Consider the following 282199-nt stretch of genomic DNA (forward strand, 5'->3'; position numbering starts at 1 on the left):
CCCTACCTTGTGACTCACTCCAGGCTGTGTGGGTTATTACATTATGTTTGAAATTGCCATGGCAACCAGCTGGCAATCAAGGGTAATTGTGCTTGTCGCCAGGGCAACAGGGCAAAACCCACAGCAGCCACTCTCTTTGGTTGCCCTTTGGGTGCAATAAAGGTCAGTCCAGACCAGACCCCATGCCAGCCAAGGGGTCCTGGGACTTTCTGGAAAGGGCACAATCACCAGGGCCCATGGAATTCTAGTGTGCAAAGACAGGGCGTGCCTTGGGAATGGCAAGGCCTGCAGCCCCAACCCCGTACCTGGACTCCTGCCCTTCCCTGCACTAACCTGTGCCCAAAACATGCTGCAGCACTCAAAGCAAGCAGAACCAGAACTTTTATGTGCTCATAGCTGGTACTTGTAGATGGCCCATGGACCCTCCTCCTCGTACTCGCGGCGGCTGAGCCACAGGCTCTGGAAGGAGTCCCGGCATGCCATGATGGAGCCCCCAAGCCAGGCTGCCACAGCCCGGTGAGGTGAGCCCAGAACGGTGGCCCCCGGGCCCAGCTCCTGTCTCAGGCGCTCGGGGAAGCCACTCACCAGGGTGGTGCCACCATCCAGCACCACGTTGGCCAGCAGCTGCTCTTGCTGTTTGGCCTCCAACCGGCTGATGCTTAGGAGGGCCAGCTGGGGGAGCCCCGGCTGGTTGAGGCCAAGCAGGCTGGGCTGGAAGAGGGCCTCGGGACAGGAGAAGCGTTCAGAGCCCAAGGTGATGACCTGTTTGTCTGGGAGCACAAAGTCCACCCGGGACTGGCCCTGGGTGCGGGCCATCTCGGCTGCCATATCCATGGCAACATAGCAGGTGGCCTCCTTAATCTGGTTGACCAGCCCTGCCTTGGGCGGTGAGCGGCCACTGGCCAGCAGCAACTGAGCCAGGTAGTCAGTGAGGTCAGCACCAGCCACGTCCAGCCGGTAGGTGTCAAGTGGAGCCAGATCCCCAGTCAGGATGGGTGCCACATAGGAGGTGCCATGACCACTGCCTAGCACCAGGCCAGTGGTGCGACCATAAGCATAGAGTGCCAGCAGGGCCTGATGCACCGTCTGCATGGCTGGCACATGGAAACGCTCAAAGAGTATCTCAGCTACCTTTTCTCGGTTGGTGCGTGGCGAGATGGGCGAGTCGGCCACGAGCACCGCCAGCTCCTCAGGCTGCACACCCAGGCTGCAGTAGAACAGGTGCTGCCACAGCACTTCCAGTGCATCCCAGTCAGAGACCACACCTCGGTTCAGCACCGGGCAGGAGCCCTCTCGGTTCTCAGACACTGCATAGCGGGGCTGGCCCTGGGCTGAGTGCTGCAGCAGCTGGACACGTGAGGGCACCACGCTGAGGACATGGTCCTCTCCGGCCAGCCCGCATTTCGTGAAGCCTGTTCCAGTGTCAATCACCACAGCTGCCATGTCCTGGTAGGGGCCCAGCGAGTGGCGGCAGAGAACTGGGGACTGGACTGGCAGAGGATCCAAGGTGGACACCAGTTCGTAGCAGGTCCCGCGGAGCAGACCAAGGTGTGTGACCACTGACGAGTGTGTGATATCCTCAGTGGTTAGCTTGAGCCGCCAACCCTGGGACTCAGGGCTCACCAAGGCCATGGGAAAGACTTGACAGCCAGTTCCAGGTGTGGTGAACGTGAGCAGGGAAAGCTGCTCCTCCTGGGCTGTGGGGCAGCTGCCAGGTTGCCAGGATGGGAGCTGATGCATGCTGGAGCTTTGGCCCACACTGATGCCGATCTTGTCTCTGCTCTTACAGATACAGGTCTCCTCGGGAGCCAGTGGCATCCGAAGTACCCCCACATGGGTAGGCAGGCCCACAGGCTCACCTTCCTGGCAAAGTGTGGAGGCCTGGGTAGGCTCCCCAGAGACGGGAGTCCCTCTTGAGAGAGGGGGCTCTTTGGTGATGGGGGTGTCTTTGGAAAAGGGTTGCCCAGGGAGAGGTGCTTGCCTGGTGAGAGGAAACTGCCTGGCAAGGGTTGTCTGCCTGACAAGGGGGTGCCAGCCAGTAAGGGGAGGCTGCTTGGTAGAGGAGGGCATACTAGTTAAGGGGGGCTTCTCAGCAGAGGGGGGTTGACCAGCCAGGGGAGTCTGCCTGGCAGAGGGGTGCTGCTCGGCTACTGGGAACTGACCAGCGAGGAGGGCCTGCCCAGCACATTCGGCCTGAGGGTTGTTGGGGTGTACAGTAATGACCTCTTCCTGTTTGCGGCTGCTCATGTCCTCCTGGGGTTTGGCTGGTGGAGCTGGCTCTGGGGTCTGCTCTGCGTTCACCCACTGCAGTTTCTTGATCTGGACCACAGAGGCATCCGGCATCCTAGGGGCATCCAGCATCCAGATGGTGCGACTAGCTTCATTTTTTTCAACATTGGGTTTGGACCAACTGAGATCAGGAAGCTGGGCCACTATCCTCTCGCCAAATTGGTGAGGCACCCCCAGTGGGATGGGCCCCGTGAGCATCCCGACCCTGATGGGTGTGTTGGCACCAGGGGAGTCCCGGGACTCCAGGTTGAGCCTGGCCTCCTTGGGAACCAGGGCCACCTCTCGGTAGCTCCCAGATGACAGGCTAGAGGGCACGGGGCTGGACAACATGGGTGTGGTGGACCAGAAGCTGGCGTGATTGCTGTCAGGGGTGAGGATGGGCATGGCCAGTGGCCGGGCGGACAATATAGTTTCAGGGATGTAGATGGATGGGTGGCTAGGCATGAAGCCCACAAGCACTGCCCGGGAGCCCAGGGGATCGTGGCACAGCAGCCCCATCCTGGTGCTGCCCGTGGCCATATCAAATACCAGCACATGGTCTTCCACAGCTTCCCGCAGCTGGCAGGTGGGGGCGCTAGAGAGGGGGATCTGAATGGCTTCCCTGGGAGCCTGGACTGGTGCCTGTTTACAGTCTTGGAAGGCAGGCAGCACAGGGGAGCAGGTGTTGCAGACGTTGAGGGACTGCTGGTCCGTCTGAGAGCTGCACACCTCCTGGTTTATCCTCTGGGATTTGGGGGTACCTTGGGGCTCTGGGCCTGCTTCTGGGCTGCCTGACCTGGAGGCAGAGACCAGGGGCTTCTCCACAGGTTTCTCAGGCTGCTCAGGTGGCACCTGCCTTCTGGAAACCTCATGCTCCTGGGCATGGTCTGGGATCGCTACTGGAGCGGGCAGTGGGATGGAAGGCTCTTCCTGACCCTGGAAACTCACTTTGTCCTGGGAGGATATGCCTACTTTGGAAGACTCCAAGAGAACTGACCTTTGATTGCCATACTTCCTCAGCAGAAGGTCTTGGGACAGGTTCTTGGTGATGGCGATGGGGTCAATTGGGTGGTCTTGGATGTGGGCGTAAGGTTCAACTTTGGTGAGTGTTGGTGTTGCATCCAGAGCTGGAGTAGTAACATGAGCCGGAGCTGAAGATCCTGGTGACTGAGATGAAGCTGTAGCCTGGGTGGGAGTCTGAGCTGGACATGGAGAATTACCCTGGCCCTGACCTTGGGCTGGAGCGTGGGCAGGAGCCTGTGCTGGAGCCGGGAGAGAACTCTGGACTACAGCTGCTGCATCTTCCCCAGAGAGGATGTAGGGTAGCCACCGGCTCTTCCTGGTGCCCAAGGGGGCCATCTGGTCGGGGTTGCTGGGGCCTTTGCCCCAGCCCACCAGGACTTTGGCAGGAGCCTTGCCCTCCCCCGCTACCTGCACCTGAAGCTGAGGACAGCAGGGTCCGTGCTGGGCCGTGTCACAGGTGGTGTTGTTGCTGTGCCTGCACACAGGTAGGGTGAGGGTCCCATCCTCCATGATGAGATGTGGCTGGACTCCCACGATGGGGTTCTGCAGTGGGCCAGTGGGAGTTCTCAGGGCCTGCTCATAGCTGCACTGGGAGCTCGCCTGGGCAGAGTCCTGAAGCATCTGGTAGATGGGCTCTGCAGCATGGGCCTGTGAGCCTGCGCCACAGACCCCTTCAATAACAGCCTTGCTGGACACTGACAACCCCTGCCTGATGTAGAGGGATCCTGAGTTTATACATTGCCCCTGGGATCCTCTGAGGTCACCCCCCAACAGCTGGATGTTGACCGAGGGGTGGCCCTGGGGGCCCGATGGATCAGGGCCCCCCACTTTCTTGGTGACTTCCATAGCCCTGTTCCATGCCCTAGCTGCCCTGCCCCCACTTCGCTGCCATGACAACACCACACATCACAGCCCCCAGTGACCTGGGGGGTGATAGAGGGTGGGAAACCAGGGGCCCCAACCCCTGAGGAATGGGGGCCTACCCAGGGGGCCTTGGCAGGCAGAGAGGCCTAGGGACCTGGTGAGGTCTGCCAGCCCCAGGCGAGCCTCCTTTCCCCTTACCTGCCAGATGATCACTCTGTCTAGGTGAGCGCCAGAGTGAAGGCAGTACCCGGGAAGGGGAGGGTGTTCAGTGTAAGGCCAGGGCAGGCCCTTTCTCCTCATTTCCCGCATGGCATCCTGAGACCCGAGCCTTGACCAAGCGTGTGGGCAAAGGGCCCTCTGGGGGGCTAAAGTCTCTTTATCACGCCGTCCTGGGAGGCAGAAGGCAGTGAGGGGCCCAGGCTCGGGCCCAAGCTCCTCTCCCCCGCGTTTCCCAGCTTCCGCTCCAGGGACAGCAGCTCCTTGGCAGACTCTGCTGCTCCAGATGGTTCTGCTCTGCCTAAACGCCTCATAGGGCCCCCTCCCCAGAGCCACATATCCCTGAAGCCTAGGACCAGTATCCCACAGGGGTGGGGATGGGGAGGGATGGGCTCTGCTCAGAATCCTCAAGTCTGAGTGTTCTAGCTCTTGTCGCATTGTGTTGGCTTCCGCTTGGCAGATGGCGGGAAGAGCACTGGGCACGGGGCTAGGCCACAGGATGGGGCGCACAGTAGGGACACAGTAGCACAGGGCTGGCCTCACAGTGGGGACACGGCAGGCACAAGATTGGGCACTCAATCTGTGCTGTGTATACAGGGCGGGAAAATTGGACGTGGAGCTGGTCTCAGGGTGGGCCCATAGGAAATGTAAACTACAGACCAGGTGGCCAGAGCTTCCCTTCATTTATTAAATGGGGAAACAGGCAGAATGACCTCAGGCCCAGAGGTGGCCTGCAGCCACAGAGGACTGGCCTAGGCCATGGTTTGGGAACCCACCCTCTATTGCCACAGGTCCTCCCCCGCCCCTAGCTCTGCTCCGGACCTCCTCCCCATGTCCTCTGGAGCCATATTCTTTTGGACCTCAATCTTTCTACCCAGGAAATGGGTTCATGAGAGCGTGCCTGCAGCCCTGTCCTCCAAAGCAGTGGGTTTTCATGGGGGCTAAAAATAGTTCTTCCAGTTGGCCATGGGGTACCCGGTGCTGTGACCGGGCACAAGGCTGGCCCCGTACTACAGCTGCACCTTCCCGACTCGGCGCTGGGCAAAGCCTGACTCAGCCACGTCTCAGGCCCCCTGCTCCTCTGCCCCCTCCCTGGATGCTGGCTGGGGTTAAAATGGGGACAGAAGGCTCTGGACACCCAGGAGGAGCGGCTCATCCTCGTGCCGTGGACTAAGAAGGTGGCAGGGCCCGTGGGGCCGTGGCCTGTACACACACACTCACACACACATACACATTCAGGCCCACAGCCCCACTGAACGCTCTTACCTTAGTCTCTGGTGTCTGTGCCGCCCTTGAGCTGGGTGGCTGCACTGGGGAGGCAAGGAGGAAGAGGCCGTCCAACCACTGAGCCACTGCTCACCTCCTGCAGAAGTGAGGCCTATCTTCCTTGCCAGCGCAGGGGGCCCTTTGTGAATAATGGGCCTGAGTTCTCCCAGGGGAAGATAGCAGGACAGAGAGGCTAAAGAATCTGAGCCTAGGAAGGGAGGCCCAAAGGAGGCAGCCAGGAGGGAGAAGGCCTTCCCCACCAGGGAGGCAGGTGCCCCTGGCAGTAATAATAACAATGGCATTGACTGGGTCCTCGCTCTGGGCCAGCCCTGTGTCCATAAGCAGGACACTAACATACCTTATCTTACAGGTGAGGACATCAAGGCACAGCCATCCTGCAGAGGTCTCAGCTAGCGAGTAGCAGAGCCAGAATCCGAGGCCAGGCTGCCAGGTTCTGGACACACAGTTCAGGCACCTGTGGTGCCGCCCCTGCCAGCAGGGAGCCAGTGCGCCCCCCCTCCCAGCGCTGCTTTCCCAAGCCCTCCTCCAAGCTCGTGTCCCACGCAGACCTGCTCCTCCTCTTGACAGCTTAGCAGGCGGCTCAGGCCCAGGGGGGAGCGGTTCTCTTCCTGGCACCACGAAGCCAGTGCTCTCCCTGGAACCTGGTGGTACTGAGCCCAGGCCAGCTGCACATCCTGTGGGCCCCGGGCTGAGCCCCCTAGCAGAATTCTCTGCTGGCCAGGGACCCACTTCCACCCCACCCAGCTGGCGGCAGGGTGGGAGGCAGCAGGCAGCAGGGCCGGCGGAGGGGTTCTGGGGCTTGGCCCCTTCTTGCCCAGCCCCCAGGAACGAGGCAGGGACAGCACCCCTGTGCCCCCTCCCCCACGTGTTTTTAAATAGTCTCTCACCAGGAAGAAGGGCGTCCAATTCTATTTCCGATTCTGGGAAGTGAGGAAGGCCAACATGTTGCTATGGCAACCTAAGAGCCCCCTCTGCCAGGCTGAGCCCATTCCCCAGTCTGAGGGCTGGCAGTGGAGAGGGAGGGGCTGGAAGGAGCTGCCCGAGGGAGAGGACAGGCAGACCCAAGGAGGGCCTGGCATTGTCCTTGTACTTCACCTCGCCCCTCCGGGTGGGCTTGGGGGCAAAGCTAGGAATCCCCCCAGCTATGGAAAGGGTCAGCCGCCAGGAGGTGGGGAGAGCCAGGGAGCCACGAGGAACCTTTTCCCTTCTGCCCTGGGCTGGAACCCTCCCATCTAGGGGCCCTTGAGGACGGCGGGAGGTGGCCGGAAGGACATAAGGGGTGAGGCACAGAAGCGCCACTCCAGGAAGAGCGCCACGGCGGGCCGAGGCCCCCAGACCTGCTTCTCCAACCCAGACCTATTTTTCGGCTCTTTTGTGTTCCTAGGAGGCAGCTTTGTCTGGTCCCTCCCTTGCACCCCTCCAGCCTACCTGCTCTCTCTTCCCCGTGCCCTGGGAAGGCTCTGGACATCTCCAAAACCCTAGGATCAGAAGGGCCTTGAAGGGCTCCCAGCACAGCCACCCGCCTGATGCTGGAGTGAAGAGCCTCTTTCTGGGCCCTGCCACTGGCCAGGGGCTCCTACTCCAGCCCTTCTGCCCCAGGGGCCACAGATAGGTAGCATTTAGGTCAGAAGGCAGGGCCCATGGCCCAGGCAAAGGCAGGCATCTGCAAAGACCCAAAAGTATCTTGTGATCCAGCCCTCTCTCAGGGCTCATGGGATTATCGAGGCCCCAAGGAGGAAGCGGTGCATTCTGGGTCTGCCAGCTCCATGCCCAGCACTTTTCTCGAGGCTTCCTCTTCCTCCCCAGAACTTTCCAAGGGCTCTGTGGGCCCTAGCCCTCCTGCTCTCCTGCGGTCTCCCTGGCCAGGGCACACCTGTTCCACAGAGGCTTTGCAGGAGTTGGCACCTCCTGCTCCCTGGCTTCCCTGCCTGCCCCCAGAGGAAGACAGCCAGGGTGCCGGGAACCCCAGTGCTTGGGAAACCGAGATGGGGGTGGTGTTGGGGAGAGAATCCATTCCTAGCCTAGGAGGTGGAAGGCAGAACCTAATAGTGCCGGGAGAATGTCACTTCCGAGCTCTAAGGCACAGGGAAATTTAAATAACAGATGTTTAAACAACCTTCCCGGCAAGTCGGCAGTACAGTGACCCCTCTGCCGTGATGTGTTACAGCTTAAAAATAGCCCACAATGAACGGCTCTGAGCCCCAGTTGACTCAAGCTTACGTAACCCTGCGTGAAAGATGGCTAGCCGCATCAGCCTGGAGGGAGAGCAGCAGCACAGCTGCCCGGGCTGCAGCCCATAGCTGGGCAAGGGGCTGAGGTGAGCTGCCCACCTGCCCTGGGATCAGGGCCCCCAGCCAGGAGCCAACAGAGGTGGGGGGAGAAAGTGCTGCCTGAAATACCTATGCCCTGGTGACTGCCAAGAAGAGACCACCAACTACACTTGTGTGCAAGGATGTAAGGAAACAAAAGGGGTGCAAGCAAAGCTGCCCTCCCTCAGGGTCCCTGTGGCACCCAGACCCAGGGGAGGGGAGGGCTGAGTCAGAGAGACCAGGGGACAAAGCCCTGGGGGCAGGATGGCTGGAGCTGCCCAGAGGACTCCTTCCCCCATTGCAGAGAGGGTTCGGGGTTTGGAGGGACCGGTCAGCGAGATTGAATGCCCATCTGAAATTGTCCCTGCCGTGGAGCTCAGGGGTAGAACGGGCTTCTTTGGAGCCTCCAAGTCCCCACCATCCAGGCTATAACACCCCAGCACGGACTTGTGGCACGAGGGAGGGAGCACTGGCTTCGAAACTGCTGGAATCCTGTGATCTTGGCCACCAGCTGCTCCCAGCTCCCTGCCTTCCCTGATGCAGCCCCAGATCCCACGTGCCCAGTCCAAGATTGGCCACAACTGTGCAGGGGGCTGAGCCAACCGGAAAGGGAGTGTAGAGGAGAGGCGTCGAGGCTGCCTCTGCCCACACCGAGGCCACCGGGATTCAGCATTGGCTCCCTCCCGAGCTCACAATGGGAACTCCCATAGGCCTGGCCCTGGCAGCACCACAGGGCCAAATAGAAGGGCTCTTCTGCCACCTGCCCAGTCAAGGACAGGCCGGCAGGGCTGGCAGTGCCTCTGTTTCCCTTCCTGGGCCAGGAAAGGGGAGAGCAAGGTGGGGGGCAGCTGCCACCCTGGCTGACCCACCCTCCTCTCCCTCTGTCTGAGCGTCTCTAAATGCTCTTGCTGCTGCTATTCCCAGGGCAGCTGGCCAGTACCTGCTAGGCCCAGCAGGAACATCCTAGGAGCGGGGAGAGAGGGTGCTCAGGGCCTGGAAGGAACAAAGACCAAGATGCAGAGGCCTTGGGGATGCGCAGGAGCAGAGTCACCCCTTCCCAGCAAGAGGCTGGGCTGTGGGCTCCTATCTGGGGTGGACTGATGGGAACAGCTGTTTCCCCTGGGGATGACCTAATGGTGTCCAAGAGGGCAGCGCCAGGTGGCTGGGATTCTGGGGCCACACCTATGGAGTGAGCTGGTTTCGGAAGGCTCTGCCCAGCCTGGGATCTGCGTCTCCCACCAGGGGAAGACCAAGTGGGAGTGCCAGGCTCCAGGGTTCCCTAGACAGGAACTCAGCCCACCCAGGGGGCCCGGAGCCAGAGGTGAATGTGGCAGCCATCCAGCCTCTCCTGGCCTCTCCTCGCTGGTTGGGTCCCCACAAGGGCAGAGCAGAGACTCTGGGTAGCGATCCTGGGCTCCTGGGAGCTCTACAGAAGGGAGTTCTGCAGGTGTTGGGCTGGGTGGCTGAGGCTCAGCGCTCTCCAGCTGACTCTAGGGACTATTTGTCCCCAGCAGGGTGAGAAGTGGCATCTCGGGCCTCCCTGAGCCTCCGCCACTCCCAGCAGTGCCCCATCCTGCCTTCCCCAGCAGGCCCAGGGCCCTCTCCATCTCCCGTGAAGGGAGTTAGGGCATGAGCAACAGTGGAGGAGGACCCAGGGCCTCATGGGCTGTGAGGCCACTGTCCCAGCAGCACCCAGGATTTGAATGAGGCTACACCTGGAGCCCTCAGGTGGGACCTCTAGAATCCTGGAAAAGTTGCCCAAAAGGCTGGAGCTGAGGTGTAAGGGGAATCTCGGGCCAGACTCAAGGTTCCCCATCAAAGCAGGTCAGTCTGCCTCAAGCATGCCCTCCAGGTGCCAGACGACAGCGACAGTGACACCAGTGGGCAGTCAGGAGGCTATGAGTCATTTGCTGCTTCCCCGGGCCCAGCTTCTTCCCTGGCCTCCCACTGGCCTACGCTCCAGCCTTTTTTGGCACCCGCTTGCCTCCAGCCCCACTGGGCTCTGGTGGAGGGGGTCGAGGAAGTGCAGCGGGATCTGCTTTCCAGAGCTCGAGGTGGGAAGGCCAGACTCCCAAAGGCCTGGGGAAAACCTTGCTCAGCTCCTCTCGCCCTGCCAGCAGAGCCGGCCCACCACCCAGGCCTCCCGCAGGGATGGGGCAGCGTGGCCTTCAGCAGCCCTGGGAGCCGCCCCGGGCCTCCTGGTTCCCTCAGCCCGCGGGGCCTAGAACTAAACCTCCTGTCCTGTGCGCGCTGGCTGCCCAGTCAGGACCTTGAAACGACTGTTTGGAACTCAAACAGTTCCAGCTCTCAGCACTCCGGATGGGCTTGGGACCATCAGGTGGCTCTGAGAATGGAGCTCAGAGCTTGAGGGCTCCAGCCGTCGGGGGCAGCTGTGTCACCATGCAGGAGCCCAGGCGCCTGCTCATCCGGGGCCCTTCCCTGGAGAGTCCTGGGCCTGGAGCAACAGGCCTGAAGCCCCACATCTGGCTGCACAGGACACCTGACTCCCCTCTGAGCTCTCGCTCTCTGAGCCCCTCTCCCCTCTTTGGGGTACCCTGTTTCTTTAAGCTCCCCTCCTGTCCAGAGACTCCCTTCCTCAGATGAGCCAGGGAGGATCAGTGGAGGAGGAGCCTCAGTTCAGCTTCTCTCACCCCCCACCCAGGACTTGGAGCTCTGGGCGACCCTTAGACCCCCAGAATGGGGTTTGGGGGGCGAGGACTGCAAGTTGGGATGGAGGTAGTCCTTTTCAACTGGGACCATGGCTGTGGGTGGTACTTCAGGACAGCCCCCTCGCCTCTCTCCCAGCCTCAGGGGTGACACAGCTGTACTCCACCCACACAGAGCCAAGGGGCCAGCAGCCAAGCCTGCAGGGCTGCAACCTCTCTGTGCCTGCACTGAGTGCTCAGCAGGGGCGCCGTGCTGACCACCTTGGCCAGCTCCCTGTCCCTGATCTTCAGACTCCAGCCCTCGAGCAGAAGAGACCCCTTTTAAACCTCACCCACCTGTTCTTAGGATCCTTAGAGTAACCAGGTGACAAAGTAGGCAGCCAGGGCAGGTGGAGAACAGCTGGGCAGCTCTGGTGCAAGGGAGGCCCCCGTGAGCCAAGCAGGGGGTTCTTGCCCTAATCCTAGGGGTCCCCGTATGACAGAGCACAGAGCTGGCAGCCCAGAGGGGAGGGACCCTCTCCTCCTTAGGATAAGCTGGTATCTACCAGCTGGCAGGATGGGGGGCCACGGGGCCCCTGAGCAAGGGCGTGGAAACACCATGAGCCTTGCCCTGGAGCCAGTGCCACCCCTGGCAGAGAGGCGGGCAGTGGGAGGGAGAAGCTGCTCTCTTCCCCCGGTGGAGCCCGCGCCGCCTCCCCAGTGGCTATTGTGCAGTGGCCTTGGCGAGTATAAATAACCCGGGCACTTGGCACCTTGCAGTTGGCGCCTTGAAAGTGTGGAGCTGAAGCCTCACTTGCTGGCTTGTCTCTCTCAAGGCGGAACGCTGGCAGGGCCGGGGGGGAGCAAGTCTCCACCACCTGACGGCGTGTGTGTAGGTGGGAGATGGGGAGCGGCCCTTGCAGGTGGAGTGTGGAACCCTGTGAGGGCTGGGGAAAGCGGGCAGACGGGCCATGCAGAGGGAGAGGCTCTCCCAGCTGCCACATAGTAACCCCTCCCCTTGGTCTCATCCAACAGCCCCCGAGGCCCTGCAATCTGGATTCTGGGCCTTGCCTGACCTTCCTGTTCTCTGGAGCCTTCCTACTGACCCAACACCTTCCAGCCTCAGGGCCTTTGCATGTGCTGCTCACTTGGCCAAAAATTCTCTTCCCCCAACTCTGTACCTGGTAGTCTTTGTCCCACCTTTCAGATCTCAGCACAAACGTCACCACCTGGGGAGGTGCCCCTTACCTCTCTAGCTAAAGTAGTGCTCCAAATCCTCAAAGCAGCATTTTGGCCTTTTTTTTCATTACATTTACCACAATTTGCACTTAAAAATTAACTCGTTTGTTTACTGGTTTAAGGGCCAGTGTCAGTGTGGTCATCACTGAGTCCCCTGGCACAGAAAGCCGGGCACACAGCAGTTGCTCCATAAATAACCATGGCAAGAAGGAACCCCATGCAGAGTGGGGCACCCAGTATGCCCTGCTTGTCCCCCATCACTTCTGGAGGCTAAGGGGCAGGGACGGCAGAGAGTGGCCCTGGCCTCCTTCCATCTGGCATGGCCCAGGGGCAGGTTGGGGTTAGCGTGCAGCCATTAGGTGGGGAGGGGGCTGAGGTCACGTGGGCCGTGGCGGCTCTGAAAGGGGCCGGGGCCGCGCTGTGCTCCTGCACGCCTGTGGGGATGGGGGCTGGTCCAGGGCTGCAGTCGGCGCATCCACAGTGCTGGGGCCCAGGTTCACGTAGGCTGCGGGCAGCTGGACGTAGTGGTCCCCGCGCAGCGTGGCTGCCACGCGCTCCACTTCCCGGGCTAGCTCCCCAAAGGTGGGCCGTGCCCCTGGCTCCGCGGCCCAGCAGCGCTGCATCACAGCAAACCTGCAGAGGGAGGCGGGTGTCAGGGTTAAGTCACCCCCCACCCAGGGCTTCCCACCCCCTCCAAGTCACCCACTGACTGTTAAACCCCTGGCTGGCCTCATAATGGTGAGGTAACAGGGCCTGGTGGTGCCCAGCATCACCCAGCCAGTGGCAGCACTTCTCATTCCTGTAATTGCCATTCCAGTCTTGCCTTCCCGCCTTCCCACCCTGGTGGAGGGTGAATTGACAGGGGATTAAGAGCTTGGACTCCTGCGCCCTGTGGCCTGGGCTGTGTGTTCTTGGGCAAATTTCTTAACCTCTCTGTGCCTCCAGGTCCTTCTCTGATCCCAGAACTGTTGGGGCATAAGGTGAGAGCATGCCTGTGCAGTGCTTGGCGCGGGGCCCAGCTCACAAGCTATCATGGTTATCATCACACATCTTCTGGGAAGGAAGCTTGGGTCCAGTGAAATCGGGGGTTAAAGTCCTGAGACAGGGGCATGTGGGGCAGCAACAGTGTGCCATGGTTCCAAAACAGAGGTTCTCTGGATTTGCCCAGTGGGTCCTAATGCACGTCCTGTTATCTTGGGGATGCCATCCCTGCCTTAATGAAGTGCTGAGTGTCCTACAGGCAGTATCTCATGTAACTCTCAGACTCCCTGAGGGTGGCCATTGTTAGCCCCACTTTCCAGGGCCCAGAGAGGCCTTCATTCTCCCCTTCATTCTCCCGGGGGGCTCGGAGACTTGCCTGCTGAAAGCTCGTGGCTGCGGCTCTCTGGGAATTGCCCTAGGCAGAAAGGAACTGCTTTCCCCAAGCTCATAGCCCCTTTCTGTGGGCAGCCTGGGGCTAGTGACTGGTTGACAGCTGGTACAAAGGCATCATGACCCCTGGCTTCAGAAAAATCTGAAGGGTCATCCCAGCTCAAGAAATCCCGGTGGTGTGGGCCGTGGCCTCTGCTGCACCTGCACGGCAGCCCCACTTCTCCTCTGCCCCGCCTGCGCCCCTCCTCCTTAACCTACCCAGAAACTCCTGGCACGCACATTTCATCTCAGGGTCTGTTTTTAGGAGCCCAACCTGAGCACAAGCAGGCGGTGGAGTCAATCTCCCGGACTTCAGATCGGATGTATTGGTGAAATGAATAATCAAGATCAAACCCGAGCAGGCAGGGCCGTGAGGAAGGAGTCGCTGCCCACCTTCACCTGTGCTCTGGTTTGCCTTGCTCTAACCGCCGAGACCCGGGCACAGCTTAGGCACGCGTGATGCTCATCAGGCCAAACCTCGGCACCGAGCCCACCCACGAGCACCATGACAACACAGCTGCCGCCATCCCTACGTGAACGAGGAGTCTGAAGCTGTGTCCAGTGGGGGACAGAAACCTGGTCTGGAGCTCTGGAGGGGGCCGGTGTGGGAGCTGACGGGAGCTTGAGGTTCAATGAGTAGGAAAGATGGGAAACAGCCTCCCCCCCCTCCCCCCCCCCCGCAGCAGAAGTGGGGTGAGTAGAGTGCTGGGAAATAAAATCACTGGCCTCGACCCAGACTCTGAGTTGGGAATGTTGTTACCATGGTAACCACGATGTCCTCCCGGCACCCTTTCCGGGATGGGGGCTGGACCAGCCCAGAGATGAGGAAACTGAGGTTCAGAGAGGGTTCCTGGTGCAATCGACCAGAGGATTGGGCACAGAGTCAGGCCAGGAACCTGTCTCCTGCCTCCTCCACACCTCCGGGGCCCAGCTCCCCTTCCCACCTACGCCCTCCGCACACTCACAGGGAGTTAGGGCAATACTCAGGCTGGGGCAGGCGCCGACCCTGGTCCAGGAAGTGGATGAGGTCAAAGGGGTCAACGTGTGGGTATGGTGGGGCACCCCGTGTTAGCAGCTCCCATAGCAGCACGCCAAACGACCACTGGGGAGAAAGACGAGAAGACAGGGGACTCAACTCCCATCCCCAAATCTGGGGGCAGGCCCTCTGCCTCCCAAAGCCCTGCAGCTGGAAGTGCAGGACCCACACCCCCCACTCAGAGTCCATCCCTCCATGCCTCACAAGTATCTTCCCTCTGTCTCCCCCACCTTGGCCTCCTTTTCAGAGGAAAAAACCCCGAGAGCTGGGGCTGAGCAGGGGCTGGATTGTCCACGAGGAGGCAATGTGTTCAGAGGCTCCTCTTGCCCTGGCGGGTATCAGAGTCCCTCGTATGCTTGTCCACAAGGGGAGCAAATGGGATGGGGAGTCGCCTAGCCTGGGGATTTCCTGGGCTCTGATCATTCTCTGGAGCTGAACGGGCAAGGTCAAGCGTGCCCAGGGCCCTGAGGCCATGCAGGCCCCGGGACAGGTGGGGCCTCACCACATCGGACTTGGTAGTGAACCTGTAGGTCTGCAGGCTCTCCAGGGCCATCCACTTGACAGGCAGGCGAGCATGGCGGTGATGGCGGATGCTGTAGTACTCCTTGTCCAGGATGTCGCGGGCTAGTCCAAAGTCAGCCACCTTGACTGTGAATGACTCGTCTAGCCTGGGAGGGGGGAGCATAGTTAGGACTGGCCCCCGGCAGGCCCTGAACACCCCCCGTTCCAAGCTCTCACAGGATTTCAGAGCCAGACCCTCCAGTCCAAGCCTGTGCTGGGCAGATAGGAAAACTGAGGCCCAGAGGGTTGGGGGGGACTGCACAGAGAGGGCTGGAGGGTGGGCCCTTCCCTGAGGCACCCTTAGGCGACTGCCTACCCTGGTGCCCTGTTCCCTTCCTCACATGCAGTTCCGAGCAGCCAGGTCCCTGTGCACAAATTTCTGCTCCGCCAGGTACTCCATGCCGCGGGCCACCTGCAGGCCGAAGCTGATGAGGTCCTTCACCGTGGGGTTCTGGGGGCACAGGTGGGTGGGTGGGCAAGGGCAGAGCAGCTCCATCCCCAGCTGCTGCCCAAGCCCCCTCACCCAAGACCAGCCGAGCACCGACCCGCAGGGGTGAGCGGATGAACCGGAGCAGGTCTCCGTGGTGCATGTAGGGCAGGAGCACGCAGGGCAGCCCCTCGGGTGGCAGCACGATGCCAACGAGGGCCAGCACGTTCGGGTGGTGCAGGCCGCGCATCAGCAGCCCCTCGCGCAGGAAGGCCTCCACCTCCTGCACTTCCGTGATGCCTGCGGAGCCGTGGGGAAAGCCCGGGGCAGAGCGGCCCCTCGCCAAGGTCAGAGGGGGAAGGGAGAAGACAGCTCTCCTGCTCAGGGTCGCTCAGGGAGGTGGTGGCGTGGCGGGAACGAGGACCCCCCCCAGCTGGGGGCTCTGGCCCCTGCCCTACTTACGGCTCAGCGACTTGATGGCACAGTGGATTTGATTCTGCGCCGGGTCTGTGTAGTCCCCGTGATAGACGATTCCAAAGTGGCCTGGTGACAGGGAGGCGGTGGGAGGGACCCTGGCTCATAGGACTTGCACCACACCTGATCCCTGACAACCAGGCCTCAAGGCACAGCTGGCCAATCTGACATTGAAAACAGCAGCCGGGAAGTGGACTTGGCCCAGTGGTTAGGGCGTCCGTCTACCACATGGAGGTCCACGGTTCAAACCTCGGGCCTCCTTGACCCGTGTGGAGCTGGCCCATGCACAGTGCTGATGCGCACGAGTGCCCTGCCACGCAGGGGTGTCCCCTGCATAGGGGAGCCCCACACGCAAGAAGTGTGCCCCATAAGGAGAGCCGCCCAGCGCAAAAGAAAGTGCAGCCTGCCCAGGAATGGTGTCGCACACACGGAGAGCTAACACAGCGGGATGATGCAACAAAAAGAAACAGATTCCCATGCCGCTGACAACAACAGAAGCGGACAAATGGAAGAACACGTACGGAATGGACACAGAGAACAGACAGCTGGGACTGGGTGGAGAAAGGGGAGAGAAATTAAAAAATAAATAAAAATAAATAAATAAATAAATAAATAAATAAATAAAAACAGCAGCAGTGGGAAGCAGCTGTGGCTCAACCGATTGGGCTCCCGTCTACCACACGGGAAGCCCTGGGTTTGCGTCCCAGGGCCTCCTCGTGAAGGCAAGCTGGCCCGTGCCGGCGGAGAGCCGATGCAGCAAAATGATGCAACAAAAGGAGACAAGCAGACACAGAAGAACGTGCAGCTAATGGACACAGAGCAGACAGCAAGCAAGGGGCAAGGGGGGATAAATAAATAAAAACAAACAAAACCAAACAAAAAAAGCAGCAACAGCACAAAAGGACAAATATTGCATGATCTCACTTATGAAATAACTAGACTATGCAAATTCATAGAGACTGAAGGTTACACACAACGGGGTAGGGGGTGGGGAACGGGGAGTTAATGCTTAATGGAGAATTAAGTTTCTATCTGGGGTGACAGAAAAGTTTTGGTAATGGATGGTAGTGATGGTAGCAGCACATTGTGAAGGTAAGTCATACCAAAGAAGAGTATGCTTGAAAGTGGTCAAAATGGGAAATGTTATGCTGTATATATGTTCCACAATAAATTTTTTTTTTTTAATTTTTATTTAATCTCCCCCCCTCTCCCGGTTGTCTGTTCTCTGTGTCTATTTGCTGCCGTCTTGTTTCTTTGTCCACTTCTGTTGTCGTCAGCGGCACGGGAAGTGTGGGCGGTGCCATTCCTGGGCAGGCTGCACCTTCTCTCGCGCTGGGCGGCTCTCCTTACGGGGCACACTCCTTGCGTGTGGGGCTCCCCTATGTGGGGGACACCCCTGCGTGGCACAGCACTCCTTGCGCACATCAGCACTGCAAGTGGGCCAGCTCCACACGGGTCAAGGAGGCCTGGGGTTTGAACCACGGACCTCCCATGTGGTAGATGGATGCCCTAACCACTGGGCCAAGTCGGTTTCCCCTCACAATAAAATATTAAAAAAATATATGAGGGAAGTGGACTTGGCCCAGTGGATAGGGCATCCGTCTACCACATGGGAGGTCCGCGGTTCAAACCCCGGGCCTCCTTGAGCCATGTGGAGCTGGCCCACACACAGTGCTGATGAGCGCAAGGAGTGCTGTGCCACGCAGGGGTGTCCCTATGTAGGGGAGCCCCACGCGCAAGGAGAGCGCCCCGTAAGGAGAGCCGCCCAGCGTGAGAGAAGGTGCAGCCTGCCCAGGAATGGTGCCGCACACACGGAGAGCTGACACAACAAGATGACTCAACAAAAATAAACAGATTCCCGTGCCGCTGACAACAACAGAAGCAGACAAAGAAGACGCAGCAAATAGACACAGAGAACAGACAACTGGGTGGGAGGGGGAAGGGGAGAGAAATATATAAATCTTTAAAAAAATATATATATATATATGAAAAGTTAGATAATAAACGGTATTTTAAATAACTTAATGTAGCAAGAAAAAACAAGACCCAAGCAGCAGCTGCATGAAGGCAGGGCCTGCAGCCCTCCCACGCCCACTTAACCCTTAGCAGAATTCCCTGAAGATGGCACTTTGTTCATCTCTATTTCACAGATGAGCAAGTGGAGACTCAGGGAGGTTAAGCAGTGTCCAAGGTCACACAGTTCGGCGAGAAGGTCCGACAAGAATCTGTCCCTTGAGCCCATGTTGTCTTGGGAGCTCATCTCTGCCCCGCCTGGCCTGGCCTCCTCACCTTTGCCAATGACTTGGTCACTGTGAATGACCACCTGCTCATGGGGAATCAGCACATCCTTGACCTCGGCCAGGAGCTTAGAGTCCAGTTCCCTGAGCTGGATTGACTCTGTCCGGAGCAGTGGGACACGGGACCCATCCCCGTCGTCTGAGGCCACTCTGTGAGCCTGAGTGGCAGGGGGTCCTGTGTGGGAGGGGCAATGAGGGGCTTGGGAGACAGAGGGGGTGGCTCCAGCTCCCAGTGCCTCCACCACCTCACCAAGGCCATTTCTGTAGTCAGAGCCCGAGCGGAGCAGAGGCAGGGGGATGGTTCCAGAGGTCCGGTCCAGAGATGCCAGGTCATCCAGGTTGGGAGAAATGGCTGTGGAAGGGTGACCCTTGGTGGCCAGGCTCTAGAAGTTCCTTGGGGCTGACCCTCACCCAGGAGAGTGGGCAGACCCCCAAAGCCCGGGCAGAGTGGGGATGTAGGGAACGGGTGATGCCGCCATTTGGGGAACGGGTGATGCCGCCATTTGGGAGGAAGGCCGAGTAGTGGTAGGGGCGGGGGGCTCACCCAGCTGCTTCCGCCGCCACCAGTGGCTGAAGATCAGCACAGCGGCCAGTGCAGCCATAAGCAGGAGCAGGGCCAGCAAGACACCAAGAAGCATGCCCTGTGGGAGCCCCTCTGGGCCCAGCCGCACCACCGCACCCAGGATGTGACACTCATCGTCCACGCAGACCTGGGGGCAAGCGGCAGCTCAGTCCTGGCCTGCAGGTCCTTCACGCACGTCTCCTGCAGAGGGCCAGCTGGGTGGCCTACCTGCAGCGGGGCGCCGTCCGTGCCGAGTTGCAGGGAGCGGGGCAGGGGGCAGACGACCATATCCCCCCGGAACTCGTGCTGGCAGCTCTCACCACCCACGGTCACGTTCACAGTCACGCAGTCAGCCACAGCACTCAGCCCGATATACTGCGGAGATGGTCATGAGAAGCTGCCAGTGGCTCCAGCTTTCCTCGGGCAGGCTCCGGCCTTACCCCCGCACTGGCCCCGTCCACCCCACACCTACTTGGAACTTGACGGCGTACTCCTCGGGCTTCAGCGGGGCCAAGTTGGCACTGGGCACACTGGGCGGAGGCAGGAAGCGAAAGCCGGGCAGTGTGAAGGCAGCGGCGCCATCCCCCCAGGCACTCAGGTTCCCAGCTGTCCACCCCTGGGGTCCTCGGACCACGTATTCAGGCAAGCGGCACCGGTGCTCGTCCGGGAGCTGCCCCTCACACTGCTGGGGCCCACATGACCGTGTTAGCTGGGGGCCCCATCCGTGGCCCCCGCAGTCTCCTCAGCCCGGCACGGGGTGGGGCTGGAGCTCAGGAGACGGTCTCGCCTTCCTCCCACTCTGCGGCTGCCAGCGCCTGCTCACCCTGTTTTCCACTGCCCCGAGCCCGTCGTGGAACGATAGCGCTAGGCGCCACGCTGAGGTCAGGTGCTGGCCACGGATGGTGACGTGGGAGCCGCTGTGGGGGAGGGCAGGGTGGTGGGCTTGGGGTGCTCTCCGAGGCTGGCTCCCTCACCCCTTGGAGGCCGGAGCAGGCAGGGAGTGGCACTGACTTGTAGCCGCAGCTAGGGCTGATGCTCAGCACAAGGGGGTCTTCCCGGTAGTGGAAGGTCCAGGCGCCAGGCACCTGGGCACCCCCCACCTGCAGGCGAAGGGGAACCCTGGCCGTGGCAGCACCAGGGGGGGTGGCACACAGAAGCTGCTCCTCGCTGACCCTGCGGATCGGGCTTGGGCTCAGCAGCAGCCCCAGGTGGTGGCCGGGCCCACCTCCTCAAGGCGCCTGCCCGTCCCTCCCAGTTCTTCTGTTGGCCATTGCCCCCCAGACGCCAGTGGTCTGTGCGATGATTGGGTGGGTGGTCCCAGTAAGACCCCTAGGAAGGTGGGCCGAAGCAGATGGACTTTGGGATGGGCTCTCTTGTTCCCACATCAGCACGTGTGCTGAGGGCAAGCGGGCAGCACCCTCCTGGTCCTCCTCCCCTCACCGACACATGTCTGGGTCCTCCTCTCCCTGCCCTGGCAGGAGCCCGGGTCCCCCACTGGTGAGGGCTCCCCCCGGTGGGCCCCGTGGCCTCCCGTCCATCCCCTTGCCTGCTGGCACTTACCTTTCCAGCAGGCACTTGGTGCCATTGACCAGCACAGCCCGGCTGGTGCCCACGGACAGGGCTCGACCTTGCAGGGTGAGGAGGGTGCCCCCCGCCCGCGGGCCAAACAGGGGCTGCACGGAAGTCAGCGCTGGCTCCTAAGGGAGCATGGAGGTGGCTTAGCTACAACAGACCCCCACCCCAAGCCCTTCCCTGGCCATACCGCCTGGCCAGCCAAGGGAGCAGGAGGGGTGCGGTGGCCTCACCATGAAAGAGAAGCCTGGCAGCACGGAAGTACCATCTATCCGGAAATGCCTGCCCAGCGGCATGTTGGTCACAGTGAGGGTGATGTTGGCAGGCCCTGTGGTCTGTGTGCCCGAGGACTCCAGCTCACACTGAAGCTCCTCAACAAAGTCCTGCCGGGGCACTGGGCTGGGGCACAGAGATGACCCCTGAGGTCGGCAGGCCTGACTGCATGCCCCTCTGAGCCTGAAGGTGACATCTCCCCACTCAGGCCCTCCTCCAGGTATGCAGGATCTTGGTGGGCAGGGACCACCCTTGACCAGCTTGTGACACCACAGGCACATGCAGGCTCAGAAAGGAGCACAGATGTTTCCCCAGACACACACCAGCTAGCGCCTCTGCTGGTCACTAGCTTGTCCCTACCCTCTTAGTCTTGATAAGCAGAGGACAGGGTCTCAGAGGGAAGGGGTTTCCTGGGTGCCCCCGGCAGCAGACCAGGTTGTACCTGATGTTCGAGGTGTCCTTGGGCAGCAGCCGGCAGGGACTTTGGCCCACGGTGATCTGATGCGTGTTCTCAGGCACCACGCCAGCAGGGTGCGAGTAGAAGTTGGAGCCACACAAGGTCAGCCTTGTGCTGCCCCTTAAGGGCCCACTGTAGGGGTAGAACTGAGGCGGGGACAGACGGGCTCGTCAGCCTCCTCTGCTTTCCCACACCACTTGCCTGCCTCACATCCCAGACCCTCTACGTCACAGGCTAGTCTTCAGATACTCAGGCACTGCCCTGCCACCAAGTCTTTGTGTGGTCCTCTCTGCCAAAGATGTCCTCCTCGTGGATATGGAGGGCACGCCAGAACTAAGGAGGATTGTGGTCAAGACCTGTTGATCTCCACCTCAGGCCCAGCTTATCCCACCCTTACCTGTGCCTGGCTAGGGAAGCCATACCTCAGTGAGCTCAGGTGGGCAGTGGTCTTGTTGCCACACGCGGGGGCACTCCTTCTGCCGGCCGCACTTGTCCCCACACCAGCCACAGCCCATGAAACGCTGTGCACGTAGGCAACGCCCACAGGTGAGGAAATGGTGGCAGCCAGGGCCCTGGATGGGAACCTGAAAGACCTTGGGGTAGGAGACACTGGTTTAGGGGTGGCTGGGGAGGGGAATGGGCCCCATTGACTGCCTGGTCCCATTCCAGATCAGGAAGATGGAACCTGGGTGTGTCAATGCCTCGCTGGATTGGGTGGTAGCCCCAGCCCTGGCCCACATTACCTGGTCCCCAGAGGCAAAGAACAGGTGGTCCCCGAGGCGACTGACGTCCCGCTGCACGGGCTGCCCGCTGCTGCCCAGCGAGAAGTTGGACACATACAGCAAGTAGTTGAGAGACCTGGCCAACTCCACCTGGGACAGGTCAACTGTCAACGAAACAGGGATGGGGACAGGGACCCGGGGCCAGGGAGCTATGGGGATGACACTCACCTGCAGGATGCGCCCGTCAGCTGTGCCCATGTGGGCTACCGTGTCATTGTCAAGGCGCGTCACGTGCAGCGCAGTGATCTGCACCGGCCCCAGGAGCCCGTTGAATAGGTCCACACGTAAGAGGTTGCTACTGACCAGCAGAGGGAAGTGATGGCAGCTGGCGTTGGGGCCGGGGGCTACCGGGCCAGGCTGGGGAGGGCCGAGGAGTGGGTCAGGGCCCAGCTCCACCCACTGACCCCTCGGTGCCTCCATCAGTGATCACAGCAGCCCAGGACTCCCGGCCGTCATGGGGCCTGGCTGGAGAAGGCTCCAGTCCTGCCAGCCGCCCCTCCACAGGGCTCTCAGAGGTGGCAGGGGCAGGGAAGGAAGCCTGGGATGGAAGGCTGGTGCCCTCCCTCCTGCCCTACCCTGCCACACCCACTCTGATAATGAGTTACCAAGTCTAGCTCATTCTGTCCTCACAACCACCCTGTAGAGTGGGCGCTCCCACCACTACCTCCATATTTTACAGATAAAGGAGCAGGTTCAGAGAGGTGTGGACACCTGTTTAAGGCCTCACAGCCCCTTAGGAGAGGAGCCGGGTTTGAACTCTGAGTCTTACCAAGGCCTCTCCCACCCTCTGCTGCCTCTTCCCTGACTACTTGTGTATACTTTGGCAAACTGTCCCCTTGCCAGGCCTCAGTTTCCCCACCCGCCCAAGGGGCTGGCCTGTGGTTTAATTGGCCAGTACAAGCCTGGCAACATGGTCCTTCTTTTTGAGACTACAAAGACCGCCCTCCACTTCCAGCTGTTCCCTGGATAAATTCAGGGTACAGAAGGGTAAATTGAGGCTGAGGGCCTGGGTGTCAGGCTAGGCACCACTGGCCGAGAAACACTAACCCTTCTGCTCTCAGCAGGGGAGGGTTTAGGGGCTGCACCCAGTGCCCTAGGGCAGGACTGAGGAAGCTTCTGGGAAACCAGGAAGCCAGGATGTGAGTGGGAGGTAGCAGAGGTACATGTGAGGTGCAGGCACAGCCCAGCAGCCCCAGGTGCCCAGGATGGCCCTCACCATCATTCAAGGCCGGAGCCTCTGAGATGCCCCATCAGACCAAGCGGGCTTAACCCAGACCTGAGTCCTGGGGGCTGATCAGGAGCCCTGGCAGCGAGAACCGCAGAGCCACCGGGCCGAGAAACCCCACACCCTGGCCTGTCATCTAGGTGGGGAGAGACTGGGACTCTGGCCTCACCTGAGGGGGGTGAGGGGACTGGCCCCAGCAGGAAGCCTGCTTGGTGTTTTCAGCATGACTCAGGGACAGGTGAGGCTTTGAGGCGTAATATAGGGCCACACCCCTGCCTCTTGCCTGTAAGCCCTGGGGCCTTAGCTCTGGGGTTCCCAGCTTGTCCAGAGGCCCCCGGCTCCTGAAAATACTTGACTCAAGTGCCCAATGCCCCACGCACAAGGGTGACTCCCCCAGACCACTCACGGAGGGCAGGCACCAGCTCTAAGCCCCTTGGACTTGCGGAGGCCAGCCAGGAACGCTGGGTGGGTGCAGCCCCCGTGGCTGTGTGCCTAGAGGCAGTGGGCAAACACCGCACAGGGCTGACCCACACACCTCCCAGGGAGCAGGCCAGCTTGTGGGTAGCGCCCGAGATTCTGAGATTAGGCCTCCCCGAGCCTGGCACTGCCCGGTCCTGGTGGGTGTCTACTGACCCACTGACCACTAGCCAAGTTGGGGAGAAGTTCTTACTCCTTGGAGGGAAGGAAAAAAATTCAGGGGTGCCCAACCCCTGACAAGGAGTCCTCATCCTCAGGCCTCCTCAATTCTGAGGGACTCAGCAGATGGGGGGAGCCTGAAGATCTCCCACCTCAAGCTGGGTATAAATTCTTGGCCCAGATCTGGGCCATCACCAGGAACTGGGAAGGAGTTAGCCGAGAAGGTCCCAGCAGGGCCAGGGTCTCATAGTGACGAGAGGCCCTGAGAGCAGGAGCTCTGAGTCAGCCCACCGAAAAGCAAAGCCTCTTGTCCAACGCTCCCTTCACCCCATCTCCCTGGTTTAATCTCTTATAATCTTGGGTAGGATTGTTTCAATGGCTCCAAGGGATCAGTTTTCGTTTTGGCCTCAGGGTAGCATTTTAAGGAATGTCTTATTTGTCTCTGCTCCAGCTCCCTGACACCAGGGCTAGCCAGGGCCTGGGTAGGGTCTGATGGAAGAGGCCCTGATTTGGCCTGAGTTGTGAGGTCTTCTGCCCAGGAAGAGAACGGGGACTGAGGCAGGGCCCCAATCACAATGGAAATGTCTAGGGACTCCTGCCTGGTGGAACAATTCCAAACAGGCCCTCCCTGGCCTTCACTCGTCCCCAGCTGTTTACATTTGCCTGCACAAGACTCGCCGAACCTTCTAGAGCCAAGCTGCCTTCTCAGCATGTCCTCCCCCAATCATGTCAAGGAAAGCAATCTGGGAGGGAGGGCAGTCGGTGAAGCGCAGGCCACCCAGGCTCCCCGGCAAGGACCTAGCCTTGCTCAGCAGGCTCCCTGGGCCCTGGGTGGGGGGATATTCTCTGAGAACTCCTGCCCCACCCTCTTTGGAAAGTGGAGCATAACAAGTGCTCCCACAGGGAAAGTGAAACTGTTGGCAAGCAGCTGCCGGAGTCTGCGAGCATTGCCTGTGTACATATATGTACATGTGTAGGGGGCTGTTTGTGTGTGTGTGTGTCCCTGCAGGTGTGTGTGGCAGACAGGTGGCCAGGGGAATGGGGGTGATGACCAGAGTTTGAGGGCTGGGTCTGGCAGGGAGACACTTATGATGCAGGACAGTCCTCACTTAAGAAAGGAATCCATGTAAAAAGTCCACCAGAGGCCATGATGGCTGGGAGGGAGGAAGAACAAGATGAGGTAGCCATGGGGGCCAGCATGGCTGGGAGAGTCCCCCCTGCCCCTAAGTGGCCCCCTAAACCACTCCTAGCACTAAGGGATTGGGTGGAAGAGAAGACTTCTCCTGCCTGCCCTCCCTGTCCCAGGTCCTCCCGGAGGTGGAAGGGAAGCAGCCTGAGGTCAGCCACGTGCCGGCTGGTCATAGGTCAGGGGCCCTTCATTCTGCTTACCGGGTTGGGACATAAGCTGGGCGCCTGGAAGAAGTCGAGGCCTCGCCGTAGTCCCACCGGCACTGGGGGCTCACAGCAGCGCTCCACACCCTCCTCGATGAGGCGGTCCAGCAGGTGGATGGGGAAGGCGCAGACAACGGAGGTAGGGCCCGCGTCCGGGCTGCCCGCCCTGCTGGCCACGAAGACCCCAAACAGCACGTCCTGGCCCTCTGCGATGCTCAGCTCCGCAGCTAGCCGGGCGCCCACCGGGGCGGTGTGAGCCGCCTGCAGCAGCGGGTAGGGCTGGCCGCCGTCGGGGGACCCGCGGCGCCGGCGTTTGGGCGCGAACCGGCAGTCCAGGATCAGCTCGCGGTAGTCGCCCAGCTCGGCCTCGGTGGCGCTGAGCCGGGCCAGGCGCGTGTGCAGCGTCCCCGGGACAGCCGGCACGCTGGCCGGCTGCACCGCCAGGAAGTAGACGAAGGCGCCCGCCCGGAAGCTGTGCACGTACTCGATCCGGTAGGCGGCGAGGTGCGCGGGCAGCACCGACAGCGCCGCGAAGCCCGGCGCGAAGCCCGAGGCGTCGGCCTTGAGGCGCCGGATAGACACGGAACGCGGGCTGAAGCTGGCCGCCACGGCCGCGTCCAGGGAGGACGCCACGTAGAAGTAGGAAGCGTGGCCCTGCTCGACCACGGTCACGCGGGTGCCCAGCGGGCTGGCCACGCAGTCGGGGCAGTGCTCGGGCCGGTTGTCGCGGGCGGAGAAGAGGCAGGCGGGCGGCGCCAGGTGCACGGCCGCCCCGCGGGCCTCCAGCTCGTGGAGGAAGCAGCGGCCCTGCAGGCTCGAGCCGCAGCTGATCAGAGCAGGCAGCGCGGGCTCCAGCACCAGCACCTTCATGTCTGTGTCGCCCCGGGGGCCGCGGGGTCCTGGGCCACAGGACGCGCACGTCTGGCAGCCCGGGTCCCCAGTGGGGCCCGTGGTCAGGCTCTGGACGAGCTGCAGGCCCGGCCCCAGCACGTGCAAGCGGTTCCGTGTGGCCACGAACACGGCACTCCCGTCCACGCCGCCCTCGTGGGTGACTACCGCCTGTACCGTACCGTTGGCTGAGAAGGTGGGCACCGCGTACTCCACGTCAAAGTCTCGGGAGGCGGCGTATGGGATCCGCGGGCACTGCCAGTCTCGGTCCGCTGCCGGCACCGGCGGAGGTGGCAGCAGCAGCAGCAGCCACAGCAGGGAGGGCCGCGGTGGCGGCAGGAGAAGCGCCATCGAGGCCGGGCTGGGCGCCCGCTGGGATCCCTGCAGGCCCTCGTCCGGCCGGGTGCCGGCTCGAGCTCAGCATCCAGCGCCGGTCCTGCGAGCCCTCGGGCAGTCGCCCCCGGGCGGGGCTCCCGTGAAACCCGATCCTCGCCCTTGGTACCGGGTCTGAGCCGAAGGCGCGGACGGACAGACTGACCCGGCGTGTAGCGGCAGTTTCACCTGCGGCTCCCAGCCCGCCCGCAGAGCAAAGTAGGCGGGAGGGCAAGGGGCGCGCGGGCGGGCCCGAGCAGGCGGGCGGGGCCGGGGCGGGGTGCGCGGAAGGCCAGCCTCTCCGTCCCGCCGACTCACCCCGCCCTCGGGAGCGTGGGTCCTGCCGCCTTCTTGGGCGCCTTGTTCTCAGCTGCCTGTGGGCGGGTGGATGTGCGTAGGGTGGCCTTGAGATTGATGAGCAGGCTTGGGCGAGGTGGGGCCGGCCTGCGTAGGCGCTGGGACACCCTGCCTCATTTCCTCCTGTGGAGCCAGTTTGCAGCAACACCTTCAGTTCCATATAGACAGGGACAGGGCCCGGGTCCCACCCATATAAGGAACAGAGAAGAGGAATATGGGGCAGACAAGGGGAGGCCCCAGCAGGAGAGGGTGTGTGGAGCCATCCTCCTGTGGCCTGCCCCAGGCTGCCCTTGTCAGGGTGCGGTCAGAGGCAAGTGTGCTGCTCCCTGCCCCGCCTGGGTGGTAGATGGTTACAGGGGGGAGCTGGACCCTGCTGGCTGGACTTCTGAGTTGGGGGAGAGGCAGCCCCTGCAAGGGCCCAGCCCTGCTCCGGTCTTTCCACCGCAACCTCAGTGTATGGAAGCTGTAGGACTGGTGACAAAACCCAAAGTGCCAGCCTCTGGGAAGGTATGCCCGCCACCACACTTCCCAGCCGTGCTCCAGGGCTCTCCTGACGGTGGGGGAGCAGGGTGCCTGCAGCCTGCTCGGCTCTGTAAGCCCTGCTGGGCCTCGTTCTCTTGAAATGAGGCTGGAGTTCTGGCAAGGTGGCTGTCCAGAGGCCTCTCTCCAACCTGTGTGGGGCTGGGGCAGGCGTGGGGTGGAGATAGCCTCTTGGGCCAGGAGACGGGAAGCAGCTTTATAGGGTGGACCTGGCTGAGGTCCAAGGGACTAGTGGGCAGTGGGGTCCTAGAGCGGCGTGGAGTGGGGTAGGGTGGTGTGGGAGGAGTCTCCTCCCCTCTCCCACCCAGCCCCTACTCCAGGTGCCTGTGTCCTCCAGGGAATCTGACCTTTACTGGTGCTACCCCTCTTTCCAGGAGCACCCTTTCCCCTTCCTCCTCTTGCAACTTAGGTGGCTCTTTGGGGGGGTCTTCCTGACCCAGACCATGCCAGGCCCCTCTCCTGGGTCCCACAGCCCCAATGCTACACCTACCCCAGCACAGGTCACTCCAGATTCCTGACTCTGCTCCCCCGACCCCATCCGCAGTTCCCAGTGCAAGCCTGGACCCCAGGTTGGAGCTCAGTGAGCACCAGGTGGAGAGAAGTGGGCAGCCACACCCAGTGGAGGGAAGATACGCAGTGTAAAAGGCGCTGCCTTCCCGAACCAGAATTGGCCTGGAAATGAATGAATGCCCAGGGAAAGCAGGGCGCGGTTCCTGTGTTTCAGTGGCTACATGTTTCCTAAGATAGTCAGTTTCACGGGGTAAAATGGAAATGAAACATTCCCCAAACGGTGCTGGGATCTGGGTCTCCCTGTGACCCCCATCCTGCCTCAGGGCTTTCAGAGAGGATTTCTTCCTAGATGGCTCTGCCCACCCATTTATGGGGGCAGGGTGGGGTGGGGTGCAGTAGCCATCAGTTGGTCCTCTGCTGCCCTCATGTGGCCACACCGATGATCGCCCATGCCAGCGACCCCTGGGCCCACAGGAGCACCCACCCCTTTCCTCCTCGCCGCCTGCAGGAGAGGATCAGGCAGGTCATGAGGGCAGGGGGGAGTGGAGCTAATGGGGCCCTGCAGAGTGCAGGTATTCCCCGCAGCTTACCCGCAGCCTGCTTAGGATCTGCCCAACTTCCCGGGCATCTGCCACCTTGAAGGAGGACAACTCAAACCCAAAGATGTCACCTTAGCAGCAGCCAGGAGGGTCTACCTACAATAGGACTACATCACTCACTCCTAAGCTTGAAAGCCTTCAATGGCTCCCCACTGCCAGGCTTTTACCTGGAACCCGAGAACCCCAGGTCTGACGGACTTTCCCAGCTTCACTGTAGACTGGTCACTAACCAGGCACTTCCCTTTGCACATGCTGGTCCCTCCACCAGGAGCACCTTCTCTGTTTGCCTGTCATCCCTCCCCTGATGCCCAAACCCACATTCCTTAGTGCCCCACTGTCCTAGGTACACACACTCCCCTAACTGTGACGCCGTTCTCCTGCTTCTGCCCAGAATAGATGCCGAACGACAGAGAAGCTGAGGGCCCTCTGGCCAGTAGGGGACTCGGGACTAAACACCAGCCAGAACACCAGTAGCAGTCAAGGGCTGCCGGCTTGGCACCTCCCTGCCCCAGGGCAGTGGTTTGGTTCCCTGGTCGGGAGCAAGGGGAGGAACAGTAGTGCAAAATGGGCAGAAGAGGGTCTTGGCATGTGTGTGGCGTGAGCTGGACCCACCAAGACTGTGGCTGTTCCCCAGGGGCTTTGGAGCCTGGGCAGGTACTCATTTCTGGGCAGTTTAGGGCAGGCTGGGGGCAGGGGCTATGTTGCCATTTCCTGGGACAGTCAGTAGAACTATTCAAGTGCACCCTTGGCCCACAGACATATTCTCCCACATGGGTTGGTTTTAGTGGCTAAACACCTTGGCCCAACTCACAGCGACCACATGAGAGTGATTCCCTCTGATAGTCTGAAGACCACATTCTGTGGACTGTCTCCCCCACTTAACACTCCCAGGCCTTTCACTCCCCCTGGCCAATGAGATGGTTAAGTTGTGGCAGAGTTGGGAGAGGTCTCCAACAGCCAGGTGCAGGTTTTCTGCACTGTGCCCTGAGTTCTGTCCAAAGAGGGTCTCATGGTAGTGTGAGCGGAGCCAGGCCTTCACTGCTGAGACCCTGGGATGTCCACTGTGCCCCACACAGGGCTGGCTGTGCCAGGGGACGGGGTGACTGAGGAAGGCCCAGTGTGCCTAGCCACCTTAGCTCTTCTTAGGGCAGGGTTTGCTCCAGCCTCAGGTCAGCTAGACTTTCTCTCAGGCCCTCAGCTCACTCTGGCCATTCCAAAAATGCCGTGGCTGTGGCCTAAGTAGGGACAGTTTCCCCAGAATCCTGCAGGAAGCCTGGATTCTGAATTTGTCTATGGGAGCTCTAGGCCACCTCGCCAACGGCTCCCACCCATGCTGGGGCTCAGACTCCTCTGTTCTGCCCACCCGTCTTACTCAGCTCAGCCCCTATTGAGTACAACAGCCCGTTAAGCCTCTGTGTGGCCAGGACTCCCCAGGTGGTTGGGTGGTGCTTTGGGGCACATAACTCAGGAGTGCAAGAGGAGGCATCAGGGGCTCAGACTGAGCATGGGCATGGGCTGCAGGAGTGAGCAAGGCCAGCGAGATGCTCGAGAACCCTCTGCTGGGTTCTGGCAGTACCAGAACTGTGGTGACTGGCAGGACTTCAGCTGAACCGAAACAGTCCCAGCCCTGAGTGGGGTATGGCCTGACGCTGGTACAACGGAGGGAGGAATGGGGCCAAGTATGCACACACCCCTGTACACGGAGAAGCACACGTAGGGGCTGGGGAGGAGGTCCAGTGTCTGTGTGTGTGAGTGAGTGTGGCCGGGTGAAGCCAGCAACAGGGCCCGACAAGCGTCTTCCCCAAAGCACTTTAATGCACATACCCACACACAGTCCTGACTGCTAGCCAGGTAAGAGAGGCCAGCCCCACCTGGAGGCTCCCGTGGCTTCCCATGCCCCAGGGGGCTCAGGAGGGAATGTGAGTCCACGCATATTCCCATCAGTAGGTGAGAGGTGTGAGGATGAAGAGGCGGTCTTCTTCTTTGCGGATCCAGCGCATCAGCTTATGGATGGCACTGACAGCCGAGGCCTTGGTCCCCAGGGGGCTGTAGCACATGTAGAGCTCAAAGGCACCTGTCACCTAGGGGAAAGGGCACAGGATGGTCATCTGGGCTGGAGACCCTACATGGCCTCTGCCCAGGACATGGATGAAGCCCAAACCAGCCCAAGGCTGCCTTACCCAGGCCAGGAGGTTCTCATTGGGTCCTGTGTAGTAGATGGTCTTGAGTGGGCGCGAGGCATTGTGGGCACGGCTGTGCAGGTACTGGTAGAGGCCCAGCAGCCGCTCCTGCTCCTCTTCACTGGTGTATGGGGCCTCGATCTCAGGGCTGCAGATGGGGGATGGTTTGCAAAGGGATGACTTTCACTGCCTTCTCCAATGCAGAAAAACCTATTCCCAGCCAGGAAGACTGTTCCATGTGTCCTACCCCTGAGGTCCCTGAGGACAGAGTTCTGCCACCCTACCACAGAGGACTCCCCAGGACAGGACTAGACCTCCCCAGACTGGAGCCCTTCTGCCCCCCCCCCCCCCCCAGTTCATGATGTTTTTGATGACCCTGCCTTGGGGAGGCCAATCTGAGTTTAGGTGCCCACGATTGAAAGTGACAGGTCTGGAGGGGAGGAAAGGTGAGCTGGGAACCATGTGGGCCAAAAGACAGTAAAAGGAACAGAGAAGCTGCCCCACCTGGCCCTAGCCCTGCTCTTGGGGAGGGAGTGGGGGAGGGGCCCTGTATCCTGGGCAGAACCAAAATGAGGCCCAGTGCAGAGTTGCTCCAAGGCGTGGGACCCCAGAGGTTCCTGCCCCAGCTTCCATCCCTGAGTATACTGGGCATTTCCAGGCCTCTGAGTAATGAGGTAGAGAGGTATATGCCTGCGCAAAGGGGGATGATTGGGAGTCTGGGTTCCCGGGGCCAGAGCCGATCAGATCCAGAATGACATCCCATTCCTGGGGGGACCCTCGCCTTTCCCGGCCAGCCTTTTCCCCTCCACGCCCCTGCATCCTTTCAGCAGTGCCTCCATGGCCTTCCCTCACCTGGTGAAGAGTCCTGAGCTCTTGGACTTATAAAGGAAGTGGCGCAGGTCCGGGATGCCCACTTGGGCCACGCTGTAGTAGGGGGAGCGCAGGGCCTCGCGCAGCGCCAGGTGGGCTCCCCGCTTGCGGAGGCGCTCCTGGAAGCGGCGGCGGCAGTCGGAGACGGCGAAGAAGTCCTCCCGGTCCGTGGAGACGAGCAGCAAGCAGAGGTCGGTGTCAGGCTCCAGGTAGGAGATGTGCACGTGGAAGAAGCCGGCCGCGTTGAATTTGGGCAGGCACACGGGCGTCCAGGCCTCGCCCTCGCGGAAGGACGAGGAGGAACTGATGAGGTTGAAGAGCAGGTGCAGATCGATGGGGTGCAGGAACTGGTCCTTGCGGCGCACGAGCGCCACGAGCTGGTTGCGCGCCAGCAGGATGGAGAAGACGAGGCTGCGCGCGCGCGCCTGCTGCAGGCTGGCGCTCACCGAGTCGCGCACGGCCGCGGCCAGGGGCAGGCAGCGAGCGGCCCCCATCAGGAAGCTGGGGTCGCGCGCCATCAGTTGCAGCAGGTTGTCTGTGATGCGCTCCGAGCCCGAGAGCAGGCGCCGCAGGTCGTAGTTCTGCTTCTGTTGGAAGATGTGACTCAGCTGCGCGCCGGTCAGAAGGCTCAGGATCTGGTAGTAGATGTAGAGCAGCTCCTGCGCCAGCTCCTGCGCCGACTGCCGCGTGCGCGCCACCGCCACCAGCACGAGCGGGCTCCGCCGCACGAACACCACCTTGTAGCCATCTGAGGGAGGGGGCGAGGGGTGTCAGTCTCAGGCCCTCTAGGGACGCCTCACATCTCACCTGCCCACCTTCACCCAGAGCCCTGCATACAGCAGGGGCTTCGATCCCGCCGGTAGAGATGAAAGCAGCAGCCCACTGCCCCACTTCCCTGAGCGTCCCCCGGGGGGGGCTCCACTTCCGCTAGCCTTCCAGACTGGCAACTGCCGAGCCTGGAGAAAGCACTTAGGAAAAACCCACGTTCTTGATCCCCCTCCCTTCCAAAGGTGCTAAGTCAACTGGCAAGGGCTGGGGGACGCTCAGGACCCGGGATCTTTTTTTTTTTTCTGGTCACCTTCCCGAGCCATTCTCACCCTCTGTGAGGGCGAAGCCCAAAGCTGCCCTTGGTTCTCACAACAGCCCTGTGAGGCTGGCAGTGTTGTTCTGTCCTGTTCAGATGCGGACCTCGAGGCTCCGAGGCAGGGGAACTTGCCCGCAGTCACACAGCACATCCCAGCCCTGTAGTCTGCAGGGTATCAAAGCCTGCTAGGAGTGGGCCTTGTCCAGGTGACTCACCTGCGTGGATGGAGCGGATGGCGTTCTTGTCTGCCTCCAGGAAGGATACGAGGGCCACCATGACGCCCATGGTGCTGGAGAGCGCCTCCTCCGACCCATAGCGGGAGTACACGGGCTTCCCGGCCTCGCTCAGCACGAAGACGTGCTTCTGGTGCAGGCGCCAGGCCTCGGCAGCGTCCTCCTCGTCCCCCTCGGCTGCGCCCTCCCTGGGGGGCTCTGTGGCTGGTCGCCCAGCTGCCCCTGCGGGCTCCGGCCAGTCCTCAGAGCTTCCCGGTAGCATCTCCTCCTGCAGGTCACGGGCTACCCCGGTCAGCTGGGTGCTCAGCTCGCTGAAGTCCTGGCTGATTTGGCGCATGTCTGCAGGCAGCGGTGGAGGACCCCCAGCACCCTCCTTGGGGCTCTCCCCGGATGCTGTCCCATCCTCAGACTCAGTCAGGTCCTCATAGGAACGGGTATGGACAAACATGGCACCCTCCTGCCCGGCACCTGGAGGCCAAAAGCATCGGTGCTTAGAGGGGTAGCTGATGGCAGATTTCCTTGCCGGCAAGGTGCCTGACATGGCCATTCCAGCTTGACTGCCTCTCCCGCTGTGGCCAAGCCCTTATTCCCTCCTGCCACTGTCTGCCATGGGCCATGCCTCCCTGCAACTTACAGCCTGCTAGTCTCTTTCCCCTTGCACTGGAAACAAGACCCAAAGCCTGCACAGCTCTTGTGGTGGTGGATATCTGCCTGCCTCTCTCAGTTCCATCTCACAGCCCACCCCCTTACCCATCCCTGTCACACTGGCCTCATCCACTGCTCTTTGGCTTTCCTCAGCACACCCCACCTCAGGGCCTCCACACCTGCTTTCCCCTCTGCCTGGAAGGCACTCCCACCTTCTCGCACAGAGACTCCTTGTTGCACTTCAGCTTTCTGCTCGGATGTGACTTCCTCCTAGTGCCCTGTCTGCCCAACCCTGGGCACTCTGATATCTCACTCTTTGGTTTCCCTTGTGTCACTTGACAGTTATAGACCTTCTCCTCAATTGCATTGTCCTTCCTCCCTGTGGTAAATTGAATTATGTACCCCACATTAGAGAGGTTTTTAATCCTAATTGTAGTCCTGTGGGTGTGACCCATTGTAAATAGCACCTTTTGAAGATGTTATGTTTAGTTAAGGTGTGGTCCCATTGAATGAGAGTGAATTTCAGTAGGATTGCTGAAGGTAACCTTATAAAGAGAGAGCCACAGGAAGGAGCCAGGAGCTGGGAGAGAAAGGAGAAGACATTGCCATGTGATGGGAAAGCCAAAGAACCCCGAAGATTGCCGGCCTGCCAGAAGGCTATCAATCCCAGGAGAAAGCAAGTCTCTAGCCTCCAAAACTGAGAGACAAGAAATTCCCATGACTTAAACCAAGCCTTTGTGTGGTATCTGTCATAGCAGGCTGGCAAACCGAGACCTTCCGCAAGGGCAGGACTGGTTTTCATTGCTATATGTCCAGCACCTTGCCTTGTGCCGAGAGCACCTCCCATGCTCAATGTCTCTGTCTCCCTGGGATAAGCCCCCCACCCTTCAAGCCCACTCAGGCCACAGCTCCAAACAACTCCACTGTAATGGCCCCACTAAGCAGTGACTCCCCCACGGCAGGGAATTTGCCTTCCTTTACTAATTTTTTTTTGCCAAAATAGTTCAACAGGTATATCTTGAACCTCTCTTCTGAGCTCAGCACTGTGCCAGACATTTGGGGATATGACGGCTCTGTGCTCAAAGAGCTCACAATCTTGTGGAAGGGAGAGATGGGCAATACACACAAAATAACTAGAGTGTTCTGAACAGAGAGTAGTCAGAACCTAACTGATGACATTTAAATTGAGGTGACATTTAAGCTGAGGGTTGAGGAGGGAGAACCAGAGAGGTGTACTCTAGATACCGGGAACAGAACGAAGCCCACCCGGCAGCCAGAGCCCAGGGCGAGCATCACAGCGAGGGGTGGAGAGGAAAGCTGGAGGCACACTGAGACCTGATCCCTGCAGTATCCCCAGCCCCTGGCAAATATCCACTGACGACTGGACAAATGCACGAAGGAGTGGTTGGGAATGACAGGTGGGAATCCCGATTCCCCTGGAGGCTGTTCCAGTTGTCGACTGGCCGGGACCACACACCCTGCTCATACCTGGCTCCATTCCCTGGGCCAGTCCTGGTGTGGGGCTCTCAGCTCTCTCCACACTCTGCCCATTGGAAGGAGCCAGTGTGCCATCGGGGCATTCGCTGCTCCTCTTCCTCTGCATGTCGGCAGCCATTCCTCGGGCTCTCCTGTGAGGCAGACAAAGGCACCATGGAGGGCGAGTTGGCAGAGTCACTGGCATAATTAGCAGGGACAAATGCAGGAGGGTTACTCATCAGGACCCAGCTAACGCAACCCTCTGGAAATGGGTTCTGAGTATTTCCGCTAAAAAATTAAGTATGTTCTCTTTCTGATTATTAGAGGAAGACATATTAGTTGTAGAAAACTTGGAAACCCAGAAAAGTATTTTAAAAAACAAGAAATCACCATATTCCCACCACTTAGGATCATCTACTGTTTACCTATTAGCGTATTTCCTTCTAGTCTTTGTTTAAATGCATATAAATGTATATATAACATACATATATATAACAGCAGCTAACACCAGGGCAGCAAGCTAAGAGGTTGCTTTACATGGACTAAGTTATCTAACCCTGATCCCTCCTCACTGAGGCAGGTGCTCCTATCAGCCTAGCGTAGCAGATGAAGGAACTAAAGCTGAGAGAAGTTAAGTAACTTGCCTAGTGTCACTATAGAAAGGAGGCATTGGAGTTCAGAAAGAATTTTACATCCTGGTATATTTCACTCTGCATTCAAAATTGAGTTAACCAATGGTTCTTTCTGGATAGTTCGGTGCTTGCAGAGAAAGAAATGAGTCACAGCAAATAAGCTTGTCTTCAGACTAGAGCTTTGCTTTTCTCTGAATACCCTTTTGTAAATTTTGAACTTGGCATCAGGGCTTGCCTTACCAATGAAAGCCAATTACAAACACAAAGGGTTTCAGTGGCCATTCCATTGCCAGTACAGACTCAGCTTGATCGTGGTCCTTTACAGCCTCAGGGCTGGGTGGGGTGGCCACAAGTAGATGTCAGGGTAACAAAGCTGGATGGCTCACTTGGGATCAGCTTCTAGAGCTCCGAAATGGCAGGCTCAGGGTCTTCACTTGGCAGGTAACAAACAGAAAAATGGCAAAGGAGTTCCACCTGAAGCATTGACCCTTTAGGTTAAGAGAGAACTGGCTGGATGAGCTAGGACAACAAAGGCCACCAGAGACTCACGAGGAGGCTCAGCAGGCAGGCCAGGAGCCTGGGAGGCACCTCACTCCTGCCTTCCTGAAGCCCTGGGTCCAGGGGGAATAACCTAGAACTTGTCCCTTACTAGCTCTGTGACCTTGGGCAAATGACTCTACTCTGAGACTGGCACAAAGTAGGTGCTCAAAAAAACGTTCACGAAGAGGTGATCTCAAAGAGAGTCCTGTCCTGATTATAGCATGAAGCTGCCTGGCCCCTAGGGATCATCATTAGCATCTGTGTAGCCCCAGCTCCTCCATGACCAAGAACTCTTTGGCAGTTCCTGTGTGTGCGCCCAAAGGACTGATTTTCAAGTTCTTTTTCTGGTCATCTTTGTTTTAAACCATGGAATCCTTTCTTTACATGACTCTTATGCAGAAGCTCAATGTGAATCACGGATAGACAGGGAGGCAGGGCTGGAGGCTGGCCTAGTGGACGCTCTGACTCTGAACCCTGGAGCGCCATAGAGGAAGTGGAGGTGGGCACCCCTGGTCAACGGCATGACCTCACACAGAGTAGGACCAAAGGAAGATTATTTGGGAGAACATCTAACTTTTGGGATTTTCTAGCTGCCAATCCCATCCATCAGGACAATCAAGAGTGATGACAACAGGCCAGAGGAGCTAAGAGCTTACATGCCCTCAAAAGGCACCTGGGGAGGTGCCCAGAAGGGTCCCCTCTGAGACTGAGACCAAAAGGAGCAATCCAAAACAGGCCAGAGCAGTCGCCCAATGCCAGAGCCCAGGGCAGTGGGTGCCAAGGAAACTAGGGCACGTCTAGGTCTTGAGCAAGAAGACACAGGCCACACGAGAATTTCGTAGACCAGTATTCCACAAAGCTAACCTAGAAGCCGGCTGGGGTCTATGCTGCTTTGTAAAGACAGATGAGCCTGTCTGTGCTCAGACAGAGGGCAAGTTGCTGTTGACAGTCCCAGAACTTGGCTCCCTGGATGCAGACCTGGTTGGATTGGTTTGGGTGGGATTTCTTTGTTTTTTGTCCCCCTTGCTGTCCCCACTCTCCCCCTGCCCCTCCAGGGGAGATGGTCCAGAACCAATGCTTTAAGTGGGAATATCCTACTTTTCTATATCTACTCACTTTCCCATTCCTCCCCACCCCCGTCAACAACTTCACTCTTCTCTCGTCAAATTTCCCCCACATCCTTCCCCCATGCTCACTTTCATTCTGTTTTCACCAAGAAAACAGAAGCCATCAGAAGAGAACACCCATAGACTCCCACCACCATTCTGCCCCACCTGCCAGACTCTGCCTTTCCTCTTCTTCCTAAAGATGAGTTGTCTATACGCCCAAGGGCCAACTCCTCCACACGTACACTAGATCCCAGCCCTTCTTGCCTACTCAAGCACATGGCTTTAGCAGCTGGCCCTCCCTCTCTCAGATCATCAGTTTTCCCTTCTCTCCTACCCATCATCAATATGCTAACATTTCTTCCATCTTCAAAACACCCTCCCTTGTATGTGTTCACTTTGTGACAATTCACTGAGTTGTGCTTATGATTTGTGAACTCTTCTGTACGTGTTTTCCTTCACTTAAAAAGTTAAAACAAAACAAACCTCCCCTTAATTCTACATTCCCCTCCAGCTACCATCCATTTTTCTACTGTCCTTTATTTTTAAAAATCCTCAAGAGTAAATAATACTTGGACTTCATATTAATCAGTTAGGCTAGGCTATGCTGTGTAACAAATGAACGTCAGAATATCAGAGGCTTTATACATAAAGGCTTATGTTTTGCTCACACAAAGTCTGCTGTAGGTCTTGCAGCAATCACCAGTCTACAGCAGTGGATTTAGAAATCCAGGCTTCTAGCATCTTACAGCTCTGCCATTTGGAACCCATGCCTTCTGAGTCACCTGGCAGAGGAAGACAGAGCTGGAGGGTCATGTACCAGCTCTTAAATACTTCAGCCCAGATTGGCCAGAACGTCATGTAGCTCCACTTAATTACAGGAGGGCTGGGAAATGCGGGGAGCTTGTGTTATCTGGTAAGCCATAAGTGTCTCTGCCATAGCCTCTCCACTTTCTGCCATCACTCTTGAAGCCATTCCAACCAGACTTTCTCCTCTATCACTCTACCAACCCGCTCCCATCAAGGTTGCCAATGACCTTTAGGATCATCTCACATCACTCACCAGCAGGAATGGATACACTAGATTACTTAATATCTTGAAAAGTCTTGCTTTCTGGCATACCACTCTCCTTCCTTGGTTTTTCTCCTGCCATGTGGGCCACTTTATTCTGAGTCTGCTTTGCAGTTCCTCTTACAGTAGAGGGACCCAGAATTCAGTCCTTGAACCTTTTCTCTGTCTTCACACATCCCTTGTAATCCCAGTCTCATGGTTTTAAATTCTGTCTATACATTGGTGTTTCCAATTTTTATTTCCAGACCCCATCTCTCTTCTGATCTCCAGAGGCACTCACATCCAACTGTCTACTTGATGTTTGTATTGGGATGTCTTCCAGGCATCTCAAAGTTATGCATCTACAACTGAACTCCTGGCCATCCCCTTAAACAACTGCCTCATCCAGTTTTTACAATTTCGGTGAAAGACAATTTCATCCTTCCAGTTGTTCAGCCAAAACCTCGGCGTCACCTCTGATGCCTCTTTTTCTACATCTCAAACCAGCAGCAAATCCTGTCAGCTGTACTTCAGATAAAGGCACCCCCAGCAGGACATCTCTGTAGATAACATGCCTCTTGGTTTTTAATACACAACTGTGGTAGCCTGCCTTCAGGATGGCCCCCCGTGATCCCTGACTCTTGTCTTCATGCCTTCCCTCCCACACTGAGCACAGTTGATGTATATAACCAACAGGATACTGTGAAGATAACAGTGTGTGGCTTCTGAGGCTAGGTCATAAAAGAGATTGTGGCTTCCACCTTGCTCTCTTGGATCAATGTTTCTGAGGGAAGCCATCAACCATGTTGTGAGGACCCTCAAGCAGTCCTATGGAAAGAAGCACATGACAAGGAACTGAGGCCTCCTCCCAAAAGCTAGCACCAACTTGTCAGTCACATGAATGAGTTATCATGGACACAAACAGGTAAGTGCCAGTCAAGCCTTTGAATGACTGCAACCTCATGCGAAACCCTGAGCCTGAACTGTCCAGCTAAGCTGCTACCTCATTTCTGATACACAGGAACTGTATGTGATATCGTTTATTGTTGTTTTAAGCTGTTAAGTTTTGGAATAATTTGTTACACAGCAACAGATGACTATTACACCAAACTGGTATTTATTCAGCTTATGCTTATATGGAAAAAAAAGTTTATTTATAGCATCAAATTTGATCTACATTTTTAACAAAGTAATGTGCATTTCAAGCCTCAAATTACATTCTAAATACAATTGACAGAAGAGTTGAACATCTACAAAAGGAATTTGCTTGCATTATGGCTGTTGCAGACATGAAAAGAAGCCATGACGCTGCATCAAAGCAACATTGTTTGATGATCAAGAAGGAATATTTTAAACATTTTATGTCCTAACATATAATTTGTTAAGTATATATAGTCATTTTCCCTGTTTTAGTTTCCTTTTAGGAAATTTGCTGGAGATTTGAGGTTGATGTTTAAAGCACTCTAATTTTTCCACTTAAAATTAGGGGAAATAGATGCCCATTTAGTTGGCAGAATGTCCAATGTTCATGGAACAAATTACTGATGTTAGTGAGAAATACCTATATCCAGAATCTGACAACTTCTCATCACCTCCAACCACTACCACATTGGACCAAGCCACCTTTATCTTTCCTCAGATTGTTGCAACAGACTCCTAACCAGTCTGCCTTCTTCTGCCCTAACCTCTGCACAGCCTATCCTCCTCCTCACAGCACTCAAAGTGATCTTCATGAAACAGAAGTCAGATCATGCAAGTCATCTACTCACAACTCTGCAATGGGTCCCAGCTGAGAAAGCCAATTTCCTGACAGTGGAGCACAAGGCCCCATTCAATATGCCCCTACCCCCTGCCCCATTATTTCTGTGACCTCAGATCTTACCCTCTCCTCCCATTCAGCCTGCTTTAGCCCAGCCACCCTGGCCTCCTGGCTTTTCTTAAGCCCCCTGAATTCTCCTTTGCGTCAGACCTTTCCTCTTGCTGACCTTCCTGCCCGGGCCACATCTCCCTATCTTTCCCCTGCCCCCTTCCTCACCTACTCCACTGCCTGGGCTGGAGAGCTACATGACTCATTCCCTCACTTCCTTCAGGCTGCTGCCCAAGTGTCACCTTAGCAGAGAGACTTTCCTGCAATACCCCTACCCATTAGTCCCCTTGCCCTTCTTCATTACTCTCCACTGAAAGTCACCCTGTGACCTGCCACAAATTTCAGTGTCAACTCCATGTGCAGAAGGAGATTAATCAATGTTTGCTGGATATCTTTGGAAGGAAGAAGGAAAAGATCTGTGGAGAAAACCCAGCTCCTTCACCTATGCTGTGGCATTTGGAAATCCTTGCCTGTAGGGAAGCCTTGTCCTTGATAGCAGACAAATGTTCAGGAGCAATGGCTGTGGAGTTAGAGAGAACGGCGTTGACCTGGCCCAGTTTTATAGGTCTCCATTTTCTCATCTATAAAATGGGGGTAATAAAAGTACTGATTCATTGGGTTGTGTGAGGATTAAATGAGAGAATCCATGTAACTTGGTTACCCTGGCACAGAATAGGCACGTGTGACTGCACTCATACTCTGAACTAGTGGTCCCTGCTGTGTAAATCAGCCCTTTGAGAGCCTGAACCAGGAAGTGGCCTGGCAAACATGCTTCTGACTTCCTGAAGCCAGGTGGACTCTGGCCTGAAGTCACCCACCTGTGATGTTGGACAGAAGCACTGTCTATGGACCCAAGGCTGGAAGTTCCTTCAGGCTACCTGGCTGGAAGTGCAAGAACCGACCAGTGGCTATCTACTGCTCCTGGAATCTCTCCCAAGTTGACCTTCTTGGTCTGCCACAAGCCCCTGCCCTGTGGCCTTGCACTTCTGGATCAAAGACCCAAACAAAAGTCTACAGCAGCTCACACCTGACCTTAAGGCCCACTCTCCTTCGATTCCCTGCAAGTCTCAGTGTGGCTGGGCTACCCCAATCAGGGATGCAGGATCACTTGGCCAAGGGCCAGTGGCTGCCTCCTTCACTACAGTCCCCCTGCCACCCTGAAATTATGTGTCATTTCAGTTTCTAAAGCTAGTCTGGGGGTCCAGTCAGAACTCTGATGAAGCAAACAATTCTCTGAACACTTATCCTGGAAACTCAGGCAGGAAGGGTAAGTAACTCATGGCAAAATCCATCCCAGTGGTGCCATGATCTGTGTAGCTGTAGCTCCTGGGAGGCTGAGCCTGAAGCAATAAGGCAAGGGAGGTCTCTTGGAATTAGCCAAAGATGCCCCTATGGGGCCCCTTCTTAAGCAGCCTTTCCAGAAGCCTCCAGGCCTTGCTACTTTTTCTAAAAGTGCTGTGCCTTGAAGCAATATCACCAAACAGGTTGGCTCAATGGGCCCTCCTAGCAATGCCTCCACCCTCAGGCCCTGGAGGAGGAAGGACCTTGTATGAGCTCCTTCCTGCTGGCTCCCTACCATCCTTGCTCCCTTTGCCTGCTTGGATTGTGTTGCTTGGATTGTGCTCCTGCCTTGATCTTCTGGGAAGTGGTCTACCCAGGAGGTGGTGCCAGGAAGCATGGCGGGCATGATGGACAGGGCCCAGGTAGGGCCGTGTTGTGACTGCTTCTGCAGGATGATTACAAGGGCTGAGAGCATGGCCTGTTCCTTGGCACTGCTGGCAGCCACTCCCCTGCCTGACAAAGGCTGCTCACCCTCCCTCAGCAAACTCAAGTCCAGAGGAGTGGCCCACCGAGTCCAAGGGGCAGCTGGGTTATGTTCACCCTTGAGAACAAAGTCTCAAGCCCCAAGATCCTTCCAGGAGCTGCCCAGTTCATACCCCTGGCACCTCTGGTGCTCTTTGAGAGGACTCTGGGGCTGACTATGTGCTTTGGGAGGCTGGTCCTACCTAGCCACTGCCCCCAAGTGCACCTCTTTCTCCCGGCCAGAGGATGGATTCCTGGCCTCGCCTTTTGTATTCCGCAGCCCCGAGGTCAGCAGGCTGAGGAAACCCAGGGGCACCCGGTATTCCTACCGCATACAGCAGCCAGGACGACAGGGGCCCATCTTCAAGCCCCCTCTCTCCGAAGATGACAGCTCTCCAGTGTGTCGGCGCCTCCAGGCCATGTGGGCTGGCAGTCGGACTCACCTGTTTGTCTAGGAGGCCCAGGAAGCACAGAGGGTGCTGGTCACGGCTCTCTGCCGGACCCCCGGGGGGCCACGGGTGTCCGGCCGGGCCTAACCTGAGGACGCAGGGTCGCGGAGCCACGGCTCCCTGCAGACGCGGACATGGCCACAGCGGGGCACCGCGCCCTCCCGCCGCCCCTCGCCCGGCCGCGGGCCCTGGAAGACGGCCTTCACCGGCCTCTCGCGGCCGAGGCCCGCTCCAGCCGCTCTTCCCGGCCCGCCCTCAGGGTGCATTGTGGGATTTGTAGTTGGCCGCACACAGCCCCCGCGGCGCCGCTGGGGCAGGTAGGGCGCCGGGGCCCGCGGGGACGAGGGCGGGGGCTGCGGCACCTGGCGCCGCCTCGGCTCGGGTCCCACCCAGGTCCAGGCGCCTCCCCGGAAATCAGAGGTCCCCGCGGACCGCTGAGCCTTCCGCCCGAGCCAGCTCGAGGTTAATTTCAAGGGGGAGAAAGGCACGTTGGCTTTGTTTCCTCCACTGATTGGGGAAAGATAGTGCAAGTTTTGGGGACCTGATAAGTGTCATTAGAGAGCCAGTCCGTAACTAACTGTAAAGAATGTGGGCATGCGCAAAACCCCCGCTTACCGCTGCTAAAAACAATCCGTTTTGCCACGTTTTAATACATCAGTATGAGGCTCTAAGACAGTAGTGCCCACCTCTGGCTGTACATGGACTAACCTGGGGAGACTTAAATAGCACACTAGTGCCTGACCCCTCGAGATTTTGATTTAATTGAACCGGGGTGGGACCCGGGCATCAGAATGCAGGTCATTATCACCGGCAGCCAGTGCAGAGAAACACTGCTACGGACGTTTGTGATTTCCTGGACGCGAAGCAATAAACATAAAGCTTTTACAAACAGCCTTTATTTTTGGAGAACAGTTTAAAGAAGCAAAAATAGGGTTTGGCAAACAATACCGCATGTATTTTCTCTGAAGCAATTAAATCACTTTACAGTCCCGTGGTTAATTACCATAACAGTTCTGGATGAAGGAAAAAGTCTGAAATCACTCCTTTGGCAGTTCCTGCTGCTCCAACCAACATCCCAGTTCAGTGTCCTGTTCTCACCACCCCAACCCCAAGCCCTACAACTGGCGTTGCAGGCAAGCTCGGCACTGGGGCATTTCCATGTGGTGTTCAGATATCTGACACCTGGAGCTCACCTCCACAACACCGGCCTAAAACCAGTAATAATAAAGCTACCAACTTCTACTGGAGACGGCTTTGCACATTAGGTTCTTGCATATAGTTAAGAGAATCTTTCTTCCCCCATTTTGGTGAGAACTTGTAAGGAAATGTCCAATTCCTTTATTACCCATTCTTCTGGAATGAAGAAAGGAGGGAAGAGGCATCTCTCCAGGTACCCACAGGGCACTCAGTATTCCCTTTCCTCAAGAGCCCAGGTGTCCAGGCTCCCTCCCTTAGTGCAAATATTATATATACAGTTTTGTTTTGTCCTTAATCCTGCCTTGCTCCATTATACGAGTTTAAGCCAAGAAGATCTCATATTCTCTGGTTGGTACAGAAATCCAGCTATAGTTCATTAATCAGAAGTTGCACCGCATAGAAGTGATCCCTGTAGAAGACAGATACCTTCACGAGTCTCCTTGACAGTCTCCATGTTGACCTCAGGGTTTCTTCCAGAGTCTAACTCTTGCTTGTAAGTGCATCAGCTCCACCCAATAGCATCACTGTCGTTCAGAAGTATTGCATCTACTTAGCAAGTGAGTGACCAAGTACCCGGTGTGCTTCTGACTAAGACATGTGGCTGGAACACTCACTCACTGAACAAACCACTGCAGCTACTTGCTAAAACAGTTTAAGGCTGTTACTTTAAATGCTGTTTTGATGCACCTATTGACTTATGTTTGAATATTGGGACAACTCTTTCCTATAGACCACTTTTTGCTAATGAAATTATCAAGAAATTAATCTTGGTCTTTTGAAATAATAATAAAGAGAGCCACAGTACTTGCTGTCAAAAGCAGCAGTCACAGTCCCATGACGGCTCTGCTGCCTTGTATGATGCTGGTTAGAACCTGGGGCTTTGCATTAACAACATGCTGCCCTGCACCTCTTGCCACCCTCCAAGTCTGGAACTCCTCAAAGCCTCAGCTTTTTATTTTATTTTATTTTATTTTATTGAATAATATCATTCATATGTGAACATACATAAACAATAAGCATATAATAAAAATTGTGAACTTACAAAACAAATACGCATGTCTTCATACAGGGCTCCCATATACCACCCCACCAATACCTTGTGTAATTGTGAGAGTTCTTACAAACTATGAAAAAGCATTCTTAAAATATTACTATTGACAATAAGTATATGATAAAAATTGTGAACTTACAAAACAAATATGCATATCTTCATACAGGACTCCCATATACCACCCCACCAACACCTTGTGTTGCTGTGAAACAGTTCTTACAAACTATGAAAGAGCATTCTTAAAATATTACTAACTATAGCCCATATCTTATGTGTGGTATATTTTCCCCTAATCCATTCGATTATTAACACCCTGTATTAGTATTATGTATTTGTTATAGCTCATGAGAGAATGTTCTCATGTTTGTTCTGTTAACCACATTCCACCTTCCACCACAGGATTCACTGTGTTATACAGTCCCATGTCAGGGCCTCAGCTTTTTTGTTTTGTCTGGGTTCCTGATTTCCAGCAAGTTATCTCCACAGCAGCAATAGGTGGGATTGGCTGGACCTGGAGCAAATGTAAAAATAAGACCTGTTCTTCCCTATTTCCCCATATTTCTTTCTTTTTTTTTTTCTCCAAAGATTTTATTTTATTTATTTATCCCCTCCTTGCCGCTTGCTTGCTGTCTGCTCTCTGTGTCCATTCACTATGCGTTCTGTGTCTGCTTGTCACCCTTTGTTGGGTCCTCTTGCTGTACCAGTTCTCCACGGGAGCCGGCTGTCAGCTCTCTGCGGGCACGGGCCAGCTTGCCTTCACAAGGAGGCCCTGGGAAGTGAACCCAGGGACTCCTGTATGGTAGACAGGAGCCCAATCGGTTGAGTCACATCCGCTTCCCCCCACATTTTTTTCCTTTCACAGTTTAGAGATTTCAGAACCTGAGACACAAGAAGGTTGTAGCCTAAGTGAAAAAAACTCCAGATTGTACCTTGTGGCTGGGATCTGTTCCCAGTCCTGTTGCTATCTTGCTTATGTGACTCAGGGCAAATTCTTTAATGACTTGGGTTTCAGCATCTTCAACATTTCCCCCTCATACAAATAATGTTATAAAATTACATTATGGGGAAGCTGACTTGGCCCAATGGATAGGGTGTCCGCCTACCACATGGAAGGTCCGCGGTTCAAACCCCGGTTCTCCTTGACCCGTGTGGAGCTGGCCCATGTGCAGTGCTGATGCGCGCAAGGAGTGTTGTGCCACGCAGGGGTGTCCCTCGTGTAGGGGAGTCCCATGCTCAAGGAGTGTGCCCCGTAAAGAGAGCCGCCCGGTACAAAAGAAAGTGCAGCCTGCCCAGGAATGATGCCGCGCACACGGAGAGCTGACACAACAAGATGACACAACAAAAAGAAACACAGATTCCTGGTGCTGCTAATAAGGATAGAAGCGGTCACAGAAGAACATATAGCGAATGGGCACAGAGAGCAGACAACGGGGAGTTGGGGGGGAAGGGGAGAGAAATAAATTAAAAAATTACATTATGGTGATTGTTGCACAAATCTATAAATATACTAACATTGACCTGTATACTTTAAATTGGTAAACTTTATGATATATAAATTATATTTCGATAAAGCTACTGTGAAATATTCTGAGCTAATTAGAATAGCCAGTCCTTCCCTGGAAATTTCAAAGAAGTTTTCCTGGAAACCTCACTGGAAAATTTCACTTGTATTATCTGAATCTCTCCTGGTGCCTGCCTCTCAATTTTATATTTGATCAAGTCCTTACTTTGGATGCCAAAGACTCATGGCCCCAAATGAGACCAAGGTAACAGAGACCAACAGACAGGATAGTCTCTTCTTCTTTCTTAAAAAATTTTTTAACTTCCCACCCCCCCAGATGTCTCCCTCATCTGTTTCCTTGTTGTTTTGCACTTGCTGTCTGTTTTTCTTTAGGAGGCATGGGGAACATGAACCCAGGATCTCCCGTGTGGCAGGCGGGCTCTCAACTGCTTAACCCACATCTGCTCCCCAGTCTCTTTGTCTTTGCTGGGTACTCCTCTTTGAGGATTTAGTTGCTAATTGTGAGTCCACCTCTTTGACTGGACCCTGCACTTGCCATGCCAGGTGAGGGCCCAGGGTGGGCCCTCCTATATAACTCATACTTCCTGACCTTTGGCAGTAAAACAACTTTACAAGTACTATGAGTCTCCATGGAGGCAAAAAAGACATACCAGATGCTTCCTCTGAAAACCTTGAAATCACCTTAAGGAAAAGGGGACAGCAGTCAGACACATGGACCTTGGAGTATGACAGGCCCAGCTTGGAATTACCTCCTGCTCCATACACTTTCCAGTTGTGGCAAGTTACTTGGTTTTTTTAACTATTAAAGGGGGATAGCATATGGGCATTGTGGAGACTAAATGAGATCACAAATGAAGTACCAGTACAATGCCAGACTCATAGTATGATAAAGGTCAGCAATTATTATTACCCAAGAAGATTGGGCAAGGCAAGAATAATTAGTTCCTCAATATGGTTTACTTCTTTAGAAGATAAAATGCTATCTGATAAGGGGGAGACCCACCAATAGGGCAAAGTACTATTTGATAAGGGAGACACCCACCAATAGTGGCCTAGTTTGAGAAGAAAAGTCAAAGTACCCACAGTTCTGTGTAGCTGCTCCTTGGTCTCCCTCGCCAATTGCCTGGCTTTCCTAGGACCTCTCAGCAGTGGTGTATCCCAGGGCTGTCCTGCCTACACTCACTCCTGTGATCATCTCACCCAGGCCCATGGCTTTTGATCCCAGAGACATGCTGATGCCTTCCAGATTTGTATCTCTAGCTCTGACGTTTCCCCTGAATGCCAGACTGATGTGTTCAGTTGCCAACACTACATTTCACTTGTCTACTAGAAACTGAAAACTCAAACCTGCCCAAAATTAAGCTCCTACTTTCCCCACTTTGATTTCCTCCTTTGATTCAAAACAGATCAACAACCTAAGTATAAGAGCTAATACTGGGAAGCAGATGTGGCTCAAGAGCCTGGGCTCCCATCTACCATATGGGAGGTCCTGGGTTCGATTCCTGGGGCCTTCTGGTGAAGGCAAGCTGGCCTTCACTGCAGAGAGCTGACGGCCTAGAAAGCTGGCGGGGCAAGATGATAAAACAAAGGAGACAAACGGACACAGAAGAATGAGCAGCGAATGGGCACAGAGAGCAGTCAGCAAGTGCAAGCAGCAAGGGGGGGAATAAATAAAATAAATTAAAAAAAAAAAAGAGCTAATACATAACATTCTAAGAAAATACAGGGAAATTTCTTCCAAACCTAGTAGTGGGTAATGAATTTTTAGATTTTACACCAAAAGCACAAGCAACAAAAGAAAAAATTGATAAAATGAACTTGACCAAATTAAAAACTTTTGTGCATCAAAGGTCGTTATCAAGAAAGTGAAAAGACAACCTACAGAAGAGGAGAAAATATTTGGAAATCACATATCTGATAAGGGTTTGAAATCCAGAATATATACAGAAGTACTACAATGCAACAACAAAAAGATAAACAACCCAAGGATTTGAAAAGACATTTCTCCAAAGTAGATATTAAATGGCCAATAAGCACATGAAAAAATGCTCAACATCATTAGCCACTAGAGAAATCAAAATTATAATGAGCTATCACTTCACACCCACCTGGATGGTTATTATTAAAAAAAGAAGAGGTAAAAAAAGAAGAGGGAAGCAGATGTGGCTCAAGTGATAGGGCTTCCGCCTGCCATAGGAAAGGAGCCAGTGCCCACATGGTGAGCCAGGGCCTGTGCAAGTGAGTCATGCAGCAAGACTATACGCAACAAAAGAGAGATGAAGGGGAGAGTCAAGATGAAGCCAGCAGAAACCAGGAACTGAGGTGGCACGGCTGACAGGGAACCTCTCTCCACATCAGAGGTCCCCAGGATTGAATCCCGGTGAATCCTAGAGGAGAAAAAATGAGAAGAGAAGATACAAAAAAGAAATAGATACAGAAGATCACACAGCGAATGGACACAGCAAAAACAGCAGGGTGGGCGGAGGGGGGAAATAAATAAATCTTAAAAGAAAAAAACAATACATGTTAGGGAGGATAAAGAAACAAAGGAACCCTGGGTACATTGTTGGTGGAAATGTAAAATGTAAATGGTGCAGCTGCTGTGGAAAACAGTTTGGCAGCTCCCCAAAAAGTTAAACTACCTCCTCCCCCCAAATAAATATGACCCAGCATTTCAACTCCCCAGGTATATTTCTATAGAATTGAAAGCAGGTTCTTGGGACAGATATTTGCACTCCAATGTTCAAAGCATTATTCACAATAGTCAAAAGGCTGAAGCAACCCAAGTGTTCACCAACAGGAACAGATAAACAAAATGTGGTATAGCTATACAATGGAATATTATTCAGCTGTAAAAAGAAACGAATTGCTGGTGTATGCTACAACATGGATGAACCTTGAAGAACTTATACTGGGTGAAATAAACCAGACATAAATGGGTAAGTATGATATGATTTCTTTTATATGAAATACTTAGAATAAGCAAACTTGTAGAGATAGAAAGCAGAATAGTGGCTACTAGGGGTAGGGGGAGAGGGAAATGGGTATGAATTGTGAAAATAGTCTGGAAATAGTGATGAAAGTTACACAATGTACTGAATGTCACAGGATTGTCCATTGGAAATGGTTAAAATGATTTTTGTTATGTATATTTTACAACTAAACAAAAATTTAAAATAAACAACAACACACAACTGCTCTTTCTACATTCTTCCTCATCCCAATCCAACTTGACTCCTCTTTCCACTGGGGCCATGCTGGTCCAAGTACTAACTCTCTTTGGTTGGATTATTGCAAGAGCCTCCTAACTGGATGCCCTGCTCCTGTCCTTTCCCACCTTCTGTCTATTCTCCACACAGCAGCCAGAAGGATCCTGATAACACAGAAGTAAAGTCATGACATTCTTCTGCTCAGAACCCTCCAACAGCTTTCTATCTCCCCAATTTCATTTCAGTAGCCTATAAAACACTGCAAAAGCTGTCTCCCCTCTTTAACTGACCTCATCTCTTCCCACATCCCCCTGAAACAAGTCTTTTCCAGACTCCCAACTCTGTTCAACACTCCTCAGCATTCCTTGAAAATTCTACCTATATCCACACCTAAGGGCCTTTTCCCTTGCTGTTCTTTTTGCCCAGAACACTCTTTCCCCAGATATCCTAATAGCATGGTCCCTCATCTTCTTCAGGTCTCTACTCCAAGATCTTCTCAGTGAAGCCTTCCCTGACAGCTTTATTTAAAGTTACAACTTTTTCCCAGAACTCCCCAATCCCCTTGTCTTGTTTTTCTCCATGGCACTTACTACCATCAGAAAGACTGTATATCTTGTTTAGTTTATTCTGTCTCCAGTAAACCTCTCCCCTCCATCTCCACTAGGACAGCAGAATTGATCAGCTTTGTTCATTTGTGTATCTCCAGTACCTAGAAGAGTGCATGGCGCACAACAGATGCTTCATACAATTCTTGAATGAAGTAATGACTTCCCAACAAGATGCCTAGAAAGCTGCAAGGTAACTTTAAAGACTACTGAACCCAACAACTTCCTTTCTTTGCAGATAAAGCCTGATTTACTTTGTAATACAGTATTGGCTTTTCTTGCAGCAGACTTCTTTAATCCTATGATATTGGATTTAGGCTATAAAATCTGTTTACCTTTCCTGAGGGCTACTGACAGGGACACTAGATGATGGGACCATCAAGCCTTTCCACAAGGAAGAAAATCCACCTGGGAGCTTGGAGCTTGTCGTTTGGGAAATATTTGCTGCAAGCAGATGCTGGGAGTGAGCTGCAAACAGAAAGTTGTGGCTGCCTATTTTCCTCTAGATTGCCGATTTGCAGTTTCCTTTCTTCTCCTCTGTGACCTTGTACAAGTCGCTCTTGTCCAGATTTACTGCCCGAGAACGAGCGAGGCCCAGGGGAGGCTGGGTGAATTTCCCCTACTGGGCCCGGCTGCTGAACCTCTAACACACATAGTGTCTGCCAGGTACCGTCAGAAGGAAAAGGGGCGGGCCTCCCTGACGTACTCTTCTCTAATTCAATGCCCTGACACCTATCAACGGTATCAGGCCGGAGGGGTCCACTCACAGAGCTGGCAAGGCCGTGAGCCAGGCATTCTGTGGGTGCACGGCCGGCAGCCCCATCCCCCGATGGCTTAGGCCCGAGGAGTTTTCCCATTCCCCTCACACTAACGGACAAGGCGGGTTCAAGCAAGGCAGGCCAGAACCATACCCGCACTCCAGGCGGGGAGCGAACCTCGCGACAGCGACCAACACACCGCACGGCTTCCTCGACCCGGAGCTGAGCTCAGAAGGACAAGCAGACGGAGAGCAGCAGCCAAACCACAACCCCCAGCAGGCCCCACGGGCCGGGGCGGGAGCAGCACAGCGCGTCCTCCCATTGGACAGCGGCGAGCAGCGTGCCCTCACGCACTGCCCAGTAAGGTAAGACTCACCCCTCGGTCGCGCGGGGCACGGCGGGAGTGAAGGCGGCGGCCTAGGCGGCTGGACTCCATCTCCCGGCGGCCCGAGCGCTGAAGGCGGCGGCGCGGCGCCTTTGTGGAGGTAGCGGCCCCGCGCGGAGGAAGTTCCGGTCTCCGCGGCGGTGGGTCGGTGGCGGCGACTGAGGAAAAGGAGAGCGGACTGGGGGAGCTGCGCTACCTCGGTAAGGGCCCGGGGTAGGAGACAGGGCATGCCAGAGCCTCCCGGGACGAGCCAGTCGGCCGGGCCGCGCTGTACGTCGCGGGCCTGCGCGGCCTCGAAGCCGTGGCTTCGGCGTCGCGGGGTGGCCGCGGCCTCACCCGGGAAGAAGCGAGCCAAGCGGCCGTGTGATGAGGGAGGCGCTGCTCGCGGGAGGAACGCGTCGGAACGGTCACGGGCCCGGGGCGGGGCCTGGCCCGGCGGTACCCGTTGCGGCTTGGTGCTCCGGAGTCTGCAGAGTCGCCCTTGGGCCCCTTCTTCCTCCCTTTTTCTTTCTTTTTTTCCCCCCGGAGGCGCTGGAGAAACGGCAGGCGTTGTACAACTCTTGGTGCTTTTGCAGGAATCTGATCCCATTCTGATGGCATCGCACGTGAGGGAGCCCTTTTTTGTGCCTAGCACATTGCCTCGCCTTCAGCCCGGGACTGATAAGAATTGGCTTGCCGGGACCGGAGGGCGTGAGAGCTCTGAGCCTGGCCTGCGGGTCGGTAGAACCTGAAGACGGGGGAGTGGCCTGTTGGGTTCTGCGCCCGTTGGGCGAATGTGGGAGGAGAGGGGTGTTTCTTACTCGCGTTTTAGATTCCTTTAACGATGCAAATCTGATTCTTCTTTTAACTTTAGAATTGATGTTGTGTTCCTGGGTTCAACTCTGAAAGCGCATCTTTTAATGAGAAGAAAGGGCTCTGTTTTTAGAATACATTGTAAGGGTAATTGTCGTTTTTGTTTGTTTTTAACATAATCCAGGTTTGCTTGTGAAAGTCAGAGTTGCTGGATCTAAGTGAAGGAATTGAGTAAACTCCGAGACACTTTCTGAACTCTGGATTGTGCCCTAGGTTTGCTGGTTTCTAACTTCCGTTTGAGAAATGTTAACTGAAAGATTTAATTATGTCACTGTCAGCAAACTTGTGAGGAATATAGGGAGAGGTATCAAGAATTGATGAATGATGGTAGAAGTGACTTGAGCCTTGTTTATATAAGTAGCTCCTAACTAGATGTCTGACTCAAACGATAGGTACCAGGTCTCTCTGGACAGTTTGTTGCACTTTTCCTTATAGAATTATGGTACCAGCCTTGGGTTTATTTTTGTTCCCCTTAGGACCCTAGTTTTTAAAATCCTTTCAGAGAAAGACTTGACAAGGGGAGGCTATTAAATATATTCTCCTGTCTTGTTACAGAACCTTGAGCAAGTTATACTCTTCTACCACCATATATATATGTATAAACGGATGTTATTAAGCTGATTCAGTTATATTAAGATTAAAACTATTGGAAACATGTAAAATGTTAAAGGCAATAAATTATTCTTTGATGGAATCTTCCAGCTATCTACTGATAATTATTTTTTCTGTTGTGCTTCCACAACATATTGTTCATATTGTTCACTTAGTAAATGTCTATTGAGTACTTTTTGTAACCCTCTTATTACTCTGGGGATTCAGTATAACTGGTTAACTATGGGGGTCTGGAATTTGTTAGGGTTTGAACCTGTGCCGCCTCCACCAACTCAGTGACATTGAACTAGTTTGCTAATGTCTCTGAGCCTCAATTTCCTCATCTGTGAAATTCACTATATATTAACCATTGCTATTATTTATCTTCGCTTTTCCAGCAATAAGCTCTATACCTGGCATATATATAGGCACCGAATAAGTCTTTGAATTGGATTCAATGCAGAATATTTTAAAAAGTTTTCCTCCCTATCATAAATAGGTAAATTATAAGACAGTAAAGTTGGATTGTGGTTACTTTTTTTTTTTTTTTTGGAGGTACTGGGAATTGAACCGGGACCTTGTACATGAAAAGCAGGCATTCAGCCACTGAGCTCCACTCGCTCCACTGTTTTTCTGTTTTATCCTTCATTTACTCTCTGTTTTCTTTCCTTCCTATACCTCTTTTAGTGGGGCCAATTTCATTCCTTCTTATTCATTCAAGGTCTGTCTTACAAGCTCCAGACTCTTCAGTCCTTTCTGATTCCTTTCACTAGCACTCCAAACTGGATTTCACTACCTCCTCCCCAACTTCATTGTCTTTTTTTTTTTTTTTTCCTTTTGTGGGTACTTCTGTTCTACCTCTTATTGCTGTGAGTTGAATTCTTTTCCCCTGTTAGGTAATAAGCCCCTCAAGGGCAGGGTCTTAATTCTTTTGTTTTCTCTCTGTCTAGTGCTTTACATATGAGATCTTTCATGAGACTTAATTGCTTCACAATCCAGCGTTCTCTTTTGGCATGAACCAGTGCTGAAATCCTGGGTTCTTCAAGTAAGGTCAGTACTGCTGGGAGCGTTTTCAAAAGCGCTCTAACATGAACAAAAGATGATTCCTTTGCTGTTGTTTATTCGTTTTTGTAATTACTTCATGTGATAACTGTGCACAGTATTGGGCCTTTAAGGGATTGGTGCCAAGGTTAGAAATGTACCTTCTTAATATAAACATAAAAAGTTTCTTAAGTGTAGATTGCCCTTTCTTTTAAAATAATTTGAAACTTTTTTTTTTCAAGAATTTGAAGGTCAGTTAGGAGATTACTATTTTAAAAAGCTAGGGTGTTTGGCAGAGTAATTGAGGGCTCCTGCACTTTAATAGTGTTAAAATTGAAGAAAGATGTGTTAAGTGGCTTTCTTAAGTTGGGACCCAGTCACAGCTATTTAAGCAGGAAACTTCATCTACTTATTTAAGAATATTGGCTTTTGAATCAGATAGTCTTGAGTTTGCTCCTGGCTTTTCCAAATATTAGTTGTATGTCTTTGGGAGCATATCTCTCAACTTGTTTGAGTTTCATTTTCATAGAGCTTACCCATGGAGTGCTTGTGAGGGTTAAATAAAAGAACCCATGTAAAATGCTTAACTGTGGTACAGAGTAAGTGCTCAGCTATGCTTGCCTTTATTACTGTTGTTTCAGAGAGTAGAAATATGTATATTCAAGAAGGACCTTTCCAGCTTAATGCTATGATTTTAAGTACCTGGGCATTAGTAGTAGTAATAATAGTACTTAATATAACATCTTTGCTAAAATTTTTTTTTTTACTTTTTTTATGAAGCTTCATTTACCTACCACAAAGTTTACCCATTGTAAATGTACAGTTCCATGCAGTCATCACCACCATTCAGGTTTAGAATATTTATAACAGCTCAAAAAGTTTCCTGGTTGTAACTTGTTTGCAGTCAGTTCCTATTCTACCCGCAAGGCTTGGCAGCTACTAATCTGCTTTCTGTATTTCCTAGAAATTTTGTATAAATGAAATCATAAAATTTGTAGTTTTTTTGTATGAGTGTCTGGCTTCTGAGGTTCTTCCATATTGTTGGATTCCTTTTTGTTATGGCTTACCACATTTTGTTTATCCATTCACCTGTTGATGACTATTTGGATTATTTCCATTTTTGAGTGTTATGAATAATGCAGCTATGAATATATGTACTTCTTATACATGGTCTCATTTACTCCTTACCTATTTGATAGGTACCATTGTTAGTCCCATTGTATAAGGAGGAGAGCTTTGAGGCATGTAGAAGTTAAGTAACTTTCTCAGGGGTGCACATATAGAAAACAGGAGTTTCAGTTCAAACACAGCCAGAGAAAAACAAATGCACTAGGCCAGTGGTTTTGAAACCTTTTTACTCTTGGACTTCCTAAAATTATTAAAAAATGTTTTCCTTAAAATATATATATTTTTTAAAGATTATTTTTTATTTATTCCCCCCTCCCCCATTCCCCCGTTGTCTGCTCTCTCTTTCCATTGACTGTGTGTTTTTCTGTGTCTGAGTGTATTCTCATTAGGCGGCTCCAGGAACTGCTCCTGGGACCTTCTGGAGTGGGAGACAGGCGATTACTCTCTTGTGCCACCTCAGCTCCCTGTTCTGCTCTATCTTCTTATTTTCTCTCCTCTGTGTCTTTTGTTGCGTCATCTTGCTGCGCCAACTCTCAGCGTCAGCCAGCACTCCTCTGTGGGGCGGCGGTGCGCTGGGCACCATTCCCATGCAGGACAGCACTCCTGTGCGGGGGCCCATTCCCTCATGGGCTGGCACTCTTTGTGGGCCAGCTCGCTACATGGGCCAGCTTGGCTTCAACAGGAGGCCCTGGGCATTGAACCTTGGATCTCCTATGTGGTAGAGGAGAGCCTAATTGGTTGAGCCACATACATTTCTTCCTAAGATAATTTTGAAAAACTTATTTACTGCCGTGCACATGTTTACGTTTGACATCTTAACATTTCTATCATAAGTGGCCTCCAAGGATATATTTTCTGGCATATTACATATATGCCTTACATATATATATCTTTTTAAAGATTTATTTATTTATTTACTCCCCCCGTTGCGGCTTGTTTCTTTGCAGATTTAACTTGATGAATTTTTGGGAAAATTTCTTCCATATGATCTAATTGGCAAATCAAACTTTGTCAACTGCACTATAGTCCATATCTTACATTTGGTGTGTTTTTTCCCCAACCCTCATTTTTTGTTGTTGTTGTTTTGTTTATAAAACATTCAGTTTATCTAAAGTGTTCAATTAATTAATTTGGTATAATCAAAGTTGTGCATTCATCATTTCAATATTAGAGCATTTTCATTATTCAAAAATAGGGGGGAAAAACAGCAAAAAACAAACCACTATCATACCCATATGTTAGCAGTGCTAATTACAAAATTGCAAATCCTGTGATGTGCTTCACCATTTCCGTTCCTTTCTAAACAACTTTTTAACAGTTCTGCACAGATTAAACCTCAGCTTTCCATTCTCTAACCCGAATGATTTTTGAAATAAACACTTAACATTGTAATAGCTAACATTTATTGAGCGTTTTATGTATCACACACTGTTTCTAAACAATTTACATTGTCATTTTATCCTGAAAACTATGCAGAAGGCACACAAAAACTTCCCAGGGAGAATGTGATCTTGGATATTTTTTAAAAGAATCAATATGTAAATCTTTAACTTCCATAAATACTTTTATTTATTTATATCTCTCCCCTTACCCCCTGGCATTTGCTCTCTGTGTCCATTTACTGTGTGTTCTTCTGTGTTCATTGCATTCTTGTCATGTGCCACCAGGAAGCTGTGTTGCTTTTTTTGTTGCGTCATCTTGCTGTGTCAGCTCTCCGTGTATGTGGTGCCATTTCTGGGCGGGCTGGGCTTTTTTCGTGTGGAGTGGCTGTCCTTGTGGGGTGCACTCCTTGCACGTGGGGCACCACTTTGCGGAGAACACCCCTATGGGGCACAGCACTGCCTGTGTGTGGCAGCACTGAATGTGGGTCAGCTCACCAGACCCAAAGCCAGGAGGCCCTGGGTTTGAACCCTGGACCTCCCATATGGTAGGCAGACGCTCTGTCAGTTGAGCCACAACTGCTTCCCTAAATACTCTTCTTAAGACTGGATCTTGTTGATTCTCCTTTCCAGCTCCCCTTTCTTATTCATCCTTCTCCCATGTTACCAAAGAAAGGCCAACTCTCCATTCAGAATCTGAGATATACTGCCCAGGAAGGAAGACCCTTTAGGACATCAAACATGTCTCTGTTGAAGGAGATTGGGTCATGTCTGTGTTTCTTTTTTTTTTTTTTTAAAGATTTATTTATTTAATTCCCCCTCTTCCCCGGTTGTCTGTTCTCTGTGTCTATTTGCTGCGTCTTGTTTCTTTGTCCGCTTCTGTTGTCGTCAGTGGCATGGGAAGTGTGGGCGGCGCCATTCCTGGGCAGGCTGCACTTTCTTTCACGCTGGGCGGCTCTTGCGTGTGGGGCTCCCCTACGCGGGGGACACCCCTGCGTGGCAGGGCACTCCTTGCGCGCATCAGCACTGCGCATGGGCCAGCTGCACACAGGTCAAGTAGGCCCGGGGTTTGAACCGCAGACCTCCCATGTGGTAGACGGACGTCCTAACCACTGGGCCAAGTCCTTTTCCCAATGTCTTTGTTTCTTTTAGCTATTATGAATAAAGCTGTTGTGACCATTTTTGTACAAGCCTTTTCATTTTTCTTGGATAAATTCCTAGAAGTAGAATTGCTGGGTCAGAAGGTAGTGTTTGTCAGAACCAGCTTTCAAGGTGGTTGTACTATTTTTCATTCTTTCCAGCAATGTATGAGAGTTCTGATTGCTGGATATCCTCTTGCTTTTGGTTTGGTGAGTCTCTTTAATTTTAGCCATTCTAGTGAATGTGTACTGGTATCTCATTGTAGTTTTTACCTTTTATTTATTTATTTTCTTTTAGGAGGTACTGGGAATTGAACCTGGAACCATGTACCTTGTACATGGGAAGCAGGCACCCATACCTCGTCCCTTCATTGTGGTTTTGTGTTTCTCTTGTGACTAATCATATATGTGCTGCAGATATTTACTACCAGCCTGTAGTTTGCCTATTCATTTTTTTTTTTATTGTGGTAGAATATATATAACACAGAATTGACTTTTTTTTTAAAGATTTATTTTTATTTTTTTTCTCCCCTTCCACCTCCCCGTTGTCTGCTCTCTGTGTCCATTCACTGTGTGTTCTTCTGCATCCACTTGTATTATTAGGCAGCACTGGAAAACTGCATCTCTTTTTTGCTGCGTCAGCTCTCCGTGTGTGTGGTGCCACTCCTGGGCAGGTTCCACTTTTTTTCACGCGGGGCGGCTCTCCTTGCAGAGCACACTTCTTGCACGTGGGGCTCCCCTATGTGGGGCACACCCCTATGTGGCATGGCACTCCTTGTGCATGGCAGTGCTGCACGTGGGCCAGCTTACCACATGAAGGCCCTGGGGATAGAACCCTGGACCCTCCATGTGGTAAGTGGACGCTTTTATCAGTTGAGCCATGTCCGCTTCCCTTTTGTTTTGTTTTTTTTAAGGAGTCACTGGATTGAACTTGAGACCTTGTATGCAAGGGAAGCAGGTGTTCAACCACTGAGCTACAACTGCTCCCAAAATTGACATTTTAATTGTTTTTTTTTTAAAGATTGATTTTATTTATTTCTCTCCTACCTTGTTGTTTGTGCTTACTGTCTGCTCTCTGTGTCTGCTTGTCTTCTTTTTAGGAGGCACTGGGAACTGAACCCAGGACCTCCCATGTGGGAGGGAGGTACCCAATTGCTTGAGTCACCTCCACGCCCTGCTTGTTGTGTCTCTCATTGTGTTTCCTTGTTGTGTCTCCTCGTTGCATCATCTTGTTGCATCAGCTCACCGTACCAGCCTGTTGCGTCAGCTCGCTGTCTTGCTTGTCTTCCTTAGGAGGCACTAGGAACTGAACCTAGGACTTCTCATGTGGTAGGTGGGCACCCTGTTGCTTGAGCCATATCTGCTTCCCATTTTAATCATTTTTTAGTTGTACAATTCAGTGGCTTTAATTACATTTACAATGTTATGCAGTCATCAGCACTTTTTCCACAAATTTTCATCATCCCAAATGGAAACGTTATACCATTTAAACAAAAGCCATCACCCTTTCCCCCTGTTCCCAGCTCCTGGTAACCTGTAATCAGTTTTCTGTCTCTGAATATGCCTATTTTAGATACCTCCTAATTAGACTCATATTTGTTTTTAGTATCTGGTTTATTTCACTTAGCTTAATGTTTTCAAGGTTCATCTGTGTTGTAGCATGTATTGGAACCTCTTTCCTTTTTATAACTGAATAATGCTCATATATATATACCACATTTTGTTTATCTATTCATATTAATGGACACGTGGGTTGTTCTCATCTCTTGGCTATTGTGAATAATGCCACTATGAGCATTGGCTTAAAAGTGCTGGTTTGAGTCCCTGTTTTCAGTTCTTTTGGGTATATGTCTAGGAGTAGAATTGGTAGCTCATGTGGTAAGTCTGTTTAAATTTTTTTTGTGGAACTGCCGAACTGTTTTCTTTTTATTCATTTTTAACCATATCTTTTAAAGAGCAGAAGGTTTTACTTTGGATGATTTTTTTCTTGCATGACTAATCCTTTCTGGAGCCTGTCCAAGAAATCTTTGCTTACACCAAGTGCACAGACTCCCTCCTATGTTTTCCTTCAGAAGCTTTATAAATTTAGCTTTTATATTTATGTTTGTAATCTTTATTTATTGTTTTTTTAAAGGAGGTACCAGGGATTGAACCTGTTACCTTGTACATGGGAAGCTGCACCATTGTAGCAACCACTGAGTGAACTACACCTGCTCCCCTGTAATCCATTTTTAATTAATTTTTGAGTCTGGAATGATGGTAGGAGGGCAAGTACAATCAGAGGGGAATCAGGATTCAATTCTGGAGAGGGAGCCTGAGAAATCACTACCATATCCAAAGAAAGAAATAGACATGTGAATTACCCTCTCCAGACCAAGGAAGGACTCTTTCGAGGCCCTGTAATTGGCATAAATACACTTTACGTCCTTTAATGAGGGCGAGAGTGCTGCTGGCACCCACTTTTTCCAGTTCCAATTTTTAGCCATGTAGCAGTTTGATACTATTGATTAATTCCAAAAAGAAATATTGGCTTATGTTTGTAAACTGATCTTTTCCTCTGGGCATATTAGATTATATTGGATTCATAGGTTTACTTGATAAGTAATTACATAAACCTCTTGTGCCAGTATGGCATTGAGTGGGTGGGGACTCACAGATAAAAGACATGGCAAAGGACAGAGTTAAGGGTTCTTAATGTTGGAGTTTTGATGTTGAAATTTGATACTGAAGTATTAAGCTGGAACCCTGGGGAAAGAGACAGCCATTTGCCTGATAGTCTGTAGCTGACCTTGTGGAGAAAACAGGAGCTGAGCGCAGAGGAACCCAGGAAGCCTGAACCCTCACAGACGTCGGTGGCCATCTTGCTCCAACACGGGGAAATAGACTTTGATGAGGGAAGTAACTTATGCTTTATGGCCTGGTACCTGTAAGCTCCTACCCCAAATAAATACCCTTTATTAAAACCAACCAGTTTCTGGTATTTTGTATCAGCACCCCTTTGGCTGACTAATAATACAAGGCATATTAAAATCGCTACAGTTAAAAAGCTTATAATTGGATCTTGGGAGTGGGTAGGCAGGATAGTGGGAGCTGACTACTAGATAGTTTGAAAGGTCTTTTGCCAAAATACACAGGTTATATGATGACAGAATTTGCATATGCTACTGAACTCCAGCAGAGTTTCCTCTTGTTTTGTCCTGCTCATGCATAGTTCAGCATCTTTTGGGAGCCTGCACTGAGGTCTCTACCTCTCTGGCAGGGCAGGTGAGACGAGCAGGTGCCATGCCCTTGGAGGACTGGAGAAGTGGTCTTTGGAGCCATACACTGGCCTTTACATTCGTTGCACCATGGCCGTTTTTGTGTGAGTGCCAAATTGTTAGATTGCTCAGGTTCTTGTTTCAAGGTGGGTATGATGGTTAGCTGACAGCCCTCCTGAGTCTATGCATTTGCCTTGCTTATGGAAATGTGGTGGTGTGATACCACTTATTGATTCTTCTTTTCCATCTTCCCTTTCCTATTTACCTATCTCCCATATTACCCACCTTACTAAAGAAAGGCAACTCTGGATCTGGCTTTCTGCAACTTCTGAATCTGAGATAAACTGCCCAGGGAGGAAGACCCTTCAAACATGTTATTTATTAAAGGAGATTTGGGTCATTTCTGTCTTTCTTTTACCTATTATGAATAAAGCTGAAGGGAGTCTGGACCCACTTTGGCATTTGTGCAGTCAGGGAGTGACCTATTCTCCCCATATACCTGTAGACCCCTTAGGGAAGGAGAGACTACTGTGACTATTACCTTTAACCCCTGGATTCAGAGATTGATGCTGTGGGGTTGGAGGGACTAAAACATGTGCTTCACAACTGAGCTCTGGTAGGAATCTCAAAACCCAGGCCTCATTATACAGTGATGATGGTCAGTGCTCTCTTTTCCCCACAGTCCACCCTTGCCCTCCCTTTCTAGTACCATTTTTTGGGGATGGCAGGATTGTTGAAGATCACAGTCCAGGTGCCATGACGGCTCTGCCTATTTTCCCGAAACCTAATGACTCAACTCCAACTCTCCCATCCCAGCAGTGTTAAGGGTCCCCATGTGGTCAGAAGTTACCAAACATTTTGTCTGCATTTGCTCTCTCTTTTTCTTTACCTCCCACACTCAGCTCTAATCTGATTTCCTCTGTCACTTCACCGAAACACTTTTTGTTAAGATTACCAAGGCTACTGATGTTACCAAGTCTCTTGGTCATTTTTGTTCCTTATCTTACTTGACCTTGCTGCAGCATTAGAAAGCTTATATTTTAATCTTGAAACCCCCCTTGGTCCAGTATATAGTACTCTCCTGATTTTCCTGCTGTTTGAACTACTCCTTTGCAGGCTCCTTTTCTCAATGTCTAAGTAAGATTTCCTCAAATTTCAGTCCATGGCTCTCTCTTCTTCTTACTCTGTAATTTAAACCTTCACAATCTCAGCCATCACTAAGGCTTCAATTATACCTCTACAAAGACAGTTTCCAAGTTTGTATCTCCATGCAGTTGATTTTTGTATAGTCTTTGTATTCTGAGTTCTGCTCTGTTTTAGGAGTCGTTTTGTAGAATTTTATATAAATAATTTTGTCATCTGTGAATAAAGGCAGTTTTTCTTCTTTCCAATCTTTATGCCTTCTCCTTTTTCTTGCAGCTGGCTAGGGCCCCCAGTGAAAGTTAACTAGAAATGATAAAGATGAACATTTTTTAAAAAGATTTGAGATGTAATTCACATACCCTGCAATTTGTCCATTTAAAATATATGATTTAATGATTTTTAGTGTAGTCACAGAATTGTATAACCATCACCACAGTCAATTTTAGAATATTTTTATCACCCCAGAAAGAAACCCTGTACCTATTGGGCAGCCATTCTCCTTTTCCTGCAGTCTTTTCTTTCTGAATAGATTTGCCTTTTCTGGGCAGTTCATACAATTGGATCACATGTGGTATTTTGTAACTGCTTCTTTCACTTAGTATGATGTTTTTTTGTTTTTGTTTTTTTATTTCTCTCTGCTTCCCCTCCTCCCCCCCCAGTTGACTGCTCTCTGTGTCCATTCACTGTGTGTTCTTCTGTGTCCACTTGTATTCTTGTCAGCGGCACCGGGAATCTGTCTGTCTTTTTGTTGTGTCATCTTGCTGCGTCGGCTCTTTGTGTGGGTGACACCACTGCTGGGTGGTCTGCTCTCCTGCGCAGGGCTACACTCCTTGTGTGGGGGCCACTCCTTGCGCGGGGGGTCACCCCTGTGTGGGGTGACACTCCTTGCATGCGGTAGCACTCCACGTGGGCCAACTCGTCACATGGGCCAGGAGACCCTCGGTCTCGAACTGTGGACCTCCTATATGGTAGGCGGAAGCTCTATCCATTGAGCCATATCCACTTCCCTATTCTAGTTATTAACTCCATGAGTTTACATGGTATATTTAGGTCATAATAGCGCAGTCATACAGTATTTGTCCTTTTGTGTCTGTCTTACTTCACTCAACAGAATGTCTTCCAGGTTCATCCATGTTTGTTTGTTTGTGTTTTTTAGATTTATTTATTTCTACCCCCACCCCCACCCCCCTGTCGTTTGCACTTGTGTGCTCTCTGTGTCCATTTGCTGTGTGTTCTTCTGTGTCTGCTTTGCTTCTCTTTAGGCAGCACTGGGAACTGATCCTGGGACCTTCCAGAGTGGGAGAAAGGTGCTCAGTCTCTTGTGCCACCTCAGCTGCATGGTCTGCTGCTTTATTGTCTCTCCTCAGTGCCTCTTTTTGTTGCGTCATCTTGCTGTGCCAGTTCTCTTTGCGGGCCAGCACTCCTGCATGGGCCAGCTCTCTGCTCGGACCAGCTTGCCTTCACCAGGAGGCCACTGGAATCAAATCCTGTATCTCCTACTTGGTAGACGGGAGCTTTCTTGCTTGAGTCACATCCATGTGTGCTTTTTTTGGCATTTGCATTTCTATTTAGACAAATGTCTATTCAAGTCTTTTGCCCATTTTTTAATCAGGTCATCTCTCTTTTTGTTGTTGAGTTGTAGCATCTCTCTATTTATTATGGATATTAAATCTTTATCAGATATGGAAATCACATATATTTTTTCCTAGTGAGTAGGCTGCCTTTTCATCCTTTTTTTTTTTTTTTAAACGAATCAATTTGATACATGTTAATAAAGCACACAGTTTATCCAAAGTGTACAATCAGTGATATTTGGTATAATCACATAGATGTGCATTCATCACTTCAGTTAATTTTAGAGCATTTTCATTATTTCATTAATAGTAATAAAAAACAGACAAACAAGAAAATTCTTCACCTCTTAATCTCTCTGTTTCCCCTGCTGTACATAGCTGCTATTTCTGGCTATTCTTTTATATTTATTTATTAAGCAGTTTTGTTGAGATATAGTCACAGGGAAGCAGATTTGGCTCAATGGATAGAGCATCTGCCTACCAGATGGGAGGTCCAAGATTCAAACCCAGGGCCTCCTGACTCATGTGGTGAAGCTGGCCCATGCGCAGTGCTGATGCGCACAAGGAGTGTCGTGCCATACAGAGGTGTCCCCCGCATAGGGGAGCCCCACACACAAGGAGTGCGCCCTATAAGGAGAGCTGCCCCGTGCAAAAAAAGTGCAGCCTGCCCAGGAGTGGGGCCGCACACACCAAGAGCTGACACAGCAAGATGCCGCAACAAAAAGAGACACAGATTCCTGGTGCCACTCATAAGGATAGAAGCAGACACAGACCAACACACAGCTGATGGACACAGAGAGCAGAAACAGGGTGGGGGGGGAAGGGAGAGAAATAAATAAAAAATAAATCTTAAAAAAAAAAAGATATAGTTACATACCTGTTAGAGAAAAAGAAATGGCACTCACTGGGACATGGAGACTGACATGTTGTAAGCAGAAAGTTTACTGAGAAGCTCTTCCAACGGAGGAGGTCTGAAGATTAGACTTCAGCTCCCCCCCCTACCCCCAACATGGTAGGGGTCTGAAGAGAGACTTCAGCCACTTTTGGCAGAGGCAGTCATGAATTTATACAGCACATTTGTAGGCGGGAACATGCTTAGTGATTGGGAGTGGGCCGGGGCTTGGGTACGACCCGAGGGCCAGTAGGGATGGCTGGGGGTGGTAAATTCTAGAGATGAGGGAGGGGTTGGTGGTAATAAGTGTCTTCTTTGTCTATTCTTCTGAGGAAATGAGACTGACTGACTGGTGAGAAATCTCCCTCTTCTGCTGCTGAGAACCCATCAAACACTGGACGCTGAATCATATCTGAGTGAGTCAAGGATTTCTCCACTGGAGGATCCTGCTCTCTCTCTCCTTTTTCCGTTGTCCAGGACAACCCACCGAAAAAAACCCAGCGCTAGGTCAGTGATCCTCACTCTCTCCAAGGGCCACGACCTGTGCCTCATGGGAAGAAACCCCTTGGCTCCAGAGACTTCTTAACTCCAAGTGTAGTTTCCTGGAACTACACTTGGAAATTTCTCACTGATTTGGGAACACCTGTCTCACTTGGAATCTCCCCTGTTCTTTCCTTTATAGAATTCAGTTTCCCCCCCCCTCCCCGAAACTATGCCTCTAGACTGTCTTCCTTCGTAACCTTAAAACTCTGTATCCAGAAAGAGACATCAAACATAAAAAACTGATTTTCTATTCAACCTCTCTGTGGCTGAACAATGAAAGTCCATGGCCGGAACACGGCCCTTTGAATTTCCAAATTTTCCAAAACTTAAAAATCTACATCCAGTGCAGTAGCCGGTAATCTGAGATTCCTTACATTCAGCCTTCTTTTTCCTTTGTTTCTGCCTGCAATCCCAGTGAACAAACTGACAATCTTGTTCATCTCCCTCTCACCCCACTACCAGATCTCCTGAAAATCTCAACTTTGATCCAGTAAGCCAAGCTCCTCCAGCACCCCCTCCCTGTGTGCCTCCAACTTTGTCTAAAATGAGGAATTCAGTTTCGGACCCCCCAAATCCTCACCTCTAGGCTGTCTCCTTTATAACCTTAAAACTCTGTCCTGCCTATAGATGTACTGTGTAAATTCCTAAGTCTCTTTTCAGACCCTTGCCATGCTGGCAGAGGGGCTGAAGTCTATTCTTCAGACCCCCTCAATTGGGAGAGCTTCCCAATAAACTTCCTGCCTGCAATCATATCAGTCTCTGTGTCCCAGTGAGGGCCATTTTTTCTCTAACAATACCGTGCGCTCTATCTAAAGTATATAATCAGTGGCTTTTAGTATAATCACAATGTTGTGCCTTCTTTATCACAAAAAAATTTAGAATTATTTCATTACTCCAAAAAGAAAAACTCTACACCCCTAGCATGCCATCCTTAGCCCTACATAACAACTAATCAAATTTCATCTTTTTAAATAGATTTATATTTACGTTTTATATAAATGGAATCATACAATTTATTACACAATATATTCATAATAATACAGTCATACAATATTTGTCCCTTTGTGTCTGGCTTGCTTCACTCAACATAATGTCCTCCAGGTTCATCCTTTTGTCATATGCTTACAACTTCATTTCTTCTTAAAGCTGCGTAATAGTTCATCTTATGAATACACCACAGTTTATCATTCATTGGTTAATGGACACCTGGGTTGTTTTCAACTTTTGGCAATCATAAATAATGCCGCTGTTAACATAGGCATGCAGATGTCTATTTATATCACTGCTGTCAGTTCTTCTAGGTATATATCCAGTAGGGGTATTGCAGGGTCACATGACAAATCTATATTAAACTTCTTTAGGAACTGCCCAACAGTCCTACACAGTGGCTATATCATTTTGCCTTCCCACCAACAGTGAATAAGTGTTCTTATCTCTGCACATCCTCTCTAACACTTGTAGTTCTCTCATTCATTCATTCATTCATTCATTCATTCATTCATTCATTATAAGGCTTTTATTATAAAGAAGTTTCCAAAGAGTCCCAGCCATCCCCCCTCTGTCTTTTTAATAGTGGCCATTCTGATAGGTATGAAATGATATCTCATTGTAGTTTTGATTTGTATTTCCCTAATTATTAGCGATGTTGAATATTTTTTCATGTGATTTTTTGCCATTTGTATTTCTTTGGACAAATGCCTATTCAAGTCCTTTGCCCATTTTTAAATCAGGTTGTTTGTCTTTTTGTTGAGTTGTAACATCTCTTTTTATGTTATATCATGGATATTAAACCTTTATTGGGCATGTGATTTCCAATTATTTTCTCCCATTGAGTTGACTGCCTTTTCACCCTTTTGACAAGGTCCTGTGAGGTGCATAAGTGTTTAATTTTGAGGAGGTCCCATTTATCTATTTTTCCTTTTGTTGCACATGCTTTGAGTATAAGTTCTAAGAAACCACCACCTACCACAAGGTCTTGAAGATGTTTCCCTATATTTTCTTCTAGTAGTTTTTTATGGTCCTGGCTTTTATATTTAGGTCTTTGATCCATTTTGAGTTAATTCTTGTATAGGAGGTGAGATAGGGGTCCTTTTTCATTCTTTTGGTTGTGGATATCCAGTTCTCCCAGTAACATTTGTTTAAGAGACTGTTTTTGTCCCGGTAACATGAACTTGGTAGGTTTGTCAAAAAACATTTGGCCATAGAGGTGAGAGTCTGTATCTCGACTCTCATTTCAATTCTACTGATCAGTGTGTCTATCTTTGTGCTGGTACTGTGCTGTCCTTTTTTTTTTTTTTTAAAGATTTAATTATTTATCCCCCCCCATCGTTTTGTGCTTGCTGGCTGCTCTCCATGTCCATTCACTGTGCGCTCTTCTGTGTCTGCTCGTCTTCTCTTTAGGTGGCACTGGGAACTGATCCTGGGACATTCTGGAGTGGAGAGAGGCACTCAATCTCTTGTGACGCTTTAGCTCCCTGGTCTGCTGTGTCTCTTATTGTCTCTCCTCTGTGTTCTTTTTTTTTTTTTTTTTTTATAATTTAATTTTTAAAATTTTCTTTCCCCTTCCCACCCCCCCAGTTGTCTGTTCTCTGTATCCATTCTCTGTGTGTTCTTCTGTGTCCGCTTGTATTCTTGTCAGAGGCCTTGGGTCTCTTTTTGGTGTCTCTTTCTGTGTCTCTTTTTGTTGTGTCATCTTGCTGCATCTGCTCTCCGTGTGTGCGGCACCACTCCTGGGCAGGCCACACTTTTTTCTTGCTGGGTGGCTCTCCTTACAGGGTGCACTCCTTGCGCGTGGGACTCCCCTACATGGGGGGCACCTCTGCATGGCATTGCACTCCTTGTGCGCGTCAGCACTACACATGGGCCATCTCATCACATGGGTCAGGAGGCCCTGGGTTTGAACCCTGGACCTCCCATGTGGTAGGCGGATGCTCTATCCATTGAGCCAAATCCGCTTCCCCCTGTGTCTCTTTTTGATGCATCATCTTGCTGCTCTAGCTCTCCGCTCAGGCCAGCACTCCATGTGGGTCAGCTTTCCGCTCGGTCAATCTCTCCTTTCAGGCCAGCTCACTGCGTGGGCCAACTTGCCTTTACCAGGACATCCTGGGAATTGAACCCTGCGCCTCCTATTTGATGGGAACCCAATCACTTAAGCCACATTTGCTTTCCACCACTCTTTTGACCACTGTAGCTTTGCAGTATATTTCAAGGTTAGGCAGTGAGAGTCCTCCCACATCACTCTTCTTTATTATAATGCTTTTGTCTGTGTGCTCTTTCCCTTCCAAACAAATTTGGTAATTGCCTTTTCTATTTCTGTAAAGTAGAATGTTGGGATCTTTTTTTTTTGGAGGCTTGGGGACTGGGGATTGAACCCAGGACCTTGTATGTGGGAAGCCAGTCCTCAACCACTGAGGCACATCGGCTTCCCCTGAGTTGGTTTTCTCCTTTATTGGGCTTTTTTTTTTTTTTAGGGGCCACTGGGAAGGAGCCTGGAACCTCCCATTTGGGAATCAGGTGCTCAACCGCTTGAGCCACATCTGTTTCTCAGACTGTTGGAAATTTGATTGGTATCGTATTGACTCTATACATCAGTTTGGGTAGCGTTGAAAGTTTCATGATTTTTAATCTTCCAGTCCATGAACATGAAATGTCTTTCCATTTGTTTAGGTCTTCTTTTATTTCTTTTAGCAGTGTTTGTAGTTTTCTGAATATAGGTACTGTACTTCTTTGGTTAAATTGATTCCTAGGTATTTTTGTTGCTATTGTAAATGGAAAATTTTTTTCTTTTTTCCTCCTCAAATTGTTCAATACTAGGGTATGGAAACATTACTGATTCTTTTTTTTTTTTTTTTTTAAAGATTTATTTATTTCTCTCTCCTTCCCCCTGCCCACCCCCATTGTCTGTTTTCTCTGTGTCTATTTGCTGTATCTTCTTTGTCCACTTCTGTTGTTGTCAGCGGCAGGGGAATCTGTGTTTCTTTTTGTTGCGTCATCTTGTTGTGTCAGCTCTCCATGTGTGCGGCACCATTCCTGGGCAGGCTGCACTTTCTTTCGTGCTGGGCTGCTCTCCTTACGGGGCGCACTCCTCGCGCATGGGGCTCCCCTACGAGGGGGACACCCCTGTGTGGCACAGCACTCCTTGCGCACATTAGCACTGCGCATGGGCCAGCTGCACACGGGTCAAGGAGGCCCGGGGTTTGAACCGCGGACCTCCCATGTGGTAGGCGGATGCCCTAACCACTGGGCCAAGTCTGCTTCCCCATTACTGATTTTTGCATGTTGATCTTGTATCTGCCACTTTACTGAACTCATACTCATTTATTAGGTCAAATAGCTTTGTCATAGACATTATTTTGTAAGATAGCATCATGTCATCTGTGAATAGTGAGAGTTTTACTTCCTCTTTTCCTATTCAGGTGCATTTTAATTTATTTGTGTTCTATTTTATCTTTTATTTAACTCTTGTCTAATTGCTCTAGCTAGAACTCTAGTACAATGTTGAATAACAGGTGCTAGTGGGCATCCTTGTCTTGCTCCCGATCTTAGAGGGAAAGCTTTCAACCTTTGTCCATTGAGTATAATGCTGGCTGTGGGTTTTTCATATATGCCCTTTATCATATTGAGGAATTTTCCTTCTATTCCTATCTTTTGAAGTATTTTTATCAAGAAAGGATGCTGGATTTTGTCAAATGCCTTTTCTGCCTTGCTCAAGATGATCATGGTTTTTTTTTTTCCCTTCAATTTGTTGGTGTGGTATATTAATTTTAATTGATTTTCTTGTGTTGAACCACTCTTGTATGTCAGGAATAAATCCCACTTGGTTGGGGTGTGTAATTCTTTTAATATGCTGTTGGATTCTGTATTTGTTGATTCAAGTACTTGTTGAGAATTTTTGTGTCTATGTTCATTAGAGTTTGGTCTGTACTTACTTTTCTTATAGTGTCTTTTCTGGCTTTGGTATTAGGGTGATGTTGGCTTCATAAAATGTGTTGGATAATTTTCCCTACATCTCAATTTTTTCCAAGAGTTTAAACAGATTGATTTTATTTTTTTTTAATATTTTTTTTTTACGATTTTTTATTTATTTCTCTCCCCTTTCCCCACCTTCAACACCCGTCCCCCCCAGTTGTCTGCTCTCTGTGTCCATTCACTGTGTGTTCTTCTGTGTCCACTTATATTCCTGTCAGCAGCACCGGGAATCAGTTTTTGTTGTGTCATCTCGATGGGTCAGCTCTCCATGTGTGCGGCACCACTCCTGGCCAGGCTGCACTTTTTTCACGCTGGGCAGCTCTCCTTACTGGGCTCACTCCTTGTGCGTGGGGCTCCCCTATGCAGGGGACACCCCTGCATGGCAGGGCACTCCTTGCGCGCACCAGCTCTGTGCGTGGGCCAGCTTATCACACGGGTCAGGAGGCTGGACCTCCTATGCAGTAGGCAGATGCTCTATCCACTGAGCCAGATCCGCTTCCCGGATTGGTTTTAATTCTTCTCACAATGCTTGGTAGAATTCAGCTGTGAAACCATCCGGTCTACTCTTTATTAGGAAGTGTTTTTTTTTGTTTTTTGTGTTTTTTTTAAGATTTATTTTATTTATTTCTCTCCCCTCTCCCCCTCCCCATTTTCTGCTCTCTGTGTCTATTTGCTGCGAGTTCTTCTGTGTCTGCTTGCGTTCTTGTCAGGCAGCACCAGGAACCTGTGTCTCTTTTTGTTGCATCATCTTGCTGTGCCAGCTCTGTGTGTGCGGCGCCACTCCTGGACAGGCTGCGTTTTTTTTTGCGCAGGGTGGCTCTCCTTGCGAGGTGCATACCTTGCATGGGGGGCATCCTATGCAGGGGGAACCCCTGTGTGGCACGGAACTCCTTGCGCGCGTCAACACTGCATGTGGGCCATCTCACCACAGGGACCAGGAGGCCCTGGATATCCAACCCTGGACCTCCTATATGGTAGGCGGACACTCTATTAGTTGAGCCACATCTGCTTCCCCAATGGGAGATTTTTGGTGATTGATTCAGTCTCTTTAAATGTGATTGGTTTGTTGAGTTCTTGTATTTCTTGTAGCATCAGGTTGTTGGTGTTACTAGAAATTTTGTGCATTTCATGTAGGTTTTCTAGTGTGTTGGCATACTGTTTCTCATTATATTCTCTTAAGATCCTTTTTATTACTGTGGGGTGAGACGTAATATCCTCCTTTTCATTCTGCTTATACTTATTTGCACCTTCCTTCTCTTTTTCTTTGTTAGTCTAGCTAAGTGTTTGTCAATTTTACTGATTTTTGTCAAAGAACCAGCTTTTAATTTTGTTGGTTTCACTGACCTCGTATGTGGGAAGCTTGTGCTCAACCACTGAGCCACATCAGCTTCCCTGAGTTGTTTTTTTCCCGTTTGTTGGCTTGTTTGTGTTTTTGTTTTTAGGAGGCACCAGGGACCAAACCTGGGACCTCCCGTGTGGGAAGCAGGCACTCAACTGCTTGAGCCACAGTCCCTTCATTGTTTTTTATTCTTAATTTCATTTTTTTAATTTAATTTTTTATTGCCTTTTTTTAAAAAAGATATATCACACAAAACATTAAAAAACATAAGGGGAAGCAGATGTGGCTCAACTGATGGAGCGTCCACCTACCATATGGAAGGGTCCAGGGTTCGATACCCAGGGCTTCCTGACCTGTGTGGTGAGCTGGCCCATGTGCAGAGCTGCCACGTGCAAGGAGTGCCATGCCATGCAGGGGCGCCTCTGCATGGGGGTGCTCATGTTCAAGGAGTGTGCCCTGCAAGGAGAGCCGCCCCGCGTGAAAACGCAGCCTGCCCAGGAGTGATGCTGCGCACATGGAGAGCTGACGCAGCAAGATGACGCGACAAAAAAAAGATGCAGTTTCCCAGTGCCACAACAACAAAAAGACGCAGCTCACCTGACAAGAATGCAAGCAGACACAGAAGAACATGCAGTGAGTAGACACAGAAAGCAGACAACGGAGGAGGGGGGGGGGAATAAATCTTAAAAAAAACACAAATAACATCATTTATAAAAAACAAAAACGTAAGAGGTTCCCATATACCCCACCTTCGCCCCTGCTCCTCCCACATCAACATCCCCCTTTTATCTGTAAGGCACATTCATTGCATTTGGTGAATACACCCTGGAGCACTGCCACACCACATGGACCATAGTTTACATTATAGTTCACACTCTTACCCCAGACCATCCAGTGGGTTATGGCAGGATAAACAGCGTCCTGCATCCATCCCTGCATATCATTCAGGGCAACTCCAAGTCCTGAAAATGCCCCCTCTCACACCTCTTCCTCCCTCTCCCTGCCCTCAGCAACAACTGTGGCCACTGTCTCCACATCAGTGATACTATTTCTTCTATTGCTAGAGTCACAACAGTTCTATAGTAGATTACCAGCAAGTCCACTCCAATCTATTTTATATTCCTCCATCTTGTGGACCCTTGCATGGTGATGTCCACTCCAACTCTAAATTGAGAGGGGGCTTAGATCCCCATAACTGATGGATGCGATTCTCCTGCTTGCAGTTATAGACACTCAGTTCCCTGGTGTGGTGGTTGACCATTCTCACCTCACGGTCAGCTGACCTGGGTAAGTCCAACGAACCAGAGAGTAGGTGGTTGCAACTCTGCTGAGGCTCAGAGCCCAACTGGCACATGGACAGTCCAGAGATTCAAGTCTCCTGAGCATATACCAACCCCAGTGCCATTTCTTGATTCTTGGTTCAACATGTTCTAGTTCTTTAGGATTTTTTTTTTTGAGGTACCAGGGATTGAACTTTCGCTGAACCACTGAGCTATACCCGCTTCCCTGTTCTAGCTCTTTAAGATTATTCTTATTTAGTTGCTCAACTCTGGGCCATGGACCCAGTGATGGGTCGTAGACCCACTTCCAAGGACCTTGAGGAGGGAGGCTGTAAAGGCTGGAAAAAGCCTCTCATTTATTTACTTTTAATTTCCTTGCATGAACTTCCTTGGTCCACCAATAGATGGCACTCGTAGGCAGACCTCAGTTGGAACCCTGGTCAGAATGTGTTTGCTGCTACAATGTGACAGAGGATACTGCCTCAAGGCTATTCAGAGCTTCACAAATGAAACTTTTTCAGAGCCTGTTCTTCATCCTTTGCTAGCAGCCCCCTCCCTTTTCCCTGGTAGGAAATAATTTCACTCCCTTCTGTATCCTCAACAACCAGTTCCAGTCAGTAGGGAGGGTGTTTGTGAGAGTTGAATCTGTTTTGTCTCTTGTTGTCTTCCGGGGCAAGCAATTTCACTTCTCCAGCCTGCCTAGAAGGGCTTGTGAGACACAGCAGACCAAATTTTTTGGCCAAAAGCTGAATCAGCATTGGGCTGTGACCTTCTCTCTCCCTTTTCCTTGGAGGTGGACCGCTGCGTTCCCCTCTCTGTAGCTGCCATCCAGAGGCTGGAGAATTCAAAGCTGTCTGTCCTGAGGATGTGCCACAGCTGCAGCTTTTACTCAAAGAATTTTCCTGTTGAGAATCTTTTCCTTTGTCCCTCTCTTCTGGATGTTGTCCAGCCCTCCCTTGGTGCCTATGGCAGTTTGGCATTGTTTATGAATTTCAGAAATAGATATTAGATTGTGTGTGTAAATTGGTCCATTCCTCTGGGCATATTAGATTGTATTAAATTCAGAGGTTTCACTTTTACTTGCTTAACTTATGATTAAGGCTTTGATTCAGCCATGTCAGTAGGACATTGAAAACAACAGGGCTGAGGAGAGTTTGAGTTTTGATGCTGGAGCTCCAGGAAGTAAACACAGGAGAAGAACACAGAGGAATAGAGATGGCTCCATAGACACAGCAGAGGCCCCGGGAAGAGAGAGAGCCTGACAGTCTACAGCTGACCTTGTGGAGAGAACAGAGCAGCTGAGCCTAGAGAGAAAGGAGTGAAAGAGACAGACTTATCCCAACCTACTGTTGATGTGGAAGAAGCTGGGACCATGGAGCCTTAAGAGGAAGAGGAAGGCTGAATCCTGAACTGAAATTTAAAGGCATCGTCTGCCATCTTGCTCAACACGTGGCAAATGACTTTGGGTGAGAAAGTACCTCTTATGGTACCTTGGGTTGTAGTCTTTTGCAACTGGTAGCTATAAGCTTCTACCCCAAATAAATACCCTTTATAGAAACCGAACAGATTTCTGGTACTTTGCATCAGCACCCCTTTGGCTGACTAATACCTAACTCTGAAACATTTTTTTCAGCCTATTTGTGCCTATCTTCTAGCTATTTTTCTGGGAAACAAGTGAGTCCTGTGTCTTTCAAATCCTCCGTCTTCCCACATGTACAAGTTTTTGTGCAGATATACTTTTGTTTGTTTTTGTTTTCTCAAACAACAAACATTTATTTTCTCATGATTTGAAGGCTAGAAGTCCAAAATCAAGGCATCGGCAAGACCATCCTTTTAAAGTCTGTAATGTTCTTGTGCTGGCTTGCAGCAATCCTTGTGGTTTCTTTTTTTTAAGATTTATTTTTTATTTATTTCTCCCCTTTCCCTGCCCCACCCCCGCCACCCAGTTGTGTGCTCTCTGTGTCCATTTGCTGTGTGTTCTTCTGTGTCCGCTTGTATTCTTGTCAGCAGCACCCAGAATCTGTGTCTCTTTTTGTTGCATCATTTTGCTGTGTCGTCTCTCCGTGTATGTGGCACAATCCCTGGGCAGGCTGCACTTTTTTCACATGGGACAGCTCTCCTTACGGGGCGCACTTCTTGTGCATGGGGCTCCCCTCTGCGGGGGACACCCCTGCATGGCAGAGCTCTCCTTGCGCACATCAGCACTGCACATGGGCCAGCTCCACATGGGTCAGGAGGCCCTGGGTTTGAACCTTGGACCTCCCATGTGGTAGGCGGACGCCCTATCTGTTGGGCCAAATGCCACTTCCCCCTTGTGGTTTCTTGACTTTCATCTCTGCCACCCATCACATGGTGATATTCTCGATCTCCTGTGTTTTGCTTCTGGTTTCTGCTGACTTCTGACTCCTTTCTAGACTATATCCTGTGTCATATGGTATCTATGTTACCTTTTGAGGTCCTACTGGACTGTTTTCCTCAGCAGCTACAAACACTATTTTACATCCCCACGAGCAGTGCATGAGGGTTCCAGTTTTTCCACATCCTCACCAACATTTATCTGTCTTTTTGATTTATAGCTCTCATAGTAGATATGAAGTGCATACCTCTATGGTTGTTTTTTTTGTTTGTTTTAATTTTTAGTTTGGTAAGGTAAATACAACATTACCTGTTCCATTTTAACCTCTTTGAAATGTACGGTTCAATGTCATGGTTTTTTCTTTGCAGTTCCCTCATGGCTATGAGGTTAAATATTTTTTCAAATGTGTTATGACCATTTGTACATTTTCTTTGAACAAATGTGTATTCAGATCCTTTGCTCATTTTGTAGATTGATCTGTGTTTTTATTAATTAGTTGTAGCCCTTTATGTATTCATGATACAAGTCACATATCAGATATGTGATTTGTAACAGTTTTCTCTCATTCTGTGTTTTTTTTTTTCACTTTCTTGATGATGTTCCTTAAAGCGTGAAAGTTTTTAATTTTGATGAATATCAGTTTATCGTTTTTTTTGCTTCTATTCTTGGTGCCTTATTTAAGAAACCATTGTATCATCCTAGGTCATGAACATTTACCCCTTTTTTTGTTCTGAGAGTTTTGCAGTTTGAATACTTACCTTTTTGTAGATCTTTGGTCCATTTTGAGTTAATTTTTGTATATGGTGTAAGGTATGGGTTCAGCTTATTCTTCTACATGTGGATATCTGGTTGTTCCAATACCATCTGTTGAATATACTCTTTCTCCATTGAATAATCTTGACCCTAAATGTGATGGTTTATTTCTGAACTCTAAGTTGTTTTCTACTGTTCTATATGTCTGTCCTTATTCCAGGGAAATAGGTGTAATTCAGTGGTTGAACGCTTGCCTCAGTGTACGAGGTCCTAGGTTCAATCCTCGGGGCCTCCTAAAAAGAGAGAGAGAGAGAAAACTTATTCTAGTATCACAGTGTCTTTTTTTTTTTTTTTTTTTAAAGATTTATTTTTATTTGTTTAATTCCCTTCCCCTCCCCCAGTTGTCTGTTTTCTGTGTCTTTTTGCTGCGTCTTGTTTCTCTGTTGTCGTCAGCGGCATGGGAAGTGTGGGTGGCACCATTCTTGGGCAGGCTGCTCCCTCCTTCGCGCTGGGTGGCTCTCCTTGCGCGTAGGGCTCCCCTATGCCGGGGACAGTCCTGTGTGGCAGGGTACTCCTTGCGCACATCAGCACTGCGCATGGGCCAGCTCCACACGGGTCAAGGAGGCCCGGGGCTTGAACCGCGGACCTCCCATGTGGTAGACGGACGCCCTAACCACTGGGCCAAAGTCCATTTCCCCACAGTGTCTTGATTACCTTAGATATTGGCAAGTTTTGAAATTAGGATGTGTGATTCCTCTAACTTTGTTGTATATATTCTTTTCCGTTTTGCACAAACAGTACTATATTACAAATAATATTTTATACCTTTTTAAAACTTAATATATGTTAGCTTATTCTGTCAATTAATAGAGAACTACCACATTTTTTTTTGAGAGTCATACAGTATTCGAATAGTACAAATACACTCTCTTGATGTTCATTTAGATTTTTAATCTTTTGCTTTTACAAACAATTCTGGACTTAGACTTTTACAAATATGTGAGTTCATGCTGTAAGAATCTAGAGAATGAATTCCAAAAAGTGGAACCAAGAAATCAGAAGTTATATGTGCATTTCAACTTTTGATAGATTTTGCTCAATTGCTTCCCTTGAAGATTAGCTGCACTTATCAGTAATGTATGAAGGTACATGTTTCCTCTCATCTAACCAATATTGTTTTATCAAAATTTGGGCGCCTTTGTCAATCTTAGTAAGTTAACATGGGATCTTGTTGCACAGTTTAATTTTTGTTTTAATTTTGAATGAGGCAAGACATTTTTATTTTTTTAAGGCATTGTTTTATATGATTAGGATCCATCATTTGTATTCTCCTCCCCCTCTTTTTTTTTCTTGCTAATTGGCTGTCCATGTCTTAGGTATTTTTTTTTTTTGGATTGTGTTTTCATTATTGATGTGTAGGAGCCCTTTTATATATTGAAGAAATTGGTGTTTTATGAAATTCCTTGCAAATATTTTTTCCCAAATGGTTGTTTTTTGTGTTTATTGTGAGATGTTCTTCTAGAAAGAAATATTCTTTGTTTTCTGTTGGGAGATTTATGGTTCATTATCATTTAAATCTTTGAACCACCTGGAATTTAGTTTTCTAAGGTATGAGGTCAGCTTTTTTCTCTCTTTTTCCCTGGATAGAGAAAAGTATGACCTAAAACCATTTATTGAATAATTTATTTCCTCCACTAATTTGAAATGCAGCTTTTATTATATTATGCTAATGAACTCTCCCAGGGAGTTGACTATTTCTGGACTTTATATTTTATTCTATTAATCTGTGTCTTTTCATGTACCATATCCTATTGTTTTATTTAGGTAGAATTCATTCTTTAAAAATGTCTTCCTGTCTAAGAATATTATATAATTCTTCATCTGTGTTTGCCTTCTGTTTGTTTATGCCCTTGGGAGCTTTTAAAAGTTTATCTTTTCGTTGCTGCTGGAAATCAGATCTTTTTTTACTTGCTATTGTTTGCATATGTGAAAGCCATTAATAGCTGAATATTCCTACTGTTTATAGAAATTTTAAGTAATTATTATTTGCAATTATTGATCCTTTTTTTTTCTTTTAGTTTTTATACTTTCTTTTGTCTCTTTGGGTTGGCTGGCATTTTATGTATATGGCCCTTCCTTGTGCTTTATTGTTTGTCTGCCTTCTATTTATATATGCCCAAGTGGGGAATGGGTGCTTCTCCAGACCCTTATGGTTTCATAAGCAATAATGACTGCCCCTTCCTAATCGCAACCTTATATGTCTGTTTAAAGTCATTTGGTTGCAAATATCGTCATTTTAGAAGCCAAAAGAGTATTAAAAGAAGAAGTATTATAAATAAAGTTCCAGATGTTTCAGCAGATATGTTAATGGAAGAAATGAACTATTGGTTTATTCTACTGATTTTTCTTGGTTGGGCCTTGGGCTATTTGTAAAATAAGAAGATGTCTCTTTTGTTTTTGGGGACATTGTTCACAGAGTATTCAATAGTTAGGGAATGTTGGTATGTGTAACTGAAAGTTCAAGTGTAGTATTGGCTTCATGTGTGACTGAATTCAAGGACACAAACGATGTCATTAATTCCTTGGCTTCTTGTTTCTGCCTCTCAGTTTTTCTTGACTTTGTGCTGGCTTCTTAGGCAATGCCTTTTTGCCGGTGGTGATGCAGGTGGCATCCTGGACAGCTCCAAGTTTCTTGGGTCTCTAATGTCTGTGATCTCAAGGGGAGGTGGCCTCTTTTTCAGTGGCTGCAGCAAAGGTCCTGGGGATGACTGCTGGGCTTGGATTATATAAACATCTTCAGAGCAGTCACTGTGGTGAAGGTAATAGACAATTCTGATTTGCCAAGCTGGGTGGTGTAAGTTGAGCCACATGAAACTGAGAATTTGGGTTAAGATGCTGTTTCCGAAAAGGAATGGAGAATAGGTGCTGGAAAAATTAATGCTTATTTAGTAAAAGTAAAGGTTTCATAGTATATTTGGGAAGTTTATGGTGCCCCAGGGTATACATTTTTATTAAAAATTTATTTTTTGCTATAAATTAATATATATGTTTAAAAGTGACTCCCAGAATATTCTGATGTGGTCACAGATAAACCAAACAGGGGTAATTAGTTTAGTTGTTACTTCATGTTCTAATGTGCTTATTTTTGTGGGTTTTTTTTTTTTTTTTTGCAGATACTGCTATAACCAGAGTTCGGTAGAAAAAGGGCTTACTTATTGGGGTCCTATTGACATTGAAAGAGATGTGGGGGGATTCTCGATCTGCTAACAGAACAGGACCTTTTCGGTAAGTCCTAAAACTTAAGTGTTTTAATTCTCAATATTTTAATGACAAAGATATAGTAAAAAAAATTTTGGCCTACCATAATACATAAAATAATCATGTTTTAGAGAAGTACTTCTAATCTTTTTTTCATAGAAATGTAAGAAACTTAAGAAAAGTTTCTAGTCATTTCTAAAGTGATCATAAGACTGATGACCCAGTGTGCCAAGTGCTTTATGTTATAACATCTTTTTAAACATTATTAAAAATCCCTCAGATTTTATTGTTTTTTATCTTGTTAGCAAAGTAGTGAAGAAAATTAGCAAAATGTACATATACATTTATAAAAGTTTAATTAATTCACAAATTTCTATCTTGAAACCAGAGCCTTGCCTGTGGCAGGTTGTTGAATCATAGCTATACAAGTAGTTCTGAGAAGGAAAAATTACTTAATGCAATTTTCTAAGCTACATTTCAATTTTTGAGGTAACTGGGTACAAAGATGAGTGGAGAAGATGGGTGACATTCGATTATAAACTGATTGTTTTTTCTAGATTTGTAGGGAGTTCATTTTTTTAAGCCAATATAATGTATATTGGTTGTAATATTTTTAAAACTTTTGTGTTTATAATTGGTAAAATGCTGTAGGAATGTGATTTGTGTAGTTTTACTAGGTTTATAGCAAATAAATATGACCTTTATTTAAAGATATACATTCAAAAGTATTATGCTGCAATTGAAACTTATTATTACTAGTACTCTTTTATTTGGAATGGCAGTTTACAAGATTTTTTTGTGTAAATTCAAGATGTTCTCATTCACTCTTCTGAAGCTTGAGGTTCCAATGAGAAATTTAGGAAGAGAACTGAGTTTATGAAACCCGTGTAATGTTTAGTTAATATTTTATAAATGCTAAATGATAGAGATCTTTATACTCAACAGTCTTTAAATTACTAAAGCTTTGGTGGTGAGGCTGGATATGTTTTTCCTTTCTGGATCAGTAGTCAACAGAGTATGGCCTACAGCCTGTTTTTGTAAATAAAGTTTTATTGGAACACAGATATGCTCAATTGTTTATGAATTGTCTGTGGTTGCTTTCTTGCTGAAGTGGCAATGTTGAGTGGTCTAGACAGAGACAATATAACCTGCAAAGCTTAATGTTATTATCTGATTCTTTAAAGAAAAAGTTTGAGAACCCTAGTCTAGGTCAACGGGCTTGTAAATTGAAATTTAAAAATAGATTGCACTTTATCCTCTTTTTACTTATATTTATGGATAATTATTTTGTAAGTAAGGCTCTTATAAATTTAACTTAAGATGGTTTAGGTAAGCTTTCAGAAATGTTAGGTTAAATTTAGCTGCATTGTACAACTTTTCTACTTTCAGGGCATTTTTTCTTTGACTGATTTTAATTTATTATTTAGAATTGTTTTTCTCCACCTTAATTTTAACTTATATAAATATAAGTCATTACATACTATTTTTTAAAGATCTTTGACTGGAAGGAAGACATAGTTTATATTGTATTCTTTTTTTGGACTACGTAGGGCAAAAAAGCTGTCTTGTAGGAAAATGATATTATTTTTCATTTAAACATAGTTTTGAGAACTCAAGTATAATAGGTTAGTTACTCTAGACCTATTTGATCATCTCAATTTGAGAGGGTAAGATAATCCTTAGGTTAGCGATCAAAATCAGTGTTTGATGTGTTCTGGTCAGAAAGTGTATAGATTTAGATATCTCAGCACTCATCCTGCAAGTGTCTGCTGAGGTTTAAGTCTTCCTCTAAGCTAACTATTAGGACTTGAATGATATTAAATATGGGAGATGCTAGAGTCAGTGGTGGCTTCTTAATTTTAGTGTTAAATTGTATTACTTGTGAAGAACATTTAAACTGGCTCCTCTTCTGCTTGACCATGTAGACATAATTACTGTTCATGGGAGTCAACAGAAGTCATCATGTTCTGAAAATCCATTAAATGTGCTTCATTCTGTGTTAAGGTTAATGTTAAATTCCCATTATTTTAAGAAAGGGTTTGACATTGTAGCTTTCTTTTAAATGGAGTGACCCAGAATCCTTCATCCTTTGATTCTTTCAGTTGCTGTATATAGTCTGAGCTCAGAAGGGTAATGTAATAGAACGTCTATGTTGTGGAGAGATCTGATTTGGATGTGATATCTTAATGCTTTTGTTTTACTGATGAGTAACAGATAACCCTTCAGTTCCCTTCATTTTTTTTTTTCTTTTTCACATGTTTTTTTGGTCGGCCCCCTAATGCAGAATCTCAAGTACCTAAATGCCTGTTTAAATTCCCTAATCTCTTACCAAAGCCAAAATCTGTAAAATAGTACAGATGTTAGGCAAAGGAAAGGAGTAGGGTAGTATCAAAGATTGGGCCAGTTCTTATTTATCTTTTGATTTCTATAAACTGGGAATGTGAATTCAATACTATGCTTAGTTTTTTAAAAAATTTATTACCATAAAAAAATAGCGTTAGGCATTGGAAGGTGGATTATCAGCTGCTTCATTTGGGACATGGGACTTATGCTTGCAGGCCTACTGCTCTCTCTAGGTCCCTTTCAGCATTAAGCTCTGGGTGCTATTGCTTGGCTTAGATGATTTACGCATGCTTTGTGGCAAATTCATGCTGCCTTCTCTGACACTTTGGGTAATTATAATAATAGGCCCCAAAAGAGAGTGATTCTGGGTGGAGCCCCTGTAGAACTGGGATTTAGGTAAAGCCAGAGCTGATAGCTGGTGTATACTGGTGTGTGCCTACTGGTTATTTATAGCCAGTTTTTCCTCGTTTTGGGCCTGCATCCATTCTCATTGGGTGGTATCTGTGCTACAGCTATAATAAAATATATTTGAATGTCACCCCTGGATGCAGAAGTGAGAAAGATACCTCTTGAAACTAACCATAAGAAACTTTTACAGTGCGTTGATTTTTCCGAAGTATAGGAATCATCAAGTTGACCCTTGGAATTCTAAGAACTCTGGCTGTAGGAAATGAAAATTTTTGTAGCATGTCACCATTGCTAGCTTATCTGGTGTTGCGGATTTTCCCTGTTGCAGGACTGAGTGAAAGCTTTTTCTGCAGCAGTCATGTTGAAAACCTTGTGTTGACTTTCCTCGTGTTCTGAAATGGGAGCATAAAAGTTTACTCCGTCACTTCGTCTTAAAATAGCAAAACATTGCTGTTTTCTGCAGATCTAGGACCCTTTTACAGAACTCTGCCAAAAAAAATGTTTACAGAAGAATGTGCTGTGATTAGAGAAGAATATGCTGGTGTATAGATTTCAAACTCTCTGGACAATATGAATAACCCTGTCTTTGTTTCTACAGTGGGAGCCAAGAAGAAAGGTTTGCTCCCGGGTGGAACAGGGATTATCCTCCTCCTCCCCTTAAGAGTCATGCTCAAGAGAGACACTCTGGCAACTTTCCTGGCAGAGATTCACTTCCCTTTGATTTCCAGGGGCATTCGGGGCCTCCCTTTGCAAATGTGGAGGAGCATTCTTTCAACTATGGAGCTAGAGACAGACCTCATGGTGACTATCGAGGGGGGGAGGGACCCGGACATGATTTCAGGGGTGGGGATTTTTCATCTTCTGAATTCCAGAGCAGAGATTCATCACAGTTGGACTTCAGGGGTAGGGACATACATTCTGGGGATTTTCGGGATAGAGAGGGACCACCTATGGACTACAGGGATGGGGATGGTACCTCTATGGATTATAGAGGTAGGGAGACATCTCACATGAACTACAGAGAAAGGGATATTCACACTGTTGACTTCAGAGGTAGGGATGCTCCTCCTCCATCTGACTTCAGAGGCCGGGGCACTTATGATTTAGATTTTAGAGGCCGCGATGGGTCCCATGCAGATTTTAGGGGAAGGGATTTATCAGATTTGGATTTCAGGGCCAGAGATCAGCCCCGTTCGGATTTTAGGAATAGAGATGTATCTGACTTGGACTTCAGGGACAAAGACGGAACACAGGTGGACTTTAGAGGCCGAGGTTCAGGTACTGCTGATACAGATTTTAGGGACAGGGATACACCACATTCAGATTTCAGAGGTAGACACCGATCCAGGACTGATCAGGATTTTAGGGGCAGAGAAGTGGGACCTGGTATGGAATTTAAAGATAGGGAGATGCCCCCTACGGATCCAAATATCTTGGATTATATTCAGCCCTCTACACAAGATAGAGAACTTTCTGGTGTGAAAGTGAACAAGAGAGAAGAATCCACGCATGACCATACAACAGAAAGGCCTGCTTTTGGCATTCAGAAAGGAGAATTTGAGCATTCAGATACAAGAGAAGGAGAAACACAAGGTGTAGCCTTTGAACATGAGTCTCCATCAGACTTTCAGAACAGTCAAAGTCCACTTCAAGATCAAGATAAGCCACAGCTTTCTGAAAGTGAACAACAGAGTTCAGATGCTGGTCTCTTTAAAGAAGAAGGTGATCTGGACTTTCTTGGCCAGCAAGACACTGATTACAGAAGCATGGAATACTGTGATGTGGATCACAGGTTGCCAGGAAGCCAGATATTTGGCTATAGCCAGAGCAAGTCTTTTCCAGAAGGCAAAACTACCCGAGATGTCCAGCGGGACCTTCAGGTATGTTGATGGGATGGATTGCTTTTTCCTTTTCACAAACTTTTTTAAAGGGTAAAGGGTAGAGTCCAGTCCATTAGTCCTGGGCCACCCTTGCACAAACATTAAAAAGGAAAATTTGTATTCAAGAGTGGAATGTAAATCTCTAGAAAAAGAACCCTCAGCTCAGATCATATTTTTGTTTGTGTTCATTGTTTTGCTCTGTGGTGCTGATATAAATACCCTGGGATAATTTAATTTGAAGTATCTGTCTTTCGGAACTGTTTTTTTTTTGTTTTGTTTTGATTTTGAGGTACTGGGATCAGGGATTGAACCCCGGATCTCATATGTGGGAAGCTGGTGCTCAACCACTGAGCCACATAGGCTCCCCTGAGTTGATTTTTTCGTTTGTTTGCTTGTTTTTTTGTTTTTAAGAGGCACCGGGGACCAAACCCGGGATCTCCCATGTGGGAAGCGGGCGCTCAACTGCTTGAGCCGTATCTGCTCCCTGGGATTGGTTCTTGCAACTCTTGCAGAGTCAGGTCTTGTGGCTATATATAATTCATTTTCTTATTTAAACTCATTCAGAGAATACCTAAGAGTTTTTCCCCAGATATGAGGAGGTAATGTTAATGTTCCAAGTGTCGTCTTGCAGCAAATTTAATTGACTTAAATGCTAAATTTCTCATCTATATCATCTGAGCAAAGGGGGTTATGTTTGCAAATTGGACAGTGAAAATAGTATCTCCTAGTATTTGTTTTAAGGTAGATTTTACCTATCTCTGCTCAGGTTTCTGTTATTTTTAACAGTGCTCCTAAGACATCCTAACCAAATATAGGGTTTGGAGAGTGCTAAAAAGCTAGGTGATCGTATTATTCTATTATTCAAATCAGTACATTTTCAAGAGTAAAAGAGGAAATGATTGATAATTATGCCAGGACAGTAGGCAGAACTGGGAGGTATGGGCATTCTAATTATAGGGAATTTTTCTCAAAAGTTAAAGTCTTTTTTATAACTTTTTAAAAATTTTTTTTTAAAAGATTTATTTATTTATTTAATTCCACCCCCTCCCCCGGTTGTCTGTTCTTGGAGTCTATTTGGTGCGTCTTGTTTCTTTGTCCGCTTCTGTTGTCTTCAGCGGCATGGGAAGTGTGGGCGGCGCCATTCCTGGGCAGGCTGCACTCTCTTTCGCGCTGGGCGGCTCTCCTTACGGGCACACTCCTTGCGCGTGGGGCTCCCCTATGCGGGGGACACCCTTGTGCGGCAGGGCACTCCTTGCACGCATCAGCACTGCACATGGGCCAGCTGCACACGGGTCAAGGAGGCCCGGGGTTTGAACCGCGGACCTCCCGTGTGGTATACGGATGCCCTAACCACTGGGCCAAGTCCGTTTCCCCTTTTTTATAACTTTCGAAATGGAAGGAAATCAGTTGGAACTGACTTTTGTGAAAATGGAAAATGCCATTTCCTCTGAATTAATATTACTAAGTTTTGTATGGTTTAGATTCAGATGATACCTTTCGATTTTGTTCTGAAATTTGTTTATAGATGACATCTTTGATAGTATAATCTGTTTAAAAAGGTTTTTTCCTCCTTGCTCATTTGAAAAAGAAAATAATAGTTTAATATGAATGTTTTATATTTCTTTTTTTTTTTTAAGGAGGTACCGGGGATTGAACCCAGGACCTCATACATGGGAAGCAGGCATTCAACCACTGAGCTATATCTGTTCCCCTACATTTCAAGTATTACAATTATAATGAGGATAATTTAGTGTTTTGCTCTGATTATGAAAGTTCTAATTAATGCTTTTTCTCTTAATGTTCTGCTTTACTATTTCAAGACTTTCATTAAGCCTTGGTTTCTCATGAGCTTAGATCCCATGGGGTAGCTTACTTATATTCTAATGCCTTGGAATCAAATTTTGGGACTCAGAATAATAGGGAGGTTATAATCTTGCATATTTTCACAAGATGCAAGTTATCTTCATTTTTGATCCTTAAGTACCCATATTTCATGTTCAGTTTCATTTTGCACACTAACGTATATTTATTTGTGTAATAATTTTCATCCTGAATTCAAGGATCAAGATTACAGGACTGGCCCAAGTGAGGAGAAACCAAGCAGGCATATTCGATTAAGTGGGGTTCCTGAAAATGCCACAAAGGAGGAGGTGAGGCTTTTTTTCCCCCAGTTAAAAATTTTTTATTTTATTTTATTTTAAAAAATTACAGATTCACAGAAAGGTGTAAAGAAATGTACAGAATGATCTTGTGTATCTCTCACCCAACCTCCCCCAATATAAAATCTTTCCTAATTGCAATACAATATCTAAGCCAGGAAATTGATGTTGGTACAATTTATAGCACTTATTCAAATTCCACCAGTTATATAAGTGCTCCTTGAAGTAAAGTTTATAAAAAAACTCTGATGAATGATTCCTGTCCTTTGACCTGGTGATCGGCATCATTTAGGGCATAATCCAAGAAGGATGGTTGGAATGTATACATGAAGTTGCAGTTTATGTATAGTAGTCAAAATGGGGAGCTGGTAGCTGCTGAATGTTAAAGGAATAACTAACAAAATTATGGCTTACTTTACAGAATAATTGGTCAGAAAATTACAACAAGAGATCACAAGTACTAATGCCAGGTTTTGTGTGATGCTTATAAGCATTAGTTCATTTAATTACACAGTATCCTGTGAGTAGGTATTTTTCATTTATTCACTCAAAATATTAAGCAGTATTGTGTGCCAAGCACTGTTCTAGGCTCTTAATAATGCAGCAGTATACATGATAAAGTTGCTGCTTCCATGCATAATAAAAAAGCATATAAATGATAACAATTTCAGACCGTAATAAAAGCTCTGGGGAAAACTGAAGTAAAGATTTAAAGATCACTAAGGGACTGTTTTAAGTTGGATAATAAGGGAAGACATCATATAGAAAGTGCCATTTGAATCAAGGCCTGAATGCAGTAAAAGAATAGTCCATTTGAAGTTGGAAAGAAGAACTGACTAGGCTGAGGGAGTTAAAGTGCCCTAACCCAGGACTGGAATGAGCTCAGTGTATCATCTCATGTTTAACAGATGAGAAATAGGGCACTGAAAGGTTAAGTAACCTGCCTAAGGTTACACAGCAGGGAGCAGGAGAGCTTAGATTCAGGGTATAGACAGTCTGATTTCAGATCTAGAGCTCTTGAAGGTTATGCTGTTTTGCCTTTCTTCTATACTTGGGAATATTTGAGTAATAATGTTCCATTCATTCAACGTTTTTTGAATATCTGTAATGTAAGTGGCTTAATTTTGCCTTTATAAAGTAATCATAGTTTTAAACTATATAGAATAAAATCAAATAGATAATATATATTATATTCATTGTTTGACCTTCATTTATATCACTGTTATAAACACCATATCCTTGCAGATTCTTAATGCCTTTCGGACTCCTGACGGTCTGCCTATAAAGGACTTGCAGTTGAAGGAGTATAACACAGGTGAGTTTCTTAACATGCATGTGGCCTTGGGTTTAGGAAGGGTCTATGTCAAATCTCTACATAATGTGCTATTTGAAATTCTTAAGAATCCACAATTAAGATTTTTCAGAAGCCTCCTGTTGGTGCCTACAAATAACACCCAGCTTTAGTGTTAGCTGTGGTGCTTTGTGGGTGGTTGTCCACACATTGGCGATACATGTTCCAGTTCTCCTGAGTGCCTTTGAAATATAAAGTGAGTGTTGCAGCATTTGTCCTGAATATATTTTATATAATTAAATAATTATACTTGCTCTTTGTGTTCTTTATGGAGGTAGAATGTTTAAGTCTGAGCCCAGTAGGCTTTAAATCAACTTGCTGTATATGTTAAATTTTACATTTCATGGCTTTAGGGTGAAATTTACAGCTTTTCCAGAGAAAATGTGCGTATTAGTGGTTTCTTGAATTTTCATTCTTGCTCTGAGAACAGAGGCCTAACAATGATTATTTTGTTGAAACCCGTGAACAGATCTAGAAAAGCTTTCTCTGTAACCTCTGTTCTCTGGTCTGAACCATGGATGAAACTTTGTAGTGTGTCCTCGTAGTATTTCAGAGTACCAAGTGCTGTCAGCTCCTTCAGATCATATTGTGGAAAAGGTTATTAAAAGTGAAATAACAAATACTCTAGAAAGTTTTGACCAGTAATTTTAGGATTCTATAATATGAAATGGTTTAAAAATAAAGGTAATCTTTAGTGATCTATTTTAAAGAATTTTAAATTGAAGTAGATTTCATAGAACTTGGAGTTTCAGTAACTCAAAGAAATCTTCAGTTAACTGCACGTCTTATTTTGAGGATATAGTTTACTTTAAATTTTTTTTAATTTTTTATTTTTTTTCAGAGAAATTGTATGTTTACAGAAGACTCATGCATAAAATACTAAGTTCCCATATACCACCCTATCATTAACACCTAGTATTGGTGTGGTACATTTGTTACAATTGATGAAAGAACATTTTTGTAATTGTACTATTAACTATAGCCCATGGTTTACTTTAGGGTTCACTATGTTGTACAGTCTTAGGGATTTTATTTTTAAAAAATTTTATTCTAGTAACATATATACAACCTGTTTTCCCTTTTAATCACATTCAAAGGTTTCAGGGTATAGTTTACCTTTAACTGTTTAGCATGGAATAAAATTTTTGCTTTAACTAGATAGCTTCTCTTTGAAATTGATTCTTCAGAAGGAAATCAACCACAGAGATAAGATTTTGTGCTTGAAAGAATCTGGTATTGTGTTAAGTCTAGAAATATTTTCTTCTGCAATTTGAGTAAAAATTCAGAAGCATTATTTTTCAGAAAGTTAATCATTTCTTTGTTTTAAAAGCATCAAGTCTGAATTTGTGGAAACATGACCAAGAGTAGTTATGTTGTTCTTGCACACTCACTTCTGTTGTTACTTTCATGTTAGTAGTGCTTCCCCCACCCCACTCCTTTGGAGGCTTGAAGTACAGTAATGATCCTTGAAAGCCTTTTGAATGTGTCTCATATGTGCTTTCTTGATTTACTATTATCTTTGGGAACAAAAAGTAGAATTTACAGACTGGAGTTGCTTTTTAACTCATGGTAATTACCTCATCTTTGAACTTGTTTCATGAACTGTGCTTTCATTGAGTATTGGCATATTTAGGAATGAAGAGAGGTCTTGATGTTTAAGTAACAGCAATTTAAACCCTTCAATTTCTTTACTCATTGACTTTCAGTTTATATTGTCAGATTTGTCAGCATAGTAAAAATTATATTAATTTCTGGGTTCAAATAGGGAGTTCTTAAATTTTCTGGCTGTGCTAGCTAGTTGAATCATAATTGGCAGACCAAAGACATTGATACACATGTGAAATCACTGAGGACAGTGGTAAAAACAAATACACAACTTTCAGGAAATGCAGTCTTTTCTAGACATTTTATGAAGTGAATAGTATAAATATATGTGGTTTTGTTTTTTTTTCCTAAATGAAAGGATTAAATTACCAGTTCCATGTTATCCATATTACATTTCTATGTGGCAAACAGAATGAGCTTTTGAAAATAATAGTTAGATCATGGTAAAACATATGCCTAAAGCTCTAATGGCCTTCCATTTCACGTACAAGAAATTCCAAACTCCTTGTTCTAACTTAAAAAGCCTTCCATGAACTGGTGCTTGGCTGTCTGACTTTCTCTTGTATTCCTCTTCACCTTAACCTATTCCGCTCTAGCCACATTGAGCCTTTCTCTAGTCCTTGATCAAAACAAACTTCTTTGTGTGTTAGGACCTTTGCACTGGCCTTTTCTTTTGATCTCATCTTCTGACGATTAGTTCTTGACTTTGGTTTTACTTCCCTGAGGTCTTGCCTCATCATCCAGTCTAAAATCACCTCTCAATCACTTTCCATCATATCCTATTTTAATTATCATCATAGGATCTATCACTGATATTTTTCTGAGAGGTTTTGTGTCTTATTCCTCCCACTACAAAGTTAGTGCCATGATAGCAGGACCTTTGTCAACCCTGTTGCCTGCTGTTTCCCCACTGCTTGACGCTCAGCCCAGCACTTGGTAGGTTCCCAGTATGTGTGGAATTAATAAGTGAATATGTCTATGATGTATGTAGAGAACAACTGTAATCTCCTCTCAGGTAAGGAACATTAAAGAGTAGTTTAGATTTTACAGCAGCATAGTTTAAGTTTCACATATCTGCTGAAGAATATGCCTTGGAACAATCAGATGTTCTGAGAATTTATGCTTGTTAAAAGATTGTATGTTGTGCTTACAGAAGGAATTATAAAATGTACATTACTAATAGTACAAAAACGATAATATAAATATCAAATATTGCATTGTAGAGAGGAAAGAATAGGCTAAAGATTATATAAATAACCTGATTTCATAATCCTTAAAAAAAATGATCATGGGTGAATTACAGTGTAAAAAGTGAAACACTTGGAGATGAAAAGTAATTGTCAGTTTTTTAGGCTGAGTGATAACTGGCAAAGACCACTCATGGTGGACATTACACGTAAGACAAGAGATTGTGGCATACAGTTCATCCTTTTAGTTGATACAATGGGGCGCTGGTCTTTAACAGAGAGAAAACATTAATGCCTCTTCACTCACTCTAGTAATGTATTAATTTAATTTTTGTCCCATTTAGAGCTGTGTAAGTACAGGGTCACAACTTTTTTATCCAAAACCTGTAGTATCAAATGAGTTTACATATTTTTTGGATTTTGGAAAGGTAATATAGTACATACCTTTAATTCCCACAGGGGAAGTATATTCAGACATGATATTACTTCTGTAGCAAATGTATGCATATTCTCACTAATAAAGAGGTCTAATATGGACTATAAAAAGAGACTCTGTATAGTATAGGTTAGGCAATGCCTTCAGATGACTTGAGAATTTAAGGACGCTCTTGGATTTTTGAATTGCAGACAAGGGGATTGTGAACCTACGCATGAGCTGTATATTTGAGTTTTTAATTCACTATTTGCAAATATATCACAAGCCCATTAGTTAGAAATTACCTTGAATTATGTGATTATATTCCTGGAAAAAGTATCAAGTGGACAAAGTTTGGTATATCCTTATAATGAATACTATTCAGCAATAAAAATGAAGAAAACTACTCATGCATGTAACAATATGGATAAATATCAAAGGCATTATCTGAGTGAAGGAAAGCAGACTCCAAAGGTGACATACTGCCATAAAAAGGGATAGAGTACTGATACATGCTACAATGTAGATGAATCTTGAAAACATTATGCTGAGTGAAAGACACAAAAAGGCCACATATTGTATGATTCCATTTATATGTAATATCCAGAATAGGCTATCCATAGAGACTAGCAGATTAGTGGTTGCCAGGTATAGGGTAATGGGGTAGGGAGAGTGACTACTTAATGAATAAGGGTTTTCTTTTTGTATGATGAAAATGTTCTAGAACCAGCAGTGGTGATAGTTATACAACATTGTAAGTGTACTAGATGCCACTGAAATACACTTTAAAATGGTTAAAATGGTGAATTTTATGTGTATTTTTACAAAATTTTTTTAAAAGACTACATACTGTTTGATTCCATTTATATGACATTTTGGAAAAAGCAAAATTATAGGAATAGAAAACAGTGGTTGCCAGGGTATTGGGGGGAGAGGTTGACTATAAAGTGGCAGCATGAGGGAATTTGGAGGGTAATGAAACTGTTTTGTATCTTGATTTAGTGGTAAATCAGTGTTAAATTCAGTTAAGTTGATTACTACTGTGGTTATGTAAAAGTATATCCTTATTCTTAGGAAAGGCACACTGAAGTTTTTAGGAGTAAAGGACCAAGCTATACACAGATTTTGCTTATATGACAGAAAAAAATATTTGATGTATATAGAGAGGAAATAAGAGAGTAATGATAAAGCAGATGGGGCAAAATGTTATCAATAGGAAAATCTGGGTAACAGGTATATGAGTATATTCCTTGTATTGTTTCTGTAACTTTTTTGTAACTTTGAAATTTCCAATAAAAAGTTAAAAAACTGACATAAAGCTGATGTGTTTTATTTTTGAACAATCAGCAGAAATCAAGTTGAAGATTACAACGAACAGATTCTTTCAATAAGTACACTCTAGAGCAGTGGTTCTCAGAGTGGGTCCTGTACCAACAGCATCAGCACCACCTGGGAACTTCTTAGAAATACAAATTTTTGGGTGCTACCCTAGACCTACTGAATCATAAACTCTGGGAACATGGCCCAGCAATCTGTTTTAACAGGTCTTCCAGGTGATTCTGATGCACCCTGAAATGTGAGTAACATTTCATTAGGTTGACTCTTGGTTCCGATTCTTTTTTCTAGAATTTTGTGTGCATTTTGAAAGTGAATTAGTAAGCAAATAGACCTTCTGTAAGTAGAAAAAGCTAATAATGCTTATGTGCTTTGGAAGACCATGCCAAACATATGCCTTGCCTACTGATATCTCAGTACTGCTTTATAGAACATCACAGAGTGATGTTGACGTTACTTCCTGTCCTTAGTGTTGTTCTTTCTGCTTATGTAGCATACTTCTTCCAGGTATCTTGGAGTGGTTGTAGATCTACTCACTCTCACAGTGCTTCTGTGAGATATGAATGCAGACAGAATTGCTTGTGGTTTTTAGGTGGACTTGCATAAAATGTAAGAGAATGGGATTTTGTGCATATAAGCATGCTGTGATGTTTTTTCAAAAGGGATTTGTACCATTTAAGTGATTTATGTGAAAGTGATACTTATAGCTTCTGGATTATGTTTCCTAATAATGTGTTTCTGTGTTTCTCAAGCATGGAAAGTAACTCCTCATAGTAACTGAAGTACTACATAATTATTTCAGTACTGTTTCACTAACTAGCCTCACCAAGCTGGAGGATTACTAAGATGGTGTTAGTAGGGAGAAAGAAGCAATATCTTGGTTTAATTCTCTTTAAGTGTTCATGTGGTGAATGGAAACTGTAATTTCCGTGGCCCTGGGAAGGAAACTTCTCCTTTATAAGTGAGCATTTGCAGTGACCAGGTTCCTTGGTCTCTTCTCCTAGCTTTTTGCATATACTGAAAGTGACATTGTATCAGAGACCCTGACCCTTTGCATTTCTTAATGATAACAGGCTCATATTTTTTCGTTACTCATATTTGAAAAGGTTCGGATATTTATACACATGTTGATAAACAGAAGTGCCTTATTTAAAAAAGAAGAAAAACCCAGAGAGGACCTCTCAATTCAGGGGCAGAAGTATATTGTGAAACTGGAAAATTGATACTAGTGACACAAAATATGCATAGTTTATGGCATCCCAAATGGAATAGCTAAAGATATAATAGCTTAACACCATTTGGAAAAAAATAAATCATTTTTGGTGTGTTTTTGGCATTTATAGAACAGACAAGTGAAGTAAGCATTTTTAGTTTCTTAGGAAAAACTGGCTATAGGCTGATTAGAAAATATCCCATTTACTTGTCTCATCTCTAAAGCTGCAGAAGGTGCTATTTTCAACAGGAGTCTTACCAAGTTGGGTACCACATTTGGGGACAATGTTTAACAGATGAGTGTAAGGAAAGATGGCTGAGCTTAATGTTTGGGAAGCCAAGAGGCATTTTTTAGGGCTGGGCGATTCTCATGGAGGCAGTGAATGGACCCCGTGGCCGAGTGGAGAACAACACGCCTAGAGAAGAATCCCATGATGCGATGCTGGAGGGATCAGGTGAGCCTGGGGAGAGATACTGGACCTAGGGTTAATTTTGGTCATCTTTAGAATTACCTGTGACTTGGCTTATTTATTTCATTTTTGAAGTTTCCTGCCCCCAAAGACTTTGAGTAAGGGTTTTGTTAGAAAATATGGGTGTTTTGTGACCTCATTTTAAGGACTTACCCAGAAATTACTTAGGTATAAATCCTAGCATTGGAAGCTTGGCTAAGTAGCTTGAGCAGAGACATGAATAAATTTTCTCTGGTCATGGTATATTGTTTTAACTTTATTTTTTACATCAGTGTTATAAGTGACTCCATTAACACAAGATAACTATGATAACAATAAAACTGCTTTGGTCTGTGGTTATACTTCCCCCTTATTTTTCATTCCCCAGTCTTGAGGGATTTGGGATAATGTCTGCTCTGGCTATTTCAGGCTGAGAGGATACTTGGATATTATGGGACAGAGGAAAATAATTGTCTTGTTTGCAGTTGAAGATACTCCTTGTTTTGGGGATGGGACTTGTCCACCATCATTGTTTTGTTAGTTGTTCAGGGCATGATTGAAGAACTGGAGAGTGAGAGTTAGCTGTAACTTTGTTCAGTTTCAGGGTTTAACTGGCATATGAACAATCTAAAGATTTAAATCTCTGAGAAATATATTTAACAGGTACATTGAAGTTTATAGGTTCACATAAAAGGAGTAAAAGAATCATGATTAGGGAAATTATAAATGAATATTACTGTGTTATATTGGGGAAATAGAGTTTCATAAAATCCCCTGTAGGGCCTTCCAAGGGGGTACTGATTTCATGAGGCTTGCCTTGGGGTCCAGAAGTTCCTAGAGTTCTCAGGAGCTTTTTTGTTTGAGTCTTTGCTTACTATGGCTGTTTGTGAAATCTGCCTGAGACCTGCGTAAGCATAGCCTCTGGAATGACCTCCCAATCACTTTGATATCTCTTAGCTATAAAAACTCTTTTATTTAATATTTCCCCCTGTGGTTAAGATCTTATTCCAAATGCATTACTGATGAAGGCTAGGTGATAATCCTTAGGTGCCAGGAAGACTCATCCACAGGAGTCATGTTCCATGTCAGGGGGAAAGTAATGAGATTATTTGCACTTTGGCTTAGAGAGAGGCCACATTTGAGTAACAAGGAGGTTTTCAGGAGGTAACTCCCAGTCATTAATTATACTTAGGCTTAGTTTCATTATGATAGGAATAAGGTTCATTAAGTGTGAGCATTAATAAGGACTTAACATTTTCCTGTGGTGAGGTTTTTGTTTTTTTGTTTTGTTTTGTGACTTAAAACAACAAATTCTCTCACAGTTTTAGAGGCTGGAAGACCATAATCAAGGTCTTGACAGCAATGGTTCCTTCTGGAGACTCTGAGGGAGAATCCATTCTGTACTCCTCTACAAGCTTCTGGTGGTTACTGAAAATCCTTGGTGTTCCTTGACTTGTGGCTGCCCTCCAATCTCTGCCTACATCTTCATATGACCTTTCCCTTTATGTCTGTGTTTCAGATCTCTCCTTTCATTGGGTTTAGGATGCACCCTAAATATAGTATGATTTCATCTTTATATCCTTTATTACGTCAGCAAAGGCCCTATTTCCAGATAAGGTCACATTCAAAGGTCCAGTAGGCTAGAACTTGGATGGTTCTCTTTTGGGAAGGCCACTATTCAGTCCATGCCATATGACTATCAACTGTACTCCCTTTTTTTCTTTATTAGACAAGGCTTTTATATTGCAGAGATTTTTGCCATCTTATCTGAGAAAGTAGCAGAACTTCCCTGGGATGAAAGTTTAATATTTTGTGAGCTACTGTGCAGGCCTCTGTCTATCTAGAAAACATTCCTATGACAACAAGGTCGTTTATATCCCGTAGAAGTATGTGTTAGGTGCAGGTTTCCCCACTATCAACATCCTGTACTAATGACGTACCTTTATTACAACTCCTGAAAGAACTTTCTTCTCTTTCTATTATTAACCATAGTCCTCAGCCACTCTAGAGTTTACTGTTATACAGTCCCCCATTTTTTCTTCTAGCTTTTGTCCTAGCAATACGTATGACCCAAAAATTCCCCTTTCAGCCACGTTTATATACAGACTTCAGCACTGTTAATTGTGCTCACATCACTGCACTGTCTCTTCTGTTCATTTCCAAGCCATTACCTAATTATAAATTCTGCACAGATTAAGTATCAGCTCATTCTCTATTCCCATTGAATTTCCTGGTAACCTTTCTTCTAGCTCTACCTCCATGAATCTGCTCACTATACTTAGTTCATATAAGTGAGATCTGGTCGTGATATATTTTGAACCTTGTTAGGTTGTGTGGTGCTTGCACTAGAATAGGAGCTCACTGTACTCTTGAGGGAGTGACAGCTTGAGGCCCATTGACTCTGTGGGAGCAGTGAGGCACTAAGATTTAGTGTCTAAGGGGAGTTCATGGTTCAGTTTTGTCAGCTGTTGAGGGGAGTGGTGGCCTAAGAGAGTACAAATATATTTTTGAGCTCCTTTGTTGTTGTTTTGTTTTGTTTTTCAAGATTTATTTATGAGTTCCTTTGTTGAAACCCCTTAAGTTAGCAAAGAATGGTTAGTGGTAGTTTGCTACCCAGGTGGAGAACTTTTCATATTACTGATTTTTTTGGGGGGGTAAAGATTTATTTTTTATTTATTTCTCTCCCCTTCCCCCCCCAAACCCCCCCCCCCAGTTGTCTGCTCTCTGTGTCCATTTGCTGTGTGTTCTTCTGTGTCCGCTTGTATTCTTGTCAGCAGCACCCGGAATCTGTGTCTCATTTTGTTGCATCATCTTGCTATGTCAGCTCTCTGTGTGTGCGTTGTCATTCCCGAGCAGGCTGCACTTCTTTCGCGCTGGGCAGCTCTCCTTACGGGGTGTACTTCTTGCGCATGGGGCTCCCCTACGTGGGGGACACCCCTGCATGGCACCAGACTCCTTGCGTGCATAAGCACTGCGCGTGGGCCAGCTCACCACATGGGTCAGGAGGCCCTGGGTTTGAACCTTGGACCTCTCAGGTGATAGGCAGACGCCCTATCCGTTGGGCCAAATCCACTTCCCCATATTATTGATTTTTATTTAGCTTCCTGTATGCTGCCTTTCCATGGGGCTTTTGAATATAGAGTCCTATTCTGGGTCTGAGAAGAATAGGACGTCTTCACAAACCAGGGTTTCACTTTTTTCAGAAGCAAGGATTACCACCAACTTGCTGGGTATCAGTTGTTAAACTATGGGACCTTATACCTAAACTGCAGGAGGTAGGACAGATAGCTTTTTTGAAAATGTAGCATGACAATGTGATGAACAGATGCCTTAATCTGTTTTTCTACTGAGATTCTTAAATTATAATTTATTTTGGAGGGTGGGGTGTTTTTTTAGGTAGGAGTTGAGATGTATCATGCATTGATTTTAGTGTGATTGATAGATTTTAGAAAAGTGATATTTATACCTTGCTCCTCCCATTTTTTCTTTTCCTGTATCCACCAGAATATCCCAGAGTTGCAGGGCATAATTTTTGTAAAAGGAGCTTTACATAGAGTATTTTAATTAAGTATTGCCCTATTGCTAATTGTTTTGCTTGCCTTTTGAGGGAGCAGAGAGGAAATGTTTAACTTCATAGAGTCTTCTCACTTCCCAGTGGAGGACAACATATTTCCTCCTTGAGGGGATCTAACATTTTTTACTATATGAGAATAATCTGGGTTCTTAGAGTAGATGGTGGAGTAATGATGGGAAGCAGGAGCACATTAAAATTTGGTGGGGTGTTTTGTTTTGTTTTGTTTTGTTTTGTTTTGTTTTGTTTTAAACTCCCAGATGGAATTTGTACTCATGGGCTAATCTCCTTGAAGTCTGAATTTTGGGGTCACATCCCAGTCTTACCCGACCAGGGAATGTGTACTGGCCCTAAAGAACACAGCAGTCTCTAGCAGGGCTCAGGCTCTGGTTAGGCATGAGGAAGGTGTTTCAAGATGAATTGTTGCCCCTTAATCAGACAGTGGTGCAGCAGAGAATCTCATTAAATGTAATAGCGTTTCTTGGGAAAAAATAACCAACTTCAGCAGTCTGTCAAAGGGCACATTGTCACATATGAAAGATAATCTGACATTATTTAAAGTAATTTCTGAGGCAAAAATACGTGGTCCACTTTACAATCGAGGAGGAAGTAACGTGGGGCACAGAAATGTTGGCAGTTGGAAAAGCCAGGAAGGCACTCAGTTTCCTGATTTTCTGTGTCCCAAAATAACAATTTTGAGTCACAAGCAGGTTATAGCCTCTTCTCTACAACCATTTGTCTGAGATGGGGTTTTCCTTTCTGAGATTGGGGAAAGTGTTTGAATTTTGTTTACAGCACTATGTCAGTTCATTTGCCTTTCTGAGGTCGGTCCTAGCCCTTCCCTATGTAGAATGGCTCCTGCCTACTGTAGTCCTTACTTGTCTGATTTGCCAGGTCACTTAGGTGACTTTGGCTGAGTCATCTATGGGGCTTCCTTTGCATTTTGGTAGTTAAAAGAGTTCACTGAAGAGTTTCCTTTCTGAAGTAGCAGAAAAGGGTTATTAATCAGTTTATATAGTACAGGGATCCTGCTTGATTCTCAGCTTCATTTCAGGGGGAGAAATAGTTTACACAGTTACCTTAAGTGAGCGATACAGGACATCGAAAAAACTATTTTTAGTATTTAAAAAAAAAAAGTGGCTTTTTTTCTTTAACTTTACCTGCACCAGGATATCTGATCTGTGCTCACTTTTTCTAGCTTACATTCCCTACCCTCAGAATGTAAATTAAACCAGTTTTTACCTGCTTCCACGTTTCTTTGCGTAGGTTATTCTACCTTATCAAATATAAGCCTTCTTGAACATAGATCGTGGCAAATATTGTATTGTTTTGTGAATGTACTGAAAACCATTGATTTATACGTTTTAAAGGGATGAATTTCATAGTATGTGAATTATAGCTCAAAAAATATATAAACCTTCTTGAAAATTGGTTGACAAGTCATATAAAGATTGACTTATTTCTTAAAGGCCTTTCATGATCATAGAGAATATTCATAGAGTATCAGCACAGATGTTAATGACCTGTTAATCTGTACTTAAATCTTTCTGGTAGAATTCATAATTGATTGTTCCTAGTCTCCGTTGAGTATGCTATGCACAGAAAATGTTGTTATATTTTTATCTTTTTTTATTAAAACAACAATCTGTAACCTTGAAAAACTTGTGATTCATTCTTTGGTGTAATCTGCCAAATACATGCAATTATGATGGGCATATATGGCTTTACCATTGAAACTGCTGGCCAGTATTATTGTTTTTTTATTGGTTCGTTCATCCAGCCATTGTCTGTGGAGTGTGGAGGTGTTGCTGATGGACACATGTAATGTAATCTCTGACCTTAAGATGTTTCCGCTTTTGTGAAAAATTACTGTGTCTGGGATGAGTGTCCTGCATTCCTCTTCTGAATAGGCCATTTCATTTTTGTAAATGGATCTGGGAGTTCTCTTACATGATGGGTTCTTTTGGCTGAAAGTTTGAAGAATTTGGCTATACTGGATAACTGTTGAAAGTGTTCAGTTGAGTCTAACCCTAAATTTACTAGAAGGAACAAGAATAGAACTTTTAAAGGAAACAGGATTAAAAGAAATAACACGTAATAAATGCTTGGAGGTAAACATCGGTCAGAGAGATTAGCAAGTAATTTTGATTTTCCCTGAGTTTCATAGAGGTAAAATTAAAGAAAACCAGTGGTTTTTGAGGGACATTATTGTAATTGATCAGGAAAGAAATAAAGAACAACACACACAGATGCATCTAACTCCGAGAGAGAGTCTGTTTCATTTTTTCTTGTCAGAGTCCACAGCAGGCCTTGGAAGACCTTGAAAGGTCTTGACTGTTTCAGTCTTAGTTTTGGAGAAGTTTCCCTATCATTTTTTTTTTCTTTTTCAAAGAGGGCTACTTTGCCTTTAGAGGGATTTTTAAATGATTGATGGGGGAAGGTGACTGTATAATATCATTTTACAGAATGAACCAAGTGTCCCTGAATGTTGGTAGACAGGGGAAGAAAATCATTACCTAGCATAAGCATGGTTAGGCTTTTTCTAGTAGCCCATGAGCTAGATTTGCTAGATTTGTGCCACAAATTTTAAATGATTTCCTGCTTTTGTTTGTCTCTAAACCAAAGAAGAAAATTTTAGCCAAGTTGTCTTACCTCTCCCTCCAGGCTACAGCAGTTCCTGGCGGTGATATAGGTAATATGTGAATCTGGTTAAATAATATTTGTGTAAGTATACGGAATATGTTTCTTCAACCCCAAAGTATTAGGTAGCATGTATGTGCAAACTCTAGGGAAAAAAAGAAACAGTGGATGAGTAAGAACTCCAAGGAAGTTTCCCCAAAAAGGTAGTTGACAGACTTAATTTTAATTTCTAACCATGATGTTATATTGAGGGAATAGAGTTTTCTGTTAAGTAGTTTGTATCATTATAAGTAATTTTAAATTACATGCTTGTTAGAAAATTTAAAAATTTCTTATTAGCTTCTGGCCTAATATGGAACTCTAGAAAGTGCTCACCTTGTTTATCAAGACAGTGAATGTGTTTGACATGTACAAGTATACTTGATGAGATGGACCCTTTTGGAGAAACCTTAATTAAGAATAGGCCTGTATTTTCAAATGGCTGCCCTGTTATGTGTCAGGTATTATGCTAGGGGTGAGGATACAGAAATGAAAAGAAGCACCCCTTCATCTAATATGGGACTCTTGATTTTGTTTCATCTGTGCCTGGGCTTCTTCAGTGCTGGTTCTGTCCTGGGCAGTCCCTTTTGTTCACTCTTACACTTCCTTTCCCGCCAGACTAGAATGTTCTTATCAGGGGAAAGCACATCTGCAAAGACTCCTGTCTTATTCCTCATGGTTGCTCTGAGGGTTATGTTTTTTAAAATTTTAACCTAATCTCTTTGCAATATGTGAACAATAATTAAATTAGATCCACTAACTCTGGAAAGAGTAATTGCTCCCTTTTCCAACCTATGTAGCATCTTTTTAAAATTTATTTCTTAGACCCTGGGACCAAGGATTGAACCCGGGACCTTGTATGTGGGAGACTGGCACTCAACCACTGAGCCACATTGATTACCTTGTCTGTTTGCTTATTTTCTTTAGGATATGCCAGGAACCTAACCCAGGACCTCCCACGTGGGAGGTGGGCGCTCAACTGCTTGAGTCACTCCACTCCCATATGTAGTGTCTTGAGGTGGTCTGTGCCTGTCTGTACCTGTTATGACTCTTTCATTAGACTAATGCCCTCCTTCATTCTCTGTTAGCACCGTTAATAGTGGTGATATTGAAAGAATTGAATTAAGGTGAGAGTATCCTAACAAATGTTATCTGGGGTCCAGAGAAACATCATCAGGGATGAAGTGACCCTGAGATTGATTTTGGACTTTGAAAGCTACTTAAAAATACGACCCTCCATTTCCTCAACCCTCCCTCCCCCCAAAAACAAACAAACAAAACACACACAAAACCAAAAAACAGTTGGCACAGGTGGAGAATTAAGTAAAATAGAACCATATGCAATTTTCAGAAATTTAGCAAGTAACTGTCAGTGTGTATCTTCCTTGTGTCATCTGTTTTATGATAAACTAGCAACCCTTATTATGCATAGTTGACAGGGAGAGAATTGAAATGTCAAAGTGATGGATTTCATGTAAGCCGGTTTCATCCTTCCTCTATGGTAGGTTGATGTGTAAGTCAGATATGTTCCTAATTTTCATAATGAAAGCTGCAGATGTATATTCAGTTGAGATTTTAACAAACTGTTAGAAATCTTGCATACATACTTTCTTCTGTTGCTCCCATGAGTGCGACTTCTGATACCTAAGTTAGTTGTTTGGACTTTTGCTAAAATCTCTAACTTGATAAGAATATTACTATTCTTTTAAAAATCTGCATCCCCACTAAAATGGAATTAGGAAAATAACGTTCTCAAATCTTAAGATTTTTCATGGTGATGTTTTTGTTCCCATAGAAATAGTCCTGGTTTAGAGGAAAGCCTACCTTTCTTTTCCCTTAAAGATACTCAAGAAAATAAAGAAACTGCTTCTTACCCCTCTTCTTCCTATGTTCTTTGAAATTCTGATCCCCTTTTTTACATTTTATAGTTGGTGTGTATATTCTGGGCTCTTTTCAAAGTTACCTAATACTTAACTAATAGAAAATTCAACTAAACTTGCTTATGGTAGTTGGATTTTTCTATATCACTTTGAAGGTAAGAACTGCCCATTCGTTTGCCTAAATAAGTATTCCTATATAATTTTTATGAAAGCAGGCCTGGTGTGGACTAACAGTGAATGATCTGAAGCCATATTTGTCGTGGTCACTGAGTCAGCTTGTGTATGGGTAGAGGCTGAAGAGTTAGTCTAGGGTTGGATATGATTCATCAGAGCTTTGTTTTCTGTACCTTGTTCCTCTTTATGCTACCTGCTTAGCTTCCATCCAGGTTTTTTTTTCAGGGAAAAGGGCAACTACATGGTTAATGAAGATAGAGATCTGAAATTTTAATGTTACCTTGATATCTGCTTTGTTCTCATCCTTCTTGTTAGCCTGAAAAAATGTAAGGTGCATTCACATTTCTATGAGAGAACTATCTGTTCATTTCTTTTAGAAAGTGGAGTCAGATAACGTATTTTTTTTGGTTTTTTGTTTTTAGGAGCTGGGGATTGAACCCCAGACTGCATATGTGGGAGGCTGTTGGCTCTTGACTGCTGAGCCACATTGGCTCCCCTGAGTTGTTTTTTTCTCATTTGTTTGCTTGTTGTTTGCTTTTTGGAGGACCGGGACCAAACCCAGGACCTCCCATGTGGGAAGCAAGTGCTCAACCACTTGAACCACATCTGCTTCCCAGATATGTTTTTTAATAGTCACATAAATAAGTACAAAGATTCATCAGCCCACCAGACTTCTTCCCAGCAAATGTACAGTGAAAGAAAAAGGTATCTTTTTGTTATTCTCTTTAGGTGAGAATCTGTTTATGGGACTGTTAATACTAAATTTAACATCTCAGTGATTCCCATGGTTTCTAACAATTCTCAGTGCAAGGATGCAAGGTTGGTTGTTCGTTTTTACATTGTATATGTTTCTGGATGGAATATTTTCTGTGCTTTTAAAACTTGTCAAATATAGTATTGTTGGGTTAGTGTGTACAGAGATGTTAATTAGTTGCTCTTAAGGTTTCCTGCAGACTATATGCCTTTTCCTTCCCAGTGACATTAGTTTCAAAGTCTGTTTGTCTTTAGCAAAGTATGAACATTTTCATGAATCGTCCCTCCTGCTGTCCATAGATTCTTTAGGCGCCTCTGGGCCACAAAAGGTACTTGTGTAAGCACATAACCTGGGGCTTTGCCATCTTGGTGTTAGTTTCCCAAATTCTTCATTTGGGCAGCTGTGGAAAGGATTGCTTTTCATGCACCTGGACACTCCTTTAAGATGCTCTCTAGAGGCAGTCAATACAGTTATTGAGCTACTTGTTCTGTGGTTAACCCTTTCTGATTATGACACTCATTTGTGTGCAGTAGATATTTGGTGATGAAGGCATTCTTAGTTGCTTCTTCTATTCTACAGTGTTTCCCAAGAACATTTAAGAGTCCTTTACGAAATGTAGAATGTTTTATGTATCGGGTGTTCACTGAGTTTTATTGAGAAAATCCACTTGAAGGGAATTAACAAAACATTTTCCATTGTTAATAGAATATATACAAATATGTATAATGTATATTGTCTCCTTAAAGTAGTTTTAGTTCTCCAAAGTTACTCATCGGAAGAGACTGATTTTGTGGTAAGTTTAAAAGTAGTTGTTGGAGAGGTTAGATTTAATCCCTTTTGGTCAGAGCTCTGAAACTAGTATGGAAAATCTCTCTTCCAGCTGAAGATGGTGCTGAGATTTTAGTAGCTTTCATTTCTTCTTCCTGGTTATTTCCTAAAACGCAAAGCAAGGATGAACTCATACCATTGTAACATTTCACAATAAACCTATGTACAAATCAAAAATAGAGGCTTTATTACTACCATAATGCATTTCAAACCATTCATTCCCCGGGGCAGGGAATCCAACCCATTTCAACAAGTTTGGTTTGTTTTTTATGCTATACTTCTTTTTTTTGGAGGTAGCAGGGATTGAATCCAGGACTTTGTACATGAGAAGCAGGAGCTCAACCACTGAGCTACATCTGCTCCCCAATAAGAGTTTGTTTTTTTGTTTCTTAGTTAGTTTGTTTTTAGAAGGTTCCCCTAGGCTATACTTTCTATTGCTCTAGTTCTTTGCATTTTGTTGTTGTTTCTTTGGCCTTCGATATCTTGGTTCAAGAATTTCAGTTTTCTATTGTTTTATGTACTTTGTGCTCAGAATTGTCAAAGGTTTTGTGTTTTTTCCTCTTTCTCTGATTTTTATTTCTTATCTGAAAAATATTTTTTTTTTCTTCTTTCTGTTCTTATTGCACAGTGTTGCTCCTTGAGCTTCTTTATCCTGTGAGGCAGTGGAAGAAGCATGGAAGCCATCTGTACAGCATTGCATTGACCAGTGTTTCTTTGTAGTTGTACAGTGATAATATCTTAGAAAGTATAGGCTGGATTAGTATTAGATTTTAGCGTGGAAGTCATATGACTTCCTATTCTGTGCTGTAAACACTTGCTCAGGAGAAAGTTGAAAGGTATTTAAAACTCTAACGATACATACAATTCTTGAACATGGGTTGATTTGCTAACAACTACTCTCTCTCCCCCTGCTTACCTCACTACCAGTCTTTGTGCATAAGCACAATTGTGGACCCAGCTATTCATACTTAATCCATTTGCACCTTCTTCCTCTTACAAAGATTTTAGCTGGCTTTATTACTTGAGTTGAAATGAGGAGAAAAAGAGGAGACCTGAAATGGTCTGTTCCCTCCTACCAGAAGCCTCCTGTGGTATCCAAACAGAATAGTTGCCTCAGTCTGTCAGCACTTCTGTCTTTGAAGGTGGTTTTTGCTTGAAAAGTGGTGACTCTATTAGCATAGCATTGGGGTAACTGCCTTTCCCTCTTCTTTTGGGATCTTCCCCACCTCCCTCCCAAGGTATTTTCCTGCTTTTGTTGACTTTTTTCCAGAAAATATACCTTGTGGTTAAAATGTTTTGGGTCCCCAGTTGAACTTTCTGTAGGCTTACCCAATTCTGGGGCACCCTCACCAGATCATCAGTGCTAAAGAGAGGAAAGGATCTTCTTGGTAAATAGAAAAACCATTTTGGAATGAATCTCAAAGTACAGAAACATCCAGATTTTCTTTAGTGATTTTTTTTTCTGTTTGGGGTAGCAGCTTTGCCTAGTGTAGAGGAGGGAGGGTCTAGTTGGGAGGGCTTGTGTTTAAGGGGTTCAGAAAAGGGGGGTTTAAGTGTGTCTTTTGTGTTTGCAAGGCACTAACACCACTCCCGTCTGTATTTAAATGCTGTCCCCAGGTTACGACTATGGCTATGTCTGCGTGGAATTTTCACTCTTGGAAGATGCCATCGGATGCATGGAGGCCAACCAGGTTGCTTTATACTTCGGTCAAATGATGCTGAAAGGATATATTTTTTATGTATGGGGAGGGGGTATTTCAAATGATTTCACTTTGGAAAGGTACAAGAAATCTATCTTTGAAGGATACCGTATTCCATCCAAAAAGTGGTCGTGAGGAGAACCTTAAAGAGAAGCTGGAAAGGTTTCTTTAGAAAACCTAATGGGCACAGAGTCTAATTTAAAAACTAGAGCCCAGTTGCAGTTGGGCTAGATTCCAAAGACAGATGAAAAAAATGACATGTCTGGAGTGCTTACCTTTGGAGTGTGACTGAGATGGAGATCCCGATGAAAAGAATGATCCTTGACTGTCTGCAACCCCAAGAATCTGCCGGGTACAGGGATTCTAGGTCAATACTTAAACCCAGATCTGGGGTGAAGTCCGCTGATGGCAACTCCTGTTGCACTCAGGTTTTGCCTGCATGTGCCACTTTTGCAAGAGGGCCATTAGGGAGAGGAGAGGAGAGAATTGTTTGTGTCTCTTGCATTCATTATTGTTCTTTACCAGTTGGAATTGTGTACTCAAGTCCTTGGCTGCATATAGTCAGGACTGGTGGATCTCAGTGGTACTTAACCTATGTTTGAGCCATGTATTGGTATTCTGCTTGAATGTAGAACTGTCATCTGGGTCTTCAGTTGAACTTTTCCTGGAGGTTTTGTGAGAAATTACTAAATGGATGAACCTTTCTTGTCATGATTTGCACTCTTTGGAGAAATTAGTTTTTGTTTTGTTTTTTTTTTCCTGGTGCTTTAGTTGCTCCATCTTTAAAGAGGTGAAAAAGAAACTTAGTGATACAGTTTGATTTTTATATACCCACTGTCTATATTTAACATTGTGATTGCAGTGAGCCCAGAATCTTAAAAGAAAGTACTGCCAGGGAAGAGTAGTATTATATGAGAACTCTTCCTCTTCTGATTTAGCCTAATGCTCTTTCGTCGGCTTTGTTCAGCTCAGCATGGCTCGTTATACTTTACCCTTTTCCATTCTTTGGCCATGTTCTCCCCTTACTGGAATGGAGGCACCATGCTCTAAATGCTTTGAGAGCAGGTACTAATTAAAGGAAACTTTTGATGTAATATTATAAATGCTGCCAGTTCTTAGAGAATGACTGGATTAGGATCATATCCCCTTGTCTTTGCAGTTTTTCATTGACTAATTTGAGTCACTAATTAAGTGCCAGAAACTGTGCTACCAGCCAACTTTGGAGAGAAGGTTCCAGTCTGTATACCTATAATTGATTCCATTCTGACAACCTGTCCTAATTTAAGAATGCTCATTTAATTCATAAGCATCTTGCTCTTATCAGTGAATAGTCATGAAGTTCTGTGCTACTGTACTAAATACTGTGAGTGGTGGAAACATAAATGGAGACTCCATGCCAGATGCCATCTCATTCGTACCATTCTTTCAACTGTGTGTTTTTCCTAGAGGAAATTGCCTTTTATCAGTCATTTAATCTTTGATCTTAACTGCCCCTTTCCTCCATCCTAACAAAATATCTCTTTAAAGTATCCATCTCCCTGAAGAGTAATGTCAAACAGAACTAGGACAGCCTTTTTAAAAGCAAAGGTTATCCTTGGGCAAGACTTCTATTGGAGCCAAATCTGGAAAAATGCTCATTTATAGAAGCAGCGTGAGGTGTAACTTAACACCCACCTATTCTATCCTACCCGTGCCATTCTATGAACACTATTAGAGTTCCCAAATCCCTGATGAATGTCCCTTGCCCAGTGAATGGGCTACCACCAACAAAGCTGGAGCAGGGCCAGAATTCTTCCAGATGTGAAATAGTGTTTCAAGAGGTAGATCCTGTGGCACTCTGTGCAAGAGTACAAGTAAAAGGCAATCCATACTTTCTAGGACCTTATAATCTCAGACTAGGAAAGGTGACAGAAATTATAAGGTAGTCATGGATCCCTCAGGATGTCCTCTCAAACTTTAAATTTTTGTCTTATTTTATTTTCAATACCCATTGGAGTTATTCCTTAGTAAGACATCTTATGTATTGTTCTTATTGAGTCAGCCCCATTTCCTAGATTTTTATTCTCCTCCTAGCCATGGGTCAGAGAGCGTACTCTGGCACGCCATACAACAGAAACCTGTCTTGCCAACCTGCACAGACTTCCTGATCTTTTTTTTTTCTTTTTTTCTTTCTTTTTTATCTTTTCTTTTAATAACCTTTACCACCAGTCAGTATGTAGAAATCAAGTTGATGGAAAAAATTTTGAGGATGGGAAATTTTTGTACTTTGTTGTATAGTATAGAAAAGAAGAGTACAGGTTCTGGAGTCAGACGTTACTTCCTAGAAAGTTAGCTCCAGCAAGTTTCTTAACCTCCCTCAGGCTCAATTCCGTCTGTAAGAGGGATGATACCGGTACTTAGCTCAGGTGGTTCTGGTATAGATTAAGTGAGATCATTGCCAGGAACCTTTCTGGGTGCTGGGGCTATTAACAATTTAACTAAAACTATTTAACTTTTGTTTTAATGGGGGGAACAGATCACAAGCAAGGAGACAAATTTTTAAATGATACAATATCTGATAGTGCTAAATGCTGCAAAGAAAATAAGCAGGATATTGAGAGAATGCTTGATGGGGGCAGTTTTTGATGGGATGGTCCTGGAAGTTTCTTGAGGAGTAACCTTATATTCAAGCAGTAACTCTGGGTGAATGATGTATGCAGAACATTTAGCATAGTACCTAACACTTAATAAGCACTTAAAATTAGATGGTTATCCCCTCTTCCTTCTTACTTTCCCCTCCCCCTCCCTGTTTTGTCAGGTAATTTCCAATCATAAATCTTTTTTTGCTATAATCACCCACATAATTATTTCCATAGTTGGGAGTCACATCCAGCTGGGCAAAAGCCCAAATCCCAAGCTCTTAACCACTTTGTTCATCTCTTAAGAAGCCACTTTTTGTCATGAGGGCTCCCAGTGTAGCCTGGAAAGCAGTCTATTAGTCAGCCACATTCCTTTTTGTGACTACATGATTTTTATCCATGACTTGTTAAATATATATCATGTCTTTCTGTGCCAGAAATGGGAAAATGGGAATCCTCTTTTTTTTTCTAAAGATTTATTTTTCCCTCCCTTGTTTGCACTTGCTGTCTATTCCTCTCTGTGTCTGTTCATTGTGTGCTGTGTCTGCTTATCTTTTTTTTTTTTTTTTTTTTGAGGCACCAGGAACTGAACATGGGACCTCCTGCCTGGGAGGGAAGTGCCCAATTGCTCAAGCCACATCCACTCCTTGCTTGTTGTGTCTCTTCATTGCATGAGCTCGCCACACCAGCCCATTGCCACAGCTCGCTGTATTGCTCGTCTTCTTTAGGAGGCACCGGAAACCAAACCCAGGACCTCCCATATGGGAGGTGGGCACCCAACTGCTTGAGCCACATCTAGAAATCCTCTTAAACATGCAATTGAGCTTTCTTTTAATTTTATTTAATTTTTCTTTATGAGGTTCCTTCCAGCTCTCATTTTAAAGCAAAAAGGCAAAAATCATATTAGTAAGTTTCAGGGTACTTAAAAATGTCCATGCTGGTGGGAGAATTTAACCATTGTCAATAGGCATAAAAGCATTGCTTGTTATGATTTGGTTTCTCTTATTGGGCAGATCTCTTCCTGGGATGGGTGGGAACATCTTGTTTGCTTTGGCTTTTTGGAAATGTGTGAACAAGTGGAAGGAAGGACTATTAATTAAGTGTAGAGTGATCACAAAATTTTTTATCCAAATTGGGTTTCCTTTGTGAGAGAAAGGGGGCTGCTAATTATATGGGGATGCCAGAAAATGGTATGCTCTGGGTGAACTTGGACTTTTCCCAGTCACAATTTTGGGAAAATACATTTTATATATGGAGTTTATTAAAACTATTTCTTTAAGGAAATGAATGTAGCTCAATCTCCCTATGACACAGGAGTTCAGAATCTTAGGAGAGACATAAGAATGTAAGGGAAGAAATTCTGATACCTTATAATGAATAAAGCAAGAGTTTATAAAAGGTGAATGTCCTTGTCTATTCAGCCATTCTTCTTCCCCTCCAACTTTTACCTATAGACCAAATTGGTACAAATTGCGAATTACCAGGATCTGTTGAGCACTTCTGAGTCCGTGTGTTTAAATGCTTCTGAGGAGCTTTCTATGGAATGCTTTGGATTGTTTTTTTTTTTAACTCTTTGCTACCCTGACTTTGCATGTGAATATGTCCTTTATCATTGACTATAAATTGGTAGGTCCAGGGAAAGAAAAAGTTGCCTTCTATAGGGAGTGGATGTGGCTCAAGCTATGGAGTGCCTGCTTGCCACATGAGAGGTCCCTGGATTCGGTTCCTGGTGCAGCCTTAAAAAAAAACAGAACAACAAACAAATGGAAAAACCAACTTGAGGGAGCTGATGTGTCTCAGTGGTTGAGCACCAGCTTCCCACATATGATGTCCTGGGTTCAATCCCTGGCCTAGTATCTTAAAAAGAAAAGTTGCCTTCTGTTAGCTTGCTTTGTCAAGTATTATGGGTTGTATGTGCTTTAATGAGGTTGCTTGGGATGATAATCAAGGCCCCTCTAGCCCTTTCCCAGTGCCTGCATGGAGGTAGCAAACAGTAGGATGCTCTGCATCAGTACTGAGTATTGTGGAACCTGAGGAGGTTCCATCAGGGCTTTACTTAACCAGCAGCTGTCCATCTGTGAAAGGATTTCCAGCAGAGGTCTGTCAGATCATGTTTTCACCATCTCTATGAGGGAGGAGGAGATAGCTAGCAAACACAGTGAAGCAGAGCCTTTAATTCCATTCCTAAGAGGAAATGTAGCTCTATCAGTATCATGTAACTGTGACATTTTTCTTTGTCGTCCAAGTCCTTGGGAAGTGAGGGTAAATATCATCGCCTTGTCTTTATGTGTCCCATTGCACTGGGACTTGGGAATGGTGAGGGAAGTAAGAAGCATTGTTTTAGAGTATTGATCCCTTCCGGTGCCCATTTGTAAGTACTATCCTAGCTCTCTCAAACTATTGCCATTTGGTCTGTAATAATTAGATATGAGACATTTTATTTTCTCCTACTTCATTCTTAAATTTGCAAGTTTGTTGATTGCTCATAGTTGGCCAAGTGTTCACTAGAATTTCCTTCTGAAAGATAGCTCTGGGAGAACTCATTTCTCTGGAATTTTCTACTCTGCTTTCTTGGTATTATTGGTCTTCTTTAGCCAAGAATAACTTGATTGTGTGACAGAATCAGCCTGACTTTCTTAAGTCCAAGGAAAAGGATACTATTATCACCTAACGTGAAAACTTCTTTAGATACTGGGTTTTTCTGGTGTGAGGGCCGAGGGCTGTGGAATACATGAAGTTTTATAAATGGTGTTTTCCTTTTGTGACAAGAAGGTTAAGAGAGTTTGGGTTACTGAAGATACCAGAGTGGCCAGGTATTTCTGATGGTATGTGAAAGAAGCCAAATCCTGAACTAATCTGTCTGTCCTTGTCATTAAAATTAGATAATAGGGAAAACTTATGTTCTTAGGGATGGGAAGACTATTTATGAGGCCGTGATGGAAAAAGAGTGGGAAGACCCTTGCTTCTTGGAAGCTTAGGAAAGTTGATAACATTGACATAATACTGTATGAAACACTTCATTGCTTAAATTTCATGTTTTCCAAGTAACCAAAAGAATCTTTATAAATATCTGCAATGTTGACACATCAAATCTATTTCACTAAGAAATATGATGTCCTGACCAGAGCTTACCTGTGTAACTTGTGGCTTGAGTCATGCTATCCTTCCTTGAAACTTTCATTTCAGTATCTCCTTCTGATTACCCTCAGTAGAGTCATTTATGGGAAACATAAAAGAAAATGCATTCTAAAATGAGTTATTGGTTATTGAAGATTCTCACTCTCAGGAGAGTTGAAGTATCCAAGAGAATTAAAAATGATTTCAAGGATTGGTGATTTGATTATGTAATTTAGTCACCTTTCCAGTAGTTGTCTCTCGACTGGGCCCTAGGTGCAGTAAAACATAAGGTTAGGGCTCTAGAAGGAGATGGGAATTGGAATTGCATCCCAGCTCTGTCACCTTCTGTGTAATTTGGGTAAGTGGCTTAACCTTTCTTTCCTTACATATCTCTAGGGATTAAATGTGTTAATTCATGTAAAGTGATTAGAACCTGGCCTAGCCCACAATGAATGTTGAGTGTATATTTATTGTTATCACAACTTCTCATATGACTGGAACAAGAAAGAATTAAGTTATAGCAATTCCACACTTGGCTTTGTGAAGCATGTGGCTAAAAGAGGACTTTGTGGCATTGCCCAGGAAGATGGTTTTTTTGCATCAATAATACTTCTTATTTAGCCTATTGACTTCGACTGATTCTAGAACTCTCTAGGATTTTCTGTTGCCCTACCGTTCAAACCTTACATTCTTTCAAGAGAGAGAACCTCTCATGAGAAAGAACAGAAGACAGATAGGGCCACATTTGTGAGTTGGAGTATAATTAGACCACACTGGAAATCTACCTTGTGGCTTTAAAACCCTAAACTCTGGGAAATAGACGTCTACTGATAGAGCTTCCATCTACTATATGGAGGGTCCAGGGTTCGATCCCCAGGGCCTCCTGACCCATGTGGTGAGCTGGCCCACACCAGTGCTGCCACACGCAAGGAGTGCCGTGCCATGCAGGGGCACCCCCATGCGCAAGGTGTGTGCCCCTCAAGGAGAGCCGCCCTGCTTGAAAGCCCAGTCTGCCCAGGAGTGGCACTGCACACATGGAGAGCTGACACAGCAAGATAATGCAATAAAAGAGAGACACAGATTCCCAGTGCTGCCTGATAATGCAAGCGGACACAGAAGAACTCACAGTGAATGGACACAGAGAGCAGACAACAGGGGGGAAGGGGAGAGAAATAAATAAAAATAAAAAAACAAACCCTGAACTCTGGGAGCAGATGTGGCTCAAGCAGTTGAGTGCCTGCTTCCCACATTTGAGTCCCCAAGTTTGGTACTCAGTTCCTCCTAAAAACAAAACAACAAACAAACAAATGAAAAAATTAACTCAGGGGAGCCCATATGGCCCAGTGGTTGAACACCATCTTCCTACATACAAGGTCCCAGTTTCAATCTCTGACCCTGGTACCTCAAAAAACAAAAACAAATAAAACCTTAAACTCTGATAACCAGCTCCTGGCTTTGCCGTATCTCAGGCTCTGTCCAGTAAATTGTAAGAGGTGCTCTAAACTGGATTTAATTTAATTTTCTTGAATTTGAAAAGTAAACTTTTATCATTTGGTAATTATAAGAGGCATTTCCAATGTGTCTCCTATGTTAAGGTTTATAATTGTTTTTATTATGTGTAAACATGTATTGAAGTAATTTAGTTCTTAATTTGTGCTTAATTGGAAATATGCCTGTTTATTTTAACCTTGTACTTTGATGTTGTTACATTTCTCTTTCACTTTGTATTTTTAATGTTTGGCTTTTTATAAAAATAGGATTGGGCAAATGCTAATTTTCATATTCCTGTGACCTTTTAGAACTTAATTATAGATGGTTATTTAAAAGTGAGCAGACTATAATTATAATTAACTAGCTCGGTGGTTATGCAGAGGAATGGTTCAGTTTATGATCTTGACTACAACTTGGGTTATGACCTTGTATACCACCTTCATTATTTCCTAGCTTTTTTGTAACTTTGGAATCTCAGTTTCCTCATCTTTAAAATAGGGTAATTTAGTACTTACCTCAGCAGTTGTGAGGTTAAAGTATATAATGTTAAGTGCTTTGCACAGTGGGACAGTGGGTGGCACATAGTAAGTGCTGCATAGTAAAGATGATGCTATAATGCTGTACTCTGCTTGGTTGTTCCAGCTCCTTTTCCTTTGTTTATCTGCCTCTTGGGATTCTGAGATACCTGAAAAGGGACAGCACTGCTTGGGTCGCAGTTACTTCACATGGTACTGTTGCCCAGTGCTTATCACATGAGCTGGAATATCTATAATGAAAGTGAGATAGACTGGATAGCACCCATCCTGACAGCATCTGTGGATTGAGTGCACAGGCATCTGGGTATGTGAAGGCTGTGAACCATTGTCATCCTAGCACAGCTGTGATAGAAAGCCTTGTTCTTTCTGAAGCTAGTATTGCAGGTAGTTTTTTTGTCACAAAAATCTCTTTATGTTGCAGGTGACATTAAATGTTATTAGACACCTTCTTCCAAGTTGACTTGAAAGTTATAACTCATCTTTGTGTCCTATTCTCCACAGGGACAGATGTGGTCCATCTGCCCTCTGGCTCAGATTATATGTGCATATTTTTTGTTAAGGGTAATTGGTGACATGACTGATAATCTTGAATCAGTATGTAGGCTTATCTAAAATAATTATTTTTAATCTCACATAGTGAGTTTAGTAATGCTAATGATGTATGCTAATAATGTCTGTGTTCCCAAAATCTGTGGCCAAGTGACTTTATATTTAACCTGTATAAAATGTTTTTTCCAAAGGAAAATATATGGGAGGAAAAATGAACTGTTACAGAAAGTAAATTAGTGGTTACCAGGGACTGGGGGGCATGAGGAGTGACTATTCAATGGTTATGTTGCTGGATTTCTTCTAGGTTCTTGGCTATATTACATAAAAGTATTTAAGAACATGCCAGTTCAGTTAGGCCAGAAATTTATTAAAGAACTGAGAGAAGAGAATAGAAATGGGAGAAAATAACAGATTATGGATACTAGGTGTACTTGCGGGCCGTTCCAGGCAGAAAGAGAGAAAGTTTGTGTGGTTGCTTTTTAAGCCATTAATTAAGCCAGTTTTGATTGGTTACCCCACCTATCAGTTCTTGAGGGGGAGAGAGGCAGCTCAATGATAAGGCCCCTTGAGAATATCTAGGCTTTTCTTTGATCTCAATGAAATCCCATTTCAAATGGAGAATTTTGTGCGGTTCTTCCAGCCACCTTTTGGTGGGGGTCTTTCACTGGTGGGGGAGAGTGGGAGGGTTCCAGGCAGGTTCCATGGCCACATGTTTCCGGGCCGTGGTTTTCTGCCAGGTCCCAGATTCATCTTCTCATTCCCTAAACTTAACCTGCCTCAGTTCCCCCTCTCAGAGTGTTTACACCCTTATTCTTAAGGGGTGCTGAAGGATGATAGTCATTTCTTCTGTAATTACTTCCTGCTGGTTAGGGGCAGAGGACTCTACCTAACAAGGTGTAAAACCCTCTTGCTACTATCGCAGTTGGGGGAAGACGCGTCTAGCAACATGGATGGAGCTGGATGAAATCCCTGTATGGCTAACAAGGTGTTGATTCTGGAAGAAATAAACTTGATTAGAATTTTGAAGATACATGTCCCACTAAAAAGATACTGGACCACAAGAGTAGGAAAGGCCAGGTACCTGCAAAGGCTGCATCCTCCCAAGTTGGTGGGCTTTGTCTTGCAGGTTTTAAATGCTGTTGAGGACTACTTCAGAGTGGTTTACATAGAGACAGCATTCCTCCTTAAGGAACCAACATGGTCCTCCCTGTGCTGCTGTGAGCATGTCAAATGCCCTGTGATTTTGCAGCACCACAGCAGCAAGAAAGTCCATTTGCTGTCTTAGAGTTTCTAGGGCATGGTTAGTTTCTTCCATGCTGTTAGTTAACTCTAGGGAGAGATTGTAATAGACAGTAGAGTGGGGTTTGGTATAAATTGCCAATCCCAGTTTTCTGTGGTGCTGGTTATGCCTAAAACAGCTAAGAGGGGAGTGAGAAGAGGCATTGCCTTTTTAGTTACTGTATAGAGAGAAACTACAGGAAATGGAAGCAGACACAATTCTTAAGGGGTGTCTGGCTTGCCCTCACCCTAGCAATAGATGTTTGGGCTAGTTAGAGGGAACAGCTGGCTTTGTCACAGACACTTTCTAGTTTTGTCTCTTGAAGAGGTATTTCAGGCCATTCAATGACTGGTACTCGTACATCCCATCAGGTGCTTCTGGTGAGTTGTTACTTCCTTGGACAACTGGATAAGTGCACCCAACTAGCAATTCCTTTAACTTTAATAACTGTGGGAATGATTAGAACCACAGAGTGAGGTTCCTTTCATTTGGGCTCTAATTGAGAAGGAGGCTTGTTTTCTTGCCAGGTTTTGATCAGAACCTGGTTTCCAGGTCCTGGGTGAGGAGTGGTTGCCCATAGACCATCTTGAGAGGGCTAAGCTGAAGTGGGTCCTGGCCACCTCGTGTACTGTTTCCTTCCTGGTGGGAAACGCTTAGCCCTGGCAGGATGGCATGTGGGTCTGCCAGTCCTCCCCAGGGTATGAATGCGACAGGTTCTGGAACAAGAGCTAGGAGGGAGACCTGGGTTAAGCACGTCTTTCACCTGGTGTGGGGTGAAGACTGAGAGGTTGTCCCTAAGTTAATTTGGTGGCTTGGTCAATTAAAAAAAGCTGTTGCCCCCACTGCTCTCAGGTCAGGTGACCATTCCTCTGCTGCGTTATCCAGAGGTTGGGAGAAATAAGTTATCCAGAGGTTGGGAGAAATAAGCTACTGGTCAAGAAATCGCATCCAGTTTCTGGACTAACACTCCTAGATTGGCAGAGGATTCCTATGCCATTCTCCAAGAACTTTTTAACCATGGGCCAGAGGCCTTTTTATAGCTTCTTCCTTGAGGGGGTACTGCTTTCTATGAGGGTACGGCTGGTCGATATTATAAGCAATGGAAACTGGAAGAACCTGGAGGGCCATTCCAGGTATCCCAGTTTCCCAGACGATAGGATTTACTTTACTACCTGAGGAATGGCTGCTGACATCTAATTCCTTATCTAGAACCATGGTTAAACACAGAGTTGCACATTCTTCCCTTGAGCACTGGGCTACAGGCACCTTAGAAGTTTTATTTATCCTTACTAGTTGGATGCGTACCCCCAGAATAAGAAGTAAATCCTGTCCCAGTAAGGAGATGGAGCATTCAGGGATAATTAAAAACTAATGGCATATGATTAGGTCTCCTATTTGGCAAAGGAGAGGCTCAGTAAGGGATCTAATTTTAGATTTACCATCAATACTCACTACTGGACAGGTTCAGGGGGAGGGAGGTTTGGAGTGACAGGTCAGAACTGAATAGGTGGCTCCCATATCAATTAAAAAGTCAATCTCTTTACCTGCTACATTGAAGGTCACCCAGGCTCCTCTAGTTCGATGTTCCATGCAGTCATCCAAGGAGCCACATTTTGCCCCAGGCCCCCTCAATCTTCCCTAGCAGCTTGTGATTTGAGGAGCCTAGATTGGGCTTTGCTCCCCCACCCCCTTTGGAATTTGGTGCACTCTTAAGACCAATGGCCTGTTTTCCCACTTTGAGGGCAGGGACCAGGGGCCTCCTTATGGGATTGTGGTGGTCTAGGGCAGTTTTCCAGTGGCCAAACTCCTCACAGTTGAAGCAGGAATTTATGCTTTGGAACTCTAGCTGGGGTGACCCTGACGTGGCAGGCTGCCACCTATGGCATCTGCCACAAAGTGATCCTTTTCCTGTCTCTCCTTGATGGCCTTGTTTTGGTTGTTGAAGATGGAAAAAACTGCTTCTGTAGGAGAAAATTGCTGTTTTTTACATTGAGCTAAATATGACAGGGAGAAAGGAACATGGACTCTAATTGTTCCCACGTCTCCGTTCGCTGCTTCCCTTACTGGGTAGAGGCTGTTCTTGGGTCCCCTGGTAGGGTGGAAAGATGCCCCACTCCTGGTGACTCCTGCTGAACTAGCTATGAGAATATGAAGCAGGGGTGCGGCGGCTAGAGGGGGAGAACTGAGGAGGGGATCATCTAAGATATCACCCTTCTTCTCAGGTTTCCTCTTCTCTTGGAGTGGTTTCACTTTCTGAGCATAACACAACCTGCAAAGTCCATTCATTCATTTATTTATAAAGATTTATTTATTTCTCCCCACCCCCTTGTTGTTTTTCACTTACCGTGCCTGTTCTTCTTCTTTGTTTCTTTTGGAGGCACTGGGAGCCAAACCTATGACCTCCGATGTGGGAGGGGGGAGGTACCTGGTCGCCTGGCCCACCTCCGCTCCCTGCTTTGTTGTGTCTCTCATTATGTTTTTTCCTCCCTGCATCTCTTGTTGCATCATCTTGCTGTGTCAGGTCACCACATCTGCCGGTCACGTCAACTCACTGTCTTCTTTAGGAGGCACCAGGAACCTCTGTTCCCTGCTTTGTTGTGTCTCTCATTATAATGTTTTTTCTTTTTGTGTTTCTTATTGAGTCAGCTTGCCATGCCTGCCCATTGTACCAGTTCGCTGACTTCTTTAGGAGGCACCAGGATCCGAACTAGCGATCTCCCATGTGGTAGGCGGGAGTCCCATTGCCTGAGCTGTATCCACTTTCCTGCAAGATCCGTTTAAACTCATGTCCTGATATAGAACCATAAAGGGTTGGACATTTGGAATCTCTGACTGCTTCCCTTCCCTTTTATACAGGAGGTCTAACCGCAAAATAGGGTCATAAGTTAGAGTGCCGTGAACAGGCCATTTTTGACTGCTTTCATGGCTATACTGAGGCTATGCAGTGTTGCAAAAGATTAGTTTCTCCTCCTTCAACCCTTTGATGGGCAAAGTTGTCCAGTTCTTAGGAATATACCCCAGTGGGGAGTGTGCTGGTATGCTAGAGGTCGCATCCATTATTCTAAGAGAAAAGCGCCATTATTAACCAAGCAACTAAAACAATTTTATTAGTCAGCTTACCTGGCATCCCAGAGTCCAATTCTGACTAAAACTTTCATCCCTCCAAACTGAAGCCCCCAAAATAGGTGCCAACTGCTTGAAGGTTACGTAAGTTCTGGAAGATACTTGGAGCCACTGCTCTGGTATCAGTGTTCTGAGAATTCTGAGCCCTGCCCACAGGCATCCCTGTTGCTGAACTAGTTCTTGGGAGATGCCTGAACCTGGAATTCAGACCAAAGACCCCAAGCCAGATTTGTGGGAAACATTGGGAACAGTTGCCTGCCCCCAACCGAAGCCCCAAAATATGTGATTCTTCCTAGGGAAAGGGGCTTAAAACCCCCTTTCTCTCTTTTCCCTTTCAGTTATACCTGTTTTTACAGTTCTTAAGCAGTCTCTCATTTTATGGCTCTACCAGGAAGTTTCGCAGCTAAACCAGACATTAAGGGCCGGTAAGCATTAAGAGATCAGTTGTTCCAGCCAACAGCCTGAGGCCCTGAAGCAATAACTTCCTGCAGTGGGTGGGACCAAAACTTCACTAGCAAATGCATTTTCAGTTTCTAAAACATTCTAAAGCATTTTAATAGACTTGAAATGAGAAATTCAGAAGTAGGAAGTGGGAAGATTATATGTGGAGTTGAGGTAAATTATGAATGCAACCCCCTAGTCCATGCCCCCGTGGGAAAGGGAACACAGGGGTGCCCCGTGGCACCCACCTCGACCCTGCCCACCAGTTTTCCACCCCGTTCCAGACCAAGGAGACACATCTGGTTGGTAGGAAGGCAGGCCAGCAAGGCTTGGACGTGTGGGGAGATGCAAGCCCACAGCCTTCTGCCATTGCTGCTGCCGCCAAGGGGCAACGGCAGGAAAAGGTGGTGGCAGCCAGCACTGGGAGCAAGGCCAGCGGCTGCTAAAAAGGTTGGAGCTTTAGAGTGAAGCTGTGCCATCCAGACTGGAAAAAGCGGCTCTGTTGCACCTGGAGCTCAGCTCAGGTCTCCCTCAACAGGCACTATTTTGCCACCCCTCTCTGCACCCCTGCCCTCCCAGCCAGGGTCAGGTCCAGCAAGCCTGGGTGCACAACATGGAGGGGTCCCATGCCCTGGCCCCCACCCTTGACCGGGGATTATGTCCTGTGGGGCCTGTAGGGGAACCCATTTAAAATGGGTAACCAAAAGAAGGCATTAAACAGGCCATAGTTCATAGTTAGACTCACTCATCAGTCTTCACAGGGATGGAGGAAGATTACCTTCCCTTAGACCTCCTGGCTGGCACAACAAATATATGTAGCCCCATTTCCTCTGCATTCTTGGCTCTGTTACATAAAAGAATTTAAAAGAACATGCCAGTTCATTTAGGCCAGTAGTTTATTAAGGAACTGAGAGAAGAGAATAGAAATGGGAGAATATAATAGATTATGGGTCCCAGATGTACTTGAGGGCTGGTCCAGGCAGAAAGAGAGAGAAAGTTTGTGTGGTTGCTTTTTAAGCCATTAATTACTCCTCGCCTTGTTAATGTTCAGGGTAAGAGTCCCAGCTGTTTACAGTTTTGATTGGTTACCCTACCTGTCAGTTCCCTTGGGGGAGCCCAATGATAAGGCCTCTTGAGAATATCCAGGGCTTTTCCTTGATCCCAGATGAAATCCTGTTCCAAATGGGAAATTCTTAAGAGGTTCTTCTAGCCACCTTTTGGTGGGAGTCTTTCCCTGTGGGAGGAGGGGAGCAGGTTCCAGGCAGGTTCCATGGCCATGTGTTTCACGGCCATGGTTTTCTGCCAGGTCCCAGATTCGTCTTCTCTTTCCCTACACCAGCCTGCCTCAGTTATGGGGCCTCTTTTTTTGGGTGAGGAAAATATTCTGGGATTAAATAGTGATGATGGTTGACCTTATGAATATATTGAAAACCACTGAATTGTACACTTTAAAATGGTATATTTTATGGTATGTGAATTATATCTCAGGTTTTTTAAACAGTCTTTAGAGCTGACATGGAAATTAGTCCAGGGTCCCAACCCAATGGAAATGAGTCCAAATCTAAAATAAGACACAGATTCATTTAGGAGGGGGGTAAGTTTTTAAAAAATGGACCTGACAACTTTTAATATTCCAATAAAACCCTTAAGGATATCTTTAATTTCTGTTACAAAAGAATTTGCTCTTTCACCTTGTTAAAAGTTAGGTGCTAAAAATATATATATTTATGAAAATTAAAAAGTAGACTGTTCAGTTTGTCTGAGGGCTAGAGACTTTAAACTTTGATCTTAAAATGTATGAAGAGTTTCTTTGTAATGGTATCTACTTATCACAGACGAACATTTAAGCTAATTTTTTTTATTATTCCCCCCCTTGTGGCTTTTTTTTGTGTGCTGACTGCTCTGTTTGTCCATTCACTGTGCGTTCCCTTGTGTCTGTATTTATTTTATTTTATTTCCTCTCTCCCCCTTGCAGCTTACTTGCTGTCTGCTCTCTGTGTCCATTCACTGTGTGCTCTCTGCATTTTTGCTTGTCTCCCCTTTTTTTTGTTCTGTTGCATCACCTTGCTGAATATAGTGGACAGGAGCCCAACTGGTTGAGCCACAGCCGCTTCCCTAAGCTAAAATTTTGAGAGATTGTGGATGGAGTTGGTAACAAGCTTCATTAAACTGGCCATGTGGCTTGGGCACAGTAGTCACTCAAGGTTGAATGAGTTTTCTGCTTTAAGGTATCTATAGTTAGAAATAAAAAGCACTATTCTGAATTAGATTTAAAATGAAAATATCATTAAGAAATTCTTGGGCTGTTTTTTAGGGGAGACACTTCTGTAACCAGGTGGTTTCTGTCAGCCTGGATCTTTCCTTATTTCTTTGAATTGCTAATCGAAGCTCAAAGGCAGGTGTGGGGATGGGGGGAACCATAAAACTGCTGGATGGGTTCCCTTCCTGCATTTTAGAGACTTCTTTCCATCAGCCTTGACACTGTTCCTGTCATTTTTTTTCTCCTTCGTACTAGGGTAATGCAGGGATTTTTAAAAACAAAATAAAATAAAACAACTTCATTGAGATATAATTTACATACCTTAAAATTAGCCCATTTCAACTGTATAGTACAATTTTTAGTGAGTATGCCAAGTTGTGCAGCTATCACCATAATCTAGTTTTAAGACATTTTCATCACCCCAGTAAGATCCCTCATGCCTGTTCTAGGGTACATTTAAGTTTTTGTTTTTATATTGCAGTGATTTCAGGCTTAAAGAAAAACTGCAAAAACAGTACAGAGAATCCCTGTATACTTTCTCCAAGATTTGAATGCAGAGATTTTTAAAATTGCAATAATTCCTTCTCTTTGGAAAGGGGAACTCTGATGGATAAGTTCATGTGTTGACTTGGCCAGTTTATGGTGCCCAGTTGTTGTTGGTCAAGCAAACACTGACCTGATTGTTACTGTGAGGACATTTCCTGGACTTAAATCACCAGTAAGTTGATTGTATCTCTGACTGATTATGTCTACAATCAACTTAGGAGATTGCCTCCAGCAAAGAGAGACATCTCATTCAATCAGTTGGAGGCTTTAAAAGAAGAGTGATGATTTCAACTGTCAGAAGAGAGAATTTCCATGTCTCCTTCAGACAGCCAGCTTCTCCAGTGGAAAGTGATTGGGGCTTAAAATATCTTGTCAGTATGGGCAAGAGGTCCCATGCTAGCCACTCCTGCACGGGGCAGCACTCCTGTGCGGGCAGGACTCTGTGTGGGCCAGCTTACCAAATGGGCCAGCATGCCTTCGCCAGGAGGCCCTGAGCATCAAACTCTGGACCTCCTGCATGGTAGACTCCAGGAGCCCAGTTGCTTGAGCCACATCCACTTCCCTCTTTATAGTTTTGATTTGCATTTCTCTGATGGCTAATGACTTTGAACCACTTTCCATATGCTTATTGTACATTTGTGTATCTTCTTTGGAGAAATGGCTATTTTTCCCATTTTTTAATTGGGTCATATGTCTTTTTGTTATTGAGTTGTGGAAGTTCTTTATAAATTCCGGATATTAAACCTTTGTCAGATATATGGTTTCCAAATGTTTTCTCCCATTCTGTAGATTGTCTTTTTACTTTCAGGATAGTTATTGTACAAAAGTTTTAAATTTTGATGTAGTCCCATCTATCTGTTTGTATTTTTGTTACTTGTGGTTTGGGTATAAAGTCTAAGAAACCATTGCCAAACACAAGATCCTGAAGATGTTTCGCTATGTTTTTTCCTTTAGGAGTTTTATAGTTTTAATTCTTGTATTTAGGTCTGTGATCCATTTTGAGTTAGTTTTTTTTTTTTTTTCAAGATTTATTTTTTATTTATTTCTCTCCCCTTCCCCCCACCCCCAGTTGTCTGTTTTCTGTGTCCATTTGCCGTGTGTTCTTGTTTTTGTCCACTTCTGTTGTTGTCAGCGGCACGGGAATCTGTGTTTCTTTTTGTTGTGTCATCTTGTTGTGTCAGCTCTCCGTGTGTGCGGCACCATTCCTGGGCAGGCTGCACTTTCTTTCACACTGGGTGGCTCTCCTTAGGGGGTGCACTCCTTGCGCGTGGGGCTCCCCTATGTGGAGGATACCCCTGCATGGCACTCCTTGCACGCATCAGCACTGGGCATGGGCCAGCTCCACACGGGTCAAGGAGGCCCGGGGTTTGAACTGCGGACCTCCCATGTGGTAGACGGATGCCCTATCCACTGGGCCAAGTCCACTTCCCTTGAGTTAGTTTTTGTAGATGGTATGAGGTAGTGGTCTCCTTTAATCTTTTGCTTACAGGCTATCCAGTTCTCCCAGCACCGTTTGTTGAAAAGATTATTCTTTTCCCAGTGAGTGGACTTGGCACCTTTGTCAGACATCAGTTAGCCAAAGATGTGAGGCTTTATTCTGAACTCTCTGTATAATTCCTTTGGTCTGCATGTCGGTCATTCTGCTAGTACCATGTTCTTTTGGTTATTATAGCTTTGTAATAAGTTTCAAAAATCAGGACTTGTGAGTCCTACAACTTGGTTCTTCTTTTTCCAAGATGGTTTGGCAGTTTGAAGCCACTTACCTTTCCATATGAATTTGATGGTTTTTCTGTTTCTATAAAGAAGTTTCTTCGCATTTTGCTTGGAATTGCATTGAGTCTCTATATCCTTTTGGCTAGAATTGATGTCTTAAAGTTCAAACTTCCAATCCATAAACAACATGCAATGGCCTTCCATTTATTTAAATTCTTTCAGCCATGTTTTTAAATTTTCCATGTACAAGTCCTTTACATTGTTGGCTAAATTTATTCTTAGATATTTGATGTTTTAGTTGCTTTTATAAATGGATTTTTTTTTTTTATTTCCCTTCGGGTTATGGAGGGCAATTTTGATACCCTGTCCTCCCTTCTCCCACCATTGGCTATTTGGCAATGTCTAGAAACATATGTTTCGTTGTTAGACCTGGGAGGGGTGCTTCTGACATCTAGTATGTAAAGGCCAGGGGTGCTGCTAAACATCTGCAATGCCCAGCCCCCACAATAAAGACTATCTGGCCCAAAATGTTAATAGTGACAAGACTGAGAAACCCAGTTGTAAGGGACAAGAGTTGTAGTCAGAGAATGAGTAGTTTGCCATGAATTGTCTCATTTTGTTTTTTCAAAGATTTATTTTTTATTTATTTCTCTTCCCTTCCCAATCCTCCCCCCCCCCCCCCCGCAGTTGTTTGCTCTCTGTGTCCATTCGCTGTGTGTTCTTCTGTGTCCGCTTGTGTCAGCGGCACCTGGAATCTGTGTCTCTTTGTTATGTCAGCTCTCCGTGTGTGCGGCGCTACTCTTGGGTGGGCTACGCTTATTTCGCATGAGGCAGCTTTCCTTACAGGGCACTCTCCTTGCACGTGGGGCTTCCCTATGCGGGGGACACCCCTGTGTGTCACGGCACTCCTTGCACACATCAGCACTGGCTGTGGGCCAGCTCATCACATGGGTCAGGAGGCCCTGGGTTTGAACCTTGGACCTCCATGTAGTAGGCGGATGCCCTTTCCGTTGGGCCAAATCCGCTTCCCTGAATTGTCTCATAATCATCTTTCTACTCACTTTCCTCCTGGTCCCAATAGGGGGGAGTAGTGGGTAAGGTTGGGAGTGTAGCAAGAGTGCAGACAAGCTCCTGCCTACCCTCCAGTCTACCAGTCACAGCCTAGCCTGTTCCCTTGGGATAGGAGCTTTAGAATGAGATTGATTTGATGTATGAATCAGAATAAAATTTTTTCATAACCAAAGGTAACTGAAAGTTTTTAGAAGCAACCTGAAATATCACCAAGTTAGTCTTGCTAACCCACAGAAGGTATGGGGTATGATCAGATCATACAAATTTGGTAGCAGTTACAGTGAAAACCATTCAAGTTGAGATTTCTTAAAATTGATTATACTTCACAGGTCATATCATTTTTCCAGGAAACATTTTAAATGTGGATGCTAGTTTTCACAGACCCTGATTAGAGTATAATTTTTTTAAAAGATTTTATTTATTTCTCCCCACCCCCTCATTGTTTGCACTTACTGTGTGCTGTATCTTTAGGAGGCACCGGGAACTGAATCCGGAACCTCTGATGTGGGAGGGGCCACCTAATCACTTGAGCCACCTCTGTTCACTGCTTTGTTGTGTCTCTTGTTGTGTCACCTTGCTGTGCCTGCCTATCGTACCAGCTGGCTGTCTTCTTTAGGAAGCACCAGAAACTGAACCACAGACCCTCCCATGTTGTAGGCGGGAGCTCAGTCGCCTGAGCCACACCCACTTCCCAGTATAATTATTTAACATTTGAAGTGTCTATTGGATCTTTTTTTTTTTTTTAAGATTTATTTTTATTTATTTAATTCCCCTCCCCTCCCCCGGTTGTCTGTTTTCTGTGTCTTTTTGCTGCGTCTTGTTTCTTGTTTCTTTGTCCGCTTCTGTTGTCGTCAGCGGCACGGGAAGTGTGGGCGGCGCCATTCCTGGGCAGACTGCTCCCTCCTTCGCACTGGGCGGCTCTCCTTATGGGTGCACTCCTTGCGCGTGGGGCTCCCCTACGCGGGGGACACCCTGTGTGGCGCGGTACTCCTTGCGCGCATCAGCACTGCGCATGGCCAGCTCCACACAGGTCAAGGAGGCCCGGGGCTTGAACCGCAGGCCTCCCATGTGGTAGACGGACGCCCTAACCACTGGGCCAAAGTCCGTTTCCGGATCATATTTTATTTTATGTCAGCTCTCTGTGTGTGCAGGGTTTATTTTAGAGGAAGGTTTCACAGGGCCAATATGGTGACTAGTTACAAAGACTGAACTAAAGTTAAAAAAAAAAACAAAACCTTTTTTAAAGCATGTATTATATCTAAATGTAGTGACACTTGCCGAAATGGGACCCGCTCAGGACCTCCTTGACCCGTGTGGAGCTGGCCCACGTGCAGTGCTGATGTGTGCAGGGGGTGCCGTGCCACTCGGGTGTCCCCCGTGTAGGGGAGCCCCACGTGCAAGGAGTACGCCCCATCAGCGTGAAAGAAAGTCCAGCCTGCCCAGCAGTGGCGCCGCACACATGAAGAGCTGATGCAGCAAGATGATGCAACAAAAAGAGACACAGATTCCCAGGCCGCTGACAAGAATAGAAGTGGACACAGAAAACACAGCGAATGGACACAGAGAGCAGACAACCGGGGTGGGGGTGGGGGGGAATGGGAGAGAAATAAATTTAAAAAAAGAAAAAATCTGAAAAAAGAAATATCAGAAGTAACTCATTTGATCTTTTGTTAGCATAGTGATTGCTGATTCCCTCCTATGTGTAAGGCATTGGGCTGGAAGGCACACATTATTGTAGAATAAAATGGACCTGTCTCCTGACATGCCAATGGGATATGAGAGTTGAAAAATTTTTAACTTCTCATTTTGGAATAATTTCTGACTTTAAAAAAGGTACAAAAATAGTAGAAAGAATCCTGTATACCTCTATATACTTTACTCCTACCCTTCATAGTACAATTACCAAATCAGGAAATTAATATTATGTAATCCAGGGAACTTTTTCAAAATTTGCCAGTCACTTCACTGGTGTCCTTTTTCTAGTCTAGGATCTAACCCAGAATCACATGTTAAATTTAGTTATTATGTCTCCTTTGTCATTCTGTGATTGTTCTTCAGCCTTTCTTGGTCTTTCATGACCTTGACTTCTGAAGAGTATGGGCCACTGGTTTTGTAGGATGTCTCTGTTTAAGTTGTCTGATATTTCCTCATGATTAAATTCAAATAATTCATTTTTAGTAAGAATACCACAGAAATTATGTGTCTCTCCTGATGAATCATCAGATGGCACATGGTTTTGTCCCATTACTTTTTATTTTTTTTCAAAGACTTGTTTATATCCCTTCCCCATTTGTTTGCACTCGTTGTTTGCTCTCTGTATCCATTTGTTGTGTGCTCTCTGTGTCTGCTCATTTTCTCTTTAGGAGGCACCAGGAACCAAACCTGGCACTTCCCATGTGGGAGAGAGGCATTCAATGGCTTGAGCCACCTCAGCTCCCTGGGTTATTCTGCCTTTCATTGTCTTTCCTCTTTGTGTCTCTTTGTTGCGTCATCTTGTTGGGTCAGCTCGCTGCACCTGTCTGTCGCACCAGCTCACTGTCTTGTTCATCTTCTTCAGGATGCACTGAGAACTGAACCCAGGACCTCCCATGCGGTAGGCAGGAGCCCAATCACCTGAGCCACATCTGCTTCCCTGTCCCATTACTGTTGATGTTAACTTGATCACTTGGTTAAGGTGGTACTTGTCATATTTCTCCACTGTAAAGTTACTTTTTTTTTTTGGTAAGGCCCAAGACCTTGTACATGGAAAGCAGGCACTCAATACCGAGCTACATCCCCTTCCCCAAGTTACTAGCTTTGAGATTACGTAAATATCCTGTTTTTCAGTATATCTTTTTCACTTACTAATTTTAATCGCTTGTAACATTACTGGGGAGTTTGTCTAGTGTTTATTCCCTGCCCCCATCATTCTGTCTACACTTGTTGGAATTCTGCTGTAAAGAAGATCTCTCTTCTCTTTTACTTATTTATATAGTTGTTTATTTGTATCACTTGGATTTATTGAATTTTTATCCCGTGAGTTATAATCTATCATTATTTATTTTGTTGTCAAAATTGTCCTAGGTTTGGCCACTGAGAACCTTTGAATTACCTACTATGTCCTGTCACCTTTTTTTTTCAGAGCACTTCCTTACTTTCTGACACTACAAGATATTTCTGGCTTGTCTGTACTTTGCCTTCCCTACCCTAGAATCAGCCAAAGAGCCCAGGTTCATTTTGCTGGAGAAAGGCATTTAGAAGCTAAGATTTGGTGTACTCATTGCTACTGGGGTGTCATTGTTTCTAGGCCTTCTCAGTGGACAGAACTAAAAGTATTTTATATATATACACATGTACATGTCTATTTTTCTATATCTATCTACTTATGCGTTTTTTTGTTTATGTTTTTAAGGAGGCACCAGGAATTGAACCCCTTTGCACATTGGAAACAGGTGCTCAACCACTGAGCTACAGCCGCTCTCATATCTATATATTTAAAACCATTATTTGTTTTTGAAAACTCCAATTCCAGTCGAAGACCACAAGGTTCATTCTAGCTTTCCTGCTCTCCTTATTTGTAATTCCTTTCTCCAACAATGAGAAACCCAGCTGTCCTTATCCGCAAAATACTTACCTTTTTGCCTCATCCTAGAGCATAAAATAGTTTCAGAATTGTTAAGTCATACCCTGTGAAAAAGTAGAGTACCATACTTGGTTATAATTCTTTTTGTCTTTAACCTTGAGTATGTAGTCAAAATCCTCTATCAAAGTTGCTTAGGTTAGTTCACCATCACCCCTCTCAGTACGGTTACATTATTCATTCTACTGTAGAAAAAGTAGAAAATACATATTTTTTAAAACAAGAATTAAAATCTCCAGGAATCCCTGTACTGATGTTATTATTTTGATGTATATACTTCCAAATTTTTCTATGCATATATCATCTATAATCTATATATTTACAAAATAGGGTAATCTTATACAAATTGTTTTATAAAGCTTTTCACTTAGGTATTGTCGACTTCTTTCCTTGTCATTATATACATTTTAATGGCATCACTTTTAAGGTTCTGTAATGCTTTGTAGTATAGATTACCATGATTTATTTAACTAGCTCTTCATTTGACATTTTATTTCTTTACTGTTTTTAAACAATGTTGTGAATGAATGTCCTTGCAGTAAATATTCACACATCCTTAATTACTTCTTTAGGGTGGATTCCTAATTCAAACTTGCCAAGTTAAGTGGAAAGCATATTTTTATAACTTCATAAATATTGCCTTGCCACCTGGAAGTTTCCTGATTTACTCTTTCACCACTGGTGTTTGAGAGTACCTATCTTTTCTGCATCCCAGCCAAAGTGCTATGTAACAGAATACTTATACTGGATAACAATGCATGGATGTTTATCATATTCTTTACTTTTCTGTTCGTTGGAAATATTTCATAATATTTTTTAAAATGTTACCAGTCTGGTGAGAAAGGAATGTTTTGAAATGTTGAAAATAAATGTTACCTGAATATGAGATGGATTTACCAGAAATATATCCCTTAGAAAATAATCTTTTTTTCAAGTTCTTAAAAAAGTTTTTGCTATTCTGGGGCTGGTGGGGAGGGTGGTTTCTCAGTTATTTATTTTGAGCCACAAAACATATATGATGAAAATACATATAGTCAGTGAAATGACTTTAGTCCTTGGTGGTTTGGGATGCTTACAGAAATCAACTGATAGACTATACTTCTTTTAAAAGGAGGAAAAGAGTTAATACCATTTCAGCGATTGTTTTGGGGTTATAATCACTCAGATCCAGTGTTGGATAATATTTTTAATAAAGCAAATATTCACAATATTGAATAACAGTAATGACAGCAGGCATCCTTGTCTTGTTCCCTATCCCAGTGGGAAAGCTCTTAGTCTTTCACTGTTAACTACAGTGCTAGCTGTGGGTTTTCATATATGTACTTTACCATGTTGAGAAAACTTCCTTCTATTCCCATCTTTTGGAGTTTTTATCAAGAAAGCATGCTGTATTTTGTCAGATGCCTTTCTGCATCAATCAAGAGGATCATGTGATTTTTCTTCTTCAATTATTAATATGGTGTATTACAGTATTTGATTTTCTTGGGTTGAACCACCTTTGTATAACTGGGATAAAACACACTTGATCTTGGTGTATAATTATTTTATATGTGCTTTTGGATTTGATTTGCAGGTATTTTTTTGAGGATTTTTACATCTATATTCATTAGAAAAAATGATGTGTAATTTTCTTTTTTCATACTGTCTTTGTCTAGTTTTAGTATTAGGTTGATGTTGGTTGGCTTCCTAGAATGTGTTGGGTAATTTTCCCTCTTCAATTTTTTTTGAAAGCATTTAAACAGGATTGGTGTTAATTCTTCTCAAAATGCTTGGTAGAATTCACCTGTGAATCCATCTGGTCCTGGACTTTTATTTGTTGGGAGTTTTTGATGACTGATTCAGTCTCTTTACTTGTGATTGGTTTGTTGAGGTCTTCTGTTTCTTCTAGGGTCAATGTAGGTTGTTCATGTGTTTCTAGGAATTTGTCCATTTCGTCTGCATTGTCTAGTAGTTGTTCATAGTATCCTATTATGATCTCTCATTTCTTTTTTTTTTTTTTTTAAGATTTATTTATTTCTCTCCCCATCCCCCCTGTTGTCTGCTCTCTGTGCCCATTCGCTTTGTTCTTCTGAGTTTGCTTGTATTATCAGGTAGCACCGGGAAACTGCGACTCTTTTTTGTTGCATCATCTTGCTGCATCAGCTCTCCGTGTGTGCAGCGTCACTCCTGAGTGGGCTGCGCTTTTTTCACATGGGGCGGCTCTCCTTGTGGGGCACACTCCTTGCGCATGGGCACCCCTGTGCGGTAGTGCTGCTGCATGACATGTCACTTCTTGTGTGCGACAGCACGGTGCATGGGCCAGCTTACCACACAGGTCAGGAGGCCTTGGGTATAGAACCCTGGACCCTCCATATGGTAGGCATATGCTCTATCAGTTGAGCCACGTCTGCTTCCTGTTCTCTTATTTCTGAGGGGTTCATGGTAATGTTCCTCCTTTCATTTCTAATTTTATTTATTTATATCTTCTCTTTTTTTTTTTCTGTCACTCTAACTGAGGGTTTGAAATAACAAACTTTGTTGATTTTCTCTATTGTTTTTTTGTTCTCAATTTCATTTATTTCTGCTCTGATCTTTATTATTTCTTTCCTTCAGCTTGGTTTGGGCTTAGTTTGCTGTTTATTTTCTAGTTTCTCCATGTTTGCAATTAGGTCTTTGATTTTAGCTCTTTCTTCTTTTTTAATGTAAGCATTGAGGATTATAAATTTCCTCTCAGCAGTGCCTTCTCTGCACTCCATAGGTTTGATTTTTTTTTTTTAAAGGAGTATTAGGGATTGAACCCAAGACCTCGTACATGGGAAGCAGGTCCTCAACCACTGAGCTATATCTGCTCGCCAGTGAAAGTTGTTTTTTCCATTTCTTTGTTTTTGTTTTTAGGAGGTATCAGGGATTGAACCCAGTACCTCATACATGGGAAGCAGGTACTCAACTATTTGAGCTACATCCACTCCCCCTATAGGTTTTGATACATTATGTTTTCATTTTCATTCATCTTGAGATATTTACTGATTTCTCTTGCGGTTTCTTCTTTGATCCACTGATTATTTAAGTGTGTTGTTTAACCTCCTTATATTTTTCCTTTCTCTATCCGTTATTGATTTCCAACTTCATTCTATTGTGATGAGAGAAAATGCCTTGTGTAATTTCCGTCTTTTTAAATTTCTTAAGACCTGTATTGTAACCCAACATATCTTGGAGAAGGATCCATGAGCGCTCGAAAAAGATGTATATCCTGGAAAGTGGATGTGGCTTAAGTCATACAGCTTCCGCCTACCATATGGGAGGACCTGGGTTCGATCCCTGGGGCCTCCTGGTTAAAAAGAAGAAGAGAAAGCGTGCCTGCGTGGCAAGCCAGTGCCTACATGGTGAGCCAGTGTCCCGCACAAGTGAATCATGCAGTGAGATGATGACACATCAAAAGAGAGACAAGGGGAGAGTCAATGTGAAGCGCAGCAGAAACCAGGAACTGAGGTGGCACAATTGACAGAGAACCTCTCTCCCCATCAGAGGCCTCCAGGATCAAATCCCCGTGAATCCTAGAGGAAAGAAAATGAGAAGAGAAGACAACACAGACAGCAAAAGTAGCAAGGCAGCAGGAGGGGAAGGGGGAAAATAAATAAATAAATGTTTTTAAAAATGTGTAGCCTGCTGTTTGGCAGAGTAATGCTCTGTAAATATCTGTTAGGTCTAGTCATTCATCATATTATTCAAGATCTCTGTTTCCATATTTATCCTCCATCCCAGTGTTCTATCCAGTGCTAAGAGTAGTGTATTGAAGTCTCCAGCTATTATTGTAGAAACATCTATTTCTCCCTTAAGTTTTGCCAGTGTGTGCCTCATGTATTTTGGGGCACCCAGGTTAGGTGCATAAATATTTATTGTAATTACTTCTTCTTGGTGAGTTGCCCCCTTTATTGATATCTAATGACCTCCTTCATCTCTTTCGACAGTTTTGCATTTAAAATCTATTTTGTATGGTATTACTATTTTTTTTTCCTCTCCACTTCCCCTCCTCCCCCAATTGTCTGCTCTCTGTGTCCATTCACTGTGTGTTCTTCTGTGACCGCTTCTGTCCTTATCAGCGGCACTGGGAATCTTTGTTTCTTTTTGTTGCGTTGTCTTGTGGTGTCAGCTCTCCGTGTGTGTCGTGCTGTTCTTGGGCAGGCTGTACTTTCTCTCGCACTTGGCAGCTCTCCTTACAGGGCGCACTCCTTGCGCGTGGGGCTCCCCTACACAGGGGACACCCTGCGTGGCAGGGCACTCCTTCTGCGCATCAGCACTCCGCATGGGCTACACGGGTCAAGGAGGCCCGGGGCTTGAACCGCGAACCTCCCATGTAGTAGGCGGATGCCCTATCCATTGGGCCAAGTCAGCTTCCCCAAACTTTCACTTTCAACCTGACTGTGTCCTTACGTCTGAGTTGAGTCTCTTGTAGATAGCATATAGTCATATTTTTTAATCCACTCTGCCAGTCTGTATCTTTTGATTGGGGAATTCAATCCATTAATGTTCAGTGTTATTACTGTAAAGGTATTACTTACTTCATCCATTTTTTCCTTTGCCTTTCCGCTGTCCTGTCTTACTACTATCTGTCTTTTCACCCTTTAAGTTACCCTTACTAATAATCTTCATTTCTACACTCTTCTCCAAGTCTCTCACCCTTATTTTGTCCTTTCTGTCTGTAGCACTCCCTTTAGTATCTCTTATAAATCTGGTCTTTCAGTAACATACTCAGTGTTTTTGGTCTGTGAAGACTTTAGGCTCATCCTCGCTTTTGAAGGACAGTTTTGCCAGATAATGAATTGGTAGCTGGCAGTTTTTCTTCTTCAGTACCTTAAATTCATCATACCACGGCCTTATGTCTCCATGATTTCTGATGAGAGATAGGCACTTAGTCTTATTGAGTTTCCCTTGTATGTGATACATTGCTTTTCTCTTCCTGCTTTCAGAATCTTCTCTTTATCCCCCGGTATTTGTCATTCTGAATAGTAGGTGTCTGGGAGTAGGTCTGTTCAGATTTATTCTGTTCTTGGATATTGATATTTATGTCTTTCATGAGGGTTGGGAAGTTTTTGGTCACTATTTCTTCAAATATTCTTCCTTCCCCTTTTCCATTCTCTTCTGCTGGGATACCAGGAACCATTATGTTTGTGTTTTACATTGCCGTCAATTCCCTGAGAGCACTGTTCCATTTATCTCTCTAGTCATATTTCCCTGCAGTTCCTTGAATTGATTTAGATATGTGTGATTATCATTGATTAGTTGTCTTAAGTCCTGTGTCTTGTCAGGATTTTTGCTTTGTTCCTTTGGCTAGGCCATCTCTTCCTGTTTCTTAGTAAGGTCTGAGGTTTTTTTTGCTGATGACTAGGCATCTGATTATGTTGGTGAATTTACTCTGATGGTCACTTTTGCCTAGGGGTTTTGTTTCATGGCTCTTATTTGATGGTCACTTTTGCCTAGGGGTTTTGTTTCATGGCTCTTATTTGATTTTTGGTTTAACTTCTTCTAAGTCTTTAAATTGCCCACCTTAAGTGATCAAAATAGGACCAGGGACTCATTAATGGGGTGTAGATCTGATCCAAGGGATCTGGACCAAAAACTCCAAAAAATATTTTTTTCCTTGCAGTTTCCCAACTGGCCAGCAGATGGCGCTTGTCAGCAAATCTTTCCACAGAGGTCTCTTATTCTCCACTTGCCTGTGATTCTGGTCTGGTCAGAAATGAGATGCAAAGCAGGCTCTGCTGGGCAAACTCACCGAAGAGAAACCACTATCTGCCCTCTGCCGCACCTTCCCTCTTCCCAGGGAGGAATATGTCCATTCCCCTCTCAGTCGGCAACAGTGAACCATGGTTTTTATCCAGGCTGTTCGCCTTCAGGGTGGAGGATGGGTGTCATGCTTGGCAGTGGGGGTTAGTAACTCAGGGTTTTCATTTCAGCTTTTTCATTTCTCCCCAGAGCAGCTCCCTCAGACAGCCTCTTGCCGTTTCTCCATTGTTTTTATGAGAGAGTTGAGCTCAATCTGCCTACTCTGATCCCATCTTTGAAGTTTAGCTTCTAAAGCAAGTATTCAGATTCACGTAAAGGACTAGTAAAAGAGTTGACTGTCAGAAGTTTATTCCAAAAGAGAAAGGTACCTGTGGCTTGGGATAATCTTCCCCATAATGACATTATTTGCAGATTCAAAAGATGCTAGATCTTTTTTTTTTTTTTTTTTTTAAGGTTTATTTATTTTTCATTTCTCTCCCCTTCCCCCCGCCCCAGTTGTCTGCTCTCTGTGTCCATTCTCTGTGTGTTCCCCTGTGATGCTTCTATCCTTATCAGCGGTGCTGGGAATCTGTGTTTCTTTTTGTTGTGTCATCTCGTTGTGTCAGGTCTCCGTGTGTGTGACACCATTCTTGGGCAGGCTGCACTTTCATTCATGCTGGGCAGCTCTTCTTAGGGGGCACGCTCCTTGCACATGGAGCTCCCCTACGCGGGGGACACTCCTGCGTGGCAGGGCACTCCTGGGGCACATCAGCACTGCGCCTGGGCCAACTCCACATGGGTCAAGGAGGCCCAGGGTTTGAACTGCAGACCTCCCATGTGGTAGGCGGATGCCCTATCCATTGGGCCAAATCCACTGCCCAGGTGCTGGATCTTAAACAACTTAGATGCAGGTTAATGTACTCTGATGATGGTCCACATGGTAAAGAAGCATATGAAAAGCTTGAATAAAATATACTCATGAAGGGTATGAATGGAAAAGAACAATATTTGTAAATATCCCCCCTCCCCCTTTTGGAAATATTACATAATACGGAAAAGAGCACAAATCATAAGCACAGTGAATTATCACAAAGTGAACAAACCTGTGTAAATTACCAACTAGGTCAAGAAAGAGAACATTCTCAGTACTTGAGAAACCCCTTCTCCCTCCTGGTTATCTTTTTCACCCTTCCCAAAGATCACTGTCAAAAGTTCTAAAACCATAATCCTTTGACTTGTTTTGAGCCTTATATAAATGGAATCACACAGGATATATTATTTTATCTGTCTTATATACTTAGTATTGTTTTTGAGATTCATCTTGTATGTGACTGTAGCATGTTTGTTTTCACTGCTTTCTAGTTTCACAATGTAGAAATATACCACATTTTATCATTGATTCCACTGTTGATGAACATGTGGCTTGTTTTCTATTTGGAGCTATTTCAAAAGATGCTGTCAAAATTATTTCCCTTGGTGAATAGGTCTACGCATTTCTGTTACTATATACCAATGAGCCAACTTACTATATTTTGTTTGTATTTTCAGCCTGTCACTTAGTATAACCTTTCATTGAGTGCTGCCTAGATAAATAGTCATTTAGTAGCTCTTGATCCCCTACAATGTTTATATAAAAATAAGTAGATATTTGACAATTTCCTCCATATCCGTAAGAGTTCATTCATTCATAGTGGTCAGATTGCATTTTGGCCATCTTCTTGTTAGGAAAATGGGTGTTCCCCTCTAGTTGGAATCCTTTTCTTTTGGGATATAAATAGTAATTGGGAACTAGAACATTAGGGAAGAACTGAGGTATGATAAGGAAATTAGTATGGCAATGGTGTATATGGTTAGAGGAAAAGAGAATAGAGGCAGAGTACTTACTTAAGAGGCTTTGGAGGGAAACGAATGTGACTCAACCATTTGGGCTCCCATCTACCATATAGGAGGTCCAAGGTTCGATGCCTCCCACACAGTGAGCTTGCCCACACGGAATGCCGGCCCATGTGGGAATGGGGCCCCGTGCAGGAGTGCCGCCCTGCTTGGGAATGCCATCCAGCATGGGAAAGCCACCCCATGAGGAGTGCCGGCCAATGCTGAGAGCTGGCGAAGCAAGACGACGCAACAGGAGACACAGAGGAGAAAAAATAAGAAGATGTAGCAGAACAAGGAGTTGAGGTGACGCAAGAGAGTAATAGCCTCTTTCCCACTCCGGAAGGTCCCAGGATCGGTTCCCGGAGCCTCCTAACGAGAATACAAGCAGGCACAGAAGAATACATAGCAAATGAACACAGAGAACAGATAACCAGGGGAATGAGGGGTAGGGGGAGAAATAAAATAAATCTTAAAAAAAAAAAAGAAAAAGTCTTTGGAGGGGGAACAGGTAAAGTGGTGCCCATCTGGACCAGAGAGGGAAGAATAAAGTAATTGAATGTCTTTGCTTTGGCAGTGGTCTGTGGCCCTGAAAGCTTTTTCTGTTTTGTTTGTTTTAATTGAGAGATAATTCACCTACTATGAAATTGACCCTTTTGAAGTATAAAGCTCAAGGTTTTTATTATATTAACAAAGTTGTGCAATTACCACCACTATGTAATTCCAGAACATTTTATCACCCCAAAAAGAAACCTCATACCAATTAGCACTCACTTCTCTTTTCTGCCCAACTCTCCCTCCTCCCCCCTCCCCAGAGAACCACTAATCTACTTTCTGCCTCTGTAAATTTGCCTGGGCAATTCATGTTATGGTCTTTGTGACTGCTGTCTTTCACTTAGCATAATATGTTTTTTAAGATTGATTGATTGATTGATTGATTTATCCACACAGCCCTCCCCTCATTGTTTTGTGCTGTCTGTTTGCTCTCTGTGTCCATTCTCTGTGTGTGCTTCTGTGTCTGCTCAGGTGGCACCGGGAACCAATCCTGGGATCTTCCAGAGTGGGGAGCGAGGCACTCAATCTCTTCACCACCTCAGCTCCCTGGTCTGCTGTGTCTCTTACTGTCTCTCCTCTGTATCTTTTTGTTGCATCATCTTGCTATGCCTGCTCTCTGTGCGGGCCAGCACGCCTTCACCAGGAGGCTCTAAGAATTGAACCCTGAAACTACCATATGGTAGGCCAGAGCCCAGTTGCTTGAGCCACATCTGCTTCTGTAGCATAATATTTTAAAAGTTCATCCGTGTTGTAGTATGAATCAGGATTTTATTCCTTTTTATGGTTGGAGAATATTCCACTGTATGTTTAAACCACATTTTGTTCATTCGTTAGTTGATGGACTTTGGGTTGTTTCTGTCTTTTGGCTCTTATGAATAATACTGCTCTGAACATTTGTGTATAAGGTTTGTGTATCTGTGTGTATAAGTTTTTGTGTGGACATATGTATTCAGTTATCTTGAGTATATGCCTAGGATTGGAAATGCTGAAGCTTTTGGGTTTTGACCAAGAGCTTTCCCCAGATAAATAGCCTTTGAGGCCCCAACTTGTAGTCCTGTGGTATTGAAAACGTGGTATACTTCACAGTCAAGATCCCCGGATTTCAATTCTAGTTTGGAAGTCTTTGGGCAGTTCATTTGCCTCTTGGAAATCTCCCTTAGGCTCTGCTGTTTTTTCAAGTAGATGCCTGAGGGCACTGACTGCCCTGTATCTGGATGAGTATTTGTTTATTTGGATTTTGAGCATCTATCCAGGAGCTAGATTTGCAGTTTACAGTTGAACAACTATTAGTCTTTCTTCCGTTCTTACAGGTTTCCCCACTGGGAGTCAACCATTAACTGGCAAATTTAACAAGAAAGTTTCCACCTATGCATCTATTAATGCTCAGGTATCTAGTTCCTGAGGTATTTCTAGTTTAAAGCAATAGGGAAAAGGTGTGCTTTTTGTTTGATTGTTGTTTTGACTTGATTCCTGTGTGTTGTGAATCCAGAGCAATGCAGGATATTTTGGGTTCCCTAGAAACTGGAGGAGTGCCATTTCAGAGACAGGTTTGCATCTGTTATTGTCAGATTTCCAGGCTCATCTGAAACTCTTTAGGCCAGAGAATATTAGTTTGGGTGTCTTGCCTAAGAAAATGTTCTTGTAGCCCTCCCTGAGTACTTGGGATAAAGGAGCTCTCCTTTGTCAGTTATTTACTTAGGTAGTTTCAAGATGGTACTGAGCCCTGAGAAATCCGGCATAAAGGAATAAATAACTAAACCAGACAGGATGCCTGGGAATAACTAGTAAAGATGTCTAATAATCTGGACATCACCAGATTGGACATTCTGTGAGGGCAGAGACTGTTTGTTTTCTTCTTTCTTTCTTTGCTAATTTTTTATATCTATATTCACTTCCCGCACCTCATCAGTTCTCCACTGCTTACATGGTTTAAAATTGTACCCAGCAGCATACAATATGCTAAATAAATATTTGTTAGTTTGATTACTAAATATTGAATAAAGTAGTTTCTGACTATTTCTTCTTTTTTATTATTTTTTAAGATTTTGTTTTTATTTGTCTCCCCTTCCCCTCTGTTGTCTGCTCTCTATGTCCATTCACTGTGTGTTCTTCTGCGTCCACTTTGTATTATCAGGCAGCACTGGGAAACTGTGTCCTTTTTTGTTGCATCATCTTACTGGATCAGCTCTCCATGTGTGCGGCGCCACTCCTGGGTGGGCTGCAATTTTTTCACGCAGGGCAGCTCTCCTTGCAGGGCGCACTCCTTGCGCTTGGGCCACCCCTATGCAGGGGGAACCCCTGTGTGGCACAGCGCTTCTTGTGCATGGCAGCACTGCATGTGTACCAGTTCACCACATGGGTCAGGAGACCCTGGGTATAGAACCCTGGACCCTCCATATGATAGGCAGGCACTCTATCACTTGAGCCATGTCATTTCTTCTTCATAAACCCTTAGTGGCCTTATTAGCTTCTGCCAAATATAGAAGGTTCTTGTCCTCCCAACCCAACCTAAGAAACATCCTATAATCTTTTTTTTTTTTTTTTTAATTTTTTTAAGGAGGTATGGGGGATTGAACCTGGGGCCTCATACGTGCGAAGCAGGTGCTCACCCACTGGGCTCTACTTGCTCTGCCTATAATCTTTGATAGCAAATTGTAATATATTCTATTCTAACAGCTGGCTATATATTCTTGTTTGTTTATTTTAGCTTCCAACTTCCTGTCTGATTCTTACCTTCATACTCAGAAGTAGTAAATGGAATGATGTGAAAGTGCAAAATAGGTCGGGTAGGGTTATCAAGAGCCTTGAACTTTTAGTTTGGGGGGACGACAGTATAACAAAGTCAGAATATCACTGTAGGGAAACTTGTCTTATGATAATGTATACACTTGACTGGATGGGGGAAACTGAAGAGGAAAAGGTCCCTTAGGATTTAGCAGTTGAGATGTAAGGAGGTAGGAGTAGATGAGGAAGGGAAAGGTCAGGTTTGAAAGAGAATTTGAACGAAGAATCTTTAGGATTTGGTAACACTGAATATTGGAGGGAGGGAGGGCAGAATCAAAGGCCACCCAGAGTTCTTGAGTTAGAGGAATGGTAGGTAGTACCTTGAAAAGAAGTAAAGCATGTATAAAAGGATGCCAGTTGGGAGTGAGGACTGAAGATGATTGTTTTGGATATGTTGAATGTGAGATGACAGCAGGGCCCCAGGGTACCTGTGAAAGAGGCAGAACTGGGATTTGGCAGAAAGAACATGAGCTTTTTTTTTCCCCATTGTCATTTTGCTTTGTATCTTTTATTCCACTGTTTAACTTGTTCTACAGTTTTCTCTTTATTTCATAGTCTTTTTGTCTTTTTAACAAAATTATTTCTTGCCTCTTCCTATCACAGTAATTTCCAAGTGTCTGGATTTGCTGGGAGTGGCAGAAAACTAAATGTAACACTGGCTTGAATGAGTTTATTTTTATTTCTCTTTAATACAAATGAAGTCTGAACCATCAAGATTTCACATGGTGGTTCCTTGTTCATTAGGGACCCAAGCCCCTTCAGCCATGTAGCTCTAGCATCCTCAAACTGACTTCTGTCTTATGGTCCAGGATGACTACTTGAGTGTCAGTCATCTCTTTGACTTGTTGGAGAGTGGGAAGGAGAAGTGATAGAAGTGAGCATCGCCTTCCCGTTAAGGACATTTCCAGGACTTTCTAAGCACTGCTTTGACTGGTTGACCAGAATTTAGTCCTAGCCATTCCTTTTTTTTTTTTTTTAAATGCTGTGGTAGTGTAACTGAATATGAGCTGGTTGCCAGGAACAGTCTTTATTCTATGTAACCATGTGTTCAGGAAAAAATGAGGGACTTGTTTGCAAGGAAAAGGCAGTGAATATGTATTGGGCAGCTACTAGGTGTCTCTTAACTTTCAGGTTAAGAACAAGATTCCAGATTCTTTGAAGTTAGAGAACTTGTTTCTCCAAACTTTAGTTATCCATAAAATTTAAAAATATATACTGAATATGTAAGTAAAATATATAAATTTATATAAATAAAATACAATTGAAAATTTACACTTCTATTCTTGTATCCTTTAAAATGATCCATACAGAATAGGCCAATTAGTGACTAAAGCATATACTGTGTAACAGACTATCATTGGTGCCAGTGTCTAAAGATTTAATACAAGGTCACTAATAAAGTGAATGGTTCAGAAGGTACAGTGTAATAAAGACCTCATTTTTCCTGGGCAGCTTTAGATGTAGCAGTTTCTTCAAGTGTGGTTTATTGTTTTCTCTTCTCTGCATAACATCCAGTTATACTTTTGGTTAAACTGAAATTGTGGATAAATAATGCCTCCCCACCCTAAAAGACCTGTTCAAGTTCTAACCCCCAGTGCTGTGAATGTGAAATTATTTATAAATACAATCTTTGAAGATGTTATTAGTGAAGAGCAGACCAAACTAGGATCAGGGTAGACCCTAATATAATATGACTAAAGTTTTATAAACAGAATACCTGTAGTAGGGGACAGACCAGAAAAGAAGATGGCCACATAATGGAGGCAGAGATTGACTTACGGATTGCAGTCAAACCACCACCAGGATGCTACAGACTTAGAGAAAGCATAGCTCTTCTGACACTCCAAAACTGTAAGACAGTAAATTCTTAATATTTAAGCCAACTGATTGTAGTAATTTTTTACAGCAGCCCTGGCAAACTAAGACAGGATTGCTGGGGACTTACAAGTTCTACTTGGAGAACTTCTCTCTGTAATGATTTATATAATCATTGTGTAATGTGTAGTGCTAATATTTTGATGCTACCTTTGTCCATTGTAGATGCAGCTCACAAGTGCTCTTTATATCTGGTTAACCATCAACACAGTTTACCTTTTGACATAAAGTTTTTCACTTTATGTCTCACTTTAGTCTCTCTTCACTACCAGCATTGTTAAAGAACTATCTCAGTCTGTACTTCTACTGATAAGAATTTTCACATAGTGATATGTGCTTATTTGTTTATCTATATACTTTTTCCCCCTCCCTCTTTAAAGTATAGTCTCCATGAGAGGAGGACTGAGTTTTGTTCACTGCTAAAACCCTGATGCCTAGGCAGCTGCTCAGGTAGAAAAAAAAAATTAATCTATAAAACTCTAGAAGTCTTCTCACAAAGAGAAGTAATTCTCAGTACATTGTATTGAAATCTTTTTTTTTTTTTTAAGATTTATTTATTTTATTTAATTTCCCCCCCTCCCCTGGTTGTCTGTTCTTGGTGTCTATTTGTTGCGTCTTGTTTCTTTGTCTGCTTTTGTTTCTTTGTCCGCTTCTGTTGTCGTCAGCAGCACGGGAAGTGTGGGCGGCGCCATTCCTGGGCAGGCTGCTCTTTCTTTTCACGCTGGGCGGCTTTCCTCACGGGCGCACTCCTTGCGCGTGGGGGCTCCCCCACGCGGGGGACACCTTTGCGTGGCACGGCACTCCTTGCGCGCATCAGCACTGCGCATGGCCAGCTCCACACGGGTCGAGGAGGCCCGGGGTTTGAACCGCGGACCTCCCATATGGTAGACGGACGCCCTAACCACTGGGCCAAAGTCCGTTTCCCAGTATTGAAATCTTTTGGATGGGAGCCAACTGTGTGTTATAATGTAGATATATAAGTTGACCATCTTCCAGAACTGTATCTCAAATTGGTTTACACCGTCTTCGCACACAGCCTTTCAATAGAAAATGAGATTGAAACTGTTCTGGAAAATCCAGACTTGCAGGCTTTCTCTGTAATAGAAATCTCAAGGTGTTTCCTAGTACCATGCAAGGTTCCTCGCCTTTTTTTTTTTTCAGTTCTATTTTTTTCCAGATTTTCTTAAAAAGGGGAGAGATTTTTAATTATATGACCCCTTAACATCTCAGTAATTTCAGTAGCCCTCAAACCATAAGAATGCCCATATACCTTTTATTTAAAATTTTTTTTTTTTTTTAAGATTTATTTATTTATTGCCCCCTCCTCCTCCCCCTGCCCTGCTTTCTGTGTCCATTCTCTGTGTGATCTTCTGTATTTCTCTTTTTGGTCTTCTCATTTTTTCTCCTCTAGGATTCACTGGGGTTCAATCCTGGGGACCTCTGATGTGAAGAGAGGTTCCCTGTTAGATGCGCCACCTCAGTTCCTGGTTTCTGCTGTCTTTCACCTTGACTCTCCCCCTTTGTCTCTCTTTTGTTGTGTCATCATCTTGCTGCGTGACTCCCTTGTGTGGGCACCAGCTCACCATGCAGGCACTCAGTTCATGGCACAGGCACTGGCTTGCTGTGCAGACTCTAGCTTACCACACAGGCACTGGCTCACCACACAGGCATGCTTTCTCTTCTTCATTTTTCACCAGAAGGCCCCAGGAATCGAACCTGGGTCCTCCCTTGGAGGCCTTATCACTTGAGCCACATCTGCTTCCCCCATATACCTTTTAATATACTTGCAGTATGTCTTAGGTCTAAGGGTGTTCAAAGGCATCCAAGGTGTCTGTGATAGGTCGCCAAGACATACAGCTAATGTGTGAAACCTCTTTTACCAGGTGTGATCCGGAGGATTTCTTGATGGCTGCAGACTATAACACTTGGCAGCATCTCTAGCTAGAACATTGTTAGAAACTTTGCTTTGTTCTTCCAAACTCCTGGGTAAGCACAGGTTTCTGCCATCTGCAAGAATCATCTCTCACTCTGTGCTACAGTGGCAGCCATGATATTGTTGCTCAGCAAATGTCACTTTCTAAATACGGCCTAATTTAACCTGAGTGTTTATTAAATGCAAAAAGCCATCCCTTTCTGTTTTGTTTTTTCTAAAACTTTTTATTCTGAAATGATTTCATACTTACAGAACAGTAAGAAGTATTGCAAAAATAATTCAAACCCCATATAGAGAACTCTTAATGTACCCCCCCAAACAACCAGATCTACCAATTTCAACATTTTGCCACATCTGCCACATCTCTCTCTCATCTATCCATCCGTCTGTCATCTATCATTTATGTATCTATCTACCTGAACATTCGAAAGCAGTTCACATCCTTCAACCTCCTTGAACACGTATTTCCTTGTACGTATCCTAAGATCATTTAAGTAACCACCTTAGGTATAGTTATCAATATCAGAGAAATTTGACATTGATATAAAACTTACAATCTATATTCTCATTTTTCATGTATCACAGTAATGTCCTTTTGAGTCTTTTTTCCTCCATTATTACATCCTGTCCAGGATCATGTATTGCATTTATTTTTTAAATTTTTTTTCTCTCCCCTCCCCTCCAGTTGTCTGCTCTTTGTGTCCATTCACTGTGTGTTCTTCTGTGACCATTTCTGTCCTTATCAGCGGCACCAGGAATCTGTGTTTCTTTTTGTTGCGTCATCTTGTTGTGTCAGCTCTCCGTGTGTGCAGCGCCATTCTTGGGCAGGCTGCAGTTTCTTTCGCACTGGGTGGCTCTCCTTACGGGGCGCACTCCTTGCACTTGGAGCTCCCCTACGCGGGGGACACCCGTGCGTGGCACAGCACTCCTCACGCGCATCAGCACTGTGCATGGGCCAGCTCCACACGGGTCAAGGAGGCCTAGGATTTGAACCACGGACCTCCCATATGGTAGGCGGTCGCCCTATCCATTGGGCCAAGTCCGCTTCCCATGTATTGCATTTAATTGTCGTTGTCTCTTTAGTTAGTTGCTCTTTTTTTTTTAAGTTGTAGAAACATACAACATAAACCTTCCCATCTCAACCATTCCCTGTATGTACCATTCATTGAGATTGATACAGTTTACAATTTTGTGGTACCCTGAGTACCATCCATTACTAAAACTTTCCCTTCACCTCAAACAGAAAGTCTAGACCCATTATGCATTAACTCCCCGTTGCCCCTGCCTTCACCCCTAATAACTTGCATTCTACTTTCTGTCTCTGTGAGTTTGCTCTTGCTCTGATATTTTTCTTAGAGTTACCATGGGGCTTAAATTTAACATCCTAAAGCTGTAAAAATCTCATTTGGTTTGATACCAACTTGACTTCATTAGTATACACAAACATAAATATTCTCATCAATGTTACATGGTGCACCCCAAACCATTGATTTATCATTACATTTTCTGTATTTGCCTTTTATATCCTGTTGGAAGTGAAAAGTGGAGTCACAAACCAAAAATATAATAGTAATGATATTTATATTTACTCACATCATTATCTTTACCAGAGATGTTTATGTGGCCTTAATCTTAATCTGTTGTCTAATGTCCTTTCCTTTCAACCAGCAGAACTCCCTTTAGCATTTCTTGGAATGCCAGTTTAGTGGTGACAAACTCCCTCAGCTTCTGTTTATCTGGGAATGCCTTAGGCTCTCCCTCTCTCTCTCTTTTTTTTTTAAAGTTATTTATTTATTTAATCCCCCCCTCCCTTGTCTGTTCTCGGTGTCTATATGCTGCGTCTTGTTTCTTTGTCCGCTTCTGTTGTCGTCAGCGGCACAGGAAGTGTGGGCGGCGCCATTCCTGGGCAGGCTGCACTTTCTTTTCACACTGGGCGGCTCTCCTTATGGGTGCACTCCTTGCACATGGGGCTCCCCTACGCGGGGGACACCCTTGCATGGCATGGCACTCCTTGCACGCATCAGCACTGCACATGGGCCAGCTCCACACGGGTCAAGGAGGCCCGGGGTTTGAACCGCGGACCTCCCATGTGGTAGAAGGACGCCCTAACCACTGGGCCAAGTCCGTTTCCCTCTCTCTCTTTTTTTTTTTAAACAAATAAATTTTATTGATACGTATTAGTAAAGCATACAGTTCATCCAAAGTGTGCAATCAATGATATTTGGTATAATCACATCAGTCATTATTACTTCAGTCATTATTACAGCATTTTCGTGATTTCAATAATAATAATAGACAAACAAAATTCTTCATTCTCAATCTACCTGTTTCCCCTGCTGTGTATAGCTGTTATTTCTAGCTATTATTTTTATTAGAGAAGTTGTGAGCTTACAGAACAATCATGCGTAACGTACAGAATTCCTATACATCACCCCTCCTCTACCACCTTGCATTGTTGTAGAACATTTGTTACATATTACGAAAGAACATCATCAAAATATTACTACTAACTATGATCCATATCTTACATTTGGTATATTTTTTCATATACCCCATATATTTTTTTTATTTTTCATATACACCATGTTATTAACACTATGTATTAGTATTTTACATTTGTTAAAATTCATGATAGAACACTTATATTTGTACTGTTAACCAGTAACAGTCCAGCCTCCACCACATGGTTCACTGTGTTATACAATCCCATGCCTTGTATAATCCATCCAAAGTGTACACTCAGTACCATGCCCTGTTTTTATCAGGAGTTGAGGTTTGTCTTTCTCCATATTGTTTGGATGTGAGAATGAATAGACCTAAAAGGATTAGGAACCTAACCTCCTGTTCCCAATGAGTCTTTTCTGGCTTGAAACCTTAATTCTCAGGCTTATATCTTCTGTCAGAGTGGCAATGGATCTATAACATTTTGCCTAAGAAAAAAAAAAAAACTGTAGGTGGTTACCTCCCTAAAATGAGGAGTGAAACTGTGTATTCAGAAGTCCAGCAGCGCTCTCTCTTTCTCTATATATATATATATATATATTTTCCACCCTCTCCAGGCATTGTTTCTGCAGAAAGTAAGTTAGCAGGGCTCTCTGAAATGTCTGAGCAACCACATTGAAGCCAAAGGGGCTAGAGACAGCCACTAAGAGAGGTAAGGTTCCCTAGTGGGAGGTAGTAGATAAAGAGCTAGTAGAAATAATGTTTCTCTTCAGCAATGAGGCCTGGAGAATGGTTACTGGTTCCTTGGTGTATGTCTCAAGAACACCATATAGCCTTCGTGGTGGGCCCACCATTGTAGCCTGTGCAACCATTTAGGACTTAGGGCCTACGTCTACTTTATAGGTTATTCTCTAGCACCTACCACCATCAGCTCTATATGAAAAATGGAGAGAAGTGGTTTGATTATGTTATTCAATAAACAAAGTAAGAAGCTCTGCTTTCCACAATGAATTCAGAAACTCTCCCTTTTTATTCCCCATAGCGATTTGATTTAGAGACCTAGACCATGAAGCATGCGTTGATGTATTTAAGGTCCACCTTTCCCAGAATAAAAGGGCTGGGGGACCTAGACCAACAGTCAACTCAGAATATGAAAGAATGTTATACAGAGGATACAAATCAGCTTCCCTTCAAGTCTGAGGAAAATGTGGGAGAAATGACGTGCACATTTGTTGTAAATTATATTACATTAGAGTAAAGCAATTACTCTTTTATCTGGTACTAAAAACCCCTACCCTGCGTGCCTCACAATTATTTGAAAGCTGAAACAATTGTTAGGAAAGAACAAGATATATCTGTTTCTGTATCTCTTCTACTTTATGAATACTTTGATTTCATTACTATGTGATTTTAACTGAGAAAAAAAGAAAAAAATAAGGTGGAGGTTATAGAAACCTGAATTCTGAGGAGGAATTTTGAGGCAGTCTCAGTAAGACACGTTCTAATGTAATCTTCCATGTTCACCAAGAATTAGTTTATATCTTTGGCAATAAAATATTGATTAACCAGGGAAATCTTAACTAGGCTGAGTTTCTTATAAATCTTGGGTGAAACAGTGTTCCAAAAGAAACACAGTTGAGACAAAATAAAAGTTTTAAACATACTTCCATTTTAGTGGGTCACCTTGTTTGGCTGTTCTAAGTGCTAATAGCTGCAGCTTATAAATCCTTTCCTCATAATTAGGTATCTGTGGTGAAGGAATTTGATGGGCTCAGGCATTGAGCCCATCTTCTTACAAGGAGATAGAGGACCTTCAGGTATTTTGATTATTTTCTTGTTTGCTCATTGATTTATTTGTTTATATTTTGCCTCTTTTTTCCCCTAAATGCAAATTTAGTGCATCCTTTGAATGCATGAATCTTGTGAATATAGGCAAATCTTTGCAAGTCTTTCTAGGATAAATTAATGAAGTTATCTCCAAGGTTGCAGATCACTGCTTTTCTTTCATAATGATAAAGAGTCATTTTCTGGAAGAACTAGAATCTTAAACATAAGGCTAACAATAAAATTGGTAGTGGGTGGCAGTAGAGCGGGAGGAATATATTCTCAGCTCCAGATGCCTTTAAAATAATTAAGTTTTATATCTCAGGGCCCAGTCTTTGAATGTACTGTTGGTTGAGCAGAGTCCAGCTTGAGACCATAGTTTCAGGCAGTGCTGAGGCTGGTGGTTGTGGCTGAGTGAAACACAGGCCAGCCATCTTGTTTCAAAGACAATGAATGACATTCTGTCAAGATGCTGGCTATAGCTGGTATCTTTTTAGGAAATGTCAGGTAAGTTGGTCAGGTAGTAGTAAATGTTATTAAAGAGCATTTTAGGGGAAACATTTGTGGCTCAACCAACTGGGCTCCCATCTACCATATAGGAGGTCCAGGGTTCAATGCCCAGGGCCTCCTGGTGAGGCCAAGCTGGCCAATGCGGCAAGGTGACGCACATGGAGTGCCGGCCCACATGGGAATGTGGCCCCACGTAGGAGTGCCGCCCTGCGTGAGAATGCCACCCCATCCAGGAAAGCTGCCCCACTTAGAAGTGCCAGCTGACATGGAGAACTGGCGTAGCAAGATGATGCAACAAGAGACACAGGAGAGAAAAGAAGATGTAGCAGAACAGGGAGTGAGGGGTTGCAAGAGAGTAATCGCCTCTCTCCCACTCCAGAATGTACCAGGATCGGTTCCCAGAGCCACCTAATGAGAATACAGGCAGACACAGAAGAACACACAGTGAATGGACACAGAGAGCAGACAATGGGGTGAACAGGGGAGAGGGTAAATAAAATCTTTTTCTAAAAAAAAGAGCCTTTTAGAAAAAGTTTTTGTTATGCTTTCATCTGGACAAGAAAATCATCAGGATAAGAAATAATATAATAGCTGAGAAGGTAGTGTCTCCTTGACCCTCAACCTTAAGTTGGATCCTGAAGTGGGTTTCTGTATTCAGCGCAGATCCCATAGGGGTGAAAAGCCGATCTAAGCAGAAAACGTGGAAAGTCACAGGCAGAGCTACAGAGCTTCTTGAGGCTTAGGAAGCATACAAAGCATAGAAACTGTACCTTTTTTGGTCATTGTTATTGAGTGGTTGATATGAAGGATTTGATTTTGAGGTTAGGTTGCCTCTATTTGTAACAAGGTAGCACAAAATTAAGAAAGGGGCGGCGGACTTGGCCCAGTGGTTAGGGCGTCCGTCTACCACATGGGAGGTCCATGGTTCAAACCCCTGGCCTCCTTAACCCGTGTGGAGCTGGCCATGCGCAGTGCTGATGCGCGCAAGGAGTGCCAAGCCACGCAGTGGTGTCCCCGCGTAGGGGAGCCCCACGCGCAAGGGGTGCGCCCCGTAAGGAGAGCCGCCCAGCGCGAAACAAAGTGCAGCCTGCCCAGGAATGGCACCGCACACACGGAGAGCTGACATAACAAGATGACCCAATGAAAAGAAACACAGATTCCCGTGCCACTGACGACAACAGAAGCAGACAAAGACAACGCAGCAAACAGACGCAGAGAACAGACAACCAGGGTGGAGGGGGGAAGGGGAGAGAAATAAATAAATCTTTAAAGAAAAAAAAAATTAAGAACCCACTGGGGAGCAGATGTAGCTCTGTGGTTGAGCGCCTGCCTCCAAAGTACGAGGTCCTGGGTTCAGTCTCCGGTACCTCCTTTAAAAAATAATAAATAGGGAAATGGACTTTGGCCCAGTGGTTAGGGCGTCCGTCTACCATATGGGAGGTCCGCGGTTCAAACCCTGGGCCTCCTTGACCCGTGTGGAGCTGGCCATGCGCAGCGCTGATGCGCGCAAGGAGTGCCGTGCCACGCAAGGGTGTCCCCCGCGTGGGGGAGCCCCACGCGCAAGGAGTGCGCCCGTGAGGAAAGCCGCCCAGCGTGAAAAGAAAGAGCAGCCTGCCCAGGAATGGCGCCGCCCACACTTCCCGTGCTGCTGACGACAACAGAAGCGGACAAAGAAACAAGACGCAGCAAATAGACACCAAGAACAGACAACCAGGGGAGGAGGGGAAATTAAATAAATAAATAAATCTTTAAATAATAATAATTAATAAATTGGGAAGGAGTGTCAAATCTAGGCTGGTTCCTTCCCATATAATTAGGTCTCCTGTTATGTAGTTACAAAACAACCTATACTTCCCCTTCTAGAATAATCATTTCCCTTGTAATTATTCTTGACTTGTAATCCCGCTTGAGTACAAACTTGCTGAAGGTAAAGTTCATCTTGAGCTTTGCTGCTAGCCCAGTGTCTGATACACAGTATGTTCTGAAATATTTGTTGTTGTAATAAATGAATGAACTAAAGGTGGAGGAATCCATCAGGATTCCTGGCCTGTATTTCCCTCCTTCCTCTCTCTTCTCCTTTCTTCTTTCTGCCTTATTTTGATTTTCACCTTTGGGAATAGTGAGTTTTACAGATATTTGAACTATACTACCTTCTTGCACCATTAAGAGTGGGCCTAACTGCTTTGCACAAGATTTCTATAAAAACTGCCATTTTATACTAACAGAAGTAACATCTGTTTACACCTGTTCTTTTTGTTACTCTTACTTCACTCTTTCTGCAGGTCCATTTGATTGTTGTGGTTGCTGAAACTTCTGGTAGGAGCCCTATTTGTCTCAGGCAGAGCCTGGAGTAATTGTAGCTGCTTTAAGAACATAAAGACCACCTTGAGCAGGCCAGTATGGGATACTGACAATGCTATTAAGAAGCAATGCCTTGACAGAAAAAAAAAAAAAAAAAAGTAATGCTTTGTTGGCACGCTCTCTAAAAACTTCCCATTGGTTTATTGTCTGTGAATTTCTTTAGTCTTTGCATTATACATCTTTTCATCAGAAGCTACCTCTTTGATGTGGCAAGTGTTAACCAGTTAGCTGACTACCTAGAAGTTTAAAGAAAAAAAAGAAAAACATGGTGAAAGAAAACCTGACTTTTAGTCCCATGTGTATTTCTAACTAGTTCTGTAATCTTGGGTAGGCTACTCCTTGTAGCACAGATTTATATTCTTGTGTAAATTTAGGTTTTATATATGTCCTGCTTGTGAGGTGAGATGACATTTGTAAAGAATGCCTTTGTAAAGTGTGAACTGCTTTTTGAATAAAGATTACTATCTCTGAATAACAGTACTAGCTCCCAGCCATCAGTACCTGATTCTCCCATCCTGTGTTTGGAAGAAGCACAAATCTACGAAGAGTGATTGCTGATTTTCAGTGTGAGTTGTATTCAGAAGGCTCACATACTTCTTCTCTGTCTTTTGATCCTCTCACTCCCCCTCTCCTGCTTTAATGGGAAGATCTGTTATGTCACACAGCAGTTGTATTCTCAGTAGATAGTTTAAGTGTGATTGTGCTTGTGCTGGAAATCTGCAACAAATGCTGCAAAGCTGCTGGCCAGAAATGTTCTTTCATTTCCACTTTCTCGCTTACCTAAAAATCCTTGAGGGTTGGCTAAAAGCCAGGTGAAACACATGGTAGATTCTAATTTCTGTAACCCAAATCATTATCACAGGCCAACAGTCACATAATGGAATTGTGAAGTCTGCCAGAGCAGTAGCTGAAAAGGGAAATGGAAATGTGGATGTTGAAAATTCAGCAGCCCTCAGAATTAGAGTTTGCTCCTCTGTAATATCCTTAAGGTTGCATGTAGTAGCTTGCTTTGCCACCAAGGGGTGCGGTTATCTGTAGCTTTTTGCAACTTTACATTAAGATCTCTTATTATGTATTTAGGAACATCTATGTGTGACTTTGCAGGCGAGGGCTCTGGGAGGATTTCAGCAGATTTCAATGTAACTTAAGCCTAATCTAACCCTGTTTTAAAAGGGGTGTCTGGTTTTACTTTTAAGTAAATAAATGGTGCCTCTTTAGGAGCTAGACCTGATTAATAAGGCTCTCACAGTGACTTTGCTTTGGTAACTTAATAAATAACCCAGTGATCCAAATAATTGACTAAAAGTTTGAATGTGTGAAAATGGTAGATAATGGACAATTCAAAGTAGACTGCAACTAGAAGCAGTCAAATCATCCTATCCATTAATTCAACCTCCCACATAAATCCTTTGTTCACCTGGCAGATGTGTACACTGAGGATCCTGGAGAAAGGGCCTAGTGGGGAGAGGCTGGGGCAATGTGTATATCACACCTGTTCTTGGTGTTCCTTGGCTGCCTATGGATGGTAGCTGCTGGGGAATCAAATCATTGATAAAACTTATTGTTCTCACTCAAGATTTTCCTGTAACTATTCTTTTTAAAACAATTGGCTTTAACAGCGATGTTAAAAACCATTTCATATTCTTTAGCAGTGGTTGCTGGTAGCCTTATGTTTAACTATGTGCAGGTTGAAAAGGAAGGGCCACCTGAATTATAGAGGACTCTGTGAGGAATAAGAAATAATTGCCTTTCTAACATATATGAGGTCAAGGTAATCTTTTGAAAGTTGATGTGTTAATAGAGACTCTAAGCAGGAGGAATTCCCTACTCTCAATGTAAGGTGGTGTACAGCTCCTAGAACAATATATTTGATGTCTGAGAAGTCTAAAGTGCTCCTTGCCTTAGAAATTCCTGAATTTACTGATGCCTCCAAGAGGTGAGATAAAAATTTATAATTTACTACAGTTCACAGCAGTGTCTGTTCATTCTTTGAATGGCAGCCCACATGTTTTATGGATTGGATGTATATATGTACCTCCCTCCAGGGCCACTATGTGCTGAACACTCCAGCAGGGATAGTTAGATCCATTCCCTCTCTCATGCATTCAACAAGTGCTTATTATGCTCCTTCTCTACCTTGACTCCAAGATGTGGCCCCACGGTTTGAACAGTTTTGCACTAAGTGCTTTCATAGCGAAACAGGTTTTGATTGGCAGCGAGCATTCCCAGTGAAAGCTTAGTTTTTTGGTAGATTGAAATAAATTGTAAAATACTACTACCTGGCAAGTAAGCAGGGTGAAGTGAGTAGGAATTTAACCCTGTGTAGTCTTAACTGCTAATGCTAGTTCTTTTTTAAAGCACTCTGGGTTCAAAATAATAACCAGTATTTCTCAAACCTTCATTATATTACATACTAAGCTCTTCATATATATTAATTTACTTGATTGCAGCAACCGCCCTATGAAATAGGTACTGTTATTTATACTTCACAGTTGAAGCTGAAGTACAGAGAAGTTAGGAGTTTGCTAAAGGTTGTGGAATAGAGGCAGGATTCAAATTTAGGGAATCTGGCTCCGAGTCCTTGTTCTTTAATGATGTGGTATATTATCTCTTGGTAGAAGGTGACCATCTTGACACCTCTCGCATGGATAGAGCTTGGCAAAATGGTACTCCCCTGACCCTGCCTGCCTGCAGAGCTTTTCTCTTTCCCAAATGGGGTCCTGAAGGCAGATTGCCTATCCCTAATACATAGCAGGAGTTAAAAAATGCAGCATAAGGTTTTTTCTCTACAGCTTTTGGTGTAGTTCCAGCTCTGCCCTTGACCAGCTGGGTATTCTTGCCTCTCTGGGCTTGTTTCCTCATCTGTAGAGATAATATTATTCCATGGAATCACTTAGGGAATTAAATAAGATAATGTACTCAGTGGTCTCTGGCTCTGAGTTAGCGTTTATTATTTTCATTATCCCCTGGCCTTGAGAACAATCCAGGAAACAACATCTCAGAGACCAGTCTGAGTCCTAGGTAAGTGGGCGGTTTTCCTTTGGTTTTGACAAGATAGTAATTTTATTCTTTGTATTTCTCTTTGACTCTTGGTGTGAAAAGCAGAGAGGTGAAGCATTATTTGGCAGATGTATGGATTCAAGTAAGAAACTGAGGTTCAGTTACAAAGAAATGCCTTATGTAGCTCAGAGCCCTCTCTGAGGAGACAGAGGGACCTAGAAGGCAGAGAATGAACACAGTTCAGGGGCTAGCTGCAGAGTCACATCCTTGGTTAGTTCACTTACACGTGTGCAGAGATTTTCTCCTCTGCTCCAACAGGCATCTGCTGGCGAGTGTTTATTAAACAAAACTTATTTTTTCTTTTTGTGAAATAGAATTCACGATTTGGAGAGGTAAGGAAGCTCTGTAACTTTAGGCTTCTTGAGCCCCACCTCTTCTTGTGCCAGACCTTCCCAAAGGGGATATTTGCTACTGGTTGTCCTCAGGTCTCAGGGCTGGCTCACTCTGCAGGCTCCAAGCCAGAGTGCTGCTGCCACTACTACTGCCACCAGCCATTCACAGTTTTAAGGATGTGGCCTCCCTAAAACTTTCAGCTTCCCCTCTTTCTGTCTTCAGTATTGTACATAATTCTTTTGGTGCTTTTGCTATGCAGCCATTGTTACAAAGAAAATTTCCAGACACCAAAGTTATAACCTTTGCTCCTTCTCCAAGAAGATGTGAGTTAGCCATGTTCTTGTGCCTCTCTGCAGCAGAAAGAATAGTTTGCTTCTTGATAATATGCTAGTCCCAAGCCAGATGAAACTCTCTGAGACTTATGAGAGTATACCTCATGTGCTCTGGAGAAGTAGACTGGGCCTGACCTGTCCAAGGACAGTACCCCAACCTACAGGAGCCAAGGCCGAAGACACTTCCACCTTCTCCTATTCCCTTTCCCTAAGCTTAAGTTTGCGCTGCCATACTGCCCCAAGTCTCCTGAGGGCAGATTAAAGCAGCCATTCCTTTTTTTTTTTTTTTTTTTTTAGAAATGAAAATGCTCCTTCTTTTATAAAATGATTCAGCTTGGGGACTGGAAAGGCTCTCTGTGCCTTCTTGTCTCTCTCCATTTCCCTGGGGTAGATGTTGATGGCTTTTGTCTTGTCTTTGTTTTTGCAGGGACATCTAATGATCCATGACAAAGAAGTTCCACTTGAGTATGTACCAAGCCCAGATTTTTGGTATTGCAAAAGGGTAAGTGCCAAGAATTAACTTTCCTTTGAAGTAAGAGGTGGGTAATGCTACTTGTAGTGTGCATTGTCAAGGGCAAGGCTCTTCTTCCTCCACTCTCTTCAGAGGAACTGGAGGTCAGGGAAAGGTCATCCATAATTCCAGCTGCTGCTTATGGTCATAGAGGATTCTGGGCCTGTATTTGGAAGCACTTTCCCAAGGGCATGTGCTTTCTGTTGATTATTAACTGAAAGGATATCAGTCACTTGACTTAAAGCCTCTTCCTGATTATCCTTTCTGGAGGTGGTCACAGGGAAATTGGTGTTTGGGAAGGTGAAATTTTGGAAGACTGGCTTTGTGGACCTGAAGGGTGTACATTTTGGGAATATTCAAGGGACTCCAAGAGTATAGAACTTCAGGTGCCATTGGCATATTACCTTTGTTAAACTCCGTATTCTTTTAGAATGGCAGATTTTTAAGACCTTAGGCTATACTCTGATTAGAGGTCTAGTTTTATTGCAGTGAGCATAAATATAATTTATTTTTATTGTTTCAGCATAGTTTCAAGAATAAATAATGAAAAAATGTATAAGGTTTCTGAACCATGGTTCATTAGAAAATTCAGCTTGATATTTTTTATTAGTCTCAATGAAATATAACTTGGACAGCTGTAGTTATCATTTAGCCAAAACATTTACATTTCATGGGTACTGCTTTAAGGTGTTAATTGAGAAAAAACATTTCATGTTTTTCACAGTGGTAAAGTACACATATCATAAAGTTTGCCATTTTAAAGTGTACAATTCAATGGTATTAAGTACATTCACGATGTCATTTTTTGTTTTGTTTCTTGTGCTTTTTGGTGTCTTATCTAAGAAACCCATTACATAATCCAAGGTCTTGAAGATTTACCCTGTTTTCATCTAAGAGTTTTGTAGTTTTAGCTCTTACATTTAGGTCTTTGATCCATTTTAGGTTAATTTTTGTATATGGTGTGAGACAAGGGTCCAACTTCATTCCTATGCATGTGGGTATCCAATTGTTGTTGAAGAGACTGTTCTGTCTGCATTGATTGTCTCGCCACTCTTGCTGACAATCAGTTGACCATAGATATATAGGTTTATTTCTTGACTCTCAATTCTATTCCATTTATTCATATGTCTGTCCTTAAGCCATTACCACACCATCTTTTTTTTTTTAAACACATTTTGTTTTTATTTTTATTTATTTATGCATTTTATTTATTTCTCTCCCCTTACCCCCGACCCCAGTTGTCTGTTCTCTGTCTTTTGCTGTGTCTTCTTTGTCTGCTTTCTGTTGTTGTCAGTGGCATGGGAATCTGTGTTTCTTTTTGTTGAGTCATCTTTGTTGTGTCAGCTCTCCGTGTGTGCGGTGCCATTCCTGGGCAGGCTGCACTTTCTTTCGCGCTGGGTGGTTCCCCTTACAGGGTGCATTCCTTGTGCGTGGGGCTCCCCTACATGGGAGGCACCCCTGCGAGGCAGGGCATTCCTTGCGCACATCAGCACTGCACATGGGCCAGCTCCACGCGGGTCAAGGATGCCCGGGGTTTGAACCACTGGGCCAAGTCGGCCCCCACACCATCTTTATTATTGTAGCTTTGTAGTGAATTTTGAAATCAGGATGTATGAGTCCTTCAACTTTTCCTTCCTTTTCAAGATTGGCTATTAGGAGTTCCTTGGAAATGCATATGAATTTGGGGATGAGCTTTTCCATTTCTGCAGTAAAAGGCCTTTGAGATTTTGATAACATTTAACATTTTAACTGTGATTGTCTCTATGTCATGGGATTATGGATTATTCATCCCCCCTTTGTATTCTTTATATAACTAGCTATAATGCCTATGTATTATTTCTTTTAATACCGGGTAGAAGGAGCTAGCATTAAAGGGAAGGTTTTTGAATTCTGTTTTTCACTAATGGATAGAAGACAAATGTTGAAATCTGATATTAGAATTATATAGCTATAGCCAAGGCTGTTGCTTAAAAGAATAAAATGGTTTTGTTACATTATCCTCTAAAAGACAGGTGTATTAGGCAGCCAAAGCGGTGCTGATGCAAAATACTAGAAATTTGTTGGCTTTTTTTGTCTTGTTTGTTCTTTTTTTTTTTTTTTTTTTTTTTTTTTTTTTATTGACTTTGTAATAATATTACATTAAAAATATATATGTGAGGTCCCATTCAACCCCACCCCCCCACCCCCCCTCTCCCCCCCCCCAACAACACTCGTTCCCATCATCATGACACATCCATTGGATTTGGTAAGTACATCTTTGGGCACCTCTGCACCTCATATACATTGGTTCACATCATGTCCCATACTCTCCTCTATTCCATCATGTAGGCCCTGTGAGGATTTACAATGTCCGGTGATTACCTCTGAAGCACCATCCAGGGCAGTTGTTTGTTCTTTATTTATTTTTTGTGTTGGTTTTTATAAAGGGTATTTATTTGGGGTAGAAGCTTACAGTTACCAGACCAAAAGCATAAGTTACTTCCCTCACCAAAGTGTTGTTGTGTGTTGGAGCAAGATGGCTGCAAGGGTTCAGTCTTCCTCTTCCTCTTAATGCTCCATGGTCCCAGCTTCTTCCATTATCACCTGTAGACTGGGGTAAGTCTGCTTGCTTTCCCGGAACTCCAGGCTCAGCTGCTCTGCTCAATCCCCAAGGCCAACTATAAATTATCAGGCGAATGGTTCATCTCTTTCCCAGGGCCTCTGGGCCATGTCTAGTGGAACCTTCTCTCTTTTCTCATATATCTGCTTCTCTGTGTATATATTTTCCGGGGCTCTAGCATTAAAACTCCAACCTCCCTCCTCTGCCCTTAAGTTTTCTGTGAGTCCCCATCCACATCAATATCCTACTGATGTGACCCAATCAAAGCCTTAATTATAATCAAGCAAAAGTGAAACCTCTGAAGTTAATAAAATCAAATATGCCCAGAGGAACAGACCAATTTACAAACCTAATCCAATATCTGTTTTTGGAATACATAACTACTACCAAACTAATACAACAGGTCAGTTGCTTAGTCAGCTACCTGGGGGGTGCTTTGCACTTGCTGAACTTTGTTGGTAGTTAGAGGTGCCATTCTTGCAAAAGGAATTATGGTTACATTGCAAAGGGTCTCTTCGTGGATGTTCCATTTTAGCATCCTCAAAATGGCTGCCAGAGGCACTACCTATATATCTTCCTTCTCTTTCTTACCCCTTGTTCTCAGTGTTTGAGCAAGGAGTTGATAATTGAATTCTTCTTAGTTCCAGCCAAGCCTGAACGGGACTCTGAAATCCAGTTTAGGACTGAATTTGGGTGCAGATTGTGAATAGTATCTATCCTGTAAACCATTTAACAATCCAGTTTTCTTAAGTTTATTTCCTATAGAAATCCTTATTTGGGACAGAGGCAATTTTGCCTGTTCCAAAGTTCTCCTTTTATAAGACAGCTCTCAAACAACAGCTCATTAGATCCTCTCTGCCATCTCTGATGAGGGGCAGAGACATCAAACCCTTTAGACTTAGAGGTTTGTGACTTGTTTCTTTCATTTTTGGCAGATGTTTCTGTGTTGGATAAGGTTTTAAACATATTTTTAGTTAAATTAAAATTTTTCCTTTTCCTTTACAGTGTAAGGCCAACACTGGTGGGCACCGATCTTCATGTTCATTCTGCAAGTGCCCAAGGGAAGGTGAGTGGTAATCGTGGTAGTAGTTTTTGTTTTTTTGCACTGAGCAAAACAAATTCTTTGCTTTCCTTGACTTTAAAAAGTTGTAATCCCTAAATACCAAGTTGATCTGAAACCTTTTAAAAATGCAACGTGATGTCCAACTTGAAGTGACCTGTCGGTGAATGATTTCCCACCAGGGAAGATGGGGTTGCAGCCTCTTCAAGTTGGGTTTGCTGAGTAGACAGCTGGCCAGAGGTCAAAAGATATATTTAGGGAAGCGGATTTGGCTCAATGGGTAGAGCGTCCACCTACCACATGGGAGGTCCAAAGTTCAAACCCAGGGCCTCCTGACCCTGGTGGTGAAGCTAGCCCATGCTCAGTGCTGATGTGCGCAAGGAGTGCCATGCCATACAGAGGTGTTCCCTGCGTAGGGGAGCCCCATGCTCAAAGAGTGCACGCCATAAGGAGAGCTGTCCCACGCTGCCAAAGTGCAGCCTGCCCAGAATTGGGGCTATACACACGGACAGCTGACGCAGCAAGATGACACAACAAAAAGAAACAGATTCCTAGTGCCGCTGACAAGAATACAAGTAGACACAGAACACACAGCGAATGGACACAGAGAGCAGACAACTGGAGGAGTAGGGGGAAAAGAAGAGAGAAATAAATAATAAATAAATAAATTTTTAAAAAGATACATTTAGGGACATTAGGCTAGGAAAGCTTCTATATGACATCAGTCTTTGTGATGCTCCCCCCCCACCACACATACACAGGAGACTTCAACAGGAAAACATTTGATAAAATAACAGTAAATACATAAACATGAGAAAATAATCAGGGTTGGGGATAATACATTATTTTTACAGAGGAATAAACCAGTTTCTCAAGCACTTAACTTTGAAATAAATTTTTCCAGAGAGCCCTCAGGTAAGCAACCTAGAAGAATCTATAAAAGGCATCCCTAACAACAGTTCTATGACAGTGGCTCTTATATACCTGTTTCTCATATTATCCCTTGAGCCCAGGGCATGACTGTAAAATATAGTTCAATGCAGGGATTCAGGTAGCCTTCCGAAGGACTTGTTTGAGCCAAAGTTAGAACTTAGTATGCCTACAGTTTCTTAGCTGGGCTTTTGGCCTACAGTGGAGATTCTACTCACTAGCGATGACTCTGATGTGAGCTGAAAATCTTTGGAGGAATAATCTGTATAATGTAGAGACAAAATTAATAGGTCAGAAGATAACTAAGCAACTTAGATTCCTTATGGTGTGCACTTCATTGCACGTGGGACTCCCCTACATCAGCACCGCGTATGGGCCAGCTCCACATGGGTCGAGGAAGCCCGGGATTTGAACCTTGGACCTCCCATATGGTAGGCGGACACCCTATCCATTGGGCCAAGTCCGCTTCCCCCAAATCTATTCTTACCATTGCTTCTATTAGTCAGGTCCAGCCTCTCATGAAAGATTTGTTATAGTTAGATATTTTGGAAATAATAGAAAGTTCATAAAATTAAATTTTTTAAAGTTTGGATAGTTTATTCTGTGAACTTGTTCATGTGCTGCCTCATTAGCTTGTCTAAAGTCTTCTGTCAGGAACTACAGCTATTCCTGAGGCAAATTAAAAACATTACAGTATGAGTATTGGGTAACAGGTAAGGAATCATGGCAGTAGTGTTTTCTGAATAAACCCTGCTAGGGGTTCTCTTTCTATTTCTGTTCCCCTAGTGACAGAGGCCAAGCAGGAATTAATAACCTACCCTCAGCTTCAGAAAACGACCATACCAGCACCATCAGAAAAACAGCCCAACCAGTCCTCAAGGCCAGCTGATAAGGAACCTGAACCCAAGAAGCGGGAAGAAGGGCAAGAACCACACTTGGGGCATCAAAAGAAAGAAACAGAAAGGTATCTTCCTCCTTCTCGAAGGGAAGGGCTCACCTTCCGAAGAGACCGAGAGAAGGAGTCGTGGTCTGGGGAGACGCGCCAAGATGGGGAAAGCAAAAGTAAGTGGTTTGTCAGTGGATGTACCGGACTGTGACCACCACAGTTCAAGTGCAAATGCCTTGTGGTTAGGGACCAGCAGACCCCTCAAGCTAGTAGAATTGCACTCACCCTGACTCTGGAGGTATTGCTTTCTGTGGACATTCCTGTACCAATTGAAGGAATTTACATTCTCTAAATAACAAATTGCTGTATAAATGTAGCAAGCCGTCATTTTAGATTTCTAAAGTATTCATGAAGAAAAGGAAAATATAAAGTATTTGACTAACATTTCCTTATAGAACAAACCTTTCAGAACACAGAAGTATCTGCACTTACTTGCACCAGAAAGTTACTCTCAGGATCTACGGACTTCAAAAATTCACCTTTCTCTCTCTTTCCTTGTTCCTTTCCCATTTGTGCTTGGTTCAGCAATTATGCTAAAACGCATCTATCGTTCCACTCCACCTGAGGTGATAGTAGAAGTGCTGGAGCCCTATGTCCACCTTACAACTGCCAACGTTCGTATCATCAAGAATAGAACTGGCCCCATGGGCCACACCTATGGCTTTATTGACCTTGACTCCCATGCGGTAAGTTCTCACCTTGGAATGGTCTAGGGACAGCTGGCTACAAGATTCTCAGGAACTCTTGAGGGGCATCTTTTATCATTTGAACTCTCTTGTTCTTCTTGTTACTAGTGACTTTCCCTCTTATTTTCTCTGTTGGATTTAACATACATACATTCAGATGAGGTGACTGCCCTATAAGTTAATTTTAAGTAGTTCTCCAGGTCCAGTTTTGTCTTGTGTCATTTAAAGTGAGAACCTCATTACTTATGAAGAATCCGAGTGCTAAATCCTTCAAGATTTTAGTGACTTCCCCAGTTTCTTAGACTTGTTTTGCTCAGCTACAGATAGTTTTGTTTTTGATAAGTCATTTCTTCTTTTTCCTTAAAGTATCACTTTAATAGATTGTCTTGGATTGAATTTTTAGTTGTAGGGCCCTGTTTTAGCCTGCAAGACTTCTGAAAACAATATACCAGAAATGGGTTGACTTTTACAGTGGGGTGTTATTATCTTATAAGCTTACAGTTTCAAGGCTGAGAAAAATGTCCAAATCAAAGCATCATCAGGTGATGCTTTCTTCCTGAAGACCAGCTGCCAGCAATCCTGGACTCCTCTGTCACATGGCAAGGCACAGGACAGCATCTGCTGGTCTCTTTCTTCTCTTTCTTAGACTTCTTGCTAAAAAAAAATCACAAGAAACTTCATAAACTGGTTCTGACATGATGACAATTGCAGCCTAAAAAAGAGGATTTGAGCTTAGAAACTGAACATCTACTCTGACCACTATTCTGATCACTCTCTAAGAGTCACCTCTTTCTGCCAATTTGCTCTTATTATTAAAATTATAACCATTTAGTAAATATAACAGAATATAACATTTAGTAATTTTTCTTCTAAGAAGGAAAATCCACATTCAGTTATCTTTTAAAGGATATGGTCTTTTCTCTCTGGGTTCAAGCATATCTTTGGTTTCCTAGGAAGCTCTCCGCGTAGTAAAGATCTTGCAGAACCTTGACCCTCCATTTAGCATTGATGGAAAGATGGTAGCTGTAAACCTGGCCACTGGAAAACGAAGGTAAGGCAGAGCAGTAAGGCTCCCTTGTGTTACTATTCCTGTTTTAGTTTTTTGGGGGAAACACCTATTCCTGGCTAGAGAGACAGAGATAGACCTAATGCCTTCCCAGTGTAAGTTTCTTTGCATATGACTATACCTTTCATTTATCTGATACCTTATTCTGACTAGATTGGGTCTATTTCTTTAAAAGTAGTAGTAGCTATTTTAGTCCTTTCCCTCTTGGCTGCCTGGTTGCTTTGGGCCCCAAATGATAGTGAAGTCTTGGATGTATAGAAAAATCTTGATAAATCTTGCCCTTTGGAATCCTAAGGAAGGGCTATCCTGAGCCCCCATTCTCCTGACCTTATTCATACTCATAGCACTGGAAAATCTAATTCCTCTTCCCCCATCTTGACCCAGGATGGGTGAAAGGAGTGGCAGCATCAGAGAGAGCAGCTTACAAGGCTGGGCACTTCTTGCTTTAGCACCCTCCATTTGACTCTGGCCAGCAACCTTGCAGGAGTCCCACTGTACCTCTCCTCAGGAATCTCTAGTCCACTAGACTTGTTTGATGTCTGATTGATTCCTTTCCCAGCAAAAGGAGGAAAAGAGTTTTCTTGATGAATCTGTAGGATTAGAGTTATTTTATTCACTCCTCAAGATGTGTTGTGTGGTTTGTTGCAGAAATGATTCTGGGGACCATTCTGACCACATGCACTACTATCAGGTAGGCTTTAACAGTTTGGAAGTGCTCTGTTAAGATCTTCAGTGACTGAATGGGTGATATTGAATTCTCTCAAGCTAATTATTGATACTAATGGTTTTTGGTTAGTTGGCTTTTGAATTCCATAATTTAACTTGCCTTTCTATGATAGGGTAAGAAATATTTCCGAGATAGGAGGGGAGGTGGCAGAAATTCAGACTGGTCTTCAGATACAAATCGACAAAGCCAGCAGTGTAAGTCATCTTTGTTTTATTTATTTCTACTCTTTTTGGTTTGACTTGCTACTCATTACTTAAAATCCATTTGTGATCACAAAGTTGACGTGGGAGAGATCCCTGCTCCTCCTCACTCAAATAATTAACAAGAGATGCTGTTGATTGAAGGTGCTTTTATCCAGAGAGAGAATACCATTTGTAGCCTTTGTGGCTCTTTGGGTTGGCCAGGCTCATTCTTGGGTGGTTCTTGATGAGCCCCCAGCAAGGACTGCATTAGACAGAGACTAACTTTGACTCTGGTCTCATTCCCTTTAGCATCATCTGACTGCTACATATATGATTCTGCTACTGGATACTACTATGACCCCTTGGCAGGAACTTACTATGACCCTAACACCCAGGTGAATTTTTGGCATTGTTTACTGTATTAATGATTCTTTTGAGAAAAGCACCCATAATTTGTTAATTTAAGGATTTTTCCCCATTTTCTCTGTATGTTAATTGCATGGGGAAATGGAAAAGTTTAAGTCTATGGAAGCTGCTTTTTTTTTTTGTTTAGGGCAACTACTCCAACTGTTGCACTCTCTGTCCTTTATATCTTATCTGGTGTTTTTAAAAGGCCAGATCTTACATTAAGTTATATTTATTCAGGTGGATTTTAAAGATGTTAACTATACATCCTTTTGTTAACTATAGCCTATATGGAAATCAGTGCCTTGTGGCATTACGGGTAAGAACAGTGTACTGCTCTTGGAAAAGTGTACATTTGGTAGTCTGAATATGTCTTGGGCCCCTGTAGTGGGTTTTAATTCTTTGATATGGACTCTTTTTAGGCTTGTGAGTCAGATTGTTCTTCTCCTCCCCCCGCCCCCCCAAAGGGAACTGTGCTCCTTAACCTGTAACTGCTGGGAAAGCACAGCATCCTATAGACTTAACTCTTTCCCCCTGTGCACAGCAAGAAGTCTTTGTGCCCCAGGACTCAGGGTCACCTGAAGAAGATGAGATCAAGGAAAAGAAACCCATGAGTCAAGGAAAGTCAAGTGGCAAGAAAGAAACATCTAAAAGGGATAACAAGGAGAAAAAAGACAGAGGTGTGACCAGGGTAAGACGACTTGTAGGTCTACTGTCTTTTCACCAGATAATTACAGATTAAAATATAGTAATCATAGATAGAGGAGATCCAGGATTGAGGCCTAAAGTTACTTTTTTTTTTTTTAAGTTACTTTTAAAATACACTCTTTTTTTTTTTAATTCATTTTTTTAAAAATATTACATTCAAAAAATATGAATAAAATACACTCTTAATTACTTGGTACAAACAGTCTCTTTGCCTCTGTTCACCTGTGGTAACTCTCCCTTTTGCAGGTGTCCAGTCTGTGGGTAGTAGAACAGAGTGACTCAGCTCTTTTTAATATATATAGGGTAAAAATTCATAATAAAGTTTGGCCTTCATTTTCTTCATTATTACTGCATTGCTTATCTGCTCTTTCTAATCTCATACTGTTATAATGCAGCATTTAGCATTTTATTTCTCTTTCTAAATTATACTTCCTTAGGATATCTAATTCTTAAAGTCAAATATGATAAACATTTTTATAGCTCATATAAAATAAAAATATTTTCCAAACAATTATACTGATTTACCCTGACCAGTTTTGGGTTAATAAAAATGGATGAATTTGCTGCAGATCAGTTCATAACTTACTTTTTTTTTTTTCCACTTCTAATACTTCTAGTTGTTTGTTTAGAATATGTGTATAAAAACATAGTGTGTGTATGTGACTGAGAACTTAGACTTTTTTAAAATCTTTTTTTCTTAATAAAGCAGTTACAAATTTACAGAAACATTCCAAATGTACAAGAACTTAGGCTTTAAAATCATAGGGGCTTAATACTTAGATTCTGTTTCTGCCACTAAATCTTTGTAGCCCTATTCCTAATCATTTGAGGTTATCAATGACTATCTAGGAGGATTGTAGTAAAGGCTAAAAGAGACTGTGCACACAAATGTTTCGTCTGGTATACTCACTCATATACTAAATGTTATTTTTAAGTCTTTATTTCAAAATCATTATAGCAACATTACCGATATTTCATAAACTCCAGGGTTTGGAATGTCTAACTTCAACAGGGTTAAATCTTAATCCAATTTTTGTGAGTATCATGTAAGAGTTATTTCTGGGATTGATCAGTTTCAGGAAAATGCCAGTGAGGGGAAGACTCCCCTAGAGGATGTCTTTAAGAAGCCCCTGCCTCCCACTTTGAAGAAAGAAGAGAGTCCTCCTCCGGTAAGGCTAGTACTGATAACTGGGGTTGGGCTGGTTCTGGTTCCCCATGGGAAAGAAGTCTCAAAAGCTTTCTTGTGTTTGGTTCTTTAGTTCTCTGTGTCTCACAAACAAGAGCTACTCTTGAGTAGAAGCATAAAGTAGAATTTATCTGCCAATAGGAATATTATTGGAGAATCAGAGGTAGTTACCTGTTCTTTCTCTTACTCTGTGCCATTCCACCAGACCAGGGGATGCCTGGCCCTTACTGAGTTATATAGTCTTGGTCCTGTTAATTCTTCTTTTCTAAATGACCTGGAAAACCCATTTTCAAGGCCCTGATGTTTTCTGCCTTGGTGCTGTATAAGAATCCTTAGATGTGGAGTGCTTATGTAGTCGTTACAGTTTGCCTGCCTGCCCAGAAGTAAGTGATTCCTTGAAGTGATCATCTCAATCTAGTCACAGATAATTCTGATTGAATACAAATACACAACAGTAGTGACCATGCTTTATTTTTTCATTTTGATTGACCGTAGACCAATGAGTATACATCATTATTCAACAGTTCGTATAAGCTACTGATAATACTCTTTGTATACTCCACATTAAGTCAGTTTATTGTAACATCTATTCTAGCCATGCCTATGCATTTACCCTACTTACCAGTTGGATCTGAGTGCATACCCCTTCAGTTGTTTTTAGTTCCATTCCTAAACCCTTTGTTACAAGAGTTAATTATGGCCTTGAGTTCCAATCATCAGTAGTAGAATCATCATGATAGCTATATTTCCTTTCTTCCATGGATCACAGTGACTTGGACATGTTTCTTACCTCTTCCTCTTTATTGACTCTTTCCTTATTTTCTATGCCAGTTTCCAACCTTTTTCTTCTCACCATTTTGTGGCTAGAGTCACTCTAAGGGAACCTCTCTGACTGACTTATCTCTGAAAAAGAAATAAGGTTAGGGTCTGGAGCCATGTTGCTTCCATCTGGGAAATGAGCAGTATGGTCTGAAGGCCCATTTTGAACCTAGTTTTCATTTTTATTCCAACTAAAAGAGAAGAACGAAGTGAGATACCCACTTCAGAATATCCAGAAAACCAGCCCCAAAATATAGATCGAGTTTGGTGATAATCCCTCCCTTCTCCTTCAGCCTAAGGTGGTAAACCCACTGATTGGCCTCCTGGGTGAATATGGAGGAGACAGTGACTATGAGGAGGAGGAAGAAGAGGAGGAGCAGGCCCTTCCTCCACAGTCCCGAACAGTGCAGCCCCAGCAGAGGGAGGAGCTGACCAAGAAGGAGAATGAAGAAGAAAAACTCACTGACTGGAATAAACTAGCTTGTCTGCTCTGCAGAAGGCAGTTTCCCAATAAGGAAGTTCTGATCAAACATCAGCAGCTCTCAGATCTTCACAAGGTATCAAGGGAAGGAGCATGGCGTTCTAAACATTTGACTCTTATTAACGGGCATTCAAGGAATAAGAAACTTATGCTCTCCTTCCTCAGTCTACATCTTCTCCAATTTCTGTAATTAAACCCCTCCAAATCTAGAATGAATTGTTCCTCACTTTTTGTTCATGACTTCTCTGCATTAAGGGCTGTATCCACCTTTAGAAAGTTTCGCTGTGTAGATAAACCCAAGGCAAACAGCATGCTGTAGCTGGGGTACCACAAACAGAGGATTTGCTGAAGACATGAGGAGGAGAGGAGTAGTGAAGTAGGAGGTCACTTGTTGGGTTTCTCGTCTTAGCTGTGCCATTAACCTAACAGTTTGACTTCAAATAAGCCCGTTCTCTTCTTTGGTATTTGGTGGCTACATAGGATTCCCCTGCTCTGACAGTGTACAGTTTTCCCCGAAGGTGAGTCAGATTCTGCCATTTCTTCATGTAATGAGTTATTGCTATAATCCATGGCACAACTTCTTGAGGTGTTAAACTGATACACATTGGTCCTTCCCTGAAGTCCTTCCATTTAAATATACTAACCAAGAAACCAAAGTTTAGACAAATATAGCCCCTAGTTGGACCCATGTTCTCATTATAATTTGTTTCACATTCCTTCTCCAGCACATATTGCAAGAGCAGGTGAGCAGATTGGATTTAGACTTTGCCTCAACCTAGAACCCAGTCTGAAAGCCAGGAAGCTCTGCTTTTATTAATTTGCATAAGTCCTCCCAGCTGCCTCTGAAGTTTGCCTCTGCAAAGTTTCTAGGACTCCAAGAATGCCCCCCTGACAATCCCTGGAACAAACTATCTCCCAAGTTCCTTTGACCTTCTCTGAGTCAGTCTGACATATTTGAATTTCAGCTCTCTTGCAAAAATGTTAATAAATGGCTAAAGAGATTCAAAGGTAGTTGTCAGGAAAGAGGAACCAGAGGTCTAATAAATCCACAAACTGAACTAGCACTAGGACAGTGGCAAGTAGACTGTAACACTTTTCCTTTCCTTAGGGTGATCCAGTGCAAAATCACCTTTGCACACATTAGCTGCCCTGCTCTCCTAACAATTCCCAAGGACATTGTGTGGGACTCTCACAGCAGTCTGCCTTTTCTTTCAGCACTTCAGGGCTCCTCTTCATGGTTTTCTGGGGCCTGAAAGAGTGAATAGCATCAGAGGATGGTGGGTGGTGGGTGGTGGATGTGGTGGTATAAAGGCAAGGAGCATGGGCACTTGGTTTTCTTCACCAGTATGCTCAGATCCCCTCTCCAATGATTTTCACCTTAGATAAAGAGATAAACACCAGGTTTTTGTTGTCCACATTTTTGAGAAGAGTAGAATGAAGTTCCCTCTTCTGCCACATGCATCAATCTATGATAGGCCAGCATTAGAACCTGGGTTTCCACTGGTTTGCCCAAAGCAAGACCAATTAGATTGTTGCTTGCAGGGTTCAGGGATTATTTAAGAGGATTGGTCAGTGAAAGGAGCTGTAATCCCAAAGAAGCTATCAGGAAAGGTCTAAAGGCATTTCTAGGACCCACTTCTTCTAAACCTGTAATCATAGAATTCCCTCTCTTCTCAGCAAAACCTGGAGATCCATCGGAAGATCAAACAGTCTGAGCAGGAGCTGGCCTACCTGGAAAGGAGAGAGCGAGAGGTAAACTTTCCTGACCTGTAAAGTTCTTATTTTTTTCTGAAAAAAAAAAAAGGTGGGTTTGGCCTTTCCAGATGGACCCAATAAATAGCACTCCTTTTTCCTGCCCAGCATTTGAATCAATTGAAAAACTTTAGGAGGGGGGAAGAGGTATACAGTGAATGGAGCTGATGAAGTAAAATCTTTTACTGTTAAAGGCACTTGGAGAGAGTAGCTTAATGTGAGAGCCAAATAGACAGGGGTAGGTATTATGGGATAGTGAAGAATCCATCTGTGAAAACCTGTTGGAGAGCACTTGCCCTTCAGAGAAGGAAGAAACAGCTGAGCAGGCATGCCAGCTTATTTTTCCCAAATTTATCAGTTAGAGAAGTCACTGCTTTCTCAAGAAGAGTACATGGAGGGGCAGGAAATTCTAAAGGTTAAAATAATTGAATTCCCTTCACATTGAAAGAAATATGGGAATGGAATGAAAAACCTACCCACCCTCTGCCCCCCTCCATGGACATGATGCTCAGGTCTGTTCATCTGTTTACCAACAGGGCAAGTTTAAAGAAAGAGGAAATGATCACAGGGAAAAGCTCCAATCTTTTGACTCTCCAGAAAGGAAACGAATTAAATACACCAGAGAAACCGACAGGTAAATCAGGAATTTTCTCTCAGCCCAGGCCTGAAGACCAATGGTAAAGCGATCTCATTTTCCCGTTGTGCTGTTCATTTCTCTCTTTGATAGTGAGATTATCAGGAAGAGGTTCTATTGAAACTCCTGGAGCATGAGGTCCAACCCAGCCTTTTGATCCCCTGTCCGTACACAGGGAATGGTGTGTTTGCTTGTAAAGGTGACTGACTGGTTCAGCTGTACAAAGCCACAGCTAGAGTGGTCTTGGTCAGGAACCCTTTCTTTCCTCATGAGTAATGCTGCCACCCTCCTTTAAGGAGCTGATAAAAATTTAACACTCGGATTTTCTCTTGGGAGCCTCCATTCTCACACATGGGTGTTAATAAGTGGTTGGCTGCTGACACAGCTATATGGTCTCTAGTCTCCTGTACTTGTTTCCAATCAGATAGTTCTCAATTAATGAACCCAGAGTTATATAAAATTTGATGATAACCCACAATGCACATGCACTGCAGTAAATTCAGAGAATACTCAGATGAACAAGATAGGTGATTGCATGAGTACAGAGATGCATGTACCCAGAAACCCAGGTATTTCAGTTGGAAGGAACTGATTATACCATAGATGAAAGAGAGAGTGCTCATGATGCATTTGAACAGTTACAAGTAGCTTGATGGGCTAAAGGGTCTTAAAGGCAGTGAGAAGTCATGGAATGATGTTTTTTGTTGTTAGTTTTTAGAGAAGTTGTAGATTTGCAGAAAAATGATGCAGAAAATACAGAGCTGCATATACCATGCTCCCATTATTAACAACTTGCATTAGCGTGGTATATTTGTTATAATTGTTCTATTAAATATAGTCTATGAGTTACATTAGGTTCATTGTGTTGTACAATGCTATAGTTTTTTTTCCTTAGAGAAATTGTGAGCTTACAAAGCAACCATGTATAATGTGCAGAATTCCCATGCATCACCCCTCCACCAACACCTTACATTGTTGTGGAACATTTGTTACAGATTATGAAAGAAGATAACCCAGACAGTTATTACCAGCTATGGTCCATAGTGTATACTTCATATATTTTTTCCATATATCTATTATTAACACCATATATTAGTATTGTACATTTGTTATAGTTTATGAGAGAATACTCTTATATTTTACTGTTAACCACTTTCCATCTTCCACCACATGGTTCAATTATATAATCCTATGCCTTGTACATTCTATCCAAAGCATATGTTCAGTGGCTCTCACTTTAATAACAGAGTTCTAAGTGCTATGCTTTTTAATTTAAAATTTTTTATTCTGGTAAATTATATATAATCTAAAATTTCCCATTTTAACCACATTCAAATATATAATTTAGTGCAGTTAATTATGTTCACAATGTTGTGCTGCTGTTACCGCCATCCATGATCAAAACTTTTCCATCAGAAAAACTCTGTATGCTTTAAGCAGTATCAATTAGATTTTACATTATTTGTCCTTTTATGTCTGGCTTATTTCACTCAACATGATGTCTTCAAGGTTCATTCATGTTGTTCCATGTAGCAGAACTTCATTCCTTTTTATGGCTGAAGAATATTCTATTGTATATATACACCACATTTTGTTTTTCCATTCTTCAGTTAATGGACACTTGGGTTGCTTCCTTCTTTTGACAGTTGTGAATAATGCCAAACTGTCTTTCACGAAGGCTGCACCAACAACGAATGAATGTTCGTATTTCTTCACATCCTCTACAATACTTGTTATTTTCATTTTTTAATAGTAGCCATTCTAGTGGGTGTGAGATGGTATCTCACTGAGGTTTGTTTTTTAAAAAAAAAGAAATCAATTTTTATTAAAATATACAATCCATCCAGAGCGTACAAGGGTATAATTTCATGGTTGTTTATTCATCACTTCCATCATTATTTGAACATTTTCATTATTCCAATAAATAATAATAATAAACAAAGGGAAGTGAATGTGGCTCAAGTGATTGAGCTACCACCTACCACATAGGAGCCCAGATTTGGTTCCTGGTGCCGAGCAAGACTGCAAGCTGGTGTGACAGGCTGGCATGGCAAGCTGACACAACAAGGTGATGCAACAAGGAACACAATGAGAAACACAACAAAGCAGGGAGTGGAGGTGGCTCAAGCAACTGAGCACCTCATTCCCCCATGGGAGGTCCCAGGTTCAGTTCCCAGTGCCTCCTAAAGAGAAGACATGCAGGCACAGCATATGGACACAAAGAGCAGACAGCAAGGGCAAGCAGTGAGGGGAGGGGAAATAAATAAAAATAAATACATCTTAAAAAGAAAAAAAACTCACCTTTCTATCTTTCTATGCTTCCCCTGCAGTACATAGCTGCTGTTTTGTTTCCATCTTTCTAGTTTATTTGCATTTATATTTTGTAAAAACAGTCTTATATATGCAGTATTACCCATATTCATATTTCACATGAGGTTTCACTATGCTATACAGTCCCACGTTACATTTTTTAACTTTCCTTCTAGTAATATATATGTCCGTAGACGTTCCCTTTCAACCACTGTCATACCCATATAATAGCACTGCTAGTTGAAATCACTATGGTGTGCTTTCAACATTTCTGTTCATTTCCAAAGATTTAGAAACAATCTTTTTACCAATTCTGCACAGATTAACCCTCAGCTTTCCATTCTCTAACCTCATTCTATTTTCTGGTGAGTTTACACAATATGTTTAGTTCATAATAGTGCAGTCATAAAGTATTTACCCTTTTGTGTCTGGCTTGCTTCACTCAACATAATGTCCCTCAGGTAGATCCATGTTGTCATATGCTTCATTATTTCATTTCTTCTTACAGCTACATAATATTCCATCATGTATATACACCACAGTTGTGTTTTTGTTCTTGAATTACAGGAGTATTTTTTTTTAAACTTTGTTTAGCCACTTAATATATTCCAGATATTAAACCTTTATTTGGATATGTCATTTCCAAATATTTTCTCTCATTCTGCTAGGTTGTTTTTTACTTTCATGATAAAGTCCTTGAGGTACAGAAGTTTTTTATTTTTATGAGGTCCCATTTATCTATTTTTTTCTTTTGTTGCTTGTGCTTTGGTTATAGCCAAAGAAACCATTGCCTAACATAAGATTCTGAAGATGCTTCCCAATTTTTTTTGTTTGTTTTTTTAAGATTGATTTTATTTATTCTCTCCCCCCATAACCATCCCCACCCTTTGTTTTATACTTGCTGTCTGCTCTCTGTGTGTTCTTCTGTGTCTGCTTGTCTTCTCTTTAGGCAGCCCTGGAAACTGATCCTGGGACCTTCTAGAAGAGAGGTGCTCAATCTCTTGCACCACCTCAGCTCCCTGGTCAGCTGTGTCTCTTATTGTCTCTCGTCTGTGTCTCATTTTGTTGCATCATCTTCCTTCACCAGTTGTCTGTGTCGGCCAACATTTCTATGCAGGCCAGTATACCATGTGGGTAGCTCTCTGTGCAGGGCAGCTTGCCTTCACCAGGAGGCCCCAGGAATCAAACCCTGGAGCTCCCATATGGTAGACAGGAGCCCAATCACTTGAGCCACATCAACTTCCACCTGTTTTCTTCTAAGAGTTTGATAGTTCCAGCTCTTATATTTAGGTATTTAATCTACTTCAAGCTGATTTTTGTGTATGGTGTGAGGTGAGTGTCCTTTATTCTTTCGTAAATAAAGGTCCAGTTTCCCCAGCACCATTTGTTGAAGAGACTCTTCTAAGTGAATGATCTTTGCACCCTTATCAAAAATCAGTTGACTTGGGAAGCAGCTGTGGCTCAATCAGTTGGGCTTCCATCTACCATATGGGAGGCTCTGGGTTCATGTACCAGGGCCTCCTTGTGAAGGAAGGCTCGCCCGCATGCTGCAGAGAACCATGGCCCATAAGCACCGTGGAGAGCTGACTCAGCAAGGTGACACAACAAAAAGAGAGACAAGCAAAAAAAAAAAACGCAGAAGAACACACAGTGAATGGGCACAGAGAGCAGACAGCAAGCAAGGCACAAGGGGGGAGGGGAAATAAATAAAAATACTGACACAGAAAAATGTACAGTCAATGGACACAGAAAGCAGACAGCAAGCAAAAAGCCACAAGGGGGGGAGGATAAAAAAAATTTAGTTGGCTGTAAGTGTAAGGATTGACTTCTGAGCTCTCAGTTCGATTCCATTGGTCTATATATCCATCCTTGTGGCAGAACCATGCTGTTTTGATTACTGTGGCTTTCTAATAAATTTTATTTTTTTTTATTTTTTAAAGATTTATTCATTTATTTATTACTCCCTCCCCAACCCCACCATTGTCTGCTCTCTCTGCATTTGCTGTGTGTTCTTCTTTGTCCGCTTGTATTTTCATCAGGCGGCACTGGGGATCTGTGTCTCTTTTTGTTGCGTCATCTTCCTGCATTAGCTTCCGTGTATGGCACGATTCCTAGGCAGGCTGCAGTTTTGTGTGGGGTGGCTGTCCTTGCACAGGGGCCACTCCTTGCATGGGGGGCACTCTTATGTGGGGGCATTCCTGCATGGGCCAGCACTCCTTGAGTGCAACAGCACTGCGCATGGGCCAGTTTACCACACAAGCCAAGAGGCCCTGGGTATTGAATCCTTGGACCTCCTATATGGTAGGTGGACGTGCTCTCTGTTGAGTCACATCCCCTTCCCTCTAATAAGTTTTAACATCAGGAAATGGAAGTGTTCCAACTTCATTCTTTTTCAGGATGGCTTTGGCTCTTCAGTGGCCTCTTCCATGTAAATTCAATATTGGCTTTTCCATTTCTGCAAAGAAATTTGTTGGAATTTTTATTGGGATTGCATTGAATCTATAAATTGCTTTGGGCAGTATTGACATCTTAATGAATATTTAGTCTTTCAATCAGTGAACATGGAATGTCATTCCATTTATTTAGTCTTTGGTTTCTTTCTCTTTTTTTTTTTTTTAGATTTATTTTATTTATTTATTTATTTCTGCCCACCCTCGTTGTTTGCACTTGCTGTGTGCTCTGTCTTTAGGAGGCACTGGGAACTGAACCTGGGACTTCTGGTGTGGGGGAGGCACCTAATTGCTTGAGCCACCTCCATTCCCTGCTTTGTTGTGTCTCATGTTTTTTCTTACGTCTCTTGTTGCGTCAGCCTCTCGCACCTGCCCGTCACATCAGCTCGTCTTCTTCAGGAGGTACCAGGACCCTCTACTCCCCACTTTGCTGTGTCTCTCATTATGTTCTTCTTCTTATGTCTCTTGTTGCATCATCTTGTGTCAGCTTGCCACGCCTGCCCGTCATGCCAAGTCACTGTCTTTAGGAGACACTGGGAACCAAACCATGGACCTCTCCCATATGGTACACAGGAGCTCAGTCACTTAAGGCACATCCACTTCCCTTGATTTCTTTTAACAGTGTTTTTATAGTTATCTGTGTACAAGTCCTTTGCATCCTTGGTTAGATTTAGTCCTAGATATTTGATTCTTTTGGTTGCTGTTATGAATAGAATTTTTTTAAAGTTTTCTTAATAGCTTTATTGAAATATAATTTTACATACCATAAAATTCATTCATTTAAAGGGTACAGGGAAACGGACTTGGCCCAGTGGTTAGGGTGTCCGCCTACCACATGGGAGGTCCATGGTTCAAACCCCGGGCCTCCTTGACCCGTGTGGAGCTGGCCCATGCATAGTGCTGATGCGCGCAAGGAGTGCCGTGCCACGCAGGGGTGTCCCCCACGTAGGGGAGCCCCACGCGCAAGGAGTGCACCCTGTAAAGAGAGCCGCCCAGCATGAAAGAAAGTGCAACCTGCCCAGGAATGGTGCCGCCCACACTTCCCGTGCCGCTGAGGACAACAGAAGCGGACAAAGAAACAAGACGCAGCAAACAGACACAGAGAACAGACAACCAGGGGAGGGGGGGTATTAAATAAATAAATAAATCCTTAAAAAATAAAAAATAAAAAAATCAAGGGTACAATTGTGCTGTGAATGTATTTACAGAGTCACACAGCCATCGCCATAATCTAATTTTAGAATATTTTCATCATTATCCAGGGAAAAATTTTTTTAGATTATACTGTGGTAAAATATATATATATATATACAATAAAATTAGCTATTTTAACTCTTTTTAAGTATACTATTCAGTAGTATTAATTACAGTCTAAATTTGCTTAACCATCACTACTGTTTACAAAAGTTTTCATCATTCCAGATGGAAACTCTGTATCCATTAAGCAGTAAGTCCCCATTCCCCCTTCCTTGCAGCCTCTGTTAGCCTCTAATCTACTTTCTGCCTCTCCGAATTTTCTTATTATAGATATTTCATATAAATCATACAGTATTTTCCTTCTGTAAATGGCTTTTTCACTTAACATAATGTTTTCAAGACTCATCCATGTTTTAACATGTATCAGAACTTTCTCCCCCCATCTGGTTGCATCATCGTCTTTTTGGTGCGTTACTTTGCCGCACAGGGGCAGGGGACTGTGCCTCTCTGCACAGGTCTGGGACGCCTTTTTTCTTCCTTTTACTAGCAGATCCCAGGGATCAAACCTGGGTCCTTCATATGGTAAACAGGAGCTGAATTGTGTGAGCCACAGCTGCTTCTCCAGAACTTTTTTTATGGCCGAATAATATTCCATTATATATAATACCACATTTTGTTCTTCCATTCATCTGTTGATCGACACTTGAGTTTTGTTTCTTCCTTTTGGTTATTGTGAATAATGCTATGAACATTGGTGTACATGTATTTATCAAATTTCCTGCTTTCAATTCTCTTGAATATACCTAGGAGTGGAATTGCCAGGTCATATGGTAATTCTATGTTTAACTTTTTGAAGAACTGTCAGTGTTTTCCATAGTGGTTGGCCCATTTTACATTCCTACCAGCAATACACTTTCTCCACATCCTAGCCAACATTGGTTATTTTCCATTTTGTTCTTTCTTTTAATAAAATTTTATTGAAGTATATCATTCATACATGAATGTACATAAACAATAAATGTATAGTAAAAGTGAACTTACAGAACAAATATGCATATTATATAGAGCTCCCATACATCACCCCACCAACCCCTTGCATTATTGTGAAACATTTGTTATAAACTATGAAAAGCATTGTCCAAATATTTGTTATAGTTCATGAGAGAACATTGTCATAGTTGTGCTGTTAACCATAGTCCATCTTCTACCATAGGATTCTCTGTGTTATATAGTCCCATGCTTTGTACAGTCCATTCAAAGTGTACGTTTAGTGGCTCTCATTTTTGTCACAGAATTGTGCTGTCATCACCTCAGTCAATTTTAGAATGTTTTTGTTACTCCAAAAGGAAAAATCCCATACCCCCATATACCCCCATTGTTGTCCCTTAGAATTGATATAATACCTTCTTTGCCATTGCTGCAAAAATATTACAATATTACTGTTAACTATTGTCCATAAGTTATATTAGTTATAACATTCTTAGGTTTACACTATTAACCACAGTCTTTATCTACCATGGAAATTACTATGTTGATTTCTTCTTCTGATTGTTCTTTTGCATTTTGACCTTGTACCCTCCACTTTGCTCAATTCATTTATTAGCTCTCAGAGCTTTGTTGTAGATTTTTCAGGATTTTCTTCATATGGAATCATCTGCAAATAGGGAAAGTTTTACTTCTTCCTTTCCAATTTGAATGCCATTATCCAAATTGGAAATTTCTTTGTTTTATTTCTTTATCTTGCCTAATTACTCTGGTAAAAAAATATCCGGTACACTGTTGAATAACAGTGGTAACAGTGGGAATCCTTGTCCAGAGGTGTATTTTTGTTTATGCCTCTTCAGTCCACTGTCTGGTTTCCTTTCCTTTAAGTCTGAAGAACTCGTCTTAGCTTTGCTTGTAGGCAGGTCTGTTGTTGATGAACTCCCCCAGCTTTGTTTGTCTGGGAATGCCTTAATCTCTCCCTCATTTCTGAAAGTAAGTCTTAACATATAAAATTCTTGGTTGGCAGTTATTGTTATTTTCTTTCAGCATTTTCATCCCACTGTCTTCTTGCCTCCTTTTCTGATCAGAAATTGGCACTTATTCTTACTGGAATTCTCTTGTGCCTAACTTGTTGCCTTTCTCTTGCAGCTTTCAGAACTCTCTGCATGTCTTTGGCACTGGGGAGTTGGATAACTGTATCTGAGTGTGGTTTTCTTGAGTTTTATATTGCTTAGGCTTTCTGTGTATATTCATGTCTTTCCTTAAATTTGGAAAGATTTCCACTATTATTTATTTGAATATTCCTTCTTTTCCTTTATCACTTTCTTTTCTTTCTGAGTCTCCCATAAGTGCATGTATCATTTTACTTAACAGTATCTCACGGTCTGTTAGGCTCTGTTTTGTTTTGTTATTTTTTAATTGCTTTTTCTTTCTGCTTCTTAGCCTGAATCATTTCGATTATCTTGTCTTTTGGATTACTGATTCTTTCTTCTGCTAGCTCCAATCTGCTGTTGAAACTTTCTAGGGAATATTTTTTTTACCAGTTATTGTGGTCTTCAACTTAAGTAGTTCTTTGTCCGGGATGTCCAAAGTCTGGTCCTCTTCATTGATGATTTCTGGATTTTTATATCATTCCCTTGGTTGGGCCACCATTTCTTGTGTCTCTGTTGTTCTTGTTGTTGTTGGACACAGTACATTTTAATATTTTAAAATGTTATATCTGGAATTTAGTCCTTCAGCTATTGCTTAAGTTTGTATTTAACTAATCATGTGACAGATTTCCTTGAGTGCCTGGAGCTAACAGAAACCAACAAACAAAAATCAAAAACACTTTTCACAGTCTTTTTAGATTGGCTCTGCTTTGCCCTCCTGTCTCCTTCAGAGCTCTCCAGGGAGAAGGTAGGGAGAGGGGCTAGAAGGGCACCACAAGTTTCACCTATTACTTTTTTTTTTTTTTGTCTTTTTTTAATATCTTTTGTTCTTTCATTTTCACTATTTTTTAAGCTGCTTTTTCTTGATTTGGCACTTGATCAATTAGTACAACCTTTTCACTGTTTCCTGGAGTTTCAAGGAAGATGGCTCTGCCAGTTTTGATGTTTGTTTAAAGATTCTATGGGAACACAGTATAGTACCCTGAAGTATCTTGTGCCACCATCTTTGGTTTACCGAAATCTCATAGAATGATGATTTTTTTTGGGGGGCCAGCAAATTGTAATTTTTTTAAAATTGGAAAACAAATATATAACTTGGAATGGATTTTAGGCAAATTGTGCCATAAGCAGATTTTCTTTAAGTGGCTAAGCAAAGTTTAAAAAGTAAGTAACACAGGGGCAGATGTAGCTCAAGCAGTTGAGCATCTGCTTCCCACTTGGGAGGTTCTGAGTTCAGTTCCTGGTGCCTCCCAAAGGAAAAAAAAAAAAGGCAAAACCAACTCAGGAGAGCCATAGTGGTTGAGTGCTGGCTTCCTGTATATGAGGTCCTGGGTTCAATCCCTGGCCCCTGATACCTCAAAAAAAAAAAAAGTAATAAAAGAAAATGTTTCTGGTACAGTACCAGCAGTACAAAAAAAAATAGTGTACCTGGGTAATAAACCCATTTTGCGATAGTGCAAGGTTAAGTACATATCATTGACTCTCCATAGAGTTACAGCCCCAAACTTCAATATCATGTGACATTTCTTAGAGAAAACTACTTAAAAAAAAAAAAAGGCATAGCCCAGATGTTCCTTATTTGACCAATTCCATCTAAGTTTAGATGTGCAGAGGGGCTTAGGTATATCCAGAGTAAGCCATATGCAACATGTTACTTGATCAATTTTCTAAAATAAGGTTTCACAACAATGACAGTAAGATAAGGGAAGAAAACATGGAGGAATAAAGTCCTAATTACTATACATACGTATTCTTTTGACAATAGGGAGAAACCTTTTATGGATTAGTTACAAAGAAAGAGCAAATAAACAATTTTTATAAGAAATTTAATACATTCTGTGCAATATCTTTGCTGTCCACATCTATATAAACTTTTTTTTTTTTTAAGATTTTTTTTATCTCCCCCCCCCCCCCCCCCCCCCCCCCCCGTTGTCTTCTGTGACTGCTTCTGTCTTTATCAGCGGCACCGGAAATCTTTGTTTCTTTTTTGTTACATCATCTTGTTGTTGTGTCAGCTTTCCGTGTGTGCAGCACCATCCTTGGGCAGGCTGCACTTTCTTTAGCACTGGGTGACTCTCCTTACAGGGTGCACTCCTTGTGCGTGGGGCTTCCCTACACCGGGGACACCCCTGCATGGCAGGGCACTCCTTGTGCACATCAGCACTGCGCATGGGCCAGCTTTCTCGGGTCAGGGAGGCCCGGGGTTTGAACCGCGGACCTCCCGTGTCGTAGGCGGACGCCCTATCCATTGGGCCAAGTCCGCTTCCCATGTATAAGCTCTTAATAGTTTACTTGACCATCACCATCAATATCTGCTTCCCTGAACATTTCATCGCCCTCTTAATCTGTTAACTTCTCTGCAAGGTTTATCATCACATGGCAAAGCTCTGCTGCACTAATGTAGCCATTGCCATCCTTATCAAACACAAGAAATGTTTCTCTAATTTCTTCTTCACTGTCTATGCCTTTCATTTTCTTTGCCATCATTGTCAGAAACTCCAGAAAGTCAACTGTACCATTATCATCACCATCTGCTTCATTAATCATGTCCTGTAACTGCTTCTGGGGGATTCTGCCCAAGAGACTTCATTACAGTTTCTAGTTCCTTTGTCGTTATAGTTTCATCACCATCCTTGTCAAATAGTGAAAAGCTTCTTTGAATTCTGCAATCTGCTCTTGAGTCAATTGGTCAGCCACGCTGCAAGTGCTGCTGGTCTCCCAAATGTGATTATGCAACTGGTTGACTCCACTCATTGGCTCCACTCAGACTAATCTCATAGAATGATTTTTAGGCAGGGTAATGGTCATAGCTTTATGTTTTGGAGATGTTCATAATAGTGTGGAGGACAAATTGTAGAGAGACTAAAGAGGCAACTTCTTTTGTGATTCAAGGGAGAGATTCTGATTGCCTGCGAGAAAGCCAATAGTATGAAAAGGAGTGGTTTAGAGAGAGGTGTCAGATCTACCAGTCTTGGAGATCATTTGCTTGTCTGGAGAAAGGAAGAAGTCACTGATGATGCCCAGTTGTCTACTGAGTGGCGGGGAGAATGATAATGGACAGTAAAGGCCTTGAAAACGGGGGGAGTAAAGAAAAGGGTGATGAGAGGGTACATAAGCAGGAGGAGGAGGGACTTGAGAGGTCTGTGTGTTGATGAGAAAAAGAACTAATAGCCTGGGTAGATTGTGCCAGTGGGAAAGGAGAGATGACAGATGGAACAAGGTCCCTGAGGAGATTGTACTTGGAACTCTGGCATTCCAGCTTATTTGACCACAACCCACAAGATATATATTTATTTTGTCATGGTCTAGTAATCAAACATGCATGTGCACCTACGTGTACACTTGTGTATGTATATGTAATTGAAAAAGAAGCTTCTCTGAAATAACACTTTTACTGTATATATTGTACCTGATTTACCATTCTAGTTTTTTGTTTTTAAGAATAGCTAGTGTGGGACCACTGAATCGGTGTAACATCCCATTGACTCCTCTGCAATTTGAATACACTAAATTAGGACAGGGAAGCGGACTTTGCCCAGTGGTTAGGGCATCCATCTACCACATGGGAGGTCCGCGGTTCAAACCCCAGGCCTCCTTGACCCGTGTGCAGTTGGCCCATGCGCAGCACTGATGCGCGCAAGGAGTTCCCTGCCATGCAGGGGTGTCCCCCTCGTGGGGAGCCCCACGCGCAAGGAGTGCGCCCCATAAAGAGAGCTGCCGATCACAAAAGAAAGTGCAGCCTGCCCAAAAATGGTGCCACACACACTGAGAGCTGACACAACGAGATGACGCAACCAAAAAGAAACACAGATTCCTGAGCTGCTGACAATAACAGAAGCGGACAAAAGAAGACGCAGTAAAATAGACACAGAGAACAGACAGCTGGGGTGGGGAGGTGGGGGGAGAAATAATAAATAAATAAATCTTTTGGGGGGGAAAAATTAGGACAAAGGTCAGTCCTAGGCAGGAGATGAAAGACCACCTTAGGCCCTCAGTCTGTTGAGATGAAGTGTATTCTGGGTGCAGAAAGTGGTCCTTCTTCCTTCTCTCTTCTTAGCACCCTTCACACCACATTTTCCTGGCTCTCTTTCTCAGACTTCTTTCCTGCTCCTCTTCCTTTTCTGGGTTAAGTCCAGGTGTTCTCCAGAACTCTGTCTTCAGTGCTCCTTTATTCTTGCTGCTGCACCCTCTTAATCTGGGTATATGGCCTCACCTACCACCAATTGACTAACAAGACCTATGGGTCAATCCCTGTTCTAAAGCCAGGTCTGTTTTCTGAGCTCCAAATATGTATTTCCGGGAAGTGGATGTGGCTCAAGCAGTTGGGCACCTGCCTACCACACGGGAGGTCCCAGGTTTGGCTCTGGGTGTCTCCTAAAGAAGATGAGCAAGACAGGAAGCTGACATAACAAGAAAATGCAATGAAGAGACACAGCGAGGCAACACAATGAGAGACACAACAAGCACAGAGCCGAGGTGGCTTAAGTGATTGGGTGCCTCTCTCCCACATGGGAGGTCCTGGGTTTGGTTCCCAGTGCCCCCTAAAAAGAAGATGAACAGAGAACAGGCAGCGAGTGCAAAAATGAGGGGGGATGGGGAAACAAATATATATTTCCAAATGCCTCCTTGGCATCTGCTCTTAGACCTCTCTTAGACTCCTTACACAAAACATGTACTTAATATTACATTCTACATTATGCTCTAATCCAGACCTGCTAAACCTCCTGTGTTCTGTTTTCATTGTATGGCGTCATCAAAGAACTGTATACCTGGTGTAACCCTTTATCTCCTCTATCAAGGTAGTGGCCACATTTCTAGTTAGTCTCCTTACCTCTACTTTTCAGCTCACCTCTAAACTGGACTCCTTACTTCCCATCTTTGCTTTCTCTGTTCATCTTCTACCCTATCACCAGAACAACCTATGTTAATAGAAATCTGCTCCTGTAACTCAACTTCTTTTGAATATATACCTTGCCCAGAAAGAGGCCTAATCTCCAGGGTTTCTTTGGAATGAAGGATGAAGTCAAGAGCATGATTTAGGGAAGCAGATTTGGCTCAAGTGATAGAGTATCCACCTACCACATGGGAGGTCCAGGGTTCAAACCCAGGACCTCCTGGCCCATGTGGTAAGCTGGCCCATGCACAGTGCTGTGGTATGCACAAGGAGTGCCATGCCACGCAGGGGTGTCCCCGGCATAGGGGAGCCCCATGCGCAAGGAGTGCGCCCCGTAAGGAGAGTCACCCACTACGACAAAAGTGCATCCTGCCCAGGAGTGGCGCCGCACTCACGGAGAGCTGATGCAGCAAGATGATGCAACAAAAAGAGAGATAGATTCCCAATGCCGCTGACAAGAATACAAGTGGACACAGAACACACAGCAAATGACACAGAAAGCAGACAACTGGGGTGGGGGGGATAAAAAATATATATATATTTTTTAAAAGGCATGATTTAGCTTAATGTTAAGACTTTTCACAGTCTGGCCTTAAGCAGCCTTATTTTTGTCAATTCTGGCTCCTCATCTGTGTCCTTTCCTTCCACACATTTTCTTGCTCAAAACTCTTCATTTGTCAAGATGTACCATCTTGTTGGAATTCCTATAATTTTCTGTAATGCCCCTTCACAGTTTGTATTTTCGCTACCATGTTCCTTAGTAGATATCCAGTGTTCCCACTATAAGCATCTGTTGACATATTCACCTTTCTCACCTCCTTCCCCACAAACAGGGCCAAGTCTTGATCATATCTGCATCCCCAGTCCAAAGCCTGATGAATACTTACCAGGCAATCAGAAATATCTTTTAATATACTTTATAGGAGGCAAATCTGAATCAAGAGGACAGTATGTTTTATTGGTTGGGTTCACAAGCAGGTCACTTTGAAACTGGTGTTGTCTAAGTATTCCTGCTTATTTTGCAGTGATCGTAAACCTATAGGTAAAGAAGGAATCGACAGTAGCAACAAAGGAGGCTGTGTCCAGCAGGTGACTGGCTGGAAGAAAGGGACAGGCCTAGGATATGGCCAGCCTGGCTTGGCTTCAGCAGAGGAGGTAAAATAGTTTCCATCTTGTTTGGTATGACATGAACCTGGAATATGCTATTAACTTTCTCTCACTCTGTCCTAGAATGGTCTCCTTGTCTTTTAGCTGGGTTTTCTCCACTGCTGGTGAATGAGAGCTGAGAAGTTTGTCAGTCTTGACCACGAGGTGATAGTGAGGCATTCTGAGTCCTGTGCAATTTGGTTGACGGTGGGGAGGGGAAGGAGAAGTTGGAATAGAGCTCATCTTACTCTTAAACATAGTAAACAGTGGGGCAGGATGGGATTCAGGCAGTTTGAAATTGAAAAATCATCTGAGAAAGGACCAGGGAATCAGCAACAAAAGGTTCAAAGGCATAGCTGAGGGATTATCAGGAGAGGGCTTTGATGGCTAAAATTTTTGGAGCATGAAGTTAGCCCTGGTTCCCATGAAGGGGTCTGCCTCTTGTATTTCAAGAAGAGCCCAAAGATGGTGATATGGGAAGTATTGCCCACTTTGTGTTGGCTTGGTCCCCATCTGAAGATAACAACATAGGAGATTGGCTTCTTTCCTACAGAGCCTTTTGTATCTCTGGTATTGAAGCTTGTATCCTTTGGTTATGATGTCACCATCCTCCTTATTCATCTTGGGTGTTTATTTAATAATTAAACATTGCAAAAGATTCTCCTGTTTACCTTGGTCCTTATTCGTCCAGAAATGCTTGTGTCCAGAGATCAGCCTTGAGGCTAACTAATTTATAGAGCCCACTTCACTTTCATCTTTGTTTTTCAGACTGAAGGCCGGATGAGGGGGCCCAGTACTGGGGCCCCAGGAAGAACCAGCAAGAGACAGTCCAATGAGACTTACCGAGACGCTGTGCGGAGAGTCATGTTTGCTCGGTATAAGGAACTTGATTAAAGAATGGAGACAAGTCCCACTGGACACACCCTCCTTCTTGTTTGTTTGTCTGTCTCTCCTTTTGTTTTGTTACTGTTCTTGCTGCTAGAACTTTTTTAAATAAACTTTTTTTCAATGTGATTATATTTTGTTAAATTTTTCTCCCAAAGGTGAGTAGAGGAGAGGGCAGATGGTGGGCCTATTTGAAGTGATGCTGGAATGGCACCAGGTGGTACAGTGAGCCCAGGAACACTGCTGTCAACAGGGGAAGTGGGGGTGTTACTTTGGTCTTTGAGCCCTAGCTTGTGAGTGCCCTCAGACCTTAAAAATTATTTTCCTAATTTAATCAGTGAAAAATAGTATCTCATTGTTTTTATTTCTTTGATAACTGTTGAGATTAAATGTGTTTCCATATGTTGGTTTACTTCTTTCTCGTTAGATCCTTGAAATTCCTCTTTTGACTTCACTGTTATTATATGGGGCAGTATGATTATTCTTTTTCTCATTGCCTGCTGGGTGCTGAATGCTTCACACATTGTGATCACCTCAGGTGGGCAGAGTAAACATTACCCTTCCTCTCCAGTCACTGCCCTAGCTTTTCCTCCCCTCCACAGCTAAAACTATCCAAAGAGGTGTCTGCCATCTTTCAGACTTTCTCAGTTTCCATCATCACACATACTATTTCACAGGATTTGCTTCAAAAGTGAGGATTTTTTGGGTTTGTTTTTTTTCCCCTCCCTTAATGCTTTGCAATTTAAAAGGACTATATCCTATGATCCTATTACAGCTTTTTTTTTTTTTTTTTTTTTTTTGGAGCGGGGAGGGTAATCCCTCAAGTAACTTATTATAGTATTAAGAATTGCACTTTGCCCATATCTCTGGGGAAGAATGTTTCTTAGTAAGAGAACTGTGTGTTTAGAAGGGTGTCTTGATGGTTTAAGGCAGGAGTCTGTAAACTTTTTTGTAAAGGATCAGAGAGTCAATATTTTAGGCTTCATGAGCTAGATGATCTCTGTCACAACTATTCATCTCTGTTGTTGTAGTACAAAAGAAACCATAGGCAATACATAAATGATTGTGGCTTGTGTCCCAATAAAACTTTATTTACAAAGCAGACAGTGGGCCAGATTTGGCTTATGGATTTGTAGTTTGCCAACCCCTGGCTTAAGAGCATGGCCTGGTTGCATAGGGCAGGAGGACTAAGAAGGGCCAAATTGTATGCGGTGAACACACACATACGGAAGGAATTTGGCATTTTGTAGGGGGATTAGTAGTGAGGTGTGGGGGATGAAAGAGAGCGATGGGGTTAAACCAAGGAGAAAACATGGCCAGTGAGATATTTCCAGTGACAGGAATGACAAATATAAATTTAAGTTGTTTGCCATACTGTGTTTAGATGTATCCCTTTATCTTAACCTTTAAAATGTCTGTTCACCCATCCAAAGGGAAAACAAACTACAGGAGCACATTGGCTTGGGAATTGGAAGCCTCAGTTATGTGCCTTCCCACCACAGCATTATATGAAATGGGCCATTTGAGCTTTTTAGCCCCAGATAGGTGCATTCCAAAAGCTCTTCTGACTAATAGATGATCTGTACATGCATCTGTGGTGGTCGTCTATCTTACTACTTTCTGAACTAGTTTCCTAGGGCTGCCATAGCAAAGTACCACAAGCTAGAATGCTTAAAGCAACAGAAATTTATTCTGTCACAGTTCTGGAGGCTAGAAGTCTAAGATCAGGGTGTCTGCAGGGCCATCCTCATCTGGATGAGGAATCCTTTACCCTTTCCCAGCTTCTGGTGGTGGTCATCAGTCCTTGGCATTCATATCTTGTAGTTGCATAACTCCTCTACCTCCATCTTCACATGGCCTTCACTCTTGTTTCTTTTAAGGACAACAGTTATATTGAATTAGGGCCTAGAGGCAGAGACCCTATTTCTGGTCCTGGATTCTTTACCTATAGGTTTATAATCACTGAAAAAGGAGCAGGCATACTTAGACACTGTCACTTTCAACATATCTTTTTGGGAGTTAAAAAAACACTTTCTGTCTGCTTGTATTGGTCAGCCAAAGGGGTGCTGATGCAAAATACCAGAAATCAGTTGATTTTTATAATGGGTATTTATTTGGGGCAGAAGCTTACAGTTACCAGGCCATACAGCATAAGTTACTTCCCTCACCAAAGTCTTTTGCCATGTTCTGGAGCAAGATGGTTGCTGACACCTGCCAGGGTTCAGGCTTCCTATGTTCTCTGCCTGGAGCTTGTGTCTCTCCACACTCAGGGTTCCTCTCTTCCCAGGGCTTGCTTCTCTTCTCCTCACAACCAAACTCTTCTGTGTACTTACTTCCCAGGTCACCAGCTCAAGATTCCCCAACAAACTCTTCTGCCATGTCATTTTCTCTATGAGTCCCTGCCCCCTTAGTGGCTGGGATCCAACATCCTACTGATGTGACCCAATCAAAACCTTAATCATTATTTAATCAAGTAAACCTCTGAATCCAGTATAATCTAATATGCCCAGAGGAAAAGACAAGTTTACAAACATCCAGATTTCTTTTTGGAATTCATCAGTAATATCAAACTGCTATACTGCTCTTCACTGAGTAGGTCAAAACCTTTTTGGTAGCTGGTCCAGTTTTGTCCCAGATTGGCTAGCACCAGGTTTTCCTTCCTACCCCCAATGATTTTGCCATTTAATGAAGATGTTACTGTTGGAAATAAGGTCTAAATTTTTTAATACTTTAAAAAGAAGTACCTTGAGTATTCATGAAAGGGGTGGTGTGAAAAGTTATCACCTTATGGAGTGGCTGTAGCTCAAGTGGTTGAGTGCCTGCCTCCTACATGAGAGGTCCCAGGTTCGGTTTCTGGTGCCTCCTGATAAAACAAAAGCAAACAACAAGCAAAACAAAAACCAACTCAGGGAAGCCAATATGACTTAGTAGTTGAACACTGGCTTCCCACATACGAGATCCTGAGTTCCATCCCAGCCCCAGTACCTAGAGAAAAAAAAAAAGATGTATTAACCTTATGATGTCCCTGGGAAGTTCCTTGAGGCCTTTGACCAGAAGGCCAGTTACATGAAGGAAGGGATCATGGGCTCTTTTCTTCACTATTTTATCCCTCGGGCCTCACACAGAGCCTTACACAGTAGAAACTTCATGTTTGAATGAATAGTGCTGAGACTATAGGCCTCAGGGAAATACCTGTTAAATTAAAATTTGATTGTATATTTGTCTTAGTTCATCAAAACCCATCTCCAAAAAATCTTTGGTTTCTTGGTACATAATATTTCCCCTTTATTTTCTGGAGTAGTGGTTCCCTCAAACCGTAATACACAAACCAATTTTTTGTTTTGTTTTCTAAGTCCTAGGAGATTTTGAAGAAGACCTATAACCATTGTTTCATTACAGAGAGAACATTTTTTTTAACATCAAGAAACAGAGAAAAACCTCAAAACACTATCCTCCTTTACTCTATATTGAATATATGTGAATTATTTAAAAAGCAAATATGAAACAAAACTCATTCAGCTGTCTTTGTTTTTCTTGGCTGGGGACTTGTTAGAATTCCCAGACCCCCATCAGCTCCTAGACATGCCTTTGGGGGCTCAGCTGTGATGTGCAAAAGCTTTTCCTCAGGGAGCTTGAGCACTAGGACAGTGTCCACAGAGGATCAGCAACCAGACAGTTTGGAGGATGCTGCTTCCCTCTGGGTGAAACCCATCTTATTTTCTGTGGGCTGCCCTCGAGTTTGTTTTAAGAATGATTTGTGCCGTTTGTGAACATTCATATAGCTATTATGGCTGGTGACAAGCCCAGCCCAGCAAGCACCTCAGAGATGCTCCAAAGAGTTTTGTTGAACTTCTTTAGGGACAAGGTATTTGGCTGTACTTGACCCATTCAGTCTAGTTGATTGTGGACTTTTGGCACATTAGCAGCATCCATTGCAGAGTTTGCAATGGCGCCATCTAGGTTTAATTTTAAAATTTTCATTTTTAATATTTGCCTTCTGTTCCTCATGCCTGTACTTTTTTCTGATTATAAAGGTTATATATATATAAAGCTGGTCACTATATAGATTCATATATAAAGAGAGATGAAAAAGAAATGTAGAGTGGAAAAAAATAACCCATAATTCCCAAATCCAGAGGGTTTTTTTTTACTTTTCCATCTGTCTTGGTTTATCAGGACTGCTATAATGAATACCACAGACTAATTGGCTTAAAGAACAAGAATTTATTGTCTGATAGTTTTGGAGGCCAGAAGTCCAAAGTGAAATTGTCAATAGACCAGGTTTTCTCCAAAGTTTCTCTGGTATTAACTTGTTGGCAATCCATATTTCAATCTCTCCCTTTGTCATATGGCCATCTGTCTTCTGTCTCCTACTGCTCCTACTTCTGGCTGTCCAAATTACCTCTGCTTATAAGGATTATAGTCATAATGGATTAAGGCCCACCCTGACTCAGTTTGGCCTCACCTTAACTAATAACATCTTCAGAGATCCTATTTACAAATGAGTTCACATCAGTAGGACCGGAGTTAGGACCTGAACATGTCTTTGAGGGATATGATTCAAGTCCATAACACTATTGTCATGTTCTTAATTACCCAAAAAATTTCCTGTGTCATTTAATGTCTGTGATATGGAAGTATAAACCATTGTTAGGAACGTGTTTAAAGATGCTTTTGCAAAGAAAAGATTTTCCAGAATATTTGAAGCTCCTACTTTGGAATCTCCTTTGACTCACATCCTTCCAATTATTCTTGCAAGGTTTTTTTTCTAGAAAGAAAAGAGAGCAGTATAGGTTTGGTTTCCCATAACTGATAACTTCCTCTGTCTTGCCATGGTCTAAATTTTCAATTGGTATGTGTGACCTGAAAAATCAGTTCCACTAAAAATATGTAAGTTATGCCAGAGGTCAAATTATGCCAACTGGATGCAGAGGAATACCACCATCTCACTGATCTAGACCAGTCTGGGTCCACACTCTCTGAATTGTCAAATGATCCCTGCTCCTTTCTGCCACAAATGTTACACTTTTAGCTTTGGTAGCAGATTCATTTGTTCATCAAATACTTATTGAATGCCCACTATGTGTCAGTCACCAGTAGAGTCACTGGGGATATAATAGTAAACATGACGACCAAAAATTCCTGCCATCCTGGAGTTTATATTCTAGTGGTTGAGGGCTTACTAGTTCATACCCCAGTTACACCACTATTAGCTGTGCAACCTACTATTTCTGTCATGGTTTTGTCTAGAGTAGTGAGCAGTAGAGGCAGCTAGAGGTGGTTGGATTCTAGATATTTTTTGAAGGTAGAGTCAACAGGATATGCTGACATTAGGTGGGAGAGGGCACACGGATGACTCCAAAGCTTTGGTCTGAGCAACTGGAAACAAGGAGTTGCCATTTACTGAACTGGAGAGGTGGTAACGTTGGGTTTTGGCTGTTAATTTTGAGATGCCAATTAGAAGTCCAAGTAGTAAATGTTAACTCCTGGAAAATGACTCTTTCTTAGACTAGAAAATAGCAATGGGAAAGACCCCAGACACTCTGAAAACCTGCCTCCAAATTTTTTTTTTTTCCTGCAAAATTGGTTCGATATTCATTCTTGGGTTCTGACGATAAAGGCATGTTTGTAAAGCACAGTAACTAAATCTAAGGTAGCCTCCAGTAATGCAATAGATCAACTAACCGTCCTTCTCTTGAAACCGGATTAAACTTGGTTTTACATCCCGTCAGTGAAAGTGAACTATTTTGTTTTTTCTTTCTTTTCTTTACAACTACTCTTTAAGGCCCTTGTAAATAAGTGAGACCCTTGCAGCAAAGGCAAAGAACTATTAAGTCTAATATAGAGGGTCTAAGAGCTCTAATCACGGCATGCAAAGGGAAGATTCGCAATTCTGTGGCAGTTTAAAAGAAAGGGAAAAAATACGCAAGAAATTAATACAGGGCATAGTGAATGACAGGCGGCTTTGACTACCACACTTCCCGGCTCTCCTAGCGCAGACTGGCTTCTGCGCTGATTGGACGCCTCCAGGGGGAGGCAGGTGGCGCGTGCGAGCGGGGAGGGAGTTGGCGCGAGGTACTGTGGGTAGGAGACGGCCGTCGGTGGAGACGCCATTTTGTGGAGCGGCCGAACTCTACTGGATGTTCTGGAGCGCAGAACCGGTGCTGCTGCGGCTTCAGTCCCTCCTAGGGGTAAGTGCGGCGACCGTTCCTAATGACTGGCGGTTCTTGCCGTTGGAGTAGGCCCCGGGCTGCCCTGTCAGCCATGGGTGGCTTTCGACCGGCCTTAGCCGGGTCTCCTGAGGCGCTAAGTGGCCCGAGGCTTTGGGGAGCCGCGCCCCTCCTCACCGCCGGCGCTGTCAGCTTCTACTCGGCGCGGCGCCGGCTCGCCCATCTTCGGGCTGTCTTCTTTCAGGCTGAGTCTGCCCCTGCCGGGACACATCCTGGAAACCCCAGCTCAGCTGAGCGGCGGAGCCGTCTGGCGGTCCCTTGGGCACGCCTCAAGCCGCTGTCGTCCCCCACTTGCGGCTGAATCCGCCCTGTCCAGAAGGGCCATTTGGTGAAGGCGAATCTACGGGCTGCGATCCTCTGTGTGTTGGCGGCCCTTGGGGGTTAGCGGGGTGCATTTGCAAGGAGAGGGAAGGCCGGTCGCCCGCGTCCGCCGCGCAGGCCGTGGCTTCGCCATCTCGGCCGCGACAGCTCACGGAGGTGGGGCCCCGGGCGTGGCGGGGCCAGGCAGACGCCACTCGAGGGCCTGTGGTGGTCAAGACGCTCAAGACGTGGTGGGTTATTGTCACCGAGAGATTAAGTTGTGTCCAGGTTTGCTCCTTTCTGGTTGAAACAGCTTTGGGTCAGCCGTTGCGTTGTAAGCGGAGTAGATTTCAGTCAGTTAAGCATCCCGGCTCAGAGGTTCTAAATTTTTCATCAGAATCGTTTGAATTTCACTTCTCTCTGTTTTAATAAAGACACTTTGAGTAATGTTGTAACGGTCAACTACCTCATCAGGGCAGCTTTGATTCAGAACATGGAGTTGATGGCAACTCTGTCCCATTTTTGCCTTGTAACCCTAAAGTAGGAGCAGGGAAGGAGTCTTCTGCTTGCATTCTTTTATGATTTTGTTGTTGCATCTGGAATCTAATATTTTAAATTGTTTCATCTTCCTGCCATGTTCTTGTTAAAATAGTGTTACCATGTTTTAAATGTTTACAGTTGGTCCCTACCTCCTCCTCCCCTTAGACCATCTCTACTATCGGTTAACCGATTTAATTCTGTCCTCACTGTCCCAGCTCAAAGAACAATTGTAGAACAATTGACTTAAATGATTTCTCGAATTTGCAGCAACCAGTCTTTCTTGTCTCCTAGGGAAAAAAAACAAAACTTGAATTTTTTGGAGTGGTGTGCTAAATCTTCAGCAGGACAATGGGTTCAGACAAGCGGTAAGTAACTATCGTACATGCTTTTGATCTCAACATTTCAGTGTGGACTGAACTATTTGTTAAAAATTGCTTATCAGACCCATATTTGAGTATGTCAGGTTTTATGCCAGGCATTGGCAGGCACTAAGAATATAAGAGTAAGCACCATTTTGATCTCTGCTCTCTCAAACTTGCAATCTGGTAAGATAAAGTACTGCGTGAACTGTGCTGTGATAAAGGAAGTTTAGCGTGCTGTTAGACTACATGCGAAGCATATGTTTGCCTGGAAACAGCCAGAAAAGCTTCCTAATAAAGTATCCTCTGAGGTAAAGTCTGCACGATAAGTAGGAATTAGGCAAAGGAAAGCAGGATGGAGTGAGGGTTCCAGGAGTGGAGAACAGCCTATGCAGGAATAGGAGATCATGCAGTTTGACACTTAGAACAGTGACTGGCTGCTATAAGTGTCCAGTGAATGCCACTCATTACTGTCCCCTCAATAGCAAAATGATTTGGACTTTCAGAGCTGAAAAACTTAGGACTTGAGTTATGGAAAGAGAGAAAAAAGAAAAAGGGCTTAAGAATTAGTGGGGAATTAAGACAGCAACACTTGATTGTTGAATCACCTTTGGCTACTTCCGCTCATACCATTTAATTTAAACAAACAATCTTTAGTTATCCAGCTATCTACCACCTTAGTATAGAGGCCACTCCCAATAATGGATTAAATTGACCCAGAAGGACTTGGGAAATATTCATATCCCATTGTATCATTATTTTAATGCTGAATCAGCAGTCTGTAGTTGTAAATAACTTATTAAATTAGCGTTTACCCTTTTAGTGTCTCTCAGTCCCATATTTATCATCAAGTAAGTAGTCCTAGATTACTTGTTTAATTTTTATTAATTTTTTGTACTTTAAATGTGACCCTAATAAGCCTTTCCTTTGTTTTGTCCTTGCACAGTAGTTTCATAAACCTGGTAAACAATTTTTTAAGTGACTCTTTATGTCTGTAGTCAGAATGGTTTTAAGCCATCTTGTTATTAGGTTTTTTGTAAAGCCTGATAACCAGAAATAAACTAGATGCTATAGGAAATAATGTTCTCAGAAGGTGCTTGTTTTTGGTTACCATCAAATTATCTCTAACAAATGAACTGCTCGGTTAAATGCCTGATACAGAAAAAGACAAATGTAGCATGTCCAAGTTGTTGGTCCATTTCTCAGTAAGTATGGTACCCTTGAGAGTGAAAATGAAAATAATTGCTTTCTTCCCTTTTTGCTCACAAAGATCTGAATTGAGAATGAAGTGATATGTAGAACACAGGCTTGGGAAAATGTAGGAATAAACTTGGACAACCTAGCCCTTTTTATAAAATATTTAACCTGAAAATACATTTGATACTGTATTTTCAAATTATCATAAATTCCTGGGAATTATCCTTATAGTTAGAAGAGTGGTGTCTTTGTAAACTGGAATTGGGTAGTAAATTTTAAGGGGTGCATTGAACTATTTGGGTTTATCTTATAGACTGAGCTGTTGGAGGGGAGTTTTGTTTTCAACCATATTTAGTTGAAATGTAATTTAGTTGAAATGAAAATTATTTTTTTCTGGCAGTGTGAGTAGAACAGAGCGTAGTGGAAGATATGGTTCCATCATAGACAGGGATGACCGTGATGAACGTGAATCCAGAAGCAGGCGGAGGGACTCGGATTACAAAAGATCTAGTGATGATCGAAGGGGAGATAGATACGATGACTACCGAGATTATGACAGTCCAGAGGTGAGTGGTCAGCATCTGTTTGTGGAGTTGTTAGAATTATGAATTACATACATGAAACCTGAAGAGTTTTATCTTAATCAGGCCACTATTAGATTTAGTCAACCTGACTTGAATAAGTGGCTCCTGTTGAGTATTATATTCAATCTTCTATTATTTTCGTTTCTTTTAATCCCCAAAGACAAACTAAGCCTTGTAGTAGTTGAAATATAATAGCCAAACTTTTACATTTGGCCCCCATGTGCCAGGTACTGTGTTGATACTTGACTTAACGTGATCTTATTTAAGTCTTACTACAACCTTATAAGATAGGTGTTATTCCCGTGTTAAAGATGAGGCAGCGAATATAATATATAAGCCTCAGTCAGTATTTCTAAGTGAATAATAAATGTTAAGTTATAGTTCCATTCATCTTAACATAGTTTTTTATTTTTTTATTTTTTTGTACATTCCTTTCCAAATTATACATTCTTTTCTTTGGAAGTAGTTGTGCTCCCCATGTAATTTTGCACTTATTTTTTCCTTTTTTTTCTATTTAAGTAATAGATTATTTCCCATGCATGTATCTTCATATTGTAACAGGTAAATAGTATTTCATTGTGTGTTGATGTATTTTACAGTGAGTTATTAAATCTTTCTGAACTAAATGTTTGTTATCTTTTTTTTTTTTCCCTTGTTTTAGAAAGCACTGCAATAAACATCATCATGGAATTCTCATGTTGTTTCTGTTAGGATAAAATCCTAGGTGTACAGGGCCTCAATCAAAAAATATAAACTCAATTTGATTTTAATTACAATTTTGTTTATTATAAATCAGAGAGAGCGTGAAAGAAGAAACAGCGACCGATCTGAGGATGGCTACCATTCCGATGGTGACTATGGAGAGCATGACTACAGGCATGACATCAGTGATGAGAGAGAGAGCAAGACCATCATGCTGCGCGGCCTTCCCATCACCATCACAGAGAGCGATGTAAGGAGAAATGACAGTTTTAATAAGCAGTTTAGTAGGGGCAATCAGCTTTAAATTTCTATCATTTTCTATAGTTACTCTTTTACCTCAGGCTTAGCTAGTACAAAATACATTTCTTTCTTTAGGATGAAATTCTCTTCCACTTAGTTCAGTGGTAAATTATCACTTACATATAGGCTTTAAAGTTCATGCAGTTTTCATGAGTTTCTTGTCTGTAGGGAAAAGATCTTGTTTCTTCTGTAGCCCTTAGTAGATAGTCAGTACATTTTTTTTTTGGTCTTTATTTTTTATTTTTGTCAGTACATTTTTTTCAGACTAGTTACTTAATAGGTAAAGATGTATTCGTAATAATTTTCTCCATAACTTGGCCACCCTTTGATTTGATTAAAATTATACCATCCATTTGAAACCTCTGAGAAGCCTGTTGAAAAGGAAGTATCATTCTCTGGTTCCCCATTTCTCAGACTGGCCAGCAAGGTCCTTGGTGTGCTGGGCTCTGCCTGATCTCCTGTAACAACTCTACCCCTCACCCTTTCATTCTAGCCCAGACCCATTAACCTGCTTCTCCAGTGAGCCACTTTTGGACATGTCCATCATTCTACTAATATGCCTTTTTCTGTTTGGAGACTCCTTTATGTGAAACCTTTTCTGATGTACCAGGCAGAATTCTTTCTTATTCTCTCAAGGCACTGTATTCACGACTGTCTTGTAACACCTATACCAGAGCTCTCAATGCATTTCCCATTTTCCCCAGAGAACCATAGATCTCTGAAAACAGGTCTGTGTGTGAATTGTCATGCCTGTGTCCATGAGGCTTTAATGCAGTAGGTTGCTCAGCCAGTGTTGTCAATTAAATGAATGTGGAAAAGTTTTGAAAGATGTTTTTAGTTTTCCATGCTTTTCTTTGCGTTTTTTTTGTTTTGCTTTGTTTTTTACATCAGGACATTTTATGTGACAACTGTCAAAATGTATTTTTTAAGAAATAAACACGTTACTCTTTGGTTAAAAAAAAAAAGATGTTTTTAAAAGATGAAAACACACAGCATTGATTGCCCCAATGTCTATTCTCCTGGAGTAGTCAAAGTAATATTCTGACTAATGTTTAATTGAATTTTAGCCAGAGCTGAAGATGAGTATTGGGTTCACATAGTTTTGGGCTTCTAAGTATTGGAAGTAACTAATGTGATTATGAATGAGATGTATTAGGTACTAATGGGTAATCATTCCAATATTTGTAATCCATTGCTTACCTGCTACATTATATATACTATGATCTGTAAAGTAAAGCCTTGATCCTGCTTTTAAAAAGCTTATGATGAATAAGGTTGGCAGATGATGATGCAGAGTAGTGGAGTTAGTACTCGAAGAAGTCCTCTTTGAAGAAGTCCTTAAAGACTGTGGGAGCTTATTTAAGGGAGGTTATTACTAGCTGGGAAAAATAAGGAAAGGTATCATGGGATATTAGTTGAGCTGGGTTTTGATGGATAGAAATGTTTTTCGTTTGGTGGAGATTGGGAAAAGTGTGCCGTGAAAGAGTCTTCTAAGCAGGGGGAATCACGTGAGCAAACCTGGAAGTAGAAAGGTACATGGCTGCCAGCTAAGCATGAAAGGAAGTTACTGAAAGGACCAGATATGGCTCAGGCAATTGGACACCTCCCTGTCACATGGGAGGTCCTGGGTTCAGTTACTAGTGCCTTCTAAAAAGTTGAATAGACAGCTAGTGCAAACAGCGAGGGGGCGCGGACAGGGCAGAAATAAATCTTTTTTAAAAGTTACTGATGATTTTGCCTATAGCTGGAGTTATTCAGGTTAGAATTCTGGGTGAAAGGAATAGTAGTGGGTAGATGGGAGACTAGAGCTAATGAGAGCTAAGCTTAGATAGGAGAATGGAAGAAATTATACAGGAATTGATTCAGGAAGGCTTGTTAGTCAATTAGATTGTCCCCTTAAGGAAGAGTCTGTTAGGCATATGGCCCTGAGAGCCAGCAAAGGAAGTGGGTGGCATGGGGAAAAGTGTTCTAACTGACCTTTAGTTCTGCCCTGCTGATAATGAAGCGTGAGTGTAATACTTGTGCATTTCAGGTTTCCTTCAGAGAAATAGAAGTACCTATCATAAAAAGGCTGGTATTCCAAGTAGAATTTCTGAGGTTCTCAAGTATTAGGAAACTCACTTGTCAGGATCTTAATATTAAAACATTTTAAAATTATTTAATCTCCTGAGTTTATCATCTTTATTGTTTCCCTTTTTAGTTTAGTCTCCCCTACTGAAGGGTAAATTTAGAATAACTCTCTTTAGTTACTGTGTTACTATATATGCTACTGTATCACTACTCTTAAAGACACTATTTTTAGTTTCTAGAGGAGTAACTCCTTTTGGTTACTAAGTTAATTCTGTGTTACTAAACATGAACCAGAGTCTCAAGATGGGGTTCTGGCCAGGTAATAGTATTTATGTGTGTGAAACTAGATCTGTAATTCTGCAGTCTTTGTACCTAACTATGGAAATCCGGGATCACCAAAATCGATTATACTAATTTGAACCAGTTTTTCCGAACAGTATTGCTTCCTGGTATATCATTACCTTTTATAACGTGGGCTTAGTCTGGCATCCACAACAAACCTATCAACCAGAATACTGTCTTCTAGTCCTAGTTAGTGTTTATTTTGATGTTACTAGGAACTTAAGAATGTTATGAACTTTAATTTTCAACATTATCTGTCTTAGGATGTGCAGAAAATGTTTATCTTGAGAGGAATGCTTGTTTTTTGGTTATTCCTGATCACTTGTACTTTAGAGGACAGTGACAGATTCTCTGCTTCTTTTAAATCTTATTTCTGGCTGTGTCCTTGAGAGCACAAGGACAGTAAGATTAGACTAAGGAAGGGAGGCTTGGGGAATTTCATACCATGGGCAAAGCTGTGTATCATAACATTAAATATTTGTGCCTGTGGGAAATTCCCAGGTGGATATAAGAACACCTTCAAGGCTGTTAAAGTACATTGATTTCAATTAGAAGTGTTCCCTGTTTATTTTACTTTTTAGGATAATTGCATTTTGGTGGTAGAAGTTAAAAACTTGGCTAATTAAGCATTTGATATAATCCCAGATCTTTGAACTCTTTAGTATAGAATAGCAAGTGTCCGAAGGTTTAATTATAAATCTGTAAAACCCTGTATAGATTCGAGAAATGATGGAGTCCTTTGAAGGTCCTCAGCCTGCGGATGTGAGGCTGATGAAGAGGAAAACAGGTGAGAGCTTGCTTAGTTCCTACCATTTGGTTCTCTTCCCCGTTCCCACCTCAGTCCCTAAAGAACATCCTGATCTCCCCCAGTCTTCAAGCACATGAATTCAGAATGAAAGGTTTGCCATGGCTAAGGAATGTGACTCTTTGAAAACGATGTTAGAGAGCATCTGAGGAACTTTTTAAAAACTTTGTTTTTAGGGGCTTTTTTTTCCCTTCGGTAAGTAGCAATGTTATAAACACCTTGTTTGACTGTTTGTAGTCGGTTGCATGGTTACTTTTTAAGCGTGGAATCAAATCGAGTGACATTTAGTTCAGGCGGCTTGGTTCCTTGCCATGGCAAAGTATCAAGAAGATCCCCAAGTCGAGTCATTTTGTAAAGCTGCTTCCCAATTGGCTTTGTCACGCAGTGTTGAAGCAGTGGGAGAGAGATTCACCTGTTATAAAGGAACTGACTAACACGAGTATCCCGTCTATATCTGAATGCTGTCTCTAGGTGTAAGCCGTGGTTTCGCCTTCGTGGAGTTTTATCACTTGCAAGATGCTACCAGCTGGATGGAAGCCAATCAGGTTGCTTCACTCACCAAGTCTAGATATTCATGAAAATGGAACAAGTCTGTACAATTTAAAAAAAAGGTTGAAAGAGTGGTTTGTTCCAAAGGAGTGACTTTAAAAAAAAAAGCTTTGTATATATTAAAATTGACATAACTATAATAAATAAATACAGTACCAAGGACAGCATTGCAAAATTTGCTCTGCCTTTAAATTAAGCATTTCTACTTGGCAGGGTTTTGTTAACCACTGAATAACTGTCTGGTATTCAACAAAACATCTGATGTTCCTCTTTAAAGCCCTTACCTGATTTTCATATTATTGTGTCCACTGAGAGTAAATATCAAACTCTCTATTTGACAATGAAAAGAAAGAACATAATGGAAGTCTGTGGCAGTTATTTTTTAAAATAAATAATTCCTTATTGCTGCCTGGAGACCCTAGACCTCCTGGAGGTATAACTATTTAGATGGGTCTTCCAGGACTATGTAAGGACCAGGTGGAATTATGAACAATAAGTCTGATGAGATTAGCTTGGGAGCCTGTCCTGCTTCTATCTCTAATATAGTTAAAATGGCATTAACATTTTAATTTCTGTGATAATGCCATTTATTAGTCTGTTCAAAGCAGAGCATTGATGGTTCTTCGACTTAGCTTTAACTGAAGTATCCTTCAGTTTGTCAAGACAATGTTCAATGCTTGACACTTAAATAACATTTTTTGTAAGAACGCTACAGCACGGTATTGAATGCCTTAATCAGTTGTATTCTGGGAAGTTTGCTTAACTCATTATGTTGCTTTTCTGCCGCATCTCATGATTTGAGTCACCCAGAAATAAAGAGTTCTTTTGTTGGTAGCATTGCCATTTATAACAAGACTCATTAATAAGGGTATTATTTTGATAGACTGATTTGTTAAGATTTTTAAGCCTCTCATTTCTTAACCCAGGAGTCACAACCTGATCTTATAAAAGAAATTTCTTCAATTCATACATGAACAGCATCCTAGTTTATTCAGAACATACTCAAGCTTCATATGAGTCTGCTTTCTTGACTTGACTGCATCTTTGTATGCAGTGGATGTGTCAGAATGACTTGCCTGGGAATTTAAAATTCCTAATAAATTAAAACGTATAGAACATTTAAAAAACACAATTTTAATGTATACAAAGCTATATTGATGCGTAATACTTCATTACAGTTCAAATTCACTCCAGAAATAAAAGGCCAATAGGATTAGGGATACAGTGGTAGTTTTGGAATCTGCCCAGCACACATCCCTCCTAGTGAGATGATCTATTGACATATCTCCCAACTTCTTTTATTTTTGCTTCTGCACACCACAGTGAGTGGATGGTCTTTCAACTCTTTTCCTCTTGGCCAGACATGCAGTCTTTAGATATTGCAAAGACAAATATTTAGCATGTCTTAAATCTTCAGGATTTGCAAGAACCAAATTGTTCAACAGTATGTATTTTTAGAGGGGTTAGGCTCCTTTTAAAAATCTGGACCTCTAACCTCCTACTTAAGTCTGTTCTGATAGTGTCAGTCTACCCCATCCCACCCACCCTACCCCATTTCCCCACACTACACCCTCCTCCCCCAAAAAAAAAGTTAAATGAAGGCTCTTTGGGGGCAGGTGCCAGGTATACTCTGGGCTAGACTGATTGAGCTCAGAGTTTTGACCTTTTAAAGTTGAGTGCCTTTTAGTCACATGGTTGACTCGAAGGATGAGGTGTGGTGTATGCATTTATTAACTTTTACAACCCTCTCCCTCCCACCCCCCGAAGAAACTTCATTGGCCTCCTGGTTACTCATCTTGAAGAGAGCACCATTCATTTCAGTGAAAAACACATCTTTTATGTAGGACATTACACAATTGCAGTAGGCAGGAAGAAATTTCATTTAGCTGTGGTAGAGTTGGTGGCATTCAAAATAATCCCTCCTGAGAAAGAATTGTGACCAGATTCCCTTTAAAAATGAGTTCCCCTTTTTGTTCCCAAAGGACATCCTGAAGGAGTTCAGGGGAAGGGGAAATAAAAAGGTTTTTACTTTGCAAAAGGATGGGCAATGGGGGAAAAGTGAAGCAGAGCCCAAGGACACATGCTAAGGGCTAAAGTAGGAGACAGTCTCAGAACTTGGGAGAGTTGTGTCTTCTGCTTTTTGAAATAGACTGTCACTCTCAGGCAGCCTCTCAATGCTGAATGTTAGGACTTCTGTCTCTGCTGGAGACACGGCCTGGTGCATGTCAGCGTTTAGTGTTTGGCAGCTTTCTCAGCACTCCCTGGCTCCATTTACCTTTACTCCACATCCCATTCTCTTACTGCCTATCTAAAGGATTGGATGGGCAGAGTATAGGTGGCGGTGGTTGGTCCTCCCCGTATGTTGTCCATTTAATTCCAGAGCACTGATTTTTCCGAAGTGTGCTCTGCCCTGGGAAAATGGACACACATTCCTCACAATGGGAATAACTAATCACTTCTTTTCTTACAGAAAAAATTGGTGATTCAAGGAAAGCACATTGCAATGCATTATAGCAATCCCAGACCTAAGTTTGAAGATTGGCTTTGTAACAAGGTAAGCATATGTTCTTTCTTAAAGAGGTAAAACTCCTTCAGGGTTTTATTTATTTGTTTCGTGATCCAAACAAGACTAATAAGTACATAGTCACCAGTTTTTATCATAAGGTGATTTTCATACTTTGTGACTTTGATTGGTTCTCTTATGCTGGTATTAGAAGACAGATTCTCCCAGAACAGTAAAGATTTCATTTTGTTAAGATACAGATTCTAAGCTCAGTGTTTCAGTTAAGATTTTAAGTTCATTTCACTTTACTGTTTCTTAAACTTTAGAACTCTCATTTTGGGCATAGTTTCTTAACTGCATTGACAAAAATCCTTGTGACCTGCTTAAGTTATGTATGGTCTGTTATGGTCATGTCACCAATGCATCGTTTTGAACTTAGGTGTTGACACTGACATTTAGAGTACTCACACTCTTTGTTTTGCATGTGCCCCCTGTCCAGTAGGGGACTGGACAGTGTTTGCATCACATAATGTTTGTGTATATAGAATGGTCTATAAAGTATTCTGATATAAGGTAGTGCTTTGCCAGTGACTTGCTGTAGGATTTTTTTTTTTAAGATTTGTTTTTTATTTCTCTCCCCTCCCCCAGTTGTCTTCTCTCTGTGTCCATTCACTGTGTGTTCTTCTGTGACCGCTTTAATCCTTACCAGTGGCACTGGGAATCTGTCTCTCTTCGTTGCGTCATTTTGTTGTGTCAGCTCTGTGTGTGTGTGGCGCCATTCTTGGGCAGGCTGCACTTCCTTTCATGCTGGGCGGCTCTCCTTATAGGGCGCACTCCTTGTGGGTGGGGCTCCCCTACATGGGGAACACCCCTGCATAGCACGGCACTCCTTGCACGCATCAGCACTGCGCATGGGCCGGCTCCATACAGGTCAAGGAGGCCCAGGGCTTGAACCGCGTAACTGCCATGTGGTAGGCGGATGCCCTATCCATTGGGCCAAGTCCGCTTCCCTGGTGTAGGATTTTTGAACGAAATAAAACTTTTATCAACTTGAATAAAAAGTAGAATTCTCAAACACTTAACACCTGAAGATTTTTTTCTTGAGGAATTCACGTTGTGTAACTTTCCAACTTTTTGGTTATGCACCTTTGTCTTGGATACATGATGTTGGTTTCTGCTTTTTTCTTGTTGATTATTGGGATTTATCATTGGCCCCATTGCCGTAACCCACATTGGTACTAGAAAGCCTGGCTAACGTGAAACTTCTTTTTTCAGTGCTGCCTTAACAACTTCAGGAAAAGACTAAAATGCTTCCGATGTGGAGCTGACAAGTTTGGTAAGCCTGGATTCACCTGTTTAGAATATGCATTAAAACCTGACTAATTGGTGCTGGCAATGGATTATGGTAATGGAGGAACAATTTTGTGAATGTAATCAACACCACTGAATTGTTATTTGGGAAATTGTTAAATGGGAAATTTTAGATTGTGTAAGTTACCAGAAAGAAAAAAAAAATAGCCATAGAACTGTATAACAAAAAAAATGAAACATGATGTAAACTACAGGCTGTAGTTAATAGTATAATAATAATAATGTTTCATCAATTGTAGCAAAGCTACCGCACTAATATAAAATGTTAATAGTGAAAACTGTGTGATAGAAAGGAGTATATGGGAAATCTGGCTTTTTGCGTGATTTTTCTGTAAACCTAAAACTGCTCTAATTAAAATAAAACTAATTGAGCTGTTGTCTGTGAACTTAAAGAAAAATATAGATTGTAGGGCATTTAACTAAGACTTCCTAAGTAGCATTTTCCTTAAAACCTTTACTTTAAAGTAACTAGATGTTTATAATGTTTGTGAGAGCACAAAGAATTCTTTAACTTTCCATAATTAAGTTTGCTTTCCTCAACTGCACTTGTTTTTCTTTGGTGCAAGAGTAACATACTTAAAAAAAAAAAAAAAAGAATAGCATCCTGCCATTTTTTGCATTCCACTTTAACCATATTAAAATTAATGAGGGGGTACAGATGTGGCTCAAGTGGTTGAGCACCCACCTCCACATGGGAGGACCCAGGTTAGGTTTCCAGTGCCTCCTGAAAACACAAAAACATACAGTAAGCAAAACATTTAAAAAATCAACTTAGGGAAGCTGATGTAGCTCAGTGTTGAGCACCTGCTTCCCATGTATGAGGTCCTGAGTTCAATCCCCACTATCTCTTTTAAAAAAAAAAAAATGAGGTTTTACTGTAGCCACAAATGCATGAAAAACAAACTGCTAAAGGTACTTAAAAGTGAAAACTTTTAGAAGGTTTTAATGTATTTCTTAAGCAGAAATACATTGATTTTGTGTGTGTTCTCAATTACTGAGTTTCCCCTTTTCTTCTCAATAGACTCAGAACAGGAAGTGCCCCCTGGAACCACAGAATCAGTTCAGTCTGTGGATTACTACTGTGACAGTAAGTTCAAGTGTAATCTTGCGGCCTTTGTGTTAGAAGTTGACTTCATCTGAAAGTTTTTGTTCTCTTAACCTTTTTTTATTGAGCAGTAGCTGCTTCAGGTTGTTCCATAAAAATTGCTTTTTAGATTCTTCTCCATGTCAGGGTGAAAGGTATACTAAGAACCTCCCAGAATGGATTTTTTGGTTTGTAACTGAACCTGCCTTGAAAATCATCGATGGTAGGAACGTTTATATATCATTTGTCTCATTCACCCCCAGCGATCATTCTTCGGAACATAGCCCCGCACACCGTGGTGGATTCCATCATGACGGCGCTGTCTCCCTATGCATCCTTAGCTGTCAATAACATTCGCCTCATAAAAGACAAACAGACCCAGCAAAACAGAGGCTTCGCGTTTGTGCAACTGTCTTCTGCAATGGTGAGGTCCTGTTTAAATCTTTAATTTTTTAAATAAGTGAGGGGAACAGATGTAGCTCAAGTGCTCGAGCGCCTCCTTCCCATTTGTGAGGTCCCAGATTTAATCCCCAGTACCTCCTAAAAACAAGCAAGCAAACAAATGAAGAGGCCAGCTCTCATTGGGGAGTGTGGTGGCTCAGTGGTTGAGTACCTGTTTCCCATGTACAAGGTCCTGGGTTCAATACCCAGTACCTCCAAAAAAAAAAAAAAAAAAACGAGGGAAAGCAGAAGATGTGGCTTAACTGATAGAGCGTCCATCTACCATATAGGGGATCCAGGGTTCGATGAGAACTGCCCCGTGCAAAAAGCGCAGCCCACCCAAAAATGGTGCTGCATACACGGAGAGCTGCAAAGAGAGGCACAAATTCCTGGTGCTGCCTGACAAAAATGGAAGCGGACACAGAAGAACACATAGTGAATGGACACAGAGAGTAGACTGGGGCGAGGGGTGGATAAATAGAAATAAATCTTTATAAAAGGCGGGGGACTTTACGAGGCAAATATGGTTAATCTAATTGTGATACTATGTATGAGGAGATTTCTGGGGCCCAAGGTTAAACATTGCATTGTAGTCGTTATTGCAGTGTTAAATTACAGGACCATTAAGCAGTTGAAATAATTAGTGTACCTGTAGGAAACTGTCAGAACTGAAGTTTGAGCCGCAGTTTAGTCTTTCTACATGTTTTGTTATAGATTATTTTATCATTTATTCCTTTAATAATACTGTGTAATGTCTTCTCATCTTAGAGGACAGGGAAGTATTTCTTTTCACAAGGTTTCGTATTTGCAAATACAATAACAAATCATTGCTCCCTCTTTTTTTGTAGTAGAAAGTTCTTTTTCACTCAATGGAGTTAAGTGGTAGGGAGGTTTTTTGCTTTTTGTTTTTAAACTACCAGAGCCAAGGATCAAACCCAGAACCTCGTACTTGGGAAGCAAGCTGATACTCAACCACTGAGCCACATCAGCTCCCCAGAGTTGTTTTTTCCATTTGTTTGCTTGGTTTTTTTTGTTTTTGTGTTTTGGAGGAACCGAACTTGGGACTTCCCATGTGGGAAGCAGGTGGTTAATTGCTTGAGCCACATCCACTCCCAGGGAGAGATTTTTAATTGCATGACTTGTTTTTTTTTTCTTCACCTTCTCCTGCAGGATGCTTCTCAGCTGCTTCAGATATTGCAGAGTCTTCATCCTCCTTTGAAAATTGATGGCAAAACTATTGGGGTTGATTTTGCAAAAAGTGCCAGAAAGTAAGTGGCTTTATTGTCTTATTTCAACCTGCCACATCTGCATACTTATCCAGGGATGCTTTGCTAAGTGTACAAGTCTATGCTCTCTACAGTGAGGATCACTGAGACGATCCTCCTTGGTTGCTAAGGCTCAGAAGGCTATGTTTTTCTTCTCTTAGACCTTATTCCCACCTGTCCTCTGTAACTAGTTGATGGTTGCCAGAAAACTTCAGAGCAGGACAAAGACAAGCATGGCAAATGGATTGAGAATATGTGCTATGCAAGCTTCTGTAGTATAGTGCAAACCCATTCGGAAATAATGCTTTCTTTCTAGAGCAGCACGCTAATGTCTTCGTGTATGTAGTATTTTACTCTAGCACTATAAATTTTGCCTTTTCTGGTATCATTGTTCATTCACCATTAGATGCCTTATTAAATGGCAGGGTATGAAGTAGGAAAGGAACACTGCAGGGGCACTTGACCACCAAGGAATTTGCCTATGGAGAGCACCTCCCCACTCTTGCATTTGAGATCTCCCAACAAAGGCTGGGGTAAATCAGTTTCCTTGGCAGTGTGGGGGCACTGAAAGAGGGTGCTCTGGATAGAATCATGTGATTGGGTCTTTGTGGTTTTAGAGACTTGGTCCTCCCAGATGGTAACCGGGTCAGCGCCTTCTCTGTGGCTAGTACAGCCATTGCTGCTGCTCAGTGGTCATCCACCCAGGTAAGATAGAGGATCTTTTGACTCAAGATAGTTGTGGTGGTGTTGCCCACATTCACCTCTCCTGTGGTGCTTATGTCTTAGAAGCTCTCCAGAGTCATTTAGGGAATACTTCCTAACTTTTTCATTGATGTCCACTAAGTTTGTTTCCTTTTCTCTTGGCATTTGTAGTCTCAAAGTGGTGAAGGAGGCAGTGTTGACTATAGTTACCTGCAGCCAGGCCAAGATGGCTATTCCCAGTATGCTCAGGTAGGTACACTCAGTCACTATCCAACTTGTAGTCTCCAGAGCATGTTTGAGAATAGCAGCTTTAACGGTGGACTTTTCTTTAGTACTCACAGGACTACCAGCAGTTTTATCAGCAACAAGCTGGAGGATTGGAATCTGATGCATCATCTGCATCAGGTAGTAAACTTCATCTCTCTTTTATATTTTGTTTAAGCAACTACAGTTGAGGAGATAGGACTCGATGTTCTAAACCAAAAACTGTAAGTTCATTTCTCTGAAAGGATGTGGAAGGCACATTCAGAGTTGTTACCATGTATTTTGATTGGCCTTGTACATCAAGAGGGGGGACACAACCTCCTTGAGACCATGCTGCGATGTGTTTTCATTCCTGGTATTTTATTCAACTCTGTATTTTCCCTCTCTGTGTTGTTAGGAATTGTGGGTACCCACATGGGTTCAGTCAGAAGGGTGGCTTTAAGAAGCTTCTGCTTTTTTTTTTTTTTTTTTAATTTTTGTTTTGAAGTAAATTCAGTTTTACAGTATAGTTTCAAAATATAAAGTCCATATAGAGCATATCCCCACAACCTCCCAGATCCACCAATTTTAACATTTTGCCACCTTTGCCATATCATTCTATCATCTACCTACCTCTTTATTTTGTGAATGTTTGCAAGCAGGTTGCATACATCATACTCTTCGAATATATAATACTGCCAGATACGTTTCCTGTGAGCAAAGATAGTCACTTAGATAATCACTTTAAATGCATTTACCAAGTTCAAGAAATTTAGCTTTGATGTAAAGCTTACATTCTGTGTTCTGATTTATTCTTCTATCCCAGTACTGTTGTTTGGGTTTTTTTGGTAATGTTCTTTTGGGCCTTTTCTCTATTCATAGATCCCATCCAGTATCATATATTGCATTTAATCGTCATTGTCTCTTTAGTTGCTCTTTCTTTTTTTTTTAATTGTGAAAATACATGTACAAATAAGTCTTCCCATCCCAACCCCTCCCAAGCATATACCATTTAGTGGAATTAATCACATTCTCAATAATGCAATACCCTCATGCCATCCATCCATTGATTGAACTTTCCCTTCACCCCAAACAGAAACCCTACACTCATTTTGCATTAACTCCCCTTTCCTCTGTCCCCCACCCCTCGTAAGCTGTACTGTACTTTTTGTCTCTTTTGAGTTTGCATATTCTCTGATATTTTTTTTGTGGTTACCATGAGGCATAAAGTGAACATCGTAAATCCATAGCAGTCTTGTTTGCTTTCATACCAACTTAACATCAATAGCATAATAAACTATGTTCCTCTACCCTTCTCTTCCCCCACCTTTGTATACCTCTTGTCACAAATTACATGTTTATACATTATGAATCCAAAACTATTGAGTTATCATATTTTATGCTTTTGCTTTTTAGATCCTGTAAGAAGTAGAAAGTGGAGTTACAAATAAAAAATACAGTAGTATTGGAATTTATATTTACCCACGTCAGTATTACTAGAGATCAATTAGTTCTTCATTTGGCTAGCCTAGTCAATTGTGTAGTGTTCTTTAAATATGAGTTGCTACTACCTTCTTGCCTTCATGGTTTCTGATGAGAAATAGGCACTTAATTTCATTGAGGCTCCCTTGTATGTAACACATTTCTTCTCTTCAGAAGCTTTCAGAATTCTCTCTTTACCTTTGCAATTTAACCGTTTAATTATAACGTGATGCTATGTAGGGCTATTTGGGCATAACCTGTTTGGAATTTGTTGAGCATCTCAGTTGTGTATATTCATGGCTTTCGTTAAATTTGGGAAGTTTTCAGCCATTATTTCTTTGAATATTCTCTCTCCTTCTTAATCTCTTCTCCTGGGGTTCCTACAATGCATATATGGGTCCACTTGAAAGTATCCCACAGGCTCTGGTCAGTTTTCTTCTTTCTGCTCCTCACACTGGATGATTTCAATTTCTATCTTCAAGTTCTCTCTGATTCTTTCTTCTGCGAGTTCCAATCTGCAGTAAAAGAAGAAAGAAAAAAACCTTTCCCAGTCTTCATAGATTGACCTGTGCAAGTGCTGTCTTTCAGAGCTTAAATATACAATGAGTTTAGAGAATAGCTCCAGGCCAAAACATGGAAGTACATCCCTGATCCCTTCTGCTCATGTGTCTTGGGCATGTGCTTGTGGCCCTAGAAATTTTCCCATTTACATGGTTACAAATATCCCCTCTTCCCTAGGAAACAGTTTCTTCACAGTCCTAGGCACTGCACTGTATGCCCTACAGCTAGCAATCCATTACCCCAGGCAGCAAGCATGACTAGATGACTGCTCTGCCACAACATTCTGAAGGATTGCGCTATGAGCTGCCTTCTGTATGCAGGGCAAGTTGTATTATAGCAAGTTGTCACCAGACAGGCCAGGTATGCATGTTACTAGTACAAAATGTGCACATGGGTTACTTTGCTCCCTTAAGGAACTATGATCAGGGATCTGCACTAAAAGCACAGCTAGCTGCACCCAGCCAGTGAAGGGGTAGGTATGGGGCTAGCCAGGGCACCAGGAGATATATAGCTCTACATGGTCTTTTTCATGATTTGGCATTCACCGTGTTTCTGCAATCCTTTAACTTTTTCTGGAGCATTGAGAAAGATGTTTCCATCAGTTCTTGCTAGTTGTTCAAAGCTTTTGTTGAGGTGGATCCCTAAAGCTTCTCAGGGCACCATCTTGATCAGGCTGGCTCCTTTGGGTTTAGTTTTTATTTTAGAATTCTAAAAGCCTTACATTTAAGTCTTCCCTCAACCCCAATGCAGACCCAGTATATCATACAAAATCCTTTACTTTGTTTAAAATATATATATATTGTGATAAAATGTATATGACAAACTTTCCCATTTTAACCGTTTTTGAGTTTACAATTCAGTAGCATTAAATACATTCACAGTGTTGTATAACCATCACCATTACGTATTTCCAGAACATTTTCATCATCCATACAGAAACTGTACCACTTAAGTAATAACTCCCGTTCTCCCCTTTTCCCAGTCTCTGGTCACCACTATTCTTTCAGTCTTTATGAATTTTCCTCTTCTAGAAACATCACATGAGTAGAATCATACAGTATTTGTTCTTTTGTTTTTAGCTAATTTCATTTAACATAATGTTATAAAGGTTCATATTGTAGTATGTATCAGAACCCCATTCCTTTTTAAAGCTGAATCTGTTGTATGGATATACCACATTTTGTTTATCCATTCATCTGATGATGGACACTGGGTTGTTTTAACCTTTTGGCTTATTGTGAATAATGCATATGAACATTGGCATACAAGTATCTGGATCCCTGCTTTGAGTTCTTTTGGGTATATACCCAGAAGTGGAATATGGTAATTCTATAACTTTGGGGAACTACTAAAATGCTTTGCACAATAGCTGCACTGTTTTGCATTCCCACCAGCAATGTACAAAGGAGAATTCCACCTTGCCAACACTTGTTATTTTCTGATTTTTTTTAAAATAACAGCTAACCTATTGGGTGTGAAGTGGTATCTCACTGTGGCTTTGATTTGCATTTCCCTAATGGCTAACAGTATTGAGTATTTCCCTAGTGCTTAACGGCTTATTGGCCATTCATGTATCTTTGGAGAAATGTCTATTCAAAAAGTCCTTTGCCTTTTTTTTTTTTTTTTTTTTTTTTTTGGCCCTTTGCCCATTTTTTACTTGTGTGGTTGGACTTTTTGTTTTGGGTTTGTAGGAGTTCTTTATATATTCTGGATATCAAACCCTTACCAGATATATGATAATCTAAATATTTTCTCCCATTTTGTTGATTGTTTCTTCACTTTCTTGGTAATATCCTTTGATGCATAAAAGTTTTTAATTTGTGGGTACCAGAGTTTTAGCTCTTATATTTAGGTCACTGAGGCATAGAATCATTAACTTAGCAGGTCACATTCTAATAGGATAAGAAAATGAAAGTAGGTTCAAAAGTACTTAATGGCAGGCTCTCTCTACTTAGAGGAGCCCACATCAAAACTCAGTGTGTATTTCCGTCCTTTTCTCCCATTTCTCAGCAAGCTCTGTTCTTTTCCCCCATTTCCCAGTAAATTCTTTTTACCGGCCTAAAAAGAAATAATACTTCATGATAAATTGTATTAAGAACAGACATAGACCCAGAAGGTTAGATTGGGCATTATAGATAGAAATGTTTGCCTTGAAGTTCAGTGCCCTGGCTCCCCCTAACCTCTCTGTTTTCTCTCAGGCACAGCAGTGACCACCACCTCAGCCGCTGTAGTGTCCCAGAGTCCCCAGCTGTATAATCAAACCTCCAATCCACCCAGCTCTCCGGTAATTCTGTCATCCTAAACATAGAACTAATGACTGTTGGGGAAATTTTGTTTTGTTTTGCTGTACAAGTGTTACCCTTTTCTGCTTTATAAGCCAGGATTGAATAGTACGTATATTCCAACGTTATTTCCCTGTATGTCTAGTAGTATTAGATCAGTAATTTTATTTATGTGTGTATGTATGTCTTAAATAGAAGATTCCAAACAGAATCTATTTATACTTTCTGCGTGCTTTGACTTGATGTTTAGGAAAAAAGTTGTCAGCATGATTTTTTGCTCACGGATTACTTTAGGCCATTGCTACAGTGTCTGTCAGGGGAACCCTTCCTCCTGGATAATTGCAGTGATTTAGTTTTCTCTTAAGAGGCTTTACGGTTGAAATTATATTGAAGCTGCTGTTCTTTCCAGACTGAGGAAGCACAGCCTAGCACTAGCACAAGTACACAGGCCCCAGCTGCTTCCCCCACTGGTGTAGTTCCTGGTACCAAATATGGTAAGCCAAACCTCATGGGGCTGTTAACAGTTGGAAGGTCCTAGTTGTGGTCTTTGTTTTAATATAAGTTCCTCTCCCTTTGTGGGTGCCAGAGGGATATTTGGGGATGAGAGAAAGATGAATGTGAAGACCTGCTACATCTTAGTGACTTAGAATTTGATGTAAAGTCAGTTTCTTACCTGGTATAACTGTATGGTAAATTTTGTTTTTGCAGCAGTGCCTGACACATCCACCTACCAGTACGATGAGTCTTCAGGATATTATTATGATCCAACAACAGGACTCTACTATGACCCCAACTCACAGGTAAATGCACTGTTTTTTTCCCTTGATTTTACTAGAAATATCTGCTCCATTTAGTCCTTTTATGAGGCATGAAACTAAGTATTCCCTGCAAAGGAGCAGGTGGTGCTGAGCACTTTCTATTTGGTTCCACTTTCTTATGTCACCCAGTTTAGTTTTAACTTTTTTAAAACCACCGAGATATAGTTTTTGCTATAAGATTTAAAGTTTAATTTTAGAGTTTAAAAAAAAAACTGTTTTTGAGTTATAATGTATATATACAGAAAACTGCACAAAACTCAAGTGTGCAGCTCTTGAAATGTGTGTAACCACCACTCAGGTATATAGAGAGAATATTCCCAGCACATCCAAAAGTTCCTTCATGACCCTTGACGGTCAGTACTCTCCATTCATTTCAATAACTGCTATTCTGACTTCAGTAACCACTATTCTGATTATTTTGTCAAGCTAAAATTTATACATTAACCTTTATGTAAAGACATAGAAGGTTTTTGTTGGGCTTTTTCTTTTTTTTTTCCTAGTTTCCAGGGCCAGGGATTGAACCCAGGACCTCCTATGTGGAAAGCAAGTGCTCAACTGCGGAGCTACACCAGCTCCTGATAGAAGTTTTTTAATTTGTGATTTTTCTCCCTATGTGTTTTTTTTTTTTTTTTTTTTTTTTGGTTTTTTGTTTGTTTGTTGTGGGGGGGGATATATTCACAAAATTCACCATTTTAAAATGTGGAAGTCAGTAGTTTTTAGTGTATTCATAATGTTTTACAACTACCGCCACTAGAGCATTTTCAGTACTCCAAAAAGAAACCCATACCCATTAAGCAGTCACTCCCCATTCTCCCCTATCCCCAGCCCCTGACAACAACTAATCTTTCTGGCTTTATGGATTTTCCTATTCTGGACATGTCATAAAAATGGAACCATATGATATGTGGCCTTTTGCATCTGGCTTCTTTTACTTAGCATTCCTCTATTCAAGAAGATAAAATATAGAGATCTGTGAAGTGATTTATTTTTGATGATGTATATAACTTTAGGAGAGTAAAAGCAACTACTTTAACACTCCATAAATAAATATTTATGACCAGAAACTGCATATATATAGAATCGTAAAATAAGCATTTTTAACAGGAACTTGGAATTTATAGCTGCCAGGTCTCTGCTGGTAGCTTGTGGTTTCTGAGAGAACGAAGTGTCAAGCTGTGTGTGACCTGCCTGAACAGGCTGAGCCTCTGTACAATTCTTGCACTCCTCTTGCTTATAAAGTCTGGCCATTTTCCAGCAATGTATCTAATCTATTACCTATATCACTTGCTCCACAAGGGACATAATAGATTGACCTCTCTCCTGGGTAACTGTTCAGCAGGTAGAGTGAGTAACTGGGGAATAAAAGAAGAGGAGAGAATAGGTACCACCTTCCCTCTATTGATGTTCCTTCCACATGCTTCAGATCGAGTTCCTTCACCATTACTTCCTTTCTCGCTCCCGAGCTAGCATTTGCAACCCTGTGTTTGAGTATCTGGATGTCCAAAGGGACACGGTCAGCCTGGTGTTATGTATGGTTTTTTTTTCCTCCTTCCCTCCCCACCCCCAGTTGTCTGCTCTCTGTTTCCATTTGCTGTGTGTTCTTCTGCGACCGCTTCTATCCTTATCAGCGGCACCGGGAATCTGTCTCTCTTTGTTGTGTCATCTTGTTGTGTCAGCTCTCTGTGTGCAGCGCCATTCTTTGGCAGGCTGCACTTTCTTTCACGCTGGGCAGCTTTCCTTATAGGGCACACTCCTTGTGCATGGGGCTCCCCTACGCGGGGGACACCCCTACGTGGCACGGCACTCCTTGGCACACATCAGCACTGCACATGGGACAGCTCCACACAGGTCAAGGAGACCCAGGGGTTTGAACTGCGGACCTGCCATGTGGTAGGTGGATGCCCTATCCATTGGGCCAAGTTTGCTTCCCAGGATGTATGATTTGAACCTACCTCTGAACTACCTTTCTGTCCACCTGCTTAGTGTAAATCGTCTGTCTATGGAAAAGAATGAGACATGTTGTTCTTTGAGCACTCTCTAGGCCTACCCATTAAATTCCTGGGAACTAGGCTCTTGAGAGGAAACCATTCTGCTTTCGTTCATCATCCCCACCTACATTTAAGAGGTTCTCTTTGAGCTAGAAATATTAGTGATCCACAACATTTGTGTGTTTAACCATGTATTCTTTTTTTTTTTTTTTTTGAGATTTTTCTTTCTTTCTTTCTTTCTCTCCCCTTCCCCCCCACCCCGGTTGTCTGTTCTGTGTCTGTTTGCTGCGTCTTCTTTGTCCGCTTCTGGTGTTGTCAGCGGCACAGGAATCTGTATTTCTTTTTGTTGCATCATCTTGCTGCGTCATCTTGCTGCATCATCTCTACGTGTGTGTGGCACCATTCCTGGTTAAGCTGCACTTTCTTTTGCGCTGGGCAGCTCTCCTTACAGGGCGCACTCCTTGCGCGTGGGGCTCTCCTACACAGGGGACACCCCTGCATGGCAGGGCACTCCTTGCGCTCATCAGCATTGCGCATGGGCCAGCTCCACACAGGTCAAGGAGGCCCGGGGTTTGAACTGCGGACCTCCCATGTGGTAGAGGAATGCCCTAACCACTGGGCCAAGTCCGTTGCCAACCATGTACTCTTTTGATAAACTATTTCTGTAAGTTAATAGTTAGACATTGCAGAAATTGCTTTTTTTTCCTAGTACTACTACAATTCCTTAACCCAGCAATACCTTTACTGGGATGGAGAGAAGGAGACCTATGTGCCTGCTGCAGACTCTAGCTCTCACCAGCAGGCAGGACTACCTCCTGCAAAAGAGGGAAAGGAAAAGAAGGAGAAACCCAAGAGCAAAACAGCCCAGCAGGTAAGAATCCTGACCAGGGGACCAGTATTTCCCTCCTTAGGGTATTGGGCTTAAGTTTTAGTCTTTGGGTTGTGGCATTTATACTCAGTTTTATTTGGATTCTTAAAACCTGGGGCACCTGTTTTATTTACATTAAGTTCTTTGAGCATTTTATAGTTTTTAGTACTGCTTTATATTGTCTCAGTTTTGCCTCAAACAGATACCTGGAAATCCAGAAGGCTTTTGAGCAGTACTCATTAACAACTAGGCTGTGTATAGGATAGCATCTCATGGAAATATTTGTAGGTAGAAAAGAGCAAAAGGGGTTTTATTATAGGGCATGTGATTGAGATAAGATCTTTAATAGCTCATTGTCATGGCACAGAGGAGTAGGTGTTTTTAAATTCTTCTGCCTAAATATTTTTTTGGTGGTGGTGGTTTTTGTTTGACATTAGATCGCCAAAGACATGGAACGCTGGGCTAAGAGTTTAAACAAGCAGAAAGAAAATTTTAAAAATAGCTTTCAACCTGTAAATTCCTTGAGGGAAGAAGAAAGGAGAGAATCTGCTGCAGCAGATGCTGGCTTTGCTCTCTTTGAGAAGAAGGTAACAGTAGCAGGAATGGCCGTATTTCAAAATGGGAACTGAAATAAAACTTGAGGTTTATGGCTTATTCTCTTTTTCTCAGGGAGCCTTAGCTGAAAGGCAGCAACTCATCCCAGAATTGGTGCGAAATGGAGATGAGGAGAATCCCCTCAAAGTAAGGAAATACCACCAATGTTTTAAAGATTGTATTTTTGGTTTGTTGCTCACTTTGGTTCTCATCTGCATGCTGGCTAATGTGATTCCTACTTAAAACTGGATGCATTCACTGTTGGTGGGTATTTGGAGCAGTTTCTGCTCACAGAATCCATGTTTGGGGGTTTTCCATGCATGAGAGAATGTGAGAAGGAACAATGAATGCAGCTAAATTCTGAAGCTCAGTTAATTGAGTTTCATTGCATCTGTGAATAGAGAGTTTAATGGTCTGGGAAGAAATTAAGACAGAAAAGCTTATTTTACTTGGTAGGTACTGGTCTGATTGAACCATTACTCTGATCTTTTTTTGTGGGGTTTTCTTAAGTAGCCAGTGGTTTAAAAACAGACATCCAAGAATGCATTTTTTGGGCCTCAAGAGGATTGGTACTGGGAGGCTATCAGGCCCAGCACTGGAAGACCTGACTGATCCATACAGTTACAATGAAATGTGATTCACTTCTGAAGTATGAGAGGAATGAGGCTTCTCTCACAACTTGATGGAGGTGTTCCATTATCCAGATACATAGTCATCACTGTCTTCTCATTTCCAATGACCTTCCCCCTTTTATCACCAGAGGGGTCTGGTTGCTGCTTACAGTGGTGACAGTGACAATGAGGAAGAGCTGGTGGAGAGACTTGAGAGTGAGGAAGAGAAACTGGCTGACTGGAAGAAGATGGCCTGCCTGCTCTGCCGGCGCCAGTTCCCAAACAGAGATGCCCTGATCAGACACCAGCAGCTCTCGGACCTACACAAGGTTGCTGTGCTTCTCTAAGCTGATCTGAAGTGGGGAGGGGGAACAGCAAGACAGATGTGAGTGCCCTGATCATGTTGAATGTTCAGTAATACCTACTGTTCAGTGATTACCTTTTAGAAAGCTGTTCCTTATTAAAGTGGAAAGGAATATGGCAGCTCCACACGTATCAGGCTCTAGTTTTCATGTCATAGTGTATTGAATCAGGCTTTGGCTCTTAAAATACCTTAGATATTGTTCATTTTATTATAACATTTCAAATTAGGATGGTCTCAGTTCTTACTAGTTCTATAAAATCTCTTTGAGTAGCAAAACATGGACATATACCGACGATCCAGGCTGAGCGAGCAGGAGCTAGAAGCATTGGAGCTGAGAGAGAGAGAGGTGAGTGTGGGACATTGCACCCTTAGGAAGAGTATCTTGGGATATCTGACCATTAGCTCATTTAATTCCAGGTCCCAGGGGTAGGGATTTGTTAAACACTTATATTCTGGCCGTTGTAGTTTATTGTAGACTGGACTACATATTATATGTGCTTTGTGAGCCCCACACTGTCCCTTCATGAGCAGAAGCACACCCTCAAGACAGCTTACAGATCCTGAATGCCAAATACTCAGTAATGAAGTACACTGGATTTTAATAAGGAGCAAGGGCTCTGGGCTGGCTTGGCCTGGGCTGGCTAGGGCAGCCTTCATGGGTGGTGATGGAGGCTTCAAATTAGGCCCACGGGACTGAGATATATCTCAGATGAAATAGAAGGAAAGGGTGGGCAGGGAAGGCTGAGAATGATGGGGAGGCTGGTGGAAAAGGCAGGAGAAATCTGTGAAGCCAGTAATGGGCAGGCAGGCAGTGCTGGTGGTTAATGAGGCAGGTTGAGGGCCAGGCAGGTAGAGTTTTAAATGAAATAGAGGCATTCTGGGTTAGGAAAAAAGTGGGCAAATTAACTTGGAATTTCCCATCCTGAGGTAATTCTGAGGTATCTGTAGTTAGGACTTCTGCCTTCCTTTTTTTTTTTCACTGTTTACAGTACCAGCTCCCCAAGGACTGCTGAACATGTGTGACTATCCAAATGCTGAAAGGAGTGGGCATCTCTGTCTTCCTTTTCCTTTAGGACTTTGGCAGGCTGTACACACAGCCCCGCTCACTGGGCAAAGAGCTTGACAATTGGTGGCTCACTAATCAAAACTGCTTGTTGAAAAAATAGTTCTGTTCCAGGATCCACTTTCTCCCTCTACAGATGACGTTTTATATATGATTAAGTGCAACAAGGGAAACCACGGAATCTGATATTTCACACCAATCTAAAAAGTCAAGTTCCGTATTTTAAAAATACTTGAGGCCATAGTTTTGAAGTAAACGTGTATTAGACCATTAAAAATTGAAGTTTGTACCTATTTCTAGCAGTGTTTGTTCTTTCTAGCATTGTTTGTCCTTCCACATAGATGAAATACCGAGATCGAGCTGCAGAAAGACGGGAGAAATATGGCATTCCAGAACCTCCAGAGCCCAAGCGCAAGAAGCAGTTTGATGCTGGCACTGTGTATGTGATGTGTTCTTTTTCAAGTTTGTTACCTAGGTCTCTGGCTATTTTTAAGTAACTGTGTGTTTGCCATGGGCAGGAATTACGAGCAGCCCACCAAAGATGGCATTGACCATAGTAACATTGGCAACAAGATGCTGCAGGCCATGGGCTGGCGAGAAGGCTCGGGTTTGGGAAGGAAGTGTCAAGGTATCACAGCCCCCATTGAGGTAAGCAGTGGGGTAGGACTTCAGCAGTACCAGACTTACAGGCTTGTTTGAGGATTCCATGCAGTAAACTACCCATAGCACCCATAACCCAAGAGCAGCTTTACCTTACACAAAGGGGCCGCCAGGTGATACCATTGAGTGGACTTCTTGTTCCCTGCACCCCTAATATCTGGTCAAATTCAGCCACTTTTTCCTAAAGACTGTATTTCTGTTTACTTTGTTATAAACAGATTTCGTCACTGAGAGTGCTTACTTAATTCTAACTTAAACCCAAAGTAGCATAAATTGGATTTAATGAAAGGTACTATGGTTTAAGTGATTTTGATTATAAAAAAGAACATATTAAAAATTAGGATTTTCTTCCACAGTAAGAAATCCCATTGTTGGTTAGAACCCCAATCTAGACATGATCCTAAGAGTAGAGGTCCCCACTGACCTTTTAGATGATAGCTCTTCCAGTAATTGCTCCCACTCCATCCTGGCAACACAGCTTAGGTCAGACCTTTACCATCATGTTTATACTGTGCAGGCAGGTTCTGCTGACATTAGGCTGTTCTGGCAAGTGCCTGTGATCTGTGCCTGTAATTACCAGGCCTCCCCTGGGCTTCCGTCCAGTGTTGCGTGGATGCTTGCTGAGCAGGAATTGGGGCGGGGGGGGTGGCTTCATCTTCCTGTCTTAGCCCATCTTGTTCTTTTCAGTCCTTAACCTTGCTCCAGGTGCCTGTTTTAGAAATCCTTATCTTCATATAAAACTTCCTGTCTCTTTTCTCCTGGTGGGTGATCCTGTTCAGTAAGGAGTGGGCTTGATGAGAGGGAGTGGGAGCATTTTGCACCCAGCCTACTAGCTGCTGACAGCCTTTTTGTTCCCCAGGCTCAAGTCCGGCTAAAAGGAGCTGGCCTAGGGGCCAAAGGCAGCGCATATGGGTTGTCAGGTGCCGATTCCTACAAGGATGCTGTCCGGAAAGCCATGTTTGCCCGATTCACTGAGATGGAGTGAGACTCTGCATATATATGAGAGAGCTGACAAGAAGCTCCAAGGAACACAAGGAGTGGTCCATCTCCTGAATTCACTCTACCACCTGTTTCTTTACGGGCATGTTTTGTGCCAGTTAATTGTCTTTAGGGTGAACCACTTTTTTTCCCCAGGCTCTCCCACACACCTTAAAGGGACTTCTTTGTGGGTTGTCTGGTTGAATGACATTATTTCCTGCCAGACGGCTTGTGAGCAGGCCAGAGTGGACAGTGGGACTTTTATACTTTAGTGTATATAGTGTAATGTAGTATGTTTTACATGTGCAACCTGTGTTGTTGTCCATCAGCCCCTCACATTCCTGGGGGGTATTAAGATGCCCTAGGTGGTATTGACACCTAAGCCACCTCTATTATTATTTGTTGTGCTGTCTTTTCTTGGCAAATGCCTTGTGTATATTTGTATATTACACATTTGTACAGAATTTTGGAAGATTTTTCAGTCTAGTTGCCAAATCTGGCTCCTTTACAAAAGAAATGCCTTGAAAAATGAATGTTCTCTATGTCTCTTTATTCTTGGATGAGTGGGTGGGTAAAGCACATTAAAGCCAGTTAAGCCTAGTGATAAAATCAGTCAAAAGTTATTTGCAAATAGCATCTTGTGCTATTTTCCTTGCCACCACCATCCATGTTCAGATTTTAAAGTTCAAGAATTTGTTAAAATATTTTAAAGCCCTTCATGGAAACTCAAAACCATAACTGAGTCAACTTCTGCACTTTGTCCCATTGTCTTGAGGACCAAAGTGAGTGAAAGCAGTTCTGTTTCTTGAGTTTTCATGGACTATTCCAGGTATGCAGGGAGTAGGGATGTTAGAGCTGCGTGGGGCAGAACGTCCTCCTTTTGGACATGGCACAGATGATACCTGGTCTACCATCCACTAGGGTGAAGGATCCGAGGAGGCCGTCTCTCTCCCCCTGCAGCTTGCCACTTGCCTTCTGTATTCTCATCACAACTACTGAGGATGTGTCTGGGAACACTGCAGTTTTCCATTCTAAATGGGATCATCCCATCCTTGTCTCCAGCACCAGGTAGGGGAATACTGGCCAACAAGCCCATGCCTGACAGCAGGAAGCTAGGGCTCAGAAGGTGCTCCTGGGACAGCAAGAGTTGGTGATGGTGTGCCATGGGCTTGGCATGCAATCAGGTAGGGTGGCATTGTTCTCTAGAACTTGTTCTTAATGCTTCTTGGGTTTTATGGATGTTCTCAAGTCCTTATTGAGGCAGGCCTGATCCTTACACATTTGGTATGGAAAGTGCTCCAGAGGGGCTTTCAGAGAGGTTGAGCCTAATCACAGAGTTTTGCCAGGGAAAGCCAGGATTTCTCAGATTAAGCCATAGGAATCCCACAAATGAAGGCCCAGAGTCCCCAAAGCTGGGGTGAGAATGGTGTTCAGGATTGGCAGCCCTGGGCGAGGAGACCAGCCCTGCCTCCAGAGCCCTGGTAGAAACAGAGATGCTGGTGCTCTTCACACCTGATCAGCAGTTACAGTGGCCTAATTAGACCCATCTGACAGCCAGCCAGAGAGACCCTTCCAGGTGAGTGTTTAATTACATACACCCAGCTCATCAAAGGGAACCTCTTCCCTGGGATAGCCACAACTGAACAATGGTAGTGGAGCCAGCCCTCCATCAGCCATCTTGAGCCTCCGATTGACCCTTCCCCACACCAGGAAGGGCTCTTGAGTTGATCCAGTCCTGCTTGGTGCCAACAGTGGGCCTTTCCCTCAGGTATGCAGAGCCTCCGTGAACATGCTTCTGGACCACAGGGTTTGATGTTGGTACTAGCATAGGCTTTCCTGTGGACATAGAGTTGGTGTCTGCCCTTAATGATTTGAGCAAGCCTCAGAGAAGTTGAAGGCACCTCTGCTGCTTCCAGTCTGCTGCTCCTTAGCCACCTCTGTCACCATTATGCATAGCCCCATCTAGAAACATGAAACATAAGCTTTCCCATCTCAGTCACTCCCAAGCATATTATTCAGTGGGATTAACCACATTCACATGGTGCTACCCTCATCACCATCTATTTCACCCCACATCTAAACTAAAGGCCCCATTTCTGGAAGTTTGGTAAGCCATGCCTTAGGCTCAGGGCCCTCCTAGAAGACGATATTTAATAGATCCTGAGGGTGCTGAGTTGCTCTGACCCTCTGTGTACCTGAAGCTGAAGCTCCAAGGGCCCAGGCATACATGCCCCTGCTCCCTGAATCCCACCAGGGGCTATGCCAGCTTTGAGCTCAGGGATGAGTGTGCTGTGTCCTGCCTTGCCCTATTTAGAGGGCCACCATTAGTGTAAAAGCAGTACACACCTCTCTATCAGGGAAACCTAAACCCCCAACTTGGAAGGAGCTCTTGCTGAACTAGAGGGAGCTTCCAGGGATCCCACATCCAGCCTGCCCTTGCCCGGACAGCAGCTGCAATCAATGGACAGGGCTTTGAGGTTCGTCCAGGAGCAGCTGTCATGGCCGTGCATCAAACAAGTTTCAAAGCCCAGTAGAGTGGCCAGGCCTGAGCTAAGCTCCCCAGGCATGCACAGTCTGGCTGGGGGTCTCAAGGGCACCCGGATCCCAGCCACCCTAATTCCGGAGGGATGAATACCCTCAGGGACAGGTGGGGTGTGGCAGGAGCACGCCCTGGACACCCACTCTGAAGGAGGATGCTGTGTTGCTTGTGGCCACCAGGTGGCGGCACTCCATCATCTGTCTGACCTCTGGTAGGAGACCCGGTGTGCTGGAGGTTCCCAGGCCCTCTTCCCAGCTTTCTCTGAGATCTAGGAAGAGCTGACTGGAATTCAGGACTCAAAGGCTGTGAGTGGAGCCACGCAGGCCCGGGTACTGAGTCTGCAGACCCTGCAGTCTCCCAGCCAGTCCCCTACCCTGGGGGATCCCCAATGACTAGAAGGGGGAGTTGTCCCTATAGCACCAAGCCTGCCCTGTGCACAATAGGTGCTCTGTCTCTTAGTAATTTCTAAGCCACGTAAACAGTTTCTGTGGTCGATAAAATGCATTTCTGCCTCTCATGCTTCCTTCACCCATCTGCATGATTATTGACTCACAGAACTACTCTATTGGCAGAGCCCATATCAGACCTGCAGCCTATCTCTCCAGCCCTGCAGGGGGAATTGGAGTGGAGTTTGTCCTGGGCTTCCAGGTGGAGACAGGGGGTGCCCACAGGTAAAAGTCAGAACCCTACTGGGAAATGGCCACAACTAGCCAGAAGGAGCCTTCCACCACTGGAGAGGGACTAGGGGGGTGGGGGTGGGCAGGGCCCTTCCATCCTGCTTAGTCCCCGGCACTGCCTTCATCCCAGTTTATAGAGGACTCTGAGACTCAAACCAGAGCAGTTGCTGGAGGTTACCCAGCTGGCCCGTGGGCCAAAGGGATTCTGTGTAGACCAGCCCCTTGGTGCAGGCTCAAGCTCCAGCACAGGCAGGATGCACTCAGGACGATCTGACAGGGTGGGGGTGAGTTCAGCCATGAGATGGCACAACAGTCTTGGGAGAGATGACAGGGAGAGGCAGAGAAAGAGACAACACGAGACAAAGTGAAGGTGACAGGATACTGGGAAGAGGAGCCAGAGGAAGGTGCATGGGCAAGAGAACACGGGCCAGGTAGGGCTGCAGGGTCTAGGGATGTTCTTCTCCGCTCTCCCCCGGTGCACCATAGAGATTAGACAGCTGAGCAGCCAGGGAAGAGTGAATTTTAAACACTGATGAGGAGGCCACCGCAGCAAGAGAGAAGGGACCCAGAAGCTTGGCCCCTCCTGACATCACAGATGCCTTGGAGCCAAGCACACTAAGGCCAGACTCCCAGTTCTCACCACTACCACCACCCTAACCCTACTGGACAGAAGCTACTTGAAAATGATTCATGGACGTCCAAGGAGGCCTGCAGGTGTGGGAGCCTGGCATAAGGGGTGAGGAGTGGGTTTAGTCCAGGCCCAGGACACTGAGGACACTCAGTCCAGATGGGTAAGTCCAACATAGGGCAGGGGCAGGCCCAAATCCTGGGGGGCAGCAGAGCTGGGGCGGCTTCTTCCTCCTCTGCCCACTGCACTCACAAGCTTGAAACATATGCACCACTCACCCTGACTAGCCCACAGTCATCTAGCCACAGCAGGCAGCCTGCATGTTTCTCCAGCACCCTTGACATATGCTAGAGTACAACGTGCAGACACCTGCAGACTACAACCTCCTGCACGCATGCACATGCATAGCCATCCCTGGGCTGTCAACACGTAGGCAGGTACACTGGCAGGCCAACTGCAGGCAGGCAAGCTCACCCTGTGCACAAGAGGCCCGGCTCAGTCTCCACCCACGGGGCCCAAAATCAATATTCTTGCTATCCCTGAAGGAGGGAAGCCAGGGCTGGCAGCCGGCTTCAAGCTGGAGAGGGGGAGTGAGCCCTCAGGCATGTGGGAACATGCCACCACCCCACAGGCACACCCTTGTGCACTCCTAGGTAGGTGGATCAGGCTTGGACAGGGTCCAAAAGAGCCAGCCCCTGCTCAGCTCTAGGATTGAAAGGCAGAGCTGGAATGAAGGGGAGAGTGAGGAAGGGGGCATGCTGGTCCAGAAATGGATTGCCTCAAGACTCAACATCTTCCCTTCTAATACCGGCAGCCATTCCTGGTAGGGAGGGGAGGGAGCAGCCTTCTCAAACAGACTGGTAAACTGAGACTCAGAAACGGGTAGTGGCAAGGCCAGGCCAATAGAGCTCATCAAGAGCAGGCTACTGTCATCGAAATCTAGAGCTCTCACCCCTGACCCTGGTCACTTCCATGTGTTGACATCCTATCCCACCCAAGACTGGGATCTGCCATCTCACTCTGCTCTACCCTACCCACCCCCCATCCCCGGGCCAGACAGGGCTTTCCCAAGACTGGATGGACTCTACCTCCTCCCTCTCCTCTAAAACCAGGGATCCCAGCCTGAACTCCTCAGCTTCCACCAGACTCAAGTGCAAAATGTGAGGAACAGCCACATACCCTCTCAACCCAACCCTGCAGATTTTTCTGGTTCTTATTAATGTAAATGAAATCTGCTCTGAGCATCCTTAATGGAAAGCGTTCATGGAATTTGCCTGCACATACATTGGGGGGGAGGGGGGCGGAACACGCTGAGATTAACCCTTCTACAGCCAGACTGTCTAGCCGGGATCCAGGGACCCCTGGACTAAGGTGAGACTTGATGGGGACCAGGACAATCACTCAGCCCCTCCCAGAATGTGTCCCTACTGCATCCAGGAAAGCAGGGCATTGTCCATATTCTTTCTCCTGCCCTGGAACCAGCTGGGCGGGTCTGGATGTGTCTGAAAAGGGCCTGTTCTAATTCCAGGGCCTGAATAGAATGACTTTGACAGGAAATGGGGAGCTCTAGAAGGTCCTAGAGCAGGACGGGAGTGCAACCAAAAACGGGAGGGGCAAGGGGACAGGGGCAGCTGCCAGGCTGCCTGTCCTGTTCTCATCTACATCTGCCCCAAGCTGGGAGGCAGGATCCTGGCAGACCCTGTCTCTCCATAGACCTCCCTACTCGACACAGAGAAGACCCTGCCTCTGAGATGCGCCTCCCCCACCCTCCTTGATGCTGAGAGTTCTGCCAGGATAAGGATCATTGCCATAACTCTGGGGGCAAAGTAGGGGTGCCTGAGCCCTGCCCTCTGAGACCCAAGAGTGGTTGTCCAGGGTCAGTCGGCTGCAGGGTGGGGGGAGGGCAGAAAAGCCCTGGCCTGGAGCCCACATGACACCCTGCCCGGCTCCCTCCCCCAAATCTGGATGCTTGTTCTGGCACAGCTCTCAGCCAGGGCCCCAGTGGAGCCGCTTTTACTGCTTTGCGTGGCCAGGACAGGGATGTCTGCTGCCCTGGCGGGGGTGGGGGAAGAGTCTAAGATTTCAATTTTTCCCAGGTGTGCTTCAGTCTGGAGGATGCCTTGGGGAGGTTGGGGGAGGGGGCTACTCAGAGAAGGGAAGGGACTCCGAAGGAGGCACTGGAAAGGGGAGGAGGCTGCAGAGGGGGGCTCGGAGAGGGGGCTCAGAGGGAGAGCACCAAGGAAGGGAGTAGGAGCTCTGGGAAGGCAAGAGAGCTCAGGCAGGGGTGTTGCTGGGAGAAGGGCCTCAGGGTGGGGAACAACAGGCCAACAATCCGCCTTCCCACCCACACCTACCAGGCAGGCAGGCAGCTGGGGGAAGGGACTGACCCACTTAGCTGCCTCCCTGCCCCCCCAGGCTTCCTCTAATGAGCGCCCGGGCTTCAGGAGGCAGCCATCCCCCCCAGGCTGTGCCTGAGGCTGTCCCTTCCCTCAAGCCCTTCATTATCTACTGGGGGGTGTTCATTGGCCCCAGCGGCCCCCCTTTATCTGCTGCTGTGCCTGTCTGTGACAGTGAAGAGGAGGCTCTACGCCCCAAAATGTGCCCTCTCTCCCCACACCCTCCTATTCCACCAGGGCCCTGCCTGGGATACACAAGTTCCCAGCTCCCTGCCCCTCTGCTGGCTCTGGCTCTGCACCGAGGGCTTAGACTCCACCTGTGGATCCCACCAGCAAGTCAGTGAAGGACAGAGAGCTGGAGCTGAGGCACTGGTAGAACCCGCAGAATGGGGAGTCTGCTCCGCTCACAGAGGGCCCTTCAGCACCTGCGGTCGGGAGGTCCAGGAAAGGGGCTCATGTGGGTGAAGAAAGACTTCTGAACGAGGAGGGTTCCCGGTCTGGAGGATGGCACATGCACAATCCTGGGAAGATGGGAGCATGGTTCAAGGAGAATGGAGGTGCAGAGGGCAGTTCGAGGAGGGAGGTGGGCAGGAGCGGTGGTGAGGTTTGTATGAGGCACCACTCCTTGTGGACAGTGTATGGGGGAGACAGCTCTGCAGGAGGAGGATGTGGGGGGGGGCAGTTCTGGGAGGGTTGTATGGGGAGCGTCATGGAAGGAAGAGCAGAATCTGGGGGGTAAGGAGGGTGTGCGGGGAGGATAGTCAAGGAGGTGGCTGAAATTTTGACTTCCTCTGGCTCCCCCTCCCCCACATTCCTGGAATGCATGGGGAGGTCTGGGGCCCAAGTCCCTCCATAATCTCTGACTGTCCCGCTGTCCATCTGTCTTCCCTCTCCCCAGGGACCCCAAGGCCCAGGTGGCATTCTTCCCACACAGCACCCTCATTAGGGAAGGGTTTTGAGATCCTTCTGCAGCATCTGCCCCCACCCCCCTACTCCCAGCCAGCTGCAAGACACCAGGCCCTCAAGCCTGATAAATATTTATGATGAGATAAGCAGAATCTGCCTTGTCCCAACCCAGACCTTTGTCCTAGGAGTAAGAGAGGCAGCATCAAAACCACAGGACTGGGACGGGGCTGTGGCTCAACCAGTTGGGCTCCCGTCTACCATATGGGAGGTCCTGGGTTCAGTCCCCCGGCCTTCTAGGGAAGGTAGGCTCACCTGCACGCGCCGCCCAATGCCACCTGGCCGGCAAGCACTGAGGAAAGCCGACTCAGCAAGGTAATGCAACAAAATAAAAAGGGAGACAAGCAAAAGCAACAAAATAAAAGGGGAGACAAGCAAAAAAACGCAGAAGAGTGCGGCGACAGACAGAGCAGACAGCAAGCAAGCTGTAAGGGGGAGAGAGGAAATAAAATACAGACACAGAAGAACGCACAGCAAATGGACACAGAGAGCAGACAGCACATAAAAAAAGCCGCAGGGGTGGGGGGATTAAAAAAAAACCCAAAGGACAGGCAAGTGGATGTGGCTCCAGCGATTGGACTCCAGTCTAACATATGGGCAGTCCTGGGTTCCCTTCCAGGGGCCTCCTGGTGAAGGCAAGCTGGCCCACACAGAGAGCTGACACAAGATGATGCAACAAAAAAGAGAGGAAGGACAATGAGAGACACAACAAACCAGAGGGCTGAGGCGGCTTAGACAATTGGGTACCTCTCTCCCATTTCAGAAGGTCCTGGGATCGGTTCCTGGTACCTCCAAAAGAGAAGACAAGACGAGAAGAGAAGAGAAGCAGACACAGAAAAGAACACACAGTGGGGAAGCGGATATGGCTCAACGGATCAAGCTTCTGCCTACCATATAGGAGGTCCAGGGTTCGATATCCAGGGCCTTCCGGCCCAGCCCTGTGTGGTGAGCTGGCCCACGTGGAGTGCTGCCGCACACAAGGAGTGTCGGCCTGCATGGGGGTGCCCCGCACACAAGGAGTGACCCCTACGCAAGGAGTGCAGCCCCCCCCCCATAGAAGGGCAGACCGCCCAGGAGTGGTGCAGCCCGTACAGAAAGCTGACGCAACAAGATGACGCAACGAAGGACAGACACAGAGAAGAGACAATATGAGACGCAGCAAACTAGGTAGCTGAAGTGAGCAAGAGAATGACCACCTCTCTCCCACTACAGAAGGTCCCAGGATGGGTTCCCAGAGCCACCTAATGAGAATACAACAGACACAGAGGAACACACAGCAAATGGACACCGAGAGCAGACAAAGGGGGAGGGGGGATAAGGAAAAAAAACGCACAGCAAATGGACGTGGAGAGCAGACAGCGAACACAAGTGTGCAGGGGTAAATATGTAAAATAAAAAATCTTTAAAAAAAAAACCACAGCACTTGAGCTTCTGCAGGCAGAGCTGGGTCTGAGGGCTCTGCGATGGGCAAGCATGGCTGAGTGGGCCCCATGTTAGGGAGGGCACTAGGCAGGCCCAGGATAAAGGGGTTTAGGGGGTGAGCAAGGGAGCTGCCTTCGAGCTGCCACACTGCCCAAGGCCACTCTCACCCCAGTAGCCATCCTGGCTGCCCCCTGCCAGCCTGCAGCCCTGGGGTTGAGGCTAGCCTGCCTCCTGCACTCAACTGCCCACACGCCAGGGCTCCTGCCCTGGCTTCTGGCTTCCCCCACATCCTTTTTACTCCAGTTCCTCCACCCCACCCCCCACCCCAGCCAAGACCGTGCCGGCCCAGTGGGGCCAGAGGGCGGCTGGCAGGAGCATCAGCCCAACACCCCTCTAAGGGCCAATGTCAAGGGAGGAACTTCCTGCCTCCTCTGGACTCCCAGGGCTCTCCTGCCCCGCAGCACAGGGCAGTCCTCTGGACTCGCAGGCCCTCCCCTCCCATCTCATCCCATCCCCCAAAACTTCACATCTGGGTGCCAGGACTCAAGGCAGAAGAGTCTGTAAGAGGAAACCAGAATACTGGGGAGGAGGTGAAAATTGTTTCAGTGTACCTGAGTGTGGGTAAACATTGGGTCTGGCTGAGGGGTAAATCCTGTCCCCACAGTGTGGACAAATGCTATCCTCAGGGGACGCCTAAAAGGGAGTGGGTAAATACCATACCTAAGGTGAGAGAAAGCAAAGCCACCAGCTGGAGGTATATATATACACTGCCCCAAGCTCCTGGGGGAAACCGGCATCTAAGGGGAAGAGAAGCATGCTTCTCCCAGGTAAGTACAGCACCTGGAAAGTGGGTAAATACTAGTGCTTTCAGGGCATAAATATCCTCGGGTCATGGCTATACATACACTTAGAACGTGATGAAATACTATACCCAGGATGTGAGTAAGTATTGCACTGGGGTGTAGTAAATAAATCATTCAGGTTGTATTCCCCATACATTCTGTACTTGGGACTTCTGAATCCTGCTCCGGTATGGACAACCGCTGTGCCAGGGCGCTGTTGAAGCCACATTTAGGGGCAGCCCTGGAATTGAGAGAGAAACGTCAGTAACAGTAAACCTTGTGAGACTCTGGGCTCTCCTGGCCCAGGGGGTGGGCCCGGGGTTGCCCGTGGGGTCTGAAGCTGCCCAGGACTCCCAACCGCTCCCAAGGTGCCCTTCCTGCTCTGCCAGGCTGGACCCCGGCTGCCGATGGGGCGTGGGGAGCAGCCTAAGGAGGCCGGAGAAGGCGTCCTCACCGCCCCACTCCGGCTCCCGCGCCGCCTGCCTCCGCTCTCTCTGCCCGGGAGCCTGGGTGCTGGCAGGCGGAACCATCCGAGAGGGCCGCCAGGCTCCTCCGGGCCCAGGCCGGGGTCCTAGGCGCATCTGCCGGATTGCTCTCATCTGCCGGATTGGTCTCCTGCCTGGCGCCCCAGGTGCTCCCCTGGGTCGGACATGGGCGGGGGAGGGGCGGGTTTGAGGGGGGCAGGGCGCGACTCGCGGACTCGGGGGCGGCGGCGGCTGCGCCCCACCTGGCGGGGCCTGGGCCGGGGTGGGCGTGGAGACCGACGCGGGCGCGGGGCGCTCCCGGCCCGGGAGAGGCGTCTCTCCCCCCGCCGCCCGGAGGGCTCCAGTCCCCGCGCGCCCACTCCACGGCGCCTGCGGTCCCCGCGCGTGCACGCCCACGCGTGAGGGGAGCGGCCCACGTGCGCCCGCGCCCCCCCCCAGCAGGGGTCAGGATGGGCAGCCCCCGGCCCGCGCCCCGCGTGACTAGAGCCGCGGCGCTCCTGAGCCGCCTTCCCGGGGGGGCGGGGGGGGGGGCAGAGCTGGACGGCTCGGGGGGAAACGCTCCATCTGACCCCAACCCGCGCTGCCTCCCCGCGCCAGGGCGCGGGGCCGGTGGTTTCTGTGGTCGGCGGAATCGCGCGGCTGCGGTCTCCGGGGTGCCGGCCGTCGCGGAATCCGGGCTTCGTTCACCTGGAACCACGAGGCGGCGGGATCCAGTGGGCAGCCCTGCCCGGCCCGTCTCCCCCGCCCGCGCCCGCGCCCGCGCCCCGCTTGCCCAGGAGCCGCCCCCCGGGTCTGTCTGTCTGTCCGCTCCTGAGGGACGGCAGGGCCGGGAGCCGTAGCTGAGGCCCTCACTCTGGGGTTGGGGGAAGCCGGGAAGGACAGGGCCACCTCCGGGTGAGGGCTGAGCACCCAGCCTCGCGGAAGAGCAGAGGCGGCGGCTTGGGGAGGGCGGGAGCTTCAGGGCGTCTGGGTGCCTTGGGTTCTTTCTTCTCCACCGTCAGGAGGCACCTCCTGCCGCCCGAGCGCTTTTTCCCTCATTCTGACGTCCTCACACCCCGGGGGTTACACGGGCAGCTGAGGAGGCTCCAGTGTCTCCTCAAAATCAGGTGTCCAAGGGGGAGGGCGGGAGGTGTTAATATACGGGAGCCCCTATGTTTTTGATGTAGCATATACGTAATCAATTCTTCAAAAATAAATAATAGTCACACACACAAAAAAAACTCCGTGTCCAGGCTGTGCCTCTGGTGAAGGGGACTCTGGGAGTAGGCCTGGGAATCTGGATTTTCACAAGCTTTGCTGACTGTCCCGTACATGCGTGCGGGCGCTCACATGTGCGCACACTCACACACCCACAGACCTCCAAGGCCACCGGCAGCCCATCTAACCTCTGACCCGAGCTGCACGGATGCATCTGTGGAAAAGCCTGTGACTCCAGGAGCCATGCTGCTCCCAGGTGTGTCTAATGAGCATCTCAGCATCACAGAGTGACCCAGGGGGGCTGAGTGACCTTGGGACCTGTGAGCCCGAATGTCCAGCCCCCAGCTCAGGACCTGTGGCCGTGTGACAGTTAGCTGGGGCCCAGCGGCTGCGCAGGTCGGCCCTGAGCCTACGCGGGGACCTGTTGAATGTGAGCCGTAGCCTGCCGCCAGGCTGTCTTGTCTCGGGCGCCCTGTAAGTGTCCTCAGTGGTGGCAGAACAGGAGCCTCTCTGCCCCTCCCTGGTTGCTTATTTGAAACCAGGGTCCTGGTGCCAGGTCTCCTTCTCCAGCCCTGGAGGCCAAGCCCTTGGCACCTTGAGGAGCCCCCCTCCAGGGGTGTGTGGCTGTCCTCCAGGTGCTGCGAATGGCATGGCCTCAGGGTGTACACAGTGTCCTCCAGCATCAGGGCACCCGCTGCTTTCTCAAGACCCGTGGCTGGTGACGGGGACTCCCAGCTGGCAGCTCCCCAAGGTCAAGAGCCAGCTTGGATTATCTTCAAGCCACCAGGCACTGCTAGGTCAGGAGCTGAGTTAAGAGCTGAGTTAAGTGGGCTCAGGACCCTGCCCCGGTCCCCAGGCTGGAGATGGCATGAGAAAGGGGTGGACATCGAAGGCTGGGGCTTACTCCCACCAGTCCTTTCTCCTCCGACCCCACAGCCACTGAGAAGACCCCAGCCTGACCTTCTGGCCCCTGGAAAGCTGGGGATGGAGCATCCCAGTCTGGGGGGGGCCCCCACCCCCACTGCTCTAGTCCAGGCCGGAACCTCCTCCTCTTACCCCCTCCGGCCACATCCCAAATCCCCAATCTCAGCAGCAGACCTTGATGTTTGCCTGTTGCCATGGTGATGGGATGCACCTTCCTGTTACCATGGCAACCGGCCAGGGGTTTTTAAAATTCAGTTGAGGTAATTTCCACCCCTCAATCCTCATTCTCAGACACTTCTTTCTTCTCTTTTCTTCTCTGAATCTTAGAAGGTTGGTTGTGGGGGAGCATAGCCACTGGCCAGAGGTGGCAGGTCAGAGGGGCTGGTGGAAAGACTTGGGCCCCTCTTCTTGCCTGACTCCTTCCAGACCAGGCCCTGGAGAGTAGGGCAGCAGCCACACCATTCCCTCTCCAGCCCCAGGCTCAGGCAGAGAAGATTAGGGCTCCACCTGGCTGGGCAGGTAGAGGCAGGACACCTGGGACCCTGGTCGAGGGTGCAGCCTGTGTGGCCATGTGCCTGTGCAGGAGCAGGGCATCAACAGGGATCCTCCCAGGTCTTCCCCCCAACCCCATGTTCCCAGGGCCCCTCTGAGGCTCTTGAGATGCTGGGACCCAGAACCCAGGGCAACCAGATATGGTGTCCTTTATGCTGTGTCCTGGGGCTGAGGAGCTTCATGGCAGCCCCGACTGGCCAGATTTGGGTGGAGGGCATCTGAGAAGAAGGACAGAAGGAGGAGGAGGAGGCAGACACTGGCCAGCCCTGGCCCCTGCCCTCTTAGGGTCTTCCCTCCCTAGGCACCTGCTGCATGATGCCCTGGTCATGGTGAATTCACAAGGACCAGCACCCCCTCCCTGCTCCCCACCTGCCTCCGGGCTGGGAGAAGAGAAGCGGATTGCTGGGGACAATCAGGTGGAAACCCCGTCCCCCACGCAGAGTGGCCTGGGTCTGGGGACCGACAGGGCCCCAAGCGCTGTGCACTGCCTAGCCCTGCCCCAGCTGCCCACAGCTCTTCCTTGCCTTAACTTGTCTCAGCAGCAGGCTGGTTCTCTCACAGATGGGGCCTCCCCCAGAGAAGAGCTTTAGAGGAGGGAGAAATTGGGGATGGTCATGCAGCAAGGGCACCCTTCCCCCACCCAGCTCTGGCTTAAGCCTCTTCTTCCATCCCATTATCAGCTGGAGCGGGGGCCCTTCTCCCCCAGGACGGATTTGGGGTATTGCAATAGCTCCAGCAGCCCCAGGCCCGGTTTCCCAAAGCCAGGACTGAAGGGTCAGCAGGTGGGTGCCAAGGCCAAAGGCAAACCGCTGCCAGCCTCCCTGTCCCCTGGGCTCAAGGGCCAAGACCTACAGCAAGAGCCCTTCTGGGGGCACAGGTGGGCAGGCTGACTCCCAGTTTGAGCCTGCTCTTTAATTCAAGGCAGGAAAGTACCCTTGACCAGTTTGTTCTTGGTAAGCATTGCCCGACCCAATCCTCTATCAAATAGCAGCCCCAGTAGGAACGGAAAGGGGTGCAGCCACTGTAGAAAACAGTTTGGCGGTTCCTCAAAAAGTTAAGCATAGAATTACAATATGATCCAGCAATTCCGCTCCTAGGTATACACCCAAAAGAATTGAAAGCAGGGACTCAGACAGATACTTGTGTTCACAGCAGCCATTATTCACAGGAACCAAAAGAAACAACTTAAGTGTCCATCAACAGACGAAACAACAAAATGTGGTATATACATGCAATGGAGTACTACTCAGCCATAAAAAGGAATGACCTTCTAACCCAGGCTACAACACTATGCGTGAATTAGGCCAGGCACGAAAGGACATACACTGTATGATTCCACTTAAAATAAATATCTAGAATAGGCAAATTCATAGAAAGTAGGTTAGTGGTCGCCAGGGCCTGAGAAGAGGAGGGAGTAGGGAGTTTTTGTCTGGGGCGATAAAAAGATTTGGAAATCGAGGTGATGGTTACACAACATTGTGTGTGTAATACTTAACGGCACTAAATTGTAAACCTAATAATGGTTAAGGGGAATGGATGTAGCTCAAGTGGTTGAGCGTCTGCTTCCCACGTATGAGATCCTGGGTTCAATCCCCAGTACTCCTAAAAAGAATTAAAATTTAAAAAATGGTTAAAATACCAGTTTTAGGCCATGTGTGTTTTACAACAATAAAACAGAGTTGTTGTTTTTTAAAAAAGCAGCTCCCCAGAGCTTTCTCCACCCAGGGAGGACCCCTACCACCCTCCCCCGAGGACACACAGGGGCCTCCCTAGGCCTCACGAGTGCCTGCACACCTGGGTCCGCCGCCCCTCACGTGCACCGTAACAGGGTCTGTGTTTGACACTCTGCATGAATTATTATTCCCGACAGCCACGTAGGCTTCACGGGCCCAGACAAAGCCACAGGGTTCTCCGTGGCAAGCATCCTTAACTCTTTCCTGTCCTCCTGCCAGCTGGCGGGAGGGGTGGGGGAGAAGGGGTTAACCCAGAGGCCGCCGGTGAGATGGGGGCCGTGAGGGCAGGGACGGAGGAGGAGGCCGGGGCCCACCACCTCCTGCCCGCTTTTACTTTGGCCCCTGCGCCTCCCAGGCTCCCAGACCAGACAAGCCCCAGGTTAGCCTGGGGAGAAGGGAGCCCAGACCAAGGCCTGGGTGGGAGCGGGACTTCTCCGACATGGGAAACTGCTCTCTGAGCCTTTATTTCACCTCCGCCGGAAGGTCCCTGGGTGTCCCCAGCAGCTGGCGGGGGAGAACGCTTACCAGGCACCAACTCTCTGCAGCCTGCCACCCCCCACCCCGGGAGGGCCAGGCCCCTCTTTACCCCAGCACCTGTGGCTCCTAGACTCCCCAAAGACACCCCCACCCCGCCCCACCCAGAGAGCAGGGAACTGATTCTCAACCACCCTGCAGCTCCACAGGGGCCTGCACACGCCCGAGACCCTAGAGCCGGGGTCCTGGGCGCTGGGAGGCAGAGGTGACTGGTGGGCACAGCCGGCACCTGGGGAGACCCTATGGGGGCTTGGCATCAGCTAGAGCAAGGTCCAGCTGGCCCTGCAAGGCTTGTGCAGGCAGAGCCCATGTCCTGAGTCAGCTGAGGAGCACAGGAGAGAGGGGCGAGAGAGGGGCCGGCAGGGCAGGATGGGCCTGAGGTTCTTGAGTTAGGCCTTCCCTTGGGTCAGAGGGGTGGGAATGGAGGCAGCTGGGGCCCCTGATGGCCTGGTCTCAGTGCTGCTAGACTCCCAGCACCTCCCTCCTCCAGGGTCTGAGTCAGCTCTTCTGCCTGGCCCCCACCCCCTGTGCACTTGCATCTCATGGTGCGCAAGCCTCAAACTCCACTGGGGGTATCCCTGAATCAGTCTTAACTCAGAGCATCGAGAAACCCCAAATGGCTCTGCCACAGCAGGGAGGGGTCCCTGGGACCCCAGGACCAGGAATCAGGTCTCAGAGATCTGTCTCCCCAGGGGGTATTTAAAAGAGAAGCGCAGGAAGTGCCAGCAACTGTTTGTAGCCCGTGGGGTGGGCCAGCCCTGACCCAGGACACGTGCCCACGTTCTCCTGGACGCCCCCTGCCCAACAAGGGGTGGGCGTCCCTGCTGTAGAGCTGGCAATCTGGGAAGGTTCGGAGAAGCCAGAAGACTCGTGCGAGATCCCACAGCTCATGAGCGGGACAGCGGAGGGAGCTGGGCAGTGGGAGCAGGGGACAGTGCCTCGCCCAGAGCTTGCCAAGGCAGGGCTCTCGACCCCAGGGCAGGGTAATAGGGCCTGGGCACATGGAAGTGAAGGTTGAGTGGACCTTCCAGTAGGGGCATGAAGGCCTGTCCCCCTGCTTTAAAGCCGAGGCTGTGGGACTGCGTGGGGGGTAGGTAGTTGTCAAGTAGTGGAGGGTGTAAACTGTCCTGCTCACTGCTCAGGGGACCCAGCCACAGGGGCAGGTTGCACATCAGACCTGGGGGACAGCACCCTGGGTGGTCAAGGACGCTGCTCCCTGCTGCTGGCTGCCCAGGCCGGAGCTCAGGGGCTTAGGCAGCCCTCGCAGCTGCGTGGTGACCTGCTGTTGCTGGACCCCCTGCAGGAAGCACCCCTGGCTTCAGCAGCCCGCCCTGGTGTCAGACCACCCATCCCAGGCTCTCTGGTCTTTTCTGGGGCCCAAGGGGGTGGCATCCCTTTCTTCACTCCCTGTCCTGTCCTCCAAGAATATTTTGTAGGCAAAAACCACATCTGGCTAACACCCACGATGCTCCCACCCACTGCCCACCCCAGGGCCCAGGAAAGAGAAAGACACGCAGGCTGGTGCACGTGTGAGGCAGTGAGCGAATCTGCCTTCAAGCCTTGGAAATGTACCTGCACCATTTTGGTCTGTCGCTCAGGCAGTCAACAAATGTTGACTGAGCCATTATCCAGAGTTGCAGGGACCTGGGTTCCAGTGCGACCGAGGGTGGCCTCCAGTCTCCTCGAGCTCAGAGGCCCGTGCAAAAGGAGAACAAAGCAGACACAGAGAGGTCTGTCCTGTGATGGGGACACCAGAAGAGTTTGGCCCAGCCTGGGGCCCAGGGAGGACTTCCAGGAGGAGAGGTCTCTGAGCTTAGCTAGGCGGGTGGGGGGCAGCTGGAACAGTCTTGACAGGCTTCCTGTGAGAGCAGGTCTCGGAGGAGGGCAGTGTGAGGGGAGGGTCTGGGGGACATGACAGCCAGCGTGGTAGCAGGATGGGGGGTGGCAGGACCTTGGGTCACTGCCCATCAGTGACCTGAAGGACAGGCCAGCTCAGATCTCAAGGGTGGCTGGCTCCCTTGATCCGACTAGAGACTGGGAATCCAATCAGGAAGTGACCAGGGAGGGGGCGGGCTGGGGGGTTCCTGCCACACCAGCCTTATTGTCTGAAGTCAGTGTGTCCCTACCCCCATTCCTAGGTACTGGTCTGTCTTCCCCCAGAGCCTGCCAGGGTGACCCCAAAATGTCCTTACCAGGTATACAGCTGCCCCACGGCCTGCCTGCCCCTCCCAGGGTCATTTGTCCCTCACCTGGACAGGTGAAACCCAGTCCTCACCAGCCGCCAGAATGGAGCCAGTCTCCTTTCCGGGAAACCATCTGCCCCGCTCAGGTTGCATGACATGGGCACCAGCATCCCAACAAACAGCCCTGGAGGCGGCTGGGGCTGGGGCCCCGACGGGGCAGGGCCGGGGGTAGGGGAAGGAGAGCCCCAGCCGGGACCTGGAGCCTTCATAGATCCCCACAGATGCTACCTTTCAAAAGCGTTATTGGGGGAGCATGTACGCGGCCTAAGATGTCGTCTTTCGAGTATACAGTTCAGTGCATTAATTGCTTTTACAGTGTGGGGCGCCCTCCCCGTCCCTGCCATCCATTACCAAAACTTCTCCGCCACCCCAAACAGAAACTCTGTCCCGGGTCTGAGGCTGTTTCTCGCCCCCGTCATGCCTGATGACACACATGGTCCTCCGACTCCTGGGCGCCATGGCTGCCCTGCTCAGCTTCAGGCAGCCCGAAGTCCTCTGGGACAGCTGGTGCACGGTGGGTGCTTGCCGAGTGCTGGCGGGTGAGCTGGGGGCCAGGGAAGCCACCCCAGGCGTGACCCTCGGGTCCGTGTCTTCCCAGGGACGAGGCCCAGCCAACTGGGACCAGCTGCGCTCCTCCCTGCTCCCCCAGCCCTGGCTCCAGCCCAGGGGGCTTCACCGGCCCCGAAGGTGCCCTCCTGAGGCCACACTCGGCCCAGCTGTCCTTGGCCCTACCCGCCTGGGGACGAAAATGACTGGCATTATCCCCGTCACGTCTTGGGGGTGAGAGCCCCCTTACCTGGGGGGCTGGGGGCGGCTCAGAGCTCTCACCTGGGAAATGGGGGCAATGGTGGAAATGCTGTGGACGCTAGGATCCGGTCCCCCGTGCCTGGCTGCCTCTCAGAAGAGACCTTCGAGCCTCCAAGGGACCTGCTTCCTTTGGGGGGGCCAGGGAGGGGCGCCCCGCAGCGACTCTCTCCCCACGACCAGCAGCGCCCTCTGTGCCTGATGGGAGACTTCCAGACAGGGCAGGGTGGGAACCGTGGGCACCCGGGGCTTCCCCAGCACACAGGGGTCCCCCACCCCTGCACTGAGTCCTGGCTGAGACCTGGGGTGGGGGGGAAGGGTGAGGTGTGCCAGTCCCGCCCTCTGGGTACTCCAAAAAGCAGTGAGTCACCCCCTCCTCACACCTAGCACATTCCCCCCCAGGTTCATTTCCCATTTCCGGTGCTCGGGTCTCAACCTGACAGACATCCCCTCTCACCTCACAATCACCACTTCCTCCCGCCCCTGCCCCTGCCCACCCACACACACCCCCCACCAGCCACGGAGCCTCAGCCACGTAACCAGAACCTCGCCCCCACCCCCACGGCCAGGCTTCCTCTCTGGGCTTGGCATTCCCACCGCGGGAAGGGGAGGTGGAGAGGCCATCCCTGCCAGCCCCTGGCCTCCCCAGCAGGTCCTGTCCTCTCCCTTCTGCCCTGCAGGAAGTCCCCACCCCATCCTGAAACGCCCCCCTTCCCACCCCTCCCCAATCTGAGGTTCGGTGCTCCGGAGCCCCCACCCCCGGCCAACTTGGCTCCTTGCAGCTCCCCTCCCTCTCTCGGGCAGAGGCAGGGCGTTCGAGTCCATTTAATCTTGGCAGAATGCAATTTCCTGCTTCAGGGAGCTGGCGGGTTTAGGAGGCTTAATGAGGGGGGAGGGGGAGAAGGGGAAGAGGAGAGGCTGAGCGGGCTCGGGGAGGGAGCCAGCGGCTCCGGGAGGGGGGTCTCAGCGGCCGGGACAGCCTTAGGAACGAGTGTGTCTAGGGGTGGCCTGGGGGGTCCCTGGGATGAGCCCTGGGTCAGCTCTTATGCTTGGGCTCCCACTGGTAGGTCAGGGGGCCCGGTCTGCAAAACCTCCCCGCCCCCCAGCATTATGGGGTGGAAATGGGGAGAAGAGGAGGGGCCTCGGTGTGGCTCCCTGTCAACAAAATAGGGGCAGGTCAGGGGATAAGGAGACGCCCGGGTGTGTGTGGGGGGCGGTGTGAGCGCTTGCAGGCGGGTGCAAGGCCAAGTGTGTGGGTGGGGGAGGGGCTCCTGGGGAAAATGTGCAGCAGGGGGATCCAGGTAGAGTGTCCCGTGCTCTGGGTGGGTCCCCTGGAGAGTAGGCAACTCGGGGAGGGGGCCCCTGGGAGAGTGCAGCTGATGACTCCCAGACCCCTAGGTGGGAGATGGGCAGCTGGCTGGAATTTCAGCCCACAATGGGGTGCTTATCTGAACATCCCACAGAGGAGGTTTGGAAGATAAGAGGTGGGGGGCGGGCGCTGAGCTACTGGAAGTCCCATACCTGGGGGGCAGGGCCTGACACCCAGGGCACACGTAGGCTCTGGAGGAGGCTTCGGTCAGGCGTCCTCCTGCGGCACCCCATCCCTGCCCCTCTCCCCAGCTCGGCCTGACCCTCCCCAGACCTGGCTCAGCAGGTCCACCTGGAGAGGTGCTCGCAGGAGCCCTAGCCCATTGGGTAGTAGCCCCAGGCAGGCTGGCAGAGAGCGGGGTCAGGGACCCACCCAGGCCCCCTCCATAGCCCACAGGAAGCCGGCATGGGGCAGGGTAGGGGAGTAGAAAAACGCAGGCAGCCTGCAGCTCTCCTGGATAGGGGGTGTCTAAGCGGGGGTCCCTGGGGAGCACAGAGCACTGAGGCAGAGCCCAGAGCCGGGTTGAGGGTTCCCGGAGAAGGAACCACCGCTGCCAGGGGTGCCGGAAGCCGCCTGCAGCCGAGCCTGCTCTTTCTGCTAGGAATGCTCCCTGGTGGGGGCCTGAGAGAAGGGCTGATGGACCTCCCCGTGGCACCCTGGGCAGGTCCCCTCCCTCTGGGTCTCAGTTTCACCATTTGTGAACAAAGGTGCTGGGGCAGGAGTAGCCCTCTAGGATCCAGTGGGCCTCCCCCCAGCCCAAGGATCATTCCTGGGTTTTCCCTAATGGCAGCCAGGTGCGCAGAGAAGGATGCTGGGAAGCCCGGGGGTGGCAGGCTTGCGGGGGCTCAGAACCCTCAAGGCCCCCTAGCTGCCACCCCTCAGGAAAGCAGCGTATCCTGCAGGAGCGACAACTGAAGATGGTCCTCAGTCAACCCAGAGACTGCGCCCGGAGGCAGCAAACGTCCCACAGGCTGGCGCTCCCAGAATCCCCCTGTCCCAGCCCTGTGTATGGAGTTGACCTGGCTCCTCGTACCGCTGCTCCCCCTCTGACCAGCCCTGCCAGCTGTCCTGGCCCAGCTGCCATCTCCTCCCCTGGCCTCCCCTGGCTGGGGCCTCCCCAGGGATGGTTCCAGGGCCCACGTCTGGCCTCACCCAGCCTCTTCGCTGAGTTCCGGGCCCTTTGCAACATCAGTCACATGGGGCTCGTGGGCCCCTGCCTCCTCCCCAGCCCGTGCCCATCACTAGTAGCTCCTGGCACTGAGTCCTGTCTGGGCCAGCACCTGCGCCCTGGCCTCCAGACACACCTTGCCAGGTCACACCTCTAGGCCCTTGCCCAGGCTGTTCCCACATCCACTAGGTCCGTTAGCACCCAGGTGGCATGTCACCTCCTCTAGGTGGTATTCCCCGACTGAGACATTCTCCCGGCTCTCCCAGCATCCCCCAACACCTGCCTGCTGGCCTGGCCGGGGAGCCCTTCGCAGGTGGGGCCTCGTCAGCTCTCACGTCCAACAGCTCCCGGGTTGTAAAGGTGTGGAGGGATCGGGGGCGGTCGTTGGCCAGTGGGGCTGCCTGCTTAAGGAGGGAGGCAGGTGCGGGCCCAGGAGTCCCCCGTGAGCTGCTTTGCCAACACCACGTTCCCATGGCAACCTGGGGAGGATGGTGCGGCTGCCCCCCACCTGCTGAGGTCCTAGTACGTGTGACGCATGTGTGTGCTGTGGGTGGGGCCTGGAGGCCAAGGAGAAGGGTGGGCGGCAGGAGACGGGGTCAAGGCCGTGGGCCTGAGAGAACCTTCCGTTGGATGAGAAGACAAACACCCACCCACTCCTGGCGCCAGGAGCAATTCCCCCAGGAATGGTGTCAGGGTCTCCCTGTCACCCACGGAGGAGGGCGATGAGGTGCAACCAAGGTGACAAGGTAGAACATCTGCTCTCCGAGGCTTGTTTAACCCTCCCTCACCCTGTGGGGGAGGAGCTTGTTCTCTTTGAAAGGTGAAGAAGAGCTCCAGGGGCTGGGCCTGGACAGCGAGGTGGCGGCTCGGGCCTGGTGCCCAGTTGTCTCACCCGTACCTCTCAACTTGTGCTCTATCTGTGAAATATACGCTGTATCGTCAAATGCCTTTAGACCTAAGATAAAATACAATTTTCTTTTATTTTTTAAAGATATATTTATCTGTTTTTTTTATTTCTCTCCCCTTCCTCCCTGCCCTCCCCCCTCCCCTGTTGTCTATTCTCTGTGTCTATTCACTGTGTGTTCTTCTGTGTCCACTTGCATTCTTGTCAGTGGCGCCGGGAATCTGTGTCTCTTTTTGTTATGTCATCTTGCTGCATCAGCTCTCCTTGTGTGCGGCACCACCCCTGGGCAGGCTATGCTTTTTTTGCACGGGGTGGCTCTCCTTACGGGGTGCATTCCTTGTGTGTGGGGCTCCTCTATGCAGGGGACACCCCTGCGTGGCAGGGCACTCCTTGTGCACATCATCACTTTGTATGGGCCAGCTCACCACACAGGTCAGGAGGCCCTGGGTTTGAACCCTGGGCCTCCCATGTAGTAGGTGGATGCTCTGTCAGTTGAGCCAAATCCGCTTCCCAAAATACAATTTTAAAAAGTGAGGAACCTGGGGCCCAAGAATGGGCAAAGGAATGTACCTGAACAGGTGAGAGCCACACACAGCCAGCCTCGGAGTCCAGGGGAGCTGGGTGGAGCCTGTGAGGTCCTGTTGATGGGCAGAAGAGCCCCCTGCCTGCCCCACATGCCCACTACCAAAGCCCATCCATGGGGCCGGGAGGCCTGGATGGGAAGAACGAGGCACCGTGAGGTCAAGGAGCCACCAGGTCACAGGCTTGCTTGGCACTTCTGTCCCTGCCCGGGCCTCCCCTGCTCTCTGCACTTGTGCTTGGCCAGGCTTCTCTAGACGCCAGGCTCTTTCCTGCCTGGGGTCCTGCTCCCAGCCCTCACGGGGGGGCCTCTACAAGGTGTCGGGTGGGGCCTGGGCCCTACAGGGACTCACATCCCTTCAACCCTGTGCCATCAAGGCCTCCCCTTCCTGGGGTGGCCCCCGTGCCCCAGCTTTAGGCCTGTAAGCCAGCCTACTCCTCCATAGAGCCAATTTTGTTAAAATTTCAGGATGAACGCAAGTGGAGATTCAGCGGGGGGTGGTGGAGAAAGGGGGGATGGAGGTGCCCTCCCAGAACTGGGGTGGAGGACGGGGGCTCCCTCCGATCATGACGCCCATCCTCTCAGAACCGGCACTGCCTCCCTAGGCTGGGGGAGCCTCGAGCAGACCCTCGGGAGCCCACTGCCCAGGACGAGAGCAAGATGTATGGAGAAGTCAGCCTCTGTGCCCTCGTGCTTGTCACGACACTGGGTACACATGGTGTCTGCTGAACGGACAAATGAACGGTGAGCGACGTCAAGACAGCGGGCAGCCCCCTCCAGGAGCCCGGAGCAGAGACCTGTGTTCCAGGGACCAGGGGGGACTTTTTCGGGAAGGCGTGTTTGAACCAGACCTTCCTGGAGAGGCAGGGAAAGGCACTGCGGGTGAGAGACGGCACGGGCTGGGGGTGACGAGGCCGTGGCAGGAGCCCGGAAGGCACCTGAAGAACTGCTCGGTCAGGCCACGGGCACCTGAAACCCAGGTACGGTTGGCCTGGGAGCCCCTCCTGAGACTGACTCTGCCTGGTCCACACGGCAGGCAAAACAGGCTTTCAGTATTCTGACTCAGATTTTCCACAGGATCCGCGCAGGACCCTAGCTTGCCCGTTTGTCAAGGGGCGCCTTTGTCTGAGGTCTGGCCGGGTGGAGGATGAGGGGTGCCAGGTGCTGGCCAGATGCGGCTGCACTGGTCCCTGGTGTGGAAGGCGCAGAGACGTCATCCTGGGGCGCTGTGAGAGGAGCAGAGGGGGAGAGACGGGCTCTCTAGGGCCCAGGACCAGCAGGGCACGCTGACCTCTTTGTTCTGGGGGGTGGGGGTCTCTCCTTGATGAACAGGTGACTTAGGGAGCTGGAGCTGGCACCTGTCTGAGCAGTTGGGAGTCCCAAGGTAGTCCCACCCCACAAGACCAGGGGAGTAGCCGGGGGCAGGGGGGGCACAGGAATTCAGACCCTGGCCTCATATGCTCGCTCCCCCCAGTCCTGCCCCTACCTCCTCCTCCAGGGTCCCTTCCCTGCCTAAAAGCCCAGGATGGTGGGGACACAAGAATGAGCATCCTGTGTCTCCAAGGTGGCAGGACCCGAGACCTGGGTAAGGCTTGGTCTGGGACTGGGCCCCTTCCCCGGGTGTCTAAAGCTCCAGCGAGAAACGCCGATGAGGTTCCCCGGAAGCTGGGTCCCCGCAGCCCTGCCGGGAAACATGGGCTTCCCGGGGCTATGCGTCCACCCGGGGCCTTGGGTTGCTGCCGAAGGTCCCACCTTTGGGTCATCCAAGACCCCTCTCAGGCTGGGGTGCAGAGGTCCTTGACTGGGCAGCGCCGACTGTCATGACACTCAGCTGGTGGGACAGCCACAGTGGGGGCAGGGGACGCCTGGGGCCCAGTTCTTAGGGGCAAATCAGACTCAGGCTAGGTCGGCACCCCCAGCCCCATGCCTGGCTCCAGCCCCAGCACGGGTGTACCGAGGTCAAGGTCGGGGGAGACAGCAGAGGGGACTGCCCTCCTAGTTCCCACCCTCCGGTTCTCGGTGACCTCTCCTCCCCCCAGGAAGGTGGGCAGTGGGCTGAGGGCGGCGCGGGAGGACCGCAGTTTGAAGTGGGGTGGAAGGAGGTTGGGGGAACTCGGGGGCTAGGGGACAGGTGTGCTTTAGGAGAGGACAGGGAACATGGGCATGCTGCAGGCCTCAGTTTCCCCTAAGGGGTTGTGAGGAGCTGGGAAATCAGCACGGGGGCTGCTGCTTCTCTGGGGGAATGGGGCCGGCCTGGACCTGGGAGGGCTGGAATGCCCCTGGGCCCGCTGCCCTGGGGGCAGCATGACCCACGAAGCAGAGGGAGCGCACGCAGCAGGCACTCGGGCAGGCCATGAGTGGATGGGTTCCCCGGGCTGGCAGGAAAAAGGCCCCATGTCGGTCTGGGGTGCTGCCGCCGAGCAGCAGGGTATGGAGTCTGGGCTTCTGCCCTCCCCCGGCAGGCCCTGCCCCGACTCTTATCTCCCCATCTCAGCTGGTCCCCGCTCCTTCCTTCCAGCGCAGCGAACATGAGCTTTGCAGCAACTTGTCCTCAGATTAATGCTTGAAGCACAGTCTCGGGAGAGGTGGGGAGGCGGGCCAGCCAAGGGGGCCGTGTGTAGGGGTGGGGGTGCAGAGGGGCCGGGGAGGAGGCCTCTCTCCTCACCCCAAAGTTCCCGGTCAGGCCCGATGGGTGGGCTCCAGGGGAAGCGTGAGGGAACCCTGGTCAAGTTCAAGTACACGCTGGCATCCCCAGTCATCCAGACAGGCCTCTGTCCCCTCTCTCTGGGATGACCACAGCCTCTTCTCTGGCCCCCCACCACCCAGAGGGATTGTCTATCATCCTAAACCAGACTCCTCATGCCCCGTCACCATCAGGCTAGTCCTTGTCCTTCTCCCTCAGAAGCTGCACCCCAGCATTCAAGAGGGTCCTAGTCCAGACCCCCAGGGGGAGCTGCCCAGGCGCCTGCTCCTCGAGATCTCGGGATGCCCCTCTATTAAATGGGCGCACATGTGACATTCTGGCAAAGTGAGCCCGAGCCGAGGAATCCTTCCCAGGATTCTACAGACAGCACAGGGGGGGCCCCACCTCCCTAGAACACAGTCACTCAGCTTCCAGGGGAGAGTGTCTCTGGGGTTCAAGCAGCCCCCGCTCTGCCTGGTTGTGTATGGAAATCAAACGCTGTCAGGACAGGTTGGCCCCTGAGGCGGGGTGGGGAGCTCAGGCCTGCACTATAGGTGCCGGGAGCAAAGGGAGCTGGCGCTCTGAGGGAGCCCGGCAGGCTCCGGGGGGGCACCCAGCAGGCTCTGGGGGGTGCCCAGTAGGCTCCGGGGGGTACCCTGAAGGCACTGGGGGGAGTGCCCAGCAGGCTCCGGGGGGTGCCCAGCAGGCTCCAGGGGGGTACCCAGCAGGCACAGGGTGGGTGCTCAGCAGGCACAGGGGGTGTGTGCCCAGCAGGCTCTGGGGGGGTGCCCAGGAGGCATGGGGGTATGTGTGTGTGTGCCCAGCAGGTTCCAGGGGGGTACCCAGCAGGTACTAGGGGGAGTGCCCAGCAGGCTCTGGGGGAGTGCCCAGCAGGCACGGGAGTGTGTGCCCAGCATGCTCCGGGGGTGCCCAGGAGGCACAGGGGTGTGTGTGTGTGCCCAGCAGGTTCCAGGGGGGTACCCAGCAGGCTCCGGGTATGTGCCCAGCAGGCACTGGGGGGTGCCCAGCAGAGTCCGGGGGGCTGCCCAGCACACTCCGGGGGGGAGCCCAGCAGGCACCGGGTTGGCCAGGGCAGGCCCAGCTCCCCGCCCAGCACCAGCTCTGCCAGCCCCACCTGTGCTCCAAGGCGCTGCAGTCACAAGCTGCAAAGCAGAGACTCTCTGGCCAGTCACAACTGCGCTGCGCTGTGCCACGGAGGCCCTGCAGCCCAGGACAGGCACCAGCACCCTCCAAGGCCCTGGAGTGCCTGGCCTGGGGGCGGGCAGAGAGCCAGATGGGTGCTCTGTCCTCAGATCTGGGGGTGAGGGCAGGGACGGAGGTCTGACGGCACGGCCTCCCCTCGGGGCTGACCTAGAGCCAGCCTGGGTGGGTTGGAAGGCCGGGCTGGCAAAGCTCCCAGCGCCACCCACCGGTCCCTTTCCCGTTCTGGGGAGCTGCCTTCATCGGGGCCCCACACCCCTGCAGGGAGGAGGCGGCCAGGGGAGGCTAAGGCTGTCATGGAAGGGACATTCCCAAGTCATTTGAAACTAAGTAAGTCCAGATCCCAGCCTGCAGGCCCGGCTGCAGGACCCCTCGGCCCCCCTCCCCCAGAATGGTGGCGGCACAGACACATGGAGGGGTGTGCGCAGCAGATGCGGACCTGGGAGGCAGCCAGGAACCCCACAGGATCAGAGCCTGCCGCAGCCAGCTTCTGCGGGGGGCTGCCTCGGCCTCCCCCAGCCCTGAGGTGTGCCTCTGCCTCAGGGACAGTGCTCGCCCCTGGAGGGGCCCCCAGCGGGAAAGTCGTTCGTTGCCTTCTGAGTTAGGGCAAAGTCTACCTTGAGTCCCTGCTGCTGCGGCTTGAGACACTCTTCAGCCCAGCTCTAGGTAGAGGGGGAGCAAGCGGGCGCCCCTCCCTGCCCCATCCTCAGCCCCAGGTGAGCGGGAGCAGAGGTGGTGCCAAGGCGAGCGTGGAGAGCAGCTCGGAGGCCCTGAGCAGAGTCCGTGGGGCTCTGGGACGAGGTTTCCATACCAGCCCCATTCCGTGACTTGTTCAACACCTACTATGTGCCACTCCCTGTCCTGGATGTTGGGGATGCAGCAAAAGACAAAAGAGACAAAAATGCTTGCCCTCTTGGAGCAGATAGCCTCGCTGGGTGGGGAGCCCAGGCAGTCAACCCCAAACATCAAAATAGAGTATGTTGGGAGGAGAAACACAGAGGACGGTGAAGGGAGGTGAGAATGCTGGGTGAGCGTGGGTGAGGAGCTTCTCTGAGAAGGGACTATCTGAGCGGAGACAGGGGAGGTGAGGAGGAACCTATGGGAAGGGCATCCAGGCAGAGGGAACAGTCAGTGCAGGAGCCCTGAGGTTGGCGCGTACCTGGTGTGGGAGGAAGAGTGAGGCAGCAGCACCTGAGAGAGGGAAGCGATGCCTCAGAGTGGCCATGACGGGAGGGGAGGAGTGTGATGGACGGGCCTTGATGGCACTTGAAGGCCTTCATTTTGACCCTCATCAAAGTAGGAGCCACGGGGAGCCTTGGGCAGGGTGGGGTGTGACCTGACTTCCATCTTAGGGGGCCTTCCGGGTCTAGGTTGACTGGATGGTCGGAGGCAAGGGCAGAAGCTGGGGCCCGGTGAGGAGGCTCCTGTACTCACCAGGGGAGAGGCGAGGGTGGCCGCGGAGGAGCTGGCGGCAGAGGAGCAGCCGAGCAGTGGCCACCTCATCCTGCTTCCTTGGAAGGTGGAGCGGAAAGCGTTTACTGAGGGGCTGGATGCGGGTGTCAAAGTGCCCAGGGCTCTCGGGCCTGGGCCTGGGCCTGAGCAGCTAGAAGGACGGAGCTGCCCCAGCTGAGCCGGGGAGGGCCGAGGAGGAGCGGGGAGGGGAGGTCCCCACTTGGCCTCCGGGTCCCAGACCCGAGTCTTCCACATACGCCTGGCCCCTCTGTCGGGCCCCCCCACCCCCCACTGGGGCTGCCCAAGGCCCCAGGCACCCAGAACAAGATGGGGCCCAAGGAACCCCAGAATCCTGTCCCAGCAGTTCCTGGGGAGGCCCTCGCCGAGGCCGGGTAAGGCTCACGCTCTCCAGCGAGGGCCCGGGCCCTCGGGCAGGGCTGGGCAGGCCTGGCGGGGGGCAGCGGCCTGGCTTCTGTCTAAACAGGATGTGCTCAGGCTGGCTGACGGTCACGGGTCACGGTGAAGCCAGCGGGGCTTGGAGCCACCCGCCCCGACCTCCCTCGCTGCCCACCCCCCCCCACACAGGACGGGGGGCGCGGGGTCACAGGCGAGGGGCTCGCTGCTCGTCCGTTCCTCTCCCTGTTGTTCACCTGAATTCCCAGGGGAAGCGGCTGCCCACAGGCCCGCGTGGGGCAGGCACGGGACCCGGGCAGGGCCTCTTCGGGTCTGCACAAGGCGTCTGAGGAGGCCCCGACGCCGCGCTGGGCCTGGCTTCCTGGGAGGTGACGCCTGTGCAGACACCCGAACGATGGAAAAGCAACAGGGCAGGTGGGGTCGAGGGGCCGGAGAGCACCTGCCAGCCCCGGGGGGCAGGGGCGAGGCGGCCTCCAAGGGGAAGCGGGGCCCCTCGTGCAGAGCGGTGGTCTGTCCTCGGGTGAAGGAGGTGGCCAGGGCCGACCTAGGGGGAAGCGGTTCAGACCGGTGGGGAAGTCTGGGAAGAGCATTCTTGGTGGAGGGAACGACAGCCGAGGCCGGAGGCAGCGGGAGGTGCGTCTTCCAGCTTTCGGTGGGCTCCGAGCCAGCCCTGGGGTAGCTGGGCAGGGGGGGCTGGGCTGAACCCCATCCTGGGGCGACTCCTCACCGCCTGCCCCCTCCCGCTGCTGCCCAACCGGACGCCCCCCTCCCCGCCTGGGCCCCCTTCCCAGCACTCCCCCAGTCTGGGATCCAGTTCCGGTGGTGGGGGGCAGGGCCAGAGAGCCGGCGGCGCCTGGGGCGGGAGATGAGAAAACCAGAAAGTGGGGAAACCTGAGCCAGCAACGCTGCACTGGGCGGGCCGGGGCCTGCTCTGCTTGCACGGCCCAGCCCGGGAAACAGGTTCCCCCAGGGGCCAGGCCAGGGGAGGGAGCGCCGTTTCCACCCAGGGGTGGGCTGGGGGTGGTCGCGGGGGCCTGGCCTTCCAGGCCCAGGGCCTCCCTCAGGTCCCCCAGGGCGCCAGGCTTCCCTATCTCCAGCCAGACAGGCCAGGGTGGACAGATAGAGGAGGGACTGGGCGGGCAGCAGGGGCCCGGAGGCTGCGCTTCAGCCCCCAGCGCGGCCACTGCAGGGACGGAGGCGGGGCAGGAGGCAGGGCTGGGGGCAATGGAGGGAAGGGGCCTGCGAGCTCTCCTACCTGCGGCAGCACCGTCCCCAAGGGTAGGGGCTGGGCCCAAGGGGGCCAATCTCTTCTCAGTCGCAACCCCCACCATTAGGCTCTGAGCACCTCGGAAGCTCCAAGAGCCCGAGCTGTGAGCCCCGGGCCATGCAGCCAGGGTGCCACCCAGGGCCCAGCTCACAGGCACCCTGAGTTCATGTAGGAAAAGGGAGGGCCAGACGGGGAGCCAGACCCGCCCCCTAATCATCTCTTACCTGCCCCTTCCCCCCCACACACACACCTTATGTGTCCACACTGGTATCAAGGTGGGCCATGGGGGCCTGGAGAGGAGCATGCCAGGGAGATGCTGGGAGCTGAGTGTCCCACAGAGAAGGGAGTGAGGCCTGGCCAGGGGGACGCCTGCTGGTGTCTCCCCTCATCACCCCACAGGGCAGCCAGAGCTACAGCAGGGAGCGGCTCTCGGGGATCTCTGAGTGGCAGAAGGAGCTGGAAGGTGGGATGGAGACTGGCTCTCTGGCCTCTTGGCACCGTGCTCCCCTCTGATCGGCCGCTGGGGGGTGAGCTCGCTCATCCCTTCAGTGAAGACCTCCTGCCCCCAGGAGCCTCTGGGAGGGCCTTCCCACCTGGAGCCTTCCCACCTGGAGCCTTCCCACGTTCCTGAAAATGACTTTCTCAGGACCCCGGGGCCGGTGGTGGTGCAGGCCTCACGCCATTTCTCCCAGTCTCTGCTTCCTCATCTGTATAATGGGGACAACAGGGTCTGCTTCTCAGCACGATCGTGGAGTTCCTGGAGGAGAATAACAGGAGGGCAGGGCCCCCCAAGCTGGTGTTGAGGGCTGGCTGCAAGGACTCTTCGTTCTTCATGAAACCGAAGGCAAAACTGTGGAAATTCTTCCCAGCAATACATAGCCTATAGAAAATACCATATATATAAAAAATATCGTAATAATATATACCTGGTATAAAATGCTCGACCCAGCACAAACACAGAACAAGGGTGCAGTGAGGGTTTGCTGCTCCAGTAATAATTATTTTTATTTTTATTGATTATTCAGCCTGCTCCAGTTGCTTGGGCGAGGACTGGCATTCCTCCGTGGGGAGCTGCGGCGCAGCGCCAGCTCTCTTCCCTCTCCCTAACCTCTCCCTGCAATGCCTCTGTGTCCTGAGTCTATTCTGTGTGTCTGAGTATGTGTGAGCTCCATGGACAGGTCAACTGTGTCCCTTTTGCTCCCACCCAGCTCTTCCCTGGAGTCTTTGGTGAGTGCTAACAGTTCTGCCTTAGCCTTAGTGACAGCAGTGGTGATGAAGGTGGAAGTGCTGACAGAGGTGGCCGGGCTCTGAGGAGGCCATGGAGGCTGTGGGTGCTGGAAGGGATGGCCTTGGAAAATGGCACTGGTGAAGGTGGTGCAGCAATGGTGACCTCAGCCCTCAGGAGAGACCCTCCGTGCAGGGAAGTGAGGATGGGGGGAATGACTGTATAGCATCTTAAAAGAGGCATGACAGAGAGGAGGGGCGTGGGATCTGTCACCGTGGTCACAACTCCAGGCTGGTGCTTCTTCACCTCAACTCTGCTTGGAGCACCCTGGCAAGTGCTCAAGGCTGGATCAGGAGACCCTCAGCAGGCTTCCTAACACTCCGCCCCCACTCCACAATCGCGGTCAACTAGTCAAGGGGTCAGGGGAGAGATGCCTCCTGGGAGTCTAGTCAGCCAGGAAGAGAAAGGGAAAAGAGGAAGAGGGAGGAGGAGGAGGGAGAGAAGGGGGTGGAGAGGAGAGAGAGGAAAAAGATGAGAGGAGAAGGAGGGAGAGAAAAGAGAAGAGGAGGAGGAATGGGGAAAGAAGAAAAGAGAGGAGAAGGGGGAGGAGAGAGGAGGAGGGAGAGGAGATGGAGAGAGAGGAAAAGGGAGAGGAGCAGGAGAGGAGGAGGGAGAAAAGAAGGAAGGGGAGGGAGAGGGGAGGAAGAGGGGGAGGGAGAGGAGGAAGGGGAGGAGTGGACGAACAGGGAACAGGGCCGAAGCTCCTAGGGACCTCAGGAGAGCATGTGGCTAAGGCTGTGGTCCTGGTTGCTGAGGCCGTGGCCTTGGTGGGGGGAGGGGCGTCCTATCACCCGGGTGGTGAGGAAAGGTGACCCCAGACCACCGGGCTTCTCTGGGTTATAGAACTAAAGAGGTGGGACCTGCTGGGTGCCTGGGCTGCTGGCCTCAAATTAGGCTGGCAGTCGGGGCGGGGTGGGGTGTCGCCGGGAATTGTTGGGGGGCTGGACAGCGCAGTGAGGCTGGGCTGCCCCGGCCAGGCCCGCGCTGGAGTTGGCGGCCGCGGGCAGGTCCAGGGGTGCCTGCCGTCACAGGGGCTGCACCGCCACCTGCTGAGCGGCTCGGGCAGTTCCTGGCCCCGCGCCGCGGGGCTCCCGCGCGGGGCCAGGGGGCGCGGCGGGCCGTGAAGGGAAGGAGGGACGCGGCAGGGGGTGCGCAGGTGAGCGCAGGCTCGCTGCTTCCCGGCGCGCCCGCCCTTCCCGCCAGGGAGTTGAGCGCCCGGGTAAACACCAGGCGCGGTGCGCGCGGTGTATCCACGGAGAGACAAAGCCGGGGCGGGGCGGGGGCGCCGCCCGCGAGGCGGGGGCGGGGGCGGGGGCGCGGGCCGGCCTCCCGGGCGCGGGCGGCCCCTGCGCGTGGGCGCCGCGAGCCCCGCCCGCGGACAGGTGGAGCGGGGGCGGGGCGGCGGACCGGGCGGGTCCCGCCCCGGGGGGTGGGGCTGGGCGGGGCGGGGCCGCGCTATGCAAATGCAGCCCACGGGCGGCCAATTGCCGGCGCTCCCCGCGCGGCTCCCCGCGCCCCGTCCCGCCGGCGGCCGCGAGACGAGAGCGAGCGAGGGCGCGAGCGGCGCGTCCGGCGAGCCCCGAGCGCAGCGCAGGCCACCGCGCGCGACAGGAGCGGCGCAACCCGGCGTGGCCGCCCGGCCCGGGGCCAGCAGCAGCCGAGCGCCGCGCCGCCGAGCCGAAGCCGAGCGCCGCGGCCCGCGCCGGGGAATGCGCCCTCGGCGCGCCGGCCAGGGGGCGCCCGCAGCCCGCCCCGGGGGAGGCTGCCCCGAGCGCTCCTGAGCCTTCCCATGGCCCGGGCTGGGGCCCGGGGCCTCGGCTGCTGACGCGCCGGGGGCCCGCCGAGCCCGCCGAGCAGTGACCGCGGCGCCGACCCCGGCTCAGGCGCAGCGGCGAGAGGGCGCGGGCAGGGCCATGGCCCCGGGGGGCCGCTAGCGCGGGCCGGCGCGACCGGGAGCCGCTCCGCCGCCGCCGCCGCCTCCCGGGCGCCCAGGCCCCGTCGCCGCCGGAGAGGTGAGTGCGGCGGGAACCGGGAAGGAGCAGGCAGGCGGCCGGAGCACCCCACGACCCCTCTGAGACCCGCGGTGGTGCAACTCCGCGCAAGTGTCCGGGGCGCGGGACTCCGCGGGCGCAGCAAGGCTGGGGCGTTCGCTGTCTGTCCTGGCGCCCCGAGCCTCCTAGCGCCGGGGCGGCGTGGAGATCTGTGGGTAATGTGGCCTGCGGGGTCACCAGTGTGCAAAGCAACTTTTTCCAGCATGGTCTTGGGTGGTGGGCGCTCTACACCTCCACCCCCGCGCCCTGGAGACAGCCCCGAACCCCCTTTCTCCCTGCTCAGCTCTCACTCCCACCAGCGCCTCAGGTAGCTCTTCTCCCCCGAAGGTACGTTTACTCTGCCTCAGTGTCCCCATCTGATGATGGAGTCAGCCGGAAGGGCTATACTGGGAGCCCCCACGTAGGGGGTTTCCCCGATGCCAGGACAGGCAGACTGCCAACCTCGCGGCTTTTCTGCCAGCACTGTGCCAGCCCCCTTGACCCCCCCCAACTGCCAGTCTGGGTTTGCTTTGCTTGCAGGGAGCCCTGCCTGGATTGGGGCGCATTTTCTGAGAGGTGTAGGTGAGCCGAGAGAACCTGCCGGTCTTCAAGCTCCCATCAGAGGGACCCCTGTGGTGACGCGTGTGTGTGTGGGGGGATGTCAGGGGGTTGGCAGGCTTTCGACGAAGTATGTGGAATTGGGGTGTCCAGGTAGCCCAGGAATGAGGCAGGGCTGTGGGGGGGGGGGGCGCTTTGCTGAAGGCAGGCAGGGGGTCTGCTTGGGTAAATAACTCCTAATTCTTGAGATAGCTTTGTCGCGGCCAGCAGCCCGTTCACGAACGCCTGGGGACCGGACCAGGGGGCAGGGGAGAGAGAACTGAATGTACCCTTGTGCATCTGCAATGGAACTGGGCCAGGCTGGGGGCTCCTGCCCTCCAGAATTCACTCAGGTAGTCTCCGGGCATCCTGTATCCTACTTGCAGAGACGAGGAAACTGCGCTCAGGGGTTGGGGGGTTCATCCCAGTTGAAGGGGTCGGATGGATCTGGGGCTCTTTTCCCAGGTTTCCCAGAAGGTGGGCCTGGACCCCATGGGGGTGAGGATCCAGGGCAGGCAGGGAGGGGGCGTGCCTACCCCTGCTGCCACCCCTACGTTCTGAAGGAGCCAGGCCCGGAAGTGCAGGGGGCTGGGGGTTTGGTTCTGGAGAGGAGGCCAGCAGCCCGGCCTTGGCCCCAGCCCCCCCCACCCTCAGCATACTTTGGGGGAGGGGGGGAATGGAACCCGCCCAGGTGACCTTGACTGGAAGAAAACCCTGGCCACTAAAGGGGCATTTCAGTCCCAGCCACAGTGAGGGTGGCTCTGCTTCCTGGTCCAAGGAGTGTTGGGGGAGGGGGCGGCTGAGGAGCCGGGAAGGAGCCCTGGCCTGGGAGGAGTATCTGAGGGGCTGGGGAGGGAGCGGAGGGCTGCTAATAATTCCCTCCCCGTGGCCCCCAGCAGCCCCTGCTCGTGGCTCCCCCTCCCGCCTCCAGCACCCATCCGGGCAGTTCGCAGCGCCCTGGAGCCAACCTCCCTCCTCTGAGGCAGACCGTCCCCCCCCACCCCTTTCCCAGGCTGGGAGGTCTGGATCAGGCTGGACAGTTGGACCACCTGGCCCTCTGTCCCGCCCCCAGGTGCCTCCGGAGCCCCTCCTCTGGCCGCCCCCTTCCTGCACCCCTCGCCAGCCCCAGCTCCTCGTTTCTTTGTTCGAGCAAGCGTCTCTCCTCTGTCCCTCCCTCTCTCCTCCCTCTCTCCTCCTCCCTCCCTCCTGCCTGCCTCCCTTGCTCCCTCCCGCCAGCTTTCCTACCCTCCTTCCCTCTCCTCAGTTCTCCTCCTGGTGGGCTCCCAGGTGGCGGTGGCTGTCCCTCCTCTGTCCACCCACCTGGGCTTGGCCAGACTTGAAGGTTTTGCTGGGGCCGAGTGGGAGGCGCCTAGGGACTGGCAGATGCGAAGGACTGCAGACAATGCCCTCCCCTCCCCCTCGGCTCTCTTCCTCCTCTTCCTCCTTCCCTTTCCTTCTCTCCCCCCCCTCCCCCTCCAGGCTGTCAAGGAGGGGCTAGACTGGGACCTGAGGAACCTGCAGACCTGAGTGTCCCCGCTTCAATTCTTAAAAGGGCCAGACCATTGTGGGAGATCCGACTGGCGGCCCAGTGGGGCAAAGCCCCCCCAACCCCCCCCCCCCCGGCTTTTCTGGATACCTGGGGGGACTCCAGTCCAGTCCTTTGACCCTGACCCTGTCACCATGAAAACAGATACAGGAGAAATGAAGTCACAGGGGTGGGGGAGAGGTGGGTTGACCGGAGCTCTTAGGGGGCTGCCTTGTGCCCTCCCCTTGCCAGGACCGCGTCTCCCAACCCCGCCAGGCCCCACCCCACTAGCAGGTCAAGTTCTTGAGCAAGCGCTTGTGAGGACATGTGTGGGCATGCAAGTGTGGACGTGTGTGTATCCACATCTGCCAGCGGGGGCCTCCCAGGTGCACCCCGAGGGAGATGGAGGCTGTGAGCGCTCTCCCGCACCTGCCCCCTCGACAGAGCCTGCCTTCCAGGCAGCCCTAGCTGTGTGCCCCCAGCGCCCTGGGGGGGGCTGCCAGGGGAGGGGCTGCGGCTGGCTCCCAGCCCCCCACCTCCCCCTCCCAGGAGGGAGCAGTGGTGAGGGGGGATCGTGACGGAACAGAGGAGGTGTGCCAGGAGAGGGTGCTCCCGGCGAGGCCATCACATGGGAAGTAGGCCAGGCGGCCTGGAGCGGCGCTTCCTGCCCAGGAACCACGAGCGGTCTGCCTTGGCAGAAGAGGCCAGCGCTCGGGAGGGGAGGGCCTGTGGAGGGCGTCGGGGGCGAGTGGGACCTGCCAGCCAGAGGTGGAGCTGGGCCTTGCCCAGCAGGGGGCGGCCAAGGAGGGGTTCTGAGCAGGGGACTTAATAGGCCACCCCGGCGTCCCAGGGCTGGGCCTGGGGCCCTGACTCCTGTGGGGGACAAGAGCAGACAGGACAGAGCTGGAGAAGGGGGCTCGTGTTATCATGCTTGGTGCCCCCGCCCCCAGTGTATCCCGCTGGGGGGGCAGAGTTGGCACTGATTTGTGCAGGGAGGGAGCAATATGTTCTGACAACTGGCGCTGGGCTGCGTTTATCCAACAGCCAGCCCGCCTGGCGAGACAATATTTGAAAAACACAGAATCGAAACTTGGACCTGCTGAGGGGTAGGGACTCGGCAGGGGTCACTGAGGCCGGCTCAGACCCTGCCCCAGGCCTGCTGGCCATCCTAGCTCCCCTTCTTCACCCCTCGAGAGGTAGGGCTGGAACTTTTTCCCTGGCAGGAAGTCCTTCTGCCTGTCTAACCTGGATCCCTCCTGCTGTGATTTCCCTGCTACTCTCTCCCTCTCCTCCTTTGCCGGTTGTGTCTCACTCATCGTCCTGCTCTCTCCTATGTCCCCTCCCATCCACCCTAATTATCAGGTTCAGATTTCCCCCACCAGGAGGTAAGGTTTGCCTGGAACAGGCAGGGATGGACACCATTCCTTGAGGTGGGAGAGGGAAAGTGCAGCCCGCTTTGGGAAGGTGGGTGCAGAGGACAGAGCCCATTGGGGACCTGAGAAGGGCTCCAAGTTTCCCTGCTGGAGCTGGGCCTTGTGAAAGGAATCCAGGGTGCCAGGCTGGGGGCTGGTTCCTGCTGGCCCTCACCGGCTCCGGTAATCCTCCGCGGCCCACCCTTGTCTAGTCTTCAAGCCCTTTGCTGACATCTTGCCAGACAAATGCAGGCTCCAGGCTGGGGGTATGGGCAAGGAGGCACCCATGACCCTTTTCGTGCAGGTGGGGAAACTGAGGCACCTTGGGTGGAAATTGCAAAAGAGAGCTGTTGGTAGGACGGGGCTCCGCCATCTGCCTCAGACATCCCACTCTTGGTCCCCCCTCCTCCCAGGTGTCTGGAGAGCCGAGCCTGCTTCCTGGGCCCCAGGCCCCTCCCACAATGCCTGTCGCTGGCCTCCTCCTCTGGGCTTCCCTTCTGACTGGGGCCTGGCCAGCTGCCCCCACCCAGGACCACTTCCAGGCCATGCCCCGGGTTCGGCTCTCATTCAAAGGTAAGACGCTGCCTCGCTCTTCCCAGGCGCCACCCTCCGCTCGTGGCCCTTGGCCCCACCGTACAGGAGAGAGGGGAGAGGTCAGGGCAGAAAAAGACAAACTGAGCAGCCACATGGCGTGGTCTGCTCGGGGGTGTGGGGGAGGGGCAGTGACTGGCTGGGAAAGGCTGGTGTCTGGATTAGACATTTCGGGGCAGGGTCCTGAGTCTGGGCACATTTCAGGGTAGGACTCTGGGGTCCTGGACTGGGTGGCCTAAGGTCTGCAGGTTGTCCCTCTCTGTGTGATCACTGGGGAGAAGGGGGTATCACTCTTTCGGAATCTGTGTTCAGTGAGGCCCTTCCTTGCCACCACGGTGCACCTGGTCCCATGCTGGTGCTGGAGGGACACACAGTCAGACAGACCCTGGGGTGGGGCGGGTGCTGGAGGAAGCTTCCTTATGGGTCTCCAGGTGGGAGGGGTTTCCAGGAATCTGAGAGGGTGCTGTTGGCTAAGCATCTGGTGGGTGGGCCTCCCGATGGGCTCAGGGGTAGGGCGAGCTCCTGAGACACCCCCCCACCAGCACTTTGCCTAGGAAGTCACTAGAAGGTCTTAAGCATGAGTTGGAGTCTGCAGAGTGAGGGGCTGGTCCCCCAGCTCCATCACCTTCGCTCTTACCCCACTGGGTGGGCACAGGTGGTGCGTGTGCCCAGGTGTTCCCCTGGCCAGCCTCTTCTACAATAGAGTGGGGTTGGGCAGAGGTGGCGCTGGGGCATAGGGACCTCGGCCTTGGCCCTTTTCTGGCCTGAGGTCATTTTGTGCAGCCGGCTGCCCTGGGTGGAGCCTGCTCAGCCCTGGCTGGGCCAGGTTTCCGGGCAGCCCTATTGGGGTGAAAGGCTGGGCAGGACTTTCCTTCCTCAGGCTCGGCCAAGGCCCAGCCCCCACCCTGCCCTGTTCCCCCGCAGGGCCCCTCCCCTGGCCTCGTCCCACCCCTGCAACTCAATGGGAGGAGTGGGGCGTGAGCTGCCTATTAGCCATTCTTCCCAGTCACTGACTTCTGGGAATTTCCAAGGATGTGCCCAGAAGAGGTCCTGGGCAGGGACTGAGAAATGGGCAGGGAAGAGTTAACAGTTTGGGCTGTAAGAGAGCCCCCCCACCTCCCCCGGGCCTGTGAAGGTGAGATGGTTATTCTGCTCTACCTGCCCCCTCCCCTGGTGGAATTCCTCAGAGCAGGTTAATAAATCTTGAAGGGCCCACCACCCGGGTCCCCTCCCTTCCCCAGCCCGGGAAGAGTGGAGTGTCCCCTCCCCCCACAGAGACTGGGAGGGTGGCTCGGGCTCCACGTGTCCCAGACCCCTGGAGCCCAGGGATCCACGCCACTTGTTACTTTGTCACCACCCTGGAGACCCATGAGGAAGCAGGAGGGACGCGGCGTAGGAAAGTCTTCCGTGTGTTCCTGTACGTCTTCCTGGACCTCCAGAGTTCCTGTTTTCCAGAGAGAGAAACTGAGGCTCAGACAAGGGCAGGGCCAAGGTCAGGCAAGAGGCAGAGCCTCGACCAGAAATAGAACCCCGGCGACCTGGCCTCGCTGGCGCCCACGGAGCGGCAGGTCGATTCCCTCTCAATTAGCTCTGAAGCCAACACCCGCGGTGACTAAAAACCCAGCTCGCCTCGCAGGCTGGCGGCCAGCCTGCGGTGCTGACGCGGCCCGGGGTGGGGCTGCAGGGTGCCTGGGGCCACCCTATCGCAGGGGCCCGTGGGCCTGTGCACCCGCAGGTGCCTCGGCCTAGAGGAAATGCCCGCGTTCCCAACGTGACCTTGTGTCCTAGTTTTATGCTCAGACGTCACTTGAGGTGAGGTAGGTGCTTGGGTACCTGCCGTACGCCAGGCCCTGGGCAGGGTGTACTGGGATCTCAGCAGTGAACAAGATGGGGGCTCACAGTCAAACCGGCTGAAAGGACAGTGGGCACTCGGCTGGCCAGTGCCGCCTGGGAGCGGAGCACTTACCAGGCACCAGGTCCTGAGCACCCCGGTGCTGTGGTCTCAGCTGGGTCATGTGCTCCCACCAAGTGATTCTGGAGCAAGTCCAGAGAAATCGGGATCTCACAGCCAGGCCAGGGGCTGGGGGTGGCGTGGGTGCTGTGCTTTGCTTTGTGAGCTGTACACAAGGGGCACAGAGAGGGTTGATCTCCGAAGCAGTGGTAGTCACTCTGGCTTTGTGCCTCAGTTTCTCTTTCTGTGCCTTGGATGGCTACAGCAGCTGGCACACCAGCCATCACCTCCCTTGCCCTGGGAGGTGCCAGTTCCGGCCTGGGTTGGGCCAGACCCTCCAAGCCGGAGGTGCTGGCATGAGGGGCTGTGCTGCCCGGGGCAGATAAAGGAACAAAGGCAGGAACTGGGCCAGGCTTGGGCTGCTGCCCACCCATCCGCCTGGGTACCGTGGCCAGGTCTGGAGAGCTGGCAGGACCCGAGGGAGGAAGGCCTAGGGTTCAGCCAGGCTGGGGGGGCCTCCCGCGCCCCATCTCCTGAGCTCCCATTAGCAGCACAGCCAAGGGCAGACAGGAGTGAGGAAGATTTCCAGGGGCAGGCAAGAAATTCTTTGGTTCCCGGTTCCTGAGAGCTCCTGGAGACTAGGGCCGGAGCCTGGTTGGCAGGACCCTCTTTCCCTCACCCACCCACGCCTGGGCCTGGGGTCCTGTCTGCCCCAGAGTCTCTGGCTAAGGTGGGGAGAAGGCCCTCCTTCCCAAACACCACTTGGCCCCAGGCAGCACCGGCCTTACCCTTGAGGGACCCCGGCTCAGGGCCACAACCTCCTGGCAGCTGCGGAGAGGTGCGAGAGCCCTTTGTTCCACTGGGGAGTGTTTAGTTTTCCCAGGAAGCCCCTCCCGCAGCCCCCGCAACACTGGGCAGCAACACTGGGCAGCCGGCTGATTGAGCTGGATTTGGCCAGGACTTGAGGCCACAAGATGGCTAGTGGAGGAAAGGGGTTTTCTAATGACATGGGGAAACCGAGGCAGGAGTAGGAAAGAACAGAAGTTCTTGTCACAGGAGGTCGGAAAAGATGGGACTAACAGCAATAGTAACAGGTGCCCCTGCTGGTAAACAAGCCGCGGTCCTCCGAGGCCCAAGGGTCTCCAGCCTCCCCCGCCTCGTTCCCCAGGGAAAGGGCGGTGGGCGCACTGGGCAGGCTCCCCGTGCCCTCTGATCACCGAAGCAGCGGCACTTGAGGTTGCGTATTCCCTGGCTGTAAATCCAGCCTTTGATCACCCTGACCCCTCCCTCAGCAGGTCCTCAGCAGAGTCCTCTAGGAAACCCCATGCTTCAGAGGGACAGCCAGGGCCCTGGGGGAAGAAAGGGTTCCCGTGTCCAGGGCAGCCCTAGGGGTCGAGCCCTCTTCAACACTGGGCATAAGGGGCTTGCCCGGTGGAGAGGGACGTGCTACAGGAGGACGACGGGTGGGGGTTGCTCGTCACCGCCCTCTCACCCACCCCAGCCTGGCCTCTGAGCCCTTGGGCTAATGTTCCAGAACAGTGCCACCACTCACATCATTTGCACATGACATCAGAGGGCATTAGTGGCCGGGTCTGGAAATGACAAGGTTGGGAGGGGTCACAGCCCATTTACTTCACCTGGGGGGGTGGTGAATGTGGCTGGGGCCCAAGTGCCCTGAGCAAGGCTGGGTGGAGCATTGTTCCCGGGCCTGGCTGCTGGGGGTGGGGTCTGGAGAGGTGAGGACAGGCCCCCTTGCCCCTCAGGGGTCTCTGGCCAGCCATCCAAGACACTGAGCCTCAGATTTCGGAGTCCCTGGGCAGGGGGAAGGAGGGAGTGGGGGGGTTGGGGAGGTGACCAGGGCCTGTGGGCCAGGGCTGGCTCCACGGGGCTGGGCAGGGGTCGTGGGGTTTGGAACCGGCAAGCCGGGGAGGGCAGGTATTCCAGGATGAGCCAGATGTGGGAGGAAGGAAGACCCAAACCGGGCACTTGAGCCCACATCCCTGCATCTGGGATTTCGGTTTTCCTGGAAATAGGAGCCTGAGGACTGCCGCGCTCCTGAGAAGGCCTTCGGAAATGGCCGCTCTGCCACCAGCTGGCCAGGAAGTGGCCCTTGGAGCGAGTGGAGCCAGGGTGCCTGTGCCTGCCCGACAACCTGCCTGAGGCCTGGCCTGATAGCCGGGGCAGGGCTGGGGCCTTCGGCTGGGGCCTGCCCGGGTCCCAGCAAGCTGCGGGTGGGATCACCACCGGCTGGGCCTCAGCAGCACTGGGCCTTGCCTCTGCTTCCCTGGCACGAGGCCCGCCCCTCCTTCCCTGGCTCCAGCTCCCCTTGGCACTGAGCGAGGAGCTGGTGCATACTCAAGGAGTAAATCATGTTCCTTGGCAGCCCCCGCTGCTTCATAATCGTAAAGAATTTAAAGAGAAACCGCTAAGATAAAAATCTCCTGGCTCATAAAGGCATCTTTCACCCTGTGGCTGGGAGGCAGCGAGCCTCAGTGGGCTCTTGGCTGTCAGCACCTGTGTGTGTGCACCCGCCGACCCTGTGTCCCCTCCAGAGGTGGTCGTGGCCCAGGGGTGGCCGCAGGGCCCTGGGTGCTTGGCCCCTGACTGCTGGGAGGCCTCCAGCTCCTCACCCAGGGCAGGGAGCAGGGCACTTAAATTTGGTGTTGGTGTTGGTGGTTGAAATGCTGGCACTGAAGGCAGACACCCCCCAAGCCCCCCCTTGGCAGTGGTTTGACCTTGATAAGTGGGTGGCTTAGCCTCTCCAGGCCCTGGCTTCCTCCTGTGTAAAGTGGACATGGCCGTTCCCCGTGGAAGCAGCTCCCCAAGGTCTCAGGTGGCCTTGCTTGTATCGTAGCAGTAGCTAGAAGTCTGGTAACTACCTTCTCCCTGTGTCTCATCCGTAAAAGGGGTAAGAATGCCACCAGCCTCACTGGGTCGTTGGGAGAACTCACTGTGTGAATGTGGTTCCTGCCTGGGCGGGGCAAGTCTCAGTACCCAAGGCGCATGCTGACAGCGGCAGGGCTGATCTGGGAGGATGCCCCAAGGAGTCACGCACAGCCTTGTCCCTCCAGGAGTCTCACCTTTGGTGTGGGAGACAGTTTGGAAAGGACAGCAGTAGGGACCCTGGAGTGGGGCAAGGAGGGGAATTCCTACCAAAGGCGTCTGGGTGGGCTTCCTGGAGGAGGAGGCTGTATCTCAAGAAGGGTAAGGGAGATGGTGGGAGAGGGAAGAGCAAGGAGAGAGATGTGGGTGGCGTGGCACTTAGAAGAAAGGGCAAGGTGCTGGCTGAGGTCTTGCTTTTGGTACTGCGATGTAGTTTGGATTTTCTCCTTGCGATTTTTTTTTTTTTTTGGCATTTTTTTTTTTTAAGATTTATTATTTATTTATTTCTCTTCCCTTTCTCCTTACGGGGCGCACTCCTTACACGTGGAGCTCCCCTACACAGGGGACACCCCTGCGTGGCACGGCACTCCTTGCGTGCATCAGCACTGTGCGTGGGCCAGCCCATCACACAGGTCAGGAGGCCTGGGTTTGAACCCTGGACCTCCCGTGTGGTAGGCAGATGCCCTATCGGTTGGGCCGCATCCACGTCCCTCCTTGCAGTTTTTAAGCCCTTTTTGTCCTCGTGGCAGAGGTACTATAAACATGTTGTGAAAAAAATCCAGGGCTGGAGGTGCGGCTGGTGGGCAGTGGAGCCCCCGGGGTGGCTCCCAGGGATCAGCGCCCCGGCCTGGTTGGGGCACACGGCCTGCCGCGAAGGCCCCCTGCGCCACCACGGTCCTGGCGCCTGGCTCCCGGCGAGACGCGGGGCGCCCGCTTGGGCGGGCATCTGCACGGCCAGGCCGAGCGCGTGTTTCCTGGCCGGGCCTGGTGCTGCCCCAGGAGTCTGCCCTGCCTCCAGGGAGCCCTCGGAGTCTTGGAGAAGCAGAGGATTCCTGCTGCATTTTTCTTAGAAATAGCAAGAGGGCCCGTGCCAGAGGCCTGGACGCCAGCAGGCTGCGGTCCGCATCCAGAGCCCGGCTCACGTGGGCGCCCGGGCTTGGCAGGCCCGGGGCCCCCTCCCGAGCCCCTGCTGCTGAGCAGCCCCAGGGAGAGGGTGGAGGCTGTTGGAGTGACCAGAGGCCTCCTGCGCTCCAGGCCCTGACCGCTGGGCCTGCCACAGCCCGGAGCGCAGCGGGGCCTGGACTGGGGCCGGCCTAGAATCGGGTGTGTGGGGGGCCGGGGGGGGAGGGGCCCGGCTGGGGCCCAGGAGAGCACGAACCGCCCCGTGCAGCGCTGCAGAGGGGCAGCCCCACGCTGGCCGCCGGCAGCCTGCGGGGTTAGGAGGCCTTGGCTCCAGGCCCCCTCCCCTCGCTCTTCTTCCTTCCTTCCTCCCCCGCCCCCCGCCGCCCTGCCCCCTCCTCGCCTTCAGACCCGGACATGCTCTTTCCTCTGCAGTCCCTGCTCCCAGCCAAGGCCCTTGGTCCCCCCCACTTGGCACTCGGTGCTGTGCCCTCACTTCCCCCCACGGGCAGCATGCACTGAGGTGCACCACGGCCACTCAGCCAGCGCGACTGGCTCCCGGTGACTTCTGAGTCATACACTGCCCTTGGCAGCACAGGGGGATAGAACTTGCGGCCTGGTGGGCTCCCGGTAGCACCCGGGGTTGAGCGGGGCACCCTCTGCCCAGGGCGGGCCCAGCCTGCCCGTTTGCTCAGTGCCTTCCTGTCCCCGCAGCAGACCTGCGCAGGGCCCTCGCCGCCTTCCTGGGCGCCGGGCCCGGCCTCGCTGCCTCCTCCCGGGCTGCCTGGCACTGGCGTCTGCCTGTCGGTGCCTCAGCTTCCCCATCAGGATGCTGGGGAAGGGGCCAAGACTATCGGGGACGTCCTGGGAATCTCTGGGTGAGGTGCAGGAGGGTGCAGGAGTGGGGGTGGGCACTGGGTCGGGGGAGGGTCCTAACACCCCCAGCCTGCCATCCGTCCCATCCTGGCCTGTCCATCCGGGTGATTTATTGGAGTAAATGAGCCGTGGAGAGTTTGTTGTCTTTTGCAGTCAGGGAGAGGAGGAGGTGGCGAGGAAGGAGTGGGGGGTTTCCGGGCCAGGTCTGGAATGTGGGGGGAGGGGTGGGCCCCAGGGCCTAGAGCTGGAGGCGCCCCACCTGGGCAAGCCCCCATAGCAAGGGTAAAAGGCCCGCCTGGGGCCAAGCCCTTCTCCCCACCCCAAGCTTCTTGGGCCCACGTGCCTGTGTGAGTCCCTCGCTGTCCCTGGCCACCACCTCCCACCCCTGCCCTTCCCTTGACCTCCCTGTGTCCCTCCCAGCGGGGCCCGAAGGTGTTCTCAGGCAGTCCACGTAGGACCTCCGGCCCGTACCAGCCCCGGCCCCGGCGCTCAGGCGCTGCGGGGCCTGCGGAGGCAGGGGCCCCACCTGCTGGGGCAGAAAGGCCGGAAGTCACTGCCCACCCCCTCCTGGTCCGAGGAGCCCCTCGCCCGTGCCCCCGGCCTGTCCCCTCTGGGCCGAGCAGGTGGGCGCTGGGGCGGAACGGGCGTGGGAACAGCGTGCCTAAGCCCCCGCGAAGGCGGGAGGGGAGGGCTCAGTGAGCTTTCGTCGAGGCGCCTTCAGCCCCGCTGGGTGTTTACGGAACAGCTGGGATGTTTACAGTAGCCCTGAGAGGAGGCCCCTTGGTCCAGAGGGTTTCCTTGCTCCAGGGTCTCCTGGGGGTCTCTTCTAACCTCATCACTTCCCGCCCCCCACCGGGGCAGGCGCTGCACCCATCCCCACCTTCGCCAGCATTGGGGCATCGGGGCCAGGGCTGGGCCAGTGTGCTCTCGCGGCCCCACCACCCTGAGGTCTTCTTGCTGCCTTCTCCCCACCCCTACGATGCCACTTGACTCTGGCCTTGGCTCCCTGTCCCCTGGAGAGCCGACATTTCCCAGGAAGTGGCAGCTCTAGGTGGTGAAATACGGTAATGAGGTCCCCAGTTCAGACATTTAAATTAAATTCAATCTGAGCAGTTATTGAATATAAACACGCGGAGTCATTTACATGTTAATTATGTTGAATGGGCTACGAGGCCATAATTAGTTGCTAATTGGGTGAGAGCTGGCTGTAATTGGTTTTGCTGGCACCGACCTGGCTCACCTGTCTAGGGGGGACGGGGGCAGGGGAGGGGGCGGGTGGCTCCCGGGGAGGCCTCTGGGTCCCCAGGCTGGAGCTTTGCAGCCCAGGGGTGGTGATGATGGGGGCACAGATATTGGGGAACCTGGAGCCTACCCTCCAGGGAGGGGCATCTTAAACCCTTGGCAAAACTCGGCATCTGGTTTCCAGGGGATCCCAGCCAGAACATCCAGTGGGGAAAGGGGACTGGGGGAGCCAGCAGTGACAGGCCTCCGGGCACCAGCCCGCTTGGGACCTGGGTCTGAACAAAGGGTTAGTGCTCTGAGAAGGCCCATGGGTTGCAGGGCAGGCGTCACCCTGGAAGAGCTTGCTGCTGATGCCCCAGCCCTGGTTGGCCTGGCTGGAGGTTGGGGTCTCGGGCGTTGGAGAACGCGGAGGGCTGTTAGCTGAACCGGGGGTGGGGGGGGTGTGCCTGCAAAGGTTTCCGGCTGCCCTGCCCCCAGCCCGGCCTGGCAGGGGCTCCGGGGTTGCAGGGCCCTGGCCAGGACTGAGGCCTTCAGCCTGGCCGCTCATTAAAAGGGGATTAGGCCGGGAGCCAGGGGCCAGCCTGGCCTCAGGGCCTTCCTCCAGGCCCTCCTCCCAGGCCATGCCCGGCTTTGGGGGAGTGACCAAGGGCCTGGGGTTCACCCCTCCCCAGAGCCCGTGGGAGCGTCCAGGAGGGCCTGCCTGGGCCCTGCCACCACTGTCACCCCATCCCTGTGCACTGCAGCCACGCTCCTCAGAAGGGCGGGGGGCTGCCTGTCCAGCCGTGAAGCTCTGACAAAGACCCCGGCCAGGCACCCTCCCCACCCCATTTCTCTTCGGCTCAGGGATTAGGGCGGCACCGACCCACACAAGGTCAGAGGTCAGGGCTGGGCTGCAGGGGCCTGTCCATCACCCCCGCAGTAGCCAGTGGGCCGCGGAGGCAACGCTGTCAGTCAAGGCCTGATGCTTTGTGGGGCTGTAACCAAGGGGGTGGGGCGCCCACCTCTGCTCTGAGACCCCCTTTCTGCAGCAGCCCCGGCCTCACTGGTAGCCGACCTGGTGTCCTGGAGACGCGCAGTGGGGGGCGGGGGCTGCCCGCTCGGGGTCTGAGGGTGAGGGCTGTGGACCCGCCTACCTCCTTTAGAGTAAGGCCTCATCAGCTGCTTCCCAAAGCTGGGACCCCAGGGACCCCCAGGAGGGAAGCCCCAGGGCCCTGAGCATGGTCCTGCCCCTGGACCTGCGCCAGGCTGTTCTGGGCCAGGACCTCGAGTGTCCGGTGGCCGTGGGGAAGTGCTGGAGGCTGGAAACGACTGCGGAAATGAGGTGTCTGGTGCCAGAAGTGGCTCTTCCTTCCTGGTGACGGGAAAAGCCTTCCCGGATGTCCCCTCACCAACCTGGGCCAAGGCTGGGTGAGGCCAGGGGGGCAGGGAGCCCTTCCCCAGAGGCATCACCCAGCCACACTGTCCCCAAGCCCCCCCCCCAGGCCCTGAGCCCTCACTTGTCCTGCAGCCCCCTCCTCCCATGTTGCCGTGGAGATGGGGGGGGGGGCCCTGCGGCTGCCAGATCCGAGCTTGGGCCAAGTAAAGCAGAGGTGGGAACAGGCCTGAGGCCAGGGCCAGGCTGGGTCCACATCAGCCTCAGTACCTGCCCCAGCTGATGCCCCCTTGGGCCTCCAGCTGTCATTGGCCCCAGTCCCTGTCCCATGGGGGACCCAGGGACTGATAGCACTGCTGGTACTGCAGGTATCAGAGGAAGGTACCCAGATCTAGCCAAGGCTGCGACCCCCTTGCTGGCCCCCTGCCCTGACCCAGTTCCTTTGCCCTGGGGTAGGGGGCGGGGCAGGACCCTGTCCAGCCTTAACCCTGTGGCTTGGGGTGGGCATCAGTCTCGCCCGGGCCTCAGTCTTCCTCTCTGGAGCTGGGGGTGCGGGGCCGCACCGGGGCCCCTTGTTTTAAATCTCCCCTGCGGTTGGTCTTGGGTCAGGTTAGCTCCAGCTGCGTTCAGCAGGACCGGAGCCCTACACCCGATTTGGTGACTCTGGGAAACTTCCATCCTTCCCTACCTCAGTTTCCCTTCTGTGGGGTGGATTTGGATGGATGATACCAGATTTAGTTCTGCTCCCATGGTTGGTTGGTGGGTGGCGCAGACAGGCTGGAGTTGGGGGGGTGCTGTCGTGCGCAGTCACAGGAAGCCCCTTCTTGCTCATCGCCCTATTTCCCGCTCCCCAGCACTGAGAGATAGGGCAGCAGGGATGGGAGTGTGGGGACGATGTCCTCCAAGAGGTGGCGGCAGCTGTGAGCTGCGTCCTCAGGGAAGGAACTTGGGACCCCAGCCTTTCTCTTCTCCCCACCAAGGCAGAGACCACCCCTGACGGATGGGGGTTAAAGGCTGCCCATCTGTCAGCACCTCCCTAGAGAAGAGCAGCGTCTCCCCAGGATCGTCCTGAATGGCTGAACTAGGAAGGCCCCCAAGAGACAGTCTAGGGGGACAGATGGCCAGGGCTGAGGACGCCCCACCCCCAGTCCCACCCCATCCCCACCCCGAGCAGTGCGTGAGGGCTCCCCTCCCCACCACAGTTTCCACAGTGACCAAAGCATCATGTCCTGTGACGACAAAGCCATTGACGCCACATCCCACGGCCGCCGGGAGGGGTCCCCCGGGTCCTGAGTCACATGCCCCATCGATGGAGGGCGAGTCACCTTCCGGCCGCCGCCCTCTTGCGGGCAGCCCCCAGGAGGACTGGCTTCCCCCAGGCCTTCTGCTCCCTTAGCCCCAGAGGCCGTGGGCCTGGGTACAAATCCCACCTACAGCCATGCACCCTGGCATGTCACTTCCTGTCTCATCTGCCCACCGGATGTTATGAACACAGGGCCTTGCACGTGGTAGGTGCTTTATGACCGAGCAGGGCACTTCTGCCACCCTGACCTCCACCCAGAGACAGGCCTGGGGGGTGGGCAGGTGGAGGATCGAGAAGCAGGATGTCAGATCAAGCTAGTCTTCCGTCCCCATCGAGGTCTCCTCGTCTGCTGGATGACCCCTGTCCTGCTCACACAGGGATTGGGCACCCGGGAGGGCTGGGGCTTTGGGCTCAGGCTGGCAGTCATGACATAGCGAAGGCGGAGGGACTGGGTTCTAGAAGCCCAAGGCTGGGCAGGGTGCAGGGGAAGGGTCCGGGCTGGTTGGGTCCCTGGGGGATAGATGTCTGGAGCTTCCCCCCACGATCCCAGAGGCCTGTGCCTCTGCCCCCTTCCCCTCCATTGCTCCCAATGTGCCCCCTGGCCCAGTGGGACGGGCAAGGGCATCACCAAGGCCATGCCCCCAGCCAGGGTATAAATAACCCCTGGCGGGCTGTCCCAGCCTGGGGGGGCTCTGCTGGCAGCTCCACTTCCTCTCTGACCACCTCCCGACCCTGGGGGCGGGGGAGTGTTTACTTTCCTGTTGTCACTATGGCTCGATGGCCAGGCAGGGGACTCCGAGTGACCCAACAACAGGTGCAGGACAGGTGCCTGGGCTGCCCTGCCCAGGACTTCAGAGGCACCGCCGGACAGGCGGGCGAGGCTGCAGCCAGGCAGGGCTCGGCCCTTTGATCCCTCGGCGTCCCTGCGTCCCAGCGGTTGGCCAAGGTCATCACCTGGATTCCCCCGTGGCCACACAGAGCTGGGCAGGGCCCCTCCGAGTGAGGTCCTCGTATGAGGCGTGGGTCCCAGGAGTGCCTGTCCCACCTCAACTACGCCCCGTCGCCACCTTGGCCCATCCTGGAGCTCCTGTCCCAAGCTGCTCTCAGGGCAAGTCCCTCTCGCCCTGCCCCAGGGCCCCCGGCACTTAGAGTCTGTCAGGTCCACCAGGGATTGCTGCCCAAAATGGAGGGTGACCTTGACCGGCGGGATCGCGCACCTGCCGCGCTCGTCCTCAGGCTGAGTCGGGGCCTCGGGCCCCAGCTCTTCTCCCCCTCTGTGTGCCATGGGCCTGGCCCAGGTGGCCTCCCCGGTGGGCCTGTCTGAGAAGTGGTTGCAGGTGGGAGGGGCGGCGGGCTGCGTGTGACCCCTTGGCCAGTAGGCCACGGGTTTACATGTATGTGCGCTCCTGCGTGCTCCTGTCTGCAGCACCCTGTGCTTGTGAATATTCATCACTCTCATTACCATCTTCCCTCTCCTGCTGAACTAAAAATAGCTGGGGGGGAGGTGAAGGAGGGACTTGCCGGGGACCCCTCCGCTTTCCTCTCCAGAGGCAGGCTCCCAAGCTGCCTGGAGCCCCTCGTCTGCCATGGGCCAGGCTCCCTGCTGATGCACCCCAGGAAGGAGGGCTTTTTCCCAGCCACCTGGGGGTGGTCAAGGCTGCTGGACTTGCAGACTTGCACTCACAAAGAAGAGAAAAGTGAGGACCCAGCTGGACCCTGTCCCAGCCCTGGGGACTCTGCAGCACCAGGACGAGGGCCTCTTTCCCTGGGAATGACTGTTCCTGGTTGGTTCAGAGTGGCCTTCGAGTTCCACCATTAGCCCTGGGGGGCCAGCCTGGGCCTTGAGGGGGAGCTGCTTTGGGACTGAGTCCCGGACCCCCCAGACATGCCCTGCACCAGCCGTCCCCACGCATGGGTGAAGCGGGAGGTCGGTGGGGCGGCGTAGCTCCAGCAGGGTCTTCCGCTGTCCTGGCTAACCGGCTTCAGTCAAGTTTGGGGCCCTGCCGCCTGCCAGCTTCGCCCTCAGCCTGCTGCACAGCGGGGCGGCAGGGCCGTGCCCAGGGCTGGGCTCTCCTGGCTGTGCCTGCCTCCCATGCCCACCTGCTGCTGAACCTTTTAGGCCCTGTGGGAAGCTGGCCCCACCCTGAGTGTGGGAGCATTAGCATCCACCTGAGCAAAGCGTCTTTTTTTTTTTTTAATAGTCATTTGCTTTATTTTTTTTTAAGATTTATTTTATTTATTTCTCTCCCCTTCCCCCCCCTTAGTTGTCTGTTCTGTGTCCATTTGCTGCGTGTTCTTTGTCCGCTTTTTGTTGTTGTCAGTGGCACAGTAATCTGTGTTTCTTTTTGTTGTGTCATCTTGCTGTCAGCTCTCTGTGTGTGTGGCGCCATTCCTGGGCAGGCTGCACTTTCTTTCGCACTGGGCGGCTCTCCTTACGGGGAGCACTCCTTGCGCATGGGGCTCCCCTACGCAGGAACACCCCTGCGTGGCAGGGCACTCCTTGTGCGCATCAGCACTGCACGTGGGCCAGCTCCACACGGGTCAAGGAGGCCTGGGGTTTGAACCGTGGGCCTCCCATGTGGTAGACGGACGCCCTAACCACTGGGCCAAGTCCGCTTCCCTAGCAAAGCGTCTTTGATGCCCTCTCATTGGAACTCACGGGCTGGCCGGGGCTGCCGAAGAATCGGGGTTTAGCTTTGGGCGCTCCCCCTTCCCCGGTGCCCCCCCGACCCACTGCGTTCCTTTCCAGACTGGGCAGAATTGGAGAGGGGCCCTGGGAGGGGCAGCTGGGGGATTAGGGGGGGTGGGAAGGGGTGGGGTGGGGGCCCCATCTCCCCTCTGGCAAAGGGTCTTACCTGCTGCCCTCGCCCACCCACAGAACTGAAGGCCACCGGCACCGCCCACTTCTTCAACTTCCTGCTCAACACCACCGACTACCGAATCCTGCTCAAGGACGAGGACCACGACCGCATGTACGTGGGCAGCAAGGACTACGTGCTGTCCCTGGACCTGCACGACATCAACCGCGAGCCCCTCATTGTAAGGGTGGGCGTGGAGGCGGGGCTTGGGCAGGGGAGGGCCGTGGGGCCCCAGCACAGGGGTCCAGCCCAGCAGGCTGCCCCTCTAACCCCCGTCTCTGGCAGATCCACTGGGCAGCCTCCCCGCAGCGCATCGAGGAGTGCGTGCTCTCGGGCAAGGATGGCAACGTGAGTGCCATGGGGTCTGCAGGGGGGACGGGGGGGCCCAGGTGACCCCAGGGAGCGAGCGGAGCAGCCAGGCACCTGAGCGCCTCCGCCGCTCTCCCTCTGGCCCCAGGGCGAGTGCGGGAACTTCGTCAGGCTGATCCAGCCCTGGAACCGGACACACCTGTACGTGTGCGGGACAGGCGCCTACAATCCCATGTGCACCTATGTGAACCGAGGCCGCCGGGCCCAGGTAAGCCACGGCCAGCCTGGCCCTGTGCTGCCCCTACCACGGCCGCTTTCCAGGGTCCTGACGGGATGATGTACTCGAGCCTGAGCCTTGCACCTTCCCAGCCCTGTGACCTTGGGCAGGTGACTTCCCCTCCCCTCTCTGAGCCTCAGTTTCCTCACCTGAAATTGAGGCTGACAGCTGCCTTTCTCACAGGTTGGTGTCAGGAGGAGGCAGTGAGCTAATGCTCCCAAAGCTCGTAGCACTGGGCCTGGCACATAGTAAGCGCTCGCTCCAGACGTGGCAACAGCTCTCGTGGCTATGCCTGTGGTCCGTGTCCCTGCGGCCAAGCCAGAGGGCCAGGTGGCGGCCTCAGCGCCAGGAGGCTGGACGCCTGGGTCAGCTTCTGCCACGTGGCCTGGGGGAGAGCTGCTTCTGCCCCAGTTCTGCCCCACCCTGCCTGCTTCTGCCCTTTTCCATCTCCATGTGGGCACGTGTGTGAGCCTGCGTGACCTCACGGGGCATGCGTGAGAGCGAGTGAATGTCAGGGGCACGTGTGTGTGCAGGCGTGCTCCAAGCGGGGGTGTGTGTGCACGTGCACGTGCGTACTCTGGGGGCCCGCGTGCTCTTGGGTGCGCCTGGCGTGCGTGGTGTGAGAGGCTGGCAGCCCGAGCCCGCTCCCCCGGCCCCTGGCACCCCCAGCTCTAATCCCTGTTCCTCGTCTCCTCAGGCCACGCCGTGGACCCAGATGCAGGTGGTCAGAGGCCGAGGCAGCAGAGCCACCGATGGTGCCCGCCCCCCGACGCCCACAGCCCCACGCCAGGTGGGGCTCATCCCCCAAGGCCCTGCCCAGGCAGGCTCCCTTGAACTGACCTTCCGCCCAAGAGCCTGCCCCAGGCCAGCCTCCCCAGAGGCGTCCCTCTGTCTCTGCCCCCCATTCCCATCCCGGTTGCTGCAGTACCCTGAGGCACCGAAGGCTTTCCCAGCTGCATCTGTGTCAGCCTCAGTGTGGCCCCTGAGGGCAGGAAGTCACGAAGCCACCAGGTGGGAAGGACGGGAGCCCTGGGGACAGCCGTGCCAGCCACTCAGAATACAGGTGCAGGCCTGCTGAGCACCTGCCACCGTTCACCTGGGCACACGTACCTGCCCACTCAAACCCACACCTCGCTCAGCCCAGAGCAGGAATGTGGCACGTGTGTGCGGTCTGACACGGTGCTCTCGGGCGCCCTTGCCCCATGCCTCCCGTGGCTCACCCGGTAGACGCTCGCACTTGGGGCCGTCTTCCCCTGGGTGGGGAGGGCAGGGTGGTCTGCCCACGAGTCACAACCCAGGGCTGGGCTGGGGAAGCCGGGGCTGGGCAGGGGCGGGCAGGGAGGGGGCCGGGGCTGCCGGTGAGTGGTAGAGCAAGTGGTCACTTGAGCGTCTGTCCGTGGTGGTGGGTGCCGCAAAGCGGGTTGGGCTCCAACTGTGTGCGTGTGTCCAGAGCGTGAGCAGTGGGCTCCGTGTGCCGGCAGTGACGTGTGCCAGTCTGTGCGTGCAGCCTGTGTGTGCAGGAAGTCAAGTGTGTGGAGTGTGACCGGACGTGGGCCTGCGTGCACCTTCCCATCACCATCCCTGTCGCCCGCTGCTGCCTCCTTCCTGCCTCTGCCTGTCTCCTCTTCCCCTCCCTCCTCCCACCTTTCCTGCGTGGCCCCCTGAGATCCTGCCCCCTTGCCTGCCCCAGCCTCCCTCCTCCGTCTTCAGGGCTGGGCTGGCAGGCCGGGGGCCTGAATTCTGTGTGGTCCAGGCCAGCCCTTCGACTCAGACTCCCCGGGAAGAAGCTGTCTTGGAGAGCCCTGCCTGCAGGCTCCGCTAGGGCCGAAGGCCGTGGCCTCTTGATCTGTCCCAAGGGCCACAGATAAGGCACCAAGCATGGGGCCACAGTTAGCACCGAACCCTCCAGCCTGCTGGTACCTGGTGGCAGAGATCAGGCAGCCACAGCCCAAAGAGTTGTTCTTCAGAAGTCCAAGGGGCTCCTGGGGAGCCCTCCTGAGCCCTGAGGAGCTGCCATCCATACAAGCCCACCCCGAGCCTTCCGCGGCCCCCAGGGCAGGGCCCTCCAAGGCCCGGCCCCCGGGTCTTCCCTGGGAACCCCACCGCACAGCCCCAGGAGACCTGCCGGACGGAGTTCAAGCAGGGCAGGAGGCTTCGGGGTGTCCCTGGCCCTCGTCCTTCCTGATGGTGCTGAGCCCCTCTCTGCCCTGCAGGATTACATCTTCTACCTTGAGCCCGAGAGACTCGAGTCAGGGAAGGGCAAGTGTCCCTACGACCCCAAGCTGGAGACGGCCTCAGCCCTCATCAGTGAGTGCCCTGCCCCCTCCCCATTTCTGCAGCCTGGTGCGCGGCCCCTGTCTCGGCAGCGCGGGCGAGGGCGCCTGCGCCCACCCAGGGCGGGGAAGATGAGTACGGGCTCCCGCGGACCCTCCTGCTGTGTGGGGGGAGAAGCCAGCTCAGAGACGGACCCCAGGGCTGTGACCCTCCTGCGGGGGGCTCGGGAGCCGGTCATCCTGTCACACACGGTGGGGGCCGTGGCTGTGGGGAGGGGTGGCCCCGATGCACAAGCTCGGCGTGTCTGGGAGGCCTGGAGAGGCCCACGGAGGAAGCGCCCGTGGGGCCCTCTGGCCACCCGGGAGGAGCCCGCTTCTGGTCTGGGAAGGTGTTGGGGAGAGCCGGGTGGGGGCTGTTCTCTGAGGAGAGGGTCTGCCTGCGACCTGGGAGGAGCTGACCCCTGCCCCCCACCCGCGCCAGGCAGGCCCACACAGACCCTGACCCCTGACCCCGGCCTGTCTGCTGGCTGCCCTGTCCAGTCTGCACCAGAGCAGTTGCCAGGCCCCACACTACTGCCAGGCCTGGGAGAGGCGCCCAGTGCAGGGGGCGGGCATCACCCTCCCCGTGGCTCACCCAGCCCAAGGGAAGAACCTAGAACCAGGCCCTGCTCAGGGCATCTGTCAATGATAGGGGAGTCAGAGCAGGAAGACAGGTGGTAAGTGGTGTGCCGGGGCCAGCTCCGTCGACACAGTTTCAGGAATTTTGTGAGCTAATTATTAAATGCAGTTATCATTAAAAATCATAAAATTATGACTGGGTAAATTGTGTTGAAAGCAAAGGTAATGAGCCCTCAGAACCCATTCCTTCTAACTCCTGCATGCTGCTGTCCCGTGCCCTTGGGTTCTTCAGCCGATGGTGCCCGGGGTGGAGGGGCTGCCCGCGCCGCTGGCGGCTGTGGCCAGCTCTTGTCTGGGGCCGCAGGGCAGCAGCTTGCAGTGGCCCTGGGGGGAGCGTCTTCCCCACGGAGCTCTCACCCGGGGCTCCCCCCTCCAAAGCCCCCAGAGCCAGGTAGTAACCCCTCCCCCCCCGGAGTCTGAGCCCCCTGACAGCCCTCCGTGCCCCCCCAGACGAGGAGCTGTACGCCGGGGTGTACATCGACTTCATGGGCACCGATGCCGCCATCTTCCGCACGCTTGGCAAGCAGACGGCCATGCGCACGGACCAGTACAACTCCCGGTGGCTCAACGGTGAGCGCGGCCCACCTCAGCGGGCGGCATGTCCGCGTGCCGCAGGAGAGCAGGAGCGGGCTGTCGTCTGGGGAGGTGTTGGGGCGCTCTGTGCTTGGCTGGGGACTCTTGGGGAGAGGGCTCGATCGGGTGGCGGGGGGGGGGGGACCTCGCCTCACTGAGCCCCGCCTGCCCTCAGACCCCTCATTCATCCACGCCGAGCTCATCCCTGACAGCGCCGAGCGCAACGACGACAAGCTCTACTTCTTCTTCCGCGAGCGGTCGGCAGAGGCGCCGCAGAGCCCCGCCGTGTACGCCCGCATCGGGCGGATCTGCCTGGTACGCGCGCGTGGTCCCCTCGCCGGGCCCGGGGCCGGTGGGTCTCGGGGCCGACTGAGCTGACCTGCCCTGGCCCCCCCGCCCCCCAGAACGACGACGGCGGTCACTGCTGCCTGGTCAACAAGTGGAGCACGTTCCTGAAGGCCCGGCTGGTCTGCTCCGTGCCGGCGGAGGACGGCATCGAGACCCACTTCGACGAGCTCCGTGAGCGCCTGGCGGGCGGGAGGGGGCCTGTGGCGGCTGCAGGAGGGGTGGAGCCTGCGTGAGGGATGCGGGGCCCTCTGGGGGGGTCCCCGGGGGCTCCTGGCTCAGGCACCCTGCCAGCACCTTCTCCCTCTGCCCCTAGAGGACGTGTTTGTCCAGCAGACCCAGGACGTGAGGAACCCGGTCATCTACGCTGTCTTCACCTCGTCGGGGTGAGGCTAGGTCCAGGATGGAGGGGCGGGGTGCAGCCGTGCCCAGCTGGGCAGCCAGCCGGGGCAGGGGCAGGCGGGGCCTCAGCCGCGCCCCGCCTGCCGCAGCCGCCCGCCTTGCCCGCAGCTCCGTGTTCCGGGGCTCCGCCGTGTGCGTCTACTCCATGGCCGACATCCGCATGGTCTTCAATGGACCCTTTGCCCACAAGGAGGGCCCCAACTACCAGTGGATGCCCTTCTCCGGGAAGATGCCGTACCCACGGCCCGGCACGGTGAGGAGCCCCGGCCCCCGCGCCTTTCCCCGCCCTCCCTCCGAGAGGCCCAGTCGCGTCAGGGCCCCCCCGCCGCCGTCATGGAGCTCACGTGGGCAGGGGGACCGTGAGGCCCCCGTAAACCTGCCTCCGACACGTGGCGCCAGGCTGAGAAGGCACCCCGGGCAGGGTGTGGCAGGCTGCTCGGCCAGGCGGAAGGGCAGAGGGAAGAGTTCAAGGCCAGGGCCGGCAGCAGGCCAAGCGTGGGAACTGTGAGGGGTTGGTCTTGGTGGGACGAGGGCCGCTGCGGGGCTCTCAGCGGAGTAGCCCGAGTGATGGGGTGCAGCGGGCACTCACGGGTCCGTGTGGTCAGATCTGAGGTCAGGGGCCTGGTCTCAGCATGCTTCCCCCAGAGGTGAACTGGGGGGCCAGAAGCCTGGGTCGGGGCTAGGCTGGCAGGGTGGGGAGCAGCTGAGCCCCAGGCGGAGGGAACAGCCTCAGGGGACGGAAAGAAGAACCCTTAGGGACGCCTGAGGGCCCGCGTCCTCTGCGCAGGGTGGGGAGGGGAGGGCCGAGCCGGGAGGAGCAGCCAGCGATGGGGTGGGGCTCCAGGACACGGAAACCGCATCAGCTCTGGCACAGGGGGCCGCAGAGGAAGACCTGCGGCGGGGGTGGAAGCTGGACGGGGGGCTTTGAGGAGAGGACCAGGTGGAGGGGCTGGGGACAGCGTCGGGGCCTCCCCTGGAGCCGCCGGGTCCAGCGTGCCCCGCCTGACGCCCGCCCCCTGCCCACAGTGCCCCGGTGGGACCTTCACGCCGTCCATGAAGTCCACCAAGGACTACCCCGACGAGGTGATCAACTTCATGCGCAGCCACCCGCTCATGTACCAGGCCGTGTACCCGCTGCAGCGGCGGCCGCTGGTGGTGCGCACCGGCGCCGCCTACCGCCTCACCACCGTCGCCGTGGACCAGGTGGATGCAGCGGACGGGCGCTATGAGGTGCTTTTCCTGGGCACAGGTACCCACTGCTGCTCCCGGCCCCTCCCGCACGGGGCCCGCTGGGTGGGGGGTGCTGCAGGCCCGGCACGGTCAGCTCCGTCACCCTTGTCCTTCGGAGCCTCCTCGTTACCAGGATAACTGAGGCCGGGGTGGGGAAGCCTCATTCCTGTGCCTGTCCCCATGCCCAGGGGCGTGGTGTGGTGCCTGGGCCACACGTAGGCAGGGGAGCAGGAGACGGGCAGACCCCTGCGGGACGCACGGTGCAGACGCCGAGCCCCCCGTGGCCCAGCGCTGTCAGCGGCCCCCAGCATGCGGGAACCCCTCCAGGGTGCTCTTCTCAGCAGGGCCCAGAATGAGGGTCTGGGGTGTGGGGTAGACCCTGGTCGTGACTCCCCTTGCCCTGGGCCAACCCCCCGACTGTCCCCCGGGCCCGTCCTCCTGGGGAAGCCCCTTCGACCTTGGTGCAGACCCCCCGCTCCACTGCCCTCAAGGGGTTTGGGCCCTGGTAGGGGAAGGGGCTGAGGCTGGTGCCCCTCTCCCAGCATCCCCAGCCCCACTGAGGCCCTGCCTGGCCCGTTCCAGACCGCGGAACAGTCCAGAAGGTCATCGTGCTGCCCAAGGACGACCAGGAGGTGGAGGAGCTCATGCTGGAGGAGGTGGAGGTCTTTAAGGTGGGTGTCACTCCACCGGCCCTGCACTCCCCACCCCGACCTGCCCCTGAGGCAGACCTCCAGGGCAGGGGGGTCCCCAGGGTCCAAGCTGGTCCCCATCTTCTTCCAGGACCCGGCTCCCGTTAAGACCATGACCATCTCTTCCAAGCGGGTGAGTCTGCGGCGAGGCCAGCTGGAGGTGGGGACAGAGCCTGGAACCTGGGCACAGAGATGAGGAAACCGAGGCATAGCAGAGGGGTGGGGAAACCAGCAGAGAAGGGACGGCGCCAGGACTCCAGGCTGCTGATGGGGACGGGCTGTGGGGAGGGAACTAAAAGTTCCCCTGCCTCTGTCCCCAGCAACAACTGTACGTGGCCTCAGCGGTGGGCGTCACACACCTGAGCCTGCACCGCTGCCAGGCCTACGGGGCCGCCTGCGCAGACTGCTGCCTCGCACGCGACCCCTACTGTGCCTGGGACGGCCAGGCCTGCTCGCGCTACACGGCATCCTCCAAGAGGTGTGGAGCCCCAGGCCCCAGGCCCTGTGCTAGGTGGGGGTCTCTGGGGGCAAGGCATCAATCTGCCCAGGGAGACGGGGCCCCACCCTGGAGTCTCGGGGTTACAGGGACTTGGGAGGGGGCACAGGGACCTGGGAGGGGGCGCGCGCCCACGGGAGCGTCGCTCAGAGCATTCCTCATGCAGGCGGAGCCGCCGGCAGGACGTCCGGCACGGGAACCCCATCCGGCAGTGCCGCGGGTTCAATGCCAACGGTGAGTGTGCGGGCCCTGCCCGCGGGGCGCCCCTCAGCCCCGCCCGGGGCGCTGCCCTCCCCCATCAGGATTCTCAGGGGGTCGGCACGGGGTCCGGGGCCTGGGGTTCTGGAGCCGGGCCATCTCTGGCCGCCCCCTCCAGCAGCGGCTGCCCCGTGGCGCAGTCCTGCCGTCGTGGCTGCGGCGCCTGGCGCCTGCTTGCACTCACCCACATTGTCTTGATCTACAGCCAACAAGAACGCGGTGGAGTCGGTCCAGTATGGCGTGGTAGGCAGCGCGGCCTTCCTCGAATGCCAGCCCCGCTCGCCCCAGGCCGCTATCAAGTGGCTGTTCCAGCGAGACCCCAGCGACAGGCGCCGCGAGGTGGGCTCCCAGCCCCAGAGCCAGAGAGGACGTGGGAGCCCCGGGGCAGCAGGAACTCCACAGGGGTGGGGTGTAGTACAAGCGTCCTCCGGGGCCCCCTCTGCCGGACCCCCTTTCTCTTCTGGAGATCACTTAGTGCTCCGCGGGCAGGCCTCATGGAAGCTCTTGAGGTGAAAAGTCCGTCCGTGTACCCCATCTCGGGGTGTACCTCATGTGGAAACGTGTGGGTGAGCGCCGGCGGCTGGATGTTCTCCGGGGTAGTCCTCCTTTTATGGGGAGGCCCAACATCCCTCCTTAGTGGACGTGCTCCGTGGGTGCCCCATTTGGATGTTCCTCATTAAGTGGAAATTCTGTGCCTGTGTCCTCCGTTAAATGGAAATCCTCACCTTGTAGGAAACCCCCTTATGACCGTCCACCCCAACACGGACGTGTGGACGGTGCCCCATTCGGACACCTCCCACTGTGGCGACTTCACGTGGTCTCTCTCTTTTTTTAAAGATTTATTTTTTATTTATTTCTCTCCCCTTCCCCACCCCAGCCCCCAGTTGTCTGCTGTGTCCATTTGCTGTGTGCTCTTCTGTGTCCGCTTGTATTCTTGGCACGGGAATCTGTGTCTCTTTTGGTTGTGTCATCTTTCTGTGTCAGCTCTCCGTGTGTGCGGCACCACTCTTGGACAGGCTGCACTTTCTTTCGTGCTGGGCTGCTCTCCTTACGGGGTGCATTCTTTGCGCGTGGGGCTCCCCTACGTGGGGGACACCCCTGCGTGGCACAGCACTCCTTGTGCGCATCAGCACTGCATGTGGGCCAGCTGCACACGGGTCAAGGAGGCCCGGGGTTTGAACCCTGGACCTCCCATGTGGTAGACGGACGCCCTATCCGTTGGGCCAAATCTGCTTCCCGGTCTCTCTTGATACTTGGGAATTCCACATGGGTGCCCCACAGAGGTGGTCCTACCTGGGAGCTGGCTGACACCCTCTTCCCCTGCAGATTCGGGCCGAGGACCGTTTCCTGCGCACGGAGCAGGGCCTGCTGCTCCGCGCCCTGCAGCTCGGGGACCGTGGCCTCTACTCCTGCACGGCCACGGAGAACAACTTCAAGCACGTCGTCACGCGGGTACAGCTGCACGTGCTGGGCCGGGATGCCGTCCACGCCGCCCTCTTCCCCCCGCCTGCGAGCGCCCCGCCGGCCCCCGGCGTCAGCGCCCCGACGCCTGCCTACCAGGAGCTGGCCCAGCTGCTGGCCCAGCCGGAAGTGGGCCTCATCCACCAGTACTGCCAGGGCTACTGGCGCCACGTGCCCCCCAGCCCCCGGGAGGCCCCGGGGACGCCCAGGCCTCCCGAGCCCCAGGACCAGAAAAAGTCCCGGAACCGCCGCCACCACCCGCCGGACACATGAGGCCAGCCGCCCGAGCCCTGCCACGGGCCCGCCAAGCCTCGTCCCTTTTAATATAGAAGATATATATAAATATATAAATATATATATATATAAAATATCTATATTCTATACACACCCTGCCCCTGCAAAGACAGTATTTATTGGTGGGTTGTACAGAGCCTGCCTCCGTGGCAGCATCGTCCAAAACCCACGCCCGTGTGGGTCATGGACAGGAGAGAACGGAGCCCACCTACCCAGGCCTGGCCAGTGGGCAGGGCTGGGCCAGGACCGCACAGTCCCCCGACCCCGCTGGGGGTCCACCTGCACGACGGCCGCCGCCAGGATCTGCAGGACACAGGGAGGGGGCGAGCCCCGCCCGGACAGGGCGCAGACTGCACACCTGCGCCGACGCAGCCTCGCCCCGGGCTGCGCAGAGACGTGGAAGCGAGGACTGCTTTGGGGACAGGTGGGGAGGGAGCTCAGGTGCGCTCGGAGGAGGGCAGAAGGCCATTGCGGGATGCTGGCCCTCACCAGTGAGGGTGCGCTGCTGCGGGCAGCCCCTTCCCGGGACCTACGCCCTATTTATTGAGGACAGAAGAGGACATGGGGTCTGGGTGGGGCCAGCCCCTCCTCCCCTTCCTGCCCAGCCCCACGCCACCTCTTAATTTTTCCCGTGCCCCTGGACTTGGCTGGGAGAAGAGCAGAGGGGCCGGGCACGGGCAGGGCTAAGGGGAGAGGGGCCACAGCAGAGGCCCGGGGCCTGGACGGGCCTCCCCAGGCCACTCCCTTCTGCCCACAGCTTGAGGTGATGGGTGTAAATAGCTCGTGGGGTGGTCGGGTAGGTGGGGGGGGTGGGCTCCCGATGGCCCTCTGCTGCCCAGGCCACAGCCGCTCGTGGGTCCCACCTTGCTAATAAACACTGGCTCCGGGACTGGACTCCGGCTTCTCTCCTTGGTCGGGTGGAGGGATGGGGTTTGGGGGTTTGGCCCAGGCCCCAGATTCTGCCCTTCCTGGGCCTGCCCCTGCCCCACGTAGCCTGGCCGCAGGTCCTGGGCCACCTGTGCCCTGACTCCGTGTGCGCCCTCGGTCAGTCAATTGCTTGCCTTCTCACTGGCTTTGCGCCAGGCACTAAGGACTCAGAATTAGCAAGACAGACCCTCAGCCCTCAGTCCGGCTGCCCCCACCCTGAGGATCTGACACCCCCTTCCTTCTTCCAACCTGCTCCCAGCAAAGTGCCCAGAGTGGGCAATCATTGAAGGGGTGGAAAGCCCAGAGATGAGACGAGGGGCTGGCGACCAGGTTCAAAGTGAACGAGCCCGGCCACGGCAGGGGACCCTGGGGAGGCCTGCAGATCTGGTGGGGTGCAGGGCCACAGCTGGGGGGCAAGGCGAGCCCAGTGGGGACCCAGGACGTGGTGGGTTGAGCACATTTAACCAAACTCAATATGCAGAAACCAGAATTCTGCGGGGTTAACAAATCTGGGCTTCTGCTCTCCCCAGAACCTCCGGGCAGTGTAAGGGGTCGTGGAGACGCCCAGGGCCCACTGCAACGCCCGGGGCCGGAGAGGGTGGTAAACACCAAAGGCTCAGAGTGGCGCAAATGAAACAGTCCACGCACCAGACAGACGCCCCTCACCCTATTTTGGGCGGTCGCTGGCCAAGGTGGGAGACAGGAGCCACTTCCCCCAGTCTTGGCTAGAGCCCGCCCTCACGCTCCTCGACTGAGACCCTGGCACCCCCTCGTGGTCTCTGGGGTCTGTGGCAAAGTCGAGTGATGAGAGGCAGCTGGATTGCAGGGAGGGAGTCCCACGGGCTTTGGAAGGGGCCTTGAGGGCACAGGGCTTAGGTCTGGTGAATGGGGTGGGTGCCCCAGAGCCTGGGAGCACAACCTCGCCGACTCAACCCACAGCACCTCCGTGCAGCCGTGCACACTAGTCCAGCTGCACATGGATGGGGACACCAGCCACCTCAGCTGAGCCTCAGCACCCACCGGGCCCAGAGCAGGGGCGAGCATGCCACTGGGAAGGCCAGAGGTGCTTTGGTCTCAGTTTCCCCATCTGACAACGGCCTGCAAAACATTCTCTGGAAGAGCCTGGCCATCTCTGCATGTCAGAGACTTGCATCCAAGTACATGTGTACTCACAGGCACTGGTGCACACACGCATAAATATACCTGCACACGTTCATGAGGCAATACATGCACTAAGACATGCTCCCATGCATGCACGTATGTGCGTGAGCAACCATCCACACAAACCCAGGACAGATAAACACAGACATGCACACAAACAAGGCATGCACATGCACACAGGCAAATGCATCTTCACATATGTTGCACATATATGCACATATATGCACATTTGTCATGTAGTATGTACCCACATGAACCCAAACACATGCAAAGTACATGTACAAGCATATGTGCACATGAAGAGATGCACAAAAACATACATTTCTATGCATCCATCCATGTACATGAACCTGTGCACACGTCACCTGCACTCACGTGTAAGAGCACGCATATGCACACATGAACAAACAGGCATACATGTGCAAACACGTGCCAAGTCGTTGACCTGCTTGGTGTAAGTGAAGGAGAGACATGTACCCTCAAGGGACAGGCCAGTCCCCCCAAGTCCGTCATCCTTCCAGGTCGTGTGGCGAGCCCCTGCTTGGGTCAGAACTAGCCCTTTGTGTGGCGCAAATGCAGCGCCCACCTTTGCCCTGTGGAGCCCCCGCTGAGCATGGAACCCTGGTCCAGCATTCCCAGCCCTGGTCAACCACCTCCTCTTGTGTGACGCGCACAGTGGAAGGGGGCTGAGGAGTTGGCACCATCCCCCAGGGCCAGGGTCAGCACGTGATGAGATAAGGAGGCGTGTTAAGCCCAGGGCGGGGCAGGCAGCAGGTGCTCCACGCCTGCCCCTCCCTCCACACCCGCTGCCCGCCCCCGTCCCCTGGGCGTGGAGGTCTAGCCTCCCCTTTCTCACCACGACCCCACTCTGGGATGGGGCAGGACTGTCTCTCAGGCCTCTTCTAGAGGGTTGGGGGCAATGGAGTACAGAGTCAGCAGTGGAGGGATTGGGGCCAGGTTGCCGGATTAGAAGGTTACAGGGCTGAGCTGGATTCACCTGTCCTTGTCTCTGATTGGCTCTTGGACACCCCAACCCCCAAATCCCACTAAGCAGCCCCCCCCCCCCAAACAGGGCCTACACAGGTTCGTGGAGAGCCAGGTGATAGCCAGTCCACGCTCCAGAGGGACATCTGGGGAGGCCAGCAGCTGGCCTAAGCCTGGCTCTGGGGCTCCCTTCCACCCAAAAGAGCCACCTGTGGCCCCTGTGCCTTCCCCTGCTGCTGGGACAATGGGGGCTGGGGCCAGCGCTGAGGAGAAGCACTCGAAGGAGCTGGAAAAGAAGCTGAAAGAGGATGCTGAGAAGGACGCTCGGACCGTGAAACTGCTGCTTCTGGGTAGGGGTGTGGGCCCAGGTGGGGCCACTGCCAGCAGGTCAGCGGCCTGGAGGCAGGCAGGTGGGGTGGCTGTTTTGTGAAGCTCCCTGGGGTGCAGCGTGAGCTTGTGACAGGGCAGGGCACAGAGGGGGAGCCCTGCCCCAGGGGCACGATCCCAGAGGGCCCCTGCCTGAGGCAACTGCCCCTCCCCGGAGGTGTGGGCCACTGTACTTTGGGACAAGCCTTTGGCTTGAGGGACCCACAGGGCAGGAGCTAGAAACCAAGGGCCTTATCAGGAATCCCACAACAGGGCTGTCCCTTAGGAGTGGAAGGGTCACAGTCCCCTTGGGAGGCGGGGAGCCTCTAGGGCAGGGTTTTTTAAAATTTGTTTATTATTCTTTTTTCTTTTAATTTTTAATTTTGGGGGGCAAGGGTTCTTAACAAGGGGTCAGCGAGCTTGAATTGAAATTCAGAAAAACATTCTTGTGGGGATGTTTGGAGCAGGGGTGACGTGTATTAAATAACACACAGTACAGTGTGGACTTATAAGGGGTCGTGGTTTCCACCTGACTGGCACAGGGGTCCACGGAACAGAAAAGGTTAAGGACACCTGCTCTAGACCACCTAGGCCCACAGACATGGGGGGGGGGCTGTGACTTTATTGTTGGCTGCCGTGTGAAGCAGCTACGGGGAAGAAGGGTAGTGAGGAGGAAGGGTCCTTGGATTAGGTCATGGGTGAGGAGAGGTGGACTGACCCAGCCTGCCTGGGTGCCCCCCAAAGCCCCAAGCGGGCCGGGCAGTTTCCAGCCAGGCTCTCCCCGCTCCAGCCCACCAGCTTGGAGGGGCCTAGAAACAGAGCCAGGGCACCCGGAGGAAGTCAGAGAGGCTAGCCCGGGAGCCCCAACGCTCTGTCCTCCTCCCCTCACATCGAAGGCGCTGAGCCTCTCCAGAGCGCCCGCCCCCACTCCTTCGAAGGACCCCCCCGGGCTTCAGGGACTCCGGGCAGGCAGTACCAGACGGCTCCACAAGGTGGTGCTCCAGGTCCGCTTTAGCTCGGTCTCCCAGGCTCCTACAGGCTGCCGGCGTCTGGGGAGCTCCGCGACACCGTTGAGGTCGCTCATTCCCCTGGCTGGCCCCTTCTGTCACTTTTCTGACCTTTACGAGCGTTTTCTTCCTCCAGGGCGCAAGGACCTTACCTTGAATGAGGGTGGAGCAGCTGTGGCTGGGGGTCGGGCTGGCGCCCCGGTCGCTTCTGCTGGGGGTGCACCCAACAGCCCCGGGCAAGCCGCGTCCCCCGGGGCCTCCTTGCTGGGGTGGAGTGTGGGGGGGCGCTGGGCGCGGCCCTGAGGTGCGGCTTCCCTTCCAGGCGCCGGCGAGTCCGGGAAGAGCACCATCGTGAAGCAGATGAAGTGAGTGCCCTTCTCCGTGCCGAGGCCTTGGGGGGGTGGGAGTGGGGGGCCCCCGCCCACCGGGCGCACGAGGCGCTGACCCAGCGCGCCCCGGCCGCAGGATCATCCACCAGGACGGGTACTCCCTGGAAGAGTGCCTCGAGTTCATTGCCATCATCTACGGCAACACGCTGCAGTCCATCCTGGCCATCGTGCGCGCCATGACCACGCTCAACATCCAGTACGGAGACCCGGCGCGCCAGGTGCGCCAGGCGGGGGCAGGAAGGGCCCCCGGGTCCCCGAGGCGCCGAGCCGGGCCCGAGTCCACCGTCACCACCAACCCCCGCCCCGCCCCCAGGACGACGCCCGGAAGCTGATGCACATGGCGGACACCATCGAGGAGGGCACGATGCCCAAGGAGATGTCCGACAATCATCCAGCGGCTGTGGAAGGACTCGGGGATCCAGGCGTGCTTCGACCGCGCCTCCGAGTACCAGCTCAACGACTCGGCCGGCTAGTGAGCGCGCGGGAGGCGCGGGGGGTGCGGCGGGGACCCCGCGCCGCCGCGCGCCCCACCCACACCCCGCTCTTCCGCAGCTACCTCTCGGACCTGGAGCGCTTGGTGACCCCGGGCTACGTGCCCACCGAGCAGGACGTGCTGCGCTCGCGCGTCAAGACCACGGGCATCATCGAAACGCAGTTCTCGTTCAAGGATCTCAACTTCCGGTATGCCCCAGCCGCGGGGACCTGCCGGGAGTTCCCCGCCCCGAGGCCCGCCCCCTCCAGGGTCGCGTCCCATCCGAGAGAGCGCCTCCCCCCCCCCCCCCCGCCCCAGCCAGCACTGGGGAGGGGAGGCCCGTGGGCGCGTCCAGGGGGCTCGATCCGTGGGTTCAGGCGCCAACGGCCCCGCAGGATGTTCGACGTGGGCGGGCAGCGCTCGGAGCGCAAGAAGTGGATCCACTGCTTCGAGGGCGTGACCTGCATTATCTTCATCGCGGCGCTGAGCGCCTATGACATGGTGCTGGTGGAGGACGACGAGGTGGTGAGTGTCCAGCAGAGCCTGAGTTGTGGGTGGGGGGGAGGCAGGACTAGGGAAATGGGGAGGGTCTCCCGGGGGCGTCCTTTCAGCACCGTCTGGAGGAGAGGAGGCGGCTGGCCGGCCAGAGGCGAGCGGGCCACTCTGGAACTGTCTGATGGGAGAGGATCTCGGGGAGCTGTCTGAGCGGGGAAGCCCCCCGACAAGGAGGGGTTGGCTTATCGGAGTCGGCCCGCGTGGGTCGCCCGGAGCGCGTGCGTCCCCCGGAGCCCGACAGCCGCTGCCCTCCGCAGAACCGCATGCACGAGAGCCTGCACCTGTTCAACAGCATCTGCAACCACCGCTACTTCGCCACCACGTCCATCGTGCTCTTCCTCAACAAGAAGGACGTGTTCTCGGAGAAGATCAAGAAGGCGCACCTGAGCATCTGCTTCCCGGACTACGACGGTGAGCGCCCGCGCCCTGACGCTCTTCCCCGCGCGGCCGCCAGGCGGCGCTCCAGCCCCGCTAGCGCGCCCCGGGGGCCAGGAGCCGGGCAGGGAGTGAGCGCGCGCCCCTACCCCGCCAGGACCCAACACGTACGACGACGCGGGCAACTACATCAAGGTGCAGTTCCTCGAACTCAACATGCGCCGCGACGTGAAGGAGATCTACTCGCACATGACGTGCGCCACCGACACGCAGAACGTCAAGTTCGTCTTCGACGCCGTCACCGACATCATCATCAAGGAGAACCTCAAAGACTGCGGCCTCTTCTGAGGTGGCGCGCCCGCCCGCCGGGCTCCCCGGGTCCCGCCGCCGCGTCCGCAGGGCCCGGCCCTCCTCGCGGCTGCAGGCCCCGCCCCAGAACGTCCGGCCCCGCCCACCGACTGCTCCCCGACCCCAATTCCACCGCGTGGACCCCACTTCCAGCTCCCCAGGCCCCACGACTTGCAGACCCCGCCTCTGGCCCTCGGGCCCCACCCACTGCCACACGCCCCGCCCCCAGCTAAAGCGTTCCCCGGGTTTCATCTCTTTCGACCCTGCGCTGAGCCCCCCAGGTGTCACAGCTTCCAGACCTGCCGCTGCAGTGCTCCTCAGCCCAAGTCCAACGGTCTTGGGGGCTCAGGGATGTTGGCTCGGCTCCCCTTTCTCTTCTCAGCTGCCTGGGTGCTTGTGCTTGGGTGACCCTGAGCCCCAGCAGCCCCGGC

At 48.7% G+C, this 282199-nt stretch overlaps 7 protein-coding genes and 1 long non-coding RNA gene across 22 annotated transcripts in view; 4 read left to right on the forward strand and 4 right to left on the reverse strand.

The window, feature by feature from the left end:
- Positions 1-363: 363 nt before the first annotated feature.
- LOC101437499 (uncharacterized) lies at positions 364-4327 on the reverse strand. The gene has a single exon (XM_004451853.3). The coding sequence runs from the start codon at positions 4135-4137 to the stop codon at positions 391-393; it is 3747 nt and encodes a 1248-aa protein (XP_004451910.1). The 5' UTR covers positions 4138-4327; the 3' UTR covers positions 364-390.
- Positions 4328-11940: 7613 nt separating this feature from the next.
- On the reverse strand, positions 11941-26473 carry MST1R (macrophage stimulating 1 receptor). Of its 3 annotated transcripts, none has more exons than XM_058288129.2 (20): positions 24953-26473; positions 21871-22059; positions 21664-21792; positions 21343-21513; positions 20906-21066; positions 20424-20589; positions 20179-20315; positions 19630-19791; positions 19442-19535; positions 19091-19300; positions 18847-18993; positions 18601-18766; positions 18307-18408; positions 18049-18231; positions 15748-15828; positions 15404-15585; positions 15200-15309; positions 14800-14965; positions 14227-14363; positions 11941-12484 (listed from the first exon to the last, which is right to left on the reverse strand). In XM_058288129.2, exons 1-20 carry the CDS (start codon positions 26192-26194, stop codon positions 12229-12231), a joined length of 4191 nt encoding a protein of 1396 aa, XP_058144112.1. In that variant the 5' UTR covers positions 26195-26473; the 3' UTR covers positions 11941-12228. The 3 variants fall into 3 exon arrangements, with proteins under 3 accessions (XP_058144112.1, XP_058144111.1, XP_058144113.1); XM_058288128.2 differs by having other exon boundaries at positions 12084-12484; positions 19091-19303; positions 24953-26274; XM_058288130.2 differs by lacking the exon at positions 11941-12484 and having other exon boundaries at positions 14233-14363; positions 14822-14965; positions 19091-19303; positions 24953-26274.
- Positions 26474-30018: 3545 nt separating this feature from the next.
- MON1A (MON1 homolog A, secretory trafficking associated) lies at positions 30019-42424 on the reverse strand. Of its 2 annotated transcripts, none has more exons than XM_071212071.1 (6): positions 42152-42424; positions 34722-34861; positions 32571-33056; positions 31254-32019; positions 30402-30549; positions 30019-30302 (listed from the first exon to the last, which is right to left on the reverse strand). In XM_071212071.1, exons 2-6 carry the CDS (start codon positions 34846-34848, stop codon positions 30162-30164), a joined length of 1668 nt encoding a protein of 555 aa, XP_071068172.1. In that variant the 5' UTR covers positions 34849-34861; positions 42152-42424; the 3' UTR covers positions 30019-30161. The 2 variants fall into 2 exon arrangements, with proteins under 2 accessions (XP_071068172.1, XP_012378132.2); XM_012522678.2 differs by lacking the exon at positions 42152-42424 and adding an exon at positions 42038-42143.
- Positions 42425-43037: 613 nt separating this feature from the next.
- Positions 43038-50801, reverse strand: LOC131276177 (uncharacterized). Its single transcript, XR_009183670.2, has 2 exons — positions 50653-50801; positions 43038-48314 (listed from the first exon to the last, which is right to left on the reverse strand). It is a non-coding gene; the product is annotated as an uncharacterized lncRNA (long non-coding RNA).
- Positions 50802-50919: 118 nt separating this feature from the next.
- Positions 50920-182131, forward strand: RBM6 (RNA binding motif protein 6). Of its 9 annotated transcripts, none has more exons than XM_004451843.5 (22): positions 50927-51084; positions 53278-53377; positions 78293-78404; positions 81727-83008; positions 85069-85158; positions 86413-86482; positions 104225-104298; positions 152721-152795; positions 156409-156469; positions 158180-158455; positions 158865-159025; positions 159979-160076; positions 160740-160782; positions 160931-161012; positions 161310-161395; positions 161950-162096; positions 163187-163282; positions 164412-164675; positions 166277-166351; positions 166888-166985; positions 180997-181126; positions 181886-182131. In XM_004451843.5, exons 3-22 carry the CDS (start codon positions 78361-78363, stop codon positions 182009-182011), a joined length of 3378 nt encoding a protein of 1125 aa, XP_004451900.2. In that variant the 5' UTR covers positions 50927-51084; positions 53278-53377; positions 78293-78360; the 3' UTR covers positions 182012-182131. The 9 variants fall into 9 exon arrangements, with proteins under 9 accessions (XP_071068175.1, XP_004451900.2, XP_004451903.2 ...); XM_071212073.1 differs by having other exon boundaries at positions 50971-51084; positions 81457-83008; XM_004451848.5 differs by having other exon boundaries at positions 50971-51084; positions 158186-158455.
- A 5913-nt stretch (positions 182132-188044) lies between these two features.
- Positions 188045-216391, forward strand: RBM5 (RNA binding motif protein 5). The gene is made up of 25 exons (XM_004451841.5): positions 188045-188193; positions 189364-189437; positions 191029-191194; positions 192009-192164; positions 195344-195413; positions 195903-195976; positions 198451-198534; positions 199759-199819; positions 200876-200941; positions 201202-201362; positions 202550-202647; positions 203262-203349; positions 203518-203595; positions 203679-203751; positions 207831-207916; positions 208324-208408; positions 208623-208714; positions 211430-211591; positions 212026-212175; positions 212258-212329; positions 212943-213122; positions 213429-213503; positions 214562-214659; positions 214739-214868; positions 215740-216391. The coding sequence occupies exons 2-25, from the start codon at positions 189421-189423 to the stop codon at positions 215863-215865; spliced, it is 2448 nt and encodes an 815-aa protein (XP_004451898.1). The 5' UTR covers positions 188045-188193; positions 189364-189420; the 3' UTR covers positions 215866-216391.
- Positions 216392-247700: 31309 nt separating this feature from the next.
- Positions 247701-276073, forward strand: SEMA3F (semaphorin 3F). 4 transcript variants are annotated; one of them, XM_058288827.2, is made up of 19 exons: positions 247701-248152; positions 252118-252277; positions 265920-266080; positions 266185-266247; positions 266357-266476; positions 267183-267275; positions 268699-268792; positions 269887-270006; positions 270185-270324; positions 270414-270528; positions 270671-270740; positions 270865-271009; positions 271783-272005; positions 272569-272657; positions 272767-272808; positions 272996-273186; positions 273338-273405; positions 273635-273768; positions 274756-276073. In XM_058288827.2, exons 2-19 carry the CDS (start codon positions 252166-252168, stop codon positions 275161-275163), a joined length of 2388 nt encoding a protein of 795 aa, XP_058144810.1. In that variant the 5' UTR covers positions 247701-248152; positions 252118-252165; the 3' UTR covers positions 275164-276073. The 4 variants fall into 4 exon arrangements, with proteins under 4 accessions (XP_058144810.1, XP_012378125.2, XP_058144811.1 ...); XM_012522671.4 differs by having other exon boundaries at positions 247702-248152; positions 272996-273153; XM_058288828.2 differs by lacking the exon at positions 267183-267275 and having other exon boundaries at positions 247703-248152.
- Positions 276074-278500: 2427 nt separating this feature from the next.
- GNAT1 (G protein subunit alpha transducin 1) overlaps positions 278501-282199 on the forward strand; it is a 5063-nt gene continuing 1364 nt past the window's right edge. The window contains 9 exon segments of the mRNA XM_004451840.5: positions 278501-278606; positions 279952-279994; positions 280095-280236; positions 280332-280403; positions 280405-280490; positions 280571-280699; positions 280886-281015; positions 281303-281456; positions 281578-282199. The exon segment at positions 281578-282199 is cut by the window's right edge and continues 1364 nt beyond it. Of these exon segments, the coding sequence (XP_004451897.1) occupies positions 278501-278606; positions 279952-279994; positions 280095-280236; positions 280332-280403; positions 280405-280490; positions 280571-280699; positions 280886-281015; positions 281303-281456; positions 281578-281768 (1053 nt within the window). The 3' untranslated portion in view covers positions 281769-282199.

This window comes from Dasypus novemcinctus, chromosome 26 (assembly GCF_030445035.2).
Source record: "Dasypus novemcinctus isolate mDasNov1 chromosome 26, mDasNov1.1.hap2, whole genome shotgun sequence".
In the NCBI taxonomy this organism is placed as follows: domain Eukaryota; kingdom Metazoa; phylum Chordata; class Mammalia; order Cingulata; family Dasypodidae; genus Dasypus; species Dasypus novemcinctus.

Coding starts and splice junctions, on each gene's coding strand:
- RBM6 (XM_004451843.5), top strand. CDS start 78,361: ATGTGGGGGGATTCTCGATCTGCTAACAGAACAGGACCTTTTCG. Junction 152,796..156,408: donor ATTTTTGGTATTGCAAAAGG/GTAAGTGCCAAG, acceptor TTTCCTTTACAG/TGTAAGGCCAACACTGGTGG. Junction 164,676..166,276: donor AGCTCTCAGATCTTCACAAG/GTATCAAGGGAA, acceptor CTCTCTTCTCAG/CAAAACCTGGAGATCCATCG.
- SEMA3F (XM_058288827.2), top strand. CDS start 252,166: ATGCCTGTCGCTGGCCTCCTCCTCTGGGCTTCCCTTCTGACTGGGGCC. Junction 271,010..271,782: donor CGTACCCACGGCCCGGCACG/GTGAGGAGCCCC, acceptor CCCTGCCCACAG/TGCCCCGGTGGGACCTTCAC. Junction 273,187..273,337: donor GGCCCCAGGCCCTGTGCTAG/GTGGGGGTCTCT, acceptor TTCCTCATGCAG/GCGGAGCCGCCGGCAGGACG.
- RBM5 (XM_004451841.5), top strand. Junction 203,350..203,517: donor CTCAGTGGTCATCCACCCAG/GTAAGATAGAGG, acceptor TGGCATTTGTAG/TCTCAAAGTGGTGAAGGAGG. Junction 213,504..214,561: donor TGGAGCTGAGAGAGAGAGAG/GTGAGTGTGGGA, acceptor CCTTCCACATAG/ATGAAATACCGAGATCGAGC.
- MON1A (XM_012522678.2), bottom strand. CDS start 42,129: ATGGCCTGGAGGCGCCGACACACTGGAGAGCTGTCATCTTCGGAGAGA. Junction 32,020..32,570: donor CATCCGCTCCATCCACGCAG/GTGAGTCACCTG, acceptor CCCCTCCCTCAG/ATGGCTACAAGGTGGTGTTC. Junction 30,550..31,253: donor AGCTCAGGACTCTTCACCAG/GTGAGGGAAGGC, acceptor CCCCATCTGCAG/CCCTGAGATCGAGGCCCCAT.
- MST1R (XM_058288128.2), bottom strand. CDS start 26,194: ATGGCGCTTCTCCTGCCGCCACCGCGGCCCTCCCTGCTGTGGCTGCTG. Junction 19,536..19,629: donor AGCCCTAGCTGCGGCTACAA/GTCAGTGCCACT, acceptor CCTCCCCCACAG/CGGCTCCCACGTCACCATCC. Junction 15,586..15,747: donor TGCCATCAAGTCGCTGAGCC/GTAAGTAGGGCA, acceptor ACGGCTCCGCAG/GCATCACGGAAGTGCAGGAG.
- LOC101437499 (XM_004451853.3), bottom strand. CDS start 4,137: ATGGAAGTCACCAAGAAAGTGGGGGGCCCTGATCCATCGGGCCCCCAG.